The sequence below is a fragment of the Coregonus clupeaformis genome, chromosome 8, assembly GCF_020615455.1.
Source record: "Coregonus clupeaformis isolate EN_2021a chromosome 8, ASM2061545v1, whole genome shotgun sequence".
Taxonomy (NCBI): Eukaryota; Metazoa; Chordata; class Actinopteri; order Salmoniformes; family Salmonidae; genus Coregonus; species Coregonus clupeaformis.
Genome location: NC_059199.1, coordinates 42,154,411 through 42,408,810, shown reverse-complemented (window position 1 = coordinate 42,408,810; position 254,400 = coordinate 42,154,411). Strand labels below are relative to the sequence as shown.

The 254,400-nt window shown below is 44.4% G+C and overlaps 3 protein-coding genes and 1 long non-coding RNA gene across 11 annotated transcripts in view; 3 read left to right on the top strand and 1 right to left on the bottom strand.

Annotated features, from left to right (window-relative positions):
* Positions 1-49,746: 49,746 nt before the first annotated feature.
* LOC121572071 lies at positions 49,747-51,184 on the bottom strand. Of its 2 annotated transcripts, XR_006001812.2 has the most exons (3): positions 51,109-51,184; positions 50,063-50,164; positions 49,747-49,921 (listed from the first exon to the last, which is right to left on the bottom strand). It is a non-coding gene; the product is annotated as an uncharacterized LOC121572071 (long non-coding RNA). The 2 variants fall into 2 exon arrangements; XR_006001811.2 differs by lacking the exon at positions 51,109-51,184 and having other exon boundaries at positions 50,063-50,652.
* LOC121572069 (nuclear transcription factor Y subunit gamma) lies at positions 49,896-97,867 on the top strand. 6 transcript variants are annotated; one of them, XM_041883947.1, is made up of 11 exons: positions 49,896-49,977; positions 80,643-80,746; positions 80,869-80,937; positions 81,673-81,786; positions 87,607-87,702; positions 89,242-89,412; positions 92,816-92,887; positions 95,104-95,253; positions 95,646-95,756; positions 96,053-96,106; positions 96,222-97,867. In XM_041883947.1, coding segments are annotated over exons 1-11 (1,065 nt in total). In that variant the 5' UTR covers positions 49,896-49,976; the 3' UTR covers positions 96,345-97,867. The 6 variants fall into 6 exon arrangements, with proteins under 6 accessions (XP_041739881.1, XP_041739880.1, XP_041739885.1 ...); XM_041883946.1 differs by having other exon boundaries at positions 80,866-80,937; XM_041883949.2 differs by lacking the exon at positions 49,896-49,977 and adding an exon at positions 55,477-55,568 and having other exon boundaries at positions 80,866-80,937.
* Positions 97,868-109,231: 11,364 nt separating this feature from the next.
* Positions 109,232-211,023, top strand: LOC121572068 (potassium voltage-gated channel subfamily KQT member 4). The gene is made up of 14 exons (XM_041883944.2): positions 109,232-110,491; positions 179,619-179,709; positions 184,729-184,855; positions 185,245-185,420; positions 186,049-186,174; positions 186,595-186,705; positions 186,799-186,894; positions 187,024-187,112; positions 189,529-189,654; positions 200,860-201,092; positions 201,242-201,341; positions 208,121-208,252; positions 209,176-209,320; positions 210,461-211,023. Exons 1-14 carry the CDS (start codon positions 110,226-110,228, stop codon positions 210,662-210,664), a joined length of 2,022 nt encoding a protein of 673 aa, XP_041739878.1. The 5' UTR covers positions 109,232-110,225; the 3' UTR covers positions 210,665-211,023.
* Positions 211,024-246,957: 35,934 nt separating this feature from the next.
* The window catches only part of LOC121572066 (tubulointerstitial nephritis antigen-like), an 80,606-nt gene continuing 73,163 nt past the window's right edge, over positions 246,958-254,400 (top strand). The window contains exons 1-2 of one of the 2 annotated variants that reach the window (XM_041883943.2): positions 246,958-247,115; positions 251,600-251,905. In XM_041883943.2, the coding sequence (XP_041739877.1) occupies positions 251,602-251,905 (304 nt within the window). In that variant the 5' untranslated portion in view covers positions 246,958-247,115; positions 251,600-251,601. Of the gene's footprint in view, positions 247,116-251,594; positions 251,906-254,400 lie in introns of both variants that reach the window. The other variant, XM_041883942.2, reaches the window with a different exon arrangement.

Genomic DNA, 254,400 nt, shown 5'->3' with positions numbered 1-254,400 from the left:
AAACATTGTTCTTAAAGCAGTAACCAGTTTCTTTCTTAGTTTTAGCACATAGACAAAGTTGCATGTAAATACTAGGAACTAATTGGTTTTATCTGTCAGTCTTGTATCGTCATTATGGGCTTGCCAAGACACACTCTTAGAAACAAAGGTTCTGGATAGAACCAAAAAGTGTTCTATGCTTGCTTCATATATGGCACCCCTTAAGGTTCTATATAGAATCGAAATTGGTCCCAATGGTTCTATATGTAACCCATTTTGGTTCTATATAGAGCCCTTTTGTAGGGTTCTCGGATCAGAACCCCAGGGGTTCTTCACTGAACCAAAATGGGTTACATATAGAACCCTTGGGACCAATTTCAGTTCTATATAGAACCTTAAGGGGTGCCATATATGAAGCAAGCATAGAACACTTTTTGGTTCTATCCAGAACCTTTTTTTCTAAGAGTGCATGGTAGTCATTCCAATAAATGCCTGTGTCTCATTGCAGACGCATCTCTATAGAAGTTTGATGTCTCCATAATAGTTTAAGCCTTTCCCATATTGGAACAAGTGAGTGGAGACATCAGTGTTGTGTGCTCTTTTACTGTATTACCTACTGCCCCCTGGTTTTAACCTCTACTGAAGGTTGTTCAGCCACCTATGACAGCTATGCTCTTTGAAGAACTTGAGGGGGCACACTGTTTGCTAAACTACACCTTATAACTTATGTCACTGATTTGTAAGTGTTCATTGAAACACAGATTGTTGTAATGCGTTGTTCTCAGAACCAAATAAACAGCCAAACATATGAGAATTTATCAAGACTTGTTGTTATTTTGTCTGCATCAATCCAGCATTTTGGGGTGCTTATTATTTGTAGTTTTATAATGTGTATGTGGTACACATTAATACAGAACTTATAGTGACAAATCATGCCCTCTAGAAATACTGTGCTTTTGACTTGGTACTGGTACTACCTGTATATACCCATGTTTATGTTTTACTCCTTATTGTTATTCACTGTGTATTTATTCCTTGTGGTCACTATTTCTATTTTGTCTTTAACTCTGTATTGTTGGGAAAAGGACCCTTAAATATTTCACTGTTAGTCTACACCTGTTGTTTACGAAGGATGTGACAAATACAATTTGATTTCAATGTCACATCGTAAAGCACTATGACCACCAGTCCAGCAGGTGGCGGTATAGCATTTGGAACAGAAACATAGGGAGGAAGTTGGTCAACCAGTAAAAACAGGAAGTAGATTTATCCTTGCCCAAGATTAGCCTACCGTTATCCCATTTAGTCGAGTGGTTGATTTTTTTGGTCAATAGGATGTTGGTCGACTGAGATTTCTTTAGTTGAGCAGTAGCAAATAGATACATTTATTTATGGGCACAAGACACCCGTCCGATTCGCGCCTGTCTCAGTGGACTAATCCACTGCTGAGGCCACTGATCCCCATTACTCTCAGACATGCTACTAAAATTGTATATGGTTATACTATGTAAGAACAATGGTGCAACACTAATAAAATGCGCTTTCTCCTGTGTTGGATAGTGGTCGTATCTGCAGTTCTAAAACATAATCTTCAGAGCACAGTTGAACTGGCGTCTTTTCCTAGACAATGTTGTTATGTGCATAATAGCAAAGTTAACCAGCATATTAGTGTTGAGAACAATGCAGTAGAGGCAGCAGCGGAGTAAGGAGACGAGAAAACAGCCCTTGCCTTAATTGTCTAAGAAAAGTGTGGCACACATAATATACAGGCAGTGCTTGCTCCTATAGCCTCCTTTTTCTTGATCTCCAGTAGCTTCCACAACTAAGTCAAATGTCTTCCACACATCGGACTTCCCCTTTCTCTCCTGAGCAACCGGTAAACATTCCCCCGTTTCGAGTTTCTTTTTCACGTCCTCCACATCAATGATGCTGTCATGTGTTACGGTTTGTTATAACCAATTTATTGATGTGATTATGATATGCTGTAGGTCATGCCCCATTGGTCATGTGCATGCGATGCATACATGTGTCACTTAAAGAGAGCAAGGGTTGAGGGAATAGGGAATGTTTTTCCTAAACAAATTAGGGATTTTGGTAAGATAACTTTTCAGTCAGAGAAAAAACAAGTAAGAAAGTACATTTACGTCATTTAGCAGACGCTCTTATCCAGAGCGACTTACAGGAGCAATTAGGGTTAAGTGCCTTGCTTAAGGGCACATTGACAGATTTTTCACCTAGTTGGCTCAGGGATTAGAACCAGCGACCTTTCGGTTACTGGCACAACGCTCTTACCCACTAAGCTACCTGCCGCCCCAAGAAATGCCTGCAATGTTGTAGCTTCATTACCACGGACAGCGTGACAAATACTGTTGCTGTGCTATGGTCCCTGGTCGCTGCAGCAGGGAGGAGTGAGAGACAACGTGTGCCAGTCACACAGGCACTCACTGTCAAAGCAGCCAACAAGTGCTCAGCATATGTGGGAACTCCTTGGAAAAGCATTCCAGGTGGAGCTGGTTGAGAGAATGCCAAGAGTGTGCAAAGCTGTCATCAAGGCAAAGGGTGGCTACTTTGAAGAATCTCAAATATATATATCTTTGGATTTGTTTACCACTTTTCTCTGATTACTTATGTAAATGTAATATTTAAGTTTGTATGTTTTTCTAAATTTGCAAAAATGTCTCATTCAAGGGTTTTTCTTTATTTTGTACTATTTCCTACATTGTAGAATAATAGTGAAGACATCAAAACTATGAAATAACACATATGGAATCATGTAGTAACCAAAAAAGTGTTAAACAAATCAAAATATATTTTATATTTGAGATTCTTCAAATAGCCCCCCTTTGCCTTAATGACAGCTTTGCACACTCTTGGCATTCTCTCAACCAGCTTCATGAGGTAGTCACCTGGAATGCATTTCAATTAACAAGTGTGCCTTCTTAAAAGTTAATTTGTGGAATTTCTATCTCTAATTCAACCTAAGCTTGAATCATTACCAGGGGTTGTAAGGCTCTGGTTTTAATCATAAATGATTCAAGGTCCACAACCAGCAAGAATGATCTGTATTTTTATTCATGGAGAGCTCTTGATAGATTAATTTGTATTTTAAGAATAATGACTAAAGGATTTCACCCCAAATACAGTATACATGTGTAAACGGTGTTAGAATTATAATGTAGTGTCAACCCACTAACAGAGGGGGGCGGGACTAAACATTCCAGGGTGAAGGAGAAGGCGGAAACTGTTTAAGAAAGCCTCCTAAAGGTGGGCGGAGCAAAGTGCCTTTGTGTGTCAATGGGTATAAAACAGTATGTATGGGTTTTGGGCGCCAGAGCTCTCCATGAATAAAAATACAGATCATTCTTGCTGGTTGTGGACCTTGAATCATTTATGATTAAAACCAGAGCCTTACAACCCCTGGTAATGATTAAAGCTTAGGTTGAATTAGAGATATAAATTCTCGTGACAAGTGGTCCTTCGAGCGGAGCTTAAAATACGTCTTTGTCGTTCTAAGGACACCGAAACTGTGCACGGGCGGGTGATTGCATCCGTGGAGAATAGTCCTGGCCTTCGACGTTAAGGTTATAAACAGGCCGGTGATTAATCTTATGAACGATAAAGACGTTAACGAGTTTGAAAAAGCATTTAAATCCAAACTGCAAGGAAAAGGTCAGTAATTTTTATTCATGGATTTTGGTGTAATTATTTGAACTCTTGTGAAGGGCAGAGAATAGTTACCAAAATCTCAAAGGAAATAATAATTATTATAATGGAAGGAAGGGGGGTCTGGAATTGACCCTAGGTAAATAGCTATTACCAAAATAATCTAGTTAATATTGAGATTGTACGAGATACAGTCTTTACAATATAAACAGGAAGGGAGATAATTATCATTGTGTAAGATAGATAAGTCAAAAGTCGCATAGGCAAATGGGGATTTGCTCTAACTCTGTCTATTTCATGAAACTGGAGCAGTTACGACCTCTAGGTTACGGATAGTGTTAGAAATAAATCGTAAAATGTTGTGTACGTGTGAGACTTAATGATCCATCGAAATACGTGATAATTGTTTCAAGGAGGGACGAAATAGATCGCGTGAGAAAAAATGGTTATCTGACCCCTTTTATGAAACCGGACTTTTAAAAAAACCTCTGGGTTACGGGTTAGATAATTTAAATGGTTAATTACAAAAGCAGATCATAACATTGGCTCAAGAGACGCACTTAATAATAACTCCTAGGAAAATAATTCTGGATTGAATTATTACTAAACGGGGGGATTTCTTATTTTTCCACCATGGGAAATAAATATTCTAAAGAGGTCCGAGAATTAACGGGGGATGAAAGATATATGTTAGGAAGAGATCGAAGAAATATGTTTTATGGATCCATTTGGGAGAAGAGGTATGGATTTATTGGGCATCTCGATGTGGAGAAATTAGAGGCTAAACTGTGGAACGGATTTGAAAAAACAGCGAGGGGAGGGGCTAGAGACAGCGAGAGTATGGCTTTTGGAAGCGCGAAGATAAGAGGAAGTGCTTTAACTGTAACAAAGAGCGACATTTTGCCAGGGAGTGTAAGGACCCGTGTAAATACTGTAACAAAACAGGTCATAACCATCGCGACTGCAGATGCATGTAAACTGTGGAACGGATTTGAAGAAACAGCGAGGGGAGGGGCTAGAGACAGCGAGGGTATGGCTTTTTGAAGCGCGAAGGAGAGAGGAAGGACAAAGGGAAAAAAAATTAGAGATGCAAAGAGAAAGGGACGAAAAAAATGAAGTTTCAGGGCCTCCCCCAGAGCAGAGAGTAGAAAAGTTATATCCAGTTTTGGTAGAGCAGGCTTGGAAAGAAAGCCCAGATGATAACGTTGTCATGTGTAGGAGAAAATTAGGAGTGATCCCCGTCCCTCCCCCACCATATGACGGCCAAGCCGGAATGTTGGAAGGGCGGGAAGAGGGGGGGGCAGAGTAGGGAGGCCAGTAAAGAGAACAAAGAGGGGGAAGTTTTACAGAAGGAAATTACAGAACTCAGGGAGAGTAGAGAGGAAATAGGCAGGCTAAGAGTAGAGCTGGATAGAGAGAAAGAGGCAGGAAGAGCTAGAGAAAGTAAACACAGAGAGTTTAAACACAGGGAGTTGAAGAGATTAGCAGACTATAATAAGCCAGGGAAGAGAGAGTGGTTAGATGATGAGGAAGGGGATGAGCAGTACCCTTTGATAGCCATGCCGAACCCAAGGGCTGGGGAGGAGCATGCACCAGACACACTGGATGTATATAGGGCGTGGACACAGCGAGATGTAGTAAGAGCTATAGAGGGTGTAGTGCACCCTAAGACAGGAATAGAGGGGTTCAGGAGGGATTTGGAGAGTCTAGCAGCAAGCTTTAAGCTAAACACAGGGGAAATTGAGAGGGCAGTCAGAACCCTAGTTGGGAAAGATTGGGCAGCTGTTCGGGGGCAGTGGGTTTCAGGGGATGCCAATGGAGCAGTCCTACCATGGGCAGATGATGGGCAATATGTTGGGAAGATAACTGAGTTGTGTAATAATTTAAGGGAACATTACCATCGACATGCTGACTTCTCCAAAGTACATGAATGTAAACAGGAAGACAGTGAGACCATCAGCCAATACTTAGAGAGACTGAGAAATGTATTTAACACAAATAGTGGCATACCTGAGCCTCCCCAGGGGCAGGGAAATGATACTCTGTACCATCAGCAGCTGAAAATAGCATTCCTCAGTGGAATGAGACCAGAAATAAGCAGGAATATTAAAAGGACTTTAGTGGGATGGGGAACTACTTCGTTAGCCGAGGTTAAAAGATATGCAATCCATCATGAGCAAAATAGTAGACAGGACAGAGTAAGAAAAGAACAGAAGGGAGCAGAGTATTTAATGACTACTCTAGGGGAAATAGCTGGTAGAGGTAGAACTCCAGAAGAGAGGGGAGGAAGGCCTCACTCTGTCCAGCCCTATGGGGGAGGAAGGAAGTGCTTTAACTGTAATGAGGAAGGGCACTTTGCCAGGGAGTGTAAGGCCCTGTGTAGGTACAGACACCCATCGCCCAGTTCCGGTAAGGAGGAAGAAGAGGATAACGCATGACTAGAACAAGGGGAAGATAAAAAGACAGATAGTGGAGGAGAGGGGTCAAAGGAACCCATTGATACGGTGTGTGAAGTGTTTGAATTGGAAACGATTGAATTGGCTCTGCAGCAAGAACAGAAACCATACCTCACCTTAACAATATTGGGGGAAAATATTAAATTATTGTGTGACACAGGGGCATGTCGCACAGCGATCTGTGTAGCCGACATACCCAAAGGAATTAGAATTAATGGGGAAAAAATCATGGTACGCTCGGCCTCGGGCCATCAATTTATAGAGCGATTATCGGCCCCTGTGACTTTAAAACATGAAGATTCAGGGGGAGAGGTATGCATACCTGTACTTGTATCAAGCCTGTGTCCAGTCAATTTACTAGGAAGGGATGCCATGACTCAGTTGAACGTAGCTGTGAAGCCGACGCTGAGGGGTATGAAGGCATATGTCGTAAGGGATAATATGGTATTGAGCGGGGAGGGAAAACCATGCTATTGGTATAGCCAGGATCTGCTAAGAGGGGGACTTACAGACATACCGAAATCACTAATAGACCTAGGAAATGAGTTAGTGATTGGATCAACCAAGATGACAGTAGATGACTTACACTGTACATTATGGTGTAATGAGCACCCAGGCCCTAACCCAGATTATGAGGAAGAATTGTTAAAAACCACAGAAAAAACAATTGGGTTAAAATGGGTTCACTATGATAAAAAACGTGCAGCTGTAGAGGTGGAGTTGGGACCACAGAGCCAGAGACTGTACAGAGAAAGGTGGAGCCCCCATGTTTCCCTAGTGAAATAACCTTCAGAGGAATGTTTATCACTAGGTAAATGGGTAAAACAGGGGAAAAACATCACTGACTGGCAGAATACACCAAAAGGGGATCAGTATAGCCACTCCACTGGGAGATATAGAAGAAAGTTGAATTGGAGAGCAAAAACCCAGCCGGGGTCCACCTGGAGACAAGTTTTAACGGATGACAGGAATACATTTTCTTAACTCAGGAACAGGAGGCTGAGTTAGCAGCAATTCCTTTCAAATTATGGTCACAAGGACCAGCCGATGTAGGACTAATTAAGGGGGTAGCTCCAGTACAAGTGATTCCTCGATCCGATCATAGACCATACCAAAAGCAATATCCTATGAAACCAGAAGCAATAAAAGGGATAACACCTACATTTGAGCATTTACTTAAGGGAGGGGTGATAATTCCTGGAGATGAGGCACAATGCAACTCTCCAGTATTTCCTGTTAAAAAGGCGGCACCTAGCGCCGACTGGAGGATGGTCATGGACTTGCAGGGGGTTAATAGAAATATAATTCCCAGAGCTCCATGTGTACCAGATCCACATACATTGCTGAACCAATTGAAACCAGAAAACTCCTATTTTACGGTGATAGATTTAGCTAATGCTTGAAACTGTTGTTTGAACCTCAGGAAGGAAGCCAAATGTTAGTTTATGTAGATTCTATTCTATTGGCTAATCCCACTCAGGAGGGATACAATCCAATTGTTAACCTTCCTGGCAGAACAGGGACACAAAGTGAGCAAAAATAAACTTCAACTTTGGCAGAGCGAGGTGATTTACCTAGGACACACTATAACTCAGGAGGGGCAAATGTTAAACTCATCCAGGAAAACTGCTATACTTGGAGCGCCAAAACCGTTAAACAAGAAACAAATGATGAGCTTTTTGGGGATGATAAACTACTGTAGAGCTTGGGTACCGCATTATGCACTGCATACTGGGAAGTTACGTGATCTTATCTATGGGAAGGCAATGGCAGCCCATGATAAAATCATTTGGAACTCCGAGGCGGAGGAACAATTTATAGAGATAAAAAAGTTGCTCACTTCCCAAACAGCCTTAGCTTTTCCTAGATATGACAGGCCTTTTACCCAAACGGTAGACTGTAGGGAGGGATATATGACATCGGTCTTGACTCAAAAACATGGGGATAAGAACAAACCCATTGCATATTATTCATCTAAATTAGACCAGGTAGCACAAGCAATGCCACTATGTTTACAGTCTGTGGTAGCTGCAGCTCAGGCGGTGCAAGATTCGGCATCAATAGTTTTGTACCACGATTTAACCCTAAAGGTTCCGCATGCAGTATCCATACTGTTGTTGGAGCATAAGATGGCCTATATGTCACCCGCTAGACATTTGTCTTGTATGATAATCCTGTTAAATATTCCTAATTTGACCATTGAACAGTGTACAACTCTGAACCCCTCTACTCTGGTTCCTATTGCAATAGATGGCAGCCCACATGATTGTATAACTGAAACTGAGAAACTTGTGTTGCCAAGACCTGACTTGAAAGACCTAGCCTTAGTAGATGGGGAAGTGACTATGTTTGTTGATGGTTCATCTAGAAAAAACCCTGATGGTACGAATGCTACAGGATATGCAGTTGTAACAGAGACTGACGTCTTGGAAGCTGAATCATTACCTAGAAATTATTCTGCACTACAGGCCGAGATAGTGGCTCTCACTCGGGCATGTCATTTGGGTAAAGGAAAAAAGGTTACTATTTACACCGATAGTGCCTATGCATTTAATACAGTACACGTATTTGCTGCACAATGGAGAAACAGGGGAATGGTAACCACTTCTGGCAAAACCATTACACATGCCCAGTTAATTTTGAATCTTTTAGATGCTGTACTCCTACCAGAGAAGTTAGCTATCTGTAAATGTGATGCTCATACTAAGGGTGTAGATGGCATAAGCAACGGCAACAGAAAGGCAGACGAGGAAGCGAAAAAGGCAGGTCTCAAACCACAAGCACCCTCATACTTACATCTGAAAGAAGAGGTGGACATTGATAAAGCATTACTGATGGAGAGCCAGTTGAGAGCACCAATGAAGGAAGTGACTAGATGGGAGAAAATGGGAGCAGTCAAGAAGGGGGAAATTTGGCATCAGGGTTTTTTACCTATATTACCAAAATCTCTGTTTAGATATGCAGCAATTTTGATACATGGGCAAAGCCACGTATCAACCGGGGGGATGGTGGAAATAATTAGAAAGCACTTTGTAGCGTACGGGATAACAAATTACTTAAACATTTTTTGTTCTAGGTGTGTTATATGTGCACAAAGTAATCATCAAGGAAAGCAGAGAGCACCAAAAGGGGAATTTCCCCAGGCCAGATATCCATTCCAACAGTTGGAAATTGATTTTATAGAACTTACAAGAAGTGAAGGGAAAAAATTGTGTTTGACTGTAATAGACAAGTATACCAAATGGGTAGAAGTCTTTCCAACCTCCTCCGGTGATGCATTCACAGTAGCTAAAGCTTTATGTCAGGAAATAATCCCTAGATTCGGATTGCCAGAAACTATCTATTCCGACAATGGGTCTCACTTCGCCAACTAGGTGATAGATTATATTGGACAGAAGTTACATATTAATATGAAGAAACATTGTTCATATCATCCGGAATCAGCGGGTTTGATTGAACGCACTAATTCGACGATTAAATCACGTCTGAGAAAAACGCACATGAGTACAGGAAGAAATTGGGTACATTGTCTACCAATAGTATTAATGACGATTAGGGTAACACCGGATAAAGATGGGTTATCCCCCTTTGAAAAAGTGTTTGGGAGACCATATAGAATGCCCGAGTTAGGCAGACTAGAGCAGGCAGATATAGAAGTAGAAGGGATGTTGGCGGGACATATGAGAAGACTGTTCATTAACCAAACACGTATGTCAAAGATTTTGTGCCCCACAGGAGAACTAAAGGAGAGGGTTACCCACTCTATCCAACCAGGAGACTGGGTGTGGATACAATCCCTAAATAAGAAAGACTGGAAGCAGCCCCGTTGGGAAGGCCCCTATCAGGTTTTGTTGGTCACCGCCTTTGCCATTAGAATAGCAGAGAGAGCAACCTGGGTCCATGTTACCCACTGCAAGAGGGTAAGACCACATACAAGCACCACTGAACACACACAGAGTTAGAGAGAAGAACTGGATCAATAAGGTCCGGGGACCACCTCTGTTAACGAAGATCTCCTACCCCGACCTATCATCACTGTAGTGTGTTCTTAGGGTGTGAGTATGGGGTGGTACCAAGCAGAAGGACTAAAGGCAGGAGAGGGTTGGCGGTTTTTGGGAATATGGGTGACCCTGAGCCTCATCATAGTCTCGGCAATAGTCTTGGTATGTCAAGATCCACCACCACCTCGCACCAATTACGCTATGGCCTTACCATTATTAAGAAATAAAAGGGAAGCGACCCGACATACTGACCGTCAAGGGCGAGTGATCTACAAAATAGGAGTCAGAGAAGGGTGGGGAGTAAGATTCAAAATTAGGATTAGGGATCTTATCAGGGCGGATAAGCAAGCAACGTGGGATTATAAGATCCCATTGTATTGATGTTCAGCTCCCTCGGCGGATTGTTCCTGGGCTCAGGTATTTAGACATACTGGGGGACGGAGATATGAGACGGGGGGCTGGACGTCCAGATGGAGGATAAGAAGGTATAACGACATCCCCACGGAGATGGTAGTAACAATAGTAAAGGTCACTAAAGAGGACATGAAAATAACTTACTGGGCTTGCGCGGACGAATACGGACGGGATACTTGTCTAAGATTACATTTGATGGAGTCAAAAGATATGGAGGGAACAGGTACTGTCATTAATCCATTAATAGCAATAGACCGAGTAGATCAGTCAAGGGATGACGGAGTCAATTCGACTAACCCGTCCACTATGAAAGATTTTCTCCTCCAAGAATGGAACCAAGGGGAAGTGGAGGGGGTCCCTGATGAGAATCTCTGGTTAAAGTGGATGAAGTACACCGCTAGGGCCTTGGTGGAGACCAATTGTTATGCATGCTCCATTGGGCAACCGACAATGTTGACCGCCCCAATGCCAAAGGCAATGTTTCCCTGTGTATTAGACCTGGGGTCCAATCAAAAAGAGCCCAATTGCACAGGGATTGGGCTGGCAAAGTTGACTTACTCGGCCAGCCCACCTAGATTCACTTTAACTCCTGGCGAATACCAGTGTTACAGACATAGAAATGGCACCCGTAACATGGGTGATTTTGATGGCTGTAAGGAGATAATTAATGTGACTGATTTAGATAAGGAAGGGAGGGAAAAAATTAGGAACCTTACCATCCCTCTGACTGATGTGTGGTGGGCATGCACTAACAAAGGGAGCATTCGACAGACATTACCAGAAGGATGGGTGGGTACTTGTGTACCAGTATTGTTGGTCCAACCTGTAAGAATTAGTCATCAAAGACCAGTGACAGGAAGAATAATCAGAAGGAAAATAAATATAGGTCAGGAAGGAAATAGCCCAATTTGGATAGATGGTATAGGCATCCCCAGGGGTGTTCCAGATTAATACAAAGCTATGAATCAAATATGGGAGGGGTTTACCACAACATTTTTCTGGTGGGTGACAATAAACAAAAATGTGGATTGGATTAATTATATCTATTACAACCAACAACGATTTATTAACCAGACTAGAGATGCAGTAAAGGGGATCTCCGAACAATTATCCGTCACCTCACTTATGACTTGGGAAAATCGGTTGGCTCTGGATATGTTGCTGGCAGAAAGGGGTGGAGTCTGTAAAATGGTGGGGGGCCATTGTTGCACATTTATCCCTAACAACACCGCACCGGAGGGGACGGTCACCAGAGCTCTTGCAGGATTAACTGCGCTAAGTGAAGAATGGGCTGAAAACTCAGGAGTTAGTATATCTTGGACAGGATGGTTTGATACCATGTTTGGTAAATGGAAAACCATAGCAGCAACCATCTTAGGGGCAGTCAGTGTTTGTATGGGGATTCTTGTATTATGTGGTTGTTGTCTTGTTCCCTGTGTCCGAGGATTGGTGAGCAAGGCGTTGGTGAATGCAGTATCTCACCAAATGATAAGAGATGGACCGACTCCGGACTCTGACCAGGAGAGTGGGAAACCAGGAGAGTGAAAGACCGCAATTGGATGAAACGTTTATTGGTTCTGACGTATGGGAAAATCCTAAAAAGAAGACCTATGATTGGAAGTAGATAAATATAACTAATCTCTGAGATTAATCATTTTTTGTAAATACATTTATCCTGAATATGAAACCATTTAGTCAAAGGGGTGGATTGATAGATTAATTTGTATTTGAAGAATAATGACTAAAGGAAGAAACGGTGTTAGAATTATAATGTAGTGTCAACCCACTAACAGAGGGGGGCGGGACTAAACATTCCAGGGTGAAGGAGAAGGCGGAAACTGTTTAAGAAAGCCTCCTAAAGGTGGGCGGAGCAAAGTGCCTTTGTGTGTCAAGGGGTATAAAACAGTATGTATGGGTTTTGGGCGCCAGAGCTCTCCATGAATAAAAATACAGATCATTCTTGCTGGTTGTGGACCTTGAATCATTTATGATTAAAACCAGAGCCTTACAACCCCTGGTAATGTGGTCCTCTGTAGCTCAGCTGGTAGAGCACGGCGCTTGTAACGCCAAGATAGTGGGTTCGATCCCCGGGACCACCCATACACAAAAATGTATGCACGCATGACTGTAAGTCGCTTTGGATAAAAGCGTCTGCTAAATGGCATATTATTATTATTATTGTAATGATTCAAGCTTAGGTTGAATTAGAGATATAAATTCTCGTGACAGCTCTGCCGCCAAAAAACATACATACAGCTTTATACCCCTTGAAACACAAAGGCACTTTGCTCCGCCCACCTTTAGGAGGCTTTTTTTAACCGGTTTTCTCAGTCCCCTTCACCCTGGAATGTTTAGTCCCGCCCCCCTCTGTTAGTGGGTTGCCACTACATTATAAAACTCTAACACCGTTCACACATTTATACTGTATTTGGGGTGAAATCCTTTAGTCATTATTCTTAAAATACAAATTAATCTATCACTATCCTTCTTAATGCGTTTGAACCAATCAGTTGTGTTGTGACAAGGTAGGGGTGTATACAGAAGATAGCCCTATTTGTTAAAAGACCAAGTCCATTTTATGGCAAGAACAGCTCAAATAAGCAAAGAGAAACGACAGTCCATCATTACTTTAAGACATGAAGGTCAGTCAATACGGAACATTTCAATAACTTTAAAAGTTTCTTCAAGTGCAGTTGCAAAAACCATCAAGCGCTTTGATGAAACTGGCTCTCATGAGGACCGGCACAGGAATGGAAGACCCAGAGTTACCTCTGCTGCAGAGGATAAATTAATTAGAGTTACCAGCCTCAGAAATTGCAGCCCAAATAAATGCTTCACAGAGTTCAAGTAACAGACACATCTCAACATCAACTGTTCAGAGGAGACTGTGTGAATCAGGCCTTCATGGTTGAATTGCTGCAACAACAAAAAACACTACTAAAGGACACCAATAAGAAGATGAGGCTTGCTTGGGCCAAGAAACATGAGCAATGGCCATTAGACCGGTGGAAATGTGTCCTTTGGTCTGGAGTCCAAATTGGAGATTCTTGGTTCCAACCGCCGTGTCTTTGTGAGACGCGGTGTGGGTGAACGGATGATCTCCGCATGTGTATTTCCCACCGTAAAGCATGGAGGAGGAGGTGTTATGGTCTGGGGGTGCTTTGCTGGTGACATTGTCAGTGATTTATTTAGAATTCAAGGCACACTTAACCCGTATGGCTACCACAGCATTCTACAGCGATACGCCATCCTATCTGGTTTGGGCTTAGTGGGACTATCATTTGTTTTTCAACAGGACAATGACCCAACCCACCTCCAGGCTGTGTAAGGGCTATTTGACCAAGAAGGAGAGTGATGGAGTGCTGCATCAGTTGACCTGGCCTCCACAATCCCCCGACCTCAACCCAATTGAGATGGTTTGGGATGAGTCAGACCACAGAGTGAAGGAAAAGCAGCCAACAAGTGCTCAGCATATGTGGGAACTCCTTCAAGACTGTTGGAAAAGCATTCCATGTGAAGCTGGTTGAGAGAATGCCAAGAGTGTGCAAAGCTGTCATCAAGGCAAAGGGTGGCTATCTGAAGAATCTAAAATCTAAAATATATTTTGATTTGTTTAGCACTTATTTGGTTACTACATGATTCCATATGTGTTATTTCATAGTTTTGATGTCTTCTGTTACAGGAGGGGGGTCGCAATTCCGGAGCGACCCACTAGGTGTCATCCTCTGACAACCTTCGGCACCTCCTCACTTACAGTCTGGACTAATCATTATCCTATTTGTGTCACCTGTGTCAACCTGTTCACCTGTGTATTTATGCCCTCACTTCCCTGTGTTCCCTTGCTCAGTTTTCTCTGCTAGTTTCTCGATGCCAAACAGTACTAATCAGTGTCTGATCGCGAGACGTATGTATAGGTACTTGAGAAGTGTTCTCTCTGTTTCATTGTTGTTTTCAGTCGTAGTTAGTATTTCATATGTTTGCTGTCAGCCTGTTTTTGGAGACCAATTTGCTCCTCCTTTATTTTATCGTGACAAGTCCGTTATTTTGTATTTTGGCTCCAAAAACATGCAAATATGTCCTTTTAGAAACAGCAAAGCTCTCAGTATCTTTAGATGTTGTACACATGAAATTGTGTCATTCCGAACATTAACCTGCAACGTTATATTCCATTTTGTTGCAAGTCGAGTGATGCCTCTCTGTCTGTTCTACACTTGAATAAATGAGGGATACAACGTATATTGGAAGAATGTTTTTGGAGCCTTATTTCATGTTTTTCCAGGGCCTCCATACTACACAAAGAGGATGAGGAAGTGATTTTCTGTTTGGGATACATTTCTCAAAAACAAGTGCAATCACAAAAAAGTTGTCTGGACCTTTCTATCACAATCCATTTACATCAAAAATAGATAGTTGGTTGTAGAAAATTAAACGTATCCTTTAAACTGAGACTCAGTGAGCAGTGCCACAGATGTTGCAGATGAGTGCGATGCAGGACAATGCACTCACAGAGTATCACAGAGTATCTGCATATGTGCTCGAGTGCGCTTTAAAGAGTGACTGCCCCTAAAAATGGCCTTTGTGGCATCGATATGAGTCATAAAAATTTATTCTAATATCAAAATGTATTACAAAGTGTAAATAGGATAATTTTGGTCATAAAGTCAGTCATCTCCAAAGCGGAGATTTGTGAGATGATAGGAAAAAATTGTATGTCACAGAATGAAGGGTAGTGTAACAGTTTTCCGTGGGTTGAGTTTATTTTAATCCTGCACACAATCCCACAGCTGGCAGCACCCAAGTAATCATCAATTCTGAGCGCAGCTGCACACGACCTGATCGTAATGCCCGTGGTCAATTTGATTTGGTTTGACATTCGATATCCCTATTGGGCTAGTTAGGGACCATCAGTAAATTATACAATGTACATGGGACAATATTTTAAATGGTCAATTGCTCCAAATTGCAATGACCTAAAAGCCTCAAACCAACTATAAATTGTAGAAATTCATATACAAATATTGAAAGCTTTTAAAGTGATAACTAAAAGATGTGCAACATGAAAATATTGTTCCAATTACATTGATGGTGCCTAACTATCCCCAGAGATAGGATATCCAAAGTTAAACCAACTTTGCCACAGTTGCACACCAGCCGGCTAAAGCTAATTGGCGAAATAATTTGGCTAACTCTCCCACCTGCGAACAGACACAAGAGACACCCACATCAAGCCACACCCCTAAATCAACTCACGTTTTAATTCAGTCATGGCCGCTAGCATTTCTTAATGAACCAATCTAAAATGATGTCAAATCAGGAAGTGCAGTCACCCTTTAATAGCTACACGTGATAGTTGCAGGACAAAAACAGCAAATATGTTTTGTCTCGTGACTCAATGCTCATAATTGGCCCAATATTGCTGTTTACTTCGCGGGCTCTACCTGAGCGAGAAACAGTTTTTGCATGGATCATTGGGGAGAGAGAGAGGAATATGAAGTTCAGTACCATAGCATCACATGGTAGCAGTTTCTGTGCACATACAGTATTGTATATATACACTAGATAGTTCTAAAATGTGCTCCTCTTTCAGTTTCACATGAAACTCACACATTGAGAGAAACAGAATACCCTGGAGCCTTTCTTGAGGTTTTGATGCAGTTTTAGAGAGCATAAAAACCACCAGAATCATTGAGAAAAAACATTACATCACAACAAATAATTAGCTTTTCATAACTGCTTTTTAAAATTAGATTATCACAAGCAATGTTCCCTCTAAGCTATGCTGCGCAGAATAAATATCAGCCCACGGAGAGAAGCACGAGATTGAACACTCAAAGTTTCAATGCACATACACTACAAGTATGTGGACACCTGCTTGTCGAACATCTCATTCCAAAATCATGGGCATTTCTGTATGGACCTCACTTTGTGCACCCCCGTCATGCTGATACAGGAAAGGGCCTTCCCCAAACTGTTGCCACAAAGTTGGAAGGTCAGAATCGTCTAGAATGTCATTGTATGCTGTAGCGTTAAGACTTCCCTTCACTGGAACTAAGGGGCCGAGCCTGAAACATGAAAATATGCCCCAGACCATTATTCCTCCTCCACCAAACTTTACAGTTGGCACTATGCATTCGGGCAGGTAGCGTTCTTCTGGCATCCGCCAAACCCAGATTCTTCCATCGGACTACCAGATGGTGAAGCGGGATTCATCACTCCAGTCGACGCTTAGCATTGCACATGGTGATTTTAGGCTTGCTCGGCTATGGAAACCCATTTCATGAAGCTCCTGACGAACAGTTATTGTGCTGACGTTACATCCAAAGGCAGTTTGGAACTCGGTAGTGAGTGTTGCAACAGAGGACAGACAATTTTTACAGGCTTCAGCACTCAGCGGTCCCGTTCTGTGAGCTTGTGTGGCCTACCACTTCACGGCTGAGCCTTTGTTGCTCCTAGACGTTCTACTTCACAATAACAGCACTTACAGTTGACCGGGACAGCTCTAGCAGGGCAGACATTTTACGAACTGACTTGTTAGAAAGGTGGTATCCTATGATGGTGCCACGTTGAAAGTCACTGAGCTCTTCAGTGAGGCCATTCTACTGCCAATGTTTGTCTATGGAGATTATATGGCTCTGTGCTCGATTTTATACACCTGTCAGCAATGGGTGTGGCTGAACTAGCTGAATCCACTAATTTGAAGGGGTGTCCACATACTCTTTAATATATAGTGTATATCTGCACTATATATGTCAAAAATGTGCTCATGTTGCAGTTTCATGTGATGTTTACTCACCGGTATGAGAGAAACAGAACTTGATCATTGGTTACTGCAAAAAATTACTGTTTTGCCAAACCAATCATCTAGCTGGATCTTGCTGAAATAAGAATGTCTTCAGTCAACGCCCACCAGTGGATTTCAACAGAGCATGAAACCATTGCATCATGTCTGTAGTCCACCACCTAAAACCAGAAAGACTGTAAAATAAATGTCTTATGTGTGCAATAAACTTTCACACCAATCAATTGGATCCAAATCTGTGAACTGATTTGAGTCGGAAGTTTACATACACTTAGGTTGGAGTCATTAAAACTTGTTTTTCAACCACTCCACAAATGTCTTGTTAACAAACTATAGTTTTGGCAAGTTGGTTAGGACATCTACTTTGTGCATGACACAAGTAATTTTTCCAACAATTGTTTACAGACAGATTATTTCACTTATAATTCACTGTATCACAATTCCAGTGGGTCAGAAGTTTACATACACTAAGTTGACTGTGCCTTTAAACAGCTTGGAAAATTTCAGAAAATGATGTCATGGCTTTAGAAGCTTCTGATAGGCTAATTGACATAATTTGAGTCAATTGGAGGTGTTCCTGTGGATGTATTTCAAGGCCTACCTTCAAACTCAGTGCCTCTTTGCTTGACATCATTGTACCAAGATGGCGTAGCAGTGCGGTCATGTTTCTTGTGTAAATAGCCAGTTTCTTGTTTTATGTCTATTTTGTATATATTTCTCAATTTTTACTTTTCATTCTTTAACTAAATATACTTTCCTGCAACCCGCCTCACCAACGTGGAAAGGATTCTACTATTTCTTATAACATTTATCAAGAACCTTAAGGTGAAACTAGGCTAGTTGCAACCGAATTGGCTACTTGCTATTAGCCACCGTTAGCGTCGTCACCATTGTCCGTGGCCTGCACTATCCACCAGTCTGGGCAGGTAGCGTTCTTCTGGCATCCGCCAAACCCAGATTCTTCCATCGGACTACCAGATGGTGAAGCAGGCCGACAATTCGTTGGCCAGTCTGCACAGCGTGCTATCGACCCAGAGCATTTAGGATTTTCTGCCGGAATCACTGGACCCTAGCGCCGGATCATCGCAACCAGCTAGCTGCAACCTGTTGTTGGCTAATTACCATTGCCCCTTAGCAGCACCAGTTAGCCTCGAGCTAGCCTCGAGCCAGGCCCATCTCCCGGCTATCTACCTCTCTGTCAACCGGACGGGATCTCCTAGTGTTGACACTGAGCCCCGCCGATCCAACACGACTGGTTTGCCGACAAAATCGTCTGATGTGGTTTCAACAGGCTTCCCGATACGACGTCGACCACGAAGATCCATCTGCTAGCCCCGGCTCGCTAGCACACGCAAACTACAACTGTGCTTCCTGCTAGCCTGTGCTGTAGCACCAATTTCGAACTGCTCTCGGACTCACATATTGCTGTTCACTGGACCTTATGATCACTCAGCTGCACAGCTGATGTCTGCTGGACTGTTCCTTTACACGGTACCCTGTCCTGTTTATTCTGTTTAGCCTCAGCCCAAACTTTATCGCCATTACCAGTTGTTGTCTTAGCTCTCTCTAATAACACCTGTGATTGCTTTATGCCTCTCTCCCATGTCAATATGCCTAGCCTATTGCTGTTCCAGCTAGTTCTTATTATACAATTTCACTGTAGAACCCCAAGTCCCTCTCAAACTGCCTCAAATAGTTCCTTTGTTCCACCCCCCATACACGCCGAGACCGGCTCAATCGGTGCCTCCAGTGATGCTGTGGTCCTCTGTAGCTCAGCTGGTAGAGCACGGCGCTTGTAACGCCAAGGTAGTGGGTTCGATCCCCGGGACCACCCATACACAAAAATGTATGCACGCATGACTGTAAGTCGCTTTGGATAAAAGCGTCTGCTAAATGGCATATTATATTATTATTATATTATGCTATCTCTTTCATTGTTACCCAATGCTTAGGTTTACCTCAACTGTACTCATATCCTTCCACATCCCTTTCTGTACATAATGCCCTGAATCTTTTCTACAACGCCCGTAAATCTGCCCCCTTTATTCTCTGTACCCAACGCACTAGAAGACCAGTTCTTAAAGCCTTTAGCCGTATCCTTATTCTACTCCTCCTCTGTTCCTCTGGTGATGTAGAGGCTAACCCAGGCCCTGCAGCCCCCAGTATCACTCCTACTCCCCAGGAGCTATCATTTGTTTACTTCTGTAACCGTAAAAGCCTTGGTTTTCTGCATGTTAATATCAGAAGTCTACTTCCTAAGTTTGAGTTATTCACTGCGTTAGCACACTCCGCCAACCTTGATGTTCTAGCAGTGTCTGAATCCTGGCTTAGGAAGGCCACCAAAAATTCTGAAATTTCCATCCCCAACTACAACATTTTCCGTCTAGATAGAACTGCCAAAGGGGGTGGAGTTGCAATCTACTGTAGAGAGAGCCTGCAGAGCTCTATCATACTATCCAGGTCTGTGCCCAAACAGTTTGAGCTTCTACTTCTAAAAATCCACCTTTCCAGATATGTTTCTCACTGTTGCCTCTTGCTACAGACCCCCCTCAGCCTCCAGCTGTGCCCTGGACACCATATGTGAATTGATTGCCCCCCATCTATCCTCAGAGTTCGTACTGCTTGGTGACAAATCATCTGGGCTAGACAATCTGGACCCTTTCTTTCTAAAACTAGCCGCCGAAATTGTCGCAATCCCTATTACTAGCCTGTTCAACCTCTCTTTTGTAGCGTCTGAGATCCCCAGAGATTGGAAAGCTGCCGCGGTCATCCCCCTCTTCAAAGGGGGTGACACTCTAGATCCAAACTGTTACAGACCTATATCCATCCTGCCCTGCCTTTCGAAGGTTTTTGAAAGCCAAGTTAACAAACGGATCACTGACCATTTCGAATCCCACCGTACCTTCTCCGCTATGCAATCCGGTTTCCAAGCTGGTCATGGGTGTACTTCAGCCACGCTCAAGATCCTAAACGATATTATAACCGCAATCGATAATAGACAGTACTGTGCAGCCATCTTCATCGACCTGGCCAAGGCTTTCGACTCCGTCAACCACTGCATTCTTATTGGCAGACTAAATAGCCTTGGTTTCTCAAATGACTGCCTTGCCTGGTTCACCAACTACTTCTCAGATTCAATGTGTTCAATGTGTCAAATCGGAGGGCCTGTTGTCTGGACCTATGGCAGTCTCTATGGGGGTGCCACAGGGTTCAATTCTTGGGCCGACTCTTTTCTCCGTGTATATCAATGATGTCGCTCTTGCTGCTGGTGACTCTCAGATCCACCTCTACGCAGACGACACCATTTTGTATACATCTGGCCCTTCATTGGACACTGTGTTAACAAACCTCCAAACGAGCTTAAATGCCATACAACACTCCTTCAGTAGCCTCCAACTGCTCTTAAACACTAGTAAAACTAAATGCATGCTCTTCAATCGAACGCTGCTGGCACCCGCCCACCCGACTAGAATCACTACTCTCGACGGGTCTGACCTAGAGTATGTGGACAACTACAAATACCTAGGTGTTAAACTGTAAACTCTCCTTCCAGACTCACATTAAGAATCTCCAATCCAAAGTTAAATCTAGAATTGGCTTCCTATTTCGCAACAAAGCCTCCTTCACTCATGCTGCCAAACATGCCCTCGTAAAACTGACTATCCTACCGATCCTTGACTTCGGCGATGTCATTTACAAAATAGCCTCCAACACTCTACTCAGCAAATTGGATGTAGTCTATCACAGTGCCATTCGTTTTGTCTCCAAAGCCCCATACACTACACACCACTGTGACCTGTACACTCTTGTTGGCTGGTCCTCACTACATATTCGTCGCCAAACCCACTGGCTCCAGGCCATCTATAAATCACTGCTAGGCAAATCCCCGCCGTATCTTAGCTCATTGGTCACCATAGCAACACCCACCCGTAGTATGCGCTCCAGCAGGTATATCTCACTGGTCATCCCCAAAGCCAACACCTTTGGCCGCCATTCCTTCCAGTTCTCTGCTGCCAATGACTGGAACGAATTGCAAAAATCTCTGAAGCTGGAGACTCTTATCTCCCTCACTAACTTTAAGCATCAGTTGTCAGAGCACCTTAACGATCACTGCACCTGTACACAGCCCATCTGAAATTAGCCCACCCAACTACCTCATCCCTATATTGTTATTTATTTTTGCTAATTTGCACCCCAGTATCTCTATTTGCACATAATCTCTTGCACATCTATCATTCCAGTGTTAATACTAATTGTAATTATTTTGCACTATAGCCTATTTAATGCCTTACCTCCATAACTTGCTACATTTGCACACACAGTATATATATTTTCTGTTGTATTTTTGACTTTATGTTTTGTTTTACCCCATATGTAACTCTGTGTTGTTGTTTTTATCGCACTGCTTTGCTTTATCTTGGCCAGGTCGCAGTTGTAAATGAGAACTTGTTCTCAACTGGCTTACCTGGTTAAATAAAGGTGAAATAAAATAAAAATCATGGGAAAATAAAAAATCAAGATCTCAGAAAATAAATTTGTAGACCTCCACAAGTCTGGTTCATCCTTAGGAGAAATTTCCAAACGCCTGAAGGTACCACGTTCATCTGTACAAACAATAGTACGCAAGTATAAACCCCATGGGACCACGCAGCCGTCATACCGCTCAGGAAGGAGACACGTTCTGTCTCCTAGAGATTAACATACTTTGGTGTGAAATGTGCAAATCAATCCCAGAACAACAGCAAAGGACCTTGTGAAGATGCTGGAGGAAACAGGTACAAAAGTATCTAGATCCACAGTAAAACGAGTCCTATATCGACATAACCTGAAAGGCCGCTCAGCAAGGAAGAAGCCACTGCTCCAAAACCACCATAAAAAAGCCAGACTACAGTTTGCAACTGCACATGGGGACAAAGATCGTACTATTTGGAGAAATGTCATCTGGTCTGATGAAACAAAAATAGAACTGTTTGGCCATAATATCCATCGTTATGTTTGGAGGAAAAAGGGGGGTGCTTGCAAGCCGAAGAACACCATCCCAACCGTGAAGCACGGGGGTGGCAGCATAATGCTGTGGGGGTGCTTTGCTGCAGGAGTGACTGGTGGACTTCACAAAATAGATGGCATCATGAGGAAGGAAAATTATGTGGATATATTGAAGCAACATCTCAAGACATCAGTCAAGAAGTTAAAGCTGGTTGCAAATGGGTCTTCCAAATGGACAATGATCCCAAGCATACTTCCAAAGTTGTGGCAAAATGGCTTAAGGACAACAAGGTCAAGGTATTGACCTCAATCCTATAGAAAATGTGTGGGCAGAACTGAAAAAGCGTGTGCAAGCAAGGATGCCTACAAACCTGACTCAGTTACACCAGCTCTGTCAGGAGGAATGGGCCAAAATTCAACTTATTGTGGGAAGCTTGTGGAAGGCTACCCGAAATGTTTGACCCAAGTTAAACAATTTAAAAGCAATGCTACCAAATACTAATTGAGTGTATGTAAACTTCTGACCAACTGGGAATGTGATGAAAGAAATAAAAGCTGACATAAATCACTCTCTACTATTATTCTGACATTTCACATTCTTAAAATAAAGTGGTGATCCTAACTGACCTAAGACAGGGAAGTTTTACTAGGATTAAATGTCAGGAATTGTGAAAAACTGAGTTTAAATGTATTTGGCTAAGGTCAAATCAAATCAAATCGGCCACATGCGCCGAATACAACAGGTGCAGACATTACAGTGAAATGCTTACTTACAGCCCTTAACCAACAGTGCATTTATTTTTTACAAAAAAAGTAAAAATAAAACAACAACAAAAAAAGTGTTGAGAAAAGAAAGAGCAGAAGTAAAATAAAATAACAGTAGGGAGGCTATATATACAGGGGGGTACCGGTGCAGAGTCAATGTGTGGGGGCACCGGCTAGTTGAGGTAGTTGAAGTAATATGTACATGTGTGTAGAGTTAAAGTGACTATGCATAAATAATTAACAGAGTAGCAGCAGCGTAAAAGGATGGGGTGGGGGGGGGCAGTGCAAATAGTCCGGGTAGCCATGATTAGCTGTTCAGGAGTCTTATGGCTTGGGGGTAGAAGCTGTTAAGAAGTCTTTTGGACCTAGACTTGGCACTCCGGTACCGCTTGCCGTGCGGTAGCAGAGAGAACAGTCTATGACTAGGGTGGCTGGAGTCTTTGACAATTTTGAGGGCCTTCCTCTGACACCGCCTGGTATAGAGGTCCTGGATGGCAGGAAGCTTGGCCCCAGTGATGTACTGGGCTGTACGCACTACCCTCTGTAGTGCCTTGCGGTCGGAGGCCAAGCAGTTGCCATACCAGGCGGTGATGCAACCAGTCAGGATGCTCTCGATGGTGCAGCTGTATAATTTTTTGAGGATCTGAGGACCCATGCCAAATCTTTTCAGTCTCCTGAGGGGGAATAGGCTTTGTCGTGCCCTCTTCATGACTGTCTAGGTGTGTTTGGACCATGATAGTTTGTTGGTGATGTGGACACCAAGGAACTTGAAGCTCTCAACCTGTTCCACTACAGCCCCGTCGATGAGAATGGGGGCGTGCTCAGTCCTCTTTTTTTTCCTGTAGTCCACAATCATCTCCTTTGTCTTGGTCACGTTGAGGGAGAGGTTGTTATCCTGGCACCACACGGCCAGGTCTCTGACCTCCTCCCTATAGGCTGTCTCATCGTTGTCGGTGTTCAGGCCTATCACTGTTGTGTCGTCGGCAAACTTAATGATGGTGTTGGAGTCGTGCCTGGCCATGCAGTCATGAGTGAACAGGGAGTACAGGAGGGGACTGAGCACGCACCCCTGAGGGGCCCCCGTGTTGAGGATCAGTATGGCAGATGTGTTGTTACCTACCCTTACCACCTGGGGGCGGCCCGTCAGGAAGTCCAGGATCCAATTGCAGAGGGAGGTGTTTAGTCCCAGGATCCTTAGCTTAGTGATGAGCTTTGAGGGCACTATGGTGTTGAACGCTGAGCTGTAGTCAATGAATAGCATTCTCACGTAGGTGTTCCTCTTGTCCAGGTGGGAAAGGGCAGTGTGGAGTGCAATAGAGATTGCATCATCTGTGGATCTGTTGGGGCGGTATGCAAATTGGAGTGGGTCTAGGGTTTCTGGGATAATGCTGTTGATGTGAGCCATGACCAGCCTTTCAAAGCACTTCATGGCTACAGACGTCAGTGCTACGGTTCGGTAGTCATTTAGGCAGGTTATCTTAGAGTCCCTGGGCACGGGGACTATGGTGGTCTGCTTGAAACATGTTGGTATTACAGACTCAGTCAGGGACATGTTGAAAATGTCAGTGAAGACACTTGCCAGTTGGTCAGCACATGCTCGAAGTACACGTCCTGGTAATCCGTCTGGCCCTGTGGCCTTGTGAATGTTGACCTGCTTAAAAGTCTTACTCACATCGGCTATGGAGAGCGTGATCACATAGTCATCCGGAACAGCTGGTGCTCTCATGCATGCTTCAGTGTTGCTTGCCTCGAAGCGAGCATAGAAGTGGTTTAGCTCGTCTGGAAGTCTTGTGTCACTGGGCAGCTCGCGGCTGTGCTTCCCTTTGTAGTCTGTAATAGTTTTCAAGCCCTGCCACATGGGACGAGCGTCAGAGCCAGTGTAGTACGATTCAATCTTAGTCCTGTATTGACTCTTTGCCTGTTTGATGGTTCGTCGGAGGGCATAGCCGGATTTCTTATAAGCGTCCGGGTTAGAGTCCCGCTCCTTGAAAGCGGCAGCTCTACCCTTTAGCTCAGTGCGGATGTTTCCTGTAATCCATGGCTTCTGGTTGGGGTATGTACGTACGGTCACTGTGGGGACGACATCATCGATGCACTTATTGATGAAGCCAGTGACTGATGTGGTGTACTCCTCAATGCTATCTGAAGAATCCCGGAACATGTTCCAGTCTGTGCTGTGCTAAGTCTGTGCTAAGGTGTATGTAAACTTCCGACTTCAACTGTAAGTATGTGGTTCTGTGATTCTCCATGTACTGGAAGATGTTAACTACAGAAGAAAATAAATATCAGAAGGACATTGTTGTATGTGTTGTCTATGCTTTAAGAAGGCGGACCTGGCAATTGTAAAGTCCCTCATCCACTTTCTTCAAAGGCCTCTCTATAGGGGAACTCCTAAGTGCAAATGCAGTGAAAGATGTGTCCCACAACTGACCTGCCAGCAATCACATAGCCCTTCCTCAACCAGACATGTGATTAGCAAAGTCCATTGCTTAATGCAGATGGATAATAGAGTTCTATGCAATGTCCCATTCTCCCACCCCATGCACTGAGGACTGAAAACTTCCATACGTTGAGTGACGTGATTCTGAGTGCAAAGCACCTTGGCTGAGGCCGCAGTCATGTGGTCCTCCAGGTAGAACTCAAAATAAACCTGTGAAGTGTACTGTTGCGCCATCACACACTTGCTAAATAAATAAATGGGAATCTTTGCATTGTGTTAAGTCTTGTAGTTATTTGTGAACCACATGAAATGAAGAAACTTAAATGCTAATATTGTATGAACCAATATTAACAGTAAGAGTTGAGACCATATTACAGGGCCTTGCGTACACATGTACAGTCACCGCTATGAAGCTTTGCATTACTATTGCTCTACTGGCCTCTATTTTATTGCAATCTGAATGTCCTAATGAACACTTCTGGAGATCAACATTGTGCGGCCAGTAAGACACACAAGACTTTAGCTATGCCTGCTATTCTCACAGGTCACAGGTCGGGGGGGGGGGAGTACCACCATAGAGGAGGCCATCCTGAAGATGATCTACAGTATATAGATCTCCCTTCCATGAAGGCGATCCTTACTTATTGGCCGACGCAGAGCGAGAGGCCTACCTGAGGGGAGGGGTCTGCAGCATCAAGAGGCAGAGCGAAGAATGGGACCTCCTCAGAGGCCAGCAGAGGGCGGCAGAGTGAGAATTGAGATCCCCAAACCTTTCAGGCGCTTCCTGAATGGAGCCACAGATGACAACGTGGTGAAGAAACTGGTGAAGAAACTGTAAGTGTGGATAAATGCACATCACCACACGTTTAACTTATCCATCATTAAATCCTGAGGTGAAAGTGTGGTTGTTTTGGTTACTATTATGCTAAGGGTGTTCTATAATAATTGTTTTACAAAATCATCTTCCCTCCAGGCAAGTTGATGACTACAAAAAAAGGTTGGAACCCATTGTGAAGCCATAGGTACATTTAGGGAAGCTCTTAATTACGTACTCCTCACTCCCCTTTGACCGTCACCTCCAATGGGTTTTGAGAAGGAAGCAAAAAGTACGCAATTGAGATTCTCCCATAGATCAGGGTGTTTTTAAAGTCTGAGACAGTGGGCCTCCCTTCAGAAACTGTGAAATGTGCATCAAAATATCAATTATTTGTAAGATATATATATCTTTTTTTGTTAACTCTATCCTGATTGTAGGTATTAATCTCTTGCTCCCACATTTGGGCTTAAAACATGCTCTGCACAATTCAATTAACATTCAAATGACTTATACAATAAAATTACTTTCAGAATGAAATGATTAAATAGAAACATTTGTTGTTTTTGTTTCTATTAGAAAGTATGTCATTGCCCTTTTAAGACTCTGTTGCCTCTTTAAAAGCGCTGTTGCGCAGTTGGCCTGACCATGTTACAAACTCCGGTTGTAATTTCCTTTTAAAAATTTTAGGAGTTGATAAGTTAACGTGTTAGCACTGGAAAGCTGGGATAGTCCTTCTTTTTAATTGTAGCCATCAAAATGTTTTCCTGCAATTGTATTTAGAAACAGGCTTAATATTTACTTATTATTAGAGAACCAGTTTGACTTGGCTTCCCTTTCGAGCTTCCCCTGAAACATTCTGCTCATACTTTGAAAACCTCTGATATAAGCTAGGGCTGTGTTGGTAACGAAATTTCGTCAGCCGGTGATTGTCAAGCAAATAACTGTCAGTCTCACGGTAATTGACCGTTAATTAACATAAACACATTTAGCATCTCCTGGCTTCCACACATAGCCTACAAGCCACTGATTTGGACCTTTAGAACAACTACATTTAAAAAAGTCTAATAAATCCATGTAATATAGCCTACACCTTCATAATAAATCCATTATTTATTTTAGACAGGTCTAAAGAAACATGATATAAAGAAAATGTAGTCTATTTCAGAAGAACAGAATAGCATACTCTGAGTTGTCCTTATGTTAGGTCCTGATCTGGCTATGCCATATGGCTGTGGGCTACACTAGTTAATTTAGCAGACAAGATTTGCTTAGAATTCCGTGGCATTATTTGATATTATTTTATAGAATGAAGAATACAATTGAACATATTTTATTCAGCATTTTCTCCAAACGATTTGAGGGAGTGCGCACATGCGGCTATTCTGTGTTGAGCGGTTAACAAAGAAATAAGTACTCCTATATGCTTAATTTAGAGTTATTAGTGTAACTTCAGTTGTTCTACAAACGTTGGGCTTTTTGTTTTGATTTTGTAATACATTGTAAAGCTGCATGATGGGACTCTAATGATGATTTGAAACAAGTCACTTGAAAGGCATGAGCTCTGCTTGTTTTTTGTGCAGGCTGTACACACTTCATCAGTCTCTCATTCACAATTTGAAAATCACTTAAATAATGCCTAGAATTTTCTGGGGACATCCCTTTTGTGTGGCCATAATACCCCCTAAAAAAATCCATGCCTTTTGCGGCCAGTGGCCGTTGTGCCCTTGGGCTAAATATAATAATTATAATTCCCTTCTCCCTGAATGCCGTATGCTCCGAAGTACCCCTCACTCACATGACTCTCCATCACGTAATTGGGTCTTTCTCACAGGCTAAAAGTGAAGACAGACACATCAGGGACGCAACTGCGCGCGTCCTTATCCAATTCCGAGGTGCATATTGAAGATATTGGAAGGAAGAACTGTCCACATTTACTTTTAGTCAGCCAACAAGATGAGTAGGCCTAATGAACAGCAAAAGCACTAGCCTATGACAATCTACTATCCCCCATAGTACAAAAGTTGACCTGTTCTATTCTGTGTGAGAAATAAATATTCCAAACATAGTCTGGGACAGTTGTGGGATGCGATAGATCCCAAATTAATATAACCACTAGCATTAAAAAAAACTTTTTTACGCAATGAGGCTGACGCAACAGATCGGAACGTTTAACTTAAAATGTTGATAAACTATTCGGCTATTTCTTCACAGTATAAGCGCAGCAATGCGCACACGGCAGTAGGCTATAAGCGCAAATGTTTCCATTAGCGGGAAAACACCATTATCAAAAGTGACCGCAAATACGATTATGCATGTAATGCTTTTATTATAAAGGTGCATTGTTATGGTGAAAATGATATTCCCCAAACTTGAAACTCACGTGCTGCTTATGTATGCCTGTTAGTCTCTACACCCCTTGTAAAGCAGATTACTGTGCTTCATTTTAAGAAGTTATTTGGCCACTTTAGTTGTGAAACAAACCTTATCAAAACATATAGGCCTATGGGCTAGGCTACATGAGGTGTGTGACTATGATTTGAAAAAGTAACCAAAAAAAGGCATTGTTTCTTGTCTTACGCTGGGCATCATTCACAAGTGATAATATATAATTCACAAGGGATAGGCTAATATTGTCACCCATCAGACTATTCTTGATTTAATCTTGTCTTTACATATACTAAATCATATTTGTGTGAAATTTGTTTTGATTTAAAATGGACCATTATCATGCACCTGTCTCGAAACAAAATAAGTCATCTATGCACTTAAATAGCTAATGGAGGATGCTTTTCCCATGGTTCATTTTCATGCCAGCCAGGTAGGCTGTACTCCTGTTGTAAAGATAAGCAATGTGCTTAATATTAGGAAAGTAGAGAAATAAATATAGTAGGCCTAGCCATTAGACAGCTGATGGAATCCTCCTCTTTTTAATAGAGGCCATCACTCTGTTTTCTCGCGTAGTTGCATAGCCTATAGAAAAGTTGCGCAACATGAGCTCATGGGCTCTCATGAAGTGTTTGATTAGATTTTCGAATACATTTGCATTGATGTCAGAGTGATTAGAGGGACAATAGAGTGCTGAGTACCAGGCAGTTAGCAAGTTTGGTAGGCTACAAATGACCATCATCAACATCAGAGTTTGGAGAAGCTTAATTACTGTGACTAAGCGGTCACGTGGAATTTGACTGCCTTCATGTCTTGTGACCGCCGGTGTGGTCACCGCAACAGCCCTAATATAGGCTAACTCCAAACACAACTGGCAATTGCTAAGGTTTGTTAATGGTCTCTGTAATTTCTATTATTGTGATATTGAGTACCTTATTCAGATTTGTTAGGCTATCAGGGAGCAGCAGGCAGGCTCCAGACCAATGGCAGAGGTAACTCCAGACACTGGGAATGTTTTGGATGTGCTGCTAAGATCCTAATAAGTGAGGAGTAACACCTATCAAAATGTAATACCCTTTGCACAAAGACGAGTGTCATAGCCTTTAGTTGACTAGTGGACATTGACGACATTTGGGAAGAGAAACTGAATTATTTAACTGACCATGTTATTTAATGTAATTGTTTTCTCTCTACAACAACATACAGGTTGAGAATGTGGAAGTGTCCAACTTCCTGAAGGACAAGCTGTGTAATCTTCTGAAAGAGTTTCAAGCCGAAAAATGTGAGAAGACAGCCATAGCGCCAGCAGTAAGTATAAATTGGGTTGCACAGCATGTGTTGCGTAGTCGCTTCACGGACGTCAGTTGATGATGAATGGATATAGGCTGCAGTTGTGGAAAAAGTACCCAATTGTCATACTTGAGTAAAAGCAAAGATACCTAATAGAAAATGACTGAAGTAAAGGTCACCCATTAAAATACTACTTGAGTAAAAGTCTAAAAGTATTTGGTTTTAAATAAACTCAAGTATCAAAAGTAAAAGTATAAATCATTTCAAATTCCTTATATTAAGCAAACCAGACGGCACAATTTTCTAGTAAAAAAAAACTAACAAAAACTGTTAGCCAGGGGTACACTCCAACACTCAGACATAATTTACGAACAATGTGTTTGTGTTTAGTGAGTCCGCCAGATCAAAGGCAGTAGAGATGACCAGGGATGTTCTCTTGATAATTGTGTGAATTGGGCCATTTTCCTGTTCTGCTAAGCATTCAGAATGTAATGACTCTTACAATATTAAATGATTATATTTCTCTAAAACAGGCTATAGGCTACATGTGCACCACCATTTTAGAACAGTAGGCAAAATTAGGAGGGGAAACGGGACCAAATTATTAGGGTGAGGCACTACACAACATACACGTAGTATTACTTTCTTAGCTCAGTATACATATCTCCCTGGCATATTACATCATTTATGCAGCAGCATACAATACATTTTTGGACTCACCTTGTTGTGCTGTGCTCACTTGAACAGGAAGGTGGGCAAATTGTCATCAAACTTTGTCATCAAAGTCTTTCATTCTCTGGATTTATGGTGCTTTCAAGACAACTGGGAACTTGGGAAAAAACAAGGTCGAATCATGATGACGTCAGTGATCTTCAGGTCGGAGCTCTAGAAAGAGGCCCGAGTTCCCGACTTGGAATTCCGAGTTGGATGACCGTTCAAAATGTATTTTCCCAGTCGGAGCTCGTTTTTTTCCGAGTTCCCTGTTGTCTTGAACTCACTGAAATCAGAATTCCCAGTTCTGAGTTTCCAGTTGTTTTGAGAGCGGCAGAAGTCATTCTGGATTGACACCATGGCCAATGTTGAATGTTTATCCTTTTAAGTTTGGAAAAGAGACCCTTAAACCCAGACTTGGGACCACACACCCACTCCACTGAATAGCAGGCTAGTGATTGCTTTGCAATGCTTGCAGTTAGCCACTGATTCCTTCCAAACCACTCATTGTTGAATTGATTTCCAACTTGTTGTGTAATGTTTATGTCCAATGGCCGATGAGCACTGATACGTTTTATCTATAATTTCTCTTCATTATTTCTCTTCATATGACAAGGATTAAAAAGGATTTGCCAGTAGATTGTCGACTTGATTCATGATGATGACTGCTAGCTTGCTAACTAAGATTTTGAAAGTATGATGTTGACATGATCAGTCCAATCAAAGCTGCTGTAGATATGTGATTTGACGTCATTTTATCTGTGGCCAATGACCTTGAGCATTTTTGGATGGGCACTTCTAACATAACTCTATAGCAGCACCCAAGGGGCTTGAATTTTCAAGCTCTACCCTTAGATTGGGCCGTGACGTAGTGTCCCCATGAGTGACAGAACACAGAGCCAATCACAGTGCAACTAGAGAACATTACCAACCCCTATCCTCTGTATTTTCCGCTGGCTGCCCCACCACCACCACGCAAAGCACTGAGCTAGGCTGAAACACCTGCATATTGGAGCTGCCTTACCCAAGAAAGCAAAAAAGAGACCAAGTTGGTATGTAGCTTTATTCACTCAATTTGATTATATATTTTTTTTACATTGTTTACAAGCTGATATGTGACACGTATTAATGCCAGAAAAACATGCAAACAGGCATCCCCAATTATTTTATATACATACAGTTGAAGTAGGAAGTTTACATACACTTAGGTTAGAGTCATTAAAACTCGTTTTTCAACCACACCACAAATGTCTTGTTAACAACCTATAGTTTTGACAAGTTGGTTAGGAAATCTACTTTGTGCATTACACAAGTAATTTTTCCAAAAATTGTTTACAGACAGATTCTTTCACTTATAATTCACTGTATCACTATTCCAGTGGGTCAGAAGTTTACATACACTAAGTTGACTGTGCCTTTAAACAGCTTGGAAAATTCCAGAAAATGATGTCATGGCTTTAGAAGCTTCTGATAGGCTAATTGACACCATTTGAGGCAATTGGAGGTGTTCCTGTGGATGTATTTCAAGGCCTACCTTCAAACTCAGTGCCTGTAGACCTCCACAAGTCTGGTTCATCCTTGGGAGGAATTTCCAAATGCCTGAAGATACCACATTCATCTGTACAACCAATAGTACGCAAGTATAAACACCATGGGACTACGCAGCCGTCATACCGCTCAGGAAGGAGACGCGTTCTGTCTCCTAGAGAAGAACGTACATTGGTGCGAAAAGTGCAAATCAATCCCAGAACAATAGCAAAGGACCTTGTGAAGATGCTGGAGGAAACAGGTACAAAAGTATCTATATCCACAGTAAAACGAGTCCTATATCGACATAACCTGAAAGGCCGCTCAGCAAGGAAGAAGCCACTGCTCCAAAACCGCCATCAAAAAGCCAGACTACAGTTTGCAACTGCACATGGGGACAAATATCATACTTTTTGGAGGAATGTCCTCTGGTCTGATGAAACAAAAATAGAACTGTTTGGCCATATTGACCATCGTTATGTTTGGAGGAAAAAGTGGTACGCTTGCAAGCCGAAGAGCAACATCCCAACCGTGAAGCACAGGGTGGCAGCATCATGCTGTGGGGGTTCTTTGCTGCAGGAGGGACTGGTGCACTTCACAAAATAGATGGCATCATGAGGAAGGAAAATGATGTGGATATATTGAAGCAACATCTCAAGACATCAGTCAGGAAGTTAAAGCTTGGTCGCAAATGGTCTTCCCAATGGACAATGACCCCAAGCATACTTCCAAAGTTGTGGCAAAATGGCTTAAGGACAACAAAGTCAAGGTATTGGAGTGGCCATCACAAAGCCCTGACCTCAATCCTATAGAAGATGTGTGGGCAGAACTGAAAAAGCGTATGTAAACTTCTGACCCACTGGGAATGTGATGAAATAAATAAAAGCTTAAATAAATCATGCTCTCTACTATTATTCTGACATTTCACATTCTTAAAATAAAGTGGTGATCCTAACTGACCTAAGACAGGGAATTTTTACTAGGATTAAATATCAGGAATTGTGAAAAACTGAGTTTAAATGTATTTGGCTAAGGTGTTTGTAAACTTCCGACTTCAACTGTATATACAGTGAGGGAAAAAAGTATTTGATCCCCTGCTGATTTTGTACGTTTGCCCACTGACAAAGAAATGATCAGTCTATAATTTTAATGGTAGGTTTATTTGAACAGTGAGAGACAGAATAACAACAAAAAAATCCAGAAAAACGCATGTCAAAAATGTTATAAATTGATGTGCATTTTAATAAGGGAAATAAGTATTTGACCCCCTCTCAATCAGAAAGATTTCTGGCTCCCAGGTGTCTTTTATACAGGTAACAAGCTGAGATTAGGAGCACACTCTTAAAAGGCTCCCGAGTGGCGCAGTGGTCTAAGGCACTGCATCGCAGTGCTAGCTGTGCCACTAGAGATCCTGGTTTGAATCCAGGCTCTGTCGTAGCCGGCCGCGACCGGGAGACCCATGGGGCGGCGCACAATTGGCCCAGCGTCGTCCAAGGTAGGGGAGGGAATGGCCGGCAGGGATGTAGCTCAGTTGGTAGAGCATGGTGTTTGCAACGCCAGGGTTGTGGGTTCGATTCCCACGGGGGGCCAGTATGCACTCACTAACTGTAAGTCGCTCTGGATAAGAGCGTCTGCTAAATGACATAAATGTAAATGTAACACCTGTCCACAGAAGCAATCAATCAATCAGTTTCCAATCTCTCCACCATGGCCAAGACCAAAGAGCTCTCCAAGGATGTCAGTGACAATATTGTAGCCCTACACAAGGCTGGAATGGGCTACAAGACCATCGCCAAGCAGCTTGGTGAGAAGGTGACAACAGTTGGTGCGATTATTCGCAAATGGAAGAAACACAAAATAACTGTCAATCTCCCTCGGCCTGGGGCTCCATGCAAGATCTCACCTCGTGGAGTTGCAATGATCATGAGAACGGTGAGGAATCAGCCCAGAACTACACGGGAGGATCTTGTCAATGATCTCAAGGCAGCTGGGACCATAGTCACCAAGAAAACAATTGGTAACACACTACGCCGTGAAGGACTGAAATCCTGCAGCGCCCACAAGGTCCCCCTGCTCAAGAAAGCACATAAACAGGGCCATCTGAAGTTTGCCAATGAACATCTGAATGATTCAGAGAACTGGGTGAAAGTGTTGTGGTCAGATGAGACCAAAATCGAGCTCTTTGGCATCAACTCAACTCGCCGTGTTTGGAGGAGGAGGAATGCTGCCTATGACCCCAAGAACACCATCCTCACCATCAAACATGGAGGTGGAAACATTATGCTTTGGGGGTGTTTTTCTGCTAAGGGGACAGGACAACTTCACCGCATCAAAGGGACGATGGACGTGGCCATGTACCGTCAAATCTTGGGTGAGAACCTCCTTCCCTCAGCCAGGGCATTGAAAATGGGTCGTGGATGGGTATTCCAGCATGACAATGACCCAAAACACACGGCCAAGGCAACAAAGGAGTGGCTCAAGAAGAAGCACATTAAGGTCCTGGAGTGGCCTAGCCAGTCTCCAGACCTTAATCCCATAGAAAATCTGTGGAGGGAGCTGAAGGTTCGAGTTGCCAAACGTCAGCCTCGAAACCTTAATGACTTGGAGAAGATCTGCAAAGAGGAGTGGAACAAAATCCCTCCTGAGATGTGTGCAAACCTGGTGGCCAACTACAAGAAACACCTGACCTCTGTGATTGCCAACAAGGGTTTTGCCACCAAGTACTAAGTCATGTTTTGCAGAGGGGTCAAATACTTATTTCCCTCATTAAAATGCAAATCAATTTATAACATTTTTGACATGTTGTTATGTGAATTTCTATCTCTAATTCAACCTAAGCTTGAATCATTACCAGAGGTTGTAAGGCTTAAGTGTTGTAAGGTTTTAATCATAAATGATTCAAGGTCCATAACCACGAAGAAGGATTTTTTGTATTTTTATTCATGGAGAGCTCTGACGCCAAAAACACAAACATACGGTTTTATACCTCCTGAACTTGACCCCTCCCACCTTTAGGTGGCTTTTCTAAACAGTTTCCGCCTTCCCCTTCACCCTTGAATGTTTAGTACCGCCCCCTCTGTTAGTGGGTTGACACTACATGATAATTCTAACATTTATACTGTATTTGGGGTGAAATCCTTTAGTCATTATTCTTAAAATCCAAATTAATCTAACAATCCACCCCTTTGACTAAATATTCCCACATTCAGGATAAATGTATTTTACAAGCATGATTAATCTCAGAGATCACATCAGAACTAATAAACATTTCATCCAATTGCGGTTTTTCAGGGTCCAAATCCTCGTCATTATCCCCCAAGCCTGGAGGATCGTATTTCCCGCTCTCCTGGTCAGAGTCCGGAGTCGGTCCATCTCTTATCATTTGGTGAGATACTGCATTCACCAACGCCTTGCTCACCAATCCTCGGACACAGGGAACAAGACAACAACCACATAATACAAGAATTCCCATTCAAACACTGACTGCCCCTAAGATGGTTGCTGCTATGGTTTTCCATTTACCAAACATGGTATCAAACCATCCTGTCCAAGATGTACTAATTCCTGAGTTTTCAGCCCATTCTTTACTTAGCGCAGTTAATCCTGCAAGAGCTCTGGTGACCGTCCCCTCCGGTGCGGTGTTGTTAGGGATAAATGTGCAACAATGGCCCCCCACCATTTTACAGACTCCACCCTTTTCTGCCAGCAACATATCCAGAGCTAACCGATTTTCCCAAGTCATAAGTGAGGTGGCGGATAATTGCTCGGAGATCCCCTTTACTGCATCTCTAGTCTGGTTAATAAATCGTTGTTGGTTGTAATAGATATAATTAATCCAATCCACATTTTTGTTTATTGTCACCCACCAGAAAAATGTTGTGGTAAACCCCTCCCATATTTGATTCATAGCTTTGTATTCATCTGGAACACCCCTGGGGATGCCTATACCATCTATCCAAATTGGGCTATTTCCTTCCTGACCTATATTTCTTTTCCTTCTGATTATTCTTCCTGTCACTGGTCTTTGATGACTAATTCTTACAGGCTGGACCAACAATACTGGTGCACAAGTACCCACCCATCCCTCTGGTAATGTCTGTCGAATGCTCCCTTTGTTAGTGCATGCCCACCACACATCAGTCAAAGGGATGGTTAGGTTCCTAATTTTTTTCCTTCCTTCCTTATCTAAATCAGTCACATTAATTATCTCCTTACAGCCATCAAAATCACCCAAGTTACGGGTGCCATTTCTATGTCTGTAACACTGGTATTCGCCAGGAGTTAAAGTGAATCTAGGTGGGCTGGCCCAGTATGTCAATTTTGCCAGCCCAATCCCTGTGCAATTTGGCTCTTTTTGATTGGACCCCAGGTCTAATACACAGGGAAACATTGCCTTTGGCATTGGGGCGGTCAACATTGTCGGTCGCCCAATGGAGCATGCATAACAATTGGTCTCCCCCAAGGCCCTAGCGGTGTATTTCATCCACTTTAACCAGAGCTTCTCATCAGGGACCCCCTCCACTTCCCCTTGGTTCCATTCTTGGAGGAGAAAATATTTCATAGTGGACGGGTTAGTCGAATTGACTCCGTCATCCCTTGACTGATCTACTCGGTCTATTGCTGTTAGTGGATTAATGACAGTACCTGTTCTTTCCATATCTTTTGACTCCATCAAATGTAATCTTAGACAAGTATCCCATCCGTATTTGTCCGCGCAAGCCCAGTAAGTTGAATCTTACTCCCCACCCTTCTCTGACTCCTATTTTGTAGATCACTCGCCCTTGACGGTCAGTATGTCGGGTCGCTTCCCTTTTATTTCTTAATAATGGTAAGGCCATAGCGTAATTGGTGCGAGGTGGTGGTGGATCTTGATATACCACGACTATTGCCGAGACTATGATGCAGCTCAGGGTCACCCATATTCCCAAAAACCGCCAACCCTCTCCTGTCTTGAGTCCTTCTGCTCGGTACCACCCCATACTCACACCCTAGGAACACACTACAGTGATGATAGGTCTGGGTAGGAGATCTTCGTTGACAGAGGTGACCCCGGACCCTGTGGCCCAGTTCTGCTCGCCAACTCTGCGTGTGCTAAGTGGTGCTTGTATGTGGTCTTACCTTCTTGCAGTGGGTAACATGGACCCAGGTTCCTCTCTCTGCTATTCTAATGGCCAAGGCGGTGACCAACATAACCTGATAGGGCCCTTCCCAACAGGCCTGCTTCCAGTTTTCCTTCTAGTGACTGGATGCTCACCAGTCACCTGGTTAGATAGTGGGTCACCTTCTCCTTTAGTTCACCTGTGGGGCACAAAACCTCTGACATACGGGTGTGGTTAATAAACTATATTCACACATGTTCAGATTAATCTAACAATTTCTGACTGCATTCTCTTTTTAGACTGTATCTAAAAAAATGTTTTTTTTAAAAAAGTATTTTGTCCTCTCCTTCGTATATTATTTAATCCTACAATTAGCCTCTTCCCCCCTCTTGACACATAGTTCTGCTCATGTGTCAATATTTACCACCTACCTAAACATTCCCTTAGGTAATTTATCAACCAATTGCCATGCCTTTCATTTTTTAGATTGTCTTTTGCTTCTTTATTGCTCCTCCCACTTCCTTTGTCTTTATGGCGGCTAAATTCGACTTTCATTCAGTTCAGAATCAATTAGTAATCCAATCAATCAATCTCTTATCTTGTAAAAACACTTATGTTTAGTTCAACCTCTGTTCTACCCCGGCTCTCCCGGGCTTGACCTGAAGACTGATTGTTGGACATTACAAGTCCATATTTAGGTCACCTAAGTCTTCTGCCTAGCAACAAAGAATAAAAACCTCTATGTTCGTGATTAACCCAGTTATCTCTAATAGCCCACCAAAAAAAAAAACATCATCTTTAAATCCCGACCAATGTCATATCCCTCTTTACTCTCTACCATTTGGGTAACATCCCTGATATATGTATGCCTCCCTAGAGTTCCAAATGATTTTACCATGGGCCGCCATTGCCTTCCCATAGATAAGATCACTTAATTTACCCGTATGCAGTACATAATGGAGTACCCAAGCTTTACAGCAGTCTATCCTTACCAAAAAGCTCATCATTCTTCATCTAATTTTTTTTTTCTCTAGTCCCTATCTACCTGATCCTATTGCTAATCAATGATCTAGGCAATAGTTGTCTCGCCTTAGATTGTACATTCCTCTGATTACTGCAGCTTATTCCATTAATTTAGGTTCAAATATCCCCCAACCAACCGTTCCATCCTACAGCATAGTAAACACCACCCATGAACTGCTGAAAATCCCCTAAATTCAACATAACAACCCTTTATAAACATCATGCTGGGTGTGTTTTTTATTTATTTGAAAAACCCAATTGAAAAACAACAATCAAAGATAGCCAGGCTCAACTTAATTTTGTAGCTCCCTTTTATGACCTAACTTCACTACTGCTTCCCCTTAGCAACATTCCAATGAGATAAGCTAATCTCTTTCTCCTGGTTATACATTTTGTTAACCTTCAATTACCATCAGTAATCTAAAGATGGTAGTACACACAAAACATGATACAGATATCCCCAGTCCTAACTCATGAATAATGTTTGTATCAATCTAATTCCTTATAACTAATCCATAAAATCACTCAGAATTCCTCGAGTATACAATGATTATTTAATTGATTACTCTAAATCTGCTACATGTGATCTCATTTCAAATGATCCATTATCAATTATTTGATCCACCCCCTAAGAAAATCTCTCTCCCCTTCTATTCTGGAGTTCTACCTCTACCAGCTATTTCCCCTAGTGGCCATTAAATACTCAGCTCCCGTATGTTATTTTTCTTACTCTATCCTGTCTACTATTCCGCTCATGATGGATTGCATCTCTCTTGACCTCGGCTAACGAAGTAGTTCCCCATCCCACTAAAGTCCTCTTAATATTCCTGCTTATTTCTGGTCTCATTCCACTAAGGAATGCTATTTTTTAGCTGCTGATGGTACAGAGTATCATTTCCCTGTCCCTGGGGAGGCTCAGGTATGCCACTTGGCTGATGGTCTCACTGTCTTCCTGTTTACATTCATGTACTTTGGAGAAGTCAGCATGTCGATGGTAATGTTCCCTTAAATTATTACACAACTCAGTTATTTTCCCAACATATTGCCCATCATTTGCCCATGGTAGGACTGCTCCATTGGCATCTCCTGAAACCCACTGCCCCCGAACAGCTGCCCAGTCTTTCCCAACTAGGGTTCTGACTGCCCTCTCAATTTCCCCTGTGTTTAGCTTAAAGCTTGCTGCTAGACTCTCCAAATCCCTCCTGAACCCCTCTATTCCTGTCTTAGGGTGCACTACACCCTCTATAGCTTTTACTACATCTCCTCAACTCCCTGTTTTTAAACTATCTGTGTTTACTTTCTCTAGCTCTTCCTGCCTCTTTCTCTCTATCTAACTCTACCCTTAACCTGCCTATTTCCTCTCTACCCTTCTATCATTACTGAATCAATGATAATACATTTACATTTACATTCTAGTCACTTAGCAGACGCTCCTATCCAGAGCGACCTACAGTTAGTGAATACATATATTTTTTAAATTTTTTATACTGGCCCCCCGTGGGAATCGAACCCACAACCCTGGCGTTGCAAACACCATGCTCTATCAACTGAGCTACATCCCTGCCGGCCATTCCCTCCCCTACCCTGGACGACGCTGGGCCAATTGTGCGCCGCCCATGAGTCTCCCGGTCGCGGCCGGCTGCAACAGAGCCTGGATTCGAATCAGGATCTCTAGTGGCACAGTTAGCACTGCGATGCAGTGCCTTAGACCACTGCGCCACTCAGGAGCTAATAACTGCAATAACTATCAATAATAATTATAATAACTATTACGAATTATATTGTGTCCTTTTTCTGATGTTATAATTGTAGTCTATTCCATCACTTTAGTTTAAAATATAAATTTATTTATAACAAATCCAGAACCCACCACAGGCTGGCGCTATTCCCCCAGCACAACAGCCAATGCCACTTGCTTCCCTGTAACGAAAATAAATTATCGTTTTAAAATTTTCCAACTATTTGTATTTTCCCGCTAACCCATTTCAGTTCGCTATTCAATCTCTTTAACAGTTCTCTCTGATTCGGCCCCAATCAATAAAACAAATGCTTGATATCGTTGATCAGCATACACTTAATGACATTCCTACCATTTGAACTATGTACTGTCTCTCACCTCCTCCCCCTCTCCTGCTCCTTCCTACATTATGGGGGAGGCGCGGGAAACTTCCCTACAATCTTCCTTCTTAGGAAATAATGTAATTCGTATTTGTAACATATTTTCATAGACCTATCTAGAATATTACTAAAGCTATCTAATGCAACTTTTAATACACGTAAAAACTCTCTCTCCCTACACCCATTCCCCATTGAATAAGTGCGTCTTCCTAGTTACCCCATAACCACGCCTCAAATCTCTTATTCAGCATTTAACCAACCAAATACTAAGTAGTATCCGGTTATCATTCATACCCGCCGTTGAATTCCCTCATACACACATATTTCACCTTATGCCATTCAAATGCCCAACACAACATAATAGTTCAATGCAACCCTCTATTGGTTCTGCAAGTCGCTCCGGACCAGAGCGTCTGCCAAATGACCAAAAATGCTAATGTAAATATTCTCTACTTTCTCACTCATGACGTACGTCTACGTTTGAGTGCGAAAGTTCATACATATGCATCGTTGGAATTTTATAGGTACCTCTCAAATAATCGCTTTGTGGTGTTTTTAGCCAATTCTTAATTGACACGAATCATTTTTTCAAACATTTTACCCGTTGAACCAAAAAATTGACTGTCCTATTCCTTTTCTTTACCCCTGCAGTCACGATGGTTAAATATTCCTTTGTTACCGTTAAAGCACTTTCGCACTTTAAAAAACACTCGCTGTCTCTAGCCCCTCCTTTCGCTGTTTTTTTCAAATCCGTTTTACATGCATCTGCCTAATCATATAACTTCTAACTTTTTTACTTCGAGATGCCCAATAAATTCATACCTCTTCTCCCAAATGGATCCATAAAACATATTTATTTGATCTCTTCCTAACATATATATTTCATCCCCCGTTAATTCTCGGACCTCTTTAGAAGATTTATTTCCCATGGTGGAAAAATAAGAAATCCCCCCCCTTTTTGTAATAATTCAATCCCGAATTATTTTCGTAGGAGCTAATATCTTAGTGCGCCTCTTGAGCCAATGTATGATCCAGAGTTTTTTATTTAAAACTCCGGTTTCATGAAAAGAGTCAGTTAACCATTTTTTCTCATGCAACTTATTTTTAGCTCCTTCCTTGAAACAATTATCACGTATTCCGATGGATTAAGTCTCACACATATACGACCTTATACAATCATTTGCTAAACTTATTTGCAAAGTTCTATCAAATCCCCAGTCGTATACGCTACTCCCGACTCATCTATCTCACACGATGATAATTATCTCCCTGTTTATACTGTTACACTGCATCTCGTACAATGACAATATTAACTAGTTTACATTGGTGATGGCCATTCACCCCATGTCATTTCGGACTAGTATATTTTTGTAATAGCTATTTACTTAGGGTCATTTTCGGACCCTCCCCAGTCGTAATAATTATTACCTCCTTTGAGATTTTGGTAACTATTCTCTGCCCCCTACAAGAATTCCTATTCTTATACAAATTCAAATCATTTCACCAAAATCCATGAATAAAAATTACTGACCTTTTCCTTGCAGTTTGGATTTAAATGCTTTTTCAAACTCGTTAACGTCTTTATCGTTCATAAGAGTAATCACCGGCCTGTTTATAACCTTAACGTCGAAGGCCAGGACTATTCTCCACGGATGCAATCACCCGGCCGTGCACGGATTCGGTGTCCTTAGAACGATAAAGACGTATTTAAGATCCGGCTCGAAGGACCAATCTGTTATGTGAATTTCTATCTCTAATTCAACCTAAGCTTGAATCATTACCAGAGGTTGTAAGGCTCTGGTTTTAATCATAAATGATTCAAGGTCCATAACCACGAAGAAGGATTTTTTGTATTTTTATTCATGGAGAGCTCTGACGCCAAAAACACAAACATACGGTTTTATACCTCCTGAACTTGACTCCTCCCACCTTTAGGTGGCTTTTCTAAACAGTTTCCGCCTTCCCCTTCACCCTTGAATGTTTAGTACCGCCCCCTCTGTTAGTGGGTTGACACTACATGATAATTCTAACATTTATACTGTATTTGGGGTGAAATCCTTTAGTCATTATTCTTAAAATCCAAATTAATCTAACACATGTGTTTTTCTGGATTTGTTTGTTGTTATTCTGTCTCTCACTGTTCAAATAAACCTACCCTTAAAATTATAGACTGATCATGTCTTTGTCAGTGGGCAAACGTACAAAATCAGCAGGGGATCAAATACTTTTTTCCCCTCACTGTAGCATAGTGGCAACAGGAATTTAGTCAATAAATGGTTTCCTATCCCTTTTCCTTTCTTTCTGTGACACCAAATGTTTGCAAATAGGCTACTGGTAATGTTACTATGGCTACGTTCAGCAGGCTACTGGTAATGTTACCATGGCTACGTTCAGCAGGCTACTGGTAATGTTACCAGGGCCACGTTCAGTTGAACACTTTTCTCAAACGTTGCAGATAGAAATTCCATGAATAGAGCTGATGTTATTCTTTATTCAACATGTCAGAGAGGCATGTTTGTTCTACATAGCATATTTATATCTGAATGTTTCAAAACATTGTGTCCTGCTGAACGTGCCCCAGGTTGTTAGCTATAGTTAGCTAATGAGGTAACATGACTGAACAAGATGTAGCCTAAACAAATGGTTAACGGTCCAGTCCGCAAGTAGCCTAGTTTTAGAACAGCCCATGATATGCTTTATGAATGTAAAATGCCACCCACCAATGCACAATGGAGGAAAAAAAACGTAGCGCCGGTATTATGGGTCATGTCTTTTGAATGGTAGCCTAAGGGCTAGAATCAAGCCGTTTTCTCTGAGGAAAAGAGGGAGACTTGGCTACAGATCCTGTATATGAAATGCAGTGGAAAAAGTGGGAGGGTTGAGCGAGACTACAAATTCAAAGACAGCCTACTTTTCTATAGCCTACTCAAGGGAGAGAAAAACATAGTGTGATGTCACGAGAGGCTACACAGCTTTCAGCGGGATTGCTCAAGTAGTGCAAGGAGACCAGGTTCAACCAAAACAAGGATTTTATTAAAGGTCTTGGGAAACTAACGAAAGTATAACACAATTCTGTACTCTGTTGGCTCTTTCAGGGTTAACAGTACAGGGATGTCTCTTCCACATCCAAAATCATAACTCTCCCTCGCTCAAATAACTTTTCCCCAGTCTTACTGTATTCCACGTTGCAGCTAGTGGCCAACCCAGCAAAACGTCCTTCCAAATGTCCCACACGTATTTCCACAGGTGCATATATCCCAAAGGTGAGTATTTCCCAAAGGTAAGTATCTCCCAAATCCTTATATTCCTCATGGAAGTGGACGTGCAGCACTCTTGTCCTCCAGAGAGCCCAGGTTGGAGACTGTGTCTCTTCCCTTCCCAAACCTTCAGCTCATCAGCTCCTCATTTGTTTCAGCTGCGTGGGAAGATTGGCCATAGAGGGGTGGAGTTCCCGACCATACCAGCAGATGGAGCCATAGCTGTCTGGGTTTGCAGCCACCTCAGGGGGATGTAACGTCCCTCCAGGACACAGCCTCTCGTGACATCACACATCCCCCCTCCTCGGGACCGACGTCCTCGTCGGGGTAAAGGCAGCGAAGAAGGCATCACGCCGGGAGAGGGCGTCCGCATTGCCGTGGTGCTTGCCAGACTGCTCTCTCTTCAACTCCTCCAACTCTAGGACCAGGGACTCAGCCTCCTGTTGTCTCTCCTTGAGTTTCTTACTGAACGCATCAGCCTTGGTTTTAGCAGAGTTTAGCTTCTGTTGAGCAGCTTTCAGTTCCTTCTCTCTCTCTGCCTCCGCATTCTTCATCTTGTTCTCCAACACCTTGTACTTCTCCTCTGCCTTCTTCTGGACCTCTCTTACTACTGCGCAGGGTCTCCTCACACTCCTCGATGGTCCTGCGCAGCCTCTCCAGCTCCTCCTGTTGCTTAGGGAAGGAGCTCTGTTGGAGTTTAGCCTGGAGGATATCTAACTCTTCTGTCTTCATGTCTAACTGTTGCTTTAACCAACGATACCTCTCAGCGGTCCCCTTCAGACCAGACAGTTCTTTGTCCAGATTCTGTAGCTCCGTCTCTGTGTCGGTCTGGGCACCTGCCATCCCTATCCGCGCCCGGGCGGGAGTGAGTAACTCGGAGGATTGCACCGGAGCCTTCCCAGGATGAGTCTTGCCTCTCCGTTTCCGAGGTACTCGGGTTATCCTCTCCTGAGACTCTCTCCAGAGTGGGTAAAAGGCTGGGCAGTCTCGTCCAATTAGGACAGGGACGGGGAGGGAATCAACCACCCCCGCCGTCGTGTGTATGGTTCCCCGTGTGCTGGTCATTGTAAGTTCAGTAATGGGGTATTCTCTGGTGTCCCCATGGACACAGGAAACTGGGAGGACTTTCCCCGGGGTCAGACACGTTGGGCCCACCAAATCCTTACGCACCAGGGTGGCCCGGCTACCAGAATCCAGTAAGGCCTCCACATCATGGTGATTCACAGTTACCGGGCAGGTGGGGGGTCGATCTGGGCCGCCATCTACGACTCCCAAGAGCGAGGCAAACGGTGTGTGGGTGCTGAGCTGGAGGACTCCGCAGTGGGCATAGGTTCATCGGCTGGTTTCCCACACTGCCAGGAGATATGTCCCATCTCCCCACACCGTAACACTGTCGAGTTCCCCCCCCCTGGTGTACTCTTCTTGGACCCGCCTGGTTTCTGGCTCCCCCTGGAGCCGGGATAAGTCCTGACGTGGCTGGGTTCGAGACCTTGGGGTCCTTTGGACGGGTTCTTCCCATTTGTGGTGGGGCCGCACTCCTGGGGTCTTTTCGGGAAGCATTCAGCATCTCCGCTGTGGCCTGGTACTTTTCCACAGCTTCCACGGTCAGATCAGCCGTGGTCAAGGCCTGTTGACTGATGAACCGTTTTGCCTCATAAGGCAGGGCGCGTAGGTAACGATCCACCACAACGGCCTCCACCACCGCCGCTGCTGTATTCCTCTCGCGGATCCAGCCATTTCCTTGCGATTCGGACAAGTTCATGCATCTGCGCCCGAGGAGGTTGGTCTGGTTGGAAGGTCCAGCTGTGAAAGCGCTGGGCCATACCAAACTTTGTGAGTCCATATCTGCTGAGGATCTCAGACTTCAGGGCATCATAGTCAGTAACCTGGTCAGGGCCCAGGTCCCGGACAGCATTCAGCGATTCCCCGGTTAGAAAGGGGGCTAACAGACCAACCCACTGTTGCTTGGGCCAGGCTTCCCTAGTGGCCGTGGCCTCAAATGCATGCAGGTATGCCTCAATGTCATCGGTAGCTCCCATCTTAGATATAAAGTCACTTGCCTTTATTGGGCGGGTATTTTGGACAACCCTCTGTCTCTGCAACTGCAATTCCTCTGCCTTCAGAAGGTTGGCTTTCTTTTGCTCCTCCAAGAGAGCCACGTTTGCTTGCATCTGGGCGTGCTGGCCAGCAACAAGGGCTTTCAATATGTCCTCCATTTCAGTCGGGCGGGGAGCCTACGGCCAACTTGGAAAACTGGGTGATCAAACCTTCGGTATCCTCCTCTGACATGCACTATTAACGCTTGAGCGTGCCTGTGTTCTCCACCATCTGTGATGTCACGAGAGGCTACACAGCTTTCAGCGGGATTGCTCAAGTAGTGCAAGGAGACCAGGTTCAACCAAAACAAGGATTTTATTAAAGGTCTTGGGAAACTAACGAAAGTATAACACAATTCTGTACTCTGTTGGCTCTTTCAGGGTTAACAGTACAGGGATGTCTCTTCCACATCCAAAATCATAACTCTCCCTCGCTCAAATAACTTTTCCCCAGTCTTACTGTATTCCACGTTGCAGCTAGTGGCCAACCCAGCAAAACGTCCTTCCAAATGTCCCACACGTATTTCCACAGGTGCATATATCCCAAAGGTGAGTATTTCCCAAAGGTAAGTATCTCCAAATCCTTATATTCCTCATGGAAGTGGACGTGCAGCACTCTTGTCCTCCAGAGAGCCCAGGTTGGAGACTGTGTCTCTTCCCTTCCCAAACCTTCAGCTCATCAGCTCCTCATTTGTTTCAGCTGCGTGGGAAGATTGGCCATAGAGGGGTGGAGTTCCCGACCATACCAGCAGATGGAGCCATAGCTGTCTGGGTTTGCAGCCACCTCAGGGGGATGTAACGTCCCTCCAGGACACAGCCTCTCGTGACATCACAATAGCTAGACTGTTGTTTTACTATTAAACTCAATGCTGCTATTGTTTTTAATTTCGTAAAGCAGCTTGTGTTTCTTAACCAGGCAAAAGGTAGCTAACTAGCAGGCTTTTGGTGACTGGTTAGCTAAGGTGAAACGAGAGTAGCCTGCCAGATGTGCATAATCGGAGGCCGAGCCAGAGCGGAGCCTGTTCGCCTACACTCATCACTTGCTCCCTCCGCAGCTCACCAGCTGATGTAGGCTGTTGGTGCTTTGAATGCTGAGTTCAAAACAACTGGGAACTGAAGATCACTGACGTCATGATTTGACCTTGTTTTTTCCCCAGAGTTCCCAGTTGTCTTGAAAGCACAACAAGACAACAGGGAACTCTGAAAAAAACAAGGTCAAATCATGACGTCAGTCAGTGATCTTCAGGTCGGAAAGTCGGAGCTCTAGAAAGAGGCTATAGTTCCAGACTTGGAATTCCAAGTTGGATGACCATTGAACAAGTTCCCAGTTGTCTTGAATGCACTGAAGTCTGAAGTCAGAGATTTCCAAGTTCCGACTTCCCAGTTGTTTTGAACTTGGCATGTGTTTTCTGGGTGTGACATGTCCTTCCGACTGCTGAACAGAACTGCACTGCGCATCTGTGCTGCTAATATTAATTGTGCTTATCACTGAAAAACTCTCAATCTCTCCAAAAACTCTTGTCCAGTCCACTTAGTAGTCCGACTTGACTTGGACTTGGAGCCTCAAGACTCGGGACTCGACTTTGACTTGAGACTGATGACTTGAAATTATCTGGCCATGTTTTGTAATGTTTTGTCAGTCATTTTGTGGCACAGAGTCTGTGAATTATTCTCCACGCAGTCAGTGACAGTAGCCGCAACATCTCCCTCTGATTGGACCAGCAAACTGTCAATCAACACAGGTCGGGTGAGCTAGCAAACAGTGTTAATTTTCTGTACAGTTATAGGATCGGGGGCAGCGCAAACATCAAATTGTAGGGAGACAGGATTGCCATAATAAATAAATATGCAGTTCCAAAAATTGTTTTGAGATCAAGAATATTAACTGTTTACTTTTCAAGCTCACCAGCAATGGGGCATCAAGCAACAATTACTAGCATTGGACATTTCCCATAGAGGATTTTAGAAACACTTAAAATAAGGGCTGTGTTTCGTGTAGGCTTACCCTGGCGTGATGTTTTGATAACCATGTACATCTCTCTCGGACAAGGTGACTTATCAATATATTCAGCTCCATTTACTCTCAGATTCGAAAATGCTAATTAGCATCAATGTAGACATCATGCAAAACTACAGATCCCTGCAAGCTCCTGCATGTCATCTCTCGCTGACACCTTTGCTAAAAGGTATTGTGTCAATTTAAAACTTGCAAAAGACAGTTCCCAGAATTGTCAATCTAAAGAAATGTAGGCGACTTATTCATTACTACATTTAGCTAACATTAGATAAGAATCAAGGGATTCTTACATTTGCCTCGATTCGACAGTCTCATCCAGATCATCATGGCATTTGTAGTTCTTTAAGATAGCCACCTTAGCAGCAAATTAGCATTTCATTTTTGGGGGGTAAATACAGGTGACTATATTGATTAAAAAATCACCTTGTTCAAGAGAGATTTACACTGTTACCAAAACGTCACATCTGGGTAAGCCTACACAAAACACAGCCCTTATTTTAAGTATTTTTAAAATCCCCTATGGGAAAGATTAATGGTGGAAAAACGATTGGAACTATTTCCTTGTTTGACCTAGGTTTTATGGGTATTATGACTCATACTGTGGTACTCTATACACGTGCCATGTTCAACCAGTTATCAAGTCGGAAATGTCAGAGAACTGACTAGTACATGAAAGTGGCATTCGTCCCAATATTATTTGAATAATGCAAGATTTTAAATTTAGCATAAACTAGCACTAACTGGGCTAGTCATTGTCTAAATGACAGGTAGAAACACATTCATAACCATAAAGGGGTAACTAGCCCCCAGGGGCCAGTTACCCCCTAGTAGGGGGGTGAGTTGCCCCCAACACTCTCATCCAACAGATTACTACTTTACTCAAAACTGATCTACATTTTTCTCTCTAAACAAGTGGATTATTTATCTTAAGGCTTTCCTACTTGTATATTTAAATAATATATATATATATAAATCCAACGTCATTGGAATATATCTACAACTTTTTCTAAATTACAAAAAATTTGATCAACTTTCCACAAAATTGTTTTGTTGAAATATCTCCAAAAGTTGTGACGACACAGAAGACATTTCTTGTTGAGCAAGAGCAGTGGCAGCCAAAGTGTTGGGGAAATAATTTGGTGACATCTTGTGGTCTTAATGTTTATTATCTATGCATAGTCACTTTAACTCTACCCACATGTACATATTACCTCAATTACCTCGACTAACCGGTGCCACCACACATTGACTCTGTACCGGTACCCCCTGTATATAGCCTCCCTACTGTTATTTTATTTTACTGCTGCTCTTTCATTATTTGCTATTTTTAACTTATCTATTTTTTACTTAACACTTTATTTTTATTATTTTAACTGCATTGTTGGTTAAGGGCTTGTAAGTACGCATTTTATTGTAAGGTCTACACCTGTTGTATTCGGCGCATGTGGCAAATAAAATTGGATTTGATTTGAATTACCCCAGGGGGCTAGTTACTACATGGAAATCTATTACACATCAAGTAACCCATGCAAGCAGTAAAATTAGATTTAAAAAACAGATAAAAATACATCTGGAACAGCTGGGACTGTGAAGCAACACAAACATAAACACAGACACATGCATACAAACACACGATAACATACGCACTATACACACACATGGATTTTGTGTTGTAGATATGTGGTAGTAGAGTAAGGGCCTGAGAGCACACACTTAATGTGTTGTGAAATCTGTTGTAAATGTATTGTAATGTTTTTAAAATTGTGTAACTGCCTTAATTATGCTGGACCCCAGGCAGAGTAGCTGCTAATGGGGATCCATAATAAATACAAATACTATACACCAATGGACAGCACCCAGCAGGTTCCGAAATTATTCACACACCCTTTTTTAGGTCTTGGGGTTGTAAGAGACTTATGTGATTTTTATTTTTATTTTTTACTTTGATTCTTTGACATAAATCTTATTTCCCAGGCTCAGGATTTGAAGTTCATGACGTTAGTGCGCCATGTTGTCAACGTAGCACAGTTTCCGGTTCGAGCAGAAGTACGTGGCAGCCATCTTGTTTCCCGTTGCAACTGAAATAAAATAAATAATACGCTGAGCTGAACTTCACTGCGACCCGTAAAACAAAGTGAGTAAAAATTAAATGATATACATGGTTAATGTCTATATGTGAAAGCATACTGTGTCGTTATGAAATTGGGGCTATAACTTACCGCATTTCCAATTGCTGTTCTTGTCCAATAGACGATTGTTTTGGAAGATGAACATAGGCGCCATTTCCCTCCCCGCTCTCTGAGTCGCTTATTGGTGGCCAGCTGAAAGTAACAGAGGCGTTCAAGAAACTACCGCACTGAGTCCGCCATGTTGGCTCTTGTGTAAAATCTGTCTCGTACGACTGGCGATTTTTGTTAGATCCCAAATGGCGTCAGTTCCACAACGAACTGAACCCCTAGAAACCTTGATTGGTGGAATCTAGTCCGAGGTTTGATTGGTCTGAAGGACAGATCCAAACGTAGTCTTTATTGGTTAGAAAGCATTTCCCGAACTTTGCAAAGCTTTGTAAACTTTCCTTTGATTTTTCACTTCCTTTTGTTCAGTGGCGAATTAACAGTAACAGGGGCCACTATAGAGCGTATCATCGTCTTCCATGTCTCACTTCCCTTGTCCATGTTGCGCTTGTTATATGCTAGCTAACTATTAGCTACCGGTGTCTGTCTACCTTTGGCTAACAAATTATCACACCGTGTTACTAGCTAAGTTAACTAGCTAACTAAGTTAAACAGCCGCTGGTTTTGCCAGCAGATCCGACCCGCTTGCTGCAACTGTAAGCAAGCGGGTCGGATCTGCTGGTTAGGCTAGTTTTTGTTAATCCAACAATGTTTGTTGGCTAATGTTAGCTAGCTAACGTTAAATGTATATCGTCAGTGTTGCATGTTGTTGGATTGAACAAACAAAACTATTTGCTAGCTCAGTACAACATTTTACATTTTAGTCATTAACAGACGCTCATATCCAGAGCGACTTAGTGAGTGCATACATTTTTCATACTGGCCCCCCGTGGGAAACGAACCCACAGCGCCATGCTCTACCAACTGAGCTACAGGAGGCACATTTGGGCCAGCTACCGTTAATTAGCTAACTTAGTTTGTCTGAATACAGCCAAGAGGCCGAAGACATCAAGACAGAACTCACTAAAATCTCAAATTACAACAGACATTTTCTTCACATTTTGGTAATGCCCATTAAACCGAGATATTACCGTGTGTTGACTGCCAGTTATTGTGAACCACGTGTGCACTGACTCTTATCAAAGACATGAGGACTTGAAGTCTGTGCTTTTTCCCTTGAGCAGTATGATAAACAGCATTCTCTGCTGTCTTGCCAATGTATAATTGCTTCAAACTATTTGACTGAAAGAAAATAATTCCATGCAATACCGGTTTCAAGATGCAATTTGGAGAGTACTGTAACAGCCTATGTATTGTAAAATCCAAAACGAACTATACTGAACACATAAATGCAAAATGCAACTATTAAAACGATTTTACTGAGTTACAGTTCATATAAGGAAATCAGTGAATTTAAATAAATTCATTAGGCATTAATCTATGGATTTCACATGAGTGGGCCAGGCTCAGCCAGTCAGAATGAGTTTTTCCCCACAAACAGACAGAAATACTCCTCAGTTTCATCAGCTGTCCGGGTGGCTGGTCTCAGAGGAGCCCGCAGGTGAAGAAGCCGAAGTGGAGGTCCTGGGCTGGCTTGGTTAAACATGGTTTGCTGTTGTTAAGTCCCCGGACGCTCGTTCGGAACATTAAAATGCATCGTTTGCGGTACAGTTTTGGAAACAAAAGGAACGTACGTATCTTTCATATCAGCTACAAATAATTTTCTAAAATCTAACTTAAATTACTACACACCTTTTATAGGGTTAGTGTTCCCACACGGCCATATCTCCATGTTACAGCGCTTGTTTACGGAAGACAGATGGAAGACATAGGTGGCCACCTGTGCTAATTAGCTATCTAGTGTGCTCCGAACACCTGTGTGTAAGCTAACTGAGGAAGTGTAGTTCGTCAACTGGGGGCACACACAGCGTGTTGGATCTGTGCAAAATCTTGATAACTTTCAACTTGACCTTTATTTCCAGTCAAAATGCACCATTACAATGTAATCAGCAAATTAACATGAGTATTGTTGTTTTATGCCCCATTACTAAATTATCAACATCTAGAATCAGTTTTTCATTTTGAGCGCAGACAGGATTGAAGCCAGTGAGACTGTTTATGATTCAAATTTAGGATGGACAAGCTGTGTGTAGCCCTTGTGTGTGCATTTTTTGTGTAGGTAAGCCTAGTTTATGCAGGTGTGTGTGCGTGCATGACTTAGCCCAGCAACCCTGAGGGCTCTCTTCTGCTGAGTTTTTGTGAAACTGATACCCCGGGTTTAGCGTGTTTGGCTCTAAACAGCGTCCGTAAGCAAACATGTCCCAGGCACCAGCAGCACAAGTCATGGGAATGTCTCTGCTGCAGAGTGACCTTGTCAGGTGTCCTCGTGGAGGAGGTTTGGGTTTAGAAGAGCCTGCCTGCACCGCCATAGATGGCTATCGCTGGAATGGAATAATCTATGTGCAGTCTAGCTGCTCTATAATCATTAACCAGCCTGCTACGAGCTCTACTCTGTTCCCCTGCTCTCCCTGTACCAAAATAGAAAAGGGAACATTTTGCTTTGTTTCCCTCTTGAGTCCCTTCTCTCTCTCTCTCTGTCCCTTCTCTCTCTCTCTCTGTCCCTTCTCTCTCTGTCTCTCTCTCTCTCTCTCTCTCTCTCTCTCTCTCTCTCTCTCTCTCTCTCTCTCTCTCTCTCTCTCTCTGTCCCTCTCTCTCTCTCTCTCTCTGTCCCTTCTCTCTCTCTCTCTCTCTCTGTCCCTCCCCCTCTCTCTCTCTCTCTCTCTCTGTCCCTTCTCTCTCTCTCTCTCTCTCTGCTTCCTCTCTCTCTCTCTCTCTCTCTCTCTCTCTCTCTCTCTCTCTCTCTGTCCCTCTCTCTCTCTCTCTCTCTCTCTCTCTCTCTCTCTCTCTCTCTCTCTCTCTCTCTCTCTCTGTCCCTCCTCTCTCTCTCTCTCTGTCCCTCCTCTCTCTCTCTCTCTCTCTCTCTCTCTCTCTCTCTCTGTCCCTCCTCTCTCTCTCTCTGTCCCTCCTCTCTCTGTCCCTCCTCTCTCTGTCCCTCCTCTCTCTCTCTGTCCCTCCACTCTCTCGTTCTATCCCTCCTCTCTCGCTCTCTCTCACTCTCTGTCCCTCCTCTCTCTCAATTACATTTCAATTAAATTTAAGGGCTTTATTGGCATGGGAAACGTATGTTAACATTGCCAAAACAAGTGAAGTAGATAGTAAACAAAAGTGAAATAAACAATAAATATTAACATTGGTTAGAAAGCATTTCCCGAACTTTGCAAAGCTTTGTAAACTTTCCTTTGATTTTTCACTTCCTTTTGTTCAGTGGCGAACATTACACTCAGAAGTTCCAAAAGAATAAAGACATTTCAAATGTCATATTATGTGTATATATACAGTGTTGTAACAATGTGCAAATAGTTAAAGTACAAATGGGAAAATAAATATGGGTTGTATTTATAATGGTGTTTGTTCTTCACTGGTTGCCCTTTTCTTGTGGCAACAGGTCACACATCTTGCAGCTGTGATGGCACACTGTGGTTTTTCACCCAGTAGATAAGGGAATTTATCAAAATACGGTTTGTTTTTGAATTCTTTGTGGATCTCTGTAATCTGAGGGAAATATGTGTCTCTAATATGGTCATACATTTGGCAGGAGGTTAGGAAGTGCAGCTCAGTTTCCACCTCTTTTTGTGGGCAGTGGGCACATAGCCTGTCTTCTCTTGAGAGCCAGGTCTGCCTACGACGGCCTTTCTCAATAGCAAGGCTATGCTCACTGAGTCTGTACATAGTCAAAGCTTTCCTTAAGTTTGGGTCAGTCACAGTGGTCAGGTATTCTGCCACTGTGTACTCTCTGTTTAGAGCCAAATAGCATTCTAGTTTGCTCAGTTTTTTTGTTAATTCTTTCCAATGTGTCAAGTAATTCTCTTTTTGTTTTCTCATGATTTGGTTGGGTCTAATTGTGTTGTTGTTGTTGTCCTGGGGCTCTGTGGGGTCTGTTTGTGTTTGTGAACAGAGCCCCAGGACCAGCTTACTTAGGGGACTCTTCTCCAAGTTCATCTCTCTGTAGGTGATGGCTTTGTTATGGAAGGTTTGGGAATCGCTTCCTTTTAAGTGGTTATAGAATTTAACGGCTCTTTTCTGGATTTTGATAATTAGCGGGTATCGGCCTAATTCTCCCCCCATCCTGTAACAGCTCTCTCCTTTCTGTCCTTCTCCGTCCTTTGTGGTTTGTTCAATGATGGAGCAGGTTTGTGTTCTCTCTCTTTCTCTCTCTGGCTTGTTGTTTCTAGATACAGTGGGGGATTTGCAGCAGTAATATGCAGGATAAGCCTCAGGTCATTCCACTATCCTCTATGCAGACTGCCAGCTAAAAGCAACTCTTTCAGCAAATTGCTTTGTACCCCTCCCCCCTCACCTAAATCTCTCACTTCAGTACACTTCATTGCCAGGACATTACATTTCCTTAATCTGTTGCTAACCAGATCTTTAGACATACAGTTCTCCAAACACCAGAATGCATCCCAAATGGCACCCTATTCCTGTAGTGCCTTACTTTTGACAAGAGCAACCCATGCATGCGTGTGCTCATCCTAATGTAAAGGTTAGTGCGTAGAACAGCATGGCTGACTGTCCGTTTAACCCTTGGCGAGATTTCAGAAGGGCATTTATATGACATTGCTGACATGGTTTTATGATGACATTTTAATTGTAGAACGAGAACAGTCTGGGAGCATAGTTTTAGGGCCAAGACTACAATAGTTGTGTTTATTGACATTGCTCTATGTCTCGTTTACCCACAAACATGAAGAATTTATTGAGGTGCCTTTTTTGGCCTGATTTGATCAGCTACCTTTGTGGAATTGGAAATGCAGTTACAATTCTTTTTGATTACCTCTTTTTCTTTATTTTTATATATGTAAAAAAAAAAAAAATCCTTAGTAGCCTAGATATAGGCTAGGTATTCAATATTTCATTAATCTATTTCTAAATCTGGATTTTACTATCAGATAGCCTAATTCATTATCATGTAGTTAATTGTGTAATAAGTAATTATTGTAGTTAATTTTTGGTGAATGAAGTATGCACTTCAATGAAGATGTTTTAGTTTTATTATCACTAACACACTACACTATTTAGTAGATTGTCTGGATGTTGTCGTTCTCTTTCTCTACCTACTGTGACTGTGACAGAGGAAGGATGTGTGACAGAGGAAGGACAAGCGTGTGTATGTGTGCTTGTGGACTTGCACGCATGCCTGTGAACACGTAGATCACAGCGCGTCTGCTCAATATGCCTTTGCTCTTTAAATCATGTGGCTGCAACCTGCGGCATCCATTCTGACACTCCCCTCGGCCAATCAGGGGCATCAGGGTTGCTTGCATCACTGGCCATTCAGCCAGTCGTGGCCGCGGGAAGGCGGGACTCAGGGAGACATTTAGTTTGACATTGTAAATAAGCAGGGAACAGTTGTCAGAGAGCAGCCAGTGGTTCCTTTCTTCTCCGTCCAGCAATGAGAAATGCAAGATCAGCCGGAGGACACAATGCAGAGGCAAGCTACCGCCACCACTTCCTCAATCACTCCCTAAAGCGCTTTGTTATAACTTTCTTTGTCTTTTGGCTGGTTCTTCTTTCTCTGTCTTCCTCTTTTCTTCCCCTGACCCCTATCCTGCAGCTCAAGGTAACTTAAAACAGGAAGTTGGCTGTCGGTGAAAGGGGGTTGGGTGGAGGAAGGGGGGAGGGCGGGGGATGTGTCAGAGCCGACGAGCGGGTGGCTCGGCCAATAGAACAGGAGGGCTCTCTACTCTCATTCGAGGAAAAGCTGAGAGCGGGGCAGAAGCCTGGCCATAGTCTGACTGTCATGTAGCAGGCTAGATCGATTATTTCTGAATGTTAAAAGGAAAGGAGGCAAGGAGGAGATTTGTCTGGGACTCTGGAGTGCTGCTGTACCGCTGCCACTTTGATCTCTTTCAGCTGTCTGTTTTTCTATTTTATTTTTCTATTTTATTTTTCTCTGTGCTGAGGTCAACTGAAAGACAAACGTAAAGGTCGCTGGCTAGAGAAAGAGAGGGAACGAGTGATAAGGAGAGAGGGAGGGAGATGCTCGGGGTGGGGGGGGGCTTGTTCAGAGGAGAAACAGGAGAAAGGGGTGTGTGTTTAGGAAAGAGGGGCGGGAGGGGGGCCCGGAGGAGAATGAGGAGAGGGGGAGGGGTAGAAGAAAGCGGGGGTGGTGAACGCTCTTCTCTCTCTCTGTCGGGCAAGTGGTGGACGGGCGGACTGTGTTTTGTCTGTTCCTGGGACCGGCGCCTGAGGAAGTGAAAGGCTACAGAGATTTTCTGTGTTAGCCAGCCCCCCTCTCTCGCCTCTCAACGAGACTTCTACAGTAGAGAGTACAGCCTCTCTCTCTCCCTTTCCTGCTCTCCTTCAGCCTACTACACAGAATGATGGGCACAGGGTAAGTGTGACCGCTCACACACACACACTAGTAACCACAGACCTGGCTGTGTTTTAGATCACCACTGGACTCCTCTACCCATGTGTACTTTGTCTCTTCTCTTTCTCTCTCTCACTTTCTTTCGCTCTCTTTCGCTCTCTTTCTCTTTCGCTCTTTCTCTTTCGCTCTCGCTCTGTTTCTTCTCTGTCTTTCTGCAGAGATCGGATGCTCTTTCGCTCTCGCTCTGTTTCTTCTCTGTCTTTCTGCAGAGATCGGATGCTCTTTCTGTCCTCCTTCCTACTCTTCTCTAGTTGTCCTCTACTTTTCTCCTTGGGAGAAATCTGAGTGTGTGTTTTGGTTGTGTGTATGTCTTTTTTTAATGCACGTGACAGCAGTCACCCTCATGTCCTTCAATTTTTACCCCAGGACAGGATCGGTGTTGTTGTTGACATCTTTAGTTAGCATTTTGCAGAATTAAAAGTGGTGTTTTTTCCCTCCACATTTGATTTGATTGCTGGATGTTCAGTTTTGTCTCTCGCTTTTCCTATGAAAACCACAATGTAAGCTGCTAATATTGATGACAAGTTCTATTGAATTAGACTGGTTGTTCTGTGGAACAGCCGTAGCTGGTGTTTATTTGCGACTTTTAAGCAGGACGCTAGCAGCTGTTAGTCTCTCTCTGGGCTGTGTTGCTTATTGATTCTCTGTAGCGCTGTGCTCACAGACAGACTTCAAAGCCATCCAGGATGGTCACGGTCATAGTGCTGTGACTGCGGTCCAGGGCCCGTCCCAAGGCCTGGTCCTTGGTGCGTTGTTTACACTCGCCTGACAGTGATGCAGAGCAGAGAGCAAGATTTCGCTGAACTGACTGCTGGATGTTTGGGGGAGGAATTTGAGACCTTGTAGTTGGGTTGTGTCAGGGCCGCTGCGATGACGAATGGCGATTGACAGCTTCGGGACAGACCACAGGTTTTTGATGTGTGATCTCTTTAGGTGGAATCTTTATAACATCTCTGTTCTGCCTCCCCTTCTCCCTAATTGAAAGTTTCCATCGGTGCCTCTCTCTCTCTGACAGAAAGTCCCGTTGGGGAGAGGGACCACACAGCTATTGTGCTCCTTATTCCTTTGCCCTTGCAGGCAGCCCTGTTTTGGGTGTGGATGTTACGGTGTGTGTTAACACATGAGCCAAACTACCAGATGAAGTTTGTTGTTGTTATGTTATTGAGGCTGATATGCAGCTAGCGGCGTTGGGCCTGTCTACCTTGATGATGCCAGAGCTGCTTGGGCCTAGTGTTGGATGAGTCATGAGAGAGAGACCGCCCATCCATCCATCCATCGGGTTGCAAGTGCTGCAGTGAAAGTTGAAAAACCTGTCCTCTCTTTCCACTCTTCCACTCTCTCCCTTCCCCCTCCCTCTCTGGTTTCTCTCTCCTCTGTTGTATGACCACTCTCTCTCACCCCCCCTTCCCTCTCTCTCTCTCCCCCCTCCCTCTCTGGTTTCTCTCTCTCCTCTGTTGAATGACCTTGGGAGATCAGAGCCGAGCGAGTGCTTCCTATAGTTGGTTTGAAGCAGAACCAAGGGCCAGGTGGATAGATGGCTTTGACACGGGTCAGGGCAAGCACAAATTTCAAGCACAAAATCGACTGTGGACGGATCACAACATATGCATGCAATTCTAGCTTCGTGTTCTTGGTTAATCTGTAATTCACTGACTGGCTGAGAATGAGAACCGTCTCCTTGTTTTTGTTGTGCTTGAGTAGATCATTTATCCTGCACACTGCAACACTGCCAATTTCTGTTCTCTTTTTTGGGGGGGATTTTAAGGTTGGGCTGTATCCAGATTTTCATACTGTTTCTGTACCATACTGTGGTATACGGTATTACCGAATGTGCATACATGGGGTCGCTGAGCTGGATATCATTTATTTGACACATCTTAGATTTCTTATTGTTATACTTAACTTATAGTTATAAGTAGGGGCGTAGCATTGAGGCGGCATTTTGTCGGTATACGGTATAAACGGTATATCGCCCCAGCCTATTGGGCTTTACCTCTAACCCCGAATGAATATATATATATGTATATGTGTGTGTATATGTGTGTGTATATATGTATATGTATATGTATATGTATATGTATATGTATATGTGTATGTGTATATATGTATGTGTGTGTGTAGTTGTTTTGAGTGTGATATGCCGCTGCCGCTTTGCCCATAATATGGCCCCTAGGATTCAACAATGATTGATTCTAGGGAATTTTTTCTTTTCAGTTTCTCATCCCTCAGTTATTTTTCCTAATGCTTTATTTAGAAATGTTCATGTTCATGCTTGTCCTACATGTTTTCTCCCCACACTGATTTTCATTTGAATAGAGCTGGATAAAGCCGTTAGACTGAGCTTCCAATATCAATTCATAAAGTGAGAAGAAAAAGCATGAAATGTGTGTTTTTTGTAGGAATTACATTCGGACAAAGTACCTGTTTTTGATCAATTCTGCCCTAGAAAACAGAATTTCACTTAGGCTTTTCACGATACCAACATTTTACAAATGATACGATACCAGGCCAAGTATCACGATACCGAATAGTATCGCGATATCACGGTGGGAAAAAATCTGTGGCTTTGCCCCGTCCCCCGGACAATTGTTCTCCAAAAACCTGTCACTGAAATTCACACTTTTACTCAATACAACACATTGAATTTAACGTCACACTGTTCAGTGTATAATATAATACTGCATAGAATGGCTGATTTGCTTATATTTGCACCGGCCTACCTGTGATTTGGCTGGAGGAATGGGAGGAAGGAATCAGTGGAGGCTGCTGAAGGGAGGACGGCTCATAATAATGGCTGGAATGGCGCAAATGGAATGGCATCAAACACATAAACTGTGTTTGATACCATTCCACTCATTCCGCAACAGCCATTACCACGAGCCTGTCCTCCCAAATTAAGCTGCCACCAACCTCCTGTGATATACATGTCATTGTGTCAGTAAGAGGAAAACACTGCATGAATCCTCCTTTACTTTCCAGTTAAGAAACACAAACACACTCTCTTCCTCACACACTCACTCTGTCTCCCACAAATACACTGCTCCCAACTTTAAAAACATTTGGCACCAAACAGAATTGAAGGAGCACCAGAAAGAAATATTTGTTGATATAGTTTAGTCTTCCATTAGGCCTGTATGAATCCTACCTTTGAAGCACATCTCATGAGTAGCAGACCCTTTTCCTTTCTTCCTGGGCCAATCAGATGTGCCTAAACCTACTGTCAAGTTACCAGGTTGTTAGCTAGCTAGGTAACATGACTGAACAAGGTTGTTTGTTATCAAACCAATAATTAGCGACCCGGGATTATTTTAAAATGGGCCGCAACATGGTTTGTGAAATTATATATAATGTGCGCGAATCCCGATAGAAAGAAAAACAGGCATCTCCGGTAATATGGCTCATTTTTTAAACCGTTTAGGCTAGAGACAAGCCGTTTGCTTTGCTGTAAATCTGCAAGCATGCCTGTCGCGAAGCGGCGCTCCCATTTCCCTCTCTGACATTCTGAGGCTGCATGACAGTGTACTTGCAAATTCTACTCAGACTGGTCTGTGCTCTTGGTTATAACAGGCGATGAAATGATACAATGTATCAACATTGCTCGCTTTGAGCGATGCTCCAATGTAAAACATGTACAAATCTAACAACAGAAGACTCATGAGGGTCTGGGTCTGCATCCCGCTCACCATCACGGCTAAATTATTTATTAAAAAAACTGATGGAGGAATAGACATGCGTGAAGAGCGGACGGAGAGAAGCAGGTAGGGGCGGCAGGTAGCCTAGTGGTTAAGAGCATTGGGCCAGTAACCGAATGGGCGCTGGTTCGAATCCCTGAGCTGACTAGGTGAAAAATCTGTCAATGTGCCCTTGAGCAAAGCACTTCACCCTAATTGCAGATTTTACATCTGCCTCACGTGATATGCGCATGAAAGTGAAGTGGATAATATTGAACCTGCGCATACAAGAGACTAGTGGCTGTTGCTTAAATTCATCTGAATTTATAAACACAACTGACTATAAACATTTTATAACAGGCGCCAGCAGGTTATTTTAGATCGGTAGGGCAGAGAAAAAGTCATATGAAACAGTACTACGGTATTGTAAAATGTTGGTATTAGAAGTATCATGACGTTTTGGCAACGTGATATTACCGTGGTACCTGTGCAACACTAATTTCACTCCTAAAAGGCTGATTCCGTGATTGGGCCTGTTTTTCTGCTAAACACAATCCTACAGGGCTTGCTTTTAGCAACTTTCCTTGAGTTAAACTTTTTGCATCGAAGGCAGTAATGCTTCTACAAAGTGACCCCGCTAAGGACATTGCATGCAGCTTGTGCAATGTGTACCCTCTTACTGTTTGCTCTGTAGACCTATCATCCATAATTTACTGATAGCCTAGCTAGCTTATATAGCCTAGCCATTTGGTTGAATAACTGCAGTCATCCAGAGTATTCTGGTTTACATCAATGTTTCAGAGTTAGTCAGTGCAGGCTCTCGTGGGGGAGTCTCACAAGTCTGGATTAATGAGTTAGCCAGATAACTTATTCTGCCAACATCTTGTAACCAGTCATGGTGCCATGACTATAGGGCTAAATCCTTAGGCTATCCTTTAACCTGCTCCAGTCCAGGTCATCTGAGGGCAGTTGTTCTTCAGACTGCCTCCAGGTTTCCTCCTCATCCTCCTCCTCGGCCCATTAACCGTCATACTCTGCTCTCCGCAGTCCGCACTACTGTGACCTCCATTTACTCTGAGTGACCCGCTATTAACTTAGTGCTCAGAATTAGTGTTTCACTCACTAATTTTCTGTCCATCAGCCATGCATTTACTTAAGCAGTGAACACCTCCCTATAGAGAGTATATTTCTGTTAGCTAGCTAGCTACTTTCAGTACAGGACTCCAATCTGAAAACACTTTCTATCTAGTGCCTTGGACTTCCCCCTTGCGGATTCTGAAAGGACAGGACAGGTACAAGCAATATGGTAGTGCTGAGCGATAAGTGCTTTTTGAGGCCGGTTTGGGTTAGATTACTAAAAAAAAAATGTAAACATTAAATGCGCTATGCATTATGTGAGTTGAATGCTGTAACAACACAGAATAAAACAATTAATAAAAGTCCCATGATGGTAGTGACTGCCCATTGCAGCTTATCACTTATTAAGTATGACAATGTATGCACTCACTAACTGTAAGTCGCTCTGGATAAGAGCGTCTGCTAAATGACTTAAATGTAAAGTTAACCATAATTTATTTCACATTGCATTATTTTAAAATATTTCAGTTGGGTATATTACTTTATTATTTCATTCCAAGTCATCATCTCATCTCTAGAGCTGCTGCCTCTGCTGTCTGACTCAATCACTATTTTAGTAGTTCTTCAAAGTAAATAAGGCATACTTTAATGACTGCTGAATACCAACTATCAATCACTTAGATCATGTATTTTCAGGTAGAGATACCTCGCGAAGCAACTGCCCTCTAGCCCTCTCGATCACACATTATTCTGTCTCTTTTATGTAGCAGGCATAAAAGAAACACAGACTGGAATAGTAGGTGCGCAATGGATTATTATAGTCATTGTATTTAATTACCACGTTTTCTGCGCTAAACTATGTAGAATATTGGCCTGTTGGAAACTGCAACTCCCTACTACATCATACAGTTCATGCTTGATCTGATTTATCTATAGAGAAACTGTGCAAAGTGCGCATTGAGCTCAATTCAAATAATTGAACCAATGTCGATCAATTAGTTGTTTAAAAACCGAAAAATTATATTGTCTCTTGTCAAGAGATCTGAGAGGACTAGATGGAGTGTTTCCACCATTTTCCTTGCACCTATCCAGTTCTTTCCGATGTTGTAAGGCGAGTTCAGTCCACAAGGGCCCAGGTAAGGGAATGTAATTGGCAGTTGGACCTGAGCTCTGAAGCTGCTGTGAGTGTGTCTGTGGCCGACCTGCCAAGGGAGAACAGCAGATAGGCTGGGGCTGGCAGGAAACAATGCTGCTGATTCAGCAGATCCTGCTCCTTACTGCTGCTGAACACCATTGACTTGAGAGAGGGAGAGAGGCGTTGGGATGGTCAGCGCTGCCGACGAAGCACAGGCACTCAGCGCAGGTCAGGAGAAACCCAACACTGCCATTGCTTCTCTCTCTCTCTGACCACTGAAGGGCAACGGAACTGCAGAGGAGTAGAAAGCAGTACAGTGGAGCACAGCAAAGAACAGGGCAATTGAACTCCAGTGGTGTAGTGGAGAGTCAACATCACGTTAACGCAGTTTACGCACCTTTTTTATTCATCGTGGGAAAATGCATTGAAAATATAGCAGGGGTACATTAGCTTTCAGAAATCTGCATTTTCAAAACGCAGACCATTAAAAGTCTGCGTTTTTAAACCATTTCACCTGCGTTTTATATTGAAAGTCAACAGTGGTATTTTGCTTCAATAGAGTAAGGGGCTTGCAACTATAGTTTTTCTTCACAAAATACATGAGTGCAACACATTCGGCAGAAAATCGTTCTCTTCAGAAGGTAACAGAAGTGCAACACTGTTTGGCTAGCAGCAGCCACACGTAAATTAGGTTACAATAAAAACATGGTATTTTTTTGCCAAAACGATGCATGGCCATTATATTTATACCGTTTATCATAGAAAGAATGTAGCCAGCTACATTTTGTTTTGCTTAAAGTTAATCTTGCATTTTACCTTGCTACCGGAGAACAACTAGGCAGGAGGAAAGTACCGGAGAAAAGTCGTCTACACATCAGTCAGAGTGCTGTCTGGTGATCCAATGACGAGCAAAGATATTTCATCCGAGTGGAGAAGTGCAACTGAAGCACAATATTTGTCCTTTTACATTCATGATTTGGAGCAAACCCTGACTGAAGCCGAACAGAATTTACAAATAAGAAGCATTTTCTTTACCACTGCATCACACTGAACACCACAGCCTGATGCTCCAAATAGACATGTTAGTCACTGCCTCTTCAAGGTCAGTTATCATCTGTCCCCATTTGGAGAGGTTCACTCCTGGTGAACTTGATGCTATTGGATCAGGTTTATGTTTGGCTAGGACTGGAGGAGGAGGAAAGACCCCTTTATTGCCTGTCTAAGGCCTACAGTGCTTATATGCATAGAGTTTCTATTGACTTGGGAACTGAGAAACTAGGCTATATCAATATATGCTGAACAAAAATATAAACGCAACATGTAAAGTGTTGGTTTCATGAGCTGAAATAAAAGATCCCAGAAATGTTCCATATGCACAAAAAGCTTATTTCTCTCAAATGTTGTGCAGAAATGTGTTTACATCCCTGTTAGTGAGCATTTCTCCTTTGCCAAGTTAATCCATCCACCTAACAGGTGTGGCATATCAAGAAGCTGATTAAACAGCATGATCACTACACAGGTACACCTTGTGCTGGGGACAATAAAAGGCCACTCTAAAATGTGCAGTTTTGTTACACAATACCACAGATGTCTCAAGTTTTGAGGGAGCGTGCAATTGGCATGCTGACTGCAGGAATGTCCACCAGAGCTGTTGCCAGAGAATTTAATGTTAATTTCTCTACCATAAGCCGCCTCAATGCTATTTTAGAGATTTTGCTTCACAACTGCAGACCACATGTAACCACGCCAGCCCAGGACCTCTTCATCTGCGGGATCGTCTGAGACCAGTGAACCGAATAATTTCTGTGCAAACTGTCAAACTCTCTCAGGAAGCTCATCTGCGTGCTCGTCGTCCTCACCAGGGTCTTGACCTGACTGCAGTTCAGCGTCGTAACCGACTTCAGTGGGCAAATGCTCACCTTCATTGGCCACTGGCATGCTGGAGAAGTGTGCTCTTCACGGATGAATCCCAGTTTCGACTGTACCGGGCAGATGGCTGACTGCGTGTATGGCGTTATGTCGGTGAGCGGTTTGCTGATGTCAACGTTGTGAACAGAGTGCCCCATGGTGGCGGTGGGGTTTTGGTATGGGAAGGTATAAGCTACGGACAACCAACACAATTGCATTTTATCGTTGGCAATTTGAATGCACAGATACTGTGACGAGATCCTGAGGCCCATTGTCGTGCCATTCATCCGTCACCATCACCTCATGTTTCACCATGATAAATGCACGGCCCCAATGTCGCAAGGATCTGTACACAATTCCTGGAAGCTGAAAATGTCCCAGTTCGTCCATGGCCTGCATACTCACCAGATATGTCACCCATTGAGCCTGTTTGGGATGCTCTGGATCGACGTCTACGACAGCGTGTTCCAGTTCCCGCCAATATCCAGCAACTTTGCACAGCCATTGAAGAGGAGTGGGACAACATTACACAGGCCACAATCAAACAGCCTGGTCAATTCTGTGAAGGATATCTCGTGCTGCATAAGGCAAATTGTGGTCACATCAGATACTGACTGGTTTTCTGATCCACACCCCTACTTAAAAAAAAAAAGAGGTATCTGTGACCAACAGATGCATATCTGTATTCCCAGTCATGTGAAATCTATAGATTAAGGCCTAATGAATTTATTTCAATTGACTGATTTCCTTATATGAACTGTAACTTTGAAATTGTTGCATGTTGTGTTTTTATATTTTTGTTCAGTATGGGTAGAGCACACCAAGGACGCTCTGAATTATCAGCACTCTGTCTCTCATATACACTACACAAAACCCTTACTTCCCCATGTGCTCCCCCTTCTTTCACTCCCCCCTCCCTCCCTCCGTCTCGTTTCATTTTTGGTCTGCGGCAGGCGCCGCGTGTATATTGAATGTCGTAGGGTCACTCAGAGAGCCGGAGAATTTAGTCACATCCGAGAGAGCAAATTCCCACTCCTGAGGTAGTTCAGTCAGCTGAGGTTTGGTGTGTGTGTAAGCCTCTACTTATTTATTTATCTCTTCTAATTCATTTGTGCTTTTTTTTATCCCCCCCCCCCTTCCCGGAAATTGCACTGTTGCTGTGGTAATTGGCCTGATAGTCATCTGTAATGGTGTTAAGTGAATCATCTAATTATAATTTCTTATCTGGGTATACCAGTTGGAGAAAGTGCAGACACACACACACACACAAATCTCTTCCTCTCCTGCTGCATCCATCACAAGACCAACTCCTGACGCCGCTCTTAAAACGCGGAGCCGCCTTGGAGCTGTAAAAACAGTGTTCCTGGAAGGAGGCGTGTCATCATACTGTTCTTTATTCAGACAACGGGTTTGTTTGCTTTGTCACACAGACCAGAACAGGTACAGTAAACTAGACAAGGACATAGAGGGCATTCGGTTCATCATTGTAGGCTTAGCCAGACTCCACTATAAGACTACAAATCCCATCATCACCGTTACCTTCATCTGTGCCCTCTGAAATGCTGGGATTGTTTTGTAGGCTAAGGGGAAGCTGGTTAGGGATTTGCAACAGGACTTCAATCAACCTTGAAATAAAACTGGACACAACACTTTTAGAGGTCAGTTGCTGTCTAAGCCCACCACTGCATCAGCCCTGGTTGATTTATCCCCCCCCGACTCCATTCTGGTTGATTTATCAACCCCCCCCCCCAACCCCTGACTCCATTCCGATTGATTTACTTTCTGTTTGAAAATAACGGAATGCTCTTGGTTCAGAACTTTTTTTATTTTCATACTGTCTGCGTTTTGAATGGCTGGAGGACGTGAACTCCGTTGTGGCCAATGGCTGAGAGAGAGGACTGGAGTCTTCATGTGGTCATGCTTTTCTCTCTGTCATCATCATGTCTGACCCACATAGCTGTATGACTGCTACAGCCCGTCCTCCCCTGCCTCTTACCTCCCCCTGTTCCAGCCTCTGGCACTTTGTCTCATCGTTGGATTAATGCTGCTCAACTGTACATGGACACACAAACACACACACACCACACCCAGCTATTAGTGTTTCCCTTCTCTTCCCTTGTCGCCTGCCCATTCTTCCCAGGGAAGAAGAGAAAGGGAGGGAGAGAGCTGAGATAGCTGTGCAGACTCTCCAGCACTGCAGGCTCAGACAGGCAGGCCAATATTCACAGCAAAATTCCTGGCGTGCCATAGTAACCTGAAGTGTCCCCTTACTGGGAGCCAGACTCAGTTCTCACGTTACAGAGTGGTTTGTGTGTGTGCGCGCACAATTGGAATAGAGCTCCATTTGGGATACTCTGAGTTTAGTCCGCTATAATACTCCACACAGTGACATGACAGACCAGGAGCTATAATACTCCACACAGTGACATGACAGACCAGGAGCTATAATACCCCACACAGTGACATGACAGACCAGGAGCTATAATACCCCACACAGTGACATGACAGACCAGGAGCTATAATACTCCACACAGTGACATGACAGACCAGGAGCTATAATACCCCACACAGTGACATGACAGACCAGGAGCTATAATACTCCCACACAGTGACATGATAGACCAGGAGCTATAATACCCCACACAGTGACATGACAGACCAGGAGCTATAATACCCCACACAGTGACATGATAGACCAGGAGCTATAATACCCCACACAGTGACATGATAGACCAGGAGCTATAATACCCCACACAGTGACATGACAGACCAGGAGCTATAATACCCCACACAGTGACATGATAGACCAGGAGCTATAATACTCCACACAGTGACATGATAGACCAGGAGCTATAATACTCCACACAGTGACATGACAGACCAGGAGCTATAATACTCCACACAGTGACATGATAGACCAGGAGCTATAATACTCCACACAGTGACATGATAGACCAGGAGCTATAATACTCCACACAGTGACATGACAGACCAGGAGCTATAATACCCCACACAGTGACATGATAGACCAGGAGCTATAATACCCCACACAGTGACATGACAGACCAGGAGCTATAATACTCCACACAGTGACATGATAGACCAGGAGCTATAATACTCCACACAGTGACATGACAGACCAGGAGCTATAATACTCCACACAGTGACATGATAGACCAGGAGCTATAATACTCCACACAGTGACATGATAGACCAGGAGCTATAATACTCCACACAGTGACATGATAGACCAGGAGCTATAATACTCCACACAGTGACATGATAGACCAGGAGCTATAATACCCCACACAGTGACATGATAGACCAGGAGCTATAATACTCCACACAGTGACATGACAGACCAGGAGCTATAATACCCCACACAGTGACATGACAGACCAGGAGCTATAATACCCCACACAGTGACATGATAGACCAGGAGCTATAATACTCCACACAGTGACATGACAGACCAGGAGCTATAATACTCCACACAGTGACATGATAGACCAGGAGCTATAATACTCCACACAGTGACATGATAGACCAGGAGCTATAATACTCCACACAGTGACATGACAGACCAGGAGCTATAATACCCCACACAGTGACATGACAGACCAGGAGCTATAATACCCCACACAGTGACATGATAGACCAGGAGCTATAATACTCCACACAGTGACATGACAGACCAGGAGCTATAATACTCCACACAGTGACATGACAGACCAGGAGCTATAATACCCCACACAGTGACATGATAGACCAGGAGCTATAATACTCCACACAGTGACATGATAGACCAGGAGCTATAATACTCCACACAGTGACATGACAGACCAGGAGCTATAATACTCCACACAGTGACATGACAGACCAGGAGCTATAATACTCCACACAGTGACATGACAGACCAGGAGCTATAATACTCCACACAGTGACATGACAGACCAGGAGCTATAATACCCCACACAGTGACATGACAGACCAGGAGCTATAATACTCCACACAGTGACATGACAGACCAGGAGCTATAATACTCCACACAGTGACATGACAGACCAGGAGCTATAATACTCCACACAGTGACATGACAGACCAGGAGCTATAATACTCCACACAGTGACATGACAGACCAGGAGCTATAATACTCCACACAGTGACATGACAGACCAGGAGCTATAATACTCCACACAGTGACATGACAGACCAGGAGCTATAATACCCCACACAGTGACATGACAGACCAGGAGCTATAATACTCCACACAGTGACATGACAGACCAGGAGCTATAATACTCCACACAGTGACATGACAGACCAGGAGCTATAATACCCCACACAGTGACATGACAGACCAGGAGCTATAATACTCCACACAGTGACATGACAGACCAGGAGCTATAATACCCCACACAGTGACATGACAGACCAGGAGCTATAATACCCCACACAGTGACATGACAGACCAGGAGCTATAATACCCCACACAGTGACATGACAGACCAGGAGCTATAATACCCCACACAGTGACATGACAGACCAGGAGCTATAATACTCCACACAGTGACATGACAGACCAGGAGCTATAATACTCCACACAGTGACATGACAGACCAGGAGCTATAATACTCCACACAGTGACATGATAGACCAGGAGCTATAATACTCCACACAGTGACATGATAGACCAGGAGCTATAATACTCCACACAGTGACATGATAGACCAGGAGCTATAATACTCCACACAGTGACATGATAGACCAGGAGCTATAATACTCCACACAGTGACATGATAGACCAGGAGCTATAATACCCCACACAGTGACATGATAGACCAGGAGCTATAATACCCCACACAGTGACATGACAGACCAGGAGCTATAATACCCCCACACAGTGACATGACAGACCAGGAGCTATAATACTCCACACAGTGACATGATAGACCAGGAGCTATAATACCCCACACAGTGACATGACAGACCAGGAGCTATAATACCCCACACAGTGACATGACAGACCAGGAGCTATAATACTCCACACAGTGACATGATAGACCAGGAGCTATAATACCCCACACAGTGACATGATAGACCAGGAGCTATAATACCCCACACAGTGACATGACAGACCAGGAGCTATAATACCCCACACAGTGACATGACAGACCAGGAGCTATAATACTCCACACAGTGACATGACAGACCAGGAGCTATAATACTCCACACAGTGACATGACAGACCAGGAGCTATAATACTCCACACAGTGACATGACAGACCAGGAGCTATAATACCCCACACAGTGACATGATAGACCAGGAGCTATAATACCCCACACAGTGACATGACAGACCAGGAGCTATAATACCCCACACAGTGACATGACAGACCAGGAGCTATAATACCCCACACAGTGACATGATAGACCAGGAGCTATAATACTCCACACAGTGACATGATAGACCAGGAGCTATAATACCCCACACAGTGACATGATAGACCAGGAGCTATAATACTCCACACAGTGACATGACAGACCAGGAGCTATAATACCCCACACAGTGACATGATAGACCAGGAGCTATAATACTCCACACAGTGACATGATAGACCAGGAGCTATAATACCCCACACAGTGACATGATAGACCAGGAGCTATAATACTCCACACAGTGACATGATAGACCAGGAGCTATAATACTCCACACAGTGACATGATAGACCAGGAGCTATAATACCCCACACAGTGACATGATAGACCAGGAGCTATAATACCCCACACAGTGACATGATAGACCAGGAGCTATAATACTCCACACAGTGACATGATAGACCAGGAGCTATAATACCCCACACAGTGACATGATAGACCAGGAGCTATAATACTCCACACAGTGACATGATAGACCAGGAGCTATAATACTCCACACAGTGACATGACAGACCAGGAGCTATAATACTCCACACAGTGACATGATAGACCAGGAGCTATAATACTCCACACAGTGACATGACAGACCAGGAGCTATAATACCCCACACAGTGACATGACAGACCAGGAGCTATAATACTCCACACAGTGACATGATAGACCAGGAGCTATAATACTCCACACAGTGACATGACAGACCAGGAGCTATAATACCCCACACAGTGACATGACAGACCAGGAGCTATAATACCCCCACACAGTGACATGATAGACCAGGATCTATAATACTCCACACAGTGACATGACAGACCAGGAGCTATAATACCCCACACAGTGACATGACAGACCAGGAGCTATAATACCCCACACAGTGACATGATAGACCAGGAGCTATAATACTCCACACAGTGACATGATAGACCAGGAGCTATAATACCCCACACAGTGACATGACAGACCAGGAGCTATAATACTCCACACAGTGACATGATAGACCAGGAGCTATAATACCCCACACAGTGACATGACAGACCAGGAGCTATAATACTCCACACAGTGACATGACAGACCAGGAGCTATAATACCCCACACAGTGACATGACAGACCAGGAGCTATAATACTCCACACAGTGACATGACAGACCAGGAGCTATAATACTCCACACAGTGACATGATAGACCAGGAGCTATAATACTCCACACAGTGACATGATAGACCAGGAGCTATAATACTCCACACAGTGACATGACAGACCAGGAGCTATAATACTCCACACAGTGACATGACAGACCAGGAGCTATAATACTCCACACAGTGACATGACAGACCAGGAGCTATAATACTCCACACAGTGACATGACAGACCAGGAGCTATAATACCCCACACAGTGACATGACAGACCAGGAGCTATAATACTCCACACAGTGACATGACAGACCAGGAGCTATAATACCCCACACAGTGACATGACAGACCAGGAGCTATAATACCCCACACAGTGACATGACAGACCAGGAGCTATAATACCCCACACAGTGACATGACAGACCAGGAGCTATAATACTCCACACAGTGACATGACAGACCAGGAGCTATAATACCCCACACAGTGACATGACAGACCAGGAGCTATAATACCCCACACAGTGACATGACAGACCAGGAGCTATAATACTCCACACAGTGACATGACAGACCAGGAGCTATAATACCCCACACAGTGACATGATAGACCAGGAGCTATAATACCCCACACAGTGACATGACAGACCAGGAGCTATAATACCCCACACAGTGACATGATAGACCAGGAGCTATAATACCCCACACAGTGACATGACAGACCAGGAGCTATAATACCCCACACAGTGACATGACAGACCAGGAGCTATAATACCCCACACAGTGACATGATAGACCAGGAGCTATAATACCCCACACAGTGACATGACAGACCAGGAGCTATAATACCCCACACAGTGACATGATAGACCAGGAGCTATAATACCCCACACAGTGACATGACAGACCAGGAGCTATAATACTCCACACAGTGACATGATAGACCAGGAGCTATAATACCCCACACAGTGACATGATAGACCAGGAGCTATAATACCCCACACAGTGACATGACAGACCAGGAGCTATAATACCCCACACAGTGACATGATAGACCAGGAGCTATAATACCCCACACAGTGACATGACAGACCAGGAGCTATAATACCCCACACAGTGACATGATAGACCAGGAGCTATAATACCCCACACAGTGACATGACAGACCAGGAGCTATAATACCCCACACAGTGACATGATAGACCAGGAGCTATAATACCCCACACAGTGACATGACAGACCAGGAGCTATAATACTCCACACAGTGACATGATAGACCAGGAGCTATAATACTCCACACAGTGACATGACAGACCAGGAGCTATAATACCCCACACAGTGACATGATAGACCAGGAGCTATAATACTCCACACAGTGACATGACAGACCAGGAGCTATAATACCCCACACAGTGACATGACAGACCAGGAGCTATAATACCCCACACAGTGACATGACAGACCAGGAGCTATAATACTCCACACAGTGACATGACAGACCAGGAGCTATAATACTCCACACAGTGACATGACAGACCAGGAGCTATAATACTCCACACAGTGACATGACAGACCAGGAGCTATAATACCCCACACAGTGACATGATAGACCAGGAGCTATAATACCCCACACAGTGACATGACAGACCAGGAGCTATAATACTCCACACAGTGACATGATAGACCAGGAGCTATAATACCCCACACAGTGACATGACAGACCAGGAGCTATAATACTCCACACAGTGACATGACAGACCAGGAGCTATAATACTCCACACAGTGACATGACAGACCAGGAGCTATAATACTCCACACAGTGACATGATAGACCAGGAGCTATAATACCCCACACAGTGACATGACAGACCAGGAGCTATAATACTCCACACAGTGACATGATAGACCAGGAGCTATAATACCCCACACAGTGACATGACAGACCAGGAGCTATAATACTCCACACAGTGACATGACAGACCAGGAGCTATAATACCCCACACAGTGACCTGATAGACCAGGAGCTATAATACCCCACACAGTGACATGACAGACCAGGAGCTATAATACCCCACACAGTGACATGACAGACCAGGAGCTATAATACTCCACACAGTGACATGACAGACCAGGAGCTATAATACCCCACACAGTGACATGACAGACCAGGAGCTATAATACTCCACACAGTGACATGACAGACCAGGAGCTATAATACTCCACACAGTGACATGATAGACCAGGAGCTATAATACCCCACACAGTGACATGACAGACCAGGAGCTATAATACTCCACACAGTGACATGACAGACCAGGAGCTATAATACTCCACACAGTGACATGACAGACCAGGAGCTATAATACCCCACACAGTGACATGACAGACCAGGAGCTATAATACTCCACACAGTGACATGACAGACCAGGAGCTATAATACCCCACACAGTGACATGATAGACCAGGAGCTATAATACCCCACACAGTGACATGACAGACCAGGAGCTATAATACTCCACACAGTGACATGACAGACCAGGAGCTATAATACTCCACACAGTGACATGACAGACCAGGAGCTATAATACCCCACACAGTGACATGACAGACCAGGAGCTATAATACTCCACACAGTGACATGACAGACCAGGAGCTATAATACCCCACACAGTGACATGACAGACCAGGAGCTATAATACTCCACACAGTGACATGACAGACCAGGAGCTATAATACCCCACACAGTGACATGATAGACCAGGAGCTATAATACTCCACACAGTGACATGACAGACCAGGAGCTATAATACTCCACACAGTGACATGACAGACCAGGAGCTATAATACTCCACACAGTGACATGACAGACCAGGAGCTATAATACCCCACACAGTGACATGACAGACCAGGAGCTATAATACTCCACACAGTGACATGACAGACCAGGAGCTATAATACCCCACACAGTGACATGATAGACCAGGAGCTATAATACCCCACACAGTGACATGACAGACCAGGAGCTATAATACTCCACACAGTGACATGACAGACCAGGAGCTATAATACTCCACACAGTGACATGACAGACCAGGAGCTATAATACTCCACACAGTGACATGATAGACCAGGAGCTATAATACCCCACACAGTGACATGACAGACCAGGAGCTATAATACTCCACACAGTGACATGACAGACCAGGAGCTATAATACTCCACACAGTGACATGACAGACCAGGAGCTATAATACCCCACACAGTGACATGATAGACCAGGAGCTATAATACCCCACACAGTGACATGACAGACCAGGAGCTATAATACTCCACACAGTGACATGACAGACCAGGAGCTATAATACTCCACACAGTGACATGATAGACCAGGAGCTATAATACCCCACACAGTGACATGACAGACCAGGAGCTATAATACCCCACACAGTGACATGACAGACCAGGAGCTATAATACTCCACACAGTGACATGATAGACCAGGAGCTATAATACTCCACACAGTGACATGATAGACCAGGAGCTATAATACCCCACACAGTGACATGACAGACCAGGAGCTATAATACTCCACACAGTGACATGATAGACCAGGAGCTATAATACTCCACACAGTGACATGATAGACCAGGAGCTATAATACTCCACACAGTGACATGATAGACCAGGAGCTATAATACTCCACACAGTGACATGATAGACCAGGAGCTATAATACTCCACACAGTGACATGACAGACCAGGAGCTATAATACTCCACACAGTGACATGACAGACCAGGAGCTATAATACTCCACACAGTGACATGATAGACCAGGAGCTATAATACCCCACACAGTGACATGACAGACCAGGAGCTATAATACTCCACACAGTGACATGATAGACCAGGAGCTATAATACTCCACACAGTGACATGATAGACCAGGAGCTATAATACTCCACACAGTGACATGATAGACCAGGAGCTATAATACTCCACACAGTGACATGATAGACCAGGAGCTATAATACTCCACACAGTGACATGACAGACCAGGAGCTATAATACTCCACACAGTGACATGACAGACCAGGAGCTATAATACTCCACACAGTGACATGATAGACCAGGAGCTATAATACTCCACACAGTGACATGACAGACCAGGAGCTATAATACCCCACACAGTGACATGATAGACCAGGAGCTATAATACCCCACACAGTGACATGACAGACCAGGAGCTATAATACCCCACACAGTGACATGACAGACCAGGAGCTATAATACTCCACACAGTGACATGACAGACCAGGAGCTATAATACTCCACACAGTGACATGATAGACCAGGAGCTATAATACTCCACACAGTGACATGACAGACCAGGAGCTATAATACTCCACACAGTGACATGACAGACCAGGAGCTATAATACTCCACACAGTGACATGATAGACCAGGAGCTATAATACTCCACACAGTGACATGACAGACCAGGAGCTATAATACCCCACACAGTGACATGACAGACCAGGAGCTATAATACTCCACACAGTGACATGATAGACCAGGAGCTATAATACCCCACACAGTGACATGACAGACCAGGAGCTATAATACTCCACACAGTGACATGATAGACCAGGAGCTATAATACTCCACACAGTGACATGACAGACCAGGAGCTATAATACTCCACACAGTGACATGACAGACCAGGAGCTATAATACTCCACACAGTGACATGATAGACCAGGAGCTATAATACTCCACACAGTGACATGACAGACCAGGAGCTATAATACCCCACACAGTGACATGATAGACCAGGAGCTATAATACCCCACACAGTGACATGACAGACCAGGAGCTATAATACCCCACACAGTGACATGACAGACCAGGAGCTATAATACTCCACACAGTGACATGACAGACCAGGAGCTATAATACTCCACACAGTGACATGATAGACCAGGAGCTATAATACTCCACACAGTGACATGACAGACCAGGAGCTATAATACTCCACACAGTGACATGACAGACCAGGAGCTATAATACTCCACACAGTGACATGATAGACCAGGAGCTATAATACTCCACACAGTGACATGACAGACCAGGAGCTATAATACCCCACACAGTGACATGATAGACCAGGAGCTATAATACCCCACACAGTGACATGACAGACCAGGAGCTATAATACCCCACACAGTGACATGACAGACCAGGAGCTATAATACTCCACACAGTGACATGACAGACCAGGAGCTATAATACTCCACACAGTGACATGACAGACCAGGAGCTATAATACTCCACACAGTGACATGATAGACCAGGAGCTATAATACTCCACACAGTGACATGATAGACCAGGAGCTATAATACTCCACACAGTGACATGATAGACCAGGAGCTATAATACCCCACACAGTGACATGACAGACCAGGAGCTATAATACTCCACACAGTGACATGACAGACCAGGAGCTATAATACCCCACACAGTGACATGATAGACCAGGAGCTATAATACTCCACACAGTGACATGACAGACCAGGAGCTATAATACTCCACACAGTGACATGACAGACCAGGAGCTATAATACCCCACACAGTGACATGACAGACCAGGAGCTATAATACTCCACACAGTGACATGACAGACCAGGAGCTATAATACTCCACACAGTGACATGACAGACCAGGAGCTATAATACCCCACACAGTGACATGACAGACCAGGAGCTATAATACCCCACACAGTGACATGACAGACCAGGAGCTATAATACTCCACACAGTGACATGACAGACCAGGAGCTATAATACTCCACACAGTGACATGACAGACCAGGAGCTATAATACTCCACACAGTGACATGACAGACCAGGAGCTATAATACTCCACACAGTGACATGACAGACCAGGAGCTATAATACCCCACACAGTGACATGATAGACCAGGAGCTATAATACCCCACACAGTGACATGACAGACCAGGAGCTATAATACTCCACACAGTGACATGACAGACCAGGAGCTATAATACCCCACACAGTGACATGACAGACCAGGAGCTATAATACTCCACACAGTGACATGACAGACCAGGAGCTATAATACCCCACACAGTGACATGACAGACCAGGAGCTATAATACTCCACACAGTGACATGACAGACCAGGAGCTATAATACTCCACACAGTGACATGATAGACCAGGAGCTATAATACTCCACACAGTGACATGACAGACCAGGAGCTATAATACTCCACACAGTGACATGATAGACCAGGAGCTATAATACTCCACACAGTGACATGATAGACCAGGAGCTATAATACTCCACACAGTGACATGACAGACCAGGAGCTATAATACTCCACACAGTGACATGACAGACCAGGAGCTATAATACCCCACACAGTGACATGACAGACCAGGAGCTATAATACTCCACACAGTGACATGACAGACCAGGAGCTATAATACTCCACACAGTGACATGACAGACCAGGAGCTATAATACTCCACACAGTGACATGACAGACCAGGAGCTATAATACTCCACACAGTGACATGACAGACCAGGAGCTATAATACCCCACACAGTGACATGACAGACCAGGAGCTATAATACTCCACACAGTGACATGATAGACCAGGAGCTATAATACCCCACACAGTGACATGACAGACCAGGAGCTATAATACTCCACACAGTGACATGATAGACCAGGAGCTATAATACCCCACACAGTGACATGATAGACCAGGAGCTATAATACCCCACACAGTGACATGACAGACCAGGAGCTATAATACTCCACACAGTGACATGATAGACCAGGAGCTATAATACCCCACACAGTGACATGACAGACCAGGAGCTATAATACTCCACACAGTGACATGATAGACCAGGAGCTATAATACCCCACACAGTGACATGACAGACCAGGAGCTATAATACTCCACACAGTGACATGACAGACCAGGAGCTATAATACCCCACACAGTGACATGATAGACCAGGAGCTATAATACTCCACACAGTGACATGACAGACCAGGAGCTATAATACTCCACACAGTGACATGACAGACCAGGAGCTATAATACTCCACACAGTGACATGATAGACCAGGAGCTATAATACTCCACACAGTGACATGATAGACCAGGAGCTATAATACTCCACACAGTGACATGACAGACCAGGAGCTATAATACTCCACACAGTGACATGATAGACCAGGAGCTATAATACTCCACACAGTGACATGATAGACCAGGAGCTATAATACTCCACACAGTGACATGACAGACCAGGAGCTATAATACCCCACACAGTGACATGACAGACCAGGAGCTATAATACTCCACACAGTGACATGATAGACCAGGAGCTATAATACCCCACACAGTGACATGACAGACCAGGAGCTATAATACCCCACACAGTGACATGACAGACCAGGAGCTATAATACTCCACACAGTGACATGATAGACCAGGAGCTATAATACTCCACACAGTGACATGATAGACCAGGAGCTATAATACTCCACACAGTGACATGACAGACCAGGAGCTATAATACTCCACACAGTGACATGACAGACCAGGAGCTATAATACCCCACACAGTGACATGATAGACCAGGAGCTATAATACTCCACACAGTGACATGATAGACCAGGAGCTATAATACTCCACACAGTGACATGACAGACCAGGAGCTATAATACCCCACACAGTGACATGACAGACCAGGAGCTATAATACTCCACACAGTGACATGATAGACCAGGAGCTATAATACTCCACACAGTGACATGATAGACCAGGAGCTATAATACTCCACACAGTGACATGATAGACCAGGAGCTATAATACCCCACACAGTGACATGACAGACCAGGAGCTATAATACCCCACACAGTGACATGACAGACCAGGAGCTATAATACTCCACACAGTGACATGACAGACCAGGAGCTATAATACCCCACACAGTGACATGACAGACCAGGAGCTATAATACCCCACACAGTGACATGACAGACCAGGAGCTATAATACCCCACACAGTGACATGACAGACCAGGAGCTATAATACCCCACACAGTGACATGACAGACCAGGAGCTATAATACCCCACACAGTGACATGACAGACCAGGAGCTATAATACCCCACACAGTGACATGACAGACCAGGAGCTATAATACCCCACACAGTGACATGACAGACCAGGAGCTATAATACCCCACACAGTGACATGACAGACCAGGAGCTATAATACCCCACACAGTGACATGACAGACCAGGAGCTATAATACCCCACACAGTGACATGACAGACCAGGAGCTATAATACTCCACACAGTGACATGACAGACCAGGAGCTATAATACTCCACACAGTGACATGACAGACCAGGAGCTATAATACCCCACACAGTGACATGACAGACCAGGAGCTATAATACCCCACACAGTGACATGACAGACCAGGAGCTATAATACCCACACAGTGACATGATAGACCAGGAGCTATAATACTCCACACAGTGACATGACAGACCAGGAGCTATAATACCCCACACAGTGACATGACAGACCAGGAGCTATAATACCCCACACAGTGACATGACAGACCAGGAGCTATAATACCCCACACAGTGACATGACAGACCAGGAGCTATAATACCCCACACAGTGACATGACAGACCAGGAGCTATAATACCCCACACAGTGACATGATAGACCAGGAGCTATAATACTCCACACAGTGACATGACAGACCAGGAGCTATAATACCCCACACAGTGACATGACAGACCAGGAGCTATAATACCCCACACAGTGACATGACAGACCAGGAGCTATAATACCCCACACAGTGACATGATAGACCAGGAGCTATAATACCCCCACACAGTGACATGACAGACCAGGAGCTATAATACCCCACACAGTGACATGACAGACCAGGAGCTATAATACTCCACACAGTGACATGACAGACCAGGAGCTATAATACTCCACACAGTGACATGACAGACCAGGAGCTATAATACTCCACACAGTGACATGACAGACCAGGAGCTATAATACTCCACACAGTGACATGACAGACCAGGAGCTATAATACCCCACACAGTGACATGACAGACCAGGAGCTATAATACTCCACACAGTGACATGACAGACCAGGAGCTATAATACTCCACACAGTGACATGACAGACCAGGAGCTATAATACTCCACACAGTGACATGACAGACCAGGAGCTATAATACTCCACACAGTGACATGACAGACCAGGAGCTGTAGGCTACTAATGTGATTGAGCCATTCAGCTTCATGCAGCGATCTGTCGTTAGGCACGTCAACACACAGGATTGATTGTCGGCTACAGAAATAGAAACGGCCCGGGCTATATCTATAATTCTTTGTATTCTATTTGTAAGTTATCCTACGGAGTTCCTAGCGCTCTGGCCAGTGCGGCCTTTGGGTGCCGTTGTCGGTCAACTCCGGTGAACTGTTCATAGTTTAGTTGGTTCCTACGGTAGATCGTAGTTTAGTTGGTTCCTACGGTAGATCGTAGTTTAGTTGGTTCCTACGGTAGATCGTAGTTTAGTTGGTTCCTACGGTAGATCGTAGTTTAGTTGGTTCAGTAGCCTATGTTGTGTTTTTGTGTGTGGTGTATCTGATCCTTTGCCCCTTTTCTCCCCCCTCGCCTCTCCCCCGTGCAGTGAGCATGTCTGCAGATTCGTTTGGCGCCGGGGGCAGCGATGCCCAGCAGAGCCTACAGTCCTTCTGGCCCCGCGTCATGGAAGAGATCAGGAACCTCACGGTGGTATGTCACGGCCTTCCTCTGATTGAACGCATGCACGCTCACACACACACACACACACACACCTCTCACAAGTGGTTTTTCACATGACCTGCCCCTAACACCCCTTGGCTCTGTTCCAGAAGGATTTCCGCGTGCAGGAGTTGCCTCTCGCCCGAATCAAGAAAATCATGAAGCTGGATGAAGATGTGAAGGTAGGAGGCGGGGCTTACACACCACAGGTCCCCGCCCTCTATGATGTCTTCATCAACACCCCATTCAGATGACAAAACATGGTATTTTGGAGCTGAGGTGTGGCTACACGGCTGGCTGAAATGAACACGGCATCCATTAGCTCATTGTGTAGGAAACATTTTGACTTGGCATGTTATTTGCAATCTTACCTCCTATGTTGAGTCCCACATCACATTCTATGTTGATGTATACATGCTGACCCCATTAGATCATCATCAGCTTATCACTCTGCAGAGCTATTCCTGCTCTGCTGTGCTCTGAGAGGACAGGCATGGGGAGTGTGTGTCCAGGGAGGGCTCCTCCTAAGAGAGATAAGCAGTAGCAGCTTAAGTGTGAGGAGGAAGGAGATCAGCAGATCACTAACAGGCTGTACATCTAGCAGGAACCCTTCTGCTAGCCATGATGCAGTGTGAGAGAGAACGAAGGTTTAATGTTAGCCATGACACAGCAGCTCCTCAGCCTGCTGCCTGCCTCCCCGACCACCTCCCCGCCAACTTCTAAATGTCACTCGGTGGAAAGGTTTTCAAAAGGTTAGGTCTCTCCCCTTTAGCCGATCTATTCAGCCCTATCTAGCTGTGTAGGTTTGTGAGTGTGTGACAGGTAGTAGAAGTTGTAGTGTGTGTGTGTATCTGTTTCCTGTGTGTGTGTTCCCTGTTTCCCCTTAGTTTTAACATCTCATCTCAATGTCTCCATAGATGATCAGTGCAGAGGCTCCGGTGCTGTTTGCCAAGGCAGCTCAGATCTTCATCACAGAGCTCACGCTGAGGGCCTGGATCCACACTGAAGACAACAAGAGACGCACCCTACAGGTCAGTCACACCCACCCTAGTGTGTATAGAGGTCACACGCACATTCACACAGACGGCACATGCAGTCTGCTGACCCAAGTTCATGTGTAAAGACCACACACGCGCAGTGTGCTGGTCCCAGTGTGTGTGTATAGAGGCCCCACACTGCCATCCCCTGAGGACCTGCTCTGTTAAATTCCTTCTCTCCATCGACTGTGAAAGCAGAGCTCGGCTCCTGTGACCCACTTTTACTCCCAACGCCATTTTGCCTGCTCTCTGATCCCAGAGCCAGGGGAATGACATGGATCCTGGAGTGATGAAAGGGAAGGAGAATGATGGAGAGAGTGGGAAAGAGGGAGAGTGAGAGAATGAGGGAGAGCGAGGGAATGGGTGGGCAAGAGGGAGGGAGGAGAGACAAAGTGAAAGCGGTTGTGAGAGAGAGTGTGGGAGAGAAGGGGGAGAGAGAGAAAGAGAGAGAGACGTTGAAGAGAGAGAAAAGAGAGTGTTGATCAGAGTGGTTTGGAAAGCCAGGGCCAGTCAGCCTGTGTGTTAGAGGGAAGACCAGCCAGTCACACCTGGGTGTTAGAGGGTAGACCAGCCTGGGTGTTAGAGGGTAGACCAGCCTGGGTGTTAGAGGGTAGACCAGCCTGGGTGTTAGAGGGAAGACTAGCCTGTGTGTTAGAGGGAAGACCAGCCAGTCACACCTGGGTGTTAGAGGGTAGACCAGCCTGGGTGTTAGAGGGTAGACCAGCCTGGGTGTTAGAGGGAAGACTAGCCTGGGTGTTAGAGGGTAGACCAGCCTGGGTGTTAGAGGGAAGACTCAGCCATCCCTGGGTGTTAGAGGGTAGACCAGCCTGGGTGTTAGAGGGAAGACTAGCCTGGGTGTTAGAGGGTAGACCAGCCTGGGTGTTAGAGGGTAGACCAGCCTGGGTGTTAGAGGGAAGACTAGCCTGGGTGTTAGAGGGTAGACCAGCCTGGGTGTTAGAGGGTAGACCAGCCTGGGTGTTAGAGGGAAGACTAGCCTGGGTGTTAGAGGGTAGACCAGCCTGGGTGTTAGAGGGAAGACTAGCCTGGGTGTTAGAGGGAAGACTAGCCTGGGTGTTAGAGGGATAGACTAGCCTGGGTGTTAGAGGGTAGACCAGCCTGGGTGTTAGAGGGAAGACTAGCCTGGGTGTTAGAGGGAAGACTAGCCTGGGTGTTAGAGGGAAGACTAGCCTGGGTGTTAGAGGGAAGACTAGCCTGGGTGTTAGAGGGAAGACTAGCCTGGGTGTTAGAGGGTAGACCAGCCAGTCAGTCACACACTGAAACATTAAAACGGAGTGCCTCAGTTCTTTCTTTCTTCAACCATTAACATACCTCTGAGTTTGTGTGTCTTTCTCCGTGTGTGTGTGTGTGTCCATGTGTGTGTGGGATACTGCTTTGCACAATATCTTGGCAAATTCTGTCCTTCAAAATGTCTTCCATAACAGTGGGGCTGAATTACCAAGTCAACTCACACTCCTACAAATTCAGAGTGAAAGCGTCATTCGGTTGAGCTTTGTTAACCTCGAAATAGAATGCCAATTTGTTATGTTAATTACATTTCTACACCACAGATGGTGATACATGTCTGGCGTATGCTCCTAGTCTGTGTGTGGTGTTAATAAGACAGCTCTGCTTGCAATCACACTCAATCTCTCTCACACACACACACACACTCCGGCTCTCGCCAGAGTTCCATTGTGCTGACAGCACGCCGATTAGGGTCACCATGGTGACGTGCATCAATATAACAACTGTGGATGTGACCCGGTGTTACCAGATATTAATCACAGTGCTATAAATAGACTTTGATGGGGGGGGGGACTTAATATCCTGTGGAAAATCACACACATACACACACTCACTCTAGAAGGGTGGGCCCGGTAGGACAGTGATGCTAAGAATACGTCACTCAACTTCCAATGTCCTTCATCTGGTGTTTCTTACAGTGGGCCCATTCTTGCTGTTTTTTTACATGGTGAATGTTAGGGCTGGGAATTGCCAGGGACCTCACGATATGATATTATCACGATACATAGATGCCGCTCAATATTTAAAAGAAGATGGAGAAAAAGCTATAGGATGAAAAATAGTTTTGCCGCAGGTACAGCCGACTAGCGCTAGCAAACGCTACCTAGCAAAAACAATTATTTATATATACAGTGGGGAAAAAAAGTATTTAGTCAGCCACCAATTGTGCAAGTTCTCCCACTTAAAAAGATGAGAGAGGCTTGTAATTTTCATCATAGGTACACGTCAACTATGACAGACAAATTGAGGGGAAAAAATCCAGAAAATCACATTGTAGGATTTTTAATGAATTTATTTGCCAATTATGGTGGAAAATAAGTATTTGGTCACCTACAAACAAGCAAGATTTCTGGCTCTCACAGACCTGTAACTTCTTCTTTAAGAGGCTCCTCTGTCCTCCACTCGTTACCTGTATTAATGGCACCTGTTTGAACTTGTTATCAGTATAAAAGACACCTGTCCACAACCTCAAACAGTCAAACTTTGGCCAAGACCAAAGAGCTGTCAAAGGACACCAGAAACAAAATTGTAGACCTGCACCAGGCTGGGAAGACTGAATCTGCAATAGGTAAGCAGCTTGGTTTGAAGAAATCAACTGTGGGAGCAATTATTAGGAAATGGAAGACATACAAGACCACTGATAATCTCCCTCGATCTGGGGCTCCACGCAAGATCTCACCCCGTGGGGTCAAAATGATCACAAGAACGGTGAGCAAAAATCCCAGAACCACACGGGGGGACCTAGTGAATGACCTGCAGAGAGCTGGGAACAATGTAACAAAGCCTACCATCAGTAACACACTACGCCGCCAGGGACTCAAATCCTGCAGTGCCAGACGTGTCCCCCTGCTTAAGCCAGTACATGTCCAGGCCCGTCTGAAGTTTGCTAGAGTGCATTTGGATGATCCAGAAGAGGATTGGGAGAATGTCATATGGTCAGATGAAACCAAAATAGAACTTTTTGGTAAAAACTCAACTCGTCGTGTTTGGAGGACAAAGAATGCTGAGTTGCATCCAAAGAACACCATACCTACTGTGGAGCATGGGGGTGGAAACATCATGCTTTGGGGCTGTTTTTCTGCAAAGGGACCAGGACGACTGATCCGTGTAAAGGAAAGAATGAATGGGGCCATGTATCGTGAGATTTTGAGTGAAAACCTCCTTCCATCAGCAAGGGCATTGAAGATGAAACGTGGCTGGGTCTTTCAGCATGACAATGATCCCAAACTCACCGCCTGGGCAACGAAGGAGTGGCTTCGTAAGAAGCATTTCAAGGTCCTGTAGTGGCCTAGCCAGTCTCCAGATCTCAACCCCATAGAAAATCTTTGGAGGGAGTTGAAAGTCCGTGTTGCCCAGCGACAGCCCCAAAACATCACTGCTCTAGAGGAGATCTGCATGGAGGAATGGGCCAAAATACCAGCAACAGTGTGTGAAAACCTTGTGAAGACTTACAGAAAACGTTTGACCTGTGTCATTGCCAACAAAGGGTATATAACAAAGTATTGAGAAACTTTTGTTATTGACCAAATACTTATTTTCCACCATAATTTGCAAATAAATTCATAAAAAATCCTACAATGTGATTTTCTGGATTTTTTTTCTCATTTTGTCTGTCATAGTTGACGTGTACCTATGATGAAAATTACAGGCCTCTCTCATCTTTTTAAGTGGGAGAACTTTCACAATTGGTGGCTGACTAAATACTTTTTTCCCCCACTGTGTGTGTGTGTGTATATGTGTGTATATATATATATATATATATATATATATATATATATATATATATATATATATATATATATATATATATATATATATATATATATATATATATATTTTGATACACTGCCGATTTTGCAGGTTTTCCTACTTACAAAGCATGTAGAGGTCTGTAATTTTTATCATAGGTACACTTCAACTGTGAGAGACGGAATCTAAAACGAAAATCCAGAAAATCACATTGTATGATTTTTTAAAGTAATTCATTTGCATTTTATTGCATGACATAAGTATTTGATCAACTACCAACCAGTAAGAATTCCGGCTCTCACAGACCTGTTAGTTTTTCTTTAAGAAGCCCTCCTGTTCTCCACTCATTACCTGAATTAACTGCACCTGTTTGAACTCGTTACCTGTATAAAAGACACCTGTCCACACACTCAATCAAACAGACTCCAACCTCTCCACAATGGCCAAGACCAGAGAGCTGTGTAAGGACATCAGGGATAAAATTGTAGACCTGCACAAGGCTGGGATGGGCTACAGGACAATAGGCAAGCAGCTTGGTGAGAAGGCAACAATTGTTGGCGCAATTATTAGAAAATGGAAGAAGTTCAAGATGACGGTCAATCACCCTCGGTCTGGGGCTCCATGCAAGATATCACCTCGTGGGGCATCAATGATCATGAGGAAGGTGAGGGATCAGCCCAGAACTACACGGCAGGACCTGGTCAATGACCTAAAGAGAGCTGGGACAGTCTCAAAGAAAGTCATTAGTAACACACTACGCCGTCATGGATTAAAATCCTGCAGTGCACGCAAGGTCCCCCTGTTCAAGCCAGCGCATGTCCAGGCCCGTCTGAAGTTTGCCAATGACCATCTGGATGATCCAGAGGAGGAATGGGGGAAGGTCATGTGGTCTGATGAGACAAAAATAGAGCTTTTTGGTCTAAACTCCACTCAACGTGTTTGGAGGAAGAAGGATGAGTACAACCCCAAGAACACCATCCCAACCGTGAAGCATGGAGGTGGAAACATCATTCTTTGGGGATGCTTTTCTGCAAAGGGGACAGGACGACTGCACCGTATTGAGGGGAGGATGGATGGGGCCATGTATTGCGAGATTTTGGCCAACAACCTCCTTCCCTCAGTAAGAGCATTGAAGATGGCTCGTGGCTGGGTCTTCCAGCCTGACAACGACCCGAAACACACAGCCAGGGCAGCTAAGGAGTGGCTCCGTAAGAAGCATCTCAAGGAGTGGCCTAGCCAGTCTCCGGACCTGAACCCAATAGAAAGTATTTGGAGGGAGCTGAAAGTCCGTATTGCCCAGCGACAGCCCCGAAACCTGAAGGATCTGGAGAAGGTCTGTATGGAGGAGTGGGACAAAATCCCTGCTGCAGTGTGTGCAAACCTGGTCAAGACCTACAGGAAACGTATGATCTCTGTAATTGCAAACAAAGGTTTCTGTACCAAATATTAAGTTATGCTTTTCTGATGTATCAAATACTTATTTCATGCAATAAAATGCAAATTAATTACTTCAAAATCATACAATGTGATTTTCTGGATTTTTGTTTTAGATTCCGTCTCTCACAGTTGAAGTGTACCTATGATAAACATTACAGACCTCTACATGCTTTGTAAGTAGTAAAACCTGCAAAATCGGCAGTGTATCAAATACTTGTTCTCCCCAATGTATATACACTTTTTACTAATCAATACTTGGAGTCAAAGTATCGATATATTATCCAAACAAATATTGCTATATGTAACTATTGATTTTTTTCCCCCCCCTTGTCCATCACTAGTGAATGTTGTGTGGTTGAAGTAGGCAAAGCCTTTTACAGTTCCACTGTGAGCAAGCTCCTTTTAGTATTATTTACAGAGCTGCAGAATGTTCGAGTTTGACCTAGAAGTTTATATAAACTGTATTTTCTTCAATCGTTTTCAAAAAGGCTATATTTGGAGATAGCAGCAGAAGTGGAAAGCCGTTTTTATATTTAGTCTAGTTTCTGCATATACTGAATGAGGAGCCTAATGTTCACCCTCAACTCTTATCCTGTGTTGCAGAGGAATGACATTGCCATGGCGATAACAAAGTTCGACCAGTTTGACTTCCTCATCGACATCGTGCCCCGGGATGAGCTCAAGCCCCCCAAACGACAGGTAGTGTGTGTGTGTCCATCTGCATTTCATTTCAGTACCCCGGCAGGGTGTAGTACCACTTCTGGCAGACTGGAGGCGCTGTAAACATCCTTGACTGGAAGCTGTTGTTCGGTCAGCGAGGGCTTTCAGTCGGATGTTTGCAGCGTCTGGCTGCCCCTTACCTCCAACATCCCTCAACCATACCACCAATACACCACCATAGCCTCTAATCTCCAACACTACCACCAATACCCCATAGCATGTAATCACTATCAACATAATCACCACTGTGTTAACTGATGCCCTCTGCCACATTACAGTCCTAACTCAGTTTGATGGTGGTACATGTTTTAGACTAGGCAGGGCCTCCCAAGCATTTCTAAGTTGTGACTTACCTAAAATGATGGTATTCTATCAGTAGATCCGTAGATCAATACACTAGTTCACCAGATCTGTGGCCAGGGGTGTAAACATCCTACACTCTCAGCTGTGACATCATCGAGCTGGGAGAGGGGTGTTTACGCTTCTGGTGACGGGGAATCGGCTACCTTCTACGCTACCCCTGGAAGATCAACCAACCAGTAGCTTTTAGGGAACTGTTACCCTGTACTTCTGATGAGGACGAGGCCTTTAGTATACTTCGGAGCACAAAGAAGCATGGAAGCTTGTATCGCTGTGGCATTTCATTAACTGGCAGTGATTCTTGGCTGTATATTATGAAAACAAGCATGTAACCTCTGTGCCTAGTTAATGGTTGACCAAATTTCCAATGTGTCACTAAATTAGCTTTCCATTCACAGTTTATGATTAGAACATTCTCAATAGTGTATCAAGGCCTTGTTTTTTATGAATGGAAATGATCCCTTTCAGTCAGAAGAGTTCTTGTGAAACATTTTGTTGTTAGGTTGTGAAAATCCATTGTCCTGACAAATACCCGTAAGGCCTTGAGCCTGAGTGTTTTCCACTGTGATTATCACAGTGCTAATGCATTTACTTTATATTCGTATTCTTATCTTTTCTTATTGTTGCATTGTCGAGAAGGAACCTGCAAGTAAGCATTTCGTTGGACGATGTATACCATGTGTATTCCGTACATAAGACTAATAAAATGGGAAAGTAATGGATGCTCTGGCTGTGTCCCAAATGGCACCCTATAAAGTGCACTACTTTTGACCAGGGCCTATAGGGCAGACCCATAGGGTCCTGTTCAAAAGTAGTGCACTACCTAGGTAATATGGTGCCCTTTGGGACACATCCTCCATTCAGAATCACATTACTCATCCAGAGCTTATCAGTTATTTATTGGACCTCTCACCTATTGTATTACGCTGACAAAATAATTCATGGCGATGTAATGGACTGATAGGCCTCTCTCTCTTCCTTTCACTCTGTTATCCTCTCTTTCTCTCTCTCGCTCTCGCTCTCCCCCCCTCGCTCTCTCTCTCTTCCTGTCTCTCTCTCGGTCTCTCTCTCTCTTGCTCTCTCTCTTCCATTCTTACTCTCTCTCGCTCTCTCCCGGTCTTGCTCTTTGTCGCTCTCTCTTCCTGTGTGTGTGTACAGGAGGAGGTGCGTCAGTCGGTGGCCCCAGCAGAGCCGGTCCAGTACTACTTCACCCTGGCTCAGCAGCCAGGCCAGGTCCAGGGCCAGGTCCAGGGCCAACAGGCCACAGCACAACAGGCTACCACCATCCAGCCTGGACAGATCATCATCGCACAGCCACAGCAAGGACAGGTACGCTGGAGAACAGACACACACACACACAACGCACCACACAGACCACAAATAACCAGTACCACCATACAGCGTAGGCAAAGGCATATTATAAACTGGGTGGTTCAAGCCCTGAATGCGTATTGGCTGACAGCCGTGGTATATCAGACCGTATACCAGGGGTCTGACAAAACATGTATTTTTTACTGCTCTAATTACGTTGGTAACCAGTTTATAATAGCAATAAGGCACCTCGGGAGTTTGTGGTATATGGCCAATATACCACGGCTAAGGGCTGTATCCAGGCACTCCGCGTTGTGTCATGCTTAAGAACAGCCCTTAGCCGTGGTATATTGGCCATAAACCACACTCCCTCGGGCCTTATTGCTTAAGTTTAACACACCATGACACAGCCTGCAGAACACAAGCTCTCCTAACACTCCCAGTCAACAACCCTCTCCAACCCTGTGAAGTCCACTATGAAATGGTGTGAATGGGGTAATAACAGTATTAACAGTGGATTTTATTGATATTATCCTTGGTAAGCACAGCCGATCCCCACTCTGGCCTCAACTCTTTCCCACCAGCAGGGATGATTGACCGTACACACTCAGCACCCCCACACTCCCAGCTATACAAGCAGTGACTGAAGAGAGGGGAGTGACTGAAGTGTGCAGATCAAATGGCTCTGTACCACTGCTTGTATAGCTGGGAGTCCCTGTGAGACTGCTCTCCACCCCTCTACTGTACTTCTCTCTGAAGAGGAGGAACATCTAGGTAACCAGATGGGTGGGTTGCCCCCTCATCCCTAGTCTGTTTGGTCCCCCCCATCCCTAGTCTGTCTTAATTTCTGGTCCACCCCCCCCTCCATCCCTAGTCTGTCTTCTTCCCTGGTCCCCTCATCCCTAGTCTGTCTTCTTCCCTGGTCCCCTCATCCCTAGTCTGTCTTCTTCCCTGGTCCCCTCATCCCTAGTCTGTCTTCTCCCCTGGTCCCCTCATCCCTAGTCTGTCTTCATCCCTGGTCCCCTCATCCCTAGTCTGTCTTCTTCCCTGGTCCCCTCATCCCTAGTCTGTCTTCATCCCTGGTCCCCTCATCCCTAGTCTGTCTTCTTCCCTGGTCCCCTCATCCCTAGTCTGTCTTCTTCCCTGGTCCCCTCATCCCTAGTCTGTCTTCTCCCCTGGTCCCCTCATCCCTAGTCTGTCTTCTTCCCTGGTCCCCTCATCTCTAGTCTGTCTTCATCCCTAGTCTGTCTTCTTCCCTGGTCCCCTCATCCCTAGTCTGTCTTCATCCCTGGTCCCCTCATCCCTAGTCTGTCTTCATCCCTAGTCTGTCTTCTCCCCTGGTCCCCTCATCCCTAGTCTGTCTTCTCCCCTGGTCCCCTCATCCCTAGTCTGTCTTCTTCCCTGGTCCCCTCATCTCTAGTCTGTCTTCATCCCTGGTCCCCTCATCCCTAGTCTTTCTTCATCCCTAGTCTGTCTTCTTCCCTGGTCCCCTCATCCCTAGTCTGTCTTCTTCCCTGGTCCCCTCATCCCTAGTCTGTCTTCTCCCCTGGTCCCCTCATCCCTAGTCTGTCATCTCCCCTGGTCCCCTCATCCCTAGTCTGTCTTCATCCCTAATCTGTCTTCTTCCCTGGTCTCCTCATCCCTAGTCTGTCTTCATCCCTGGTCCCCTCATCCCTAGTCTGTCTTCTTCCCTGGTCCCCTCATCCCTAGTCTGTCTTCATCCCTAGTCTGTCTTCTCCCCTGGTCCCCTCATCCCTAGTCTGTCTTCTCCCCTGGTCCCCTCATCCCTAGTCTGTCTTCTTCCCTGGTCCCCTCATCTCTAGTCTGTCTTCATCCCTGGTCCCCTCATCCCTAGTCTTTCTTCATCCCTAGTCTGTCTTCTTCCCTGGTCCCCTCATCCCTAGTCTGTCTTCTTCCCTGGTCCCCTCATCCCTAGTCTGTCTTCTCCCCTGGTCCCCTCATCCCTAGTCTGTCATCTCCCCTGGTCCCCTCATCCCTAGTCTGTCTTCATCCCTAATCTGTCTTCTTCCCTGGTCTCCTCATCCCTAGTCTGTCTTCTTCCCTGGTCCCCTCATCCCTAGTCTGTCTTCATCCCTGGTCCCCTCATCCCTAGTCTGTCTTCTTCCCTGGTCCCCTCATCCCTAGTCTGTCTTCTCCCCTGGTCCCCTCATCCCTAGTCTGTCTTCTCCCCTGGTCCCCTCATCCCTAGTCTGTCTTCATCCCTGGTCCCCTCATCCCTAGTCTGTCTTCATCCCTGGTCCCCTCATCCCTAGTCTGTCTTCTTCCCTGGTCCCCTCATCCCTAGTCTGTCTTCTCCCCTGGTCCCCTCATCCCTAGTCTGTCTTCTCCCCTGGTCCCCTCATCCCTAGTCTGTCTTCTCCCCTGGTCCCCTCATCCCTAGTCTGTCTTCATCCCTGGTCCCTCCATCCCTAGTCTGTCTTCATCCCTGGTCCCCTCATCCCTAGTCTGTCTTCTTCCCTGGTCCCCTCATCCCTAGTCTGTCTTCTCCCCTGGTCCCCTCATCCCTAGTCTGTCTTCTTCCCTGGTCCCCTCATCCCTAGTCTGTCTTTTTCTTTTTTGTTCTCTTTCTCTTCTCCATTCTTTTCTCTCTGTCTCTCTCTTTCTCCCCCCCGTACTATCTGTCTAGTGTGTTCTCTCTCCTGGCTGATCAGTGCTGCTTCAGCAGGCTGCCTTACGTTTGTTGAGCTGTCGCAGTTCCACAGTCAGGCTGAGCTGTTACTGCTGCTGCTACTGCAGTCCACTTAGTCACAGAGCAGAGCAGGAAAGGTCACCACATGACTGGCACCTTAGAATAGATGACTAGTCCAGGGTGCATCACTACTGGGTAACAGTCAAGAGACCAGGGGTTGGAGGGATGGAAGGATCAGAAGAACAGGCGGATAAAGTGTGATTTTTGAAAGCGGGAGATATCTGGAGATTGAGAGCGAGGGAGGAGGGTGAATAGAGAGAGATCCTAAATCGTGTGTGTGTGTCTCCAGACTTGCCTGCAAAGAGCTTTGTGTCACTAGTCGTCACTGTTGCACCAGTTCTGTCACATGCCCTCTCAGGTCACAAAGTCCCTAATGGACTGATCTGTTAGGAAACAAAACCTAAATTTCCTACTGTAGGATACATCTTTATATTAATATAACTACCATTTCCTACTGTAGGATACATCTTCATTAACTTCACTATACCTGGATTTCACAGCTGCTATTCCTCCATTGATTCTGCACATACATCACTTCTGCTCTATGCAGCATTTCATTGTGCTCACATGCTCATTGTTGTGTGTGTGTGTGATCTGACGACACCTGTCTGTACTGTATGTGTGTGTGTGTTCCTGTGCGCTCTGCATGTGCTCGTAGTCATCTTTGTAAAGCTTCCTCTCTCTCTCCTCCCTCCTCCCTCCCCTCTTCAGGTGCTGCAGGGGGCCACAATGCAACAGTTACAGCAGGTGCAGGTAGCCCAGTCACAGGGCACACCCATCACGGTAAACAGCCCTCCTCAGCCCCCCCGCCCCTATCTGAAGCCCCCTCCCAGCCCCTATCTGAAGCCCCCTCCCAGCCCCTATCTGAAGCCCCCTCCCAGCCCCTATCTGAAGCCCCTCCCAGCCCCTATCTGAAGCCCCTCCCAGCCCCTATCTGAAGCCCCCTCCCAGCCCCTATCTGAAGCCCCCTCCCAGCCCCTATCTGAAGCCCCATTCCAGCCCCCTATCTGAAGCCCCCCTCCCAGCCCCTATCTGAAGCCCCCTCCCAGCCCCTATCTGAAGCCCCCTCCCAGCCCCTATCTGAAGCCCCCTCCCAGCCCCTATCTGAAGCCCCCTCCCAGCCCCTATCTGAAGCCCCCTCCCAGCCCCTATCTGAAGCCCCCTCCCAGCCCCTATCTGAAGCCCCCTCCCAGCCCCTATCTGAAGCCCCCCTCCCAGCCCCTATCTGAAGCCCCCCTTCCAGCCCCTATCTGAAGCCCCTCCCAGCCCCTATCTGAAGCCCCCCTTCCAGCCCCTATCTGAAGCCCCCTCCCAGCCCCTATCTGAAGCCCCCTCCCAGCCCCTATCTGAAGCCCCCTTCCAGCCCCCTATCTGAAGCCCCCTCCCAGCCCCTATCTGAAGCCCCCTCCCAGCCCCTATCTGGAAGCCCCCCTCCCAGCCCCTATCTGAAGCCCCCTCCCAGCCCCTATCTGAAGCCCCTCCCAGCCCCTATCTGAAGCCCCCTCCCAGCCCCCTATCTGAAGCCCCCTCCAGCCCCTATCTGAAGCCCCCTCCCAGCCCCTATCTGAAGCCCCCTCCCAGCCCCTATCTGAAGCCCCCTTCCAGCCCCTATCTGAAGCCCCCTCCCAGCCCCTATCTGAAGCCCCCCTCCCAGCCCCTATCTGAAGCCCCCTCCCAGCCCCCTATCTGAAGCCCCCTCCCAGCCCCTATCTGAAGCCCCTTCCAGCCCCTATCTGAAGCCCCCCTTCCAGCCCCCTATCTGAAGCCCCCTCCCAGCCCCTATCTGAAGCCCCTCCCAGCCCCTATCTGAAGCCCCCTCCCAGCCCCTATCTGAAGCCCCTCCCAGCCCCTATCTGAAGCCCCCTCCCAGCCCCTATCTGAAGCCCCTCCCAGCCCCTATCTGAAGCCCCCTCCCAGCCCCCTATCTGAAGCCCCCTCCCAGCCCCTATCTGAAGCCCCCTTCCAGCCCCTATCTGAAGCCCCCTCCCAGCCCCTATCTGAAGCCCCTCCCAGCCCCTATCTGAAGCCCCTTCCCAGCCCCTATCTGAAGCCCCCTTCCAGCCCCTATCTGAAGCCCCCTTCCAGCCCCTATCTGAAGCCCCCTTCCAGCCCCTATCTGAAGCCCCCTCCCAGCCCCTATCTGAAGCCCCCTCCCAGCCCCTATCTGAAGCCCCCTCCCAGCCCCTATCTGAAGCCCCCTCCCAGCCCCTATCTGAAGCCCCCCTCCCAGCCCCTATCTGAAGCCCCCTTCCAGCCCCTATCTGAAGCCCCCTTCCAGCCCCCCTATCTGAAGCCCCTCCCAGCCCCTATCTGAAGCCCCTCCCAGCCCCTATCTGAAGCCCCCTTCCAGCCCCTATCTGAAGCCCCTCCCAGCCCCTATCTGAAGCCCCCTCCCAGCCCCTATCTGAAGCCCCCTCCCAGCCCCTATCTGAAGCCCCCTCCCAGCCCAGCACCCCTCAGTGTGGGGTAAAGTTGCCCCTGGACGCTGATCTTGGATCAGTTTTTCATTTCTCCCACTAAATGGTTATGGTTAGGATTGGGGAGGCGAAGCTGATCCTAGTGAAAATTTCACCCTGGAGGGCACCCCTCCACATTTAATCAGGAAGATTAGGAGGAAGCTTGTGTTTGGCTGCATCACTAGTTCACTGAGTTTACCCCCCCCAAGAGCCCTCCTGTCTCTCAGCAGCAGCTGGCTCATTAAAAACAACGTTTTGATTTTTTTATTATCAGGGGTGTTAGTCAGATCTGATCAGCTGTTCCTGGAGAGACTGGGTTGCCTGACACTATCACACCATCGTCTGTCTGCTTGTAGGATGGGGGGGGGTTAAACCCTGCCTTGTCATTGCTCTCTCTCTCTCTCTGTGGCCCCACTCTGGGCCTAACTGTAATCTACAGGTTTTCCAGCCCAATGTCAATCATTACATGTCACAGTCACCAAACTCTCACCAGTTGTTTAACAATGAACATTCCCCCTCTCCCTCTCCCACCCCCACCACCAGAGTGCTCCAATGACCATGCAGGTTGGGGACCAGCAGGTCCAGATAGTACAGGCATCGTCACAGGGCCAGACCCAGACGGTGCAGTCAGGACAGACCATGCAGGTCATGCAGCAGATCCTCACCAACTCCGCCGAGATCCAGCAGATACCAGTAAGAGAGGGAGAGGAGAGGGGAGGGGGATGGATGGAAGAAAGAAGGGAGGATGATGGGGGAGGGATGAATGATGGGTGGAGGGAGTGAGAGAGGAAGGGTCCTTGAGATGGGAGGAATGGAGGTGGGAAGTCTCTCCTCGAATGACCTTACCGGAAAAAGTTTAATCATTTCAAATTTTGTGATGAAATTAATACAACACATTTTCTTAAGTTAAATGTTGGAGATCAATCTCCAAACACACTGTAGAGAGCTGGTGAACCTCCCTCTCCCCCATTTTGACACTCTTAACTAACTAGCTCAACGATCATAATGACACTCTGTGTTGTGTATCTATGACCTTCCCAGCCTAAAGTGGGTGTTTGTCTCCCCCGTGTGGTGGCTGTGTGCAGGTGCAGCTGAACACTGGTCAGTTGCAGTACATCCGGCTGGCACAGCCTGTCTCTGGCACACAGGTGGTTCAGGGACAGATCCAGACGCTGGGTAACACTCAGCAGGTACAGGTACTGAACAGGAACCTTTTCAATCTATAGTATCGCATCAGATGTATGTAGACCTCTGTAATGTAGTCTCTGGTTTGGTATCACTATACTAGTATATAAAATAACGTTAATGTAGTAACCAATAAAAATTATACGATTCTGTGTATTTTCTATATTGTTTCATGAATTGACTTCTATATTGTCCATTGCCTTCAGTTGCATTTGAACAGAGGTGTAGGTTTTAATAGTGGCTGTGGGAACCACTGTGTGAATGACTGACTCCTCTCTCTCTCTCTCGCTCTCTGGTTTGTTCTCAGATTACACAGACGGAGCAAGGACAGCAGCAATTCAACCAGTTTACTGATGGACAGGTAAGACTAACATCTCTCACTCCTGTCACATACGTACACACACACACACGTACACACACACACACGTACACACACCCTCTTCTCGCTCTCACCCTCTCCCTCTGTGTCCTTACAGCAGTTGTATCAGATTCAGCAGGTGACGATGCCGGCGGGACAGGACCTGAGCCAGCCCATGTTCATCCAGTCCACCAATCAGACGGCCGACGGACAGGTCACCACGCAGGTCAGCGCAGACTGAGGCTCCGGAAGCATCCGCCTGACCACCCGACCATTGACCACACCACCTGCTACCATCCATAAGGGCAACTGGCTCAAACAGCCAAGGGACCTCCTAGGATGTGTCTCAAATGGCACCCTATTCCCTACACACTATATAGGGAATAGGGTGCAATTTGGGATGTACCTCACTCTCATTCAATACACTGGTCTATGACATGATACTTACAAGGGACTCTCTGACAACAACTGTTCTTTATTCAGTGCACTGGGTCAGATACCAAAGGGACTGCCCTACAACTCCCTCTCATTCCCATGTCATATCATCTCTCTGCCTCTGTTAGTTCCTCCAGTCACCCACACTCACCTGATACGTTCCCCAGAAAGGCCTCACCTAGTGCCATTCACGACAGCCACACACAGGGTATCCAAACGCTGTATCCTCCAGGACCCCTCTCCTCCTTTTTAGTGACCAATTCTCTGTTTTTCCTCAGTCTGTCAACCGTTGATGTAAAATCTGTATGTCTTCTGTCTCTCTGTGAAGTACACCGTATAGGGGTGTCTTTTATGTTATGTTCTCTGTCTGCGTCCCAAATGGCACCCTGTTCCCTATATAATGCACACTTTTTGACCACGGCCTTTAGGGCCCTGGTCAAAAGTAGTTCACCATATAAGGAATAGAGTGCAATTTGGGATGAATCCTATGGAAGGCTTGGCGCTTGTTTGGTCTACAAGAGAACATGAATCATGCGCTTGCGTTGTAAAATCTTAATGTGTAGACTTTTAAAATAAAAAACTATAAAGCCATACTCTAAACTAGCGCACAATAATTAATTGTAAATTGTATGAAAGCCTCACACCAGTCATGATGGGTCAATTAAGAGTTTGTTGTTAGTTCCTCTTAGTTTTTTTCACATTGACAAGACATGCCATCGATGAAAGGGCTTCTAACTGTATGATAGTTTGTATTTAGTATGTAAGACCCCTGTGTGAACGTGTGTGTCTCGTTGTTCAATATTGTGCAGTATATCTTCCCTGTGGCCCAGTAATCATACTCACCTCTTCAGAGCCCCCTCTTCCATCTCTCTTCCTTCCCCCTCTCTCATCTCTTCATGAATCACCACACTGAGCACTATCATTCTTAGAGCAGGGAGTGGTTAGGCCTTTCTCTGCCTTATATGCAGTCTCTCTTTCCCCTATCCAGAGAGGTTTTTGGTTCTCCTTCCCTGCTATTAGAGAAAGCCTCATGTAAAAAAAAAAAAAAAGACTCCACTGGAGCAAAGACTCCTTTTTAGAGCCTTTTCTTAATACCAGTTGTAACTTGTCAAGGTTTGTTTTTGAAATGACCATCCCTCTCCCTCCTCCCCTTTCTTACTTAGTAATGATCATTATCATAGTTGTTCTTAGTGTTGTCGTTTTGCATGTAGTTTAAACTGCCAGCATGATATGCAATAGATAGGTACACATTTTATTTTTGTTCTTTTTTGTAAGCAAACTTTGGGTTTGTGAGAAAATTAATAAAATAAATAAAAAAAAGTTTTTCAACCGTATACCAATTTTTATTTGGTACATGAAAACTAAAGCGAAAAAGTACATTGTGTGCACTACTTCATCGCGCACTGATTTTTTTCTGCAACAAATCCATTTCGTGGAAACATGCGCATGTTTTCTTAATGGGGATTTTAGAATATTTGTATGAAAATCTGTCGCCATCTGGATGTAAACGTACCTATAGTATTTATCAGTCGGAATAGGTTGGACTTGATTGTGATACATGATGTACAAGTTATTGAGTAGGAATTTCTTGACAAATATCACTTCAAGATATGGGTCCACTGTGTCAATGCACTCTACAACTGTCAGATTTTAATATAGCTCTCTATGGCCTCCAACATCGACAGACAAACTATCCTGAAACCCACAAGGGAAATGGAAAAGAGAGCGCCCACGAAACACCTGGAGGTGGGAGCTTGAAGCAGACGCCAAAAGACCCGGCATGTGATGGAACGAGATTGAGAAGAGCCCAGAACAGAGTGCGATCGAGAAGTGTCGTCGATGGCCTATGCGCCCTGGGGAGTGATGTACCTAAGAAAGTAAGCACTATGGCCACAAGGGGGCGACTCTGGGTTAACTTATCCATACAATGTCCACCCCTAGAGGATCATGCTTCAAGAGCAGAACAATATACTGTAGGTCCTACTGTTTTTTTCTTTCTCACTTCTCTACTTCTGGAAAGAGCTGTTCGCTGTGAAAGGGCAAGCAGGTAACAATGGAATCACGAGTTAGTTGGCTGGAGACGGCTCAGCACTTTGGAGATCAGACGTCATTCCTTATCCGACCTAAATCTTAAAAGGAAAAGAGGTAATTAGGCTGGGACAGAAATACAGGGAGAGTGAGACGCATAGTTCCCTCACTTACCTCGAAGAATTGGTCACATAGACCGCAATTTGTCAACAACAATTAATGTTTAAATATATCTTAGATATTTCCCAATAAGAATGATTTATTATTAATTGGGCCCTGTCTATAATCCAAATCAAATTGTATTGGTCACATACACATATTTAGCAGGTATTATTGCGGGTGTAGCGAAATGCTTGTGTTTCTAGCTCAAACAGTGCAGTAGTATCTAACAACGTATGAGTAGGGCCAGGAGTTATTCCTGTCTGCGTGACTGACCATGGAAAAACTCCTGGTTGTACTTATTGCTAACCTCCCCAAGCGGCCCAGTGAGTCTAACGTCTAGCTAATGAGAAGATTAGCCCTACCTTTTAGTTTTGAGTGCTCTCCACAATTAAAATCGGTCTGTCAGATAATAGTGCTAGGTTTTTTGTTGGGTCAGTGAGAGTTTGAGGGCTGGAAACCGTTTGTGTTATGTAACAGGTAAACAGTGACGCTATTCCGGTCCATAAGCCTACTTGTAGATTGGGACCCATTCCCGTTCTAATCGATTTAAATCACTGAACAATAACTGCATTAATGAGTACAGACTCATGCTTGCCTCTGTCTAATAAGGGGCAATGAGGATTGTGAGAAATGTTTGAGTTTAAGCCGAGCGTGAATAGGATTGACCAACGGTATTTTTCTTTGCTGCCCTGTCCGCTTAGATCAAGGGAACTTTGGAGAGATGAATTACGACCGACTGCTCTGGCTCCACATTGGTTGCGACGTCCCAAGTGGCACTCTATTCCCTATATAGTGCGCTACTTTTGACCAGAGCCCTATGGGAATCGGGAGCAAATTTGGGACGCACAACCTGGAACTTGTGCTGCACAACCTGGAACTTGTGCTGCGGCCGCCACACCAGCTCATCCCACCAACTTAACCATACTAGACCTTATTAAGACGAGTTGACTTTGAGTTAGATAGATTCTGGTCCATGATGTGTTTGATGGTCTTTATCTTCTTTGAGTTGTGGGAGATCTTGTCACTCTGTGGTTATTCAAGCATCACCTTTACAAGGCCGAAGGTCAGGGGTCAATCCATGATTAACCAACCAGTGGGATTCATTTAGCATGTAGCAGTCTAGTATGGACATAATGTAGTACATGATGTACATAAATGGAATAATCTGATAATAGGGTGATTGTATTTAAGGGCTTTAACTGTTTCTTAGCAGTGTTTTATGAAGACTACTTGGCCTGTTTCAAACTGGACAAAGCTGCGTGGCTCTGGTCAAATCAGGAGCAAAAAGACATGACGCAAGGAACTATCTGTTATCTCTTTACAAGAAAGAAAAATAAGGTCCGGAGTTGTCTCTGTCTACAGACGGCACAATTGTTGGGAGTCCAGAGTTTGAGCTGTGCAGGTCACACACACACACACACACACACACACACACACACACACACACACACACCCCTAGCTCGTGTGTGGTTCAGCCTGACTTTTTATAGTGGAGGGCCATCTGTGGACCGGGGAAGATATGCTAGTGGACCGGAGGGCCGTCTGTGGACCGGGGAAGATATGCTAGTGGACCGGAGGGCCGTCTGTGGCCCGGGGAAGATATGCTAGTGGACCGGAGGGCCGTCTGGGGCCCGGGGCAGATATGCTAGGGGAGTGGAGGCACGTGACGTGAGATTTGTTTTGGAACAACCAACCTTCCTCCCACTCTCTCCTCCTCTTTTCCTGGTATGAAGCAGGAAAAGGAAAGTAGGCTACTTCACACTGCCACAGCAAGGTACAAAAGCTATTTTCACGGGTAATGAATGTGCTGGTGGTGGTTGAGGCCTCCACCCATCCGACTGTGACCTTGCGATTCAGACAGACTGACCGTTAAATTAGTTAGTTCTTGTTTAAACTATTTTAAATTCATTTTCTGTTAATGTTACAATAGTGTGTTACAATAGTGTTCTCTGTAAAATGTTACAATTGTGTGTTTGGCATTTAGTATGTCTACGTGAATCTTAGTGGATTTAGAAGAAATGTCACCCCCAGTTCAGGTGTAGGCTAAATGATAGCAGCATCTCTCCAAAGACTACTACCAAGCCTATCAAAACATTAAGCAACAAACACAACAACAAAAATAGATAAGATCTTGCTACCATGGAAAGGTAAATACCTGTCTATTTGTGGAAAAATCACCCTGATTAACTCTTTAGTAATACTTACTTATGGTCTTGCCTACACCTAGCGAACAGTTTTTTAAATGATATGGTAAAAAAATATTCCATTTTATTTGGAACGGCAAGCCAGACAAAATTAAACGGGCCTATTTATATAATGAATATGAATTCGGAGGGCAGAAATTATTAAATATTAAAGCATTAGGCCTCTCACTAAAGGCTTCAGTCATACACAAGTTATACTTAAATCCGAACTGGTTCTCTAGCAAATTAGTAAGAATGTCTCACCCTGTGTTCAAGAATGGCCTTTTTCCCTTTATTCAGATTACAACCTCTCACTTTCAGTTATTTGAAAAGGAAATAATCTCCCAAATATCACTATTTCTAAAACAAGCCATAGAAAGTTGGTTGCAATTTCAATTTCATCCACCAGAAACGACAGAAAAAATAATACAACAAATATTGTGGTTAAACTCAAATATACTAATTGATTAAAAAAAACATACTTTTTTGAAAAAAAGTATAATCTTCGTAAATGATATCATAGGTAGGACTGGTGGAGTTATGTTGCACATGCAGCTAACAAGAACATATGGAAATGTCTGCTTTACCCAAAATTACAACCAACTAATTGCAGCATTAACGCAAAAATGGAAGAGGAAAGTGGAAGGGGGAAAAAGTAAGGAACTTGTCTGTCGGCCCTGCATTAAAGACCATAATTGGTTAAAGAAAACAGTGATAAATAAAAAAGTATACCAGTTTTATTTAAGGACCAAAAGATTGACAGCTGTGCCATATAGATTACAAAATAGTTGGGAAGATATTTTTGACGTACCGATTCCATGGCACAGGGTTTATGAACTGATACGCAAAACGACGCCGGATTCAAAACTTAGAATTTTTCAATTAAATTATTATACAAAATTCTTGCAACCAATAGAATGTTATTTATATGGGGGATACAACCTTCCCAGCTCTGCAGATTTTGCAGCGAAGAGACAGAATCATTAGATAATTTGTTTTGGTACTGTCCATATGTAGTTTGTTTTTGGCCACAGGTCCAGGAATGGCTGAAGAATTGCATATTTACCTGGAGATAACCCTGCAGATAGCACTACTGGGTGATCTGAAAAGTCATAGTCAATCGATCAATAATATAATAAAACTTTTAGCAAAAATGTTTATTTTCAATTTACAATCTGTAGAAACAATGAGAATAGAAAGGTTCAGAATTTTTGTGAAACATCACAGCACAGTTGAAAAAATGTTTATAGGTTAAGAACTTTTGTGGAAGAGCACAGTTTGAAAGATATGGCAAATAGAAATCAAACCGGATGGACATCAGAAATAGATGGGAGAGGTTGAGAGGAGAGGAAGGACAGGACTAAAAACAAACAAAATAGAACTATTGGAGAAATAGACTGTGTCCATAAAATGTATATAGTATTTATAAGCTGGAAGTAGAGGCCTAAGCGTTGTTGTTCACTAGTTTACTCCAATTAGGGGAAGGGTGGTAGGGTTAGAAAGTAATAAAGGAAAATATATTTTAAAATAGGAATATGTATATAGATGTACAGTACCAGTTAAAGGTTTGGACACACCTACTCATTAGAGGGTTTTTCTTTATTTTTACTATTTTCTACATTGTAGAATAATAGTGAAGACATCAAAACTATGAAATAACACATACAGTGAGGGAAAAAAGTATTTGATCCCCTGCTGATTTTGTACGTTTGCCCACTGACAAAGAAATGATCAGTCTATAATATTAATGGTAGGTTTATTTGAACAGTGAGAGACAGAATAACAACAACAAAATCCAGAAAAACGCATGTCAAAATGTTATAAATTGATTTGCATTTTAATGAGGGAAATAAGTATTTGACCCCCTCTCAATCAGAAAGATTTCTGGCTCCCAGGTGTCTTTTATACAGGTAATGAGCTGAGATTAGGAGCACACTCTTAAAGGGAGTGCTCCTAATCTCAGCTTGTTACCTGTATAAAAGACACCTGTCCACAGAAGCAATCAATCAATCAGATTCCAAACTCTCCACCATGGCCAAGACCAAAGAGCTGTCCAAGGATGTCAGGAACAAGATTGTAGACCTACACAAGGCTGGAATGGGCTACAAGACCATCGCCAAGCAGCTTGGTGAGAAGGTGACAACAGTTGGTGCGATTATTCGCAAATGGAAGAAACACAAAATAACTGTCAATCTCCCTCTGCCTGGGGCTCCATGCAAGATCTCACCTCGTGGAGTTGCAATGATCATGAGAACGGTGAGGAATCAGCCCAGAACTACACGGAGGATCTTGTCAATGATCTCAAGGCAGCTGGGACCATAGTCACTAAGAAACCAATTGGTAACGCACTACGCCGTAAAGGACTGAAATCCTGCAGCGCCCGCAAGGTCCCCCTGCTCAAGAAAGCACATATACATGCCCGTCTGAAGTTTGCCAATGAACATCTGAATGATTCAGAGGAGAACTGGGTTAAAGTGTTGTGGTCAGATGAGACCAAAATGGAGCTCTTTGGCATCAACTCAACTCGCCGTGTTTGGAGGAGGAGGAATGCTGCCTATGACCCCAAGAACACCATCGCCACCGTCAAACATGGAGGTGGAAACATTATGCTTTGGGGGTGTTTTTCTGCTAAGGAGACAGGACAACTTCACTGCATCAAAGGGACGATGGACGGGGCCATGTACCGTCAAATCTTGGGTGAGAACCTCCTTCCCTCAGCCAGGGCATTGAAAATGGATTGTGGATGGGTATTCCAGCATGACAATGACCCAAAACACACGGCCAAGGCAACAAAGGAGTGGCTCAAGAAGAAGCACATTAAGGTCCTGGAGTGGCCTAGCCAGTCTCCAGACCTTAATCCCATAGAAAATCTGTGGAGGGAGCTGAAGGTTCGAGTTGCCAAACGTCAGCCTTCGAAACCTTAATGACTTGGAGAAGATCTGCAAAGAGGAGTGGGACAAAATCCCTCCTGAGATGTGTGCAAACCTGGTGGCCAACTACAAGAAACATCTGACCTCTGTGATTGCCAACAAGGGTTTTGCCAACAAGTACTAAGCAATGTTTTGCAGAGGGGTCAAATACTTATTTCCCTCATTAAAATGCAAATCAATTTATAAAATTTTTGACATGTGTTTTTCTGGATTTTTTGTTGTTATTCTGTCTCTCACTGTTCAAATAAACCTACCATTAAAATTATAGACGGATCATTTCTTTGTCAGTGGGCAAACGTACAAAATCAGCAGGGGATCAAATTATTTTTTCCCTCACTGTATGGAATCATGTAGTAACCAAAAAAGTCTTAAACAAATCAAAATCTATTTTATATTTGAGATTCTTCAAATAGCCACCCTTTGCCTTGATGACAACTTTGCACACGCTTGGCATTCTCTCAACCAGTTTCACGAGGTAGTCACCTGGAATGCATTTCAATTAACAGGTGTGCCTTCTTAAAAGTTGATTTGTGGAATTTATTTCCTTCTTAATGCGTTTGAGCCAATCAGTTGTGTTGTGACAAGGTAGGGGTGGTATACAGAAGATAACCCTATTTGGTAAAAGACCAAGTACTTATTATGTCAAGAACAGCTCAAATAAGCAAAGAGAAACGACAGTCCATCATTACTTTAAGACCTGAAGGTCAGTCAATATGGCATATTTCAAGAACTTTCAAATTTTCTTCAAGGGCAGTCGCAAAAACCATCAAGCGCTATGATGAAACTGGCTCTCATGAGGACCGCCACAGGAATGGAAGACCCAGAGTTACCTCAGCTGCAGAGGATAAGTTCATTAGAGTTAACAGCCTCAGAAATTGCAGCCCAAATAAATGCTTCACTGAGTTCAAGTAACAGACACATCTCAACATCAACTGTTCAGAGGGGTCAAATTGCTGCAAAGAAACCACTACTAAAGGACACCAATAATAAGAAGAGACCTGCTTGGGCCAAGAAACACAAGCAATGGACATTAGACCGGTGGAAATGTGTCATTTGGTCTGGAGTCCAAATTTGAGATTTTTGGTTCCAACCGCTGTGTCTTTGTGAGACTCAGTGTGGGTGAACGGATGATCTCTGCATGTGTATTTCCCACCGTAAAGCATGGAGGAGGAGGTGTTATGGTGTGGGGTGCTTTGCTGGTGACACCGTCTGTGATTTATTTAGAATTCAAGGCACACTTAACCAGCATGGCTACCACAGCATTCTGCAGCGATACGCCATCCCATCTGGTTTGGGCTTAGTGGGACTATCGTTTGTTTTTCAACAGGACAATGACCCAACACACCTCCAGGCTGTGTAGGGGCTGATTTACCAAGAAGGAGAGTGATTTTGTGCTGCATCAGATTACCTGGCCTCCACAATCCCCCGACCTCAACCCAATTGAGATGGTTTGGAATGAGTCGGACCGCAGAGCGAAGGAAAAGCAGCCAACAAGTGCTCAGCATATGTGGGAACTCCTTCAAGACTGTTGGAAAAGCATTCCAGGTGAAGCTGGTTGAGGGAATGCCAAGCGTGTGCAAAGCAGTCATCAAGACAAAGGGTGGCTATTTGAAGAATCTCATATAAAATATATTTAGATTTGTTTAACACTTTTGGTTACTACATGATTCCATATGTGTTATTTCATAGTTTTGATGTCTTCAATATTATTGTACAATGTAAAAAATAATACAAATAAAGAAAACCCTTGAATGAGTAGGTGTGCCCAAACTTTTGACTGGTAGTGTATATATATTTGCCAAATATATATATATGGGGGATTGGAAGTGATGCAGACAATTACATTGATGGAAGCTACAATCTATCTGCAATATTAAAGCTGATCTACCCCCTACATTTTTTAAAACAAAAAATAACACCTGTATCAACAAAAGTATCTGTGTTTTTCCCCCTCTTTTTTTCTCTGGTGTTTACCATAAAGTGAAATCTGGGGAAAAGAGGAAACGCATGCAGATTAACGGAAGGAGAAAAAAAGAAAGATTAAATGAAGCCAAACAGTGTGGTCTGGGAAAGCCATTAAGTGGCGTAACGTGTAAGTAAAGCTCCAAGTTGCTCAGCGGATATAAAAGGTTGTTGGGGTCCGTCGGAGCGAGTAGCAGAGTTCTGCACTGTGTACTGCTGATGTGGGGGGATTTTTAAGTTCCCATAGATTCCCAGTGCGGCTGTCTACTCATGGAGCTCAGCTAGGCTCTATGGGGCATGAGTGAATGCCAGTCCGAGAGCAGAGCGGTATGGAATGGAGAAGAGGAGAGCAGGGTATGAGAGCACAACCGTGCCAGCCCGTCGGCCTGTCCCCTTCGACCCCTTACATTACATGGTGTCACCTGTCCCCTTCGACCCCTTACATTACATGGTGTCACCTGTCCCCTTCGACCCCTTACATTACATGGTGTCACCTGTCCCCTTCGACCCCTTACATTACATGGTGTCACATGTCCCCTTCGACCCCTTACATTACATGGTGTCACCTGTCCCCTTCGACCCCTTACATTACATGGTGTTACCTGTCCCCTTCGACCCCTTACATTACATGGTGTCACCTGTCCCCTTCGACCCCTTACATTACATGGTGTCACCTGTCCCCTTCGACCCCTTACATTACATGGTGTCACCTGTCCCCTTCGACCCCTTACATTACATGGTGTCACCTGTCCCCTTCGACCCCTTACATTACATGGTGTCACCTGTCCCCTTCGACCCCTTACATTACATGGTGTCACCTGTCCCCTTCGACCCCTTACATTACATGGTGTCACCTGTCCCCTTCGACCCCTTACATTACATGGTGTCACCTGTCCCCTTTGACACCTTACATTACATGGTGTCACCTGTCCCCTTCGACCCCTTACATTACATGGTCTCACCTGTCCCCTTTGACACCTTACATTACATGGTGTCACCTGTCCCCTTCGACCCCTTACATTACATGGTGTCACCTGTCCCCTTTGACACCTTACATTACATGGTGTCACCTGTCCCCTTCGACCCCTTACATTACATGGTGTCACCTGTCCCCTTTGACACCTTACATTACATGGTGTCACCTGTCCCCTTCGACCCTTACATTACATGGTGTCACCTGTCCCCTTTGACACCTTACATTACATGGTGTCACCTGTCCCCTTCGACCCCTTACATTACATGGTGTCACCTGTCCCCTTTGACACCTTACATTACATGGTGTCACCTGTCCCCTTTGACACCTTACATTACATGGTGTCACCTGTCCCCTTTGACACCTTACATTACATGATGTCACCCAAAGTTATTCCATCCTGATAAAGACAAGAGGACAATGAGTGTTTATGATTGTGTGGGCTTGTGTAATACCCCAGTGGATACTGTTGTGTGTGTGTGTGTATTTGTGGTGGCTTCTCAAGTGTACAGTATTGGAGCGTGAGAGAGAGTCTTTGTGTGTATGTGTGCATGTCTGTGTGTTAGTGGACGGCTAATGACACATTTGTGCCTTCTTTTTGACTGTGACCTTGCTCAGCTGTTGTGTGTTGTCAGAAGCCCATGCAGCCTGACCCGGTCCTATCCGGTTCTGTCCTGTTTGCATGTTAATTAAGAGCGCTGGGCGGAGATGGTGCTGGGTAGTGGAGGGCCCATGGGTTGCTTTTCCCCTGTTAAACTTTGATGTTAATCCCCCGGTGCAGGCCCAGATGAGCCCCGTCTATCAGCGCCTCTCGCTCGACTCAACTTCAGGAGTCACCGCCTGGCCCCCTGGAGAATCACAGAGAGGGAGAGGGGGGGTGGCCTCTCCACTATGACTAAGGTACCGGGGTATCCCCACATGTTGATGATTATAGATCCTCCTCCAGAGAGCCTCTGCACGCTCAGGGGCCATTTGCATGTCTGATTTTATTGTGGCTAAGCTTTTGGTCAAAGCAAACTTAACCAGGGCATTATTTACCTAGGCAGAGGATGGATGGAGTCTAGTGTGAAACATACCAATGGTGACGTCTGAGGATGATGTATAGCCTGCTAGATTTTAGTTGACCTTAATTGTCCAGAAATAAGTATCCAAGCAACGCACACACTGCATAACTAGGCTACCTCCCAAATGACACTCTATTGCCTATACAGTTTATTTATTTTTCTCTCCCCAACTTCGTGATATCCAATTGGTAGTTACAGTCTTGTCCCATCACTGCAACTCCCATACGGGAAAGGCGAAGGTCGCGAGCCATGCGTCCTCCGAAACACGATCCCGCCAAGCTGCACTGCTTCTTGACACACTGCTCGCTTAACCCGGAAGCCAGCCGCACCAATGTGTCGGGGGAAACACTGTACAACTGGCAACCTTGTCAGCGTGCATGCGCCCGGGCTGCCACAGGAGTCACTAGAGTGCGATGGGACAAGGACATCCCGGCCGGCCAAACCCTCCCCTTACCCGGACGACGCTGGGCCAATTGTGCGCCGCCTCATGGGTCTCCCGGTCACAGCCCGGGATTGAACCCGGTTCTGTAGTGATGCAGTGCTTTAGACCGCTGCCCCACTCCGGAGGCCCCTCAGTGCACTACTTTTGATCAGAGCCCTATGTTTGTAAAGGCTGTTGTGTGCGTTCTGAAGCAATGTAAAGAGTTCATGCTGAGGGATCCTTGGGATGTCCCTACCCCCCCATTGAAGTTGACATTTAAAATGGTTAGGTAAGGATTTGGTTAAGGTTAGGGGTGGGAGGTCCAAAGGACCCTGATAGCACTGACCATAAACACATAGGGTACATGGGCTCCCGAGTGGCGCAGCGGTCTAAGGCACTGCATCTCAGTGTTTGAAGCGTCACTACAGACCCCCTGGTTCGATTCCAGGCTGTATCACAACCGGACGTGATTGGGAGTCCCATAGGGCGGCGCACAATTGGCCCAGCATCGTCCGGGTTTGGCCGGTGTAGGCCGTCATTGTAAATAAGAATAAGTTCTTAACTGACTTGCCTAGTTAAATAAAATGACATTTTCATTGAGGCTCCCTCTGTAGGCCTACAATGCCCTTGCCTCATGACAGAAGACAGTTTAAACAATTGATTTGGTCACCACTGATAACTGAAAGGCGTGACAACCAAGTCAATCAATGTGGTGGCCAATAAAAATACAATAAAAATCTAACTCCAAATACTAACATACCCTATAAATGTGATGTTTGCATCTTTATTTCTAAAATGAAAAGTTGTCAGCCTCATCAAAAATATTAACGCTTAGCTCAAAGATAATAGACCTGTCTTTTGCTACTCAGCTAACATTACACACACCCCAATATCACTGTGCGCAATCTCTCTCTCTCTCAGCGTCCATCCCATACAACCCGTGTGTTCAAGATAGCCTGATACTTTTGGTTTGTGCGTGCGAAGTCGTCGGTAGCGCAACGGACCTGTCCCTCTAGTTTCTCTCTGGACCACCTGACAAGTCAGCTGCGTGTGACACGGGAGTCCTCGCTGGAATAATAGAAGTTTAGAGTAGAGTTGACTCTGATTTTAGAAATCCCACGGACGGACTTCGCCGCTCCTCACCACGAGCGCGCTCGACCAGCGAGACACACAGGAAAAGAGGCTGGAGTGAGTGTCAGTTCAGTGGACATGTTGTGCAGCCGCGAACCTCATATGCGATTTAAGATAATATTAATAGCTAAAGAAAACTTAAGAAAAGAGCAGAGCGGTAATGTTGAATCGATAGTTATTTACCCAATTTAACCGTAGGCCTTTAATAAATACGCTTGTCCGCTTTAAACGTTTGATGCTTTAAATTGCGGGCTTTAAATGTTTTATACATAGGCTAATTTCGAGCAAGAAGCTCATGTGAGGACGACTATACAAATTAGCAATAAGATAGGTTATAAAGTTACAGTTCCCCCGGCCCGCTGCCAAATGATCTTGTAATCATCATTCCGTGGCACCTCGCGTTCAAGGTTTAACGGTCCTTGGAATTATAGCGTAATAACTTTAACCCGCTGACAACTTTGCATTTGAGTTTCAACAATGTTTCTCGAAGGTTACGTTTTTACATACCGCACTTGTCAAAATGCCATGACAATTGTATTTTGTGGTGGTGACTTGATTTATAGGTAACTTATTTAACAAACTAAATTCAGAGTCCAGACCCCGACATTGGAGGGATGACATTTTGTGGGACTCTCTGTAATTAGTCATTAGTCCAAGTAATTATCCGATGCAGTCAACCTGATCATGACTTCGATTTCAGTTGGATAAATCACCAACGTAGATATGGACTCACTGTTAAATAGGTGATTGAAACTGAATTCCGTTGCATTTAATACTTTTATAGGTATAGGTTAACCATTTTAGGGAGCCCATCAAATAACGGTGGCATTAGAATGTTGGTTCCCCCCGCACCTAACGACGATAGGCGGGTTGAGTTTGTGGCTCTTACCGCTGTTCATACGGAGAGGAGCGAACCATCGACCCCGGAGCGCGTGCACCCTTCTCACCGCACCGGGCTCCTCGGTACCCCGCTGCCCGGGCGTCTTGGACCCCGGGTGACTACCTCAGCCTCCAGCAAGCGCTACAGAAAGTTTCAGAACTTCTTGTACAACGTACTGGAAAGACCACGAGGATGGGCATTCATCTACCATGCGTTCATGTAAGTAGCGTTATTGTTTTTCAATACAATGTTGTAGGGCCTAGTCATCTCATGTGCGCAAACTGAATTACACTTTCGATAGCTGAATTTTGTATCTTTACTTTGCCTTATTATAATTTTTTACATTGTAGTTAACTTATTTGCATTGAAACAATTCATTGTATCTTGTCATGACTTCCTGAATAATGCACCTGCCACACTTTCCTTTGAGTAATTCCTAATTAATCAGGTGGAGTCAGTGACAGTGGAGTAGTTTAGTTGGCAATTAGTTCACACGTTTGCCATACATCACCCCAACATGGGGCCTCACACTCAATGTCCCCTGTCATAACTTTATTAAATCACCGTTAGAATTTAGCTTTCTAATTGAATTTCTCCAAAACCTGCGGGGTTAATTGGATATAATCCGAAATTGTTCTAAATCTGCAGGCCTACTGCTTGCCTACCTTAACATCCTCGATACCTGTATTTTGCTTTGTATGTCAACAACTCCATCTCAGATATTATAATTACCACTTTTTGCTGACTGTCAGTTGACTAAATATTTTTGTTTAGTGGTGGATTCTGGCTAGTGCACAATGGAATCCCTTGAGAAAAACCACAGCATTCGGTCCAGGAGTAGTCATGTGAGTGAGATTGGTCATTGGAGGGCCTACCCTTTTTTAGAATGATTGAAAGTGAAAGTCTTACTCTGGTCTCTAACATGTAGGCTCAGCTTTCCCCAACAGTGCCATCAAAAGTCAAAATGTTTAATAAACTTTTTTAACTTACTTTACCTGTCTGCTGATTTTGTCCTTATGTTGGACGTAATCTGAAACAAAATATCCACAGGTAAATGTAATTAACCCGACTTTCAGTATGCTGGTCTGTATATCGGTTTGTATTTCTGGTTTTGTATTTTCAATACTGAAGCAATTCGCACATGACAAACACTCGCACAATATGTAAACAATGGCTGAGTTTAACCGAACCACAGACTGACCATTGTCCCACTTTCAACTGATTGCAGGGAAGGTGCTGTTATATTCGACTATTGTTTACATATTGTGCATCACGTGCGATGCGTTAGGAGATTGAAAATACAAGCGACAGAACCTACCTGCTCCGCAAAAAGTCGGGTAAACAACACTTTCCTGTGGATATTTCATCTCCACTTCCTACGTCAAAAGGACCAACAGCGCGGACAACCGGTTAAGTAAGTGTAAATATAATTGTATTCAACATTCTGGCTTGAGAGACTCTTTTTCAGACTGAATGTCCATGGGGTAACCATGGTAACAGTATGATGTTTAGGCAATGTAGGGCCAATTGTGTAAAGAAAACATTTCCTTTGAACAAGTTTTGTTTACGGAAGCGTTTTAGTGACAGTTGAGGTAAATAATAAATGCATAAAAACGGAATGGAATCACCAAAACGCCTATCAGTTTAATTTCACCTGATAGACACATAAAAACAAAAAAAACAAACTTAAAGGCAAATAGTGTAGCTTACTATGGACAACCATAATATTACTATGCTAACTGTGAGTTACGACTTGGGGAAGATCTTTTCCACTCTTTAAGTGATTCGTCATTGTTTCGAGTTCCCTTTGCACATATGCCCCGACGTGTGTATATATACAATATATACATGGACCTATACAATCCAATAACTTATCTCCTATAACACTGGGACAGATGAGGTCATCCCCAGCACTCTGAATCCATACAGCTGGGTTGTGTTCACTAGGCACGGAACAAATGGCAACGGTTCAAAACCGAGTGCCACAGGAAGGTACCATCTTAACTTGTCCAATAAGAAATGCTTTTTTTCATTTTCCGTTGCTCAATGTTTTGAAGTGTTTTTCCACAGTGTGTGCTAATGAACACGACCCTGTTTGTATCCAGAACCAGAGAGCCGGCCCTGAACTCTGGGCTTATCAGAACTACACAGGGCCCGGCACAACACTCCTCTTGGCAACTCATAAGAATCAGGGCTTTTTACTCCACCAGAATCAAAGCTCCATTGAGACTCACTACAGATTTGAAAGATTTCAGCTTTCCTTTTATACCTCTAATGCACTGTGTAAGGGTTTGGAGTTTGGTGTGATGGGGGCAGCACAACTCACAGAAAACACCAAAATCAGTTTTTTCAACCGGTAACAAGGATGGGACGCTAGTCACGCTACAACAACCCCAGTCCTCCCGTACCCCCAATGGTACACGTCTTTGTTGTAGCCCTGGACAAGCACACCTGATTCAGCTTGCCAGCTAATCATCAAGCCCTCAGTGAGTTGAATCAGGTGAGTTTGTCTGGGGCTACAACAAAAATGTGTGCTGTTAGGGGACCTGGAGGACTGGAGTTGGGCTGTTGGGTGTACTGGAGGACTGGAGTTGGGAAACACTGCGCTACAAGACGGTGTCAGGAGTCCGTGAGGACAGAGAAACCCCCTCCTTAAACCCCAGTCCTCATCCTCCAGTCAGACAGCCAGGGGTTGTCACCCTGCCTTGCTCTAGTGTGTGTTAGTTAGAACTCTATGTATCTATGATGTATAAGGCTCTCTCTGACAGGAGTCACTGGCCGTCTGAAGGCTCTCTCTGACAGGAGTCACTGGCCCGTCTGAAGGCTCTCTCTGACAGGAGTCACTGGCCCGTCTGAAGGCTCTCTCTGACAGGAGTCACTGGCCCGTCTGAAGGCTCTCTCTGACAGGAGTCACTGGCCCGTCTGAAGGCTCTCTCTGACAGGAGTCACTGGCCCGTCTGAAGGCTCTCTCTGACAGGAGTCACTGGCCGTCTGAAGGCTCTCTCTGACAGGAGTCACTGGCCCGTCTGAAGGCTCTCTCTGACAGGAGTCACTGGCCCGTCTGAAGGCTCTCTCTGACAGGAGTCACTGGCCCGTCTGAAGGCTCTCTCTGACAGGAGTCACTGGCCCGTCTGAAGGCTCTCTCTGACAGGAGTCACTGGCCCGTCTGAAGGCTCTCTCTGACAGGAGTCACTGGCCCGTCGGACAGAACTCTGATTAAGGGGAAGGATTGTGTGCCCTCCTCAGTGTCTTACCCTGGGGTTGTTTAGACAAGCCCAGCTGTCTCTGCCAGTGTCACCCTGTGTTTACACCAGAGGGGAAACCCAGGGAGGGCCACATATACTTCTTCTAATGCACTGCTCTTTCCTTATGCTACTGTATACAAACACACACACACACACACACAGCAGTACATACACACCTCCGTGCAGGCACTCCTCTTGTTGTTCTCCGCTGTCCCTCGCTCTCTCTGTCTCACACACACACACACACACACACACACACACACACACACAGTGCTTGCTGTGTGAACCATCACAACCCTGTCTCTCCCCCATTTTAAAGATCATTCCTCACTGGTACTCAGTCAGTACTGGTGCTATTCCTCTGATATTAGTGGAGCCCATCTCACAGCTGAGAGAGAGAGTATGTTGGCAGTTCTATTGTTGTTATTTCAGAGCAGTGGGCAGACAGGCGGTAAGAGGTGATGAGCTCATGTTTCAGATGCCAGGCCCTCCGAGTCTCTCACGGACTGTTCTTATGGACTGTTTTCCATGTTATTATACCCTGAGCTATGCATTTGTGTGTGATTAATTAGAATAGTCATGTAGCATGAGAATAACTACAGAACGGTGCTGTACCAGGGAGCCACCACCCTGCATCCCACTGCTGGCTTACCTCTGAAGCTAAGCAGGGTTGGTCCTGGTCTGTCCCTGGATGGGAGACCAGATGCTGCTGGAAGTGGTGTTGGAGGGCCAGTAGGAGGCACTCTTTCCTCTGGTCTAAAATAAAAGATCCCAATGCCCCAGGGCAGTGATTGGGAACAGGGTCCTGTGTTTCGGATGGGACGTTAAACGGTTCTGACTCTCTCCCCATAGTACTTATAGTAAGAGTAGGGGTGTTAACCCCGGTGTCCTGGCTAAATTCCAAATCTGGCCCCTCATACCATCATGGCCACTTAATCATCCCCAGCTTCCAATTGGCTCATTCACCCCCCCCATCCTCTCCCCTGTAACTATTCCCCAGGTCGTTGCTGTAAATGAGAATGTGTTCTCAGTCAACCTACCTGGTAAGATGAGGGTTAAATAAATACAAATAAAATCTATCAGAATTGAATCGAGCCATACAGTGCTGTGTGCATCGAGTGCTAATATCCCTACATAGTTTAATTAGTCCTGGGCTGTGACGATGGGAAGGCATCTGGTGCAGATGTGTCATTTTCTAGAGAGAGAGTCCCTCTTGGGAGGGTTACATGTATAGGAAAGGAAGTGAAGTAGCCCTCGACTATAATGTCAGTCTCCTCAGGCGCCCACTTCAGCCCTGCCTTCTCTCAAACGCTAGCATTTGAGGGAGGGTAAATTGATCGTAGATCTGTGCCTATGTGCAACTTCTACCCAAAACCTCTTCCTTGGAAACCCCCTTCAGTCCCTCTCTCAAGCTTCCGCTGCAGCAGCTGAACCAGAGATACAGAGACAGCACCATTCACAGGGTTCCTCTGGTTTCACACACTTGCTCCAGACTGGTGATGTTTTGACTAGAGAGCTGGCAGGGCTCGGGGTGAGAACTGAAGAGGAGGCTGAACTGAAAGCTATGTGTCCTATGAGAACCTGTGAGAATACGGAGGGTCGTTAAAACCGACAATGAATCTGCGTCCAAAATGGCACCCTATTCCCTATATAGTGCCCTACTTTTGGGCTGTGGTCAAAAGTAGTGCACTATATAGGGAATATAGGATGCCATTTGGGACGCCTGCTGCTCTTCCCGACAACCTGGTCCTAGGAATTCCTGTGCTCACCAACCTGAACCGTTGCTAAGACACACAGTGAATTCATACGCCCGACGAACTTCTGTTCAAATGTCACGGAGACCGTTAAAAGTTAAGTACCACATTTTAAAACGGGAGCACCACTTACTTAAAAGCCTGAAACCTCTGTCTCCCTTCAGCCAACTTCCTTCATCAAACCTAGGACATCATGTCGGTTTGTAAAAGAGAGAGAGTGTGATGTGGGTTAGGAGAATAAGGACCTTGATAAACTGCGCGCGTGTGGTGTCAACCCGTCAGATACCTGGCATTCAGCTGGATCAGATTCATCCAGTGATCTTCTATCTGACCTGTGACCCCATTCCCACCTGCCACCCATGCCACATATAGATGATCACATGGCCTCTTCCTCTCCCTACAGGGGTCCCTCAGGGTCAGGGGCTTCTGTTCGCATCCCAAATGACAGCCTATTCCCTATATAGTGCACAACTTTTGGCTGACCTATAGGGCTCTGGTCCAAAAAGTAGTGCACTACATAGGGAATAGGGTGCCATTTGGGACGTAGACACAGTCTAAAAGCCGGCGACTGTCTTTGGCGGTCGGACTGTACTTTACCAGTCAAAAGTTTGGACACACCTACTCATTCAAGGGTTTTTCTTTATTTTTACTATTTTCTACATTGTAGAATAATAGTGAAGAAATCAAAACTACTAAATAACACATATCGAATCATGTAGTAACCAAAAAAGTATTAAACAAATCAAAATATATTTTATATTTGAGATTCTTCAAAGTAGCCACCCTTTGACTTGATCACAGCTTTGCACACGCTGGGCATTCTCTCAACCAGCTTCACCTGGAATGCTTTTCCAACAGTCTTGAAGGAGTTCCCACATATGCTGAGCACTTGTTGGCTGCTTTTCCTTCACTCTGCGGTCCAACTCATCCCAAACCATCTCAATTGGGTTGAGGTCAGGTGATTGTGGAGGCCAGTTCATCTGATGCAGCACTCCATCATGCTCCTTCTTGGTCAAATAGCCCTTACACAGCCTGGAGGTGTGTTGGGTTATTGTCCTGTTGAAAAACTGATAGTCCCACTAAGCGCAAACCAGATGTGATGGCGTACGCTGCAGAATGCTGTGGTAGCCATGCTGGTTAAGTGTGCCTTGAATTCTAAATAAATCACAGACAGTGTCACCAGCAAAGCAACCCCACACCATAACACCAGCTCCTCCTCCATGCTTTACGGTGGGAACTACACATGCGGAGATCATCCGTTCACCCACACCGCATCTCACAAAGACACGGCGGTTGGAACCAAAAATCTCCAATTTGGACTCCAGACCAAAAGACACATTTCCACCGGTCTAATGTCCATTGCTCGTGTTTCTTGGCCCAAGCAAGTCTCTTCCTATTATTGGTGTCCTTTAGTAGTGGTTTCTTTGCAGCAATTCGACCATGAAGGCCTGATTCACGCAGTCTCCTCTGAACAGTTGATGTTGAAATGTGTCTGTTACTTGAACTCTGTGAAGCATTTATTTGGGCTGCAATTTCTGAGGCTGGTAACTCTAATGAACTTATCCTCTGCAGCAGAGGTAACTCTGGGTCTTCCATTCCTGTGGCGGTCCTCATGAGAGCCAGTTTCATCATAGCGCTTGATGGTTTTTTGCCACTGCACTTGAAGAAATTTTCAAAGTTCTTTACATTTTCCGTATTGACTGACCTTCATGTCTTAAAGTAATGATGGACCGTCATTTATATTTGCTTATTTGAGCTGATCTTGCCATAATATGGACTTGGTCTTTTACCAAATAGGGCTATCTTCTGTATAACCCCCCTACCTTGTCACAACACAACTGATTGGCTCAAACGCATTAAGAAGGATATAAATTCCACAAATTAACTTTTAACAAGGCACACCTGTGAATTGAAATGCATTCCAGGTGACTACCTCATGAAACTGGTTGAGAGAATGCCAGGAGTGTGCAAAGCTGTCATCAAGGCGAAGGGTGGCTATTTGAAGAATCTCAAATATAAATATATTTTGATTTGTTTAATACTTATTTGGTTACTACATGATTCCATATGTGTTGTTTCATAGTTTTGATGTCTTCACTATTATTCTACAATGTAGAAAATAGTAAAAATAAAGAAAAACCCTTGAATGAGTAGGTGTGCCTAAACTTTTGACTGGTACTGTATGTACCAGCCGGTGCCAAGCGAATGCAAGGCCAAAGCCCAGACCGGAGCTGTTAGGCAACAATGTCTTAACCAATTTAGCTAGGGGCTCGGGGGGGTCACTCATAGATCCATGAGCACAATGTTCCCGTCCCACACTTGTGGGATGGGACAGGAAAAGCAAGTGAGAGAGAACTGTCCAGAGGGAGTGATTGATTGATTCTATAGAGGGAGGGTGAAAATACACCAGTAATCTATTATTGATGTCTTTGTGCTAAAGAAACAGAAGGGAGAGTAGATATGGCCCAGGAGCAACAGAAAGGGGTTGATGATTGTGTGTCTAGGTCTTAGTTAGAGGTTTGAGAGTCCTGGGCCTGTATTCTCAAAGCCTCTCAAAGTAGGAGGGTTGATCTAGGATCAGTTTAGCTTTATAAATCATAATGAATAAGATTATATGGACAGATTGGGACTTGATCCTAGATCAGCACTCTGAGATGCTTTGTGGATACCGGCCCAGGTCTCCCCTGTCCATATAATTGTATTCATTATCTGAAATGCAAAACTGATCCTTGATCAGCCATTCTTCTCTGAGACTCTTTATGAATACAGGCCCAGAGATGGTGAGTGGAGGCTAATTGAGATGCTACCGTTGGTCAGGGAGACAGACAACAGGTTTTATGAGGTAACCAATGACATAAACCAGCTGAGGACAAGGCAAACTGTGCTCTTACTTTGGGCTGTTCAACTTCTTGCCTCATGTTAGTGCGCTGTATCTCCAACGTAGCTATTTAACTTCTGTTGATTTGTACAAATGTTCTCTCAAATTAACCAAACAGAAAATGACTATTGCCATACACATCTAGTCCTCAAGTATTTTGTGAATTGCCACAGAAGCACACACAGACAGACAGACAGACAGACAGAGGAATTGCGTGTGTAAGGGACTGCTTTAGCGCTTGCTGTGCTGCCTTTTAATAATGCATTGTTTGTGCTTTTTAAAGAAATTACACAGCGATCATGAGTCCAATGGGAATATGGACCTTCTCTCACTCTTTCTCTGTCTCTCACGCTCTCTCTCTCTCTGTCTCTCTCTCTCTGTCTCTCTCTCTCTGTCTCGTTGTCTGTCTGTCTTTCTGTGTGTGTGTGTGATAGGTCTTCAATCTCTCCATGATAGCACTGCCTCATCCATTAACTCTTGACTATGAACAGGACCTGATGATGAGTACAAGGCCTCTGTCTGTCACTTCTCAATAGCCTACCATGACTTATACTACAAAGAGTCTTTGACCAAAATGTTCACGATATCTGCTCGCAAGTTTGGATACATGTGAAAGTCAACATAGTGTCTGAATTACAGTTGTGAATTGACTTAAGCCTGTAGGCCTGGGCACCAAAAGAGGTGGCCTGCCCACTTGTAATCTATAAATAAGTTGTGCTTGACTTGGGTCTGAACAGACCAGTACTGAGTACCGGCACCTCACATTTTCTTGCGTTCTGGCACCTAAATATAAACAGTACCAGCATCCAAAATAAAAAGCGGCACCTATCAGTCCACTTCAAGCACTGTAAATGCATGTAAGCCAAGTGCTCTTATCCCACACAACCATGCTGATCTTGGGGCTTTCTCCCCCTCCATCTCCCCACCTGTCTTGGCTTGGTCTGGGTCGGTTGGTCGGTCTGAGTCTCTGACTACCTACCTGTCCAATGAGTCACGTGCGTGTGAGCAGTAGTTTGCTAACAACAACGAACCCTAACCCATTTCGTAACCACACGGCACAAAAACCACTATCTCCCCTTCCAAAAGTCACAGCGTGACATCTGTGGCTGTTTTTGATTATTAATGCGACTAAATAGTGTCGGCAATTAGCTTTTTTGGTTTCAACGTTTGCTTGCCGCCCGTCAGGCAGCATATTCATGTTTTTATTGATGAGTAAGGAGGCTGCATCCCAAATGGCACCCTAATCCCTACATAGTGCACTACTTTTGACCAGAGCCCTATGGACCATGGTCTAAAGTAGTGCACAAAGGGAATGGTGTGCCATTTTGGGAGGTAGCCCATAAAGCGGTTGAAGGGAGAAACGCCACACAGCACTTTGAGTGCTTTAACTTGTTCCTGACTGCAGATTAGCTGCTTGTTGTTCATTACTCTGCTTTTATCAATTCACCTCAGTCGGCAGTGTAAATTTTGCTCCATTAAGGATTCTCTATGGATGTATTTTTTCCCTCCCTCCCTCCATCGTCCATTCTCTTATGTGGGAATATCATCTCTCATTCGCTCAATCGACTTGTTTAATTGACTTTCTCTCTCTGTCCCCGACACTGTCTTGATTTCCTTGTTTTTTTCCCTCGATGGCCATTCTCGTCTTACTCTATGCGTCTGTCAGAGAGGTGAATTGAGTAAGGACTGAGAGGGAGGCCAGAAAGTTTAGTATGGTTCAGGATGGTAGAGGTGTTTAGAGAAGGCTGGGTTGAAGTACCTGAAACTGGCAGAGTTCTTAGAAGGTAAATGGTGTGACGACAACAAAGCCCCCCAAAGCAAGTGAAAAAGATAATAAACAAAAGTTAAATAAACAATACAAATATTAACAGTAAACATTACACTCACAAAAGTTCCAAAAGAATAAAGACATTTCAAGTGTCATTATGTCTATATGAAGTGTTGTAATGATGTGCAAATAGTTCAAGTACAAATGGGAAAATGAATAAACATAAAAATGGTTTATATTTACAATGGTGTTTGTTCTTCACTGGTTGCCCTTTTCTTGTGGCAACAGGTCACAAATATTGCTGCTGTGATTGCACACTGTGGTATTTCACCCAATAGATATGGGAGTTTATCCAAATTGGATTTGTTTTCGAATTGTGTCTCTAATATGGTCATACATTTGGCAGGAAGTCAGGAAGTGCAGCTCAGTTTCCACCTCATTTTGTGGGCAGTGTGCACATGGCCAAATACATTTAAACTCAGTTTTTCACAATTCCTGACATTTGATCCTAGTAAAAATGCCCTGTCTTAGGTCAGTTAGGATCACCACTTTATTTTAAGAATGTGAAATGTTAGAATAATATTAGAGAATTATTTATTTAAGCTTTTATTTCTTTCATCACATTCCCAGTGGGTCAGAAGTTTACATACACTCAATTAGTATTTGGTAGCATTGCCTTTAAATTGTTTAACTTGGGTCAAACGTTTCGAGTAGCCTTCCACAAGCTTCCCACAATAAATTGGGTGAATTCTGGCCCATTCCTCCTGACAGAGCTTGTGTAACTGAGTCAGGTTTGTAGGCCTCCTTGCTCGCGCACGCTTTTTCAGTTCTTCCCACACATTTTCTATAGGATTGAGGTCAGGGCTTTGTGATGGCCACTCCAATACCTTGACTTTATTGTCCTTAAGCCATTTTGCCACAACTTTGGAAGTATGCTTGGGGTCATTGTCCATTTGGAAGACCCATTTGCGACCAAGCTTTAACTTCCTGACTGATGTCTTGAGATGTTGCTTCAATATATCCACATAATTTTCCTTCCTCATGATGCCATCTATTTTGTGAAGTGCACCAGTCCCTCCTGCAGCAAAGCACCCCCACAGCATGATGGTGCCACCCCCGTGCTGCACGGTTGGGATGGTGTTCTTCGGCTTGCAAGCATCCCCCTTTTTCCTCCAAACATAACGATGGTCGTTATGGCCAAACAGTTCTATTTTTGTTTCATCAGACAAGCGATCTTTGTCCCCATGTGCAGTTGCAAACCGTAGTCTGGCTTTTTTATGGCGGTTTTGGAGCAGTGGCTTCTTCCTTGCTGAGCAGCCTTTCAGGTTATGTCGATATAGGACTCGTTTTACTGTGGATATAGATACTTTTGTACCTGTTTCCTCCAGCGTCTTCACAAGGTCCTTTTGCTGTTGTTCTGGGATTGATTTGCTCTTTTCGCACCAAAATACATTCATCTCTAGGAGACAGAACGTGTCTCCTTCCTGAGCGGTATGACGGCTGCATGGTCCCATGGTGTTGATACTTGCGTACTATTGTTTGTCTAGATGAATGTGGTACCTTCAGGCGTTTGGAAATTGCTCCCAAGGATGAACCAGACTTATAGAGGTCTACAATTCTTTTTTCTGAGGTCTTGGCAGATTTCTTTTGATTTTCCCATGATGTCAAGCAAAGAGGCACTGAGTTTGAAGGTAGGCCTTGAAATACATCCACAGGGACACCTCCAATTGACTCAAATTATGTCACTTAGCCTATCAGAAGCTTCTAAAGCCATGACACAGTTTCTGGAATTTTCCAAGCTGTTTAAAGGCACAGTCAACTTAGTGTATGTAAACTTCTGACCCACTGGAATTGTGATACAGTGAATTAGAAGTGAAATAATCTGTCTGTAAACAATTGTTGGAAATATTACTTGTGTCATGCACAAAGTAGATGTCCTAACCGACTTGCCAAAACTATAGTTTGTTAACAAGAAATTTGTGGAGTGGTTGAAAACGAGTTTTAATGACTCCAACCTAAGTGTATGTAAACTTCCGACTTCAACTGTAGCATTATTCAATTATGCTACTCCGACTTCAACACCATTATTTTTGTATTGTTTTAGTGATTCACCATAGTGAAGGCGTAGGCTCAGGTTTTCTGGGTCTCTATGTTTTTGGTTGGATTGGTTTCTCAATTTCTTTCTTAGGTTTTTGCATTCTTCATCAAATCATTTGTCACTGTGGTTAATTTCTCTGTCTCTCTCTAAAACTATCTCTCTCCCCTCTCTAAACCCGTCTCCCTCTCTCCCCATCTCTAAACCCCTCCCTCTCTCTCTAAACCCCTCCCTCTCTCTCTAAACCCCTCTCTCTCTCTCTCTCTCTCTTCCCCCTCCCCCACATTATGCCTCATTATACCCTGCTGTGAAGGACTGGGACAGGGAGTGTGTCCCAAATGGCACCTTATTCCCTGTAGTGTACTACTTTTAACCAGAGCCCTCTGGGGACATAGGGAATAGAGTGCCATGTGGGACGTAGCCTGGGAGACGGCAGCAGCTCTGCACACTACCCCTTTGATGAAGGAGCACAGCTTGTTATTTTTTTACATACCACTTGTGTGAAGGAAACTCTAATTATGTAATTGAGTGGCTAATGAGATTAGGGTGAGAGTAACTGGATTGGATCAGGTCTGGTTTGTGTTCCTCTGATCTGAATCGAGGGGGTGTTATTCTAGGGGACTGAATCGAGGGGGTGTTATTCTAGGGGACTGAATCGAGGGGGTGTTATTCTAGGGGACTGACTCGAGGGGGTGTTATTCTAGGGGACTGACTCAGGTGTTTTTCTAGGGGACTGAATCGAGGGGGTGTTATTCTAGGGGACTGAATCGAGGGGGTGTTATTATAGGGGACTGGGAAGGGTTCTGTGGGCTTAACTTCAGCTTTAGAACTGTCTCTCTCACTCTCCCGTCCCTCTCTCTCTCGTAGTGTATCACTTCCTCTCTCTGAAAATGTTTCTCCCTTTCTCCCTCCCTCTCCTCTACCCCGCTTCCCCCTTGTCCCCCTCTCCCTGCCTGCATCTGGCATGTGTTTGTCCAGCAGTGGGTCTCTGTCATGTGCTTGACGTCTCTTTCGATGGCCTGTCAGATATCTGCAGCAACTGTCAAAGCCCCTTGTCGGCGCGGCCAGCACAACCAGCTAGCACGGAAGTGTGACTGGGAGGGAGGGGACAGATGCAGAGAGAGAATAATGTGTTGAGAGAGAAGTGCGCCTGGAATGGAAACAGAGAAAGACAGGTAAGTATTGGTGATGGGAGGACGGAAGAGAGGGATTGATGTAGAGGATGACATTGGAATGAAAATAGAGTGAAGGAAAGATGAGGAATTTCAGGGAGAAAGTGAGATCGCGGGAGAGAGGAGAGTTAGAAATTGTCGTAGATGGAGAGAAAGAGATAGGTAGAGAAACACAGAGAGAGAGCAAGATATACAGATAGAGGGAGCAGTGCTCTGTCCTCCAGTGGGAGGGGGATTCTGAAGGGGATGATGAGGCGATGGGGAGATGCTGTATTAATTTTCCCTTTCAGGGCAGAATTGGTCCCCATGGGAACAAGATGTCTGTCCCAGGAAAGGCCAGTAGGGGTTTGGTTTCCCCCCCCCCCAATAATGACAGATTAATCTATGCCTCACCACAGAGCTCAGGGCTCACTTTCACCCAGGCCCGGCCATGCCGTGTGTGCATGTTGAATCATGTAAACCTGTGTGTCAAGTTGTGCGTTTGTGTGTGCGTGCATGAAGTGTGTCGAATCATGTAAGACTGTGTGTCAAGTCGTGTGCGTGTGTGTGTGAGGGGGTATTATGTTCACCTCATCTCTTCTAGGACATGGGTCAAGGCTGCAGCTTTATTTAGCCTGACTGAATAACTATCCTGTTGTTCTTCTTTATCATACAATTGTTTAAAGCAGCAATATCAGTATCAGCTCCTCAAATTATAATAATGACAAAGCGAAAACAGGTTTTTAGAAATGTTTGCAAGTTTATAAAAAATAATACCCTATTTACGTAAGTATTCAGACCCTTTGCTATGAGACTCAAATTGAGCTCAGGTGCATCCTGTTTTCATTGATCATCCTTGAGATGTTTTCTACAACTTGATTGGAGGTGATTTGGAAAGGCACAAACCTGTCTATATAAGGTCCCACAGTTGACAGTGCATGTCAGAGCAAAAACCAAGCCATGAGGTCGAAAGAACTGTCCGTATAGCTCCAAGACTGGATTGTGTCGGCACAGATCTTGGGAAGTGTACCAAAGAATGTCTGCTGCTTTGAAGGTCCTCAAGAACATAGTGGCCTCCATCATTCTTAAATGGAAGAAGTTTGGAACCACCAAGACTCTTCCTAGAGCTGGCCGCCCGGCCAAACTGAGCAATCGGTATGCATGTATTTCTGCACTATACATAACACAGAAATACATGCATACCACATTTGAGTCTCTCGAATATGAACCCTGGGATAGACCAGACAATCAACGTCCCGGGCCCCATTGCATTGTGGTCCAGCAGTATAATATGATCCGTCTGGGTGTTGACACCCCATAATCGCTGATAATCTGTGTTTATGTAATGTTATTCTAGCTAACCAGTCCAGGAATACTGCAGGTTTTGGGTGTGAAGGCCATGCCTGCGCCAGGGGTTTATTTCTGGTGAATGACGCTACCCGTTCACACTGGAGCTGCTTTCATAGCCAGGACAGGCCAATGACAGAGGGGTATGTGATAGAGAAAGGAAAGGCCCCACACTCCGAAGGGGCTGAGTTAGGACCAAATATATATATATATCTCTCAGCAACTGAGACATAAACTGAACAAGTTCCACCGACATGTGACTAACAGAAATTGAATAATGTGTCCCTGAACAAAGGGGGGGGGGGTCAAAATCAAAAGTAACAGTCAGTATCTGGTGTGGCCACCAGCTGCATTAAGTACTGCAGTGCATCTCTTCCTCATGGACTGCACCAGATTTTCCAGTTCTTGCTGTGAGATGTTACCCCACTCTTCCACCAAGGCACCTGCAAGTTCCCAGACATTTCTGGGGGGAATGGCCCTAGCCCTCATCCTCCGATCAAACATGTCCCAGACGTGCTCAATGGGATTGAGATCCGGTCTCTTCGCTGGCCATGGCAGAACACTGACAATCTTGTCTTGCAGGAAATCACACACAGAATGAGCAGTATGGCTGGTGGCATTGTCATGCTGGAGGGTAATGTCAGGATGAGCCTGCAGGAAGGGTACCACATGAGGGAGGGGGATGTCTTCCCTGTAACGCACAGCGTTGAGATTGCCTGCAATGACGACAAGCTCAGTCCGATGATGCTGTGACACACCACCCCAGACCATGACGGACCCTCCACCTCAAAATCGATCCCGCTCCAGAGTACAGGCCTCGGTGTAACGCTCATTCCTTCGACGATAAACGCGAATCTGACCATCACCCCTGGTGAGACAAAACCGCGACTCGTCAGTGAAGAGCACTTTTTGCCAGTCCTGTCTGGTCCAGCGACGGTGGGTTTGTGCCCATAGGCGACATTGTTGCAGGTGATGTCTGGTGAGGACCTGCCTTACAACAGGCCTACAAGCCCTCAGTCCAGCCTCTCTCAGCCTATTGCGGACAGTCTGAGCACTGATGGAGGGATTGTGCGTTCCTGATGTAACTCGGACAGTTGTTGTTGCCATCCTCTACATGTCCCGCAGGTGTGATGTTCGGATGAACGGATCCTGTGCCGGTGATGTTACACGTGGTCTGCCACTGCGAGGACGATCAGCTGTCCGTCCTGTCTCCCTGTAGCACTGTCTTAGGCGTCTCACAGTACGGACTCTGCAATTTATTGGCCACATCTGCAGTCCGCATGCCTCCTTGCAGCATGCCTAAGGCACGTTCACACAGATGAGCAGGGACCATGGGCATCTTTCTTTTGGTGTTTTTCAGAGTCAGTAGAAAGGCCTCTTTAGTGTCCTAAGTTTTCATAACTGTGACCTTAATTGCCTACCGTCTGTAAGCTGTTAGTGTCTTAACGACCGTTCCACAGTTGCATGTTCATTAATTGTTTATGGTTCATTGAACAAGCATGGGAAACAGTGTGAAGTTATTTGGATTTTTACGAATTATCTTTGAAAGATAGGGTCCTGAAAAAGGCAAGTTTCTTTTTTTGCTGAGTTTAGTACCAGTCAAAAGTTTGGACACCTACTCATTCCAGGGTTTTTCTTTTCTTTTTACTATTTTCTACATCAAAACTATGAAATAACACATGGAATCATGTAGTAACCAAAAAAGTGTTAAACAAATCAAAATATATTTTATATTTGAGATTATTCAAAAAGCCACCCTTTTCCTTGATTACAGCTTTGCATGCTATTGGCATTCTCTCAACCAGCGTAATGAGGTAGTCACCTGGAATGCATTTCAATTCACAGGTGTATCTTCTTAAAAGTTAATTTGTGGAATTTCTTTCCTTAATGCGTTTGAGCCAATCAGTTATGTTGTGACAAGGTATACAGAAGATAGCCCTATTTGGTAAAAGACCAAGTCCATATTATGGCAACATCAGCTCAAATAAGCAAAGAGAAATGACAGTCCATCATTACTTTAAGACATGAAGGTCAGTTTCTTCAAGTGCAGTGGCAAAAACCATCAAGCGCTATGATGAAACTGGCTCTCATGAGGGCCGCGACAGGAATGGAAGACCCAGAGTTAACACTGCTGCAGAGGATAAGTTCATTAGAGTTACCAGCCTCAGAAATTGCAGCCCAAATAAATGCTTCACAGAGTTCAAGTAACATACACATCTCAACATCAACTGTTCAGAGGGGACTGTGTGAATCAGGCCTTCATGGTCGAATTGCTGCAAAGAATCCACTACTAAAGGACATCAATAAAAAGAAGAGACCTGCTTGGGCCAAGAAACACGAGCAATGGACATTAGACCGGTGGAAATTTGTCCTTTGGTCTGGAGTCCAAATTGGAGATTTTTGGTTCCAACCGCTGTGTCTTTGTGAGACTCGGTGTGGGTGAACGGATGATCTCTGCATGTGTATTTCCCACCGTAAAGCATGGTGGAGGAGGAGTTGTGGTGTGGGGTGCTTTGTTGGTGACACTGTCTATGATTTATTTCGAATTCAAGGCACACTTAACCAGCATGGCTACCACAGCATTCTGCAGCGATACACCATCCCATCTGGTTTGGGCTTAGTGGGACTATCATTTGTTTTTCAACAGGACAATGACCCAACACACCTCCAGGCTGTGTAAGGGTTATGTTATCAAGAAGGAGAGTGATGGAATGCTGCATCAGATGACCTGGCCTCCACAATCCCTGACCTTAACCCAATTGAGATGGTTTGGGATGAGTCGGGCGGCAGAGTGAAGGAAAAGCAGCCAACAAGTGCTCAGCATATGTGGGAACTCTTTCAAGACCGTTGGAAAAGCATTCCAGGTGAAGCTGGTTGAGAGAATGCCAAGAGTGTGCAAAGCTGTCATCAAGGCAAAGGGTGGCTATTTGAAGATTCTCAAATATAAAATATACATTGATTTTGTTTAATGACGTTGGCATCAAGAGAGAAGACTGCCAGTAAAGCTCTACGTACTATGGCAGTCCTACCCGGGAAATGCATTGTGTGCTGTTGAGAGGGAGATTGTGTCCCAAATTACATCCTATTCCCTACATACTGCACAACTTTGGACCAGGGCCCATAGGGAAAAGTTGTGCACGATGTAGGGAATAGGGTGCCATTTGGGACAGAGGGTCTTTGAAGCGTCACCCAGTTAAAAGGTTCAGAGGCAGCGCTGTGCCTGCGAGTGTTAAATCCTGTTTATAGACAAAGAGCTAGAGTGTGTCCTCTGTTTGTTTCGTGGATACTGTCTTCCGTAACTGGTGGTACAGTGTGTGTGTGTGATTGAGAGTGAGAGCTGGCACGCTGTAACCATCAACACATCTCTCTTCAACACCTCATACTATTACGCCACCATCTATTTCACAATGTCAACAATTTCTTTTTTGCCTTTGTGCAAGCGTGTGACCTATTTTATGTTACAAAAAAAAACTGACCACTATGACCAGTCAGTCAGTCAGTTGACTGCAGCACCACCAGTGTTTTACTAAGAGCAGTGAGAGTGCTCTGCAGGCAGCTCTGCATTGGTGACTAGCATAAAATCTGATTTTAATCCTAACCTTAACCACACTGCTAACCCAAATGCCTAAAGGCATCACCATGCGTCAGTTCGGCTGGCGCCTAGCCGAACCGAACGGGTGTGCACTTAAGACCTTCACTTAAAAAATTTGAAAAAAACTGCAATAGTACTCTTTGTCCATTTTGAGACGCCGTAGCCAGTATGCACTTCCTCAAAATAGTCAGAATTAATCTAAGATAACTCAATCTGTCATTAAGATCTCTTTGGCAAAAACGTCAAAATTAGTCGCGCAATTTTACGTCTAAATAAGACGTTTAGTGCAGTATTTTTCAATGAAAAAATGTGCATGAAAATGAGTCGTATCTCGTTGAATGACAATGATGACTTTACTGAAGAATCCCTACTGTTGACCAATCACCGACGAAGGGGCATAGACTTCAGCTCCGAACTTCGGCTTGCCTCCAGAAAAAAAATTGTGTGCCCGAACAACCGAAAAAACCCTCACGAGGTCCAAAACGAACAAAAATGTCACAATGTCATCATAATATATGCATAAACCCTACCGAACTGTTTAGGCTGGGAAGCATGCGGACGCCTTAACCCTAACCTTAAATTAAGACCAAAAAGCTAATTGTTTTTCATGATTTTTTTGCGGTATAGACAATTTAGACTTTGCATCTGGCCCATCTTGCGGAACTCGCTCAGTTCTGCCGCCAGGGCAAGATTCATGACAATAAACGTCAACCTGCGTAGTGCTTAGAAAGCAGGCCCCTTGTCTCCTCTCCAGCGGTGTAAAACACACGCTAGGACAGTCAAAATAAATCGATAGGTTTACATTGCCATTATCTTTGAACATGCTTGTTCCTAATGGTGGCTTTGGCAACATGTCAGCCATGATTGGTGGTAGATATACAGAACCTATACAACCTAGTAGGAAAGCTATATAACTCAACATTAACCAGTCCCTCTAGTCTAAACGGTGACAAAACGTACAGATGTAGTATCTTAATTTGATCACTTTGTTGTCACAGAGAATTCTCCTGCGCCGCAGGAAGTTCAAATGAGCCTTGTGATTAACATAAATTCACTGACAACCCCAGCCAGGTCACCCGTGATATAAGTCAGTATTAAACGTCCATCCATGTCTGAGGACGTTGGGATATTGCGTAGAAACCGGCTACTAGGGGCAACAGGGAGTGCTCTTACCTTCAAGTAGGTTTCAGTAAGCATCTTCCTCTGATTCCTAAGGTTGCAAGTTCGAATCCAGAGATAGAAAGTCGTTTTTGAGATTTTAAACCTATCCCAAACCTTAACCATTTGGAGTTTAATGCCTAACCTTAAGATGTCTGAGTTAATGCCTTAACTTAACCCTAACATTAAACATTTGGAGTTAATGCCTAAACTTAACCTTAAACACTTCGAAATGTGACGTTTCGAACAACTTCGAAATTTGATTTTTGAGAAACATGGATGAACGTCTAATTCTGACGTGAGACTGTGAGAGCTAGTTGGAAAACCCACAGTTCTTTGTGTCACTACATCTCACACCTAAACTATAGCCTACTGCCGCCTATCCAAAAATGTTTTCTGTTAGAAATTATCTTTTTTTTTTTGGGTTGGAATAATCAAATCCTTCTGCTGCAGGATTATTTTAGACCTGTGACAAAACTGGTCAAATTAAGAGCCTACATCTGTAACTCATTTAGTTTCTCTTATAGATGGTAAACAGTATTCTAGTCCTGACAGTGACCGTTCACCTATACTCTGCGCGCACACACACACACACACGCTCCACTTGCTTTTGTCTCCCTGTTGCCCACCACGTCAACCACCACTGCACTCATTGACACAGTGCTGGACTAATCTATCCTAATATAGTGACACACACTCACTTCACAGATCCATGGAAGCCCTTGTTGTTGTTCCTGGGAAGTCCCAGGTCCAATTACTGTCTCTCTCTCTCTCTCTCTCTCTCTCTCTGTATGTCTCTCTGTCTGTCTCTCTGTCTGTCTGTCTCTCTCTCTCTGTCTCTCTCTCTTTGGCTGTACCCGGCCAGCAGCATGGTGGAAGGCCTGGCTGCTTAAGTGTTACGACCATTTTAATTTAAAACGGCAGCTTCTATAAACATGTGGGGAAACCTCACCATGGAGACGGGACTAAAACAAATGCATAATATAGGCCTGTATTTATAAGGCCTGGTTGGCCTGCCTGCACTAAGCAGGGGCCGTGTGTGTGTGCATGCATGCATGGTGTTTTATGTCTTCGTGTGTGTGTGTGTTATACAGTGTGCATGGCTGACCAATTATATTGGTACAGGATAACCAATAGTTACATGTAATGTCTGTGTTATAATGACACAGGCGACTGACACACATTATATTCTGCCTTCCTGTTAACTGTTATTCTCAGGGTTGCATTCTGCCTTCCTGTTAACTGTTATTCTCAGGGTTGCATTCTGCCTCCCTGTTAACTGTTATTCTCAGGGTTGCATTCTGCCTCCCTGTTAACTGTTATTCTCAGGGTTGCATTCTGCCTCCCTGTTAACTGTTATTCTCAGGGTTGCTCCGTTTCTCTTTCTGTTTCTTATTATTGCTCAACACATTTTCTCAACCCAACCCTTCCTCAATTTCTTCTCTCCTCTCTTTTTCAGTTCCTCTCTCTTCGTCTCTACTTCCCTTCCTTCTTCCTTCTTTCTCAGCGCCACATTTCTCCGTTATCACCCATCCCTCTTTCTCCTCTCCTGCTCTACTCTATTCGCCCTTTTCTCTCTCCCTTGTCCCTTTCTCCCCCCTTTTCCATCCCCTGTCTTCCTCTTTGTCTCTGTCCCCCCCCTCCCCATCTTTCTCCACCTGATTTCCTGACTCTGCAGGTTAGTCCTTGTTAACAGGCTCAATGATGAGGGCAGGCAGACAGGAGAAAAACACTGCCTAAAGGTCAGCCTCAGCCTGACTGGGCCAAATCCCAAATGGCACCCTATACTCCATTTAGTGCACTACTTTGGCTCAAAGGGTTCTGGTCAGAACTAGTGCACTATATAGAGTCTGCCTTTTAAATACTGCAAAATCTGCTGCTTCTGTTTCTGTTTCAAGATGATTATTCTCCCCCTTGTGAAATTAACCAAATTGTATTTATAATATTTTTACAGTCATGGTTTAGGTATCAATAAATCGTTTTCCCATGGTTCCCATTTTTCCTTTGCTGCTTTATTTTGAATTAATCAGATTTAAGGATTTCGACCAGTGGAGAATTGATAGCTGGTGTGACAAGTAGTTCAAGGTAGTGTTTGCAGATACAGCACATTTGACAGGCGCAGAGGAGAAGAAATATTTATATATTTGAGAAAGGAACGCGCATTAAACGTCTTAAGCCCCCTGTTTTGTTTAGAGAGCTGCTCAGTGCTCTGGGGGACTCTTGGCCATGTCAGCAGGTGTGTGATGAGACCTTACAGATGATACTTCATCTCTCTCTCTCACTCACTCACTCTGGCAATCATCCTCTCTTACATTTACATCATTTAGCAGACGCTCTTATCCAGAACGACTTAAAAATTGGTGCATTCAACTTATGATAGCCAGTAGGACAACCACTTTTTTTTTATGGGGGGTGGGGGAAGAAGGATTACTTTATACTATTCCAGGTATTCCTTAAAGAGGTAGGGTTTCAAGTGTCTCCGGAAGGTGGTCAGTGACTCCGCTGTCGTGGGGGAGCTTGTTCCACCATTGGGGTGCCAGAGCAGCGAATAGCTTTGACTGGGCTGACCGGGAACTATGCTTCCGTAGAGGTAGGTAGCAGGCCAGAGGTGGATGAACGTAGTGCCCTTGTTTGGGTGTAGGGTCTGATCAGAGCCTGAAGGTAAGGAGGTGAAATGAGAGAACTTGGGAAGGTCGAACACCAGACGGGCTGCAGCGTTCTGGATAAGTTGAAGGGGTTTAATGGCACAGGCAGGGAGCCCAGCCAACAGCGAGTTGCAGTAATCCAGACGGGAGATGACAAGTGCCTGGATTAGGACCTGTGCCGCTTTCTGTGTAAGGTAGGGTCGTACTCTGCAAATGTTGTAGAGCATGAACCTGCAGGATCGGGTCACCGCTTTGATGTTAGCGGAGAACGACAGGGTATTGTCCAGGGTCACGCCATGGTTCTTTGCACTCTGGGAGGAGGACACAATGGAGTTGTCAACCGTGATGGCGAGATCATGGAGCGGGCAGTCCTTCCCCGGAAGGAAGAGCAGCTCCGTCTTGCCGAGGTTCAGCTTGAGGTGGTGATCCGACATCCACACTGATATGTCTGCCAGACATGCAGAGATGCGATTCGCCACCTGGTTCTCTCTGACTTTCTCTGTCTCATCATTTATCTCTCCCCTCTGTCTCTCTTCAACTCTGCTGACCGCCTCTCTATCTCTTTCGCTTCCTCTCCTCACAGCTACACACTCTCTATTCCCTCTACTGCTCAATCGATCATTTCGGCCCCGCTTGTCAAGAATTCCCACATTCAGTTTCCTCAGTAATGTCAGAGTGAGGGGACTCTGGCCTTTAGTGGAGCTCAGATCAGATGACGATGGGGGGTAGTGTGGAACACCACGTAGGCCTACACTGCAGCCGTGGGATGGAGCCTCTCCCTCAGGACTAAGGCTCAATCACTGTGAACTTTGACCTTCAATGCTGCACGGGAACAGTGTGAGAGAGTAGAAAAAGAAGGGGGGTGTAGAGGGGGGAAGAGAATGGGAGAGACAGTGGGGAGAAAGGGAAATGGAGGGAGAGAGACAGAGCAAGAGAACGCAAGACTGAGAGGGGAGGGGTGGACAAGCGAGGTATCAATAATTATTATCTCTCCTCCTCTCCCACCCTCCCATTCCATTCCCTCCATGGCCTGTCACCTAATTGGTTGTAATGAGGTAGAGAGAGGGAGAGCGACAGACAGAGATAGAGGGAGTGACTGAGACTGAGAGACATAGGCAGGCAGGCAGACAGACGGAGAGACGGGCAGGCAGACAGACGGAGAGACGGGCAGGCAGACAGACGGAGAGACGGGCAGGCAGACAGACGGAGAGACGGGCAGGCAGACAGACGGAGAGACGGGCAGGCAGGCAGACAGACGGAGAGACGGGCAGACAGACGGAGAGACGGGCAGACAGACGGAGAGACGGGCAGGCAGGCAGACAGACGGAGAGACGGGCAGGCAGGCAGACAGACGGAGAGACGGGCAGGCAGGCAGGCAGACAGACGGAGAGACGGGCAGGCAGGCAGACAGACGGAGAGACGGGCAGGCAGGCAGACAGACGGAGAGACGGGCAGGCAGACAGCGAGGGAGACGGGCAGGCAGACAGCGAGGGAGACGGGCAGGCAGACGGCGAGGGAGACGGGCAGGCAGACAGCGAGGGAGACGGGCAGGCAGAGAGAGAGTGACTGAGACTGAGAGGCCTACAATTGGCCCACTCTGATCCTGACAGAGGAGGAGGGGAGGGGGAGGGGGATGAGGAGGAGGAAAGTGAGGAGAGCAAGGTGGGCAGAGGTTGCACTTTCCAGGAGGTGTAAGCGATAGTTTTCAGTAAATGTTTAGGTACTGTATGTTCAATCATCTTTCCATTTGGTTAGTACACATTGGCAGATTGATGTCATTGACTTCAGGTATGCTGTAGTGTATCCAGAAATGCTATATACAGTATAAATCATGTATACACGCATGGGTAGTGTAGTTGTTGTTGCCCTTTGGCTTACTACAAAATTACGCTCTTTCAAAATGTGCTCTTTCACATCCACAGGGAAGTCGTAATTTAAGAGTTTCCAAACCCAGCGTTCTTAAGTGGGCCAGAGAGTGGGTTTGCAGGGCAGAAGTTCTGCTATTGGATGACCAACTCCTATAGAAATTAGTGGACCAGAGGTTTCATGTTAACCTCAGGCTTCATGTGTGAAGTCGTCGGATAAAGACATTAGCCAAGTCGTCTCTGTAATAATAACACTGGAGATCAGTGGAGGCTGGTGACTTGACAAATTGAGGAGGATGGGAGACCCACGATATAGGTGTGGAACACACGGAGACGTCAAAGTGTGTTACAAAAATCGTCAGACTAATTATTTTAACCTAAAGTATTTAATAAAGACATTTATAGTGCAATATTATGGGGAATGAGAGGGCTACTTACACAGTGTAGGAAAGGGATCACGGCAGTGATTGAATGAGGGCATGAGTTAAGGTGTTCAGAGGCTTGACTTCAGTGCAGGACAGGATTTGACTGGGAAGACAAAAAACAATAACACAACACACTACACAGTTAGACAAAAGAGCTAAGAATGAGTTAGTCCAAGCAAGGAGTAAAATTATTGACGTGTAATAATGTGATTGTGTATGTGATTGACTCTACATACACTAATGAGAGAAAATGGATATACTTGGAGGGGAAACATTCAATGTGCCAGTGGAATAGAGTGTCTGCTTAATGACTAAAATGTCAAATGTAATGAATGGGCACGAGACGTGGCTTCAGTTCATGTCAGGAGAAAGTTGACAATGGTAGTGGAGTGAAGTAGTCATCATCTTTTAATCAGGGAACAGGAGGGGATTTAGCTGCAAATACAAATAGCAGATACATTCCATTACAGCTGCGCCATCGTAGGTTTGGACAACGAGTTTCTCTATGAAGTTAAACTCCAGAAATCTCAAAATTCATAAAGTCAAACACAGACTGCGCATCTCTCCCACTTGACACATCAAAGTAGCCCAAGAAACGTTCCTGAATAAAGCCCTGATCATCCACATACCTGACGATAACTGACAACTGCAAGCAGACTGATGTTAACCTAACTAGGAAAACTCTGGACCCTATAAGGTATGACAGTGATTAATCAGTAGAAAAGCACCATTAATACCAGGACCGATACGTATCCTAGTTGCTCCTCGTGTTCTTAAGAGATGGCCTCTGAGGTAAGGTAGGCGATCTCTCTGAGATCTCCAGTGTACTGATACTAAAGCCAAGCATCTAGGAAGCTTGTTACGGCGAAACTGACACTCTAAGAGCACCTCCCAGCTTCCTCTCTCCATTTCCGTTTACCACTCTTTTCACTATCTTTTTCACCTTACTGTTTTGAGGTGTTGGCTAGATACTGTTCTCCACACCTGTTTGATTTGGCCATGGTCTGGGTTTTGCAGGGTTGAAGGAAGACCGAAGTTGACAGTATGTGGCTGAGCCAGTGTTGAAGTGGTGGCGCTGGCGTGCCTACAGAGGTTTGACTAATTACACAGCACCACCCCTTTTAACCAATTATAATATTTAACAGCGAGCGAGAGAGAGCCGCTAGCTGGAGTTTCCACTGACGCTAACTCAGCAAGTATTCATTATCAGACTATATTACTGCACACACAATGGGCCTTGATTGGATGCACTAACTGGACTTCCTGATATCAGGTGTGTGTGTCTGTCTGTACGCGTGTCCGGTTGTAGGTAAACTGGTGGTGAAGACGTATGAGTATTTCCTTTGTTAACAAATTCTTGGAAAGTGGCTCATGTAGCAATACCTTTAAATCTTTCACTAAGACTTTAATCTTCATTGATATATAACTGCACTCTACCAGCCCTGGCTATGTGTCTATTGTGTATTGATTCTGTAACATTACTGTGTGATTTATTGGGCTTTTCAAATATATTGTCAAGCAATTTATTGGTCATTCACAGTCAGAAAACAATCTAAATAAATCAAATCTATAAAATCCATTCTGCTTAGAGTAATGTGTACACTCCAACATCCACTGTCACAGCACTCACCACCATGTCCCCCCCTCCAACATTTTAGTTTTCTAACCTTGAAGACAAGGAGTGACTGAACTATCCCTTTAAGTTATTCCCCCTCTGTGGTGACATGTTCATTTAACATCACTTACTGGTCAGTGATTTGGCTAACTCTAATGATCTGGCCTCCTGACCATATACCCAATGGATTTACACAGGTTGATGTGATGGGGAGAGAGAGACTACTATTAGCCACACACTGAACACTGAGGCCTTTAATCATATGACATATTAAATATATACATGGGTGTTTCATATATAATTGACATATTTTACATATACAATAGTAGTAGGCCTACATTATTATATTATGTTTAAATATACAGTATATTTAGCTACATATGTTTAGAAACATGACGTAAATGTAAACCCGGGATAGCGCTCTCCTTTGCTGAACAGCTCTGATTCACAAACTGTCTTACTATATAGACTCCGCTGTCCTGTAGTTCTCTGGGCATATTTAGTCCGTGTTAGGTGACTGAATGTGTGTGTGTTAACATGAGAGTAATGTACGACCACGTTGCCAAGTTGGGCTCCATAAATCACCCCGTTTTATGAATCAAACTGAGGTGGGGGGGAAGGAAAGAGGCCCGGGGATGATTTCACGAGCCAGATGAAATACGTATTGATGAATAATGTTTCTTTAACCAGAAAGTGTGACAATTCAATACTTGAACCCCGGCCAATTCATCTGTTTTTATTTCTAAGTGGGGAGAGTTGAAGTAATTTCTATGGGATTGGATACTGAGTTTTGTTTTGGACCAAGAAAACATTGAATACTGAATTGATCCAAACTAAACCATTTAGAATACCATTGGAATGCATGGAGGCTCACACATTCTTTCTCATCCTAGTCTCTCATCTCATGGCACTGTGAAGTGGTGTTATGTATCTATGGGGATAAACATGGTCACATTGATGGTCTACAAGACATGAACAGATGAGGAAGATTCATACTGTTCATGTAGTTTAGTCTTATCTAATTTATAGTATAATAACCCTTTTGAAGATAGCTTTGATTAACGTCTTCACCTTATGCTACAGCTGTGGCAAGGTCACAACAATGCCATACCTACCAAATACCCTTACACCCACATGACATTGTCATGTCATATGGAAAGTCCCTTCTATCCATCCCAACGACACTCCTCATAATTAACATGATGGGTCCTTGACCTCTGTGATGTCTCTACTGGGGGGTAGAGAGGGTGGCAGGTAGCTTAGTGGGTAAGAGCATTGTGCCAGTAACCGAAAGGTCGCTGGTTCTAATCCCCGGGCCGACTAGGTGAAAAATCTGTCGATGTGCCCTTAAGCAAGGCACTTAACCCTAAATGCTCCTGTAAGTCGCTCTGGATAAGAGCGTCTGCTAAATGACTAAAATGTACTGTACCTTAGTGTTTCTCAGGGGTCAGGGACTCTGCTCTATACTGTAGTCATCAATGTGCCTCGGGTCACACTGTCTAAAGAAGTATTGTAAGGCAAACTGCTGTAATAGGATTGTGAGATTGCTCAACATTTTCACACAACAACTTTTGAGTTTGCTCAACCCAATTTTTGTATAGCAAACTTACAATCCTATTGCAGCTGGTTGCCTTACAATTGTAAGTTGAATCTGTCGGTCTGGTCGGTCTGTCTGGTCTGTCTCTTCAGATGCAATGAGCACTGGTCCGTACGAACCATAGACCTACATCACTGGAGGCTGCTGAGGGGAGGACGGCTCATAATAATGGCCGGAACGGAGCAAATGGAATGGCATCAAACACATGGAAACGATGTGTTTGATGTATTTAATACCATTCCACTGATTCCGCTCTAGTCATTACCTCGAGCCCCTCCTACCAAATTATGGTGCCACCAGCCTCCTGTGACATATATATATATATATATACATAATTGGTAACAACCTTTCCTGTGGTAGACTACAATCGCTGTTTTATCACTGATGTTCATATGCATGTTATTCTCCAGCAAGGAAAGCTAATCTGATGGAACAAGGGACTCACTGTTTGAAATGCATCATCTTCAGGGAGACAATGGTACCATAATAGTTGTTGGAGGTACCGTCAGGCAAGCTCTTGAAAGAAGGCAGTATGTATACACAGTACAACACACTAGTTCTAGGGAAGTGTGTGTGTGTGTGTGTGTGTGTGTCATACCACAATATGGCATTCATTTATTTGTGTGTCTGTTTGTGTTACCTACTGGACTGCTGCGTCATTAACCAACTTTGATCTGATTACCCGTATAGCCAAGTTTATAGTTCACGTTTTATAGTTATTAATTGTTGCAGTACTAGGTCTACTCATGTCAAAAGTCTTGAAGTAGGTAGTTATATTTGCGCAGTGGTGTTGATGTAGTAAGCCATGGATACCAGGTCTAAACAGACTGTGATCAGAGCTAATATACACTGCTCAAAAAAATAAAGGGAACACTAAAATAACACATCCTAGATCTGAATGAATGAAATAATCTTAAATACTTTTTTCTTTACATAGTTGAATGTGCTGACAACAAAATCACACAAAAATTATCAATGGAAATCAAATGTATCAACCCATGGAGGTCTGGATTTGGAGTCACCCTCAAAATTAAAGTGGAAAACCACACTACAGGCTGATCCAACTTTGATGTAATGTCCTTAAAACAAGTCAAAATGAGGCTCAGTAGTGTGTGTGGCCTCCACGTGCCTGTATGACCTCCCTACAACGCCTGGGCATGCTCCTGATGAGGTGGCGGATGGTCTCCTGAGGGATCTCCTCCCAGACCTGGACTAAAGCATCCGCCAACTCCTGGACAGTCTGTGGTGCAACGTGGCGTTGGTGGATGGAGCGAGACATGATGTCCCAGATGTGCTCAATTGGATTCAGGTCTGGGGAACGGGCGGGCCAGTCCATAGCATCAATGCCTTCCTCTTGCAGGAACTGCTGACACACTCCAGCCAATGCATTGTCTTGCATTAGGAGGAACCCAGGGCCAACCGCACCAGCATATGGTCTCACAAGGGGTCTGAGGATCTCATCTCGGAACCTAATGGCAGTCAGGCTACCTCTGGCGAGCACACGGAGGGCTGTGCGGCCCCCCAAAGAAATGCCACCCCACACCATGACTGACCCACCGCCAAACCGGTCATGCTGGAGGGTGTTTCAGGCAGCAGAACGTTCTCCACGGCGTCTCCAGACTCTGTCACGTCTCACGTGCTCAGTGTGAACCTGCTTTCATCTGTGAAGAGCACAGGGCGCCAGTGGCGAATTTGCCAATCTTGGTGTTCTCTGGCAAATGCCAAACGTCCTGCACGGTGTTGGGCTGTAAGCACAACCCCCACCTGTGGACGTCGGGCCCTCATACCACCCTCATGGAGTCTGTTTCTGACCATTTGAGCAGACACATGCACATTTGTGGCCTGCTGGAGGTCATTTTGCAGGGCTCTGGCAGTGCTCCTCCTGCTCCTCCTTGCACAAAGGCGGAGGTAGCAGTCCTGCTGCTGGGTTATTGCCCTCCTACGGCCTCCTCCACATCTCCTGATGTACTGGTCTGTCTCCTGGTAGCGCCTCCATGCTCTGGACACTACGCTGACAGACACAGCAAACCTTCTTGCCACAGCTCGCATTGATGTGCCATCCTGGATGAGCTGCACTACCTGAGCCACTTGTGTGGGTTGTAGACTCCGTCTCATGCTACCACTAGAGTGAAAGCACCGCCAGCATTCAAAAGTGACCAAAACATCAGCCAGGAAGCATAGGAACTGAGAAGTGGTCTGTGGTCACCACCTGCATAACCAGTCCTTTATTGGGGGTGTCTTGCTAATTGCCTATAATTTCCACCTGTTGTCTATCCCATTTGCACAACAGCATGTGAAATGTATTGTCAATCAGTGTTGCTTCCTAAGTGGACAGTTTGATTTCACAGAAGTGTGATTGACTTGGAGTTACATTGTGTTGTTTAAGTGTTCCCTTTATTTTTTTGAGCAGTGTACATGATACGGTATGTAGGCTGCATGAGGTCAATGAGAATACAGGGTTGGATTCATTAGTGCACGCTGTAGCAAAACGTTTTGCAACAAAACAAAGAAAACAATTGTTTATTGGATTCAAGTTCCCTCCCCATTTTGGCCTGTTTGCTTCCGTTTCGTTTCTAGTGAATACGATATACGGCAGGGGGCGGCAGGTAGCCTCAAGGTTAGATTGTAGGGCCAGAAACCGAAAGGTCGCTAGTTCGAATACCGGAGCTGACAAGTTGAAAATCTGTCACTCTGCCCTTGAGCAAGGCACTTAACCCTAATTGCTTCAGGGGCGCTGTACAATGGTAACCCTGGCCGTGACCCCACTCCCTGCGGGTGTCTCTGGAGTTGGGATATGCAAAATAACACATTACCGTTACACACTTGTAAGATCCCCCAAATAACGACCCAGATTTGAATGAAAGGACAGAATTGAAAAGATGGCTGGTAGTGGATACTGGTTCTGTCTGTCAAAATGCAGGGGTTCACAAATAGGGGAATCAAGGAATATATCCCATATCCATCATTGGAATTTGACGTGTCCCTGGTCACGCAAACACACACAAATATTTTTTTTTTCTTGAGTGCCTCGTTTTTCCACACTGTGACTCATGAGTCAGTAGTTTTCTCCCCAGGTTACCGAAGCCTCTAAAGCGTACCGTTGCCTTCTTTCCCTCATGAAAAAGCACTTCTTGTTAGTTGTTTGTTTTTACCTCTCTTCCCTGAAAAGTTTCTGGTCACCAGCGACATGCATGGGTTGGGGATTAGTGGTGGAGAGCGGGAGCTGTGCTGTTACCTGAGGAGGGAGGGAGGGAGGGAGAGAGAGAGAGAGAGAGAGGGAGAGAGGGGGAGAGAGAGGGAGGGAGGGAGAGAGAGAGAGAGAGAGGGAGAGATGGGGAGAGAGAGAGAGGGAGGGAGAGAGAGGGGGAGAGAGAGGGAGGGAGAGAGAGAGAGAGAAAGAGAGAGGGAGGGGGAGAGGGGGAGAGAGAGATGCGCAAAAGCAAATGTGCCTGCAGTTGCTATTTAAGGACACTGAGGCACTATTTATAACCTATTCTACTGTTACCACCTCTCTCTTTCCGCTCGCTGACACTCTTGTTCTCGCCAGTGTCGCCACACACCCCTTCAACCCCATAACCCCCACTCCTGGACAAAGCAGGGAAGCCCCATACTATTATGACCTGCCAGGTCACCTGTTATACAAGTCAGTATTCAACGCTCAACCATGTCTGAGGACGTCGAGATGACGTGAAAACCGGCCACTATGGGCAACAGTGAGCGACGTTATCTTGAAGTAAATTTCAGTTAAGGTGTTGTAGACGGGGATGGGCGTAGGCATCTCCCTCTGATTCCAAAGGTTGCAAGTTCGAATCCAATGATAGAAAGTATTATTTATTAATTTTTTATTAAGTATATCCCAACCCTTACCTTAACCATTTGGAGTTAATGCCTGAACATAACACTAACATAAAGAATTCTGAGTTAATTCCTAAACTTAACATTAAACACTTTGAAATTTGATGTTTGGAACAACTTCGAAATATTACGTTACATGGATGAATGTCTAATTCTGATGTTAGAGTGTGAGAGCTGGTTGATTATCACATATGACCGCCAAGCATATTCTGGATATCAGATCAACACTTACTAACCTCGATTACGACTTCAAATTTGACTTCAACTCCGACTCAGCTGTTCCCTTTTTCATACCGGATCCCATTCCTTGGCTACCAAAACGCTGCAGGCATAGATGTTGGAGACGTGCCGACATCCTGGTGAGATTGAGGCGAATAGCATATCAACCGGCACTCCCCTCCGTTCTATTGGAAAATATCCATTCACTCGAGAATAAGATGGATGAGCTTTGTTCGAGAGTCTCCTATCAGAGAGACTTGAAAAGCTGCAATATTATATGCCTTGCAGAGATGTGGCTGTGTGACTCTATGTAGGGAATGTATTACTAAGAGGTTTCTCCATGCAACGGCACGATCGGACGAAGGCGGCCTCGGGCAAGTCCAAAGGGGGAGGGTTATTTCTCTTCATAAACAACTGGTGCGCATCTTCCAGTGTGAAGGAAACCTTGAGCTTTTGCTCACCTGATATAGAATACCTCATGGTAAGCTGCAGACCCTTTAATCTACCAAGAGAGTTCTCATCCGTAATCATCATGACTGTATACATCCCTCCACAAGCCATCACCACTTTGGCACTCAACCAACTGTATGGGGCCATAAAAAAACTAGAAACCGCTCACCCAGAGGCAGCGTTTCTGGTGGGCGGACACATTAACGCGGGTAGACTTAAAACCGCTCTACCTCACTTTTACCGATACGTCTGCTGCACCATTAGGGGCGCTAAAACTCAACCACTTTTATTCTACCCACATAAATGCATATAAGGCCCTCCATCATCCTCCCTTCGGTAAATTTAATCATGACTCTATTCTTCTGCTTCCTGTTTGCAAACAGGAGGTACCAGCTCAATATGGACGTGGTCCGATGAAGCAGATGTGAGGCTACAAGACTCTTCAAATCAAATCAGTTTTTATTTGTCACATACACGTGTTTAGCAGATGTTATTTTGGGTGTAGCGAAATGCTTGTTTTGCTAGTACAGACTGGGATATGTTCCGGGATTCATCTGATAGCATTGAGGAGTTTACCACATCAGTCACAGGCTTCATAAATAAGTGCATAAATGACGTTGTGCCCACAGTGACTATACTAACGTATTCAAACCAAAAACCATGGATTACAGGCAATGTCTGTGCTGGGCTAAATGCTAGAGCTACTGCTTACAAGAAATGGGACACTGACATGGACGCATACAAGAAAGCCCGCTACGACCTCCGAGACAATATGCAAAAGGACAATATAGGAGGATGGTGGAATTAGGGCTGTGGCGGTCACAAAATGTCATCAGTCGGTGATTGTCAAGCAAATAACTGTCGGTCTCACGGTAAACAACCGTTAATTAACATAAACACATTTAGCATCTCCTGGCTTCCACACACAGCCTACAAGCCACTGATGCAGACCTTTGGAACATCTACATTTAAAAAAGTCTAATAAATCCATGTAATCTAGCCTACACCTTCACAATAAATCCATTTATTGATTTTAGACAGGTCTAAAGAAGCATGATATGAAGAAAATGTGGTCTATTTCAGAAGAAAATAATAACATACTCTGAGTTGTCCTGATGTGGCCATGCCAAATGGCTGTTGGCAACACTAGTTCATTTAGCAGACAAGATTTGCTTAGAATTCTGTGGCATTATTTTAAATTATTTTATAGTATGAAGAATACAATTGAACAAAGCTGAATAAAATATAAATATTTTCTCCAAACGATTTGAGGGAGTGCGCACATGCGGCTATTCTGTGTTGAGCGGTTAGCAAAGAAATAGGTACTCCTATATGCTTAATTTAGAGTTATTAATGTAACTTTAGTTGTGCAATTTTTTTTAAATTATTTATATATATATATATATATACACATTGTAAGGCTGCATGATGAGACTCTAATGATGATTTGAGAAAAGTTGCTTGAAAGGCATGAGCTCTGCTTGTTTTTTGTGTGCAGGCTGTACACACTTCAATAGTCTCTCATTCACAATTTGACAAACACTTGATAATGCCTCGAATTTCACGGCGGCATCCCCTTTGTGGCCATAATGCACCCTAAAAAAATCCATGCCTTTTGCGGCCGGGAGTGCTGTGTTCAAATCAAATTGTATTTGTCACATACACGTGTTTAGCAGATGTTATAGCGGGTGTAGCGAAATGTTGTACCCTTCTCCCTGAGTGCTGCGCAATCCGAAGCGCCTCTCACTCACATGGTTCTCCATCATGTGATCGGGTCGTTCTCACAGGCTACAAGTGAAGACAGACACATCGGGGACGCAACTGCGCGCGTCCTTATCCAATTCCGAGGTGCATAGGGAAGATGAGTACGCCTAACAAACAGCAAAAGCACTAGCCTATGTCAATCTACTATCCCCCATAGTACAAAAGTCAACCTATTCTGTGCAAGAAATAAATATTCCAAACATAGTCTGGGACAGTTTTGGGGTGCAATAGATACCAAATTAATACAACCACTAGCATCAAAAAAACATTTTGTAGTGCAATGCGGCTGACGCAACAGATTAGAACGTTTAGCTTAAAATGTTGATAAACTATTAGGCTATTTCTTCACATTATAAGCGCAGCAATGCACACATGGCAGTAGGCTATAAGCGCCAATGTTCCATTAGCGGGAAAACACCATTATCAAAGGTGACCGCAAATGCGATTATGCATGTAATGCTTTTATTATAAAGGTGCATTGTTATGGTGAAAATGATCTTCCCCAAACTTGAAACTCACGTGCTGCTTATGTATGCCTGTTAGTCTCTACACCCCTTGTAAAGCGGATTAATGTGCTTAATTTTAAGAAGTTATTTGGCCACTTTAGTTGTGATACAAACCTTATCAAATTATATAGGCATATGGGCTAGGCTACATGAGGTGTGCGACTATGATTAAAAAAATTCGCCAAAAAAAGGCTGTTTCTTATGCTGGGCATCATTCATAAGTGATAATATATAAATAGGCTAATATTGTCACCCATCAGACTGTTCTTGATTTAATATTATCTTTACATATACTAAATAATGTATGTGAGAAATGTTTTGATTTAGAATGGACCATTATCATGCACCGGTCTCGAAAAAGGGGTAGCGGGAAAAAATACATGTCATCTATGCACTTAAATAGCGAATGGAGGACGCTTTTCCCCGTGGTCTATTTTCATGCCAGCCAGGTAGGCTATACTCCTGTTGGAAAGATAAACAATGTGCTTAATATTAGGAAAGTTGAGAAATAAATATAGTAGGCCTAGTCTATAGAAAGCTGATGGGATCCTCCTCTTTTTAGTAGAGGCCATCACTCTGTTTTCTCGCGCAATTACATAGCCTATAGAAATGTTGCGCAACATGAGCTCATGGGCTCTCATGAAGTGTTTGATTCGATTTTCGGTTACATTTTTATTGATGTCAGAGTGATTAGAGGGACAATAGAGTGCTGAGTACCAGGCAGTTAGCAAGTTTGGTAGGCTACTAATGACCATCAGCAGAATCAGAGCTTGGAGAAGCCTAATTACCGTGACTAAAAGGTCACATGGATTTGACTGCCTTCATGACTCGTGACCGCCGGTGTGGCGGTAATACGGTCACCGCAACAGCCCTCGGTGGAATTCTATTACCAGCTACGACGCTTGTGATATGTGGCAGAGCTTGCAGACGATAACGGATTACAAAGGGAAACTCAGCCATAAGATGCCCGCTGATGCAAAACTCCCAAACAAGCTAAATGCATTTTATGCTCTCTTTTAAGGAATACAACACTGAGTCTTGCGTAAAAGCCGCTGTTGTTCCGGATGAATGTGTGATCTCTCCTATCTGTAGCCGATGTGAGAACTTTTTAACTGGTTAAAACTCACAAGGCCGCCAGGCCAGATGGAATACCAGGGCCCGTTCTCCCGGTCTGTAATCCCAACATGTTTCAAGCTGACCACCATTGTCCATGTTCCCAAGAGCTCCAAGGTAACCTGCCTAAATGACTATCGCCCTGTAGCACTCACATCTGTAATTATGATGTGCTTTGAAAGGCAGGACATGACCCACATCAACACCATAATTTCAGACACCCTGGACCCACTCCAATTCGCATATCGCCCCAACAGATCCACAGATGGCAATTGCACTTCACAATGCCCTCTCCCACCTGGACAAGACGGGAAATGACTATGTGAGAATGCTGTTCATAGACTACAGCTCAGCGTTCAACACCATAGGTCCCCTCTAAGCTCATCACCAAGCTGGGGGCCCTGGGACTGAACACCTCCCTCTAACTGGATCCTGGACTTCCTGACGGGACGGCCCCAGGTGGTGAGGGTAGGCAACAACACCTCCGCCACGCTGAATCTCAACACGGGGGTCCCTCCTCCCCTCCTGTACTCCCTGTTCACCCACGACTGCGTGGCCACGCACGACTCCAACACAATCAATTTTCACTGACGGTGATGACACAGCCTACATGGAGGAGGTCAGAGACTTGGCAGTGTAGTGCCATGACAACAGCCTCTCCGTCAATGTAAGACCAAGGAGCTGATCGTGGACTACAGGAGAAAGAGGGGAGAGCACACCCCCATCCACATCGACAGTAGTGGAGCGGATCGAGAACTTCAAGTTCCTTGGTGTCCACATCACTAAGGACTTAACATGGTCCACACACACCCGCACAGTCATGAAGAGGGCACGACAGCGCCTCTTCCCCCTCAAGAGGTTGAAAAGATTTGGCATGGGCCCTCGGAAACCTCAAGTTCTACAGCTGCACCATCGAGAGCATCTAGACTGGCTGCATCACCGCCTGGTATGGCAAATGCACCACCATCGACCACAAAGCGCTACAGATGGTTGTGCGGACAGCCCAGTACATCACTGGGGCTGAACTTCCTGCCATCCAGGACCTCTATGTCAGGCGGTGTCAGAGGATGGGCCGAAAAATTGCCAAAGACACGAGCCACCCAAGCCAAAGACTGTTCACTCGGCTACCGTCTGGCAAATGGTACCAGAGCATCGGCATGGACCGACAGGCTCCAAGACTGCTTCTACCCCCAAGCCATAAGCCTGCTAAATAATTAATTAATGGTTACCTGGACTATCTGCACTGACCCTATCTTGCACTGACTCTATGCACACTTACAAGACTATATACACTGAGTGTACAAAACATTAGGAACACCTTCCTAACATTGAGTTGCACCCCCTTTTGCCCTCAGAACAGCCTCAATTCGTTGGGACATGGACTCTACAAGATGTCAAGCATTCCACATGTTGACTCCAATGCTTCCCATAGTTGTGTCAAATTGACTGGATGTCCTTTGGGTGGTAGACCATTGTTGATACACACGGAAAACGGTTGAGCGTGAAAAACCCAGCATTGTTGCGGTTCTTGATACACTCAAACCGGTGCACCTGGCACCTACTACCATACCCCGTTCAAAGGCATTTAAATATTTTGTCTTTCCCATTCACCCTCCTGAATGCACACATACACAATCCATGTCTCAATTGTCTCAAGGCTTAAAATTCCTTCTTTAACCTGTCACCTCCCCTTCATCTACACTGCTTGAAGTGGATTTAACAAGTGCCATCACTAAAGGATCATAGCTTTCACCTGGATTCACCTGATCAGTCTATTTCATGGAAAGAGCAGTGTGTACAGTGGGGGGAAAAAAGTATTTGATCCCCTGCTGATTTTGTACGTTTGCCCACTGACAAAGAAATGATCAGTCTATAATTTTAATGGTAGGTTAATTTGAACAGTGAGAGACAGAATAACCACAAAAAAATCCAGAAAAACGCATGTCAAAAATGTTATAAATTGATTTGCATTTTATTGAGGGAAATAAGTATTTGACACCCTCTCAATCAGAAAGATTTCTGGTCCCAGGTGTATTTTATACAGGTAACGAGCTGAGATTAGGAGCACACTCTTAAAGGGAGTGCTCCTAATCTCAGCTTGTTACCTGTATAAAAGACACATGTCCACAGAAGCAATCAATCAATCAGATTCCAAACTCTCCACCATGGCCAAGACCAAAGAGCTCTCCAAGGATGTCAGGGACAAGATTGTAGACCTACACAAGGCTGGAATGGGCTACAAGACCATCGCCAAGCAGCTTGGTGAGAAGGTGACAACAGTTGGTGCGATTTATTCGCAAATGGAAGAAACACAAAACTGTCAATCTCCCTCGGCCTGGGGCTCCATGCAAGATCTCACCTCGTGGAGTTACAATGATATTGAGAATGGTGAGGAATCAGCCCAGAACTACATGGGAGGATCTTGTCAATGATCTCAAGGCAGCTGGGACCATAGTCACCAAGAAAACAATTGGTAACACACTACGCCATGAAGGACTGAAATCCTGCAGCGCCTGCAAGGTCCCCCTGCTCAAGAAAGCACATATACAGGCCCGTCTGAAGTTTGCCAATGAACATCTGAATGATTCAGAGGAGAACTGGGTTAAAGTGTTGTGGTCAGATGAGACCAAAATGGAGCTCTTTGGCTGCCTATGACCCCAAGAACACAATCCCCACCATCAAACATGGAGGGGGAAACATTATGCTTTGGGGGTGTTCCGTCAAATATTGGGTGAGAACCTCCTTCCTCAGCCAGGGCATTGAAAATGGGTTGTGGATGGGTATTCCAGCATGACAATGACCCAAAACACACGGCCAAGGCAACAAAGGAGTGGCTCAAGAAGAAGCACATTAAGGTCCTGGAGTGACCTAGCCAGTCTCCAGACCTTAATCCCATAGAAAATCGAGTTGCCAAACGTCAGCCTCGAAACCTTAATGACTTGGAGAAGATCTGCAAAGAGGAGTTGGACAAAATCCCTCCTGAGATGTGTGCAAACCTGGTGGCCAACTACAATAAACGTCTGACCTCTGTGATTGCCAACAAGGGTTTTGCCACCAAGTACTAAGTCATGTTTTGCAGAGGGGTCAAATACTTATTTCCCTCATTTAAAATGCAAATCAATTTATAACATTTTTGACATGCGTTTTTCTGGATTTTTTTGTTGTTATTCTGTCTCTCACAGTTCAAATAAACCTACCATTAAAATTATAGACTGATCATGTCTTTGTCAGTCGGCAAACGTATAAAATCAGCAGGGGATCAAATACTTTTTTCCTTCACTGTATATGTATGTACGTATGTACATACATACATACATACATACATACAGTTGAAGTTGGAAGTTTACATACACCTTAGCCAAATACATTTAAACTCAGTTTTTCACAATTCCTGACATTTAATCCTAGTAACAATTCCCTGTTTTAGGTCAGTTAGGAACACCACTTTATTTTAAGAATGTGAAATGTAAGAATAATAGTAGAGATAATTATTTCTTTCAGCTTTTATTTCTTTCATCACATTCCCAGTGGGTCAGAAGTTTACATTCACTCAATTAGTATTTGGTAGCATTGCCTTTAAATAGTTTAAATTGGGTCAAATGTTTCGGGTAGCCTTCCACAAGCTTCCCACAATAAGTTGGATGAATTTTGGCCCATTCCTCCTGACAGAGCTGGTATAACTGAGTCAGGTTTGTAGGCCTCCTTGCTCGCACACGCTTTTTCAGTTCTGCCCACACATTTTCTATAGGATTGAGGTCAGGGCTTTGTGATGGCCATTCCAATACCTTGACTTTGTTATCCTTAAGCCATTTTGCCACAACTTTGGTAGTATGCTTGGGGTCATTGTCCATTTGGAAGACCCATTTGCGACCAAGCTTTAACTTCCTGACTGATGTCTTGATGTTGCTTCAATATATCCACATAATTTTCCTTCCTCATGATGCCATCTATTTTGTGAAGTGCACCAGACCCTCCCGCAGCAAAGCACCCCCACAGCATGATGCTGCCACCCCCGTGCTTCACAGTTGGGATGGTGTTCTTCGGCTTGCAAGTATTCCCCTTTTTCCTCCAAACATAACGATGGTCATTATGGCCGAACAGTTCTATTTTTTTTTCATCAGACCAGAGGACATTTCTCCAAAAAGTACCATATTTGTCCCCATGTGCAGTTGCAAACCGTAGTCTGGCTTTTTTATGGCGGTTTTGGAGCAGTGGCTTCTTCCTTGCTGAGCGGCCTTTCAGGTTATGTCGATTTAGGACTAGTTTTACTGTGGATATAGATACTTTTGTACCTGTTTCCTCCAGCATCTTCACAAGGTCCTTTGCTGTTGTTCTGGGATTGATTTGCACTTTTCGCACCAAAGTACGTTAATCTCTAGCAGACAGAACGCGTCTCCTTCCTGAGCGGTATGACGGCTGCGTGGTCCCATGGTGTTTATACTTGCGTACTATTGTTTGTAAAGATGAACGTGGTACCTTCAGGCATTTGGAAATTGCTCCCAAGGATGAACCAGACTTGTGGAGGTCTACACATTTTTTTTTTGAGGTCTTCGCTGATTTCTTTTGATTTTCCCATGATGTCAAGCAAAGAGGCACTGAGTTTGAAGGTAGGCCTTGAAATACATCCACAGGGACACCTCCGATTGACTCAAATGATGTCAATTAGCCGATCAGAAGCTTCTAAAGCCATGACATCAATTTCTGGAATTTTTCAAGCTGTTTAAAGGCACAGTCAACTTGGTGTATGTAAACTTCTGAACAATTGGAATTGTGATACAGTGAATTATAAGTTAAATAATCTGTTTGTAAACAATTGTTGGAAAGATTACTTGTGTCATGCACAAAGTAGATGTCCTAACCGACTTGCCAAAACTATAGTTTGTTAACAAGAAATTTGTGGAGTGGTTGAAAAACGAGTTTTAATGCCTCCAACCTTAGTGTATGTAAACTTCCGACTTCAACTGTACATATGAGATGGGTAATGCAAGAGATGTAAACATTATTACGATAGTATAGAATGCAGTATATACATATGAGACGAGTAATGCAAGATATGTAAACATTATTAAAGTGGCATTATTAAAGTGACTAGTGTTCCATTTATTAACGTGGGCAGTGATTTTCAAGTCTGTATGTAGGCAGCAGCGCCTCTGTGCAAGTGATGGCTGTTTAACACTGATGGCCTTGAGATAGAAGCTGTTTTTCAGTCTCTCGGTTCCAGCTTTGATGCACCTGTACTGATTTTGCCTTCTGGATGATAGCGGGGTGAACAGGCAGTGGCTCGGGTGGTAGTTGTCCTTGATTATCATTTTGGCCTTCCTATGACATCGGATGCTGTAGGTGTCCTGGAGGGCAGGTAGTTTGCCCCCGGTGATGCGTTGTGCAGACCGCACCACCCTCTGGAGAGCCCTGCGGTTGTGGGCGGTGCAGTTGCACTGCCCGACAGGATGCTCTCAATTGTGCATCTGTAAAAGTTTTAGGTGACATGCCAAATTTCTTCAGCCTCCTGAGGTTGAAGAGACGCTGTTGCGCCTTCTTCACCACACTGTCTGTGTGGGTGGACCATTTCAGTTAGTCAGTGATATGTATGCAGAGGAACTTAAAACTTTCCACCTTCTCCACTGCTGTCTCGTCGATGTGGATAGGGGGGTACTCCCTCTGCTGTTTCCTGAAGTCCACGATCATCTCCTTTTGTTTTGTTGACGTTGGGCGAGAGGTTATTTTCCTGAAACCACACTCCGAGAGCCCTCAACTCCTTCCTGTAGGCTGTCTCATCGTTGTTGGTAATCAAGCCTACTACTGTTGTCGTCTGCAAACTTGATTGAGTTGGAGGCGTGCATGGCTACGCAGTCATGGGTGAACAGGGACTACAGGAGGCGGCTGAGCACACACCCTTGTGGGTCCCCAGTGTTGAGGATCAGTGAAGTGGAGATTTTGTTTCCTACCTTCACCACCTGGGGGAGGCCCGTCAGGAAGTCCAGGACCCAATTACACAGGGCGGGGTTGAGACCCAGGGCCTCAAGCTTAATGATGAGCTTGGAGGGTACTATGGTGTTGATTGCTGAGCTTATAGTCAATGAACAGCATTCTTACATGTCCACATGGGATAGGGCAGTGTGCAGTGTGATGGCGATTGCATCGTCTGTGGACCTATTGGGGCGGTAAGCAAATTGAAGTGGGTCTAGAGTGACAGGTAAGGTGGAGGTGATATGATCCTTGAATAGTCTCTCAAAGCACTTCATGATGACAGAAGTGAGTGCTGCGGGGCGATAGTCATTTAGTTCAGTTACCTATGCATTCTTGGGTACAGGAACAATGGTGGCCATCTTGAAGCATGTGGGGACAGCAGACTGGGATAGGGAGAGATTGAATATGTCCGTAAACACATCAGTCAGCTGGTCTGTGCATGCTCTGAGGACGCGGCTAGGAATGCCGTCTGGGCCGGCAGCCTTGCGAGGGTTAACACGTTTAAATGTCTTACTCACGTCGGCCACGGAGAAGGAGAGCCCACAGTTCTTGGTAGCTGGCCGCGTCGGTGGCACTGTGTTATCCTCAAAGCGGGCAAATAACTAGTTTAGCTTGTCTGGCAGCAAGATGTCAGTGACAGCGACGTGGCTGGTTTTCCTATTGTAGTCCGTGGTTGTCTGTAAACCCTGCCATATAGGTTGGCTATTTGAAGATTCTCAAATATAAAATATACTTTGATTTGTTCAACACTTTTTTTGTTTACTACATGATTCCATATGTGTTATTTCATAGTTTTGAGGTCTTCACTATTATTCTACAATGTAAAAATTAAGAAAATCCCTTGAATGAGTAGGTGTGTCCAAACTTTTGACTGGTACTGTATATACATCTCATTCCAAAATCATGGGCATTAATATGGAGTTGGTCCCCCCTTTACAGCTATTGCAGCCTCCACTCTTCTGGGAATGCTTTACACTATATGTTGGAACATTGCTGCAGGGACTTGCTTCCATTCAGCCACGAGCATTAGTGAGGTCGGGCACTGATGTTGGGCGATTAGGTCTGGCTCACAGTCGGCGTTCCAATTCATCCCAAAGGTATTCACTGGGGTTGAGGTCATGGCTCTGTGCAGGCCAGTCGAGATGGGTCCCATTATACCTGGCGAAAACCAAACACTGCATTCCACAGTAAGAACATCATACCAAAGGTCAAGCATGGTGGTGGTGGTGGTGTGATGGTTTGGGGATGCTTTGCTGCCTCAGGACCTGGATGACTTGCCTTAATAGAAGGAACCATGAATTCTGCTCTGTATCAGAGAATTCTACAGGAGAATGTCAGACCATCCGTCTGTGAGCTGAAGCTGAAGCGCAGCTGGGTCATGCAGCAAGACAATGATCCAAAATACACAATCAAGATTACATGAGAATTGCTAAAAAGCAACAAATTGGAAGTTTTGGAATGGCCTAGTCAAAGTCCAGACCTAATCCCAATTGAGATGTTGTGGCAGGACTTGAAACGAGCAGTTCATGCTTGAAAACCCACACGTCACTGAGTTAAAGCATTCTGCATGGAAGAGTGGGCCAAATTTCCTCCACAGCAACTGATCAACAACTACAGGAAGCATTTGGTTGGAGTCATTGCAGCTAAAGGTGGCACAAACAGTTATTGAGTGTAAGGGGGCAATTACTTTTTCACACAGGGGAATTGGGTGTTGCATAACTTTTGTTTATGAAATAAATAAAATAAATATGTAATTGTTGTGTTATTTGTTCACTTATGTTCCCTTTATCTAATATTAGGTTTTGGTTGAAGATCTGATAACATTCAGTATCACAAATATGCAAAAGTAGAGAAAATTAGAAAGGGGGCAAATACTTTTTCATAGCACTGTGTGTGTGTGTATATATATATAGAGTGGGGAGACCAAGTATTTGATACACTCCCGATTTTGCAGGTTTTCTTAAAGAAAAACTAACAGGTCTGTGAGAGCCGGAATTCTTATTGGTTGGTAGGTGATCAAATACTTATGTCATGCAATAAAATGCTAATTAATTACTTAAAATCATACAATGTGATTTTCGGGATTTTTTGTTTTAGATTCCGTCTCTCACAGTTGAAGTGTACCTATGATAAAAATTACAGACCTCTACATGCTTTGTAAGTAGGAAAACCTGCAAAATCGGCAGTGTATCAAATACTTGTTCTCCCCACTGTGTGTGTGTGTGTGTGTATGTGTATATATATATATATATATATATATATATATATATATATATATATATATATATATATATATATATATATATATATATATATATATATATATATATATATATATATATATAAAAATATATATAAAATATACACTATATATACACAAAAGTATAAAAGACACAATCTATCTGCATTATTGAAGCTAATCTACCCACAAAACAAACATTATTTAATTGAGGTTATTTGGGCCTTCATTCAGAGTCCCGTCGATCAGAGCTGGTGCCACACACACGCTTGCGTACAAGCGCACACCTGCTTCCGTTTCTACCACTTTTCCTCCCCTTAACGTTGTCTCATTTAGCGACATTTGACAAGTTTGCTTTATTAACTAGTTTCTCTCCTGCTGTACCTTTTCTTTCTGTCCCTTCTCCAGGGAGCCAACTACTGTAGGCATTGCACCTACTCCATCCTCTCCTCTTCTCCCTTTCTCTCCTTCCCTGTTCCTCCACTCCCTGCTCTCCCCTGTAGTGTGTAACTGATAGCAGCTTTATCATCCTGTGCTGATTGGATCAGAGGTGCACTCCCACGTTGTACTGTAGCTGTAGGATCCCACCGGAGCTGCCTGACTGACTGACAGGGAGATCTGCTCTGTACATTCTGCTCTGTACTGGCACGCACAACACTACTGTAGTACAGTACTTCTGTGTGCAGCTTTTTGTTCCATCACAGCTACAACACACCTGGTTAAACTGATCTTCCTGCACAGAGCTTCCCACCCCAGCTCCAACATGCCTGGTTAAACTGATCTTCCTGCACAGAGCTTCCCACCCCAGCTCCAACATGCCTGGTTAAACTGATCCGCCTGCACAGAGCTTCCCACCCCAGCTCCAACATGCCTGGTTAAACTGATCCGCCTGCACAGAGCTTCCCACCCCAGCTCCAACATGCCTGGTGAAACTGATCTGCCTCTAATAGTTTAGATGCAAAACAAAAGGAGTTTTAGGAACTTATTCCGGAAAGATCTGGTTTCATTTATCAAAAAAACGGAGCAAATTGGAACGAGAACGGCGAAAAATACAGTTTTTCTTGAACCTTCAACATAGAAATGCAACCAAAAAGAACCTACAGAAAATAGTTACAAATGATGGAGAAATCGTTTTCTCACCAAAGGATATTTTGAATGAAGGAGCAACATTAAAACATTTTTTTTTCCTTTCAAGTTCCTCCAAATTAAAGGTTAAACTATCTGCGACAGAACATTTTTGCGAAGGACAAATTGCACAGGACGAACAACGGTTGGCAATTGACTCCTTTCAGAATGGGAAAACCCCTGGCCTTGATGGCATTCCAATAGAGATATATCACATATTTTATGAATTACTGAAAGATCCACTATTAGCATGTTTTTTATTATTATTCATATTTAAATGGTAAACGGTCTGACACACAAAATGTCACCCTTCAATGTTGCGATACAAAAATGCATTGGAGAAAACATTAGACAATTATTTGAAATAATTAAACTATGAGAATGCAGGAAAACCAGGCAATCTTTATAGCAGATTTTGAGAAAGCCTTCAATAAAGTACGGCTAGAATTTTTTATAAGTGCCTGGATTATTTCAATTTTGGTGAATCTCTCATAAAATGGTTATAATTATAAATGGTTATTTCTCTAAGAATGTTGAATTGTCAAGAGCTGTAAAACAAGGTTGCCCTCTAACACCATACTTGTTTGTTTTAAATTGTTAGCGATAAAAATCTGATCCAATTATACAATTAAAGGGTTAGAAATTAATGAGTTAGAAACGAAGATTCAAGTTTTCTCTTGAGTCCACAATCTTCAAACCTGAAGGGTCTTATTGAGGACCTGGATAATTTCTCCAGTTTATATGGATTACAATCCAACTATGATAAGTGTACTATATTACGGATTGGGTCTCTAAAATACACACTTTAAATTGCTATGTGGTCTCCCGACTTAAATGGGCAGATGGTGCAGTTGATGTGCTTGGTATACACATCCTGAAAAAGTTGAATGATCTTGCAACTATATATATATATATTTTTTACATTTTTTAGTCATTTAGCAGACGCTCTTATCCAGAGCGACTTACAGTTAGTGAGTGCATACATTATTTTTTTATTTTTCATACTGGCCCCCTGTGGGAATTGAACCCACAACCCTGGTGTTGCAAACGCCATGCTCTACCAACTGAGCTACATCCCTGCCGGCCATTCCCTCCCCTACCCTGGACGACGCTGGGCCAATTCTGCGCCGCCCCATGGGTCTCCCGGTCGCGGCCGGCTACGACAGAGCCATTTTCTATTGAAAATGTAGGATCTTGAAACCATGAAAAAAATGTAATCCATCTATGGAAAAATTATCCTCATTAATGCTCTAGTGATATCGCAGTTTACATATTTTATTTGGAATCGCAAACCAGAAACTTAAACGGGTATATTTATATAATGAATGAGTTTGGAGGGCTAAAACTATTAAATATCAAGGCATTACACCACTATATTAAAGCTTATATTATACCAAAACTGTATCTAAATCCAAACTGGTTTTCCAGTAGGCTACTAAGAGAGGCACATCCGATATTTAAAAGGGGTATCTGTGCTGTTATACAGATTAAAACCATCAATTGCTGGTGGCTTGACAATGGAAACATGTTTAAAGTATCCTCCTTTTTAAATGAAGCCATGCAGTGTTGGCTACAATTCCAATTTTATCCTCCAGAAGAGGCAGAATCTATATTACAGCAAATAATATGGCTAAACGCCAATGTACTGATAGTGGATAAACCAATGTTCTTGAAGAGAATGTATGAGGAAGGTATCATGTTTATTTTTAAACTCGGACAAAACAGAGATGCTTGTTCTAGGTCCCAAGAAACAAAGAGATCTTCTGTTAAATCTGACAATTCATCTTGATGGTTGTAAAGTCGTCTCAAATAAAACTGTGAAGGACCTAGGCGTTACTCTTGACCCTGATCTCTCTTTTGACGAACATATCAAGACTGTTTCAAGGACAGCTTTTTTCCATCTACGTAACATTGCAAAAATCAGAAATTTTCTGTCCAAAAATGATGCAGAAAAATTAATCCATGCATTTGTTACTTCTAGATTAGACTACTGCAATGCTCTATTTTCCAGCTACCCGGATAAAGCACTAAATAAACTTCAGTTAGTGCTAAATACGGCTGCTAGAATCCTGACTAGAACCAAGAAATTTGATCATATTACTCCAGTGCTAGCTTCCCTACACTGGCTTCCTGTTAAGGCAAGGGCTGATTTCAAGGTTTTACTGTTAACCTATAAAGCGTTACATGGGCTTGCTCCTACCTATCTTTCCGAGTTGGTCCTGCCGTACATACCAATACGTACGCTACGGTCACAAGACGCAGGCCTCCTAATTGTCCCTAGAATTTCTAAGCAAACAGCGGGAGGCAGGGCTTTCTCCTATAGATCTCCATTTTTATGGAACAGTCTGCCTACCCATGTGAGAGACGCAGACTCGGTCTCAACCTTTTAAGTCTTTACTGAAGACTTATCTCTTCAGTAGGTCATATGATTGAGTGTAGTCTGGCCCAGGAGTGTGAAGGTGAACGGAAAGGCTGGAGCAACGAACAGCCCTTGCTGTCTCTGCCGGGCCGGTTCCCCTCTCCACTGGGGTTCTCTGCCTCTAACCCTGTTGCAGGGGCTGAGTCACTGGCTTGCTGGTGCTCTTTCATGCCGTCCCTGGGAGGGGTGCGTCACTTGAGTGGGTTGAGTTACTGACGTGATCTTCCTGTCTGGGTTGGCGCCCCCCTTGGTTTGTGCTGTGGTGGAGACCTCTGTGGGCTATACTCGGCCTTGTCTCAGGATTGTAAGTTGGTGGTTGGGGATATCCCTCTAGTGGTGCGGGGGCTGTGCTTTGGCGGAGTGGGTGGGGTTATATCCTTCCTGTTTGGCCCTGTCCGGGGTTTCTTCGGATGGGGCCACAGTGTCTCCCGGACCGCTCCTGTCTCAGCCTCCAGTATTTATGCTGCAGTAGTTTATGTGTCGGGGGGCTGGGGTTAGTTGGTTATACCTGGAGTACTTCTCCTGTCTTATCCAGTGTCCTGTGTGAATTTAAGTATGCTCTCTCTAATTCTCTCGTTCTCTCTTTCTCTCTGAGAACCTGAGCCCTAGGACCATACGTCAGGACTACCGGGCATGATGACACCTTGCTGTCCCCAGTCCGCCTGGCCTTGCTGCTATTCCAGTTTCAACTGTTCTGCCTGCGGCTACGAAACCCCCTACCTGTCCCAGACCTGCTGTTTTCAACTCTAAATGATCGGCTATGAAAAGCCAACTGAGAGACCTGAGCCCTAGGACCATACGTCGGGACTACCGGCCGTGGTGACTCCTTGCTGTCCCCAGTCCGCCTGGCCTTGCTGCTATTCCAGTTTAAACTGTTCTGCCTGCGGTTATGGAACCCCTACCTGTCCCAGACCTGCTGTTTTAAACTCTAATGATCGGCTATGAAAAGCCAACTGAGATTTATTCCTGATTATTATTTGACCATGCTTGTCACTTATGAACATTTTTGAACATCTTGGCATGGTTCTGTTATAATCTCCACCCGGCACAGCCAGAAGAGGACTGGCCACCCCTCATAGCCTGGTTCCTCTCTAGGTTTCTTCCTAGGTTTTGCCTTTCTAGGGAGTTTTTCCTAGCCACCGTGCTTCTACACCTGCATTATTAGCTGTTTGGGGTTTTAGGCTGGGTTTCTGTACAGCACTTCGAGATATTAGCTGATGTAAGAAGGGCTATATAAAATAAAATTGATTGATTGATTGATTTATGAATGACATTGTAAACAGTGGTAAAATTCTCACACAAGCAATTAATCAAGGTGCATGGAGATGTATGCTCAATACAGAATTATAACAAACTCATCGCAGCTCTGCCACAAAAATGGAAGAGGCAATTACTTAAAAGAAAAAGGAATTAATTAGTTGGTCTGCCACCAATTAAAAATCATAAATGGCTTAACATGAATCGTAAAATGTATCAGTTTCACTTACGGTCAAGAGGGTTGACAACTATGCCGCATAAAATTCAAGCTAGTTGGAAACAGATTTTTGATGTCGCAATACCATGGCATCGGGATTATGAACTGATATACAAAACAACAATTGACGCATCAGTCTATTTTAAGCTATTATATAAAATTCTCGCTACAAAAAGAATGCTCAGTATATAGGGTATTGAATAGTCAGCCCTGTGCAGACGCTGCCACGCGGAAACAGAATCAATAGAGCATCTCTTTTGGTACTGTCCATTGGTGGCTTGTTTTTGTAGTCAGGTCCAGAAATGGTTGTTATGTCATATCAGGACGCGAATGGACCTGCAAACTGTATTGTTGGGGGATTTGAAGGACCACAGTCAGTCGATAGGAAATATAATTGTGCTCTTGGGTAAAATGTTTATTTTGGGGGCAATTTTGGCAGAAATGTTGCAGATGGGGAGGTTCAAGTCGCTAGTGAGACACCATGGTAGAATGGAGGGATGTATTGCAAGAGGAAATGGTAGAATGATGAAAGATGGGTTGGTCTGTGGCTGTTTGAAGGCTGGAATTAATGAGTGTAGGAATACATACAAACACATGAACAATATAAATGTTTGAGGTCCTCCAATCAGGGGTGAGGGTCAATGGGCGAAAAGTGTCAATATCAGGGGATATCTTTATATTTCCGTTAGATATAAGAAGTCGACATGCTCCAGATATGCATTATCTTAATTTCATATATAGAGCTAGGATATTCTCCGTAATGGGACAGTTTCTACATGCATCCAATCCGGACCTCAGAAATATCCCTGCTACCGTATGAGTCCAGGGAAATATCTGGGGTGAGATATGTTCAATACACACACCTGATGCGCATGCAACCGTTTATATATATTTAGAATATTCAACAATATATATATATATATATATATATATATATATATATATTGTGATGCCACGAGAGGCTACCGCTTCCAGCGGGGTTGCCCAAGTAGTGCAAGGAGTCCAGGTTCAACCAAAACAAGGATTTTTATTCAAGGTCTTCGGCAACTAACGAAATTATAACACAATTCTCTTCTTCCCAGAGCCCACCCTCCAGACCGTGTCTCTTCCCTTCAAAACAACTCCAGCCCATCAGCCCCTGATTGGTTTCAGCTGCGTGGGAAGATTGGCCACAGAGGGTTGGAGTTCCCGACCATACCAGCAGATGGAGCCATAGCTGTCTGGGTTTGCAGCCACCTCAGGGGGATGTAACGTCCCTCCAGGACACAGCCTCTCGTGACATCACACATCCCCCTCCTCGGGACCGACGTCCTCGTCGGTAAAGGCAGCGAAGAAGGCATCACGCCGGGAGAGGGCGTCCGCATTGCCGTGGTGCTTGCCAGCCTGCTCTCTCTTCAACTCCTCCACCTCTAGGACCAGGGACTCAGCCTCCTGTTGTCTCTCCTTGAGTTTCTTACTGAACGCATCAGCCTTGGTTTTAGCAGAGTTTAGCTTCTGTTGAGCAGCTTTCAGTTCCTTCTCTCTCTCTGCCTCCGCATTCTTCATCTTGTTCTCCAACACCTTGTACTTCTCCTCTGCCTTCTTCTGGACCTCCTTACTACTGCGCAGGGTCTCCTCACACTCCTCGATGGTCCTGCACAGCCTCTCCAGCTCCTCCTGTTGCTTAGGGAAGGAGCTCTGTTGGAGTTTAGCCTGGAGGATATCTAACTCTTCTGTCTTCATGTCTAACTGTTGCTTTAACAAACGATACCTCTCAGCGGTCCCCTTCAGACCAGACAGTTCTTTGTCCAGATTCTGTAGCTCCGTCTCTGTGTCGGTCTGGGCACCTGCCATCCCTATCAGAGCCCGGGCGGGAGTGAGTAACTCGGAGGATTGCACCGGAGCCTTCCCAGGATGAGTCTTGCCTCTCCGTTTCCGAGGTACTCGGGTTATCCTCTCCTGAGACTCTCTCCAGAGTGGGTAAAAGGCTGGGCAGTCTCGTCCAATTAGGACAGGGACGGGGAGGGAATCAACCACCCCCGCCGTCGTGTGTATGGTTCCCCGTGTGCTGGTCATTGTAAGTTCAGTAATGGGGTATTCTCTGGTGTCCCCATGGACACAGGAAACTGGGAGGACTTTCCCCGGGGGTCAGACACGTTGGGCCCACCAAATCCTTACGCACCAGGGTGGCCCGGCTACCAGAATCCAGTAAGGCCTCCACATCATGGTGATTCACAGTTACCGGGCAGGTGGGGGGTCGATCTGGGCCGCCATCTACGACTCCCAAGAGCGAGGCAACACGGTGTGTGGGTGCTGAGCTGGAGGACTCCGCAGTGGGCATAGGTTCATCGGCTGGTTTCCCACACTGCCAGGAGATATGTCCCATCTCCCCACACCGGTAACACTGTCGAGTTTCCCCCCTCCTGGTGTACTCTTCTTGGACCCGCCGGGTTTCTGGCTCCCCCTGGAGCCGGGATAAGTCCTGACGTGGCTGGGTTCGAGACCTTGGGGTCCTTTGGACGGGTCCTTCCCATTTGTGGTGGGGCCGCACTCCTGGGGTCTTTTCGGAAGCATTCAGCATCTCCGCTGTGGCCTGGTACTTTTCCACAGCTTCCACGGTCAGATCAGCCGTGGTCAAGGCCTGTTGACTGATGAACCGTTTTGCCTCATAAGGCAGGGCGCGTAGGTAACGATCCACCACGACGGCCTCCACCACCGCCGCTGCTGTATTCCTCTGCGGATCCAGCCATTTCCTTGCGATTCGGACAAGTTCATGCATCTGCGCCCGAGGAGGTTGGTCTGGTTGGAAGGTCCAACTGTGAAAGCGCTGGGCCATACCAAATTTTGTGAGTCCATATCTGCTGAGGATCTCAGACTTCAGGGCATCATAGTCAGTAACCTGGTCAGGGCCCAGGTCCCGGACAGCATTCAGCGCTTCCCCGGTTAGAAAGGGGGCTAACAGACCAACCCACTGTTGCTTGGGCCAGGCTTCCCTAGTGGCCGTGGCCTCGAATGCATGCAGGTATGCCTCAATGTCATCGGTAGCTCCCATCTTAGATATAAAGTCACTTGCCTTTATTGGGCGGGTATTTTGGACCACCCTCTGTCTCTGCAACTGCAATTCCTCTGCCTTCAGAAGGTTGGCTTTCTTTTGCTCCTCCAAGAGAGCCACGTTTGCTTGCATCTGGGCTTGCTGGCCAGCAACAAGGGCTTTCAATATGTCCTCCATTTCAGTCGGGCGGGAGCCTACGGCCAGCTTGGAAAACTGGGTGATCAAACCTTCGGTATCCTCCTCTGACATGCACTATTAACGCTTGAGCGTGCCTGTATTCTCCACCATCTGTGATGCCACGAGAGGCTACCGCTTCCAGCGGGGTTGCCCAAGTAGTGCAAGGAGTCCAGGTTCAACCAAAACAAGGATTTTTATTCAAGGTCTTCGGCAACTAACGAAATTATAACACAATTCTCTTCTTCCCAGAGCCCACCCTCCAGACCGTGTCTCTTCCCTTCAAAACAACTCCAGCCCATCAGCCCCTGATTGGTTTCAGCTGCGTGGGAAGATTGGCCACAGAGGGTTGGAGTTCCCGACCATACCAGCAGATGGAGCCATAGCTGTCTGGGTTTGCAGCCACCTCAGGGGGATGTAACGTCCCTCCAGGACACAGCCTCTCGTGACATCACAATATACATACAGTGGGGAGAACAAGTATTTGATACACTGCCGATTTTGCAGGTTTTCCTACTTACAAAGCATGTAGAGGTCTGTCATTTTTATCATAGGTACACTTCAACTGTGAGAGACGGAATCTAAAACAAAAATCCAGAAAATCACATTGTATGATTTTTAAGTAATTAATTAGCATTTTATTGCATGACATAAGTATTTGATACATCAGAAAAGCAGAACTTAATATTTGGTACAGAAACCTTTGTTTGCAATTACAGAGATCATACGTTTCCTGTAGGTCTTGACCAGGTTTGCACACACTGCAGCAGGGATTTTGGCCCACTCCTCCATACAGACCTTCTCCAGATCCTTCAGGTTTTGGGGCTGTCGCTGGGCAATACGGACTTTCAGCTCCCTCCAAAGATGTTCTATTGGGTTCAGGTCTGGAGACTGGCTAGGCCACTCCAGGACCTTGAGATGCTTCTTACGGAGCCACTCCTTAGTTGCCCTGGCTGTGTGTTTCAGGTCGTTGTCATGCTGGAAGACCCAGCCACGACCCATCTTCAATGCTCTTACTGAGGGAAGGAGGTTGTTGGCCAAGATCTCGCGATACATGGCCCCATCCATCCTCCCCTCAATACGATGCAGTCGTCCTGTCCCCTTTGCAGAAAAGCATCCCCAAAGAATGATGTTTCCACCTTCATGCTTCACGGTTGGGATGGTGTTCTTGGGGTTGTACTCATCCTTCTTCTTCCTCCAAACACGGCGAGTGGAGTTTAGACCAAAAGCTCTATTTTTGTCTCATCAGACCACATGACCTTCTCCCATTCCTCCTCTGGATCATCCAGATGGTCATTGGCAAACTTCAGACGGGCCTGGACGTGCGCTGGCTTGAGCAGGGGGACCTTGCATGCGCTGCAGGATTTTAATCCATGACGGCATAGTGTGTTACTAATGGTTTTCTTTGAGACTGTGGTCCCAGCTCTCTTCAGGTCATTGACCAGGTCCTGCCGTGTAGTTCTGGGCTGATCCCTCACCTTCCTCATGATCATTGATACCCCACGAGGTGAGATCTTGCATGGAGCCCCAGACCAAGTGTGATTGACCGTCATCTTGAACTTCTTCCATTTTCTAATAATTGCGCCAACAGTTGTTGCCTTCTCACCAAGCTGCTTGCCTATTGTCCTGTAGCCCATCCCAGCCTTGTGCAGGTCTACAATTTTATCCCTGATGTCCTTACACAGCTCTCTGGTCTTGACCATTGTGGAGAGGTTGGAGTCTGTTTGATTGAGTGTGTGGACAGGTGTCTTTTATACAGGGAACGAGTTCAAACATGTGCAGTTAATACAGGTAATGAGTGGAGAACAGGAGGGCTTCTTAAAGAAAAACTAACAGGTCTGTGAGAGCCGGAATTCTTAATGGTTGGTAGGTGATCAAATACTTATGTCATGCAATAAAATGCAAATTAATTACTTAAAAATCATACAATGTGATTTTCTGGATCTTTGGATTCCGTCTCTCACAGTTGAAGTGTACATATGATAAAAATTACAGACCTCTACATGCTTTGTAAGTAGGAAAACCTGCAAAATCGGCAGTGTATCAAATACTTGTTCTCCCCACTGTGTGTGTGTGTGTATGTGTGTGTATATATATATATATATATATATATATATATATATATATATATATATATATATATATATATATATATATATATATATATATATATATATATATATATATATATATATATATATATATATATAATTTGTTGAATATTCTAACTGGAAAGGGTGTGTCAACATGCTGACATATCTACACCTTTATACTTAGGCATGAAAGAATCCACATATTTTCAGAAATGTATCATATCTGTAGTCATTACCTGATCATTTATGTATCCGTATATAAAAAATAAACATAATTTCAATAGATATCCTTATATGATATGTAATATTCATCCTCGTTTGTCTGATCGAAAATGGGCTACAGTTGAAGTCAGAAGTTTACATACACCATAGCCAAATACATTTAAACTCAGTTTTTCACAATTCCTGACATTTAATCCTAGTAAAAATTATCTGTCTTAGGTCAGTTAGGATCACCACTTTATTTTAAGAATGTGAAATGTTAGAATAATATTAGAGAATTATTTATTTCAGCTTTTATTTCTTTCATCACATTCCCAGTGGGTCAGAAGTTTACATACACTCAATTAGTATTTGGTAGCATTGCCTTTAAATTGTTTAACTTGGGTCAAACGTTTCAGGTAGCCTTCCACAAGCTTCCTACAATAAGTTGGGTGAATTTTGGCCCATTCCTCCTGACAGAGCTGGTGTAACTGAGTCAGGTTTGTAGGCCTCCTTGCTCGCACACGCCGTTTCAGTTCTGCCCACACATTTTCTATAGTATTGAGGTCAGGGCTTTGTGATGGCCACTCCAATACCTTGACTTTGTTGTCCTTAAGCCATTTTGCCACAACTTTGGTAGTATGCTTGGGGTCATTGTCCATTTGGAAGACCCATTTGCGACCAAGCTTTAACTTCCTGACTGATGTCTTGAGATGTTGCTTCAATATATCCACAGAATTTTCCTTCCTCATGATGCCATCTATTTTGTGAAGTGCACCAGTCCCTCCTGCAGCAAAGCACCCCCACAGCATGATGCTGCCACCCCAGTGCTTCATGGTTGGGATGGTGTTCTTCGGCTTGCAAGCCATCCACTTTTTCCTCCAAACATAACGATGGTCATTATGGACAAACAGTTAAATTTTTGTTTCATCAGACCAGAGGACATTTCTCCAAAAAGTACGATCTTTGTCCCCATGTGCAGTTGCAAACCGTAGTCTGGCTTTTTTATAGCGGTTTTGGAGCAGTGGCTTCTTCCTTGCTGAGCGGCCTTTCAGGTTATGTCGGTATAGGACTCGTTTTACTGTGGATATAGATACTTTTGTACCTGTTTCCTCCAGCATCTTCACAAGGTCCTTTGCTGTTGTTCTGGGATTGATTTGCACTTTTCGCACCAAAGTACGTTCATCTCTAGGAGACAGAACGCGTCTCCTTCCTGAGCAGTATGACAGCTGCGTGGTCCCATGGTGTTTATACTTGCGTACTATTGTTTGTACAGATGAACGTGGTACCTTCAGGCATTTTGGAAATTGCTCCCAAGGATGAACCAGACTTGTGGAGGTCTACAATTTTTTTTCTGAGGTCTTGGCTGATTTCTTTTGATTTTCCCATGATGTCAAGCAAAGAGGCACTGTGTTTGAAGGTAGGCCTTGAAATACATCCACAGGTACACCTCCAATTGACTCAAATGATGTCAATTAGCCTATCAGAAGCTTCTAAAGCGATGACACATTTTCTGGAATTTTCCAAGCTGTTTAAAGGCACAGTCAACTTAGTGTATGTAAACTTCTGACCCACTGGAATTGTGATACAGTGAATTATAAGTGAAATAATCTGTCTGTAAACAATTGTTGGAAAAATTACTTGTCATGCACAAAACTATAGTTTGTTAACAAGAAATGTGTGGAGTGGTTGAAAAATGAGTTTTAATGAGTCCAACCTAAGTGTATGTAAACTTCCGACTTCAACTGGAAATCATTGTCATGAAATGTCCAGCAGCCAAATTATTTTACCTGTTCAGCCGCTGAAAATCATTGTGCTTCTTCACATGAGGGTGACTTATCTGAGCATGCATTTGCAACATATTCAGTAGTAGGCTATACAAGGCACGGAAAGGTGAACATCGTCATATTTAATCCAAGTTGCTGTTTCCAAAGCAGATCTCTGCTATTTCTGTTTAGAAAATGCAGCATAAAAAATCCAAAGGTCCAATCACGTTTTCTGTAAAGATGCAAACGTAGGCCAATCGTGGCTAAACATTTATTTTATTTATTTAACAGAAAATAAAAGTTGCACACCCTCAATACCCCTGCCCGCCCTGTTTGTTATGGATGATGGATGCAGGTTGGGTCGTCAGCAGCGGTCCCTCGCAGTCCAGACCAACATGGTGGATAGTGTTGGTTTGTGATCCAATCCAAACTGTCAATGCATAAATCATGAATCAAAATTGTGTCGATATTGCAAGAAAATACAGTGCTGCCTAGCTAAATAGGATGACTAAAGACAGTCCAGTATGTGGAGCACAGAGATAACATTGTCTGGCTGCTACTGCCTGAGATGATGACTTTAAGGAATTAAAAATAATAGTCATCAAATAAAAACTTGTATTACTACTTAGTAATTTCCTATAGTTCTATTGATGTCTACCCAATGTGGACCTGACAGAGACAATGGAATATTTTGAATGTTTTGACAATTGAATGTTCACTATTTTTGGCTTTTGGAATTTCCATTAAAAAGCTCAAATAATTGTTACGTCTTATTTCGTAATGCATTTTAATGAAAATGAATTACAAAAGAAATAATGAAAACCGTGATTCATTTTTGATTATAAACTGGGTTGTTCGAGCCCTGGATGCTGATTGGTTGACCACGGGTATGACAAAGCATTTATTTTTACTGCTCTAATTACGTTGGTAACCAGTTTATAATAGCAATAAGGCACCTCTGGGATTGTGGTATATGGCCAATATACCACGGCTAAGGGCTGTATCCAGGCACTCCGCGTTGCGTCGTGCTTAAAGAACAACCCTTAGCCTTGGTATATTGGCCATATACCACACCCCCTTGGGCCTTATTGCTTAAATAATCGAACCGAAACCGAACCGATCTCAAAAAGCACTAATCGCTCAGCACTACAGTGTCATAATACTGTAATAACATAACAATTACCTGTCATCACCTGTTATGACTGTTTCACTTTATTTCATTATTACGTTCCTATACTATGAAGGCCTCAGGATTCAAGTAAAGTGCATTTTTTATTGCACTTGCTGTATGCATTTTCAGGAAAACATTTGTCGTAGGCCGGGGGCACTTATCAACAAAAGGCCCATCCTAACTTCCATTAAAAGCCTTCTTCCCTGTATTGTAATGTACATCTCTACACTGTATGCACATCATTAGTCCAATGGGGAGCTAGTGTTTCATATAAAGGCTGTGCGACAGATTGTACCTTGCACTTACTGAACATACTGAGAGCTGTGAATTAATACCCGAAAAGTAATGTAGCTCAGTAAGGCTTCAAACCAAAATGGCACACTATTCCCTATATAGTGCACTATTTTTAACAAGAGCCCTATGGGACCTTGTCAAAAGTAGTGCGTTATAAAGGGAATAAGGTGCCATTTGGGACACAGTCTCATATGTTTCCTACTGTGGCTCCAAATGAAAGAGGCCTATTCTGGCTGTTTATTTTGACCAGGCTGTGTTTTCTGGCTGTTTATTTTGACCAAGCTGTGTTTTCTGGCTGTTTATTTTGACCAAGCTGTGTTTTCTGGCTGTTTATTTTGAACAGGCTGTGTTTTCTGGTTGTTTATTTGGACCAGGCTGTATTTTTGTGTAGCCAGACAGAGCGGGACAGTCTGTTTACAACTAGCTGGACTTTCAAAGAAACTTCAAATATACACAAGTCACCAGCACTGTTGGATTTGAAGACATGTTTCCTTGTAGAGAGCCAAAGGGTGTTGGAGAAGTCTCTTGTTTTTTTAGGAAGAAACAGTGCTCAAACCAACCTAGAGTTGAGGTGTAGCTGAAAGGCAAGATTTGCATTGTTTTGTTTTCAGATCATATGGTGAATCAATATGAATACAGTATATATAAGCAACTGGCTAATGTTTATTCTACCAGACATTTATCCCATAGTGTATCTGTAGCTTGTCATCCCATTTAGGATGGTTTGGTTTGTGTCCCGTAGTGGGGTGTCAGATGGCAAAAAAAAATCCTGCTGTTCAGGATGTCTCCATTCACCCCCAAGCTCGTTGGCAGAGGGTCACACAGGGTGACTGATCCGATGACCAGTCCTACAGTAGGTCTTTGAGAGAGAGACTCACTCACTCACTCACTCACTCTTATCCAATGGGCTTTGATAAGGAGACGAGGAGAGCGGATCCAAGGAGTATGCGTTGTGGCTAAAACTGTTCCCTCAGCAGAAATTTTGAAATGCGACCTCGCGCACATGGACTATATATAATTTGTTTTTGTCATCCTTTTTCTGACCTCCAGGATTTTGGGGCAACGAACAACTAAGCAGATTTTGGTGGATTTCTGCCCCAATGTTTCCAGTTAGTTGCTGATGTAAAGGGGTGTTGTCTTTCAGACCAGCAATGTAACTCAGGCTGAAGAGTGTTTTAACGATGCATCATAAAAATAATGGCCAAAGATGGCACGCCCGTTTCCCAAAACACCACGCAGTGCACTCGTTACAAAGGGAAACTTAACTGTGTTGTTACAGGAGCTGTCCCATGCTGAAAAGTATTCCAGAATATAGGCTAAAGAGCTCGCTGTAGCTCTTAAATGAGTTATGGCTATTCAAAGTCTTCTTTATTTTTACACAATACAGTGCTCCCTTCAAGAGAATACATTTTCTGTAGCCTATTATGTATTTAAGTATTTGTATTATATGTTTGCCATGTGTTATGTATTCTTAGTGTTTTCTCGTGCTGTTTTGTATGTAATGTTTATTTTTTTCAGTTTGTGTAAACTGTGAGCAAGAATGAATAAAGCCAAAGTCAGTCGCTTGTTCCCTTGTTCGCTATAAAAAATACAGGTGCAGCTCAATAAATTAGAATATTGTGGAAAAGTTAAGTAATTTCAATAATTCAATTGACAAAGTGAAACTCATACATCGTGGATTAATTACACAAAATATGAAATAGTTCAAGCCTGTATTTGTTTTAATCTTGATGATTACGGCTTACAGCTCATGAAAACCCCAAATTCAGTATCTCAGAAAAAAGACTAGTGACAAAATGAAATGTAATACAGACATGTCGGCCTTCTGAAAAGTATGTTATTGTACATGCAGTCAGTACTTGGTTGGGGCTCCTTTTGCATGAATCACTGCATCTATGCGGTGTGGCATGGAGTCGATCAGCCTGTGGCACTGCTGAGGTGTTCTGGAAGCCCAGGTTGCTTCGATAGCGGCCTTCAGCTCGTCTGCATTGTTGGGTCTCGTGTCTCTCTTCTTCCTGTTGACAATACCCCATAAATTCTCTATGGGGTTCAGATCAGGCGAGTTTGCTGGCCAATCAAGCACAGTAATCCCATGGTCATTGAACCAGGTATTGGTACCTTTGGCAGTGTGGGCAGGTGCCAAGTCCTGCTGGAAAATGAAATCAGCATCTCCATAAAGCTTGTCAGCAGAAGGAAGCATGAAGCCTTGGTTTCTTGCATGTAAATATCAGAAGTCTACTTCCTAAGTTTGAGTTATTCACTGCGTTAGCACACTCCGCCAACCCTGATGTTCTAGCAGTGTCTGAATCCTGGCTTAGGAAGGCCACCAAAAATTCTGAAATGTCCATCCCCAACTATAACATTTTCCGTCTAGATAGAACTGCCAAAGGGGGTGGAGTTGCAATCTACTGTAGAGATAGCCTGCAGATCTCTATCATACTATCCAGGTCTGTGCCCAAACAGTTTGAGTTTCTACTTCTAAAAATCCACCTTTCCAGAAATAAGTCTCTCACTGTTGCCGCTTGCTACAGACCCCCCTCAGCCCCCAGCTGTGCCCTGGACACCATATGTGAATTGATTGCCCCCCATTTATCCTCAGAGTTCGTACTGCTTGGTGACCTAAATTGGGATATGCTTAACACCCCGGCCATCCTACAATCCAAACTAGATGCCCTCAATCTCACACAAATGATCAAGGAACCTACCAGGTACAACCCTAAATCCGTAAACATGGGTACCCTCATCCTGACTAACTTACCCTCTAAATACACCTCCGCTGTCTTCAACCAGGATCTCAGCGATCACTGCCTTATTGCCTGCGTCCGTAACGGGTCCGCGGTCAAACGACCACCCCTCATCACTGTCAAACGCTCCCTAAAACACTTTAGCGAGCAGGCTTTCCTAATTGACCTGGCCCAGGTATCCTGGATGGATATAGATCTCATTCTGTCAGTAGAGGATGCCTGGTTGTTCTTTAAAAGTAATTTCCTCTCAATCTTAAATAAACATGCCCCATTCAAAAAATACAGAACTAAGAACAGCACAAAAACATCCTGTGGCATACTGCATTAGCATCAAATAGCCCCCGCGATATGCAACTTTTCAGGGAAGTTAGGAACCAATATACACAAGCAGTCAGGAAAGCAAAGGCTAACTTTTTCAAACAGAAATTTGCATCCTGTAGCACTAACTCCAAAAGGTTTTGGGACACTGTAAAGTCCATGGAGAATAAGAGCACTTCCTCCCAGCTGCCCACTGCACTGAGGCTAGGAAACACTATCACCACCGATAAATCTACAATAATCGAGAATTTCAACAAGCATTTTGCTACGGCTGGCCATGCTTTCCACCTGGCTACCACTACCCCGGCCACCAACTCTGCACCCTCCGCTGCAACTTGCCCATGCCCCCCGCTTCTCCTTCACACAAATTCAGACAGCTGATGTTCTGAAAGAGCTGCAAAATCTGGACCCCTACAAATCAGCTGGGCTAGACAATCTGGAACCTTTCTTTCTAAAACTAGCCGCCGAAATTGTCGCAACCCCTATTACTAGCCTGTTCAACCTCTCTTTCGTAACGTCTGAGATCCCCAGAGATTGGAAAGCTGCCGCGGTCATCCCCCTCTTCAAAGGGGGTGACACTCTAGATCCAAACTGTTACAGACCTATATCCATCCAGCCCTCCCTTTCGAAAGTTTTTGAAAGCCAAGTTAACAAACAGATCACCGACCATTTCGAATCCCACCGTACCTTCTCCGCTATGCAATCTGGTTTCCGAGCTGGTCATGGGTGCACTTCAGCCACGCTCAAGGTCCTAAACGATATTATAACCGCGATCGATAATAGACAGTACTGTGCAGCCGTCTTCATCGACCTGGCCAAGGCTTTCGACTCTGTCAACCACCGCATTCTTATTGGCAGACTAAATAGCCTTGGTTTTTCAAATGACTGCCTCGCCTGGTTCACCAACTACTTCTCAGATAGAGTTCAATGTGTCAAATCGGAGGGCCTGTTGTCTGGACCTATGGCAGTCTCTATGGGGGTGCCACAGGTTTCAATTCTTGGGCCGACTCTTTTCTCCGTGTATATCAATGATGTCGCTCTTGCTGCTGGTGACTCTCAGATCCACCTCTACGCAGACAACACCATTTTGTATACATCTGGCCCTTCATTGGACACTGTGTTAACAAACCTCCAAACAAGCTTCAATGCCATACAACACTCCTTCAGTAGCCTCCAACTGCTCTTAAACACTAGTAAAACTAAATGCATGCTCTTCAATCGAACGCTGCTGGCACCCGCCCACCCGACTAGAATCACCACTCTCGACGGGTCTGACCTAGAGTATGTGGACAACTACAAATACCTAGGTGTCTGGTTAGACTGTAAATTCAACTTCCAGACTCACATTAAGAATCTCCAATCCAAAGTTAAATCTAGAATTGGCTTCCTATTTCGCAACAAAGCCTCCTTCACTCATGCTGCCAAACATGCCCTCGTAAAACTGACTATCCTACCGATCCTTGACTTCGGCGATGTCATTTACAAAATAGCCTCCAACACTCTACTCAGCAAATTGGATGTAGTCTATCACAGTGCCATCCGTTTTGTCTCCAAAGCCCCATACACTACCCACCACTGTGACCTGTACGCTCTTGTTGGCTGGTCCTCACTACATGTTCGTCGTCAAACCCACTGGCTCCAGGCCATCTATAAATCACTGCTAGGCAAATCCCCCGCCTTATCTTAGTTCATTGGTCACCATAGCAGCACCCACCCGTAGTCTGCGCTCCAGCAGGTATATCTCACTGGTCATTCCCAAAGCCAACACCTCCTTTGGCCGCCATTCCTTCCAGTTCTCTGCTGCCAATGACTGGAACGAATTGCAAAAATCTCTGAAGCTGGAGACTCTTATCTCCCTCACTAACTTTAAGCATCAGTTGTCAGAGCACCTTACCGATCACTGCACCTGTACACAGCCCATCTGAAATTAGCCCACCCAACTACCTCATCCCTATATTGTTATTTATTTTGCTCTTTTGCACCCCAGTATCTCTATTTGCACATAATCTCTTGCACATCTAGCATTCCAGTGTTAATACTAATTGTAATTATTTTGCACTATAGCCTATTTATTGCCTTACCTCCATAACTTGCTACATTTGCACACACTGTATATATATTTTCTGTTGTATTTTTTGACTTTGTTTTTTTACCCCATATGTAACTCTGTGTTGTTGTTTTTATCGCACTGCTTTGCTTTATCTTGGCCAGGTCGCAGTTGTAAATGAGAACTTGTTCTCAACTGGCTTACCTGGTTAAATAAAGGTGAAATAAAATAAAAGTAAAAAAGTGCTGTAACATTTCCTGGTAGACGGCTGAGTTGACTTTGGACTTGATGAAACACATTGGACCAACACCAGAAGATGACATGGCTCCCCAAATCATCACTGACTGTGGAAACTTCACACTGGACTTCAAGCAACTTGGATTCTGTGCCTTTCCACTCTTCCTCCAGACTCTGGGACCTTGATTGCCAAATTAAATGCAAAATGTACTTCCATCTGAAAAGAGGACTTTGGACCACTGAGCGACAGACCAGTTATTTTTCTCCTTAGCCTAGGTAAGACGCCTCTGACATTGCCTCTGGTTCAGGAGTGGCTTGACACGAGGAATGCAGTTGTAGCCCATTTCCTAGATAAGTCTGTGCGTGGTGGCTCTTGATGCACTGACTCCTGCCTCAGTCTACTCCTTGTGAAGCTCCCCCACATTTTTGAATGGCCTTTGCTTGACAATCCTCTCAAGGCTCCGGTTATCCCTGTTGCTTGTGCACCTTTTCCTACCAAACTTCTTCCTTCCACTCGACTTTCTATGAATATGCTTGGATACAGCACTCTGTGAACAGCCAGCTTCTTTAGCAATGATCTCTTGAGGCTTTCCCTCCTTGTGGAGGGTGTTGATGACTGTCTTCTGCACAACTGTCAAGTCAGCAGTCTTCCCCATGATTGTGAAGCCTACTGAACTGGACCGAGAGGCCATTTAAAGGCTCAGGAAACCTTTGCAGGTGTTTTGAGTTAGTTAGCTGATTAGATTGTGACACCTTGAGTCTACAATATTGAACTTTTTCACAATATTCTAATTTTCTGAGATACTGAATTTGGGGTTTTCATGAGCTGTAAGCCGTAATCATCAAGATTAAAACAAATACAGCCTTGAACGATTTCACTTTTTGTGTAATTAATCCACGATATACAGTGGGGAAAAAAAGTATTTAGTGAGCCACCAATTGTGCAAGTTCTCCCACTTAAAAAGATGAGAGAGGCCTGCAATTTTCATCATAGGTACACGTCAACTATGACAGACAAATTGAGAATTTTTTTTTCTCCAGAAAATCACATTGTAGGATTTTTAATGAATTTGTTTGCAAATTATGGTGGAAAATAAGTATTTAGTCACCTACAAACAAGCAAGATTTCTGGCTCTCACAGACCTGTAACTTCTTCTTTAAGAGGCTCCTCTGTCCTCCACTCGTTACCTGTATTAATGGCACCTGTTTGAACTTGTTATCAGTATAAAAGACACCTGTCCACAACCTCAAACAGTCACACTCCAAACTCCACTATGGCCAAGACCAAAGAGCTGTCAAAGGACACCAGAAACAAAATTGTAGACCTGCACCAGGCTGGGAAGACTGAATCTGCAATAGGTAAGCAGCTTGGTTTGAAGAAATCAACTGTGGGAGCAATTATTAGGAAATGGAAGACATACAAGACCACTGATAATCTCCCTCGATCTGGGGCTCCACGCAAGATCTCACCCCGTGGGGTCAAAATGATCACAAGAACGGTGAGCAAAAATCCCAGAACCACACGGGGGACCTAGTGAATGACCTGCAGAGAGCTGGGACCAAAGTAACAAAGCCTACCATCAGTAACACACTATGCCGCCAGGGACTCAAATCCTGCAGACGTGTCCCCCTGCTTAAGCCAGTACATGTCCAGGCCCGTCTGAAGTTTGCTAGAGTGCATTTGGATGATCCAGAAGAGGATTGGGAGAATGTCATATGGTCAGATGAAACCAAAATAGAACTTTTTGGTAAAAACTCAACTCGTCGTGTTTGGAGGACAAAGAATGCTGAGTTGCATCCAAAGAACACCATACCTACTGTGAAGCATGGGGGTGGAAACATCATGCTTTGGGGCTGTTTTTTCTGCAAAGGGACCAGGACGACTGATCCGTGTAAAGGAAAGAATGAATGGGGCCATGTATCGTGAGATTTTGAGTGAAAACCTCCTTCCATCAGCAAGGGCATTGAAGATGAAACGTGGCTGGGTCTTTCAGCATGACAATGATCCCAAACACACCGCCCGGGCAACGAAGGAGTGGCTTCGAAAGAAGCATTTCAAGGTCCTGGAGTGGCCTAGCCAGTCTCCAGATCTCAACCCCATAGAAAATCTTTGGAAGGAGTTGAAAGTCCGTGTTGCCCAGCGACAGTCCCAAAACATCACTGCTCTAGAGGAGATCTGCATGGAGGAATGGGCCAAAATACCAGCAACAGTGTGTGAAAACCTTGTGAAGACTTACAGAAAACGTTTGACCTGTGTCATTGCCAACAAAGGGTATATAACAAAGTATTGAGAAACTTTTGTTATTGACCAAATACTTATTTTCCACCATAATTTGCAAATAAATTCATAAAAAATCCTACAATGTGATTTTCTGGAAAAATAATTCTCATTTTGTCTGTCATAGTTGACGTGTACCTATGATGAAAATTACAGGCCTCTCCATCTTTTTAAGTGGGAGAACTTGCACAATTGGTGGCTGACTAAATACTTTTTTCCCCCATTGTATATGAGTTTCACTTTGTCAATTGAATTATTGAAATTACTTAACTTTTCCACAATATTCCAATTTATTGAGCTGCACCTGTATAAACGTGACATAAAAATAGGATATGATGACAAAGGTTTTCGTAAATGCTCAACAAGTCATTGTAGCTTAATGGCAGGCAGGAATTGAGCTTCAAGTAAGCCTACAGATGTTCTACAGTTAAATAATTAAACAACTAAAATAATTAAACATATGTTGACCTTTAGGTTATTGGTTAGGCTACAGTGAAATGCATGAGCTTTTAGATATAGGCCTAATAAATAGGAATATGGAAGCGGAGGAAATGTAGACTAATGGCTGAATATTAGGTGGGTCTATCGATTACACATACATGAAAGTGATGTCAATATTTCACCAAATTATAAAATAGCTAGATTATTATAACATTGCAAACTGTTTAGGCTATTTATATTAAGCTTTGAAGTTTTCTGCGGTCAGCAGAGAGACAGATTAACATCTTCATTCTATGTTTAGCGTAGATGTTCTGTGAGGGAAGTGACGTGGGAGGGCAAACGGTGATCTAATGATGCACTTAGATGTTCTACTAGTGGTCTGAGGCAGGCGTTAGATTACGAGCGATTTCAAGTGCAATGTTACTAAAGACTGTTTTGGGAAATGGCTCGGGAAATTTAAAGCTGAGATATGTAACTTTTTGGTCAACCCGACCAAATTCACTTAGGAATGTGTTATAGATCTATCATTCTCATTGAAAGCAAGTCTAAGAAGCAGTAGATATGTTCTATGTGCGCTCTTTCTATGTTTCCCGTTAAGTAACATTTTTGTGTCTTTTACTTTCGGTTTTGTACACCAGCTTCAAACGGCAGAAAATACAATATTTTTGGTTATGAAGGAGATATTTCACTGCGGTTTAGATGGTACAATGATTCTATACACTATACTTGCTTGTTTTGTCACATAAACTGAAATTAGGGGAACTATTACAATCTTAGCAACCAGGAAATGGCAGCGCGATTTCTGCATAGTGCATCTTTTAAAATGCTTTTAAGAAGTTTCTAAAGATAAACTTAGCCTTAAGTGGGCCCTTGTGTTCAGTTCTCAGATCTGTTTCATTTAATGATTATAATATAACCCCTGCAGACTGGGGTCGTGTTCATTAGGGCACACCATAGCAATACATTTTGCAGCGGAAAACATAAACAAGTGTTCTTCACTCTGCAAGTTCAGCTAGTTCCTCCCTTTTTAAGTCTGTTTTCTTCCGTTTTTAGGAGGTTCTTATGATCAAGCAAATGTACGCTCTCCGTCTTGCTTTGTGAGTTACTTAATGACAATTGAAGGAAGTGAGTAATGGCCAGAGAGTAATATGAGATAGTAATGTTGTTTGTTGGATGCGTGCTACGCCCAAGCGGCACAGTGGTGGCTGCTGTTGCGACATGGGGCAGGCATGTGGCTTGTGGTTTGACGCTCTAGAATAACATGTGGTATGAGACTTTGCACCCACCGGATCATATTCACAAGAAGTTATCAACTTTTTTGAATTACGTCCTATTAATAGATTCTCAGAAGTGTTTGATCAGGCAAGGCACGCAGGCACACACAGCAATAGTAGTCTGTTTATTCATTCATACATTCATACTCAGACATTAAGCTCTGCCCACGCCTCTGGTTACACTGTCAAACTCTGTCTGGAAAACAACTATAATGCAGCAAAAACAAAAACACATAAAACACATTTAAACACTACTGTGTTGTCGCGTAAAACAACAACACAGTATGGAAAGTCACTCCGAGTCCTCAGATGAAGAGGTCACTCCTTCACTGTGTTACTGTGCTGTGCTTTCTGGTTAGTCAGTCAGTTTGTTGTTCTGAGATTAAATCTTTATTTCAAGTGGTTCTAGATTTTAGGGACTGACTGGATTTCTTTAGATCTGTAGACATTTGTCTCTTTTCCAATCCTTGCTTATGTGCCCTATTGGTACAATATAACCCAGGGGTGGAGGTGGACAATACTCTATTAAAACAATAAAACCTAGTATCAGTTTAGCCTTTTAGATCACAATGAATAAGATTACATTGACGGGGAGGGTGCAGATCCTAGATCAGAACTCCTCAGAGATGCCTGATACATATGGCCCCTGGTGTATTCCCTCCCTGGTTGACATATTGCTCCCTACTGACCATCTGAACTGACCGGAGGATCTGTCATATCTCTATGACATACAGTATCAGTCAACAGTTTGGACACACCTACTCATTCAAGGGTTTTTCTTTAGTTTTGCTATTTTCTACATTGTATGAAATAACACATGGAATCATGTAGTAACCAAAAAAGTGTTAAACAAATCAAAATATATTTTATATTTGAGATTCTTCAAATAGCCACCTTTTGCCTTGATGACAGCTTCGCACACTTTTGGCATTGCCACATATAATGAATACAGTGGAAATCTTACTCACCAACATTATAAAGTCATTTATAGAATCAAATCAATCATTTTATTTGCCACATGCGCTGAATACAACAGGTGTAGACATTACAGTGAAATGCTTACTTACAAGCCCTTAACCAACAATGCAGTTTTGTAAAGAAAAAGTATTTTAAAAGTTTTTAAAAACTAAGGAAGAAGTTATCAACTTTTGAATTACGTCCTATTCATTGAGGTAATATATACATGTAGGTAGAGTTAAAGTGACTATGCATAAATAATAAACAGAGTAGCAGCAGCGTAAACAAGGGGGATGGGGTGTGATGGGGGGGCAGTGCAAATTAGTCTGGGTAGCCATGATTAGCTGTTCAGGAGTCTTATGGCTTGGGGGTAGAAGCTGTTGAGAAGCCTTTTGGACCTAGACTTGGCGCTCCGGTAGCGCTTACCATGCGGTAGCAGAGAGAACAGTCTATGACTAGGGTGGCTGGAGTCTTTGACAATTTTTAGGGCCTTCCTCTGACACCGCCTGGTATAGACGTCCTGAATGTCAGGAAGCTTGGCCCCAGTGATGTACTGGGCCGTACGCACTACCCTCTGTAGTGCCTTGCGGTCAGAGGCCGAGCAGTTGCCATACCAGGTGGTGATGCAACCAGTCAGGATGCTCTCAATGGTGCAGCTGTATAACTTTTTGAGGATCTGAGGACCCATGCCAAATCTTTTCAGTCTCCTGAGGGGGAATAGGCTTTGTCGTGCCCTCTTCACGACTGTCTTGGTGTGTTTGGACCATGATAGTTTGTTGGTGATGTGGACACCAAGGAACTTGAAGCTCTCAACCTGTTCCACTACAGCCCCGTCGATGAGAATGGGGGCATGCTCAGTCGTCTTTTTATCCCTGTAGTCCATAATCATGTCCTTTGTCTTGATCACGTTGAGGGAGAGGTTGTTATCCTGGCACCACACGGCCAGGTCTCTGACCTCCTCCCTATAGGCTGTCTCATCGTTGTCGGTGATCAGGCCTACCACTGTTGTGTCGTCGGCAAACTTAATGATGGTGTTGGAGTCGTGCCTGGCCATGCAGTCATGGGTGAACATGGAGTACAGGAGGGGACTGAGCACGCACCCCTAAAGTCACTCTTTGTCATTCATTGCAGTGTTTCCATCACCCTTGTTGTCCAACAGACCAAACATTATCACAGTTATGGCTTTGCTGGCTCACATTCCTTTAAACACTATCCAGTGTGATTATCATTCCTTCAGTGATGAACCATCCATATCCACTCAGTGTGATTGCTCCATTCAAAAGTAGTTTATCTTTGTGGTTAGACTGTGGTTGTCGTAATAGGGGGTTTTAGTGGTCATGGCCTTCGTTAGCTCTCACCAGAGATTAGGGAGAATGTTTGTGAAAGCGAGAGAGAGGGGGAGTGTGTGTGATGGAGAACGTGTGTGATTGTGAGCTGGAGACTGTTGGGCGTTGTGAGAGGTGTTCTCATACTGTGAGACCTGGCCTCTACCCCAGCAGCATACTGTGAGACCTGGCCTCTATCCCAATAGCAACAGCAGCTGCCACCTGGCTAATCCTACTGTGCTCACATGGACCAGTGTGTGTGATAAGGAGGGAAAGAGAGGGTCAGAGAACCCTCCACTGGGATCACCTGGAATGTAGTTGGGGCAACGGCACCCGGCAATGCTCCAACTCTCAAAGAACACTGGGTGTTCCCAAGTACTGGCATTGTAATCTGTGTCCACTCAGTTTTCAAAACTGGCATGCCAGACATGTTGTGCTGAGTACATCACCATAACTGTAATTATCAAATACATCTACTGTGGTCACAATGCAAGGCTGGATGAATGTGTGACATTCCCACAGAAGTGACCAGTGTCCATTGTTCCGCACACTCACTTTAATAATCTATACTAGAGAAAACCGATTTATATTTTATAGCCATGGTCTGTTTCTCCCTCTCTCAGCATATAAACACTTGTCTGCCTAATCTCTATTTTTGTGTCAGTCCAAGCATTTGGCCATGTCTAGAGTGTATGTTGACCTGTCTCTTTGTCTGTGTGTGTGTTACAGTTTCCTGCTGGTGTTCAGCTGTCTGGTTCTGTCTGTGTTCTCCACCATACCAGACCATCAAAAGATAGCCAACGAAGGCCTCTTCATCCTGGTAAGCCCTCAGCCCCGGTCTCCTCCCCTCCACCATACACCCAGCTCCAGGGGCCAGATGTACCAAGCATCTCAGAGTAGGAGGGCTGATTTGGGATCAGTTTAGCCTTTTGAATAAGATTACATGGGCAGATCAGCACTTCTACTCTGAGAGGCTTGATACATACACGCTCAGATCATCGATACACTAACTCTCTTTTTGTGATCAACTAACAGTGCAAATTGCCCCTGCCAAGTGCCAACCCACCTCAACACGAGTCTAAATCCAATAATGTGTTAGCCTGAGTACTTGTCTGGTTTTGCTTTCAACATCACTATATCAATGCCTTGTTTAGCAAGACAATGCCAGGTTGGTTAAAGCAGAGGCAGACTGGAACCTAGGTAGGTTGATGATATACTGTTCCAGTGTAAACACTGGTTAACCCACTGAATCTTCCACTCCCTTTATCTACCCTAGAATTGTAAAGGATTTGCTCGTAAGTAGTTTAGGACCAACTATATAAACCATATACTGTAACACAATTTTTCACACCTCGGTTCAAGTACTATTTGAAATCTTTCAAATACTTTGAGCGTTTACTCTAGCCTGCCTGGAGTGCCAGATGGGCGGGGTTTGTAGTTTTGGGACTGTTCTATTGGTTCCATTGCGCCAGGCAAGCTCAATTAAGCTTAGCTAAAGTATTATAAATTATTATCTGGACTGTGTGTGTACTGAATTTGAAGTGTGTTTACACAATCATACCGGGGAAGACCTACAGTGTCTGATTCTGCGTCCCGTCACGCCTGCCGCTGAGTGTGTGTGTGTGTTCCGGAGGAACGGCAGTGTAAGACTTGAAATTGAGCTCCGGTGCATCCTGTTCCCATTTATCATCCTTGAGATGTTTCTACAACTTCATTGGTGTCCACCTGTGGTAAATTCAATTGATTGGACATGATTTGGAAAGGGACACACCTGTCTATATAAGGTCCCACAGTTGACAGTGCATGGCAGAGCAAAAACCAAGCCATGAGGTCGAAGGAATTGTCCGTAGAGCTCCGAGACAGGATTGTGACGAAGGCACAGATCTGGGGAAGGGTACCAAACAATTTCTGCAGCATTAAACGTCCCCAAGAACACAGTGGCCTCCATCATTCTTAAATGGAAGAAGTTTGGAGCCACCAAGAGCAGGCCACCCGGCCAAACTGAGCAATCGGGGGAGAAGGGCCTTGGGTCAGGAAGGTGACCAAGAACCCGATGGTCACTCTGACAGAGCTCCAGAGTTCCTGTGTGGAGATGGGAGAACCTTCCAGAAGGACAATCATCTCTGCAGCACTCCACCAATCAGGCCTTTATGGTAGAGTGGCCAGACGGAAGCCACTCCTCAGTAAAAGACACATGACAGCCCACTTGGACCTTGCCAGAAGGCACCTAAAGGACTCTGACCATGAGAAACAAGATTCTCTTGTCTGATGAAACCAAGATTGAACTCTTTGGCCTGAATGCCAAGCGTCGGTCTGGAGGGAACCTGTTACCATCCCTACGGTGAACCATGGTGGTGGAAGCATAATGCTGTGGGGATGTTTTTCAGTGGCAGGGACTGGGAGACTAGTCAGGATCGAGGGAAAGATGAAGGGTGCAAAGTACAGAGAGATCCTTGATGAAAACCTGCTCCAGAGCACTCAGGACCTCAGACTGGGGCGAAGGTTCACCTTCCAAAAAGAAAACAACCCTAAGCACACAACCAAGACAACGCAGGAGTGGGTTCGGGACAAGTCTCTGAATTTCCTTGAGTGGCCCAGCCAGAGCCCGGACTTGACCCCGATCTAACATCCTCTGGAGAGACCTGGAAATAGCTGTGCAGAAACGCTCCCCATTCAACCTGACAGAGCTTGAGAGGATCTGCAGAGAAGAATGGGAGAAACTCCCCAAATATAGGTATGCCAAGCTTTTAGCCTCATACCGAAGAAGACTGTAATCACTTCCAAAGGTGCTTCAACAAAGTACTGAGTAAATGGTCTGTATACTTATGTAAATGTGTAATTTCAGTATTTAATTTAGTATACATTTGATAAAATTTCTAAAAACCTATTTTTGCTTTGTCATTATGGGGTATTGTGTGTAGATTGATGAGGGGGGAAAAAAACGATTTAATCAATTTTAGAATAAGGCTGTAATGTAATAAAATGTGGAAAAAGACCAGGGGTCCGAATGCTTTCTGAATGCACTGTATAATGATCATATATATAATAAAAAGGCTCTGTGTGTGTGTGTGTATATACAGTTGAAGTCAGAAGTTTACATACACCTTAGCCAAATACATTGAAACTCAGTTTTTCACAATTCCTGACATTTAATCCTAGTAAAAAATCCCTGTTTTAGGTCAGTTAGGATCACCACATTATTTTAAGAATGTGAAATTTCAGAATAATAGTAGAAAGAATGATTTATTTAAGCTTTTATTTATTTCATCACATTCCCAGTGGGTCAGAAGTTTACATACACTCAATTAGTATTTGGTAGCATTGCCTTTAAATTGTTTAACTTGGGTCAAACGTTTCGGGTAGCCTTCCACAAGCTTCCCACAATAAGTTGGGTGAATTTTGGCCCATTCCTCCTGACAGAGCTGTTGTAACTGAGTCAGGTTTGTAGGCCTCCTTGCTCACACACGCTTTTTCAGTTCTGCCCACAAGTGTTCTATAGGATTGAGGTCAGGGCGTTGTGATGGCCACTCCAATACCTTGACTTTGTTGTCCTTAAGCCATTTTGCCACAACTTTGGAAGTATGCTTGGGGTCATTATCCATTTGGAAGACCCATTTGCGACCAAGCTTTAACTTCCTGACTGATGTCTTGAGATGTTGCTTCAATATATCCACAGAATTTTCCTTCCTCATGATGCCATCTATTTTGTGAAGTGCACCAGTCCCTCCTGCAGCAAAGCACCCCCACAGCATGATGCTGCCACTATTGTTTGTACAGATGAACGTGGTACCTTGAGGCGTTTGGAAATTGCTCCCAAGGATGAACCAGACTTGTGGAGGTCTACAATTTTTTTTTCTGAGGTCTTGGCTGATTTCTTTTGATTTTCCAATTATGTCAAGCAAAGAGGCACTGACTTTGAAGGTAGGCCTTGAGATACATCCACAGGTACACCTCCAATTGACTCAAATGATGTCAATTAGCCTATCAGAAGCTTCTAAAGCCATGACACACTTTCTGGAATTTTTCAAGCTGTTTAAAGGCACAGTCGACTTAGTGTATGTAAACTTCTGACCCACTGGAATTGTGATACAGTGAATTATAAGTGAAATAATCTGTGTGTAAACAATTGTTGGAAAAATTACTTGTGTCATGCACAAAGTAGATGTCCTAACCGACTTGCCAAAACTATAGTTTGTTAACAAGAAATTTGTGGAGTGGTTGAAAAATGAGTGTGTGTATATATATATGTATGTATGTATGTATGTGTGTGTGTGTGTGTGTGTATGTATGTATGTATATGTGTATGTATATATATATATGTATGTATGTATGTATGTATGTGTGTGTCTTTTTTAGCAAACATTTCTGAACCTGTTTTTGCTTTGTCATTATGGGGTATTGGGTATAGATTGAGGATTTAATTTTTTGTTTGTTTTAGAATAAGGCTGTAACGTAACAAAATATGAATAAAGTCAAGGGGTATGAATACTTTCCGTGGTCAAAAGTTTTGAGAATGACACAAATATTAATTTTCACAAAGTCTGCTGCCTCAGTTTTTATGATGGCAATTTGCATATACTCCACAATGTAATGAAGAGTGATCAGATGAATTGCAATTAATTGCAAAGTCCCTATTTGCCATGAAAATAAACTTAATCCCAAAAAAACATTTCCACTGCATTTCAGCCCTGCCACAAAAAGACCAGCTGACATCATGTCTGTGATTCTCTTGTTAACACAGGTGAGAGTGTTGACGAGGACACTCTGTCATGCTGATTGAGTTAGAATAACAGACTGGAAGCTTTAAAAGGAGGGTGGTTCTTGAAATCATTGTTCTTCCTCTGTTAACCATGGTTACCTGCAAGAAAACACATGCCGTCATAATTGCTTTGCACAAAAAGGGCTTCACAGGCAAGGATATTGCTGCTAGTAAGATTGCACCTAAATCAACCATTTATCGGATCATCAAGAACTTCAAGGACAGAGGTTCAATTGTTGTGAAGATGGCTTCAGGGCACCCAAGAAAGTCCAGCAAGCGTCAGGACCGTCTCCTAAAGTTGATTCAGCTGCGGTATTGGGGCACCACCAGTGCAGAGCTTGCTCAGGAATGGCAGCAGTCAGGTGTGAGTGCATCTGCACGCACAGTGAGGCAAAGACTTTTGGAGGATGGCCTGGTGTCAAGAAGGGCAGCGAGGAAGCCACTTCTCTCCAGGAAAAACATCAGGGACAGACTGATATTCTGCAAAAGGTACAGGGATTGGACTTCTGAGGACTGGGGTAAAGTCATTTTCTCTGATGAATCCCCTTTCCGATTGTTTGGGGCTTCCGGAAAAAAGCTTGTCCGGAGAAGACAAGGTGAGCGCGACCATCAGTCCTGTGTCATGCCAACAGTAAAGCATCCTGAGACCATTCATGTGTGGGGTTGCTTCTCAGCCAAGGGAGTGGGCTCACTCACAATTTTGCTTAAGAACACAGCCATGAATAAAGAATGGTACACATCCTCCGAGAGCAACTTCTCCCAACCATCCAAGAATAGTTTGGTGACGAACAATGCCTTTTCCAGCATGATGGAGCAACTTGCCATAAGGCAAAAGTGATAACTAAGTGGCTCGGGGAAGAAAACATCGACATTTTGGGTCCATGGTCAGGAAACTCCCCAGACCTTAATCCTCTCTCTGTGTTCTCTCTCTGTCTCCCCCTACAGGAGTTTGTGATGATCGGGGTGTTCTCTCTCTGTCTCCCCCTACAGGAGTTTGTGATGATCGGGGTGTTCTCTCTCTGTCTCCCCCTACAGGAGTTTGTGATGATCGGGGTGTTCTCTCTCTGTCTCCCCCTACAGGAGTTTGTGATGATCGTGGTGTTTGGTCTGGAATACGTTGTGAGGGTTTGGGCGTCCGGCTGCTGCTGTCGCTACAGAGGATGGCAGGGGAGACTACGCTTCGCCAGAAAACCCTTCTGTGTCATAGGCAAGACACTGTGTGTGTGTGTCTGTTTACCTACAAGAAAATGTGTATGTGCACTTACAATGTGCATTTTGATACATGAGGTTGGTTGATTGATTGCATTTAATTGATGATTAGAAGTAGCAGGCTGCTCCAGCCAGAGACAACATGACATACATTGTTTCCCAAGAGCAATAGCTAATGCATAGTTAATGATCTATTGATATGTGCCTGAGTTTACTGGGACTGAGTGTGTGTACTGGATGTGCAATGTGCATCTCTCTCTTTCTCTCACCCCCCTCTCGCTCTCCTCTCTTTCTCCTTTCTCCCCCTCTACTCTTTCCCCCCCCCCCCCCTTCTCCCCATCTACTCTTTCACCCCCCCCCCTTTCTCCCCCCCTCTTCCCTCCATAGACTTCATAGTGTTTGTGGCGTCGTTGGCGGTGATCGCAGCGGGCACCCAGGGGAACATCTTTGCCACCTCTGCCCTGCGCAGCATGCGGTTCCTCCAGATCCTCCGGATGGTACGCATGGACAGACGAGGAGGCACCTGGAAACTACTGGGCTCTGTGGTCTACGCCCACAGCAAGGTGGGCACACACACCAACACACACAGTGGATGATGAAACGACTAGTATTAGTGATATGTGGTCAAAGGAAAATGAGGGTGGGAGTTAGACTTTATGACCACCACAAGACACCCACAGATACTGTACACATACTGAAAGGTTGGGGTCACTGACCTCAAACTATATCCCCCTTAGACTGGTAATTAGGCTGAACTCTGAAAAAGTAACAGCCAAATATACCCCACACACACACACACACACACACACACACACGGTGATGTCAGGTGATGATGATTATAGTGTTGTCCATTGATGATGATGATGATTTAGTTTTTTCAGGTGATGTTGATGATTATAGTGTTGTCAGGTGGTGATGATTATAGTGTTTTCAGGTGATGGTTATTATTGTATTGTCAGGTGATGATTATAGTGTTTTCAGGTGATGATGATGATGATGATTATAGTATTGTCAGATGATGATGATTATAGTATTGTCAGGTGATGAGATGATGATGATGATTGTAGTGTTGTCAGGTGATGATGATGGGTTGGCTCTTTAATGTTTGGCATATATTGATTGATGTTAATTGATTATGGTTTTGATGATATTATGATAATAACTACCCCACTCCCCCTTTCTCTGTCTCAGGAGCTCATTACAGCGTGGTACATTGGTTTCCTGGTCCTGATCTTTGCCTCCTTCCTGGTTTACCTGGCAGAGAAGGACGTCAACACAGAGTTCAACACCTACGCAGACTCCCTCTGGTGGGGAACGGTCAGTACCACATACTCACTCACTCTCTCACTCACTCACACACACACACACACACACACACACACACACACACACGAAAGATGGCGTTGCAGTGGATAGCAGCCTGCTATTGTTGGAAAAGGACCCGTACGCATTTCAGTTAGTCTACACCTGTTGTTTACGAAGCATGTGACAAATAACATTTGATTTGATTTGACACACAGAGACCCACTGACTTGGGTATGAAATTCCCTTACTCCAGATCTAGGATGAGACTCACCAATAGACAATAAGGTCTCTCTAGTACCATGCAGTAATCTAAATCAAGACCGTTTCTGTTTTACTAGTATAGCTCTCTATAGTATTTACCACCAGAAGACTTCTTCTCACACTCTGTGTGTGTGTGTGTGTGTGTGTGTGTGTGGGGGTTTCTACACCCAGATAACTCTCACCACCATTGGCTATGGTGACAAGACACCCCGCACCTGGTTGGGGCGGCTCCTAGCTGCCGGCTTCGCGCTCCTGGGTGTGTCCTTCTTCGCCCTTCCTGCCGTGAGTCTCTCTCATTGGTCCACATCACTGTCAGTTCCCCTCCCAGCCAATCGGAGCTCATGCCTTTGGCCCTCCCTCTGACCCCTCTCTCAGGGTATCCTGGGGTCAGGCTTTGCCCTGAAGGTGCAGGAGCAGCACAGACAGAAGCACTTTGAGAAGAGGAGGACTCCTGCTGCCAACCTTATACAGGTGACCTCATATAGCTCAGGTAGCATCCACTCAATCAACAGACTAGGTCATGACAACTGAACCCAGCAACAAATTCCTGTAAGATTGAATAATTTTTCTTTAGTGGCTGAAGGTGTGTATGTGTTCCAGGCTGCGTGGCGTCTGTACTCTACTGATGCTCAGCACTCCTACCTGACAGCCACATGGTACTTCTATGACAGCATGCTTCCATCCTTCAGGTAGGTACTCCCCTCCTCTCCAATAATGCCGCCGTTGGGTGGTTATGTGTTGCTGCTGGTCGACCCATGGATTTAACCATCCCCAATGCACGTGAAATTAAAAGGACAACATGTTTGTACAGGTAGATTTGACTTAGGTGTGACTTGGAGTAGCAAGCGTGTCTCACCTATCCTAAAATAATGTGGTTTTGAAAGCCAGCTGACACTGCTTGAACATTGAGAGAGCATTATAGGGAGATTAGGACAGGCTGTACAGATGAATTATAGGATCTAGGAAGAGAACCTAAATGTAACTTGCACCTACAGTTGAAGTCAGAAGTTTACAAACACCTTAGCCAAATACATTTAAACTAAGTTTTTCACATTTCCTGACATTTAATCCTAGTAAAATGCCCTGTCTTAGGTCATTTAGGATCACCACTTTATTTTAAGAATGTGAAATGTCAGAATAATAGTAGAGAGAATGATTTATTTCAGCTTTTATTTCTTTCATCACATTCCCAGTGGGTCAGAAGTTTACATACACTAAATTAGTATTTCATAGCGTTGCCTTTAAATTGTTTAATTTGGGTCAAACATTTTGGGTAGCCTTCCACAAGCTTCCCACAATAAGTTGGGTGAATTTTGGCCCATTCCTCCTGACAGAGCTGGTGTAACTGAGTCAGGTTTGTAGGCCACCTTGCTCGCACATGCTTTTTCAGTTCTGCCCACAAATGTTCTATAGGATTGAGGTCAGGGCTTTGTGATGGCCACTCCAATACCTTGACTTTGTTGTCCTTAAGCCATTTTGCCACAACTTCGGAAGTATGCCTGGGGTCATTGTCCATTTGGAAGACCCATTTGCGACCAAGTTTTAACTTCCTGACTGATGTCTTGAGATGTTGCTTCAATATATCCACATCATTTTCCTTCCTCATGATGCCATCTATTTTGTGAAGTGCACCAGTCCCTCATGCAGCAAAGCACCCCCACAGCATTATGCTGCCACCCCCGTGCTTCACGGTTGGGATGGTGTTCTTCGGCTTGCAAGCATCCTCCTTTCTCCTCCAAACATAACGATGGTCATTATGGCCAAACAGTTCTATTTTTGTTTCATCAGACCAGAGGACATTCTCCAAAAAGTACGATCTTTGTCCCCATGTGCAGTTGCAAACCGTAGTCTGGCTTATTTATGGCGGTTTTGGAGCAGTGGCTTCTTCCTTGCTGAGCGGCCTTTCAGGTTATGTCGATATAGGACTCGTTTTACTGTGGATATAGATACTTTTGTACCCGTTTCCTCCAGCATCTTCACAAGGTCCTTTGCTGTTGTTCTGGGATTGATTTGCACTTTTCGCACCAAAGTACGTTCATCTCTAGGAGACAGAACTCGTCTCCTTCCTGAGTGGTATGACGGCTGCGTGGTCCCATGGGGTTTATACTTGCATACTATTGTTTGTACAGATGAACGCGGTACCTTCAGGCGTTTGGAAATTGCTCCCAAGGATGAACCAGACTTGTGGAGGTCTACAATTTCTTTTCTGAGGTCTTGGCTGATTTCTTTTGATTTTCCCATGATGTCAAGCAAAGAGGCACTGAGTTTGAATGTAGGCCTTGAGATACATCCACAGGTACACCTCCAATTGACTCAAATGATGTCAATTAGCCTATCAGAAGCTTCTAAAGCCATTTTCTGGAAATTTCCAAGCTGTTTAAAGGCACTAAGTCAACTTAGTGTATGTAAACTTCTGACCCACTGGAATTGTGATACAGTGAATTATAAGTGAAATAATCTGTCTGTAAACAATTGTTGGAAAAATTACTTGTGTCATGCACAAAGTAGATGTCCTAACCGACTTGCCAAAACTATAGTTTGTTAACAAGAAATGTGTGGAGTGGTTGAAAAATGATTTTTAATGACTCCAACCTAAGTGTATGTAAACTTGACACACACACACACACACATGAACATACACACATGTACAAAAATGATCAATATCCCAGCAATTGAGTTGGTTTTACCAGTGGTGACCGTGGGCATTCTATCCTCCTGATCTAAAATGGTGGGGTGCACTTTCATTCATTTTCATTCTCCCTTTTTAAGTTCTGCACGTTTCTCCATTGTTTATCTGTTCATTTCTTAAGATTGTATTCTCCTATTTTATGTAAGTATTTACATATTAATTTGACTAATTTTGTTTGTTTAAAAAGAGGGGGGCTTTCATGATTTACATTTGCCATTTTTGCCTCTTAGCTCTGTGTCCAGTAACAAAAGTGTGTTGATGGCGCCATCAATATTTCTCAGACTTCATTTTGATGAATTACATATAAATGATCCCCCTCTTTTTAATGTTTTGACCCTTGATTTGACATCCTTTTTATAAGTTGTTGTTTTGTCGTTTCTTTCTTTTGTTTTTGTTTTTTGTGCACATGGGGTCAGAGAACTGACTCTACTGTTCAGTCACCTTCAGCGACGGCGTAGTGCCAAGAAGGTCCTTCACAACTCCCACCACACCCTGCTGTCCGGGCTACGGCCCTACAGCTCCCCCTACCTGTCAGGGGACAGGTACGCATGTACTACACACACACACACACACACACAGAGAGATATACGACAGACTGATATATACAGTGGCTTGCGAAAGTATTCACCCCCTTGGCATTTTTCCTATTTTGTTGCCTTACAACCTGGAATTAAAATAGATTTTTTGGGGGTTTGTATCATTTGATTTACACAACATGCCTACCACTTTGAAGATGCAAAATATTTTTTCTTGTGAAATAAGACAAAAAAACAGACCTTGAGCATGCATAAGTCAATACTTTGTAGAGCCACCTTTTGCAGCAATTAATAAGCTTGGCACATCTAGCCACTGGGATTTTTGCCCATTCTGCAAGGCAAAACTGCTCCAGCTCCTTCAAGTTGGATGAGATCTGCTGGTGTACAGCAATCTTTAAGTCATACCACAGATTCTCAATTGGATTGAGGTCTGGCCTTTGACTAGGCCATTCCAAGACATTTAAATGTTTCCCCTTAAACCACTCAAGTGTTGCTTTAGCAGTATGCTTAGGGTCATTGTCCTGCTGGAAGGTGAACCTCCGTCTTAGTCTCAAATCTCTGGAAGACTGAAACCGGTTTCCCTCAAGAATTTCCCTGTATTTAGCGCCATCCATCATTCCTTCAATTCTGACCAGGTTCCCAGTTTCCCAGTCCCTGCCAATGCAAAAACATATCCACAGCATGATGCTGCCACCACCATGCTTCACTGTGGGGATGGTGTTCTTAGGGTGATGAGAGGTGTTGGGTTTGTGCCAGACATAGCGTTTTCCTTGATGGTCAAAAAGCTCAATTTTAGTCTCATCTGACCAGAGTACGTTCTTCCATATGTTTGGGGAGTCTCCCACATGCCTTTTGGAGAACACCAAACGTGTTTGCTTATTTTTTTCTTTAAGCAATGGCTTTTTTTCTGGCCACTCTTCTGTAAAGCCCAGCTCTGTGGAGTGTACGGCTTAAAGTGGTCCTATGGACAGATACTCTAATCTCCGCTGTGGAGCTTTGCAGCTCCTTCAGGGTTATCTTTGGTCTCTTTGTTGCCTCTGATTAATGTCGTACTTGCCTGGTCTGTGAGTTTTGGTGGGCGGCCCTCTCTTGGCAGGTTTGTTGTGGTGCCATATTCTTCCCATTTTTTAATAATAATAATGGATTTAATGGTGCTCCGTGGGATGTTCAAAGTTTCAAATATTTTTTTATAACCCAACCCTGATCTGTACTTCTCCACAACTTTGTCCCTGACCTGTTTGGAGAGTTCCTTGGTCTTCATGGTGCCACTTGCTTGGTGGTGCCCCTTGCTTAGTGGTGTTGCAGACTCTGGGGCCTTCCAGAACAGGTGTATATATACTGAGATCATGTGACACTTAGATTGCACACAGGTGGACTTTATTTAACTAATTATGTGACTTCTGAAGGTAATTTGTTGCACCAGATCTTATTTAGTGGCTTCATAGCAAAGGGTGTGAATACATACGCACGTACCACTTTTCCGTAATTTATTTTTTAGAATTGTTTGAAACAAGTTATTTTTTTCATTTCACTTCACCAATTTGGACTTTTGTGTATGTCCATTACATGAAATCCAAATAAAAATCCATTTAAATTACAGGTTGTAATGCAGCAAAATAGGAAAAACGCCAAAGGGGATGAATACTTTTGCAAGGCACTGTAGATGCATACTGACATATACACAGGAAAAGATCACCGTGACACACGCACTCACTCACACGCTCTCATTTGTGACTGTGGTTCACCAGAGGATACCGCGGGTTTAACTCCTTATAGCATCGAGCTGGTTTAGAAAGAAATGCTGGCTGTTCCCTGGTCTGTGGTTCCTGTGTGGATGTGCTGTTGTGTATATAACCACCTGTCACTAATACTGATTCCAGACCTGTGTGTAATTAACAGCACCACCTGCTCCATCTCTGTCTGCCTCTCATTCACTTTCCTCGTCTGATTCATCCTCATGTCAACTCCATCACCCTCATCCATTCATCCTCTCTCTCTCTCTCTCTCTCTCTCTCTCTCTCTCTCTCTCTCTCTCTCTCTCTCTCTCTCTCTCTCTCTCTCTCTCTCTCTCTCTCTCTCTCTCTCTCTCTCTCTCTCTCTCTCTCTCTCTCTCTCTCTCTCTCTCTCGTCATCTGCTTCTCTTCCATGCCTTCCCTCCTTCAACCCTGTTCTCAGGAAGGCAGAAGTCCCTTGCAGGTTTGTTCTTGTCTTCTGAATGTGTGTGTCTCTGCATTCTCTCTCTGACAAATCCAGCTAGGAAGTCCTCTGATCATACAGGCATGGTTCCAACATAGTAATGGGAAAAACAATGGGGGACAACCCAGCATGACCGATGCATACAATAACATGCCATGTTTTCCAAGGTATATGTTTGGTCTTGTAGCCCCTCAATATGAACCAGATTATACTGTATTTGTTGTACAGTAGATTGAATAGTACTGCATGTACAGAAATACCTAATTAACACACATTGATGGCAGTGTGTCTCCCAAGTCAAAAAGCCAATGGATAGGTGTGGAGCTAATTACTTAGACCTTCTGGAAAGGCGGCTGAAGTCTAATCATGGATATACTCAAGTGGACTGCTTCCTCTACATACTCTCCTACTACCTACAGTACATCCCCAACTCAACACCTCCCTCCTCAATGGGGTGTGTGTCTCAGTAAATTGATGTAGCTTTCTTTCGTTGCCTCCTTTCCTTCGTCTGGTCTGAAACCAAAGATGTAGGCGAAAGCAATATGTTGGGGGCCAACAGGGACACATGCTTTCACTGGCAAACCTTCAAGGTGAAAGGAAGCCATTTAAGACTGTTGAGTTGCAGTAGTGGGCTACTCCTTTTCACCTCCCTCTGCCCCTCACCTTTCTGATCTCACTACCTGCGTACCCTGCCTCCTCTCTCCCAATTATCCTTTCCTCCTCCTCCTCTTCTCCCCCCCACCCCCTCTTCTTCTCCTCCCCACCCCCCCACCCCCTCTTCTTCTCCTCCCCACCCCCTCTTCTTCTCCTCCTCTTCTCTCCATTTCTTCTCTCCTCCTCTTCCTTTCCTCCTCTTCCTTTCCTCCTCTGCACCCCTCACCCTTTCTTCTCCTCCTCTCCTCTTCTCCTCTCCTCTCCTCTTCTCCTCTCTCCTCCTCTTCTCCTCTCTCCTCCTCCTCTTCTCCTTCGTCCTCTTCCTCTTCTCCTCTCCTCCTCCTCTCCTCCTCTTCTCCTCACCCTCCCTCTGCCTTGTGTCTCCTCAGTCAGTTTGTTTCTAAAAAGCGGGGTCTCTTCTGGATTCACGCTGGCCGCAAGCAGCAGAGGTATCCACGGTGACAAGCCTGTGCACGGGGCACGCCAGCACCCCATCCTCCCTTACTCACACACTACCCCCTTCACTCTGCCTGAGAGTCCCAAAGCCTTCTGGCCCAGTGCAGTGTGTGTCTCTGTAAATTTTCTCCTTCGAATAAGGAGTTGGTGCCTCGAAATATCCCACTTTCAATAAGGAGTTGGTTTTAGTCTCTTCATTTAGCATAGTGTGAAGACACTCGTCATTGAGGATGGTCATCAGGCTAAAAATGGCTGAAATTTGTTGAACATAAATTGCAATTGTAATTGATCTTTGAGAATGGGAAACACTCTGCTCTGGTGTAGACATATTGGACTGAGCCTTTACTGTGTGAGTTAATGACAGGGTGTTCTGTTTAAAGGACAACTGTTGTAAACCACTTTCTTTCAGTGAACTGGAGGACACAATAAACCATGCATTCTTTATTGGAAAACCAAAGGAATTCTTAGGAATGTTTCATGGTTTATGTGGATCTAATGTCAGCATTGGCCTCCTCACACTCTTACAGATTTTTTAAAATAACATATTTAACCTTTTGTACAGAAGGTTGTGCAAAATGTTTTTTTTATTTTTTATGAAAAGGTCAAATAGTTAGAAAGTCACGCATTCTGTTTTCTTAATACAGTTGCATGACTGTTAATTGTACACATTTTTCACGCATGCTTTCTTTGATCAATTCTGCTCTGTAGTGATTTCTGGAGAGATGGTTCAAATTATTCTGCATGCAATGCAACCATATCCGTGTTGTACTTTTGCGAATCGTTCCCACTCAACAAAAACCCATGTAGAAACATTTCCCTCCCGATAGATTTTTCCCTCTCGTCTGCTAAAGTGTTTCTCTTCAAATCCTTTGCTCAGTATACCGTGCATGTCTTTGGAGGATATAGCTGTATTTTTCACCCTAAATACGTCCCTTTTATTTTATTTCCTTCCCAATGGCATGCAAAGGGCTAACAGTAATTCAACATCTTACTCTGTCCACCCTCCCCTTCTAAGTCAACCTGAGCATTTCAGCTCCGACGTATGAAATGCCATTTCCCCTAATGGTCTTTCAGCTATTGAAATATTAATTTAAATGGCAGGCCAGCGCACAAACAAGGATTATATCAGCGTAAACAACATGTCTCTAATCGTTCTCTGGTGCGTGACATTTGAAATGCTTTGTGAATTTGTAACATGTAAGTGGTCAGAGTGTACGTCCCAAATTGCACCCTATTCCCTATATATACACCTTTTAACCTATGGGCCCTGGTCATAAGTAGTGCATTATAAAGGGAATAGGGTGCTGTTTGGAACGTAAACAGAGAGAGATTAAAGTACATTCTCAATGCTACAGTACCTTATGGGTATAGAGTACTGACTGTTAGGAGGACTCTGTTGTCTTGAATGGCCTCATGCTGTCTTCTCAGTGGAAAACAGACATCCTCAGCCGCTCTCGTTATGCCTTACTGTGCATAATAGCAGTCTGGTTAAGGGGTTTGGTGAGAGATAGAGATGCCATCTCTGTCATAGTGTTGATGCCCATGTGCTTATTCACACTTGGAAGTGCATACATTGCTTTTGGAAAATATTCAGAACCCTTTACTTTTTCCATATTTTCTAACGTTACAGCCTTATTCTAAAATGGATAAAATTGATTTTTTTCCCTCATCAATCTACACACAATACCCCATAATGACAAAGCGAAAACAGGTTTTTAGAAAATTTAACTTTTTCCCTTTCGTCTGCTAAAATGTTTCTCTTCAAATCCTTTGCTCAGTATACCGTGCATGTCTTTGGAGGATATAGCTGTATTTTTCACCCTAAATACGTCCCTTTTATTTTATTTCCTTCCCAATGGCATGCAAAGGGCTAACAGGAATTCAACATCTTACTCTGTCCACCCTCCCTTTCTAAGTCAACCTGAGCATTTCAGCTCCGACGTATGAAATGCCATTTCCCGTAATGGTCTTTTCAGCTATTGAAATATTAATTTAAATGGCAGGCCAGCACACAAACAAGGATTATATCAGCGTAAACAAAACGCCAAGGGGGATGAATACTTTTGCAAGGCACTGTAGATGCACACTGACATACACATACATACATACATACATACACACACACACACACACACACACACACACACACACAAGAAAAGATCACTGTGACACACGCACTCACTCACACGCACTCATTACTCACGCTTTACTCAGTACTTTGTTGAAGCACCTTTGGCAGTGAATACAGCCTCAAGTCTTCTTGGGTATGACGCTACAAGCTTGGCAAACCTGTATTTGGGGAGTTTCTCCCATTCTTCTCTGCAGATCCTCTCAAGCTCTGTCAGGTTGGATGGGGAGCATCGCTGCACAGCTATTTTCAGGTCTTTTTACTGAGTGGGTTCCGTCTGGCCACTCTACCGTAAAGGCCTGATTGGTGGAGTGCTGCAGAGATGGTTGTCCTTCTGGAAGGTTCTCCCATCTCCACAGAGGTACTCTGGAGCTCTGTCAGAGTGCCCATCGGGTTCTTGGTCACCTCCCTGACCAAGGCCATTCTCCCCCGATTGCTCTGTTTGGCCGGGCGGTTGGTGGTTCCAAACTTCTTCTATTTAAGAATAATGGAGGCCACTGTGTTCTTGGGGACCTTAAATACTGCAGAAATTTTTTGGTACCCTTCCCCAGATCTGTGCCTCGACACAATCCTGTCTCGTAGCTCTACAGACAATTCCTTCAACCTCATGGCTTTTGCTCTGACATGCACTATCAACTGTGGGGCCTTATATAGAAAGGTGTGTGTCTTTCCAAATCAGGTCCAATCAATTGAATTTACCACAGGTGGACAACAATCAAGTTGTAGAAACATCTCAAGGATGATCAATGTAAACAGGATGCACCTGAACTCAATTTCGAGTCTCATGGCAAAGGGTATGAATCCTTATGCAAATAAGGTATTTATGGGATTTATTGTAAATAAATGTGCAGAAATTTCTAAAAACCTGTTTTCGCTTTATTTAATCAATTTTAGAATAAGGCTGTAACGTAACAAAATGTGGAAAAAGTCAAGGTCTGAATACTTTCCGAATGCACTATATAGGAGTTAGTGATGCATTCTGTTTTCACCCCCCCGTCCCCCGTCAGCCAGTCAGTAAATCAGCCAGTCAGTCAACCAGTAAATCAGCCAGTCATTAAATCAGCCAGTCAGTCAGTGAATCTGCCAGTCAGTAAATCATCCAGCCAGTCAGTAAATCCAAATCCAAATAAAATTTTATTTGTCACATACACGTGTTTAGCAGATGTGATAGCGGGTGTAGCGAAATGCTTGTGCTTCTAGCTCCGACAGTGCAGTAATATCTAACAATTTCACAACATATACCCAATACACACACAACTAGTAAGGAATGGGATTTTAAGAATATATACATATATGGACAAGCAATGACAGAGCGGCATGGACTAAGGTACAGTAGAATATTATAGAATAGAATGCAGTATATACATTGAGGGGAAAAAAGTATTTGATCCCCTGCTGATTTTGTACGTTTGCCCACTGACAAAGACATGATCAGTCTATAATTTTAATGGTAGGTTTATTTGAACAGTGAGATACAGAATAACCACAAAAAAATCCAGGAAAACACATGCAAAAATGTTATAAATTGATTTGCATTTTAATGACGGAAATAAGTATTTGACCCCTCTGCAAAACATGACTTAGTACTTGGTGGCAAAACCCTTGTTGGCAATCACAGAGGTCAGACGTTTCTTGTAGTTGGCCACCAGATTTGCACACATCTGAGGAGGGATTTTGTCCCACTCCTCTTTGCAGATCTTCTCCAAGTCATTAAGGTTTTGAGGCTGACGCTTGGCAACTGGAACCTTCAGCTCCCTCCACATATTTTCTATGGGATTAAGGTCTGGAGACTGGCTAGGCCACTCCAGGACCTTAATGTGCTTCTTCTTGAGCCACTCCTTTGTTGCCTTGGCCGTGTGTTTTGGGTCATTGTCATGCTGGAATACCCATCCACGACCCATTTTCAATGCCCTGGCTGAGGGAAGGAGGTTCTCACCCAAGATTTGATGGTACATGGCCCCGTCCATCGTCCCTTTGATGCGGTGAAGTTGTCCTGTCCCCTTAGCAGAAAAGCACCCCCAAAGCATAATGTTTCCACCTCCATGTTTGACGGTGGGTATGGTGTTCTTGGGGTCATAGGCAGCATTCCTCCTCCTCCAAACACGGCGAGTTGAGTTGATGCCAAAGAGCTCCATTTTGGTCTCATCTGACCACAACACTTTAACCCAGTTCTCCTCTGAATCATTCAGATGTTCATTGGCAAACTTCAGACGGGCCTGTATATGTGCTTTCTTGAGCAGGGGGACCTTGCGGGCACTGCAGGATTTCAGTCCTTCACGGCGTCATTGATAAGATCCTCCCGTGTAGTTCTGGGCTGATTCCTCACCGTTCTCATGATCATTGCAACTCCACGAGGTGAGATCTTGCATGGAGCCCCAGGCCGAGGGAGATTGACAGTTATTTTGTGTTTCTTCCATTTGCGAAAAATCGCACCAACTGTTGTCACCTTCTCACCAAGCTGCATGGCGATGGTCTTGTAGCCCATTCCAGCCTTGTGTAGGTCTACAATCTTGTCCCTGACATCCTTGGAGAGCTCTTTGGTCTTGGCCATGGTTGAGAGTTTGGAATCTGATTGATTGATTGCTTCTGTGAACAGGTGTCTTTTATACAGGTAACAAACTGAGATTAGGAGCACTCCCTTTAAGAGTGTGCTCCTAATCTCAGCTCGTTACCTGTATAAAAGACACCTGGGAGCCAGCAATCTTTCTGATTGAGAGGGGGTCAAATACTTATTTCCCTCATTAAAATGCAAATCAATTTATAACATTTTTGACATGCATTTTTCTGGATTTTGTTGTTGTTATTCTGTCTCTCACTGTTCAAATAAACCTACCATTAAAATTATAGACTGATCATTTCTTTGTCAGTGGGAAAACATACAAAATCAGCAGGGGATCAAATACTTTTTTTCCCTCACTGTACATATGAGATGAGTAGTGCAAGATATGTAAACATTATTAAAGTGACTAGTGTTCCATTTCTTAAAGTGGCCAGTGATTTCAATGGGCAGCAGCAGCCTCTAATGTGCTAGTGATGGCTATTCAACAGTCTGATGGCCTTGAGATAGAAGCTGTTTTTCCATTCCCTCAGTCCCAGCTTTGATGCACCTGTACTGACCTCGCCTTCTGGATGATAGCAGGGTGAACAGGCAGTGGCTCGGGTGGTTGATGTCCTTGATGATCTTTTTGGCCTTACTGTGACATCGGGTGTTGTATATAACAGTAATCCTTCTACCCCCCCATAAAAAAAACATAAAAAAAGATTAAAAAAAAAAAAGGTGGTTGTCCCACTGGCTATCATAAGTTGAATGCACCAATTTGTAAGTCGCTCTGGATAAGAGCGTCTGCTAAATGACGTAAATGTATGTGTCTTGGAGGGTGGGTAGTTTGCCCCCGGTAATGCGTTCGGCAGACCGCACCACCCTCTGGAGAGCCCTGCAGTTGTGGGCGGTGCAGTTGCCGTACCAGGCGGTGATACAGCCCGACAGGATGCTATCAATTGTGCATCTGTAAAAGTTTGTTAGGGTTTTAGGTGCTAAGCCGAATTTCTTCATCCTCCTGAGGTTGAAGAGGCTCTGTTGCGCCTTCTTCACCACACTGTCTGCGTGGGTGGACCATTTCAGTTTGTCGGTGATGTGTACGCCAAGGAACTTGAAGCTTTCCACCTTCTCCACTGCTGTCCCGTTGATGTGGATAGGGGGGTGCACCCTCTGCTGTTTCCTGAAGTCCACGATCATCTCCTTTTGTTTTGTTGATGTTAAGTGAGGTGAGGTTATTTTCCTGGCACCACACTCCCAGAGCCCTCACTTCCTCCCTGTAGGCGTTCTCGTCATTGTTGGTAATCAAGCTGTTGTGTCATCTGCAAACTTGATGATTGAGTTGGAGGCGTGCTTGGCCACGCAGTCATGGGTGAACAGGGAGTACAGGAGGGGGCTGAGCAAGCACCCTTGTGGGGCCCCAGTGTTGAGGATCAGCGAAGTGGAGATGTTGTTTCCTACCTTCACCACCTGGGGGCGGCCCGTCAGGAAGTCCAGGACACAGTTACACAGGGCGGGTTTCAGACCTAGGGCCTCGAGCTTAATGATGAGCTTGGAGGGTACTATGGTGTTGAATGCTGAGCTATAGTCAATGAATACCATTCTCACATAGGTATTCCTCTTGTCCAGATGGGATAGGGCAGTGTGCAGTGTGATGGCGATTGCATAGTCTGTGGATCTATTGGGGCGGTAAGCAAATTGAAGTGGTTCTAGGGTGACAGGTAAGGTAGAGGTGATATGATCCTTGACTAGTCTCTCAAAGCACTTCATGATGACAGAGGTGAGTGCTACAGGGCGATAGTCATTTAGTTCAGTTACCTTTGCTTTCTTGGTTATAGGAACACTTGTGGCCATCTTGAAGCATGTGGGAACAGCAGACTGGGAAAGGGAGAGATTGAATATGTCCATAAACACACCAGACAGCTGGTCTGCGCATGCTCTGAGGACGCGGCTAGGGATGACGTCTGGGCCAACAGCCTTGCGGGGGTTAACATGCTTAAAGTCTTAATCACGTCGGCCATGGAGAAGGAGAGGCCACAGTCCTTGGTAGTGGGCCTCGTCAGTGGCACTGTGTTATCCTCAAAGCGGGCGAAGAAGGAGTTTTGCTTGTCTGGAAGCGAGACGTTGGTGTCGGCGACGTGGCTGGTTTTCTTTTTGTAGTCCGTGATTGTCTGTAGACCCCGCCACATACGTCTCGTGTCTGAGCCGTTGAATTGCGACTCCACTTTGTCTCTATACTGATGTTTTGCCAGTTTAATTGCCTTGCAGAGTGAGTAGCTACACTGTTTGTATTCTGCCATATTCCTAGTCACCTTGCCATGGTTGAATGCGGTGGTTTGCGCTTTTAGATTTGCACGAATGCTGCCGTCTATCCACGGTTTCTGGTTAGGGTAGATTTTAATAGTCACAGTGGGCACAACATCACCTATACACTTCCTGATAAACTCAGTCACTGTTTCAGTGTATTCGTCTAAATTATTTTCGGAAGCTACCCAGAACATATCCCAGTCCGTGTGATCAAAACAATCTTGAAGCGTGGATTCCGATTGGTCAGACCAGCGTTGAATAGTCCTTAGCACGGGTACTTCCTGTTTGAGTTTCTGCCTATAGGAAGGGAGAAGCAAAATGGAGTCGTGGTCAGATTTGCCGAAAGGAGGGCGGGCGAGTGCCTTATAACCATCCCGGAAGTTTGAATAGCAATGGTCGAGGATTTTAGCAGCACGAGTACAACAGTCGATATGTTGATAGAACTTTGGCAGCCTAGTCCTCAAATTTGCTTTGTTAAAATCCCCTGCTACAATAAATGCAGCCTCAGGATATGTGGTTTGCAGTTTTCATAAATCAGCCAGCCAGTCAGGAAATCAGACAGCCAGCCAGTCAGTCAGTAAATCAGTCAGTCATGTATGTGTGTAATCTCCCTGTCTGAAGGTATTTCTCTGTTATTTTGTCTGTGCTTTGTTGGTCACTGAGTATGCTATGTGTGACTGTTGTAATGGGAGTCAGTAGCTACACACTATCTAGTGTACTGCTGTGTGTACCTGCTAACTACCTGGGACTGCTGCTCTGCTGATTGGCTAAACTCAGGGTCTAAAACAACTGGATCATCTACTGGACACTATGGACCTATATTCAATTATGAAAATCACACAACAGAACTCTAAGGATGTCCTAAGTGGCAGATAATAGTGGTAATTAATTCAATAAACATGTGGACACAGGTTCATTTCCTTCATTGTTCCAGCAGCAGCAAAATGGGATTCCGAGACCGGATGCGGCTGAACAACTCCCGTTCGTCCCAGACGAGTCGGAACAAGGCATCCCCGCTGCCTCCCGGGACGAGTGTCCGCCAGTCGCCCAGCACAGAGAACGTCCCAGAAGCCACCAGTCCCGGAAAGGTGCAGAAGAGCTGGAGCTTCAACGACCGCACGCGGTTCCGCACCTCCCTACGACTCAAACCCAGACCTCCTGCAGACGGTGGGAACTGGGACTTAACTCACTCCCACAAACACATACACACTTATACAGTACATACTGACATACTGTCTCTCTCACGTATGTTCTTGTACGCACTCACTCACTCCTTCCCTCTCACCCTAACTGTATTGTTGCTGTCCTGTCTCCAGTGGAAGGAGTAGGGGAGGACAGTGTTGAGGACAAACCATATTGTGATGTAGCCATGGAGGAGGTGATCCCAGCAGTGAAGACCTTGATACGGGCTGTTAGGTGAGTCCTATACCCTCTCTCACAGCACACCTACCTGTACCCACAGGGTACCTACTGGCCCACATCATGATGGAACCAGGTCACCTGTCTCCTCTCTGGTCCTAAAGTCGCCATAGGCCCTTGTATTATATTTGGGCCTACAGTACTTCCTGTTATGGTGGCTGGAGTAAGATGAATGCCCGGCTCCTCCAGTGGGCTCTGGCCGTGTGCAGTTTCAGCTGACGGTAGGGAAATATCCTCTTTAGCGTGGTAACTGATCCTTCCTGCCGCAGGCCAGGTTCTCGGCTCTGACCTTGTCTCAGTCAATCGGTCAGGTGCTAGAGGGCAGCTGACAGAGCCGTAATCATGGAGAGTCTATTGCAGAGCTCCATATTAGTGATACACTGGTGTTTTAGGGATCACTCCCTGGCCCCCAAAAATATACACTATACTTTACTGTACAGTTATTTTATCTCTTCTTACTTTGATGGAATAGAGCATAATAATTTGTTGACCAAAGTCTTCATATAACATTGATTTAATGCAAAGGTTGTGTCTGCTGTAGTGTAGTCGTGTACATTGAACACATTTCTATGCCCACAAGGAAACTTCCAATATTAGAAAAACTAGCTATGATATAAGGAATAGCGAAAGAATGGTGTGAAGGAAAGGAATGAGAAAAATGCATAGCTGGCAAACCTATGCACTAATTAACGGCTCCATGTGTTCAGGGGGGCAAAAATACGACCCCTTGAGGTTTCTCTGTACTTAACCATGTAAATATCCTGGAGGTATCCTTCATCCCTCTACACACACGCACGCACATGCAAAACGTATTCCACTGAGGGAGGCAGAAAAACACTACAATTGCCAACAAACATCTGTCAGTGAGGCAGGTAGGTTGGTCTGTGGGGAGTTTGTGTGAGTGGATTATATTGAACCACTACTGGCAGATCCCCAGGGTCAGCCATACAGACACACAGCATCTTTCATGTTGCGTCAGATTGTGTGTGTGTTTCCATGTGTACACTGTGTATATTATGCTGTATGTATGAGGGGTTATGTGAGTGCATGTGTTCATATGAAAGGGATAGTGGATTGGGACTGGATTCATTTGAGTGTAGGCCCTATTGGCTACCATACTGACACGTAAATATTCTTAGCCGACGTGTGTGTATATACATCACCGTAGAAACACTGGAGTCTTATGTAAGTTCCACACCTAAGATCGATGTCTTTTAAAAAACTGGTAGATTTGAGCATTGGCTATAATGCTGAGGCTTCACTTTAGGAAGACTGATGTACAGTGGGGAAAAAAAGTATTTAGTCAGCCACCAATTGTGCAAGTTCTCCCACTTAAAAAGATGAGAGAGGCCTGTAATTTTCATCATAGGTACACGTCAACTATGACAGACAAATTGAGATTTTTTTTCTCCAGAAAATCACATTGTAGGATTTTTAATGAATTTATTTGCAAATTATGGTGGAAAATAAGTATTTGGTCACCTACAAACAAGCAAGATTTCTGGCTCTCACAGACCTGTAACTTCTTCTTTAAGAGGCTCCTCTGTCCTCCACTCGTTACCTGTATTAATGGCACCTGTTTGAACTTGTTATCAGTATAAAAGACACCTGTCCACAACCTCAAACAGTCACACTCCAAACTCCACTATGGCCAAGACCAAAGAGCTGTCAAAGGACACCAGAAACAAAATTGTAGACCTGCACCAGGCTGGGAAGACTGAATCTGCAATAGGTAAGCAGCTTGGTTTGAAGAAATCAACTGTGGGAGCAATTATTAGGAAATGGAAGACATACAAGACCACTGATAATCTCCCTCGATCTGGGGCTCCACGCAAGATCTCACCCCGTGGGGTCAACATGATCACAAGAACGGTGAGCAAAAATCCCAGAACCACACAGGGGGACCTAGTGAATGACCTGCAGAGAGCTGGGACCAAAGTAACAAAGCCTACCATCAGTAACACACTACGCCGCCAGGGACTCAAATCCTGCAGTGCCAGACGTGTCCCCCTGCTTAAGTCAGTATATGTCCAGGCCCGTCTGAAGTTTGCTAGAGTGCATTTGGATGATCCAGAAGAGGATTGGGAGAATGTCATATGGTCAGATGAAACCAAAATATAACTTTTTGGTAAAAACTCAACTCGTCGTGTTTGGAGGACAAAGAATGCTGAGTTGCATCCAAAGAACACCATACCTACTGTGAAGCATGGGGGTGGAAACATCATGCTTTGGGGCTGTTTTTCTGCAAAGGGACCAGGACGACTGATCAGTGTAAAGGAAAGAATGAATGGGGCCATGTATCGTGAGATTTTGAGTGAAAACCTCCTTCCATCAGCAAGGGCGTTGAAGATGAAACGTGGCTGGGTCTTTCAGCATGACAATGATCCCAAACACACCGCCCGGGCAACAAAGGAGTGGCTTCGTAAGAAGCATTTCAAGGTCCTGGAGTGGCCTAGCCAGTCTCCAGATCTCAACCCCATAGAAAATCTTTGGAGGGAGTTGAAAGTCTGTGTTGCCCAGCGACAGCCCCAAAACATCACTGCTCTAGAGGAGATCTGCATGGAGGAATGGGCCAAAATACCAGCAACAGTGTGTGAAAACCTTGTGAAGACTTACAGAAAACGTTTGACCTGTGTCATTGCCAACAAAGGGTATATAACAAAGTATTAAGAAACTTGTTATTGACCAAATACTTATTTTCCACCATAATTTGCAAATAAATTCATTAAAAATCCTACAATGTGATTTTCTGGATTTTTTTTTCTCATTTTGTCCGTCATAGTTGACGTGTACCTATGATGAAAATTACAGGCGCCTCTCATCTTTTTAAGTGGGAGAACTTGCACAATTGGTGGCTGACTAAATACTTTTTTTCCCCACTGTAGTTACTCAGCCTGCCTACCTGCCTGTGTAAATGTGTGGAGTGTGCTGTTTGGGATATGGAGGGATTGTTAGAGGGAGAGAGAGGAGGAGGAGAGAGATCTGTCTACTCGCTGTAGTACTCACCTCAAACAAATCAAGTTCTGCTAAAGCCACTCGTAGTCAACTTCTGTATTTCTGTACAGTTGTGAACCTTTTATATTTTTGAAACGGTTTTATCCAGAGTTTGGAAAGTCTACCGTTTGCCTATTGTTTGATCCCCCGTTTTTGTAAGGATTTTAAAGAAGTGCTCTGCTTTTAAAGTTAGCTGTTGATTGAGCTCATGTAAGCAGTAGTTCCTCTTTTGGTGTTCAAGGCGTCAGGTAGCCTAACGGTTAGAGCATTGGCCCTGTAACTGAAATGTCACTGGTTTGAATACCCGAGGAAGACTCCCGAGGTGAAAAATCTGTCTGTGCCCTTGAGCAAGGCACTTAAACCTCATTTGCTCCAGGGGCGCCGTACTACTATGGCTGACCCTGTAAAACAACACATTTCACTGCACCTATCCGGTGTATGTGACAATAAAACATATTTTTTAAAGTGTCCCCCTCCATCACACTAACTTCACTGCTGATGCCATGCCATGAGTCATTCACATAAAACCAAACCAAAAACGACCGAATGCTGTCTTGCATATTCAATGCCGACTTGAATATATTTGGTCCAGATCTCAATAACTTTTTGGTACTGATGCTATCGCCTCAAGTGCTTCTCCATTTGTCTACCAGAGCCTCTGAGCTTGAAACTAATGATTTAGTGCCAACAGTGCCAAATATGCCCCTATACCAGGTATCTACAGTGGGCATACTTCAGGCAGCCAAGGTATTAATATAATCATACCACAAGATGAAGAGAGCGACTCAGCACTTTGAAGAACCCCTTAGAGGATGGAAATAAAATGTAGATTTTTGTTCATATCCCTTCTGCTTTTCCTTACTCTTATTTTTACCCACACCTGAGACCCACCCTGGCAGAAGAAAATATGCATCTACCTGCAAATTATAAAAATACCTTGCAAAAATATATCGGGAAAAACTCGGTAGTCATCAAGAATGCATCAAGTGCCCTGTGAGGAGGATGGAGGAAGGGTGCGCTGACGGCTGCTGTGGCACCAGCTGTCGACCACTACCCCTCTTTTCCTACTTTCTCCCTCCTGCAGAGTGAGAGGAAGAGAGATAAAGAGGAAGAGTGTGTGTGATTGCCATCAAAACACTAGTTGCAGCACATATCACTAAACTGCCATTGCACATGCAAGTTGTTCAGTCGCCAACAATGGTTAACACTTTTGTTAGCCCCCCGGACATGACATACTGATGTTAAAGAAGAAGAAGTTTCCTCATAAAACAGCCCCCATCCTCCCTCCCCTCTGTGCCCAATCCGACTCATGGAGCAATCCATCATGGCTTGGGATGACAGGTTAAGTGCGTCTGTTTTGCTACGCTAACATTTGGCGTTTCCTGTATTCTGCCGAGCCAGCACCTTTGTGTCCGGGCGGCTGACTACTCTCCTATAGTGTGATAAGCAGCCAGAACTCTGCCCAATATATGTTCAGTCAACACTCTACAGCTCCAACACACTCTTTACTTCTCTCTAGGAAAGGGCAACGATTGGTGGAGGGTGGATGTGAATATAATTAGCTTTGCACGCTAGGAGTCAGAGCATCTGTCTCTGTCCTCTAACTGTGGGGTCACCACACACACACACACACACACACACACACACACACACACACAGCTATCTCACAGAGGAGAGGAGGTAGACTAGACACACACAGCCCCGTGTAGCTCAGTTGGTACAGCATGGCTCTTGCAACGCCAGGGTTGTGGGTTCGTTTCCCACGGGGGGCCAGTATGAAAAAATGTATGCACTCACTAACTAAGTCGCTCTGGATAAGAGCGTCTGCTAAATGACTAAAATGTTCTGTGTGTGTGTGTGTGTGTGTGTGAGAGAGAGAGGCTAACTAAGCAGAGGGCCAGGGTGTGCAGAAAACCAAGTGTGTCCCTCTCTCCTTACACAGTGCACCGGAACAAGGGCGTCGATTAGAGATATGTACAGTTGAAGTCGGAAGTTTACATACACCTTAGCCAAATACATTGAAACTCAGTTTTTCACAATTCCTGACATTTAATCCTAGTAATAATTCCCTGTCTTAGGTTAGTTAGGATCACCACTTTATTTTAAGAATGTGAAATGTCAGAATAATAGTGGAGAGAATGATTTATTTCAGTTTTTATTTCTTTCATCACATTCCCAGTGGGTCAGAAGTTTACATACACTCAATTAGTATTTGGTAGCGTTGCCTTTAAATTGTTTAACTTGGGTCAAACGTTTCGGGTAGCCTTCCACAAGCTTCCCACAATAAGTTGGGTGAATTTTGGCCCATTCCTCCTGACAGAACTGGTGTAACTGAGTCAGGTTGGTAGGCCTCCTTGCTCGCACACACTTTTTCAGTTCAAGCTTTAACTTCCTGACTGATGTCTTGAGATGTTGCTTCAATATATCAACATAATTTTCCTTCCCCATGATGCCATCTATTTTGTGCACCAGACCCTCCTGCAGCAAAGCATCCCCACAGCATGATGCTGCCACCCCATGCTTCACGGTTGGGATGGTGTTCTTCGGCTTGCAAGCATCCCCCTTTTTCCTCCAAATATAACGATGGTCATTATGGCCAAACAGTTCAATTTTTGTTTCATCAGACCAGAGGACGTTTCTCCAAAAAGTATGTTCTTTGCCCCCATGTGCAGTTGCAAACCGTAGTCTGGCTTTTTTATGGCGGTTTTGGAGCAGTGGCTTCTTCCTTGCTGAGCGGCCTTTCAGGTTATGTCGATATAGGACTCGTTTTACTGTGGATATAGATACTTTTGTACCTGTTTCCTCCAGCATCTTTACAAGGTCTTTTGCTGTTGTTCTGGGATTGATTTGCACTTTTCGCACCAAAGTACGTTAATCTCTAGGAGACCGAACGCGTCTCCTTCCTGAGCGGTATGATGGCTGCCTGGTCCCATGGTGTTTATACTTGCCTACTATTGTTTGTACAGATGAACGTGGTACCTTCAGGCGTTTGGAAATTGCTCCCAAGGATGAACCAGACATGTGGAGGTCTACAATTTTTTTTTTCTGAGGTCTTGGCTGATTTCTTTTGATTTTCTCATGATGTCAAGCAAAGAGGCACTGAGATTGAAGGTAGGCCTTGAAATACATCCACAGGTACACCTCCAATTGACTCAAATGATGTCAATTAGCCTATCAGAAGCTTCTAAAGCCATAACATCATTTTCTGGAATTTTCCAAGCTGTTGAAAGGCACAGTCAATTTAGTGTATGTAAACTTCTGACCCACTGGAATTGTGATACAGTGAATTATAAGTGAAATAATCTGTCTGTAAATAATTGTTGTAAAAAATAATTGTCATGCACAAAGTAGATGTCCTAACCGACTTGCCAAAACTATAGTTTTAACAAGACATTTGTGGAGTGGTTGAAAAATGAGTTTTAATGACTCCAAACTAAGTGTATGTAAACTTCCGACTTCATCTGTATACAGTCAGTATTCTATACATGGCTCTACGTTTCTCATTGGTAATACAGGAGTAATGTCATTGTCAAAGGCCACAACACAGGGGAATCCCTGTGGTACTCTCCAGTGGTTTCCTTTAATGAGGACATTTGTGAATGATATTGATAAGGTGACTTTGACTGCAAATCCCACTTAATCCCACCTACGTAGTTACACTGATGAAGCTCAGGACTGTTTCATGGTTAACTTTTTGCAGTATTCACTAGTTTAATTCTGCAATGTGAGGCACCCAAAGGCAACACATTCTAGTAGAGCTCTACTTGTGTGTGTGTGTGTAGGATCCTGAAGTTCTTGGTGGCCAAGCGGAAGTTTAAGGAGACTCTGCGTCCGTACGACGTGAAGGACGTCATAGAGCAGTACTCTGCTGGACACCTGGACATGCTGGGGAGGATCAAGAGTCTACAAACCAGGTACACAGACACACACACACACACACACAAATGTTCTACAGCTGCACCATCGAGAGCATCCTGACTGGTTGCATCACTGCCTGGTATGGCAACTGCTCGGCCTCTGACTGCAAGGCACTACAGAGGGTAGTGCGTACGGCGCAGTACATCACGGGGGCCAAGCTTCCTGCCATCCAGGACCTCTTTACCAGGCGTCAGAGGAAGGCCCTAAAAATTGTCAAAGACTCCAGCCACCCTAGTCAGACTGTTCTCTCTGCTACCGCATGGCTAGTGGTACCGTAGCGCCAATTCTAGGTCCAAAAGGCTTCTTAACAGCTTCTACCCCCAAGCCATAAGACTCCTGAACAGCTAAATATGGCTACCCGGACTATTTGCATTTTTTATTTTACCTTTATTTAACTAGGCAAGTCAGTTAAGAACAGATTCTTATTTACAATGACGGCCTACACCGGCCAAACCCGGACGACGCTGGGCCAATTGTGCGCCGCCCTATGGGACTCCCAATCACGGCTGGTTGTGATACAGCCTGGAATCGAACCAGGGGGTCTGTAGTGACGCCTCAAGCACTGAGATGCAGTGGCTTAGACCACTGCGCCACTCGGGAGCCTCGCTATTGTTATTTTACTGCTGATCTTTAATGATTTGTTACTTTTATTTCTTTTTTTTTTAGGTATTCTTTCTTAAAACTGCATGGTTGGTTAACGGCTTGTGAGTAAGCATTTCACTGTAAGGTCTACACCTGTTGTAGTCGCCGCATGTGACAAATAAAATTTTATTTTATTTGACACACAACCTACAACAGTTGGAGACACAGTCTATTCATACCTCACAAACTCCATCACCAGTACTAACCATAACACCACTAAATGAACCATTTTGATAATGGTTGTTGATTTGTTGTGTGTTGTCCTGGTCCTCCCCAGAGTGGATCAGATAGTGGGTCGTGGATCGTCCTACCAGCCAGATAATAAGAAGGTGAGGAGTGAGAAGGGAGAGAAGACCCCTCCAGAACTGGACCTTATGGACGAGCTCAGTATGATGGGACGCGTCATCAAGGTGGAGAAACAGGTACAGAGCTCAAGTAGAGTAGGTTGATCGTCACGTTAACGCACGCCCACTGCCACGGCCACCACTTTGAGACTTGAAAAACCCTGACCATCAATGCATGGCTTTCCTGATTAGGCTAATATTCTATGTACACTGAACAAAAATATAAACACAACATGTAAAGTGCTGGTCCCATGTTTCATGAGCTGAAATATAAGATTCCAGAAATGTTCCATACGCACAAAAAGCGTATTTCTCTCAAATTTTTGGCACAAATTTGTTTACATCGCTTTTAGTGAGCATTTTATCCTTTGTCAAGATATTCCATCCACCTGACAGGTGTGGCATATCAAGAAGCTGATTAAACAGCATGATCATTACACAGGTGCACCTTGTGCTGGGGACAATAAAAGGCCACTCTAAAATGTGCAGTTTTGTCACACAACACAATGTCACAGATGTCTCAAGTTTTGAGGGAGCGTGCAATTAGCATGCTGACTGCAGGAATGTCCACCAGAGCTGTTGAATGTTCATTTCTCGACCATAAACCACCTCCAACGTCGTTTTAGAGAATTTGGCAGTACGTCCAACCGGCCTCACAATCGCAGACCACCTGTAACCACGCCAGCCCAGGACCTCCACATCCGGATTTTTCACCTGCAGGATCTTCAGGGGAGGGGATGGGAGGGGAGGGGAGTGCTGTCTGTAATAAAGCCCTTTTTTGGGGAAAACTCATTCTGATTGATTGGGCCTGGCTCCCAGGTGGGTGCCCTCCCAGGCCCACCCATGGCTGCGCCCCTGCCCAGTCATGTGAAATCCATAGATTAGGACCTAATTTGTTTATTTCAATTGACCGATTTCCTTATATGAGCTGTAACTCAGCAAAATCTTTGAAATTGTTGCATGTTGCGTTTATATTTTTGCTCAGTATAATATAGGGGTGAGTGCATGATATATATGTGAGTGCATGATTTCTCAATTTGTGCTTGTATTTGTCTCATGATAATTATTGGGTTAGTAGTGCTACGTTACTACCATTTAACTATGTAATTTATAATGAAATACCCAGTAAAAAAGACTAACATAATCATTGCTCATTAATAATATCATATATAGATTTTAGTGCACAACAATAATTGGTGTGTGTTAATCTCTATACAGGTGCAGTCGATAGAGAACAAGCTGGACCTCCTTCTTAACTTCTACACACAGTGTCTGAAGAAAGGCTCGTCCAACTTCACCCTGTCTTCCCTGTTAGAACCAGACCTGACGTTGGACTACCACAGCCCCACAGACTATCGTGACCTTTTCCCCTCCGCCAACACACTCAACGTCTCCCACTCAGAGTCCAGCAAATTGGAGTGACTGGGACTGTACTCACTGACTGAGGCTGAGGCTGGGAATGAACTGGGCCCACCGCTAGACCCTCACCTCAAAGTATTTAAGCCCTGAAATGTAATGTCACCATACTGGACTGTAGCAGCACCCCCAGAGTAACCACCTATGCCCATAGCCATTTCCACTCATCACCAAACCAATTTGATTATTAACTTTGGAGGTCTGACTCCTCTCCCTTTAGAAATTCACACTCCACACCTTAGGACCCACACTTCTTTCCATAGACTGATCCTCACCTTTTAATAATTTCTCCCTCCACATACACTACATGGCCAAAATATGTGGACACCCCTTCAAATTAGTGGATTCGGCTATTTCAGCCACACCCGTTGCTGACTGGTGTATAAAATAGAGCACACAGCCATGCAATCTCCATAGACAAACATTGGCATTCGAATGACCCGTACAGAAGAGCTCAGTGACTTTCAACAGGATGCCACCTTTCCAACAAGTCAGTTCGTCAAATTTCTGTCCTGCTAGGGCTGTCCCGGTCAACTGTAAGTGCTGTTATTGTGAAGTGGAAACGTCTAGGAGCAACAACAGCTCAGCTGTGAAGTGGTGGGCCACACAAGCTCACAGAACAGGACCGCCGAGTGCTGAAGAGCGTAGCGCGTAAAAATCGTCTGTCCTTGGTTGCAACACTCACTACCGAGTTCCAAACTGCCTCTGGAGCAATGCCAGCACAATAACTGTTTGTCGGGAGCTTCATGAAATGGGTTTCCATGGCTGAGCAGCGCATACAAGCCTAAGATCACCATGCACACTGACAAGCGTCAGCTGGAGTGGTGTAAAGCTCACCGACATTGGAGTGGTGGAAACGCGTTCTCTGGAGTGATGAATCACGCTTCACCATCTGGCAGTCCGACGGACAAATCTGGGTTTGCCGGATGAAAGGAAAACGCTACCTGCCCGAATGCATAGTGCCAACTGTAAAGTTTGTGGAGGAGGAATAATGGTGTGGGGCTGTTTTTCATGATTCGGGCTAGGCCCCTTAGTTCCAGTGAAGGGAAATCTTAACACTACAGCATACAATGACATTCTAGACAATTCTGTGCTTTCCCGTTTCAGCATGATAATGCCCCCGTGCACAAAGCGAGGTCCATACAGAAAATGTTTATTTAGATCGGTGTGGAAGAACTTGACTGGCCTGCACAGAGCCCTGACCTCAACCCCATCGAACGCCTTTGGGATGAATTGGAATGCGACTGCGAGCCAAGCCTAATCTCCCAACATCAATGCCCGACCTCACTAATGCTCTTGTGGCTGAATGGAAGCAAGTCCCCGCAGCAATGTTCCAACATCTAGTGGAAAGCCTTCACAGAAGAGTAGAGGCTATTATAGCAGCAAAGGTGGGACCAACTTAATGCCCATGATTTTGGAATGAGATGTTTGACGAGAGGGTGACCACATACTTTTGGCCATGTATTGTATTTGAAATAATCTGCTCCATTTTAGAGCCGCTAGTGGAGGCTTCATCATAATATCCTTTCTCTATTTCCAAACCAGCACCCATCAACCCTAACTACTCCTCACACAAAGCCCTCTCACCCACACCCTCTCACCCACACCCTCCCTCCACACCCTCTCACCCTCCCTCCCTCCACACCCTCTCACCCTCCACACCCTCTCACCCTCCACACCCTCCCTCCCTCCACACCATCTCACCCACACCCTCTCACCCACACCCTCTCTCACCCACACCCTCCCTCCCTCCACCACACCCTCCCTCCACACCCCCCTCCCTCCACACCCTCCCTCCCTCCACACCCTCTCACCCACACCCTCCCTCCACACCCTCCCTCCCACACCCTCCCACACCCTCCCTCCCACACCCTCCCTCCACACCCTCCCTCCCTCCACACCCTCTCACCCACACCCTCCCTCCACACCCTCTCACCCACACCCTCTCACCCACACCCTCCCTCCCTCCACACCCTCCCTCCCACCACACCACACCCTCCCTCCCACCACACCCTCCCTCCCCTCCACACCCTCTCACCCACACCCTCCCTCCCTCCACACCCTCTCACCCACACTCTCCCTCCACACCCTCTCACCCATACCCTCTCACCCACACTCTCCCTCCACACCCTCCCTCCCACACTCTCCCTCCACACCCTCCCTCCCTCCCTCCACATCCTCCTCCCTTAATCCTCTCCATCTCACCATAGCCCTAACCAACCCTAACCCATCCTCAAGTGAACCAGTGGAGTCCCTATTGAACATACATACACTGGCCACCAGAGGGTACCATCTGAGCAGAGACCTGGCCCAAAGCCGCTCTCCGCACACCTCCCTCTGTCTCAGTCCCTCTGGGGTAAAAAGAAGAAGGAGAGCGAACAACACTACTACTTGACCACCGAACCGACCAGTTTCATTCACCAACCACATCACACATACTGTATCGATCTATGCCTATTCCTAAATATCAACTTTGAGCAAAGTTTGGGTTTTGTTTTTTACCCAGTTTGGTGTTCTATTATCTGTTCAGTTTTTTTCCTTTACTGGTTTCTTAGTTTGTAATCAATAGATTTCCAGATGAACCAATGAAGAACTGCTGCAGCTCTCCAACAGTCAGGATAGCTTCGATTTGTTCTCTAGTTTGTCAGACTCTAATCTGATGCTGTAGGAGACGGACTGTCTCTAAGCTTCTGATTAATGTACTGTGTGCGCCCTGTTCTGTCCCCTCCTCACCTCCTCTCATCCCCACCACACTGACCACAGCTCAACTCTCTATCTGAGGCACTGCAAAGACTTCATGTCCCCCTCTACTCCACTGTGGGGATACCCAGACTGGAAAAAAGCCCCAAAAATGGACGACTCGACATGAATGGAAAGATGAAAACCACAGCCATTTCACCAAAACATCAGCTTTCTCACTTTGCCCTCCTGTCCAGGTTGTTACATGGTACTCGTTCTACCCTCGTCCTCATTAGCAGTATGCTGTCCTGAAAAGAGAGGGACTAGGTTACGACAAGAGAAGAACTCAGGCCTCACATGTGACACTTGTCCCATCCCTCAATGAAGTACGTCCATGCCACTCCGATACAGTCCCCCACCTCATGATTTTCTCTACAACAAGCCCTCTTTGCAAAAAAAAAAAAAAAAAAAAAAAGGTATTTCTTCAATACAGCCAATATGGTATTTCATGATAGTGAGAAATACTGGTAAGAAGGAAGGCTCTATTTTTATAATCAGAGTTTTGGAATGGGGAATCTCTCTCTAGCATTCCCTCATGGCATTTGGAAGAGACTTTACACACGTCTTCACAAAGGGTCAGGTTAAAGGGGATATTGTATGTTTTCTACCTGTTGATCCCTTTAAAAACCTCTGTCTTGCAGCCCACCCCTCAGACGTGTGTTCCTCAGACCAGACCAAAGGGTAAGAAAACACTGCCCCAAGTCAGACTATAGAGGGTTATGTCCATCCTCTCTGTATCAATACTCGTCCATTCTCACCCGTCTTTGTTGCATAGTATCTCACTCCTGTGTTTCATGTCAGCTGGTTTAGGCCGGCCAATCAGCTCATGTCTATGATGAGATGTATTCCAAACCAACCAACTATCACACATTCTTAGGCTACGTTCCAAAATCAACACTAGCATACTACTTAGAATGCATGCACCAACCATAATAGCTTCAAAGCAGTGTGCTAGTGTGGATGTTGGACCAGAGCCTTAGTTTCTCTCATTGGCGAAAGAGGGAGAACTCTTGTCTCGTTGATTCGCCCAACACATGCACCTTCTCATGATGCACGTCCAGTGAACAGACTTAGTACTGTTTGTGTGCTGTAGCCAGTTGTGTGAATGCTCTAAATGGTACGGTCAGGTGGTGGCTGATAAAATAATTCCTGGGAGGCATCCATCCATGTCAGAAGCATGATCTCTGGTACTGTAACCTCTCCTATCTATGCATGCGTCTCAGCCAACGGTTCGGCTTTATAACGACTTCTGGACTGCGTCTAACCCTGGCAGGATTCAATGCAGAAGCCCTCCTTGTGTTATCTACAATAGGTAGTCCACTTTAGCCATATGGTGTATGGTTGTTTATGGTTCACTGACAGACCCTAAACAATGGTTTGCTCATAGAGATATGTTATGTAAAGATTTTCTAATGGACAGAACTGGAGAACACACCCCACTGTAGTGGACAATATGGCACCTGAAGAGACTCCTGTAAGACACCTATTTGTTTCAAGTTGTGTTGATTTTTATTTTGTCCTATTTGTTCATACACTCCACCGCGTCTCCTCTGACAGCTAAAATGAGATGTAATATTTCTATGATTGTATTTTTTGGTTTTTGATTGTTTAAAGTGAATGTAAGATTTGAGTCCATATGAATGTGTCCCATTGTTTTTTTGATATTATCTCTTATAAAGTTTTAATAAATGTAGCATTTTTGTCGAATCGACGATGCATGACTGTTCTCAGACACTCCCATACTACACACACACAGACACAGACAGATAGACAGACAGTCAGTCAGTCAGTCAGTCAGTCCCAGAGCTCAACGATTGATTTGACTGTTAGCTATAATTGCATCCGGCCCTAACAATGGAGGACATTTTCTTTTTCTCAGAATCACAGTTCTCTGTTTTCAGCCAGTACAAGCAAGTCTCTGGCCCCATGAGAGGCTTGGACAAGTTAATTAGGTTCAATCAAGCCAGAAGTTAGTTGATTCAGGTGCATAAATGTTCCATTCAAAGCAACTGGAGATTCTGAGAAGCACTTTACGCTTGGGAGATCTGGTGTTTTTGTTGGTGCTTTTGTCGAATCGACGACACGTGACTGTTCTGAGTTAGACAATGGCAACAACCCATTCAGTTTGGCATCATTTCATTACGTATGTATTGTTGGATGGTAAATAGCTTTTTCTTATTGTCCTTAACTACACGCCAGCCAAATTACGTCCAATCAGTTCATTGTTCATTCAGAGGTACACAGTACACACTTATCCATATTAGACCGCTGTGTCGCATTACATGTTAGTCTTTAGAGTTAAATATCTTTATCTATTTGTTTCTTCTCTGAGTGGATTTATGATATGAACGGTGCCTTCAGAGTCCTACTTTCAATGGTGTTGTGGCTACAGCACAGAACAATAAGCTTAATATCACATCACACAAATATAACTACTGGCTTGAGGAGAAAATTGATATTTTCATTATAATCTGTCCCTTACTACGCTACGACATACAGTAGCTTGAACATGCCCTTAAAAATATATATGTTTTCACAAGACTGATTACAGAAACAACTGATTTGGAATGAACGTATCAATTGCAAGTGCATATTTTTTTAAAACTGAATCATTGCTCCTCTAGTCAAATTCTGTCACATTTTAAGCTGGGACTGGAGGCATGACCTTTAACATCACACAGTGACAGTACTGACCCGGCACGTCACCCTGCCTTCCCTTCATATGCATTAGCTTCTATAGGAACTGAGATTAGCACATCTCTGATTGTCTAATCAACACGAATGCTGAGCATGATCTAATCTTCCCGCATGTTGTCTTTCTGTCCCTACACATCACTTCCTCTGTCTGCGTTGCAAAATGGCACGATATTCCCTATGTAGCGCACCATTGTTGACGAGCCTGATGGGCCTTGGTCAAAAAGTGTGTATATATATAGAATAGGGTGTCTTTTGGGACGGCCCCTCTGACTTGCTGCCGTTCCAACATTCCATCCATCCCCCCCCACTTCTTTTAATCCCTATAATGTATGGGATCTGTTGTTATAACGAGAACTAGCACAAAGCAATAAACTAGTGCTAACAAAATGTCTTCCATGCAATTTCAATGATTGATGAAGTTACCGTTGGAATAATAATGATATTAAGTGTTTTTATTTTCTAATGCACACCTGATTTGGTTTCTAAAAGTGAAACTATAAAATGCTCACTACTTGTTGAAGGTAACTCATTTGACTAACTTATTAATTTATTTGTTTCAATAAAGTTATGTAATTGAATGTTATGCTGCCTCATTTGAGTAACCCATTCTTATTTCTCCTGCCTGCTTTAGCCTGTTGATGATGAGTAACGATCCTAGTACCTTTTTTGTATAAAATCAAACTTTGTTGGCTCAGTCCACTCTGGTAATAACATAGTTACTAATCTTTCCAACCACTTAAAAACATTAACATCGTAGCTTTATGAAATACCCAATATAGGTACCAATGCAAAGACTAGAGAGGTCTACAGATACTTCCTTTCCCTGGGTTTATTACATGAATAGCAGGATGTGCATTCATCATTTGTGTATCAATCAATCAAAACTATTTATTTATAAAGCCCTTTTTACATCAGCAGATGTCACAAAGTGCTATACAGAAACCCAGCATAAAACCCCGAACAGTAAGCAATGCAGATGTAGAAGCACAGTGTCTAGGAAAAACTCCCTAGAAAGGCAGAAACCTAGAGAGGAACCAGGCTCTGAGGGGTGGCCAGTTCTCTTCTGGCTGTGCCGGGTGGAGATTATAAGAGTACATGGCCATTAAGGCCAGATTGTTCTTCAAGATGTTCAAACATTCATAGATGACCAGCAGGGTCAGTGGTTGTAGCGAGTGCAACAGGTCAGTACCTCAGGAGTAAATGTCAGTTGGCTTTTCATAGCCGACCATTCAGATGTTGAGACAGCAGGTGCGGTAGAGAGAGCGAGTCGAAAACAGCAGTTCCGGGACAAGGTAGCACCTCTGGTGAACAGGTCAGGGTTCCCAAGCCACAGGCAGAACAGTTGAAACTGGAGCAGCAGCACGACCAGGTGGACTGGGGACAGCCAGGAGACATCAGGCCAGGTAGTCCTGAGGCATGGTCCTAGGGCTCAGGTCCTCCAGGAGGGGACGGAGAGAGGGAGAATTAGAGGGAGCATAATTAAATTCATACAGGACACCAGATAAGACAGGAGAATTACACCAGATATAACAGACTGACCCTAGCCCCCCGGCACATAAGACTATTGCAGCATAGATACTGGAGACAGACGGGTGGGTCGGTTGATATCCCTCTAGCCCCCACACCACTAGAGGGATATCAACAGACCACCAACTTACTACCCTGAGACAAGGCTGAGTATAGCCCACGAAGATCTCCTCCACTGCACAAGCCTGAGGGGGCGAAACTGGACAGGAAGATCACGTCTGTGACGCACCCCTCCTAGGGACGGCATGGAAGAGCACCAGTAAGCCAGTGACTCAGCCCCCGTAATAGGGTCAGAGGCAGAGAATCCCAGTGGAGAGAGGGGAGCCTGCCAGACAGAGACAGCAAGGGCAGTTCATCACTCCAGTGCCTTGCCGTTCACCTTCGCACCCCTGGGCCAGACTACACTCAATCATAGGACCTACTGAAGAGATGAGCCTTCAGTAAAGACTTAAAGGTCGAGACAGAGTCTGCGTCTCTCACATGGATAGGCAGACCATTCCATAAAAATTGAGTATAGGAGAAAGCCCTGCCTCCAGCTGTTTGCTGGACAATAAGGAGGCCTGCGTCTTGTGACTGTAGCGTACGTGTAGGTATGTACGGCAGGACCAAATCGGAGAGATGGGTAGGAGCAAGCCCATGTAATGCTTTGTAGGTTAGCAGGAAAACCTTGAAATCAGCCCTAGCCTTAACAGGAAGCCAATGTAGAGAGGCTAGCACTGGAGTAATATGATCACATTTTGGGGTTCTAGTCAGGATTCTAGCAGCTGTGTTTAGCACTAACTGAAGTTTATTTAGTGCTTTATCTGGATAGCCGGAGATTAGAGAATTGCAGTAGTCTAATATATGATTAGCTTTTCTGCATCATTTTTTGACTAACAGTTTCAGATTTTTGCAATGTAACAGAGATGTAAAAAAGCTGTCCTTGAAATATGGTTGTGTGTGGGTGGGTGGATGTGTGTGTGTGTGTGTGTGGGTGGGTGGATGTGTATGTATGGATATGTGTGTGTGTGTGTGTGTGTGTGTATGGGTGTGTGTGTGTGTATGGATGGGTGGATGGGTGTGTGGATGGATGGATGGGTGTGTGGATGGATGGATGGGTGTGTGTATGTGTATGGATGGGTGTGTGTATGTGTATGGATGGATGGATGGGTGTGTATGGATGTGTGTGTGTATGGATGTGTGTGTGTGTGTGTGTATGGATGGATGGATGGGTGTGTATGGATGGATGGATGGGTGTGTGTGGATGGATGGATGGATGGGTGTGCATGGATGGATGTGTGTGTGTGTGTGTATGGATGGATGGATGGGTGTGTGTGTGTATGTGTGTGTGTATGGATGGATGGGTGTGTGTGTGGATGGATGGATGGATGGGTGTGTGTGGATGGATGGGTGTGCATGGATGGATGGGTGTGTGTGTGTGTGTGTGTGTGTATGGATGGATGGATGGGGGTGTGTGTGTGTGTGTATGTGTGTGTGTATGGATGGATGGGTGTGTGTGTGGATGGATGGATGGATGGATGGGTGTGTGGATGGATGGATGGGTGTGTGGATGGATGGATGGGTGTGTGTATGTGTATGGATGGATGGATCGGTGTGTATGGATGTGTGTGTGTATGGATGTGTGTGTGTGTGTATGGATGGATGGATGGGTGTGTGTGTGGATGGATGGGTGTGTGTGTGGATGGATGGATGGATGGATGGATGGGTGTGTGTGGATGGATGGGTGTGTGTGTGTGTGTGTGTGTGTGTATGGGTGTGTATGGATGGATGGATGGATGTGTATGGATGGATGGATGGGTGTGTATGGATGGATGGATGGGTGTGTGTGTGGATGGGTGTGTGTGTATGGATGGATGGGTGTGTATGGATGTGTGTGTGTGTGGATGGATGGATGGATGGATGGATGGATGGGTGTGTGTGTGGATGGATGGATGGATGTGTGTGGATGGATGGATGGATGTGTGTGTATGGATGGATGGATGGGTGTGTACGTGTTCAACTTCAGGAAGGTAAATCATGGCACGTGAGTGTGCAGCTGTAGTGTAGATAAGAAGTCCATCATTCGCTCCACAGGAACTCTGTACAGATACAGAATGTCTGACTACCAAATTGCACCCTATTCCCTATATCAGGGGTACTCAACTCTTACCCTGCGAGGTCCGGAGTCTGATGGTTTTCTGTTCTACCTGCTAATTAATTGCACACGCCTGTTGTCCCAGGTCTAAATCAGTCCCTGATTAGAGGGGAACAATGAAAAAATTTAGTGGAACTGGCTTCAAGGTCCAAAGTTGAGTTTGAGGGTACTATATAGTGCACTACTGTTGACTAGAGCCTCATGGGCCCTGATCCAAAGTAGTGCACTATATAGGGAATACGGTACCATTTGAGATGCGTCCTATGTCTTCCTCTCCTCTATTCGTCAGCAGGTTGTCCAGACTATATGTGTTCACTTATCTCCGCCAAGTTGGTCCTCTCTCTATTCCCTTCCTTCCTGGAGGGGAAGAATCTGGGATCCAGGCTTTTGATCCACATTCCTGAGAGAAGGACACCCCAATCTCCGGTAATCCCCAGAGAAGGGGCACCGAATGGAGGCTTTGGGCTGTTGCGATGCTCCATTCTCTAGGAGTGTGAGATGAAGGGGGATGATACACAGCTGGAAGGTTGAAGTTTCACAGCCTGCGGTTCGAACTTACCACAATGTAAAGTATCTGAGGATGGTAGGTTCCCATCACTTTTAGACAGCTAACACAGACATTTACATTTTTTACATTTTATTCATTTAGCAGATGCTCTTATCCAGAGTGACTTACAGGAGCAATTAGGGTTCTACAGAGTTTTTACCCAGTTGGCTCGGGGATTCGAACCAGCAACCTATCGGTTACTGGTCCAACGTTCTGAACTGCTAGGCTACCTGCTGCCCTGTATACAGTACAGGTAATGTATTAAAAATAATACACCTGGCTGCCAAATTATACCGGTACGCTAAATTACAGGGTCCGCTGGTAGAAGTTTATTTATTTTTTAACTAACAAAAGGTTTATAGTCGTATCGACATGGTTAATGCAGTCAGACGATAAAGCAGCATATCTTCTCAGCCCAGCCCAGCTCTCATTTGATTCAGTTTTGTTTGATTAAGGTCTCTTCATCACTTATAGTCAGTCCTATTAACCAAACCCTCACATTCTTGGAAAACATATAATAACAACCTAAAATTGATGTTTTTGCACTTTGAGGCCAGACCAGACTGTCTCTAGTTACAGTGGAGAGCTACAATATGTAGTAGGTTAGCTACATATTGTTCTCATTGTCTGGTTGATTTGAGGTAATTTCCTGATTCCTGCTTGTTACATATTGGGGATAGGGTTGCAGGAAAGGGTGCAGGTGCGAGGATGTTATTGCTGCGGAATGCAGGGCGTTGGAATGCTAAAGGCATTGTGACATCAGCTTTTGTTTATGTGGCAACCCGCAACAACGCAAGGCCTGTTGATGGAACGCTCTCTCTCTCTCTGTCTTCCTCTCTCTCTCCATTTCTCTCTGTTTCCATATGCTTCTCTCTCTCTCTCTCTCTCTCTCTCTCTCTCTCTCTCTCTCTCTCTCTCTCTCTCTCTCTCTCTCTCTCTCTCTCTCTCTCTCTCTCTCTCTCTCTCTCTCTCTCTCTCTCTCTCTCTCTCTCTCTCACTGACCACGTTTATTCCGGATAGTACCTCATATCACGCTTAAGGTCTAATTCGGGATAAGTTGTTTACATGCACCTTTGATATCCCGTTCACCAGTATCCCTGTACCCATAATAATATGCCATTTAGCAGACGCTTTTATCCAAAGCGACTTACAGTCATGTGTGCATACATTTTTTTTTTGTTGTGTATGGCCTGTGTGTGTGTGTTAATATTCCTCATTAAGTTAACATGGGTTAAATTGAATAGTAACTGAAATATGGACACTGACTGTAGGGCTATAACCTCTCACATGTAGTATAATATAATGTTAACTCCTGCAGAATTAAAATGTAAAAATGATGCAACAAATGTTAATTTTGTCTCGGGAACAGGAGTGGAGAAATTGTATTTCTTTCTTTCAGCATCTCTTGAGAAAATGCGAATGCACATGTAATGTGTTATCTTTGACACTGTTATGCAAGCAGACAGTATTTCAACCACATAAAATATGCACCCAAGACCAACTGAAATCTTATCAGAAACGTTTGTTTTCTCAGCTTTTAATTTCCTTAAAACCAGTCAAACTGATGACATTTGGACATTTTGCACAGGACCAATCTTTCCACTCTTTTGGAGTTATTGCGTTTTCTCCCAGCTCCCTAAACGAAACAGACAACTTTACCGGTGTTAACTAGATTACTAATGTATTAATTATATCAATGTAAAACATTATTCTGGGGAGTACTACTTTATTTAGTCTTCTGTGGCAACAAGTTATGACAGAAGAGAAGCTGCACGTATCTAACTATAGTTGACAAACAAATGGCCTTACAAATGTCGGAAATTATAATATGGCCTACCAAATGTCGGAAATTATAATATGGCCTACCAAATGTCGGAAATTATAAGCAATAAATTGTCTAAATTATGGGTGAAAGTAACCAGTAGGCTATATGGTCCAGTACAGAGTAACAGCAAAATACATTATTATGGTGGATGGAACTGCGCAGGTAGCACTACTTTTTGAAGTGATTTGTTTGACAATCAGATGAAAACATCATCACACAACACCCATGATATGCGAAACTGAGCCTGCGCAGACCGGTAAAACAATAGTAGCCTGAACAGGATAGGATGTTTACATGCCACAGTATCCCATCTAAGATAAGCATAGCTCAGGTATCTTATCCGGATTTCTCATAACCGGGATACAAGCTTTTTCGGGTTATTATAAACGGGATATGATGTTTACATGTGTCAACTCAAAAACAGAATACTTCAGTATCCTGAATAATAATGGCATATCGGTGTGCATGTAAAGGTGGTCACTGACTGGACAATATGATATTGTATGAATATTGAGTGTCCACCAGAGAGCAGTCTTTCCCAACCCTGTGAGACACTGAACTAAATTTTTTATTTAACTAGGCAAGTCAGTAAAGAACAAATTCTTATTTACAATGACGGCCTACACTGGGCCAATTGTGCACCGCCCTATGGGACTCCCAATCACTGCCGGTTGTGATACAGCCTGGAATCGAACCAGGGTGTCTGTAGTGAGGCCTCAAGCACTGAGATGCAGTGCCTTAGACTGCTGCGCCACTCGGGAGCCCACTGACAGATAGAGGCAATGGCAATGGGAGACTCAGTCAGTGGCCCCGTTCACAATAACAAATTCTAAACAATTTCAAAACATTTGGCAATGTACACCACAACCATTGTGCAACGTTTTTGTGCACATTGAACACATCGAACAAATCACATTCAACACATCTTCACCAGGCATGCAGAGAAATCCCCCCCCCCCCCCCCCCCCCCACCTTTAGAAAACTATTATTCCACTATCCCAGATTTGGATTGATTCCCAAACCTCTGAGTATATCTGTCATATTTGCGATGGGGGGGGGGGGGCAATAGCCAGGGGGTATTAACACCCTCACAGGTGCCAAAGCCAGGAATTCCTTTCGTAGGCTTTTCCTGGTGTCAGCAAGTTGTCCAAAGCAAGTGTTCTGGGGCTTAAACATCTTTCTCTGAGCCCTCAGCACCATTCCGGAGATTCCAGAGCGTTCTGAAATGAGGGGAAGAGACATAATTGGTGACATGGTGTTTTATTTAGCAGATGGTCACCCACACTACTTTGTGATGGCCCCAGGGTATGTATGTCAGGGTAGGTAAAGCAGGTATGGACATAGATGAGGTAACATGTTTAGTTTTGACCTAATAATGGTCCCACTGGGCACATACCTCATCTATGTCCATACCTGGGGGGGTTATCCGGGGGGCTCTGATGTACCAGAACACATTGAGAAAAAAAGTGTAAAACACAATGTAGCAGCCAAGTAGCCTACTATCTATGGTGGTGAAACGGACCGCACTCTCCAGGGTGCTAATTCATTGAAAGCATTTTAGACGTCACTGCAGTATGCCCACATACTTGAGTATAGTCCGAATTTCTTATAGCCATCAATGTACAGAAACATTTTTAGAAGACACTAAAGAACAACCACCATATGCACACATACTCAGCTGTGGGGCTTACCAGACCCGAATTTCACATCATTTTCAAGACATTAATGTAGCAGTAGAACAAATATCACAATATCGGAATATAACTTCAAATAAAAGAAATCAATGTAGGCTACAGCAGAACACACATATGAGAATATATACAGTGGGGGAAAAAAGTATTTAGTCAGCCACCAATTGTGCAAGTTCTCCGACTTAAAAAGATGAGAGAGGCCTGTAATTTTCATCATAGGTACACGTCAACTATGATAGACAAATTGAGAAAAAAATTATCCAGAAAATCACATTGTAGGATTTTTTATGAATTTATTTGCTAATTATGGTGGAAAATAAGTATTTGGTCACCTACAAACAAGCAAGATTTCTGGCACTCACAGACCTGTAACTTCTTCTTTAAGAGGCTCCTCTGTCCAAACTCCACTATGGCCAAGACCAAAGAGCTGTCAAAGGACACCAGAAACAAAATTGTAGACCTGCACCAGGCTGTGAAGACTGAATCTGCAATAGGTAAGCAGCTTGGTTTGAAGAAATCAATTGTGGGAGCAATTATTAGGAAATGGAAGACATACAAGACCACTGCTAATCTCCCTCGATCTGGGGCTCCACGCAAGATCTCACCCCGTGGGGTCAAAATGATCACAAGAACAGTGAGCAAAAATCCCAGAACCACACGGGGGGACCTAGTGAATGACCTGCAGAGAGCTGGGACCAAAGTAACAAAGCCTACCATCAGTAACACACTACGCCGCCAGGGACTCAAATCCTGCAGTGCCAGACGTGTCCCCCTGCTTAAGCCAGTACATGTCCAGGCCCGTCTGAAGTTTGCTAGAGTGCATTTGGATGATCCAGAAGAGGATTGGGAGAATGTCATATGGTCAGATGAAACCAAAATATAACTTTTTGGTAAAAACTCAACTCCTCGTGTTTGGAGGACAAAGAATGCTGAGTTGCATCCAAAGAACACCATACCTACTGTGAAGCATGGGGGTGGAAACATCATGCTTTGGGGCTGTTTTTCTGCAAAGGGACCAGGACGACTGATCCGTGTAAAGGAAAGAATGAATGGGGCCATGTATCGTGAGATTTTGAGTGAAAACCTCCTTCCATCAGTAAGGGCATTGAAGATGAAACGTGGCTGGGTCTTTCAGCATGACAATGATCCCAAACACACCGCCCGGCAACGAAGGAGTGGCTTCGTAAGAAGCATTTCAAGGTCCTGGAGTGGCCTAGCCAGTCTCCAGATCTCAACCCCATAGAAAATCTTTGGAGGGAGTTGAAAGTCTGTGTTGCCCAGCGACAGCCCCAAAACATCACTGCTCTAGAGGAGATCTGCATGGAGGAATGGGCCAAAATACCAGCAACAGTGTGTGAAAACCTTGTGAAGACGTACAGAAAACGTTTGACCTGTGTCATTGCCAACAAAGGGTATATAACAAAGTATTGAGAAACGTTTGTTATTGACCAAATACTTATTTTCCACCATAATTTGCAAATAAATTCATTAAAAATCCTGAGTGGCGCAGTGGTCTAAGGCACTGCATCGCAGTGCTAACTGTGCCACTAGAGATCCTGGTTCGAATCCAGGCTCTGTCGCAGCCGGCCGCGACCGGGAGACTCATGGGCGGCGCACAATTGGCCCAGCGTCGTCCAGGGTAGGGGAGGGAATGGCCGGCAGGGATGTAGCTCAGTTGATAGAGCATGGCGTTTGCAACGCCAGGGTTGTGGGTTCGATTCCCACGGGGGGCCAGTATAAAAAATATATATATATATGTATTCACTAACTGTAAGTCGCTCTGGATAAGAGCGTCTGCTAAATGACTAAAATGTAAAAAAATCCTACAATGTGATTTTCTGGATTTTTTTTTCTAATTTTGACTGTCATAGTTGGCGTGTACCTATGATGAAAATTACAGGCCTCTCTCATCTTTTTAAGTGGGAGAACTTGCACAATTGGTGGCTGACTAAATACTTTTTTCCCCCACTGTAGGCCTCCTGCCTATGTGATAATATGAAGCACATATTCAGATTACACACTTGTTCTGTGCTGTGAAGGTAAAGGAAAAAAAAGTCCTACCTTAGTTTTCAAAACCTCCCACGACTCTCCCCATGTCAAGTCCATTTAACTCCTGAGAGTCAACTTCTTGCTCAAAGCCATGAGTGGGCATGTAGCTGTGATGTTTAGCCTCCTTCTATGGCTGTTCTGAAGACTCTGGTTGTAGTGTCTATTTTTGTTTTCATTTTGAGTGTTAACCTGGGTGTCTTCTTTAGCCTTGTCTGCAAGGCTTGCTGCCACCAAATGCGCCTTGGTTCAGGCATGTTCAAAAACCTTTTTTCTGAGGGCTCTTTGTTTTTGTGTTTTTTTTCTTCATCTGATGCATAGGATGTTAACTTCCTGTACATTCCACCCACTCTTTTGCTAGTTTAATCCCTCCAGTCGTTTCTAGACCGAAGCTCCCTACCTTTTTGCATGTTGTACAGGCCAACTTTGAATTCTGCATGACAAGCCAGGGGTTATACGTTTGCTTGTTCTTGAACTGCAAATTGGACCTGCTCCGAGCACTTCGTCGGTGGATGCACTGCCCCCCTCCCCCAGCTCCCGGTCTCCCACTCCTGCTGTGTCTGACTCGCTAGTAGGCATTCTAGATAGTGGAGGAGCCGGTGGTGATGCTGAACTGGCGGGATTAGCATCGCCATGCCCCTCACTCCTCTCCTCCGGCACTGACCGTTCTCTGGCTTGTTCTGGGTTCGATTCACCATCTTTCTCTGGATTTGTGGACTTGAAAAATGTCAAACTCGATTGCCTTTTCTTATCCAATCTTATTTGGCTTTTCCACGATTCAAATTCAGTAGGGAGAAGACTAGACTAGGCTATGTGACGTGTTTACGTAGGGACCTCTTCACTAGCTGACAACCACTACCAAGACCTGTGTCAAGATCAGTTACTTACCCCACTGGCCCTCCCCATAACCTCGATGTACAAATAAGAGAGCAGGTCTGGAATCAGTGTGGCAGGATAGGATGATTACATAGAAGGATCACCGCGCTTTTACATGATGGTCTTTCTGGGGGGCGGGAGAAATAATGAGGAGGCAACTTGATTTAATGCTGATCGCTTTTATTAGAATGCCGCGAGAGGTACCGGATATGGCCAAATAGGTGCCGGAACAAATAAAAGTCAAATCTAAGCACTGCTGAGCTATTGATTGCATCTCTCATCCTAAAGGACATGACTTGCTACTGTGCAGTGTCGATACTCGCAGTGTTCCCAATTCCCAATGTCAATCACCTCATTGGATTATGCCTCACTTGGCTCCAGTTTTTAACAACACAGTTTTTAACAGCAGTTTAACAACACCGCTCCTGGAGGCCTTTTAGGCACTCTGAGAGGCACAGACAGTTCTAGAGAAGTGTTCCTGGATCCTGGTCTTGGGGACACAACTCAGCACTAATACACCAGATTCAACTAAGGAACTTATCAAGACTTGAGTAAGTTGAACCAGGGCTGGTCTGGAACCAAAGCCTGCACACCCTGTTGGTCCCCACGACCAGAATAAATTAAATTGTTGTAGATGGTAAAAAACTTGGTTGGGCTATATCATTGGCTCACCATGAGGGACCTTTTATTGTGAGAAACTCACCTTAAGTGAACCTTTCCTTATGATGTCATCATTACTCTGTGTATTGATATTACATTCTGAAACCTTTCCTTATGATGTCATCATTACTCTCATTTAACCTTTGCACCTTTTGTGTTGATCCAGAAAAATTAAACCCAGACGTGTATATTTTGCGAGTGTGTGTGTGTGTGTGTGTGCACGATTGTGTGCACGATTGTGTGCACGTGTTGTGTGTGTGTTGATGCTCACAATTCCTCAGTGCAGTTTTCTACTTTGGCGTGTGATGATTAAAACCCACCAATGCCACCACTATTATGGAGCATCGGGAGGGACGTTGTTATGTCTTTCTCTTGGCTCGCTCCCCTCTTTTGCTTTTCTCTACTTGAGATAGCGTATCTGAAGAATCCCGGGAATTCTAGACGGAGGGACCGTGCCAGAACATGCCTGCGTAGGAATCAGGAATAGCACTGGGGAGGGGGAGAGATGGGACAGGTGGAGGTGCACAGGTATGGCTGGACCAATCACAAAGCCTTATTGTATTGTGTGTTAACATTGGGATGGAACAAAAGCCTGCACACCTCCCTTGGTGACCACCACTGGTCTACTGAGTCTAAGAGACATGAGGTGTCCTCGTTGCTGTATTGACCAGACCTCAATGCCAATTCTTAGTTTTCTGCCTATTGATACTTCCCCTTAACCCAATGCTTTCAAAGGCTAAACAAGTTCAAACATATCGATGGGAAGAATAGCAGGTGCTGTCGCTGAGTATTGATGGCCTCAGCAGGGATCAATGGTATTGACAGGGAGGGCCTTTTAAAGGGAGTTTCAGGAGTAGAGATGACTGGTGGGCCAGGGAGTTTCAGGAGTAGAGATGACTGGTGGGCCAGGGAGTTTCAGGAGTAGAAATGGGCCACCCCATTCCACTGTTGTCGCCTTAATGCCACTGTAGTTAGACATATCCTCTACACAGGGGTTACATTGGGAATTTGAAGATGAGGGAGCCCTATTTGGGGGGATTAGGGGTAGGATTAGGGTTGAGCCAGGGTGCGGACATGAAGCTAGGGTAAGGGTAAGGGTTGGGCTATGGCTGACCCGTATGTTCAACACCTAGCTCAACCCTAACCCTAACATTGTCCTTAATCCTAACCCCTAACCTTTTACCCTTCCATAGCCTTATAATCAACCCTAACCCTAATCTTGGTTTATCATACTGCTATCATACTTTTCTCTTTGGACGTATAAGGTCCTGGAGCTCGGCTCCACCTGGCTCTTCCTTTGACCCAAGGTGCAGGATCCCGGCTCCAGGTAGCTCCGGTTTAACCACTGCCAAGTGGGAAGCCGCTCTGCGCTAGCGGAGTGATTGGTCAGATGTGTGTATATATACTTTTGTGGGTATATATCTAAATATGTGGACATTGTGTATGATTGAATGTATGGCACAGCGTGCCTGTGTCACTTATTTTGCCCTGCAGCCTCTTGCCTACCAATAGAGGACCACAGTGTAAACAAGTCTGACTTCTTGTATGTATAATCCTTTTTATGTATTTTAAATTGTCAAATCAAACTCTAGTCCACACCACAGTTTAATCTCTCTGTCAGATGTGGGGAGGAGGAGGAGGAAGGGCATGCTGTTTCAAGGCCCAGTTGGCTCCCATAACTTAGGCTGTGGTTCTCATCTAAACAGGTAGGAGGCTGGGACCGTGACAGAAGAGTCATGGGTTTAGACTAAAATGAGGAATCTGCTTTTTTGAAGACTGGTATTCAAGATAAGCCATTTCTTAGTGAATGTTTTTGATGATTTTGATATTTAATATATTTTAAATGTATTTCAAAGAGACTGATTATAGACTGTATTTGAAAATATCTAATTCTAAGCTTGTGTTAATGCCTCTAGTTCCTGTTGGGCTTCATTATGTGAAGACTACTGAAAACAGGCCTACAGCCTCTGTGACTTATTAAACCCCTGTTATACAGCCCCATCTCTTCTCAGTGACTCATTAAACCCCTTTGATAAAGGACATCTCACACTACTTTTCAGGAAGCTTCTGTTTGTAGCTAGTCTGCTAGTCACCATGGCAACCGGACATGGAACATGGCGCTGGATGTTCCACAATCAAACATGTTCAGCCCCAGCCTGCCAAAGTTCCTGACTGTGACAATTCTGCTCCTGTGACACTGCTGGCCTGAAAACAAGGAATGTAGTCTACAGAGCACAACTCCAGCTGCCACCTCTTGAACCCAACTGAGGGGCCTGGGGGGGAAACACCACTCCTGGTCCGAACCAAGGAGTCTAAGATGGGAGGGAAACACCACTCCTGGACTGAACCAAGGAAGTCTACGATGGGGGGGAAAACACCACTCCTGGACCGAACCAAGGGGTCTAAGATGGGGGAAACACTACTCTTGGGCCGAACCAAGGGGTCTAAGATGGGGGAAACAAAACATCCTCAAGTGTCCGCTGCTTAGGAACACAAACACTAGAGAATAGTAAAGTGGTGGGTCATCAACTTCTTGGACGAGAGTGGGAGAAAAAAAAGGGAAAAAGAAAGATGGAGTTACCAGGGATGAGGAAGTATGCCTTAAACAATCAAGACTGACTAATAAATTGGACCCCTTTACTGACCCTCATATAAGCATTTTCCCATCACTAGTTTATTGTAGACCTAATTTAAGAGTCAGCCGTTTGTATCAGAAGTTAGAGTCTGAGTTAGTATGGAAAACCCAAGCCTGAGGGATGCTGCCTCTGCTGCTACCAGCCCCAGATTTCCCCCACTTGGCCCTCTTAACATTTCTTGGCCATAATAGAAACTAAGGCTGCGGCCTCCCAAGTGGCGCAGAGGTGTCACTACAGACCCAGGTTCATTCCCGGCTGTGCAACAACCGGTTGTGCCCGGGGGTCCCATAGGACAGCGCACAATTGGCCCAGCGTCGTGAGGGTTTGGCCAGGGGGGCTTTACTTGGCTCATCGCGCCCTAGCGACTCCTTGTGGGGGGGCCAGGTGCCTGCAGGCTGACCCCGGTCGCCAGTTTAATGGTGTTTCCTCCGACACATTGGTGCGGCTGGCTTCCGGGTTAAGCTGGTGGGTGTTAAGGAGCGTGGTTAGCCGGGTCATGTTTCAGAGGACGCATAACTCCAACTCCACCTTCGCCTCTCCCGAGCCAGTTGGGGAGTTGCAGCGATGAGACAAGATTGAAAAAGTGGGTAAAAAATATAAATACATATTTTTGGGGGGGCATCCCAAATGGCAGGCTATTCATGACATAGTGCACTACTTTTGACCAGGGCCCATAGGGTCAAAAGTAGTGCACTACATGGGGAATGAGTGACATTTGAGGCATCATATTAGAAACACTTTATTACACTTTGATGATGATGAAAGTGAAAATCTGGCCTCCTGAGTGGCGCAGCGTTGAGGCGTCACTACAGTCTGGGTTAGATCCCATAAGGCAGCGTACAATTGGCCCAGCGTCGTCTGGGTTAGGGGAGGGTTTGGCCGGGGGGCTTTCCTTGGCTCATCGCACTCTAGCGACTACGCCTGCAAGCTGACTTCAGTCGTCAGTTGAACGGTGTTTCCTCCGACACATTGGTGCGGCTGGCTTCCGGGTTAAGCGAGCAGGTGTTAAGAAGCAGCGCAGCTTGGCGGGTCATGTTTCGGAGGATGCATGACTCGACCTTCGCCTCTCCCGAGCCCATTGGGGAGTTGCAGCGATGTGACAAGATCATAACTACCAATTGGATATCACAAAATTGGGGAGAAAAAGGGGGTAAAATTACAACAACAAAAAAAAAGTGAAATGCTTGACTTGAGTTTTTCTGATGTTTACTCACAATATTTAAGTTACTCAGCCTGAGAGTTTGAGACATTTTACATACATTACACAGTTTGCAAAGGAAGTAACAGCCGGCTAGTTATTCAGCCTTTGTGGCAACATATCTGAGAAAGATTGAGACATGGGGATGCTCTCAGGAGTCTAGTGGAGTAGATAACAGGTATTGAGCGATGACGTGACAGACCACCAAGGCTGGGTCAGTCCCTATTGGGATGGAGGGAGGGAGGAGAGGGGTGGTGTGAGCCACCTGAGACCCCGTCTCTCAACACTCACCCAAAGATGAAAGGATGACATCCTTAGGGGACAGAGTGGGTAAAGAGGAGGGGGAAAGAGGAGGGGGGAGGAGACTGGCCTCTTCCTTCACTGTAGACACACTGAATCACAAGAACATATGTGTATCTGGCCTCTCCTCTTCTGTCATCATAGGAGTTTCCTTTTTGCCCCTCTTAAAGTTAAAACATCCCTTCTCTCCCCAAAGGGGACCCACCATCTGTCTTCAAGACTCAGTGTGGTGTATTTAATTACATTGGATTTATGAAGCGCTTTTCCCACATTCAAAGTACTATACATTACATTGGTCTACACAGAAGTCATAGACAGAGTAGTTTGTATTAACTTTGGTTATTGTGGCTGAGCATTATGTTGTTGTGTAATTGAAACATAGCCAAACCCCAAGGCAGTAAGTGCTCTCCCACTCACACAGTATCAACAAACCATTACCACACACACACACACACACACACACACACACACAGCATCAACAAAGCTCATTACAATAAAATGAAGGAGCTGCCTGCCATAGAGGCTAAGTATAATCAGAGACTTGAAGCCTGAGTGCTGTGATCAAATGTAAAGGGAATATCAACCGAGCAGCAGGTCTCTACACGCCAGACAATATATTTTCTGGTACTATGAGTCTGTATTGTAATGCTCTCACAAAATATAGGAGTGGAAAATAACTGATGGTTGACCAATCTTCCAGTCACACTGGTTGAAACATTTGAACATGTCAGAATGTAGATTCTGCTGTTTTTACAGATTCTTGTTTTGTACATAAGCTCTATGTTGAGTGTTGCATGAGTTACTCTATGCAGACACAAACCATGCTTGAATGGGTCTGATTGGTATGGGAGGGAGAGGTTGGTGTAGCAGGGCAGGTGGTGATCGTGTGTGCGTGTGCGTAATTTTTACTTGTGTGTGCGCATGTGTGCGGGCTTGTGTGTTTTGTGTGTGTGAAGTCCTCCCATTCCCTGTTCTGAGTGATCGGAGAGAGTAGAACGTCAGTCTGCTTGTACTGAGCATTGAGATGAACAATAGAGTCCGACAGACCCAAACATACCTTGAGGGAGTGTGTGTACAGGGCCTGTCTGCCATTACAGTGTTGGGACAATATCACTGTCATCTTTGTTGTTATTCAATAATTACTATCTCATTCACAAGTCATTTTTTAAAAGTCCCTTTAAACATTTGCCAGGATAGTGTCACATTGAATCCTATAGATAGATACAGCTGATATAGGGACATTTTCTCTTTAGCAAAGCAGAAGCTGATTCACACTCACCACTTTGCTACCTCCTCTGTCAGCAAGAAACCAATAGTCTCAATCAGTGGAAATAATGTGCTACACATGTGAGACATGTGAGAGAGAGGCAAAGGTGACAGAGGATTGTTCTGAGAGAGTTCGCTGAATGTTCTAGGATCTTGTCAGGGTTAGTAGGCTAAGTAAAAAAATCAGTTAAAGTACTGGTTTTAAACAATCAAGTTGTTCCTCCATCTTCTGACATACAGTGGGGAAAAAAAGTATTTAGTCATCCACCAATTGTGCAAGTCCTCCCACTTAAAAAGATGAGAGAGGCCTGTAATTTTCATCATAGGTACATGTCAACTATGACAGACAAATTGAGAAAAAAATTCCAGAAAATCACATTGTAGGATTTTTAATGAATTTATTTGCAAATTATGGTGGAAAATAAGTATTTGGTCACCTACAAATAAGCAAGATTTCTGGCTCTCACAGACCTGTAACTTCTTCTTTAAGAGGCTCCTCTGTCCTCCACTCGTTACCTGTATTAATGGCACCTGTTTGAACTTGTTATCAGTATAAAAGACACCTGTCCACAACCTCAAACAGTCACACTCCAAACTCCACTATGGCTAAGACCAAAGAGCTGTCAAAGGACACCAGAAACAAAATTGTAGACCTGCACCAGGCTGGGAAGACTGAATCTGCAATAGGTAAGCAGCTTGGTTTGAAGAAATCAACTGTGGGAGCAATTATTAGGAAATGGAAGACATACAAGACCACTGATAATCTCCCTCGATCTGGGGCTCCACGCAAGATCTCACCCCGTGGGGTCAAAATGATCACAAGAAGGGTGAGCAAAAATCCCAGAACCACACGGGGGGACCTAGTGAATGACCTGCAGAGAGCTGGGACCAAAGTAACAAAGCCTACCATCAGTAACACACTACGCCGCCAGGGACTCAAATCCTGCAGTGCCAGACGTGTCCCCCTGCTTAAGCCAGTACATGTCCAGGCCCGTCTGAAGTTTGCTAGAGTGCATTTGGATGATCCAGAAGAGGATTGGGAGAATGTCATATGGTCAGATGAAACCAAAATAGAACTTTTTGGTAAAAACTAAACTCGTCGTGTTTGGAGGACAAAGAATGCTGAGTTGCATCCAAAGAACACCATACCTACTGTGAAGCATGGGGGTGGAAACATCATGCTTTGGGGCTGTTTTTCTGCAAAGGGACCAGGACGACTGATCCGTGTAAAGGAAAGAATGAATGGGGCCATGTATCGTGAGATTTTGAGTGAAAACCTCCTTCCAACAGCAAGGGCATTGAAGATGAAACGTGGCTGGGTCTTTCAGCATGACAATGATCCCAAACACACCGCCCGGGCAACGAAGGAGTGGCTTCGTAAGAAGCATTTCAAGGTCCTGGAGTGGCCTAGCCAGTCTCCAGATCTCAACCCCATAGAAAATCTTTGGAGGGGAGTTGAAAGTCCGTGTTGCCCAGCGACAGCCCCAAAACATCACTGCTCTAGAGGAGATCTGCATGGAGGAATGGGCCAAAATACCAGCAACAGTGTGTGAAAACCTTGTGAAGACTTACAGAAAACGTTTGACCTGTGTCATTGCCAACAAAGGGTATATAACAAAGTATTGAGAAACTTTTGTTATTGACCAAATACTTATTTTCCACCATAATTTGCAAATAAATTCATTACAAATCCTACAATGTGATTTTCTGGATTTTGTTTTCTCATTTTGTCTGTCATAGTTGACGTGTACCTATGATGAAAATTACAGGCCTCTCTCATCTTTTCACGTGGGAGAACTTGCACAATTGGTGGCTGACTAAATACTTTTTTCCCCCACTGTATAAGATGAAAGAGAGGAGAGCAGTGAAGTAAATATCTAACCCATGTCTTGTACAGCACATCAAATACCCTCACTATCTCTAACACCCTTCACCATCTCTGACACCTTCACTATTTATGATACCCCTACTATCTGACACCCTCACTATATCTGACACCCCTACCATCTCTGACACCCTCACCCTCTCTGACACCCCTACCATCTCTGACACCCTCACTCTCTCTGACACCCTCACTATGTCTGACATCCCTACTATCTCTGACACCCTCACTATCTCTGACACCTCACTATCTGACACTCCTACTATCTCTGACACCCCAACCCCCTCTGACACCCTCACTATGTCTGACACCCTCACTATCTGTGCTTCATATGGAGACAGAGTGATAGAGGTGTTTTGTCTATGGCTCTACAACATCAGCCTGCTCTGAAAGCAAGGTGTGGTTCAATGGAGAAGAAGGAGCGAGACTGAGAGAGAAAGCAAGAGAGAGAGATAAAGAGAGAGAGTTCATGTTTTTGGCATTAGATATTATACACCAGAGGAATGGAGTGTGTGACAGGTTAAAGGACATTCATAGCCTGTTATACACTAAAAAGTATTAGTAAGTTCATGGTATGTAAGGATCTTAAAATATCTAAGGTTAAAAAGATTATGCATCCAGTACTAGTTCATAGAGATTGATAAAATGCATAAATGTGTTTAAAATCCGTCAAGAGTCAAAGGGTTAATATTGTAAGAGGAATGTGTAAATGTTATATTGACTACTTTAGTTTGTGGTGCCTAATTTAAGGGTAAAAGTGTTCATCTGTGATCTACTAAATGCTCTTAATCTATGAGCCTGAGATCGATTGCTCTGGTCTCCACCCAACTTCCTGGGGGAATCGCGGTCTTTTTCTCATTACACTAAATTTGTCAGTGAGGAAACATAACTGCGTCACGTTCGTGATTATTTCTCCCCTTTTTCAGGTACGTTATTGATATGAAACGAGTTAATTTGAATGTAATAACTTGCTAACCTGTGAAGAGAGTTTAAGGTATGTGTTAGTAACATCTTGAGGAAGTTAGAGTTAAGTTGAAGAGAGTTATTAGGTGCGTGTGTGACTGTAATCTGCTTGGTTGCAGCGATAGCTTCGTACTGAGAGTAGCTGCCATTTATGCTAATTGTGAATGAATATGTGCGTTGTTAATAATATATTTGGGGTTATTTGTATAATGTGTTTCGAATACTTTGTTGACATGGTTGATAAATGTAGTTATGGGTTACTGAGCTAAAATTACTTTGTGTTTGACAGTTATATTGAAACATTTGTATATGTTTTAGTGAATTACAGTTTATGCTGTTGTGATTTGAATAAGCTTTGTACCCTACAAAACTCTGGTTCCTGTAGATCTGTTGTTCTGTAAAATGTGGTATTTTTGTAAAATCATTACACTAAATTTGTCAGTGAGGAAACATAACTGCGTCACGTTCGTGATTATTTCTCCCCTTTTTCAGGGGTGTAACATTTTGGAGGCTCCGCTGAGATTGCTGCTCAGATGTCCGGCTTCCACATCCTGGTCGCTGAATTCCGAGCCAGCTAAATCCCTACATAACAACCCAGGCAGGCTGCAGTGAGGAAAGTGTTGCTGTTCGAGGGGAGCTGGAAGTTGGTGGTTAAGTACGTGTCAACTGAGGCCGTTGAGAGACCATCAGAGACAGTAAGGACCATCTAATTCAGAGTCAACTCCTGCACAGTAAAGGTTCCTCCTGTCCTGTCAACATGACAACCGCCTTGGAAGAACTACAGGAAGAGGTAGTAGGAGAATTGCACACCCTGACTAAAGACAAGTTACTAGACGTATGTGATTTCCCTTGACATATCAGGCGAACAGAGAAGAGATGTTCAAGACAAATCCCGCATATCACTGATGACTCACATTATGATGTTCCTTGAAAGAGAGGAAGTTGCAGAGTTAGAAGATGGCGGCATGTCGGAATTATTGTTACTTAAAGACAAAATGACAGAGATGATCAGTGGCATAGATAGCAAGACAGGGCAAACTGACCATGATATTGAAACAGCCAGAACACATCACAGAATAGAGGGACTGAGAACTGTAACCCCACAACAAGGGGTGGGAACTGAGCAGAGTACTGCAGACCAAGCCAGTGATTCTCTGCGCCAGCCCCAACCCCCTGCCCATCTTCAGAGGAGCATGCAGCTCTCACCCAGTGCACAGCCCGGCTCATACTGGCGCAAAGAGTTAAAAATTTCTGGTCAGATAGGTGAACCGGGCCAGAAAGATAAACTGACTTTTTTCCAGCCTTGCCCATCAGATTGAGAATGGACTTAACAGAGGCTATCCTGAGGTAGAAATAGTAGACGCAGTAATCAGGGCTATTTCTCCAGGCTCACAGCTACGCAGCTACTTGGAAGGTAAACCCCAGCTAACTCTTCCCACACTTAGATGCATCCTGCGTTCCCACTTCCAAGAGAAGAGTGCAACAGAGCTTTACAAACAGCTAGCTTCAGAAGCACAGCATAGCAAGGAGACCCCTCAAAGCTTCCTGATGCGCGTCTTAGATTTGAGGCAGAAAGTACTATTTGCGTCCCAGGAGTCAGAATCAGGGCTTAAGTATGACCCTGCCCTAGTCCAGCGCATGTGTTTACACACAGTCCTTACAGGTCTCCAGAGTGACAGTATCAGGATAGACATGCAGCCTCTCCTGCTTGATAGCGAAACATCAGATGAGGTTTTGCTAGAGAAGCTTAACATTGCTTGTGCTAATGAGTTAGAAAGACGAAACAAAAAGCGTTTTAATGCCCCCACAGCCTGCTACAACTGTAAGTGTAGTCCAGTTAGAAGATACGCCATCTGCAAAGTGTCCTGTGAAGGAAGCCAAAGCTAAGATACCCGCAGAACTGTTAACAGAGTTAGCTGAACTTAAGACAGGTGTAGCTTCCTAAAAGGTCTCAGTGCAGAGATTGCTCAGATTAAGGAGACATTACAGCAGCCTATGTTTCAGTCATCGCCTTATGCCCATGCCCCACTTCCAGTTAGGAGGCCAGATAGGGAACCCCAGCCACCTGTTTCCCAGCAGCAGTATTACAGCAACTACAGTCAGCCCCATGCACCTGACCCTGCGCAGTATCAATATGCACCTAACCTGTATACCAACCGCTCTGCTCAAGCTCCAAGGAGGTGTTTTGTCTGCCAGCAGGCCAGAACAGATGCACGCTGCACACACTGCTTCCGATGTGGGAGTGGGGAACATTTTCAAGCTGGATGTAAAATCCGGGAGTCAGACCATCCAAAGAGGCCCCTTTAAACGGGAAGGGTTACCGCTGAGGGACAAGTGTTAACCATAGCTACCAAAAAGTCCCAGAAATGTGCAAATTGTGCCAGAGAAGAGTCATTTGAGAACCTGAAACAATGTTCATCATGTAAAGAGACACTGTACTGTTCCAAAGGATGTCAAAACCAACATTGGACTAAACATAAGGAAAAATGCACTCACCTGAAAATTGACTCTACCTGTGAAAAGCTTTCCTGTACAGAAGAAAATGCCCACTCTTTACCATCCCTAGCTCAAGGTTGCCACCCCCATAAGGTCACCTCGCTAGTCGGTAGACAGTGCCTTGTTGAGTGTCACCTGAATCGCCACCACCTCCAAGCTCTATGGGACACAGGCTCTCAGGTATCGGTCATTGATGAACGATGGAAAGCGGAATCTCTCCCAAACGCAAGGCTGAGGGATGTTTCAGAAATTCTGGACTCACCTGATGATCTAAGATTGACGGCAGCAAATGGGACTGAAATGCCGTACCTGGGATGGATTGAAACAACTTTTCGGCTAGCCTCTGAAACTGACCAAACGAAGGAACTGATCATCCCAGTGCTGGTAATGAAAGGCTGTCACCTATCTCATCCCATCATAGGTTTCAATGTTATTGAGCACATCCTGACAATGACCGAAAAGACTAAACGGTACAGTACAGTGAAAAAAGCTTTCCCAAGCCTCAAAAGAAATAAGGTGAGGGCTTTTATACAGGCTGTTAGCGCAGAACAGACAGATGAATACGCAGTGAAGACCAAGAAAGAGAAGGTTGCTGTACCAAAACACAGTAGCATTCAGATTGAGTGCCGGGTAGCTTCCCAGCCTTTCAAAGATGACATGACAATGCTTTTCCAGCCAGACCTGAACCCGCAGTGGCCAGATGAACTTGAGTTCTTTGACACACTAGTCAGAGTTAAGAAAGGTGTTTTCCAGTTGTCATGCTTGATGTCTCTAACCCCACTGACCACGACATTGCCCTGCTAGGACGCACCATAATCGGTACAGTACAAACCATTATGACTGTGTTACCTGCCCAAGTCTTTGAAAAAGCTGTCACCCCAGCCACAGTGAATCACACTAGTGTTCAAACTCCATGTACTGCTACTGAACAGTGGGATCCACCAGTAGGTTTAAGTCACCTAACCGAAGAACAGAGAGAGGTTGTTAGGAAAATGCTTAGAGAAGAGTGTCACTCCTTCTCCAGATCAGACAATGACATTGGCTGCATTGAACGATTGAAAATGACTATTTCTCTAAAGGACTCTGAACCAGTCAAGCGCACATACATGTCAGTGCCCAGGCCACTGTATCAGGAGATGAAGGGTTACCTTCATGACCTCATAGCCCAGGGTTGGGTTAGGAAGTCAAACTCTTCATATTCTTCACCTGTCGTGGTGCGTTAGGAAGAAGGACGGGACCCTCCGGTTGTGTATAGATTACAGAGACCTGAACAGAAAGACACATCCCGACCGCCAGCCCATCCCTCGGGTCCAGGACATCATGGACAGTTTAGGTGGTAATTCCTGGTTCTCCCTTTTAGATCAGGGAAAAGCATATCACCAAGGGTTCATCTCTGAAGAAAGCAGATCACTGACAGCATTTGTGACCCCATGGGGACTCTATGAGTGGATACGTATGCCATTCGGCCTCATGAACGCTCCTGCAGCTTTTCAGCGTTGTATGGAGGAATGTTTGGAAGGGCTCCGGGACAACATCTGCATTCCTTATCTGGACGACACGCTAGTTTTCAGTAAAACTTTCGACAGCCATGTGAATGATGTGCAAAAGGTTTTGCAGCGTCTCAGAGAGTATGGCATCAAACCTCAAGCCAAGTAAGTGTGATCTCTTTAAACCCCAGGTCCGTTATTTGGGCAGAATAGTGTCTGCAGACGGCAGCAAAGTTGACCCAGCCGATTTTGAAGCAGTAAGAGCATTGAAAGAGATCAGACCACAGACTGTGGGCCAGCTCAGAAAAAATGCTTGGTTTACTCACTTACTACAGACAGTACATCAAAGACTTTTCTAGGAGGGCCAGCTGTCTGTATGACCTCCTGAAAGCAGATTCAGAGAAATTACCTGACCACCCACGGAAAGCAAAAACAAAGAAAGTAAGTCATGTGGTGCCCTCAAACAAGCCAATCCTGTGGACTGACCAGCATCAACAGGCACTTGAACAGCTGATTGAGTGTCTGCTTCACCCACCAGTCTTAGGTTTCCCTGACTTCACTCAGCCATTTGTTGTACACACTGATGCGTCACACCAAGGCTTGGGAGCAGTTCTTTATCAAGAGCAAGATGGGAAGCTTAGGGTCATTGCTTATGGCTCTCGAACCTTAACAGCAGCTGAGAAGAACTATCACTACCACTCTGGCAAGCTAGAATTTCTAGCTCTAAAATGGGCAATCACTGATAAGTTCCATGATTATTTGTACTATGCTCCGACCTTCACTGTATACAGTGATAACGGCCCGCTGAGCTGCATTCTGTCTACTGCAGGGCTGGGCGCAGCCACTTCCGGGTGGGTTGCAGAGTTGGCTGGTTTCCACTTTGCAATGGAGTGCGGGCCGGGCGGAGAGAGCGGTGATGCAGATGCTTTGTCGGGGATGCCACTGGATGTGGAGTCACTGATGGGAGAGTGTTCTGAGGAGCTTCCACCAGACACCATTGCCGCCGCTATGCGGGCAGTGGAGGTGCGGAAGGAGCCTTTTGTGCCTTGGTCAATTTCGGCTGCATCTATGTCAGTGTCGGCTGGGGGTGGGACGGCTGCAGCAACAATCAGCTCGATCCCAGGGGGGGATGGGAGGGCACGGGAGTCTGGTCCGGGTCGTCCGTCCTGTGCTCGGTTTCGAGCTGTCTGGTTCCAAACCGCCAGTTAAAGAGCGGAGGGAGTTCGGTCCAGGGACAGGGTGCCTATTCAGAGAGTGGGACAAGTTGACGATCGACGGTGATGGTATTCTTTGCAGAGTCACTGCAGCCCGCGGGCAGTTGGTTCTACCGGAGCAGTACAAAGGTGGAGTGGTGGAGGAGTTGCACGATAGCGTGGGACGCCGGGGTGCTGGCCGCACTGTGTCGCTGGTGCGTGACCGCTTCTTCTGGCCTTGTATGCAATCTGACATCGAGCACTATGTGACTGGAGCTTGTGGCTGTGTCAAGCGGAGGAGGCCGGGCCATGAAACGGGAGCTCCTCTGGCGAACGTTATGACAGCACAGCCATTTGAACTGGTATGTGTGGATTTCCTCCGTCTCGGCAGATGCGGAGGGGGATATGAGTACATCCTCGTGATTGTTGACCATTTTGCGCGTTTCGCTCGGGCCTGCGCCACCACATCAAAGTCAGGAGGAGCTGCTGCGGATCTCGTCTTCAGTGACTTTGCCCTGGGGTTTGGGTTCCCCTCCCGCGTCCACCATGACCAAGGGGGAGAATTCGAGAATCGGTTGTTCCATCGGTTGAAGAGGCTCGGTGGCATGGCCGGGTCCAGAGCGGCGCCCTGCCGCCCGATGGGGAGCGGTCAGGTGGAGCGAATGAACAGAACATTGTTGCAAATGCTAGAGACACTAACTGGGACGCAAAGGTCAAGCTGGAGGGAGTCTCTGAACGGGCTGGTTTGTGCCTATGGCTGCACCCGTTGCGAAGTGACTGGCTGTTCACCATTTTGTCTTCTGTTTGGGAGATCACCCAGGCTTCCAGTTGATATGTTCTTTGGATTGTGCACAGAGGCAGGTTCCAGTAACCAGCGAGACTACGTGGAGAACTGGAAACGAGGAATGGAAGAAGCATACGCCATTGCAAAAGAAAATGCTCAGAAAGCTGCTGAAAGAAGTAAGAAGTACTATGACACTAAAGTTAGGAGTTCAGTGCTACAGCCTGGCGAGCGAGTTCTGATTAAAAACCTGACACCAAGAGGAGGACCAGGCAAACTCCGTAACTATTGGGAAGATCAAATTCACACAGTAGTGAGACAAATGGGTTCAGACCTGCCGATTTATGAGTTGAGACCAGAAAAGGGTAGGGGACGCTCCAGGGTCCTGCACAGAAACCTGCTCATGTCCTGTGACCACTTACCTTTTGAGAGACAACCAGAAATGACTAAAGATGACAAAAGTAAGAAAAAGAGACATCAGCCTGGATCACAGCCTCTAGATTCTGATGAAGACAGCGGGGATGAATATGACCTTCATCATGAGCCGCTACAGGTCCCCACATTTCCTACAGTACCTGAGAGGTATGCTGAACCAGCGAGAGAGTCGGAAAACAGGCCCCCACCAGTGAAACAAACAGTTGCGGTGCCAGTTCCTGATACGCTACCAGCACAGCCTCTTGTTGAAAATCAGCTGGAGGAGAAAACAACAGTTAAAGAACTGCCTGCTGAGGAGATGAACTTGCCTGCTGAAAATGTGCTGGATGATCGTCCACTAAGTGCCTTTCCTTCATTAACTGCTGCTGCTGAACCTGAGGAACCAGCTTACCAGCTGCCACAAAGAGAGAGACACCCTCCAAGACGTATCACCTATGATCAGCTTGGTATCCCTTCCCTGCTACAGTATCCAGCCACAGCCACAGTTGTTCCCTGTCTACCCTGCACCAGGACTGGTTCCATGGCTGCCATCACTACAGGGATATTACCTTCAGCCACCCTACATGTATGGACTTCAGCAAACTTGAGGCCACAGACAGAGTTGACATGTTTGACCATGGACTACTGACTGATTTCACAGACTTTCACGAGACAATTAGCAGACTATGCATAGAGATCATTAAAACTGATGGACTGTTGACAATAGTATGAGAAAAGACTGCTTATGGACTGTTTATACAGCTGGTCAACAGATATGGACTGTGAATATAACTTCTTGGTTCTATTTGAACTGTGAACTTTGACCTCTGCTCAAGGACTATCTTACAGAAGAGGATTTTCTACGTCCAGTGCTTATAGACTGTTTCAGAAGACAATGTTGGTAATGTTGGGACAACATTTATTTTGTCGGGGAGAGTGTGACAGGTTAAAGGACATTCATAGCCTGTTATACACTAAAAAGTATTAGTAAGTTCATGGTATGTAAGGATCTTAAAATATCTAAGGTTAAAAAGATTATGCATCCAGTACTAGTTCATAGAGATTGATAAAATGCATAAATGTGTTTAAAATCCGTCAAGAGTCAAAGGGTTAATATTGTAAGAGGAATGTGTAAATGTTATATTGACTACTTTAGTTTGTGGTGCCTAATTTAAGGGTAAAAGTGTTCATCTGTGATCTACTAAATGCTCTTAATCTATGAGCCTGAGATCGATTGCTCTGGTCTCCACCCAACTTCCTGGGGGAATCGCGGTCTTTTTCTCATTACACTAAATTTGTCAGTGAGGAAACATAACTGCGTCACGTTCGTGATTATTTCTCCCCTTTTTTCAGGTACGTTATTGATATGAAACGAGTTAATTTGAATGTAATAACTTGCTAACCTGTGAAGAGAGTTTAAGGTATGTGTTAGTAACATCTTGAGGAAGTTAGAGTTAAGTTGAAGAGAGTTATTAGGTGCGTGTGTGACTGTAATCTGCTTGGTTGCAGCGATAGCCTTACTGAGAGTAGCTGCCATTTTATGCTAATTGTGAATGAATATGTGCGTTGTTAATAATATATTTGGGGTTATTTGTATAATGTGTTTCGAATACTTTGTTGACATGGTTGATAAATGTAGTTATGGGTTACTGAGCTAAAATTACTTTGTGTTTGACAGTTATATTGAAACATTTGTATATGTTTTAGTGAATTACAGTTTATGCTGTTGTGATTTGAATAAGCTTTGTACCCTACAAAACTCTGGTTCCTGTAGATCTGTTGTTCTGTAAAATGTGGTATTTTTGTAAAATCATTACACTAAATTTGTCAGTGAGGAAACATAACTGCGTCACGTTCGTGATTATTTCTCCCCTTTTTCAGGGGTGTAACAAGTGCACTATATAGAAAACAGGGTGCCATTTGGGACACATTCACTCCTCTGTGGGATGGGAGAAGAACATACTTCCAGACTGACACAGCAGCGTCTCCAGCTGGGATTCCTGATCTTGGTGCGTCGAGGCCTGGGAGGTTTCCCGTTGTTGGGAGCCACTCCCGTCCTAGGGGGAGAAATACAAGGATTGTTTTTGTTCGGTAGGAGTGTGTGTTGTGTTGTGTTCAGACTCAGAGTGACTACGGCCCACGCCGGCTCCCGTCAACTCGGATCTTCCAGCAAGATCCATATGCTGCCAGTAGATAAACAATGGAGCTTACTATCTGTGTGTGCGTGTGTGTGTGTGTGTGTGTCCGTGCAGTGTGTACAGTATGTATAGACCCTCTATTGTTGTCATGGCGTTAGCAGCCCGTGGCCCCCACAGTTAGGCCTATTTTCAGGATCTGACCTCATGAGCAGAGACCATGGGTTATCTGCTTCCACTTTACTTCAGCGGCTGAGGAGAATGGATAGTGTAAAGTTGAGCATATGGAGGGGCTGGCTCAGCCGTGAGTCGTTATAGGCCAGGCCCAGCCTCTCACACACACACACACACACACACACCAACGAAAGTATTGTGAAACAAATAGCTCCCTCTTTCACAACTCGTCTTGATTGTCCATTCAGTGATTCTTCCTCGGTTCCTCTGCTGATGCGTATTTCGTGAATCACACCAGTCGTGTGACTTCCTCCCCCTCTGATTCAGGGGCCTAATTTGGGGGTGGTTATTGGAGGCCCCCTTGGGACACACCCGGGCCCTCACACACACACGTGGCTACAATCACTCTCCTTTACTCTCCTGTAGGAGTGTCACTACTGTATTGTACTACGCTGATGACTCACTGCACCCCCATATTATAGAGGAATAAGATATGACTGAGTATGAATCAGTGTTCACTGGAAACAAAACAACTCATGATATATGGATAATTTACTAGACCCCTGATGACTGACACATTGAACAGATTGTAAATGTGACATTTGACATAGATGACTGGGGGGTGGACTTCCAAGGACCCTGATCGATCATTTATGTGTAGTATGTATAGTATTAGTATGTGTAGTATGTATAGTATTAGTATGTGTAGTATGTGTAGTATTAGTATGTGTAGTATGTATAGTATTATTATGTGTAGTATATGTATTATTAGTATGTGTAGTATTTATAGTATTAGTATGTGTAGTATGTATAGTATTAGTATGTGTAGTATATGTATTATTAGTATGTGTAGTATTTATAGTATTAGTATATGTAGTATGTTTAGTATTAGTATGTGTAGTATGTATAGTATTAGTATGTGTAGTATGTATTGCATTAGTATGGGTAATATGTATAGCATTAGTATGTGTAGTATGTATAGTATTAGTATGTGTAGTATGTATAGTATTAGTATGTGTAGTATGTATAGTATTAGTATGTGTAGTATGTATAGTGTTAGTATGTGTAGTATGTGTGTTATTAGTATGTGTAGTATGTATAGTATTAGTATGTGTAGTATGAATAGAATTAGTATGTATAGTATTAGTATGTGTAGGATGTATATTACTAGTATGTGTAGTATGTATAGTATTAGCATGTGTAGTATGTGTATTATTAGTATGTGTAGTATGTGCAGTATGTATAATATTAGTATGTGTAGTATGTATAATATTAGTATGTGTATTATTAGTATGTGCAGTATGTATAATATTAGAATGTGTAGTATGTGTATTATTAGTATGTGTATAAATGATATCTAGTAGTGTACTGTTTATTTAGAGAAGTCGGTTGGGAGATTCCATGTGTGTTGAAATTGCAGTTTCAACAGAAAACGTTTTTTCTCTTATCGGTTTACCGATCTATAAATGCAGTTTTCACTGCACTGCCTCTCACTTGTGTTAGCGTGTGTGAATGCACTCTAAGACTGAGTGATTTCGGGGATAGCCCTCGCTCCTCTCCCCCTCTCCCCCTCCCCTCTCCACTGTCCCCCTGCTGTGTGTGGTATTGATTGTGTCTTTAACAGCATTGATTGGTCACACTAGGCGGCAACTAGGGAAACATCTGTGTGTCTGGAGAAGACCACCCTCTCTCCACCTCCCTCTCTCTCTCTCTGGCTGATCCTTTGTCACCTCCAATAAACTGTCTTCACTGACAGACCTCTCCTCCATCCATCTCAAGCTGGGGACAGATTTTGGAGCAGTGATGTTTTGGGGTGACAAAGCTACCTAGGAACTACTATAGAGAATATATGAAAAGTAAGTAATTTAGATAGTGGACACATTGTAGCAAAGGTGTGTTCATTTTGCCTGGCTACCAAGACTCCTTGCTCTGACCAAACGCTACACCATGCCAACGGAGTTAGTTTAGCAAACGACAGAGCAGCGGAATAATTGAGTGTGAGTTGTCAGGCTAGTGTTAATTGTCCTTCCTTTGTATTTTCTGCCATAATGCTACTGTTTTTACTGCAGCTGTTCTAACCTAAGTACAAGTGAGTATTTTCAAACCACCCGTTGTCAAGTTTTCTAGTGACCACTAGGGGGTAGCGAGGTGGTCACTGCCAAAGGGAAACAAGTGGATGACCCTGTGGTGATGTCACAAGCAAAGAAAGCTAAATCACAGGCGAGAGAGAGAGAGAGAGAGAGAGAGAGAGAGAGAGAGAGAGAGAGAGAGAGAGAGAGAGAGAGAGAGAGAGAGAGAGAGAGAGAGAGAGAGAGAGAGAGAGAGAGAGAGAGAGAGAGAGAGAGAGAGAGAGAGAGAGAGAGAGAGAGAGAGAGAGAGAGAGAGAGAGAGAGAGAGAGAGAGAGAGAGAGAGAGAGAGAGAGAGAGAGAGAGAGAGAGAGAGAGAGAGAGAGAGAGAGAGAGAGAGAGAGAGAGAGAGAGAGAGAGAGAGAGAGAGAGAGAGAGAGAGAGAGAGAGAGAGAGAGAGAGAGAGAGAGAGAGAGAATTAGGCTAGGGGGCAGAGAGAGAGGGGGTGGGAGGAGTGGTTTGTTCTTACTCAGTGGCTGTATATATATATTACTCAGTGGCTTAGCCTGACAGTGCAGTGAATGAGAAGAGAGAGTGAGGGAGACTGTGTGTATGAATTACTGAGAAAGCAGCAGAAAATAATATAATCTTTCACAGGACTGGGTTTTTCTATTGGATTACAAACAAGAAGAGGGAGAGATTTTCACAGAACACACATACAAGGTAAGATGCCTTTTATTGTACGTCACATACTTCTTTCCCAACACCCATGATTCTCTCTCTCTTAGAGCCAGGTCAGACAGGTGCAGGATTCATGTCATAATCTATTGTTTTTTATTAGCAAACAGATTGGAAGTAGTTTTGATGGTAAACAACTAAATAAATGTATGTTTACAAGCTAGTTGTATTTCCTTGGCTATGCTAGTTTTGTTATAATGTGATTGTAACAAGCATTTACTGTAACTAGTTTCAGTTATGTACAGGTTTCCTAATCAGATTCTTAGGAAAGTTTGAATTGGTCAGACAGACATAACAACAGTGATTTAACCCACATATAAAACTACGAAATTAGACTTGCTATGTGCCATAAGTGACATAAAAATGTCTGAAAGTGTGGTGTACAGCTTATGTATTCTAGATACTAAGATTATTGTTCATTTTGTCTTTGGACTGTGTCTCCTGTTTTATACAAAGGGAGGTTTGTGTGACACCTGTAAAATAAATGGTTGCTTTCTTTAGTGTATCCTTGAGTTGAGAATAAAAGTAAACAGAACTCAAGGACTCCATGACACACTCTTAGAACTCTCTAGAAATACCTCACTCAATTGAAATGCTTTTAGACTGGTACTGACTTTGAGTGCTTGAGTTATCTACTGGGTTGTGAAGTAATGTTTCAAAGTTCAGCTGACTCTATTTGTCTGTATGTGAAGAGAGGTGAGAGAGAAAAGAGAGAGAGGTGGTGTGTGTGTGTGTGCTTGCGTGCTTGTGTGTGTTTGTTTGTCTGGCTGTCTCAGTACAGGTGAATGATACTGCCCAGGTGAGATGAAACTAGGGTGTGTTGTGCTTGTTCAGTGTTCTGCCCTCATGACTCCATACAGTATAAGGCAGCTGGCAATGGACTCTGGAAGTTGAACAGCTGGCGGACTTTGGTTCTAGGCCACTGCATCCCTCTGAATTGTAGTCGTTATGGGTTATAATAACGGTGTAATGTCTATAAGTTGGTAGTGTCCGTGTGCAATGAGGCTATGGTGGCTTGCATATGGAGGGGCATTTGTCTGTTTTACTGTGCTGGATGGATCAACAGCAAGGCTACAGCTGACTAAAGTACTGCAGCACTGTGCCATTCTGTATGTCTGAGGCACTACCGTGGAACCAGACTGGAACCAGACTGGACCCAGCAGACCATATCATATTCACAGGGATTAGATACACAAGACATAGCTGCTGTCTACAAAGGAAAGTTTGATTAGCAAGTAAGATCTCAGAGGACATACATTTACTTGGCTTGATCAATGATGGGTAGTATTTGTGATATTTGCACCATAGAGGAAGTTTTCTTTTAAACTATTTGTGGTTTTCATTTTTTGCCTCTCATTAACTCACAGAGTTGGCAGTAGTGTACTTAAGTACTTAAGGAAAAATACTTTAAAGTACTACTTAAGTCCTTTTTTGGGGTGTCTGTAATTTACTATTTATATTTTTGACAACTTTTACTTTACTACATTCCTAAAGAAAATAATGTACTTTTTACTCCATACATTTTCCCTGACGACCAAAAGTCGTTACATTTAGAATGCTTAGCAGGACAGGAAAATGGTCCAATTCACACACTTATCAAGAGAACATCCCTGGTCATCCCTACTACATCTGATCTGGCGGACTAACTAAACACAAATTATTTGTTTGTAAATTATGTCTGAGTGTTGGAGTGTGCCCCTGGCTATCCGTAAATACAAAAAACAAGACAATTGTGCTGTCTGGTTTGCTTAATATAAGGAATTTGAAATGATTTATACTTTTACTTTTGATACGTCAGTATATTTCAGCAATTATATTTACTTTTGATACTTAAGTATATTTAAAACCAAATACTTTTACTTGCTGACTTTTACTTGAGTCTTTTTCTATTAAGGTATCTTCACTTTTACTCAAGTATGACAATTGGGTACTTTTTCCACCACTGAGAGTAGGTCATTGTCTTTCCGAAGCATATTGTATGTACAGTATATTGTAGTCCTGCATGTGAATGTTTCTAACAGGTCATGTAAGGAAAATGTGACACAATTTGCCCTTTAATAAGGTCATTCTGGTCACATGTCTATTTACAGTACATAGAATTGACCTGTGATTTGGTGATGGTAGTTGGTGATGTTGATGATGGTGTTGATGGTGGTTGGTGATGGTGTTGATGGTAGTTGGTGATGGTGTTGATGGAGAGTTGATGGTGGTTGGTGATGTTGGTGATGGTGTTGTCATTAAGGTGGTTCCTCAATAATTATGCATAATACTTGTTGGATGCTAATTTGGTGACTGTCGAGCTGTGTAATTATGCTTTGTATTTTCACACATCATCATCTGATCCAGGAAGGAATTTTCCGAATGACAGCCAAGTGACGAACAGCTGATGTGATAGCTCATGCAATGCAACAACAGCCCAAGTGCTGGAAAAAAGGTGTTCGCCAGGAATGTCCACAATATTTTGGTGTCTCATGAGTTACACCGGTGAAGACAGTTGTGCCTGGATCCATGTTGGATCGAATATCCCTAGAGAATTGAGGTTGATCATCAGTTGTTGTCTGCTTGATTTACAGCAGTGTCTCGTTAGATTTAACAGAGAAAGCATCAAGGTAATGAGTTCATGTTTTCATATGTAATTGTGCCTCAGATTGGACACAGAGTCTGTTATCTGTAATTGGGTTGGATAGACTATTGCGCAACACCCAACGCTCTTCCTATTAATTTTCTGGATATAATAACAACAAATGACATAGCCTAGTGGGCTTATTCACAATATGATCTGGTAATGAAACAACGTGACAAATACATTTTGTTTTCCATGTTACACCTGCAATTTTAAGGTGCTTGAAGTAGACTACTTGAACTTGAAGCTCAGAAATTCAAGTACTGAAATAGGCCTAGCTTGAAAATCAGACATTTCCTCAATTTGGTGCTTGAAAAGTTATTGTAATTATTGTAGCCAATTAAACAGAATAAAAATATAAACGCAACATGTAAAGTGTTGGTTTCATGAACTGAAATAAAAGCTAATTTCTTTCAAATTTTGTGAGCAAATTTGTTTTTATCCCTGTTATTGAGCATTTCTCCTTTGCCAAGATAATCCATCCACTTGACATGTGTGGCATATCAAGAAGCTGATTAAACAGCATGATCATTACACAGGTGCACCTTGTGCTGGGGACAACAAAAGGCCACTCTAAAATGTGCAGTTTTGTCACACAACAGATGTCTCAAGTTTTGAGGGTGTGCAATTGGCATGCTGACTTCAGGAATTTCCACCAGAGCTGTTGCAAGAGAATTTAATGTTCATTTCTCTACCATAAGCCGCCTCCAACGTCGTTTTAGAGAATTTGGCAGTACGTCCAACCGGACTAAAAACCACAGACCACGTGTCACCATGCCAGACCAGGACCTCCACATTTGGCTTTTTCACCTGCGGGATCGCAGGTCCTGAGCGTTCTGGAACAGGTTTTCATCAAGGATCTCTCTGTACTTTGCTCCGTTCATCTTTCCCTCGATCCTGACTAGTCTCCCAGTCCCTGCCACTGAAAAACATCCCCACAGCATGATGCTGCCACCACCATGCTTCACTGTAGGGATGGTGCCAGGTTTCCTCCAGACATGACGCTTGGCATTCAGGCCAAAGAGTTCAATCTTGGTTTCATCAGACCAGAGAATCTTGTTTCCCATGGTCTGAGAGTCTTTAGGTGCCTTTCGGCAAGCTCCAAGCGGGCTGTCATGTGCCTTGTACTGAGGAGTGGCTTCTGTCTGGCCACTCTACCATAAAGGCCTGATTGATGGAGTGCTGCAGAGATGGTTGTCCTTCTGGAAGGTTCTCCCATCTCCACAGGGGAACTCCTGAGCTCTGTCAGAGTGACCATCGGGTTCTTGGTCACCTCCCCGATTGCTCAGTTTGGCTGGGCGGCCAGCTCTAGGAAGAGTCTTGGTGGTTCCAAATCATGTCCAATCAATTGAATTGACCACAGGTGCTCAAATGGAAATACCTTATTTACATAAGTATGATTGATTTTATTTTATACATTTGCTAAAATTTCTACAAACCTGTTTTCACTTTGTCATTATGGGGTATTGTGTGTAGATTGATGAGGATTTGTATTTATTTAATCTATTTCACCTGCTCCTCCTCCAGCTCCTCCTCCAGCTCCTCCTCCTCCTCCTCCTCCTCCTCCTCCTCCCATCTAACTAAGAACTCTCTCCAGCTGTTAAATGACTGAGTGTGACTTTTGGGGTTACTGTTCAATTTAGACTATATTCTCCTACTGTGTTAGGCTTGCATATTCCACTTGTTGATCTCTAAGCAGGACTAGGCCTGTCATCTTATTCCAAAATAATCCATTAGGATTCTGAAAATTGTCTGACCTGAGACACTATCAGTGTCTACAGAACAATTTCTGACCTCTTCACAGCATCCTAACAGATGTCCTCCTTTGTCCCTTCTGTCAGGGTAGTAATGAAGCTTCTAGCGGCCATAGCAGTGGTGCTCCTCCTGGTGGCGGTGGAGAGTATGGCGGCCAGAGGCATGTCCAGGAGGACCAAGAGGGATCTGATGAGCCCGCTGCACATTGGGGGAATCAGGGACCCGTTTGGGTTGTACTGCGAGCGGAGGGGGGGCTGCTGCCCGGGCCGGGACGACCAGTGTACGGTGCCCTACCTGGACACCATCTGTTACTGTGACCTGTTCTGTAACCGAACCATCTCCGACTGCTGCCCCGACTTCTGGGGCCACTGTCTGGGCATCTCACCCCCTTTCATTGGTAAGTTAGAGGGTGTGTGTGGGGAGGAGGGTGTGGGTGTGTGGGCCTGCCATTTAGGATTAAGACAGAAAGGCCCAGTACAGTGACATACCTGTACAGTTGCTAGATTATACAGGTCCCACACTGAGTTGCTACTATAGGACTACTGAATTGAATGGCAACTAACAACTGCTAATCCTACGCACAGGTAAAGTTATGTGTTCAGTTGTCACAGTCACATTAGGTAAGAGGTCCCATTGGCCTGTGAAACCTTAATAAGCACACTGTGGTAAAATATAAAATACATGCTTCGTAAACAACAGGTGTAGACTAACAGAGAAATGCTTATGGACCCTTCCCAAAAATGCAGCAAGAAAAAAAGAGAAATAATACAAAAATAATAACTCAAAGAATAAATACACAATGACTAACGATAACTTGGCTATATACATGTACATGGGGTACCAGTACCGAGTCGATGTGCAGGGATACGAGGTAATTGAGGTAGATATGTACATATAGGTAGGGATAAACTGACTAGGCAACAGGATAGATAAAAGACAGTAGCAGCAGCATATGTGATGAGTCAAAAATAATTAGTGCAACATGGGTTCACTGGTTAACTTTCTCTGCTTTCACTGTATAAACATGCTCCACATACACATATCTCTGCTAGTCGTTGTGGAGGTGTAAAATGTTCCAGTGGCAGCACGGCCCTACCTGAGAATAGACCAGGAACAGTGGTCTTCTTATTAGTCTGAGACAGAGGGAGGGGGGAGGACGGGGAGGGAGGGATGGATGAATGGAGGTCAGGAGAAAAAATGCACACTATGCAGAGAGAGGGAGAGATATGTGACGGGAACGGGACAGGGAGTAGGACGAGGTCGAGATAGGTATGTGCTTGCTAGATGACAGGGAGGTTGCGTTTCACAAAAGAGGGACACACACACGCAAGCATATATACACACACACCTTAGCCTGTGGGAGGCGGAGGGAAGAGGAAAGGAGTGACACCTTCATTTCTCACTCTCTCTACCTCACTTGCTCTCTCCTATCTCTCAGCTCACCTTATCAGAGAGCAGCTCAGACAAACTGTGGGATGAATTCCAAAACCATTTCATTCAAATCAAGACAAATCATTCTTGGAAACAGTAAATGCATCCCTTCCTCCAAACAGTTTCCGGCATGTCAGCTCAAGTTAAGGGTTAGGGTTAGGTTTGGGTTAGGTTCACCCCTACTAGGTCCCACTCCACAGAGCCATTATGGAGTAGTGATGGAGTTAAGAAGAGTCTATTGATGCACCCGTGCGTTAATATACTGTAAGTAACATAACAAAAAAATCCCCATCAAAATCCATCAGTTTAAGCTAGAGATATCTATTTTTAGCATGGGCTGCTTCTCAATCTACCGCATCCGCTTACGGCTGGCTTCCGCAACTGCGGTGGAAGTTGGCCATGCTACAGCTGTGTTTGTCAGACCATGATACACCCCGAAAATCGGTCTTCTCACAAAAACGTCTGTAGCATCCGAACGGTTGGTGTTGCTCTACGACCCCCACAAGTCCCACGGGACTCATCTGAAGTTGGTAACGCTGATGTGCCAGCTTCTGTCTGTAGCGTCCGAAACCGTTTATGCTACAAACCAATATTTTAGTGTTCTCCATTTTGCTCTTTGACCCCTACAAGCCCCATGGGACTCGTCTGAAGGTAACCCATACAAATCAATGGAAGTATGGAGGTAGTTTTGTGCCAACAAAAATAAGGGGTTAAATACGTGTCCAAAAAAACTACAATATTTCCTGAATATAGGACAGACACTTCAAAACCTTATTCCTGATTACTTTTTTTTGCCATTTATGAATGTGTTATTCAATATTATTCAATGTTATTCATATTGTTTTTATATACCTACAGGGGTCCTAAAATTGAAAATCAAATAGCTAAATTATCCATGGTTTCACCATCTTAAAACAATTCCCTATGTTAGCCCCCCCAACGGCTTAGACTTTTAGAGGTAATGAGAGGAGTAGCTGCAAACCACACAACAGTCTCGTGCAGGGCACAGCACAGAACAGCACGGCGTCAGCTTCTGATCCTCCTCCTACTAACACCAGAGGAGTGGTAGAGGGAAGAGGTCACCAGAGATGGTGTAAATGTCTGTCCCAGTCAGTCCAGGACTTGAACTGGACATTGAAATGACCCTGTAAACCTTTGAAAATGACAATAAAAGACATTGGAAAGTAAATAATATTGAGAAAACCTAGAATAAAGGACAATAAGGATAATACATGGATTATGCGTTTTCGATTCAAACTCCATGGCATGTCCAATCCTATACTGATGAGGTCTAGATGGAATTTAAATTGACCCCACCTCTGGAGGCCACATGGGTGTGTATGGTTTTGTCTCTGCCCACTGAGGGGTGGGAGGTGTGAGATAGAGTGGCGCCCCTGTCCCCTGGAGCCCAGTGGAGGTGGCAGGGTTTTCATTAAGTGTGTGTGTGTGTGTGTGTGTGTG

Coding starts and splice junctions, on each gene's coding strand:
- LOC121572068 (XM_041883944.2), top strand. CDS start 110,226: ATGTTGGTTCCCCCCGCACCTAACGACGATAGGCGGGTTGAGTTTGTG. Junction 186,175..186,594: donor ACTCCCTCTGGTGGGGAACG/GTCAGTACCACA, acceptor TTCTACACCCAG/ATAACTCTCACCACCATTGG. Junction 186,706..186,798: donor CCTTCTTCGCCCTTCCTGCC/GTGAGTCTCTCT, acceptor CCCCTCTCTCAG/GGTATCCTGGGGTCAGGCTT.
- LOC121572069 (XM_041883946.1), top strand. Junction 95,757..96,052: donor GTAACACTCAGCAGGTACAG/GTACTGAACAGG, acceptor GTTTGTTCTCAG/ATTACACAGACGGAGCAAGG. Junction 96,107..96,221: donor ACCAGTTTACTGATGGACAG/GTAAGACTAACA, acceptor GTGTCCTTACAG/CAGTTGTATCAGATTCAGCA.